At 42.7% G+C, this 284,922-nt stretch overlaps 3 protein-coding genes across 7 annotated transcripts; all 3 read right to left on the bottom strand.

Annotated features, from left to right (window-relative positions):
* Positions 1-44,974: 44,974 nt before the first annotated feature.
* Positions 44,975-71,706, bottom strand: SCGN (secretagogin, EF-hand calcium binding protein). The gene is made up of 11 exons (XM_088533421.1): positions 71,634-71,706; positions 70,308-70,378; positions 61,313-61,405; positions 60,980-61,069; positions 59,910-59,966; positions 59,257-59,334; positions 49,924-49,979; positions 48,786-48,831; positions 48,612-48,671; positions 48,190-48,258; positions 44,975-45,172 (listed from the first exon to the last, which is right to left on the bottom strand). Exons 1-11 carry the CDS (start codon positions 71,704-71,706, stop codon positions 45,044-45,046), a joined length of 822 nt encoding a protein of 273 aa, XP_088389547.1. The 3' UTR covers positions 44,975-45,043.
* An 8,270-nt stretch (positions 71,707-79,976) lies between these two features.
* On the bottom strand, positions 79,977-253,403 carry CARMIL1 (capping protein regulator and myosin 1 linker 1). Of its 5 annotated transcripts, XM_088533402.1 has the most exons (40): positions 253,314-253,403; positions 249,493-249,590; positions 178,255-178,305; positions 174,746-174,805; positions 172,832-172,953; positions 170,703-170,800; positions 170,257-170,327; positions 170,051-170,124; positions 165,246-165,321; positions 162,809-162,897; positions 159,620-159,714; positions 154,974-155,060; positions 152,186-152,289; positions 150,476-150,553; positions 150,284-150,360; positions 149,259-149,363; positions 145,338-145,407; positions 143,203-143,214; positions 140,916-140,997; positions 139,709-139,808; positions 139,563-139,617; positions 133,785-133,957; positions 132,068-132,136; positions 129,294-129,387; positions 127,010-127,108; positions 124,481-124,609; positions 124,077-124,208; positions 119,100-119,275; positions 117,275-117,362; positions 115,047-115,196; positions 102,508-102,525; positions 98,526-98,592; positions 98,028-98,224; positions 95,394-95,500; positions 93,308-93,740; positions 89,228-89,306; positions 87,089-87,322; positions 85,310-85,444; positions 82,885-83,031; positions 79,977-81,024 (listed from the first exon to the last, which is right to left on the bottom strand). In XM_088533402.1, the coding sequence occupies exons 1-40, from the start codon at positions 253,393-253,395 to the stop codon at positions 80,894-80,896; spliced, it is 4,344 nt and encodes a 1,447-aa protein (XP_088389528.1). In that variant the 5' UTR covers positions 253,396-253,403; the 3' UTR covers positions 79,977-80,893. The 5 variants fall into 5 exon arrangements, with proteins under 5 accessions (XP_088389528.1, XP_088389531.1, XP_088389529.1 ...); XM_088533405.1 differs by lacking the exon at positions 82,885-83,031; XM_088533403.1 differs by lacking the exon at positions 143,203-143,214.
* Positions 226,460-246,682, bottom strand: LOC148592864 (syncytin-A-like). Its single transcript, XM_088533364.1, has 3 exons — positions 246,564-246,682; positions 239,563-240,295; positions 226,460-226,543 (listed from the first exon to the last, which is right to left on the bottom strand). Exons 1-3 carry the CDS (start codon positions 246,680-246,682, stop codon positions 226,460-226,462), a joined length of 936 nt encoding a protein of 311 aa, XP_088389490.1.
* Positions 253,404-284,922: the final 31,519 nt, after the last annotated feature.

The following is a 284,922-nucleotide window of genomic DNA, read 5'->3' as shown; positions in this document are numbered from 1 at the left end:
AAAATTAAGGCTTTCTTGGAGATCAGCTTTGGAAATGCCTCTAAATTCACAGTAAATGCATAAATAATAAAATTGTTAACCTAAAAACTGATGGATTAAAACTGTTTTTTTTTTTTCCCCACAAGGCTTTAAGGGATTTGAACAAATAGAGACTTCAATTCAACACTCTAGGTTTAGACTGGCTTGCCAGAAGGTTTCTTCAATATAAAGACCATGAAATAAAAGAAAGACATTTTAGTTTCTGAGATTCCAGTAGTTGAGAGTTTGTGCACATTTTGTTTATTTTTGTTTAACATCACCATGTTACATCACTATGAACATCAATGAGATTGCTTAGCAAGTACAATAATGGACTTCTGGAAACTCAAGTAAGGATTTTTGGTTGCTTAATTCTGCATATCTCAATTTCCAAGCACCCCTAATGAGTCACCTTAAATACCTGTTCATGATGTCTCTATCTGGCTACCCAAGATTCCCTTAACAGCTTTGTTTTAATCCTTGTTCTTTTCCATTCAGAAACAGATCTGAAAAACTGAATGCAATTTCAAGGGGTTCTTGATAGTGAAAGAGATCATTGCTTGGATGGAAGGCTAGGACATGTTTCCTCTGCCTTGCTGGTGCACCCGCTCTGCCAGCAAGCAGGAAGCGAACGCTTGCCCAGGCTATTTTGCTCCAGCCTCCTCATTTCCACTGAGCCATACCCAACGTGCTCCTGCAGCTCCAGGAGTGGAGGTGGTTGTGGGGCTCTCAGAAGGACCCAGCTCATGCAGAGGGGCAAGAGCACTGGAAAGGGGATGTCTTTCAAGAAAGAGACTGGGGTTGTTTCATCCTCTCCCATGGCTCTTTGGAGGGAGGGCAGGGTCTGCAGTGAGACTTAGTGGACTATTCTACCCTTTTCTTCCACAAGTCCCCTTGGACACCTCTGCTGCACCGTCATGGTTTTGCAGCCATGGCCAGTCTTTCCTGTAGACTTCCTGTACACACAGATCTGGGATGTCTCAGTGGTGGCTATAAGCAGCTTTCCAGATCATTCAGGATGTTTTATGAAAGGTATGAATTCTATAACTATCATCCAATGTCTAGATTTTCAAGCAAGACACCTTTGTACAGGCAGTTTATCTCTTCTCACCTTGTGTACCCTTCCTAGGGTGTAAGGGAGGCAGGTCTGACTTCCACTCCATGGGCTCATCCATAGCTGCGAGCACCATGAGGGGAAAGTGCTAGGCAATGAGAGAGGAATAAACTCATATGCAATTAAGAATAATCTCTCTCCCGACTAATGACTCATACAGGGATAGGTGCCATCAGGAGTGCAGTCATACAGAGGCAGCAGATGACCGTTGGGTTTCTGAAAGGGAGAAGGACAGGTTAGAGGTATTCCTGGGGCACTCAGGGAGAAATAATGTAGATCAAAATCTCTAATTTTTTAATCTTTATAAGAAAATTTGCTTAAGATTTTGCAGAGGCACAGAATGCAGCTTATTAGCAACTGATCAAAATGCATCAATCTGATGGATGGGAAGGCTCCTAGTGGTTAAGGCAGAAAGGCCAGGGGAGGGTTTGGGCTTCAGACCTGAGTACAAATCAGTCTCTCAGTTTCTTTAATTGCATAGCAGATAAAAAAAAAATGCATCTCTGCATCACAGGGTTAGCTTGAGGCTTAATTAACTTGTGTTTGTGACACCCTGTTGGAAAGGTGTTAACATAATTAGAAATGTAATTCTAGCATCTGTTTAGGCCTACTCCAGTAGAGCCACAACCCATAATTAAGATTTCTAGCAGACATCATAATTCAAGTGGAGACTATTAATAAATGGAAATACAGTAATGAGGAGAATGACTGATTCTCGTGCCTCTCAGAAAATGCGAGCTTGAGTCTTCACCATTGTCCAGATACCCTCAAATCCCTTCCTTCTTCAAGGGACCTAAAGGTACACCAAGGTGCTGCTTGACCTGGTGTTGAAAGAGGAAGTGATTTTATTCTGAAACTTTGTGCTTTATGACAAATGTCCAGCATTTAATTAACATCTAAAAACAGGCTAATGCCTTCCATGCCTTGTACCCTCGCTGCAGAAAACTGCAGAGAGAAGCTCTTGCCGTTGGAAAGGATGTTTACTGGTGCTGTTAAGGAGTGACATCATTTACTTTTTTTCTTCTTCTTCTTTTTTTTTTTTTTTGGAACAATGGCGTTTTCCCCATACTGCCTTGGCTTTTGTTCACTTTCCACTGGCGCCACATGACTGGCAAGGATCTGACATTACTCTGATGTTGGGTGCCAAAAGAAAGCGTTCTCTGGAGTGCACTGAGTGATTGTGAGGAGACAGCAAAATGCTGGCAGTTTTTTTTGGTTTTTGTGTGTGTTGGGACGAGGATGGGGAGAGGGTTCACTAGGAATAGTATTCACTATTCCTATTTCGTTAGGAAAAATTGTACCTGCACAAGAGGGATCCAGCTTGTTGGTATCTGAGGTGCTGCAGGTAGTAACAGAAAGGAGCAGAAGTGAGTTGGTGAACTTAAGGGCTGGAAGCTCTCCTGATTGGAGCCAGGTTCCTTGAGTCCAGCTGTCTAGACTGTTTAGATTATATTGATGGACAAAAATAAAATGGAATTGTATTATCAACAATTTCTCTCCCCTGTTATCTCTCCAAAGTTGCTCAGCAGATCATCAATGTTGATCTTGATTTTCCTGGTCTTCCCCTCCTATTTTCTCTAATTTCCTCCATTCCTTCACTTCATTCCTCCTCTGCAGAAGAGACTTGTCCCTTCCAGGCTGTTTTTCTTTCCACTGTGCCTGGGTGGTTTGTGGTGCTCACAAGAGCAACAGGCCTCCTACCCCTGTTTAGCTGTCCAGGCCAAGCATGACCTGCAGGAGCTAAACATGCCTGACCCAGAGAATATTTTTTGAAAATGCAACCGTTCAAACCATCCAGATTGACAACATGCTCCTCACAAGGTTAGAGTCTGGGTATGTATCTGGGGATGGCAAAAGTCTTGAGGAAAGTGAAGGCGGGAACTTGTAACTGGAAATATCAGGTAGTTAGGCCATGAGACCAGCTGCCAGCCTAGCCCACTGCTGCCAGCCTGGACATTTTGTGATGCATTTCAGGTACCTTGGCTGCACGCTGCAGGGTATCTCTATTACAGACACATGTGTCTAAAAAACATCTCCACAGACATTTTTCTTTATGTAAAGAAGTGTGAAATATGTAAGGCCATCAGTGCTACTTAATTTAGCATGAAAATAAGGCGGCATGGGTAATAATGCTTGTGGAATGAAATATTACTCAATTTCTAAAACAGTGATCTCCTGATGTTGTTTCATCACTCAGTAGTAGATGAAAATACGAAAAATAAAAGGACTCTTAGGAATGATTGGGAAAGGAAGACAGAATGAACTGCAAAGTATCACCAGTGCCATTACCCAAATCCTCAGTGAGCCTATAACTTGAATATCTTGCATGTTGTTCTAATCCTGTCTCTCAAAAATTGAACTGCAGAATTAAAAAAGGCACAGAAAAGGGCAACAAAGATGGCCAGAAGTCTGATATGGCTTCTTTACTACAAAAGATAAGCTAAGACTCCTCTGTCTGGAAAAAGGAGGAGTGAGAGGAAAAATGGTAGAGGATTTAAAATTAAGTGAAAAAGAGGTGAATAAGGAGCAGTTATTAACACTTCATCCTAGCACAAGAACTAAGAAGCTTATCAGACAATAGGTTTAAAACAAGCAAGAGAAAGTTTTTTTTTTTTTTCACATAACATCATTAAACACTGAATGCCATAGGAACAGTGGAAGTTAAAAGATTAAATTAATTCAAAAGCACTTAGACAAACTTGTGGAAGAAAGACTCACAGAACCTAACAAACACAAAGATGCAGACACATCCTTTGGCTCTGAAAACCTCTATATTGCCAGTTGCCAAAAGAGCATACCAGGAAAAGCAGCACAGTATGCTTATCCTGTTATCCTTTTTTTTTTCCTTATTATTCATTCCTAACTTCTTTCAGAGACAAGTGGAATGATGCATACTGCGTATGGTTTTCTTAAACTTGTAATGCAATAACTGTGGAAATGAAACATCGATCATCTCAGGCAACTCTGAAGAAAACATGACTGAGACAAGATTCTCTGGATTGGAAGTTCATTAACATGGCACTGGGAAAGGTACATCAGGGATCTGTTTTTACTGTTTTTTTTTCAGCTTCAGATAACTGCTTGGAGCACAAACAATATCCAGCTAGATTTGGTTGGTTGTATTTTCTTTGAAAGATTGCAGTCCATAAAAAGTCATAAGCAGCACAATCAAAACATGGTTTTATTGGATGCAAGTCCTCTCTTTCCACAAAACGTATGAGATTTGGAGTAAATGTGCAGCATGTTCTAAGTTACGTTGTAAAGTTCCTTCAAGAACATTTCCTATGTAAACAATAATTCTTGGAAAATTGTGCCAGCTAAGAATTAATACTGATAGAATCCCTATTTTTCTTTCTGACTTTCTGAAGATTATCCTGGGAAATATTTAGTTTTGCCATTTCAATTTCTTTTCAGAAAATGTGCTACCAACCGTAGGTGTTTTGGAAATAGATTAAGGGAAGGAATAGGTACATAGGAGTAAGTGCATAGATGTAAAATAAGAACTTTGGGCTCTGGGTCACTAAGCTGCTGTCATGTGTACATTTGAGCACTCATGAGAAGATAAGCAGTACATTGCAACCTCTTAGTTTTTAAGCCAGCTGCCAGACTGCAGGAGCACTGCTCCCAGTTTAAATCAGCTTCCAAGTAGATGATGGAAGAATGTTTCTGGAAAAATATATATATATATGGAGTTATCTTTTCCCTTTAATATACTACCAAGGATTTTATTACAACGGGTTACCATGGCCTGGTAACCCAGGATTTAAGCCTCAGACACAATACACTAACAAAGTTAAAAGGTGTGAATTTATGTTGCTAACAAGCCTAAGACGATAGGCAAGTCATTATCTCATGTCAGAGAAGCTGGAACAGCAGTGCGAAGAAGAGCCTATGCTGCCTGCAGGCCAGTCTTGGCTGCTGATGAACCCGTGTGTAGAAAGAACATCGCATTCAGGTCAAGAATCCTTTGCATTTATTTATTTTTCTTCCTACAGAAATTATCTGAAGCTTTTAGTACTCTTCCCTCTGTTCTTTCAAATGTCACTCCTTATCATCTTACCTTTGAACAAAGGACTTCAGGCCTGTTTGCCAGTGGAAATGCGTGGCTGTGGACAGCTGCATCTTTCAGTTCCACCACGTTTGCCTTGTGCTTTCCACCACCACACTGTTTTGAGATTGGTCACAGCACTCAAATGATCCCCCTGACTGGGCATAGTCTGGCATAGCATCAGTGCTCAGTGTTACCTCCATCCCTCTTCCTCTCCACATGGAGGGGTGGGCGCTTTCAATTCATCTTGTCGTTTCCCCAGTTGGGAATAATGCAGTGACTTTGGGACACTCCTAGAAGAGAAAGCCATGGAAAAAAAAAAAAAAAAGACAAAAAAAGGCTCTGCAACCTGTTCAGATCTCTCTTGTCTTCTCAGAATCAGCCGTGCAACAACAGAATGTATATTCACATCCTCAGACTTCAAACTGAGCCTTGGTATGTAGTTCCACTCTGTCAGAAGACTTTCCTTTTGGAGTTAATAACACACCACAACCACCTCATCCTCCCTTCTCCATCTGCATTTGCACATCATCTTGGCATGGCATGAATATAATACTTTCTTTCCTTCAAACTATAGAGAAATTGTTTTCCAAATGCCTTCTATCCATTTCACCAAGTCCTAACAATTTCTGATCGCATTTTCCCATTTTCATGCATATTTGAGAGCCTGGAGTAGAATATTACAAATACTGATTTAAGTCAGAAGCCAAAGTGCTTGTCTGATTAACATATTGCCCTATTTTAACACTTTAAAATTAATCTATATTTGGGCCACTGTAAAGTAATTTGATGTCACACCAGCTTCCACAATTGCTAGAAAATCTGGCCTATGTTTCCCATCAGATCACAGGAAAAATTGCCAGGGCTCCCATAAGGATTAAGGAGTTTGTGTTAGATCCTCTGTTGTATTGGAGCGTGCCTTGAAGTTATCAGGTTTTATATAGAACAATATTAAAATTTGCAGTGAATTTGGTCAGTTATATTACTGTCATTCCAATGTTCATAAAACAGAGGAAGTACTTGTCTACCCAAAAGACAATATTCAATTAACAGCCTGTAGGGAAATGGTTGATTTGGTTTTGTGTGGTGAAGTACAAGCTCACATGGAATAGCTGTCTAATTCTATTAGAAAAGAGAGATAACTCTTCGCTTCTCAGATATTATGGAAAAAAGATGCCAACAAGAAAGGGAAGAATTTACGAGGATGATGTGGTCAGAAAAATGGATTTTCCATCCAAACAAGATATGCAGGCATAGAGTATTTTTTCCTGAAAGAACCTGATATTAGAAATTTTATCACAGCAGGGCTATGGGAAAGGAAGCATCCAGCCTTCCCATCTCAGCTTGGTTTTAGCAGATTATAGACAGAGCTGAAGCTGCCTTGCACAACAGACACAGGATGGTTTTTCCTATCTCAAAACTGACATTTTCCCACAGGAACTTGAATCCTGACCGCACAAAGGCCTCCAGGTCTCCAGGGAAGCAGAGCATCCACAGAGCTGTGATCCTAGCTGGGCACTGCTGAGGTTGATTGAATTTTGATCCCCAAGTCCCAGATTTTATCGATTATCTGGAAATGTTTTAATCGGTTTTGTTGAAAGGTGGAGTGCAGGTGTTGAAGTACTGCTATACAGTTTGGGGATGGCACTGCCTGTCTGTGAACGAGCAGCTCCAGGACCGAAGAGCAGGAGCTGGGACTAGGGGTTGGATTCGCCTCTGAGCTTGGACAAGCAGCTGGGAGAGGAGTCACATATGGACGTTAATTAACTAGTAGAGACACACGACCACTCACAGTGCCAGAGAATATTCCCAGGACACAGCACTGGGTTGCTCTATTGTTAAACAATTTTGTTCAAATTGTTAAATGATTCTGAAATATCGTTAAATCGTTAGTGAAGTCCCTGGCATGGTTTTGGGTCTGGCCAGCAAACATCTTTTCAACAGTTCCTGGGCCGGGGGCTGTTCCCCGTAGGCACTTTGTTTTGAAGAGTCAGAGAGGTTAAACGTATGAACATAGGGCATTTGGTGTAAGAGGATGGATCTGGGCACATTGAATTTACTAGTCCTGACACAGCTACCACTTCTATGGCGGGGACTGGTTTTAACTTTTTTTTTTTTTGCCAAGTTAACAAGTGCAGCAATGCTCTGGATACACATTGGCATCATCCAGAGCATTGCTGCCCTTGCTCAGTGCAGCTCAGGCTGCAGGTGCTCTCCCCTCGTGCCCTGCCATAAACTCACTAGGGTGAGCGAGTCGATGGAATCGGGCATGGTCAGCCACCCAAGGGGTGCTATCTCTGTGCTACGGAATTTGGCTAAAACATGTTGGTTTTGTAGGGGAGAAGGAAAATCACACATTACAAACCTCACTTTTTCATAAATACCTTTTGCTGTGTTAATATGTCCATGTAGACAGTTCTTTTGAGCTGTTAGCTTTTGTTTCGGGTAGATTAACTTGGATATTGCCATATTTGTTGTGCTGCCACTTGAGAAAGTGGAAGTGGAGATGACTAGAAGGGCAGCAGCAGAGCTTGCTTTCCGTGTCCAAAGTGAGTGCATTGAAAGCAAACAAACGACACTGGAAAGGTATTGGATGATTACGAGACCACATAGGATCATCCCGAAACTCAGAAGGAAACTAGCTATCCTCTCAGCCTCTCTGCTTCTTCTACCGCTCTTGTTTAAATGTCGTCAAAATAACAGCGTGCCAAGAAATATAAACTGCAAATACAGCGTTTTAACAAACCCAAAATGAAATAAAGCAAGCCAGAACAGATCTGTTGGCTCTTGCAGTTTTTTTTTTTTTTTTTTTTTTTTTTGCAAGACGGGGAGGCTGGAGGTGGGGGCATGTGGGGAGGGCACATCTTGTGCGAGTTTGCCTGGTGCTGATTAGGGGGGCAATGTGAAAAACTTTCTGTGACTCGTTGCAGGCTGCAATCTTCCAGTTTAGGGCCTTATACTGCTCTCAGTTTAATCGTACAGTCCCTATTAAGGAGCATGGAAAGCCCTAAGAAGGGCTTGTGCAATAAGTTTTTCTGGTGTTTTAGAAACAATAAACGACCTCTCTGTGGTGCCTCAAAAATGTCTTTCTTTCTGCAGAGGACAGTGGGCAGTAATGCACTCTGCAGTCAAATAACCTGTTGATTTTTTAACAGCACTCATATAAATATAGGCCTAAAGCAGATCTAATTAATAGATTTGATCAGGTGGTCAGATGTGACATCGACTACAGTGTAGAAATGTTAATGATTTCCCACATGTGAAGAAAATGGAGTGGCACCCTCCCTGTCCCTCGTCACCAACGACCTGCCCCTTGTTTTTCCTGCCATGCGCTCCCCTTTTTTGTCAGCACCTTTGTCAACAGCAGCATCTCTGAATTCGCATAGCTGAATTTGCATAGCTAATTTTTACTTCTGCTGTCCTTGGGCAAAATCCCAGAGAATCTCTGAGCCACTTTGATCCTGAAGGAAGTGAGTCTTTTGCACCAACCCGTGGCCACCTCGGCGGCTCCCGTTTCCCCAGCCACAAATATCGTGAGCCTGCAACTTGGTCGCCCCCACGGGCCAACGCTCCCCATTTCCCAGGACGGCCTGTCAGGTTCCTCCCAGCCATCTGCTAGCTTTGGTTTTCCTCCCAGGCAGCATCCCGCCCGTCCCAGCGCTCCGCTCTCCCTGCTGGCTCCAGGATACCCATCAAGCACACGCCTGGCTCCAAGGGTGCCAGGCGCTCGGTATTTAGGGAAAGGGCAGGCTCTGCAGCACTTGCTGTCAGTTTCTAATGTAGGTGGGAAGAGCTGCCCTCCAGAGACACCTGCCTCTATCCACTGACTCAGGAGGAAATCCTGACCACTCGTAGATCAGTAGGAGCAGTGTCTGAATATACTGGCTAAGGGATAGCGTGTGCATCCCTTGAGTGAGGTATTTTAACTCACAGGGAAGATAAGTCAAGTGCTATTTCTGGCACCCTTTATTGATTCCTGTATAATTTCCCTTGCTCTTCCTGCTGAAGTTCCTTCCTTTCCAGTAATACCAGCAGTTGAAGTAGCACATCAATCCTTATTATGTGTCAAACCTTGCTTTTTTCCCAAGCCTCAGCATGATGCGGAAGCCCTTGAACACAAGCTCTTCCTGTAATTTAAACACCTAACTGTACGTGTGAGTCAAGTAAGATATGGTGAGTGTAAATGCAGCTATCCCTGCACTCAGCAGATAGTACAGCTGCCTGGAGTATTCATAGGAGGGCCAGTGGCCTACGAAATACTTCATGTTGTCAAAAGAAAGAAAAAAACAACTCAGCAGAGTCCAAATTCTGGATGAATCTGTCTCTGTATTTGTAGGCCCTGACCCTATGACATCTCTTTTTGAGGTTATGATTTATTCTGCTCTTCTGAAAATTGCAGAAGAAAAGCAGCTATTCACAATTTTATTGTGCTCACTCCTGAGCATGTATGCACTCAGGAAAGCAGGCTCTCAAACTGCTGGAAATCTCTTTGAGGAGCTGCTGCTTTTAAAACACTTTCATCACAAAAAAGAATCGATGTTTAAATCTACCCAAAATAATGGAGGGAGCCTGGCCACTACTTGTGAGCCAAAGGACTGAAAAGTGCAAGTGAAGCAGCAAGTGCCAACATGGGGCATTCCCTTTGCTGGGTCTCGATTAAAAAAATCAGACCATGGGAAATTATCAGTGTATGTTTGTTTTCAGTCCTGTCAATGGTGCGTGACACAACGGAGGTTTTTAAACTAAGATCTGTCTACGTCCATTTAGCCAGACAGCATATTGCTGAAGCAGGGTGTTACAAAATCTGATCATCACCTGTTTTTTCCCCATGCATTTGGTATTGGTAGATAGTGTTCTTCCAGAACACAACAAATACTATTGGCTTTGCTTAGGACGACAGCAGAACGAAGGATCTTAAGTGCAAACAGCAGGAATCCCTATTGCTTTTGCCAGATGTCTGAGGGTCAGATTTTTACGTAGCACTCAAGGCTTTAAAAATACCAAGACCCCTGCAAAGAGACTAAAAAAAAAAAAAAAAGGATTTCTTCTCCTCTACTGAATATGAACTCTCAGCCTTAATCTGTTAATGCAAGCTTGCTCTCAAGCATTAATTGCAGAAACTGTGAGCTAGAGGATTGAACGCAACCACATTAGTGTGCAGGGACCCGCCACCTCCTGAGTGATTTACGATCCAGCGTGTGTGCGCTAGAGAGAGAGGGAGAAGAAGAGAAAATGATGCACAAATATTTAACTGTTTATGCTGCATGTGTGCAAAAGAGATGCCAACTGCAAGACATGACCTTCATGCCTCTTCTGTGCTGGGCGAAACCTTCCCACGTGCTAATGCATTTGGTAAGTTAAGGGTCTAAGCATAGTGATGGTAATTCCACCTTTTTCCTTTCAATTCCCACTCTCTGCCATGGCCTCAGAGCCCATCAGGACAGGGCAGGCTCTCCTTGGGTTACTGGGCAGAGCAGGGCCTCCTCCTGGCCTTGCACTCCTCAGGACCCCGAAGACATGCCTGGAGCCAGCATGCTCCAGATAAAATAAAGGGCCTAGTCCATTTTTCCTTCTGAGGATATTGTTAAAGCCACAAATTGTGGAAAATCTCTGTGAGCTTTTTATTGAAGTGCTTTCCAGGTGCCCATGAGCCCCATGGGGCCATGTGAACTTAAAAAGCTCTGAAACAGGCTGACAGTATTTGGTCAAGCACACAGGGGTACAAACTGACATACTTGGCGTTGCAGAGTTTTCTGTCCTACTTGTACTTAGGAGACCAACGTACGTTTTGAATACCAGGTGCTTAGCAAGGAAATCACAGGCCACTCATCTCCAATATTTTTATTATTTTCTTCTAAATATTGAATAGTTTAAAACGCTCCACAAAGCTCAAGTAAAAGCTAAAGTCAACAACTGCTAAGCAACATGCTCAAAAATTTGGTTATTCACCTTACTTCACAGTCCTGAAATGCTTTAGATTAGTATTCTTGTGCAACACTAGCCCTGACTTCCACGGTGTGCATTAGGGCAGCAATAAATAAGTTGTGAGTTACATGGGTCTGACACGGTATTTATGCAAAGATCATATTTGCTCCTTTGAAACAGCCACCTATCAGAAGGTTTGGCTCTTGTACAAAGACGTTTGTTCAGTGTATCCCTTTAAAGGTCAGGAAAGAAAATTTAGTGGATCAGTAATTGCAAAACTAGTTCTGTAAAAGCGCTCTTATCTCCCGAGCAAGAGGCAAATGCCAAGGCTCTAGGAAAGTGAGGTAAAGCAGGCTCGAGGAAGATTTAAATTCCAGGACCCTCACGGTGGCAGATGTTAGAGAGGAATTTTTGCCTCTGCCGGTTCCCAGAAGCGATGCCCCGGTGCTCCCAGCAACCGTAACAGGCAGTCCAAAGCGGGAGAGAGACACACACGTTTTATCCAAACATTCCCCCTTATCAATTTTTTGCAAGGGTGGGAGCAGAGGGAAGGTAGTTCTACATTTTAAAGTGTCATTTGCACTGCCCAGTTTTGGTATGGACTATCTTTTGAAATTCAAAACAAACCTTCCTGTTCACGTACACCATCTGAGCTAACAGCTATTTCAGTGCCAGCTCCTCTTTTTGTTGACTCCAGTAGATTTAAGGATTTTTTTTTATTTTATTTTTTTTAACCAGCATTGCTGTTCATTTCAAATAAATACCTGGACTATCTATCTGGTAAATAGTAGTAATTCCCACTGTTCTCCAGGCTCGTATTACTCCCTCTTCCTTGGGCTTATTCTCTGGGACACACTATTTGCTTTTGTCTACTCTGTCCCTTTGTATTCACATTCTCCATGAATTCTAAGTTATCTCCATCAAGCACTTACTACATGCAGTGACATCATGGTGGAAACTGGTGTTTTGCTATGTAACGTATGGAAGTGGATCCATACGTTAGTTTTAGCACATCTATCATTGACCTTGTTGGGGCTTCCAACCTCCACAGAGTGAGCCGTCTTTCTTGGACACATGAAACACCAGCCTTACTCTCTGCTACACTGAGGTCTTAGCAAATGCATTTAGCACGCTGAATTTTTGGGTCATCCCATGGGGGTTAAATCTTGCTCAGCTGTCTTTGTAACAGCTCTGATTTCTACGGTGCAGCCTGCACATGTAAGGGTGCGAGATTTAACCCATGACCTGCAAAAGTTTAACGCATGCCACTCTGCTTTTTACTGATCCACATGGATGTGTTAGTAGCATGTTGCTCATGTCTGGACTTGTTCCCATGTGTCACAGGAGCTTGGTAACACCTTGGAGTGGGTGAGCACAAACCATTACTAGCGGTAGCTGCACAAACCCTTACAGTGTCACGTCTCACTATTTACGGGATGGACAAATTACTGCATGGACCTAAACCAATCCAACAAAGCACAGCTTTTTAAGAAGTACTTTTTTTTTTTTTTTCTCTTGAACTGAGACCTAACTTTCCGTGACTGGTAATTTGTCATGTTCAAGTTGCAAATTCACAATGAGAGGCGTGACGGAAACCACCACTTATTCTTCAGCTGCAGCCTGGGTCCAGGTCTGCTGCCAGCATTAACAGTGCCCAGGGACCTGCATCCAAGACCCAGGGTGATAGTGGTGCCGGGCGGGGATCACTGACAGCAGCATCTGGCTAGTTTTCTGACCTCACAGCTGCGTTTGACTGCTTAATGGCTCCTAATACCCACTCACTGTCTTCATCTCCTTTCAAAATATTTCTTTCCCACCCTCACTGGAAGCTCGTGACGCCTGTTCTGGGTAGCTGAGCTCCTTCTGGGAGTTGGGAGCCACTGGCATCGCCCCTGCCTGACCATGACCTTGGGAAGTGTCCGTTTCCCAAGCGCTGTGATTTCTATTATCGCCCTTACAAATGCATTAATTGTGTCGTTCTTCCAAGGACTGTGCTTTTAATAAACCACATAAGCTCTGTGTTCAGCCAGCTGGAAATCCAGCATTTCACTCATGTTTGCAACAGTGCAGCCGGAGAAAGGAGCCAGCCACAAATCAAGCAGCAAAGCATTTAAGCACTGAATGCAGTATGATATACAGCCCTCTCCTGCCAAGGGAATAAAGCATTAGCATTCTGTTCTAAATTTGATGTCTGTGACTGTTAAAGTAAGAATAAAATATGAACTTAAAGCATTTACACAACAGCCATCAGGCTGTAATAAGATTTCTGTCCTATGGTCTCTTGGATACTTTAGGCTGTCAAGTCCAACAGTTCACAACAGATGGTTTAAATTTATGTTTTCCACCACCAGGCTTAGGGCACGCATCTGGAAAATGCATATGCACTGGATACAGGTGGGCCATTATGGAGAAATCTTCAGTATCTCAAGCCTCAGCATTCCTTTGTGCTCCTGTACCCCAGCTAAAATACTGTGCATGGAAAAGTTACAATAATTAAAAAATTATGGAGCTTCCCTCTTCAGGGCTCCCAAATCAATGAGAAAAGTACTAGGGTTAAACATAAAGAATCTTAGTTACTGGGGTGGCTACTTCAAACACATGTCAAAAATGTTCATCTTAGGATAAAAAGCTGAGTACCACTATTAACTCCCATGCACCTCACAAAATAGAAAAAAACAGTTATACTGTCACTATAATTTCTGTCAACTGTGCAGATTTAAAATTCAGACTTTCAGAGCACACTACCTGCCCAGTAATAAAAAATGGGGCACTTTTCCCCACATGCACTTTTGGCCTGCAGAGGAGCAGAGGCTGGTGCTTGGCTGGAGGACAAGCCCCGAAGCACGGCACCAGCGCAAGAGTCACTGCGCAGCTCTGCTGCTGTGTTTGCTTCCACAAAATGCACTGCTTTCACAGGCACCCCAAACTCTCACTAGGAACCACTGTGCTAGATCCTGACCTCCTCCTCATTCCTCCTTTTGTGACTTATAATTTCCTGGCCACTGGGGAAAAGAGGAGATGAGGAGAACACATCCAACTTGTGCTGCCCAGAAGGATCTCCCAATAGCTTTCTCTGGAGCACTTTGCTCTTAAGTATGATATTAAAACTCACTCTTTGCAGAGGAGAGGTTTAGAAATCCTGGTGGGTCATTGCTGGCTCTAATTTTAATACTGCTAGCCGCTACCATTTTATTAAGTTTTTAATTTCCAAGTAGTGGACACTCAAAATCTTCTCAGTGGCTCCATGTGACTACATGAGTGGATACAGAGACCATCACTGAAAATCTTTAGAGCTGAAGCAAGAGACATATCTATATCTAGAAATGGAGAGCAGAGCATTTATTTATTTATGAAAGGCTCTGAAAATGTAAATACTTGGTGCTGTCGCAAAGTGGAAGCCATGGTAGGGGTACAAAGAAAGTAATAAGAGCCTGGAGGAGAGCTTTCAGCTGTACAGGAGATTAGAGACAGCTGAACATTTGACCGTGAGCATATGAGCTGAATAAGAGGTTATGCAGAAAGCCTGCATGATTCAGACATTGCCAGCACTTGAGGGTTTAGAGGGAGAGAGCAACAAGTCAAAGATCACCCATAAACTGCAAGCAGATGGGACAAGCCAAATGACAGTGGTATCCACCGTAGACAAGAGAGCAGGGGCTGGGTGGCTTCCAGGAGAATATTCCCCTGTCTAGCTCATGCACACTGATCTTGTACGGATGACAGCACCTCCATGAAGATGTGTCAGTGTAAAACATGGGCATTGTGGGTGATAATTGTGGAAAATCCAAGGCCTGCAATGAAGGCAGTAGTGGAGCAAAGCTTGTCAATCTCCCCAGGAAACCTGCTGCTGCACCTGGACACTGCTGAGGAAGGTAGCCAGGCTCTGCACTGTGCCGGCTGGGAGAAACCACCAGTGAGCCATGCAACAGCACGGCGATGAACACAGACCCGAGGCAAGCAGGTCTTGGGCTGGCTACAAAGAATCTGCTGGTCTTTTGACCTGGTTGCATTTCCTACTGCGTCCTTGCATGTTATTCTTGGGAAGTTGGTTGTGAGCATTGTTGTCCCATATGAGGATCTGGGGACCTTCATGTTTGCTTTTGATCTGGAAATGGCTTTTCTGGCATCACTCAGCACACTATACAGACTTAAAGCAAACTTTAAAGCCCAGCAACAGGCTCTTTCCTGGAAACTTTGACATACTACTGACAGAATAGCTGTTACTGTCTCCCCAGAGGCTGCCTCTTTGATTTGAAGGTCTACAATATTTAAAAATCTAAGTAAGTTCTTTTCTCTTGAAAGGTGCTAGTCAGACATCATACCTTTGGCTGTCAACAGAGGCTAAATTAAAATCTCAAGGACTCCAAATCTAAAAGTACTGGCCAATATATTTACTGTCACACTGGGTCAGTTCTTGATGGCCTGGCCGTTGCATAAACAGGGACGTGGATTGCATTCAGCTTATCTCAGCCCATAAAGGCTCTGTATTTATAGGCACTGCGTATTTAAGAGCAGAATTTGGGCCACTGGATGGTGTGAGAAACCACAGACCCAAGGACATGAACAGCCTGCCCCAGATCATGCTTCTCCATAGTGAATGTCTCTATGCATGTGCTAAGCTTGGGACAAAAATTCTAGTAATTTGATTAGTTAGCCATTTCTTATTGAGAGTTAACTCAGATTACCCAGTGCTGACCTTGGGCCAAAAGCATCCCCATGTATAATTACCATGAATCATGTGAAAGGCAGTGACTGGTTCATATGTCCGAAATCCTGTGGTCCACAGGCTAAAATGCATGACTGGGCTCAGGGCCAGCTCTGGCTCTCTCGATCCTTGGGAGGCTCCAGTGTGAAACCCAGTGAATCCAGTCACACTCACGTAACAATGTTAGTCTGTCCCCTCCTCATAGGCATTGAGATTAGGTTAAATACAGTTACAAAGGTTTTCCACTGTTCTTTGCCCTTTGCATTGTCAGAATTGTGCTTGTGAAGACCAACCTGTTGGCTGTATTTAAGGTCTTTAACTTGCTTCATTTTATCAGTTAAAATGCTATCTAGCTTTAAAAAAGTCCGCAATAAAATGAGCTTCAGTTATCTTTGAATATGACTTTGAGAGGAATAACTGAAACTCCAGCTCTGTTCTTGAGCAAGGTTAGGCTGGCTCAGCAGTCAGGACTTCAGTAGGAGCTGCATGAAGTCAGCCAATGATATGGGATAGTTTTGCTTTCCCTTGCTCTTCCTTTCTATTCGCATTATAAAGTGCAACTGAATAGGACATGATCAATAGTTGCCTCTTAATGGAAAGCATTTCTGTATTTGTGCCATCTTATATTTAGAATGGAACTGTTTTTAAGAAGAGGGCTGGGACATGCCACCAAATATTGCCATTATTTCTTTAATAAAATACAGAGTGTGCCTCACTCTTTAAACAGCCAAACTGCCTTGTACAATCAATTAAAGCTTGCAAGCCTTCCTCAGGCCCATAGATGGCATATTCTAACTATTTGTGTTCTGCAGAAAAACAGCGATGGAATGGACAGCAAAAACAGTGTAAAAGGCAAGACTAGAACAGAAGTGTTCCTTTGTAAGCCCAAAAGAAAGGGAGTTTTGTGTCTGACTCCGAGGTGGAGCAGGCGCCAGTGGAAGAGGTAAGAGCTTCCAGATGAGACTCCGTGAATGCCCACAGTGGAGCCTTAGCAGCATTGCTTGCCCGGTGATGGACAGCAAGAGCAATGTGGTGGCACAGAGCCTTTGTGTTTTCCAGTGAAAACAAAAGCAGATTGGAAAATGAGGCAAAAATGTATCACAGATGGGAATTACAGAAAAAGCATACCAGCACTAAATCCTGGAAGAACCGCAAGTTCTCCTGCATTCCAGTGCCCACAGCGCTGCGAGGGTACATGTCATGCCGGCCAGAGCCTTGTCTGGGAGGTTCTGTAAAACTAAAATTGTGTTTTCCTCTCCCACCCATTTGCTGGCATTGCCAGTTTCTATGTGTTAGAGAGCAAATTCTTTCTGAAGGTATGCTCTGAGCACAGCAAATGTCGATGCCTATAGGATGTAGCCCTCAAGCAGGAGAAATTCAGGTGTTCAGGTGTTCATAACATCTGTGGACAGGGTGGGGCAGAATCTACTCTGGGTGAAGAATAGGGGTGGTGGGGACAAATAGGCATTAGGGATTTTGCCAGGGATGAACAAACTGGCTTGCACGAAGAGCACAGGGAATGAAACAAGCACACTGCAGCCTTCAGCAGGGATAACTCCTTAGGGGGGATGCTCAGAGCTTTCTCCAGTATGTGCCCGCCACAGAAATCCATCTCCTAGCTTTTTTTTTTTTTTGCTGTACGATAGGATAGGGGATAGGGGATGGACAATGCTGCCTAACATTATTGCTGGGACAGTGAGTGTCTGAATGTCTTCAACAAGCATCTATCACAAGGGTATCTACCCCAGGATGTGAGCCCTGGTACCCAGGCCATGCATCTTAGAGCACCCATACCTTTCCTGCTCATGGCTAGTCACCCCCAAAGTGCCCAGGGGGAATCTGCCCTGCAAGGCACTTGGCACAGCTCTATCCGTGCAGCTCTATCTGTGCAGCAGTACCCCAAAAGCACTTGCTTTTCAGCCCAGCAAGTCTGAAACGGCAATAGCTGCACGATGGCCAGAGCAGCACTCTTTGGTGCTGCACGTGGGTGCTGAGGGCTCCAGCCCATGGCATGAGAAGCGTCGGGAAAGCACAGAGGGTGCTGGAGGTCAGCAGGTCCAAAACCCAGTGCTGTTTTATGAACTTTGGGGGCAAACCCTTTGGGAGAGGATCCACAGACATAGGGGAAAAATGGGCAGCTTGTTCCCTGAGAGCTCCTGGGAGGACAGCACCCCACTTGCAGATGCTGGGGGAGCACAACACAGGAGCAGACTGGGCAATAAATTTATATGATATTTTAAGTGTGCTCTGTGGCCATGTTTTGCAGAGCTCTGCTATTGCGGCTTCATAGCCATTAGCCTAGGGTCTGAGCAACCCTTTGGCCCTGTCCTCACAAGAAAAGCAGCCCCAGAAACCTGCTCACCTGCTTGCCCGAGAGGAACATGCTCTGTTAGCTAGGAGTGCAGCAGCAAGTCATTTTAGGAAATGTGTGGTATGCCCATGAGTCAACTTTTATCAAGCCTTGTCACACTTTTCTGTGGATTTTGGCACTTCCTGCACTTTAAGCCAAAGAAAAACATTCTTTTTACAGGCCAAAGTTTGCTGTTGCAGAGTTGAAAGTACCTTTGTAACGTAAACTGCAATCCATCTGGAGATCGGCAGCAAACCTCACCAAAAGCTAACCAAATAAACAGTGGATGAAGAGAATTTATACTGGAAATTATATCTATAACAGCATTAGGAAAGCAGGCCACATTCAAGGGTGCTGAGAATTCATCAGAAATTGCTCCGATGATCCTCAAACAACAAAGACTTATTCTTCTCTGTTTTTATAACACATGCTATGGTGAATGTTTCAGTGACGTCCTTGAAGCTTGCCAGGAATGGGAATAAAAAAGAGAAAGGAAAATTAAGGAAAGAAAGGAGAATGCATTAGAAATGCAGGATGACAGAGGGTCGAGGTGTGTCTAATCAGCTTTGATGTCGAGCAGATGTACCCCTGCATTCCTCAGGCAAAAACAACAGAGGCCTCGGAGAAAACCATGAGGATGGAAAAAATATCTCCTGTCTCCCTTTAGCTTTAATACAAAACCATTTGAGAAGCAAGGGTATGTACCAAGAATGTTTCCAATATTCCCCCAAAACATTTCCCATCTAAGGAGTGAAAAGCAGGCAGAGATAGAGTGACATCCTCTGCCATGCAGCAGCACTTTTCAAACTTACTTTTGAATGGAGGCACAAGGTACCCTTTGTACCCTCAATCTGGGGATAGCTACTCTGTCTCCCAGAGATAAAGCTAGACAGTTAGATTTAATATATTGCATTAAAGTGTCCAATTAACATAATATGCAAATAGGGAAATATATCTCTTTTTGATATATTGCAATAGCCGAAAATATGGGCCAAAGGCACAAGCAATGGCAAATTAGATTATTAATTTGATATTTCTTTTCTTTTTTTTTCCCTCCCTGAATAACTAACGATTCAGAAATGAATGGAGGTCACAGATTACTCGGTATCAGTACTCATTCCAAATCAACACTGGAAAGCCTACTATGTTAACATTTCCATTAATTCAGTCTGTGTAGCGGTTTGGAGAACAGTTCTGGCCTTGCAAAAAAATGAATGGCAGAAGCCACATTGCCTGCAATAGAACTGGCATTTAACCCTTTGCACAGTTCTGCTTCATTAGAAGTATATTGTAAAAACACAAAGAGCTGACAGGGAGATGAGTGGAAATCCCCTGTGGTTTTACACTGCAAAACATATTGAAACATATACATATGTACATGTATGTCTTGTAATGTAAGCACTTATTGGTTATATGAACACACGAGTTTGTGTGCATATGCATGTATAGGTAAAGATATAATGTTTTCTGTGATGCATTTTTTTCCCAGAAGTCAGAGTAGTGTACCTGAAAAGCTTTCAAAACTTATTAAAAAAATCCTGCTCATTAAATGAAGATAAAACTAAGAAAGAATCTCCAACTATGCAGCACTAGATAGATTAAAACAAAATTACCCCTTCAGACAATGATGTCACCTGTCCCACAATAGTCATCTCTTACCATGTAAGATTTCAAATCAAAACATTTTTCCCTTCTTTAGTCTAGTAGGTCTGTCTAAGTTACATGTTTCAGCAGGAATCTCTTCCTTGGTAAATTTATATGGATTCCCTGCTATGTCTCAAATCTTTTCTATTAGCAGTGCAAAGTGGTAACATAAAAAAATTAAGTGCTAATATCAAAATCAAAACACAGGAAAATAATAAGAATGAGAGCAGTTACTGCAGACATGTACAGACACCAGAAGTGCTCCTTGCAGCTCCTTGCAGCTCCAGGTGAGTGGTGTGCCATGCTTTTGCCTTGCTCAGCACTGGAGGAATCATATAGGACCGAAGGTTTGGAGGGCCAGAAGAGCACACAGGAGCACCATGGATTTCTGCTGCCCTTGTTAGCCAATATTTTGCATAGCAGAGCCCATGGGGGAGGCAGATTAGAGGCCTGAGAACATCAGTTAACTTTCATATTAAAGCAATACCATCCTTGGGAGAGCAAGTGGGGGCTGATGTTTTATGTCATGTGTGCCACAGTGTATGGAGCAATGAGCTCTTCAGGGTCCCAAGTGTGCCAGCAGGATTGATTGAAGTACAAGAAAAGGCCAGGTATAAAAGGCCCCTGGAAGCAAGGTAATTGCTTCCAGATGTTTGAAAAGAGCTTGCAGAGATGGATAGCCAAATGCTTTGCCAGGGCACAAGAGTGGAGGCAAGAGCAGTCAGAAATACTAAAGCAGCGTGCGGAGGTGGGCGCCTCTTGGTTCAGCAGGGCCACGAGGGACCTGCCAACCTGCCACAGTCAAGTCCCTTTTGGAGGGACGCCCTGCAGGCTGGCAGCCACTCAGGCAGGGAGGGCTGACGTGCTAATTATGGTGCTGGCTGCAAGCTTTTCAGGCCTTAATTAAGTGTGATAAGAGATACAAAGACAAATTTTGTTGAAGTGATCACACGAGGCCACTGCCTGTCACTCATCTTTGCCTGTGGCCTTAGAGTAAACAGAAAGCTAAAGGTAGTCTTCTTCTCTCCCCTCCCCTTCTATTGATTGGTTTAGTACATGGGATATTTGAGTCATTTGCTTTTTATTTTAAAATAAGGATTTTCTTCTTACGCTGATCTCTATTTTAAAAATTAATTATTGTTATTGTTGTTGCTATTATTATTAAAACCTCTAGGAAGGAGATTGGCATTGTATATTTATGCATTATTAAGACCCTAGTTAAATATGGATCAAGTTAGAAAGCTGGAGCCCGTGGTTGTAATCCCTTGTCACCCTTCTCACCTGCTGTTCCCAAACCCCAATCTCTGTGGGAAGCTGAACACAGATCCCGAAGTCCAGTGCAGAGTTCCAGTGCTCAGCTAGGAATAAATCTGTGATCCAAACAGGTGCCTTCAGAAACAGGAGCTCTACTAGTGGCCAAAAACTTCAAAGAGAGTGTGCTGCATTGCACTTCATGGTATCACAGTCTTGAAAGATGAAACACCCAGAGAAAGGGCCGTGAAGCTGATAGGAGGCAGAACAATAAATTGTCCATCACACTCTGAGCCTAGAGCACCTGAACAGGTGATTGCAGTTATAGGGCATGAATTGATAGCACTTTTGGCGCTTCCTTTCCTTTCTAACTGTTTTTAAGTAGCTATAAGGTGCAACATTCCAGATGACCTTTGGAAAAAACAGGAATCTGGTTAACTGAAGGTGTTGTCTTGTATCATGAGTGCAGCCAACCTTCTGGTACAGTTACATGTTAATGTGTGAGTAATAGAATGGAGTTGTGGAGGAAATGAAAGAAAATATTTGTCTGCCAGAAAAGCAGCAGATACAGACTCTTTTGGTAATATTTTTTACAAGTAGAAAATGGGAAACAAGGCGTTTGAAAGTGGTTCTTGTATTAGGATAGATATGGTTGAACTGCAGCTTGCCAAAATGGGGCTGGAGAGGTGATGTCTCTCCCTCTGGGATAGGCGTTTGTAATTAAGATACCATTTTCCAGCAGCCCCTAGCAAAAACAAAAGGTGTCTTTGTTCTGTGTGCTTCTTCTTCTTCTTCTTCTTTTTTTTTCCCCCTCCTCTTTCCAACTGGGAGTTGAGAATAGATTTAGAGAGAGTAAATTGAGCTGAAGTGCAGCGTCGAGGTAGAGTGGGCAATGCTCACACTGAAAACACCACAGGGCTTCACAGCATTCAAGCTGATGCTCTTTGTGTTCAGTGAATGAACCCTTACCCTTTCGCATCATGCTGAAGTTGGGAGGAAACTCTGTTTCCCGTTACTGTATACACGTGTTGACTTGATACAGCAGCACCTTTGGAAGAAACAAAACAGTGGTTATGGAGAGAAGAGTTGAATAGGAAAGAGGGAATGTGCCAAGCACTTCTTCACGAACTCATAGGTCTAGTTCCCTGCCACTCTGTCCATTTAGGGTCATTTCCAAGTATGCAAATTAAATGCAAGATATTACAGTTATGGTTTTATAGCATCTCTTTTATGACACAGATACTACCCAGTTATCACAAATTATCAAGTTGAAAAGATATCATTGGACAATATTGTTACAAAAGCTGAGAAATGACTTGTAATTCTACCTGCTAATTCACTCTTTGGTCTCTTTGGTAAACAGATTTTCTATTTCTCAGAGGGAAAAAGATCAGCTTGCTAAACCAAGCTTGTGGCTTGGAACTAGGTTTAAGTAACTAGTCTTCCTGTAAATACATAAAGAAAAAAAAAAGTAATGACTTATTTAAAATATCTTGTTGACAAAGCAGCTATTTGATAAAACCTGGGCAAGTTGCAAAAATATTAAGATAGGTTATGTTGGGGATTGAATCTGTTGATGTCCCTATAGCCTTATATAGGATGTTTCAGAATGTATCTGACATGCCCACCACACTATGCACTAGTTTACTATGGTGTGTGTCAAGTGTGAAGTATGTTGTGTTTGTAGAGGGAAGTGGCAACTGAGCTCCACAGAACTGCCCCTACAATGGATTAGTGCCATGCTTGGTGCTCTACCAGAACAAGGTAAGGCCTTCCAGGGTAGAAGAAGAGGTTCTGCATGTCAGACGGGACCACTGAGGCAGAGCTGAGGGGCCCATGTCCTATGTTAGCAAGCAGGGCAGCCCAGGAGGCACACTTGCCTGGCCTGGCTGTTTGTTATCGTGCATTGGGAGGTAAGAACAGGGAGCCAGCCCCTTTCCGCAGGGGGCAAAACTTCAGGTGTAGGAACACTTACATGAAGTAAAACCTCCAAGGGAGAGAAGCTCACTCCATTGCATAGTTCAGCTGAGTACCCAGTGTAAACAAATGAATGAAGAGCCTCAAAAAGTTCAGGAGATGCCAGCCTCCTTGAGGGATTATGGATGATTCCGGATTTATCCTTAAATACCATCTTCTTACGGTCTGTCAGTATGCCTGAGAGTAGCCAAAGCAAAGTCAGTCTCACAGAGATCTGCAATAGGGATACCCCAAATGGCTGACAACCTCCACGTTTCTGTTCATCTCCATTTGGATTAATGTGACTGTAACTGAAATGCATTTCCCAGCTGAGCTTCTGTTGGATCTAAATAATCCATGCCAGAAACAGCCACTGCAGTGGCCTTTGCCCCCTTGGCACTCTGCAGGCAGCAAGACTGGGAGCTGCCTCTCCAGAGCCATAGGCTATGACCTTCCACAGAACGGCTGGGATTAAACATTTGTCACTGTCCATGCTGTGGCAAGCTCTACGGGAAAAGTTGCCAGGAGAAGCACACAGCTATACACTGGGAGGAAAACAGGAATGAAAACCTCCTGTAACTGAGCTTGCTAATGCTTCTTTGTTGAATGATTGAATCTTTCTGACACAAATTCCCCTTCTCATTAAGAAAAGTTTTGCTTTAGCAGCTCTAGCTACGTTGTTCAAAGAATCAGAGAGCAAGCTGTAACATCCGTCACAGTAAGGGGTATTTTAAAGCAGAGGCCATGGATACGCATGTTGGCTTTCCCCGATTTGTTCAGAGCTCGTTTCATGGATCACATGGCGCTTGCACAGCCTCTCACCTTCACAGGCGCTTGGTACTGCAAGGGCTGATAGCAAAATCAAAGGCAAAACATAAGAGTACTACGATGCACATAAATACTTCTCTATCCAAACAGCTCTTACTGCATTCAAGGGTGGGGAACTAGAGCACAGTTAAAGACAAGCTCAAATGTATGTAGGACTTGGGCCACAGCAGAGAAATAGGTCGTTTCACCTACAAGGAATTATCTGCCTTAACCTTTCAGGGACAGCAGTCAGAATTGAGCAGTGGGTCGATAGAAGATAAAGGTTTTCTGCAGTGAAACACAAGCCATTGTCAGCACAGAACTAACTGAGAAAGTGATAAAGATCATAGTGATTTTCTGGACTCAGATTTGACTGCATTTCTACTCATCTGTCACAGCAAGCTGTCTTTTGACAGTTCAGAGTGAAGATGTCCAAGCAAATGAGTATATTGATAAAATGAAGATTCCAACCAAGTGATGATGTTTTCCTTCCTAAAAGGAGAGTTAATTCTTTCCCTCTATAGATCATTTTCCACTCTCTCAAGTGCAGAGGACTCTGCTCTTATTGTAAATTGGGTATTCTGCCTTCCAGGTCCTCCCATTCCACTGTCGGCTTCTTTACTGGTTTCTGCAAAGAGTAGAAAGACTTTCTATGAGCATTGTTTGATCAAAAAGCTTTTCCAACATAAACAACCAACAAAGAATGATCATAGGAAAACTTATAGAAAACAAACAAATAGATTTTCTTCCCACAGGGGTGTTTCCACTCTTTCGAGTTTGCCAGACTGGCTGAACTGCTGGTGCAAACACAGTTGCTCCGCAACTATTGCTATAGCTTCTACTACCATTTTATTCTGAGATGATATTTTATCCCAGGAACGTTCCTACTCTACAACTATGGGCTAATGCTTTCATGAAATACCTTTTTACATAGTGCAAAGTCCAAAAAGTGACAGAAGGACAGTATGTGTAATAGGGACCTCCTTTATTTTAAAAACTCACTATTTAATCAATAGATGGTCTCATTAATAGATAGAAGAGAGATTAGTAGAGTAGAAAGGACAGTTTTCTACAACAGAATTCTTTCTCTCAGTTCTGCAATGAGTACATCTAACATTAAAGAGAAACTACCAGAAATGGGCACAATTCTTAAAAAAATGATCAATGAATTTGTCAGCTACCTCAGTGAGATGGTCAGTCACCATAGTGAGTTAAGGACAATAGATATCTAACTGCCATTCAATGCTTTTACCAAAGCTGAAGAATGTTCTGCTAAAGACCAGAAACACAACATAGTAATTTTTTGCTAAAACCTATAGAATCGTCTAGCAAGTCAAAAACAGAAAAGAATAAACAGAAAGGACTTTCCTTCCAAACTTTTCTGTCTAATCAGCCCTTTCAGCAAAGGTAGCTACTGCTGATTTCCATGTTTTTCATGTGTAGCTGAGAAAACCTGATGGCTGCCTGCTACTTTAATTGGCTGTTAAGTGTCACCTAGGTCTATTCTGATAGCAAATCTCCTGTCTTGAGAGGTCTAAGTTGTGCAACTAGCCCATCCTGAACCTCACTCTTTATAGACCAGTAGAAACTCCATTTCTGTAGAATCAGTTTTCATCTATATTCTTTGCAGTTTCATTGCTGTGGTATCTAAGTCGTCTCTTCTCAAAGACTTTTCTGTAGTGCCCTAGTGGAGAGTGATGTCCAAAAAATGCAATGAAACAAAGGTTAAATCTTTGATTAAAAAGCCCTTGAGGGAATGGAAGCTTCCTGGATTCATACAGTGTTAAAAGTCTAGGAATTCTTTGTGTGAATCTTGGCTGATTTACCATACAGGGAGACCAAGTCATTTCAGGTCAGTTTTGGCCTGAGATAGAAACCATACTCAAGATGAAACTAGGGCATTTGTACCTGGATGACAGATGGAAAGTTTTGTGCAAATTTTCACAAAAGCTTAATAGAGGCCCACAAAAACTTTTGTCATTCTGGACAAACATTACTTACTTGCATATTATTTAGTTAACTCCTCGTAGCAACTTTCTTACTTTGTATGAACTGTACCTGAGGTTTGAAATGTGCTGATTTGAGGATATACAGAATAAGAATATGTGAATCAAATAGCAACATTTTATCTTATCAGGAGTTAGGCTACTGCATCCAAGGCATTACTTAAGGGACACCCCTAGGCTAAGATACCAGCTGGCTAAGGCTGAGTCAGTCAACCTTGATCTCACATGCCAAGCAGAACTGCAGGGCCCGTATGCCACTGGAAGGCTGATCAGGATTCTCCTTTACATTTGTTCCAGCAGGAGCCTTATCTCTAGGTTGCAGGCAAGAAATCAAAATGAAAAAGTTGAGTGATTTCTAGGCTAGCCATGTTGAACTGATAGCCTCCCAATTTGTGTATTTGCCAACCTTGCGAAAGGAATTGTGTGCCAAGCGACATGCTCCAGGATGCTCTCCTTCCCTGGAGCTCCTCAAGACCGGGCTGTGTTTCAAAGCTGTTGCCCTGGAAGCAGCAGACATCCTGTCTCCATCTTTTACCAAGGAGCCTCCATCTCAATACAGAAAGAGTACGGGTTGAAAATGATGTAGGAAAGGAGCACATCTAAGATGTAGTAAGGATTTCAGCCTAGCAGAATCATGGTGGCAGAGGCAGCCTGATCTGTACTACTTCTCCTGGGCTTTTTTTTAAACAAGTGTGAGGAACAAATTGGAACAAGAGGTTCCAACTGTGTCTGTGTAGTCAGTCCAACAAGACTACATGATTACTACCTTTAGTGCTCATATATGGTTTAAAAATCTTCATCTTGTAAGGCGTCCAGTAACCCACTGGAACCATCTTCACTCACTTGTCACCACTTAATTACACTTGTGTGTTAGTTAAACATGCATGTTGGCATGATGTTAACAGCTTTTACAGCCAACCCTATTTGTAGGTTTGCCTCATTAAAAATAAGCAAATAGTTATTTCCAAGATGGTGTGCTGCAGGCATTAACATACTGGTCGTGTTAATGCTACCATAGAGAAAGAGATCACATGAGCCAGAGATAGGAGTTGTCTAGAAGCCACACTGTGAGCCTGGGTAGAGTAACTAGGTTATGCAGCAGGCTCACATTTATCAGCAGGGATGCATTTGCTCCTGCTAATGTGCCAGGGCAAACAAAGGCCTTGTATGTGTCTGCCTCATTTGCTGCAATAAGCTTTCCTTGTTTGCTAAGTGAGTTTTGCCATATCCGTGCTGCTCTTGCTGGCTGCCTGGCAGAGCAGCATCTAAAGAGCTCCCAAGGATAATCTGTGTCATTTAAATGTCATTCTCTCACTGCTCTGCCTTGAGAGGACTCAGCCATCTGAACCGCAATACTAAGTAAGTGATAGTGTGGGGTAAGTGATGCCTGCAGCAGGATGTTTGCCTTGAATGCCTGAATTACTGAGGAGGAGCTCACGGTGCAAAAAGCAGCGCTGGATCATCTGTGAATTCATAGACAAGTGAACGTACGAGGCCAGGCGGATGGCTGCCGTGAATGACACAGACACCTGTGTGGATCTACGCAATTAGGAGATGGGCTATGGACCGTAATGAGACCTCCTGCTAGACATTTGCATCTTACCAGCATACCAACTTTTTGCTGTTAACTCTATGGGCAACTTTAGTCTGGTTGTGTGAAAATAGATGATTTGAAAAGCTCATCACTTGCTTGACATTAGATGCCACAGCCCGGACATCAAAGTGAGGCATTTCTTGCCAATGACATGAACTGAGCCCCTATGGGATGGAGCCTGAATTTCTCCATATGCCTTCACCCTTATTTTTGTGCCTCTGAAGAAGGCACTTATGGCAAGACAACTTTGCAGCGCAGCTTGACTCAGAGATCTGAATGGCTGAAGTCTGAGATAATGCTGGCTTCTCGACTAACACTGTGTAGCAGCAAGAGCATCTTAGCTTCTCTAAGGATGTAGAAAAGTCACTTTGTGAATGTCTAAATGGATTGAAAAGAACAAAATGGAAATGAGTAATAAATTATTTTAGAGCATTACTACAACCTAGGATTTAAATAGGATACTACTATTATGAAATATTATAAATTACTAGTTTGCATAATCTAAAAGTCTGGCATAAGAGCAGGGCCAACTGAGCTCCATAAATTGGGGAATTTCTGATTGCTGTTTATCTTAGACACATGCTCCTCCTCTGAACTTTCTGCTCAGTATGGTTCTTCTGAAGGAAAGATAGCAATTTTGTCTATTAAATTTTAGCACTGTAGGCCATTTTTTCACCATGAAGCATTTTGGCATGGGGCATCTTTTTGGGTCTGTTTTGATGAAGTACATCCTTAGCTGCCCTCCTCTCTCCTTTCCCTATATGGCCTCTACAGGAGGTGGAGTTTTGCTGCTGCTTCTCCAGTCATCTCTCTGTAAGGATTAAATTTCACAGCTGTGTGTGAGAAGAGAGGAATTTCTACCATTACCCTATAAAAATTCGTATCAGCCCACTGATACTTAAAGTTGGTGGCAGATCTGTGGCCCTTGGAAACCTCTAAGCAGAGGGAGAGCTCAGATAAAGTGGTACAGCTCTTATTTGTCATCTCTCATGTGGCTCACTGGGCGTGTTCTCATATCAGAACTCATCACAGCACAAGGGGAAGGAAGCGATGCAACTTGTTTGCACCATCCACATCACCAGGTAATAGACCTGTCTGCAGATGCCTACTTAATTCCCCAGTGCCTCTTGCCAGTTCAGGGATGGCAGACTTTCATAATATTGTGAAAAGGAAACTTGGTGCATTAATGCATTTGCTTGTATAAAGGAGAGAAGCAAATAAATGGAGTCAACAAAGAGTAAAAGGCAGCATTTAGTCTGCAGAGAAAAGTGCCCTGTGGTTAATGGAACAGAGGAACTTTCACAGGCTAAGTGAATTTTCTCTTTTTATTCAGAGCAGCTGCATCTGACTGAATTAAATTCCAGACAAATACCTTGACTTTCAGAAGAGAAAAAAAATGTCAGGAAATAGAGGCAGTTTCTAAAATTCGTCAGAAGTCTCAGTATAACGGACTGTCACAGAAAGCAGTTTGACACAGTCCGTTGCAACATCTGGCATTCCGTGTTCAGGAACGTGGTTATGTAAGTCTGCTAGGCTCATTTCCAGTCGCGGTCTTTCCACCAGTTTTTTCTCCTGTTACGCTGTGGCTGGAGTTCTCCTATGTCACTGTCACAGTTTAATTATTGCACCCTGGGACCTGGCTTTTATTCCAGCAGATAAGAGTAGTGCTTTAGATACACTTTTTATTTATGCCCTTGAAACATGTTTGCCTGATCTTCTCAGCTGTAGCCTTGATTAGGCTGAGGTTTAAAGTTTTAGAGCAGCAGATGCTGAACAATGAACTGTACGTGGCAGAAAGGGAATGTTCACCCTCTCAGAGCTGCACTTGATTTTCTTTTCCGCGGAGGTCAGCTGGATGCTAACAGTACCTACCACAGTCATCTTCATTTTCCAACAGCCGTCTGAAGGTGAGCTTAAAAGAAAAGGAGTCCTAGTCCTTTCAGATGGCCATTTTCCTCAGTGTACATACAGTGTCCGGCATTACAGTGACCCTGATATGATTTGGGTTTGGGATTAAATGCCATTACTTTGACAATAATCATAATCAAAGCTGGCAAGCTTGGCAAAATATCATACTGGTTTTGATAAACTGAGGGAAAAAGTTAAGGGTACAAGCTGGACATTACTGTTTCATCAGATTGGAGAATAAATGATTTCTCTGACCAAAGAGGCCTGCAAAGTGATCTCACCATGACATTATTTCCAGGATTCATACTGAGATCCCATCTACATGGCTTGTTTCCACTCAGAAGTTTTTCACAACTGGCCAGCAAGCACATACCTCAAGAATATTTGCCTTTTTATAATCTAAATCTGAAATACAGGACTCTAAAGAGGAGACAGAAACAGATTGAAATCATTTTCTTATTTTACACTGTGCATAGTAATGATTACGTGAAGATAACTTTGAACAACCAGTACCCTAGGCTAATTACACCGTGTAACCCCAAAACAAGGTCACTGATTGATGGTCTTCATTATGCAGCACCCCAAAACTTCACAGGAAGAACTGCAAATAGGCTGAGCACATAAGAGGATCATTTTCTTCTATGTATCTTATTATACTATAGCAATATTTTGCATTCGATTCATGTTCTATACACCTTCCTTCAACGTGTCAGACGTGCTAATTCCTATCCGGGGATGGGAAGGAGGCTAGCTCGGGAATCTTCTTGGTAGGGAGCATGCAGCAGCCCAGAATTGGGACAAAATTGTTCACATGAGCTTGCTTTGGCGATCTATGGACACCAGCACTTTGCTAGCAGGGTTTCCTGAAAAAAGCAACAGAGGAATCACTTTAGCTGTTCAGAAAATATCCTTGTCCCGTCTTCTTTCCCGGATTTTGTCCACGAAGCTTTTTGCAACTTCCCCTCTGCCAGCTCACCTGTGTGAGTCACAGCCCCTGGGGGCTGAAGGGCATGTGGGACTTGTAAGCACTTATTACAGAACTTCCTCTAGAGAGCAAATCTGAAATGGTGTTTTGAACTTTTGTGACCACACCCTGTGAGGAGTCACCTCTCAAGACTGCGAGAACTTGAGGCAGAGACATCTTTCTTCATGTGTCTTTGCTCAGGAGCAGGCAGAGCAAGGCTTTCCAGACTGATTTAATAATCCCAGCTTGCTAGTAATTATCATCTGTGTGCTACTAATTATCTATGATAGCTTTAACAGCTCCCTCAATCAAAAAAAAAAAAAAAAAAAAACTGTTAATGGCAGGCGCTTTGTTTACTCAGTGACTCTACCCTTCTTCCAAAAGGCAACTGCCAATATTGCGGCGCTCCTGGGACACGTGGACACAGACGCACGCTGCCTAGTCCTGCAGCTGGAGACGAGGCACGTCGAAGCCTTCGCTCCCTGGCAATAGCTAAAATTGGCTCTTCGACCGGGCTGGACTAGACTTTGTGGCAGCCAGCATTTCCAAGTGCTGCCGTGGCCCTGCGATTCCAAACCAGGGGAATTAGATGTTGGTCTGACAGAGTTGCTTACACTAGAAAAGCTAAATTACAGTGTAAACTAAACCTTTGGAGGACTTGAATAGCTTAGAGAGTAATTTTGCTATGCCTGCAGCATCCTGTGTGGTTAAGTAATGGTTCTTCCCCCTAAGACATTCTCCTTGCTTTCTGGTTGATTGAAGAGTACTTGTACCCTCAAAATTACAAATTACACACACATTTAGGCATTTAATCTCTGCACAAATATTCATATAGTTGCGTATGCATGTCCACTCTAAGTCCAAACATGTGGCAATGTGTGAGCAACATAAGATGCCCCCAGAATTTGGGGGTTGTCTTGCTCAAGTGGCAACCAAACTTCTGCTGCCTGTCAACAGGTCCCCATTGCACACCCCAGGAGGCACCGGTGCTGCTTCTGCAGAGCCGTGGAGGTTGTTGGCAGGTTCTCTTGACCTGAACTGTTCTCTCCACAAAATATTACTGAGCCAAAAAGAACCAGCAGACCGCGGCTCCCAACTCCTACAGATGTAAACAGAAGTATTAATCTGTTTTAGCAAAACAGGCTAAACAAGACAGATAAGGAAGCAGGAAAAAAATCTGGAACACATGATTTATTTTGATGCCATGGTAGAGCTAAACCCATCTTTCATTGCTCTAACTACCAGCCTTTAAGAAAGTCTCCTGACTTTTCCACACGTGTGTTTAGACTACAAATTAGGAGCTTACTTGCAGTGATCCTCAAATGTTTTCTCCTGTAAAATATTTCCTCCAAGTTGGATCTGTTTGAAATAATTGGAAGTTATTAATATGGTACTTGTACCATTAAGTGAAGACTCTAGCCCTAATGTGAAACAAAGCTTCAGACCTGTGCCACTGAGCTAGGATTGCTGGGCAGCAGAACATCTGTTCTGCCAAACGGTGGCTGAGCGTACTCAGAGCAGCCCATATTGCACTTATGCTGCAGCAGCAGCGCCCGGTCGCTTCACATCCGCATGTGAAGGCCACATGAGCCCCTTTACTGCTACGCAAGACTGTTTGGGAGCCCCCGGGGAAGAGCCCTGTGAGAGCAGGGAAAGCACCTTAAATGCCTGGATAAGCTTTGCTAATTCTGCACAAGCTCTTCTTCTAATTAATGCCCAATTTAACACCCGCTCAGGGTGTTCAGGCAAGGTGAGACAGAAGGAGCTAAAGCACTGCGATTAAGAAGAAAGTGTTGCTATTCCTCATCCATTCTAATTACCTTAACTGGTCTTCTGGTTTTTACTAGTCAGTCTACAGTTATGGAGAATGCAGCTTGTAGCGTGCCCATTGTTATGACTGCTCAAGCCGGTCTATAGCTACCGTAAATGTAAGCTTTGCTTTTTTGCTTCAGCATCACTTACAGGAAAAGGAACGGGATTCCCTCTTCCTAAAGGAGACAAGCACGGCAGGAGAAAGAGATTCATGCAGAGGGACCAATCATCTCCTGGCAAATAATGCTGCAGACTGGGTAGGCAAATTCCCTTTCATGGGGGAGATCGGCGTGTTGGATTAGACGGAGGGAAGAGTCTGGCTTGGGAGAGGCAAAGCATCAGGAGATGCAGCCTGATGCTACCAGCGAGAAGGGGTGGCCAATACGATACAAACATCATCCCAGGGTTCTGCCAGCTCCAATGAAATCTTCCTAGCTTGCTATGAACAAGCAAGTGCATTCCTTGTGAGATAAAGCCTAAGCCATGCCTGAGCTGACACTTTAATATTGGCCATACCCTAGTTGGAGGAAGCTTCACTCAAACCAATGTAGTTTCAAGTGACTGAATGCAGCATGATAAAGCTGATTTTTTGTGTTTAAATTGGAAGCCAGAAAACCTACAAAGAAGCTGTGTGAGCCCTACAGACTAGCATACAAACCTGACTGCAGTTCATAGTGATTTAAATATACTCCATTAACTTTAATTGCAGGTCATAAAGCACCAATATATTTTTTTACGAGGAGCAAATGTTCCACTCTGTAGCATCCCCTGGCCAGAGCATTTTGGACACCCAGCACAAATTCAGCAGGTGACATTTTCTGCATGTCTCCCTAATTGACACTCCATATGTTTACCTTTGCAAAATCTCACATTTGTGCATAAAAGGGCCATTTCCTTGAGTGCCATTAGACAATCAAATCTGATTTTCTAATCTGTAGCTACGGGTTGAACACGCAAACAAATGCTGCTAGACATCCATAATTTGTGATTTTAAAAGTCCTGGCAAAATAATATACTCACAGAGTAACTTTGAAAAAAAAAATGAAGCTCAAGAAAAATAGTATGACCTTTAAGTAACAGCATTACCAATAGTTCTCTATTTCGTGTAAAGGGACGGAAATGGGGAGTCATTCAATTGAAGCTGATTCTCAAATATAAAGTAGTCCATTTAAAGTTAATTTCATTTAATGCTAATTTTAATTATTTAGTATCTGTTACAGAGGTTCGCAGGGCCGATTTAACCCATGAACTTCAATTGCTTTTTCTAGCAGTCCTTTATATCAATTACAAAATCCCGCCATGGCAACACACTAAAAATCAAATTGCTCCCATGGGACGGGATGACAGCGAGGACGAACCGTGCGTGCCAGACGTTCCTCGCCTTGCTTGATGTGCAGTCAGCTACAGGGCATGCAGGTTCACTGCTCAGGAACTGTTCCTGTATAGACCAGAACAGGATTTACTCAGAGCTACAGCTCCTCTTAGTATTAGACTGTACGCAAACGTAGGAAGAAGTGGAAGTGAAAATACTTCCAGGAGTATTGGCTGAGATTTAAAAGACATTTGACCACTTGTCTCAGTTGTTTCTTCTCTTCCACGATTACGTCTGGCTGAAGTCTGCTTTTATCACCTCTTTGTGATAAGTAAATTTTAGGGTTATGAAGTAGTTCACATTGGAAAATGGTACTGTAGACTTGAATAAGTCAGATGAAGTTGCAAATAGATTTTGCAAAACTAATGTTAGGATGTCTGAGGTTTTTATACATATGTTGTATTGTAATTTACAGGAACGTTAGAGGAATGGAAATGGAAATGCTCTAAGTATTCTTAACATAACTAAAATGAAATGTGTGGCAATTTAAGGTAACTGATCACTGTTTTCCCTCTTTCAAAGAACTCCCTCTAGTGTAATAATACTTCAGAAAAATGCTTGCCCACATGATTGTTTAGTTAGGGGCAGGACATTGAAGTCCCAAACAGGACCATTAAACTAGACAAGAACAAACAAATGGAGCAGTTATACCCAAGATGGGCTTCATTAGCAGTGTGAGTTTGACAGGAGGGAATTAAATGCAAGCTCTGCACCCAAGTACTATATTTTATAGTGCACTTATTTTTTCAGGGGATGCCTAGAGCAAGCTTACACGGCACTCGAAGGAAAGGCTTTGACATTTTATAAATTTGCATTTCTTAGACTTAAATCTAAGCTTCACAGACTCCCAGCCCAAATTAATTCCTTAAGCCCTTTGCCCAATGATAAGACTTATCTGGAGCAATGGAAATGTACAGTATGTTTTACCAAGCATATCGGAGAGCATCATGAAAGTGCTGGAGCAATCAGCCTGAATGATCTGCTTCCACACATGGAATTTTAGGTCTTAATTGCCTATATTATCTACTACCAATTACTGTGAGAAGTCTTTTATGCCCTGGAGACTGAGAGAACTATCGATGTCTATTGAAATAAGTAGCAATTCATATTATTTTTCTACAGACATAAAGATAGGAGTTAGACAGACAGACTCCTGGAGTGCACTTTAATGTGCTAATGTGTTATTATCCAGTGAAAGATAACACACACACACACACTTCTATAGATACACACAGGGCATGCTAACACAAGACACTTCTTTTGTTTATTTTTTCCACAAAATGTATTTGTCACCAATAAATCCATCAATCCTCTCACATCCGTTTCTGCCTTCATGAAATGAATTTGCGGTCTTCTGCTTACCTATATTTTTGTCAAAATGTTAGTCACTGTGGAGGAGAAATAATGACTATGGAGGTAAAAGCAATGGAGGTTGTCAGCTCTCTGCAGGAAGCTCTATATAGCTCACCTTGTACATGAAATGGTTTGGGCTAGCTGGACTTGAAAATCTCAACAAGGGAGTTTCTAGTCCAAGCTAGACTATTTATGGGGCTGCTTGCAGATCCAAGGCTGGTTTTCTTCTCAAGTAACTTGAATGGGCTTGTGCTGGTTGCAATGAGGACAGAATTTGACCTGTGAAATTTATCTGTAGCAGCTGAGGGGGGAAGTCTGAAAGGTTGAATATGAGCACCAGTAAATCAGGCAGGTTACTTAGAGTGTGGGCCACAGATGAACTTGAGATATTGCTGTGATGCCTTGAAATGGCCCCTGCTTGGCTGCTTCTGCTCTTGGGATCGATCATCTGCTGCATTTCCTAGGAGGAAATGTCTCACCAACAAAGAAGCTCCTCACCGCCAACGCTTCTGAACTTGTGAGCATGTAGAGGAGTTGAACCTGCCCAGATGCCCAAATTACCACATTTCCAGGTCCCCCTTGCGTTTTAGCTGTCCAGTCAATGGAACGGAGATTTGGGAGTAGAGGCTACAAATAGCAGTGGTGTCGAGTGCAGTAGCTAAAGTTTTCTGTCAGATTACACACTTTGCCTTGGTTACTGTGTACTTCCCAAATTTATCACTTCAGCAAAGTTTCCATTATGTCTCTAGAACCTTCTATATATTCTATGATTAAGTAAGTGGTGTGAATTTCTATGTGTTTATTATGGCATCACGGATGAGTTTTAACTTCATTTCTTTTTTATTAAAAACTGATGAAATGGAAAGATTCAGCATGAAAGATTGTGCTCATTGCAAACAAATATTTATAGTGTTGTTATGGGAAAAAAATGACTTGAGGAGAAAGATAAAAGTTTAAAAGAGTATGAACAAATACCCGGAGTGTCTCACTTCCTGGCCACCCTTTCGGGTGCTGATTCTGAGAATATTAGTCACATATGGGTAGTGTTTAACTGTAAGGCACCTGAATTGAAGTTGATTCTCAAATATAAACCTGAAAACTTAAATCAAAAATAAGGGAAACTGGATTAGGGAAAAGACATGGGGGAGAGCTTATGGACATTTAAGCTCCTTGGCTACCCAATCCCAGGGCTAGGAGTGCTGCTATCAACTGTGAGACCTACCTCTCAAAGCAAGCTTGTGTGGCGGGCATGAGAGGTTTGTGCCATGACCCAGTGCGATCTTTGCTTGGGTAGGGGCCAATGTGGTCCAGAACAGCCTCAGCAATGAGGTTTCTCCCCGCTTGAGCAGAGGCTGCCCTTGGCTCCAGATGTCTACCCATGAGGCTCATGAGACTTCTCTTAAAAACTAAGGAAGTGGCCAAGAAAAGCTGTGTTTAAAGTTGCAAAAGAAGACAACTACAGCAGCAAAAACCTCAGAGGGAACCAAAAGAAGAGTTTGTAGGAAAAGTCTTAGACATCCCTTGCGGCCTTGTCCTACTGCATATTATCCCATACTCCATCCCTCCCTGCCATAATCTACGTCCACCAAAAAACAGTATATCTGCTTCACTGAGCTTGAGATCTAGTGCAAGCTTGGCTAGATTTTAACCTCACTCCAATAGGCTTAAAAAGAGGCATCTCCCAATAGAGCTGAACTGTTGGGAGAGTTGACAGCGTGCCTAAATGTGTTACTTCTTTAGGTGAGAATACACGTTTGCTGATGGCATGGTGCATATGCTACCCTGAGTTGACTTACTGCTACCTTTTCTTTCTTCTTACCTGCCTGCCTTGTTTCTTATAAAGCAGCAAGTTAAGGAAGACTCAGGCTAATAGGAACAAGTTAAAATCGACTTCTCCTGCAACAGTTGGACAGCAAACTGCTGGCTAATACAGCATGTGTTTCCATGTCGTTTCTCATCAGGCTCATGAGATGTGGAAGGCAAGAAAAAAATCCTACAGGTCCTTTAAAAAGGTAAGGAAAAGGAAAGTAAAGGAAAAGGAGAAGAAGAGGAAAAGAAATTTCATGGGTTTTAAAGATAACTGCTTGACCCTGTATGGCCTGATTCTAAACTTTTGCACGCTTACCACCAGCAGATGTATAGAAATGGTGGCTAGGGAAAGCATATGTTAAATTTCATAGTAAGCAAGCAGAGAGGAAGCGTAATTTTTTCTGTAAGTTACTGAAACCTAAAAATAACACCTATGAGGGAGTTTAACTTAGGCTATTTTTAGTTCTTAAAAAATAAAATATCTATCTGGATATTAGAACGGCAATTCAGTAAGATTTTCCATTATTTGGATGCAAAACAAACAAGCAAACTAACAAAACCTCAGAATTGCTATTCCTGTAGATGGTTAAATTATACAATGACCCTCTAAATTCCATCATATTATTATATCTTTCTCTTAAGGTCCTTGTAATATAGCATACTTTAGGCTTATTAGCATTGTGAGCCTTACAAAAAAAAATGGAAGCGTCTATTGATATGTTTCTAATATTCTTCTAAATAGCCAAAACTCAAGTAGATTACTCTCAGCCTAACGACCAGGAAATGTCCAGGACTACTGTCCATGTTCCTGTGCGCATTTATTCATCTATAATCAGAAAGCAGTTGCCTTAGCTGACTTATTAATTAGTTCTTAGGCAAACAATCAAATTATTGTATCCTCTTAAAAAGCACTGCATGTCATCTGGGTCATTGTGAGCATGCTCTGTGCTTGCACAAAGATGTAAAAATGAACTAGCCTGAGCCTCTTGTGTGTGTACATGTTTGCAGATGATCCTGTCAGCGTGTCGGAAGAAGTCACTGCTTTTCCTCTAAGCCGCAGCAACAGGCTGCCCCTCGCTCTGTTTGCAGCATGTTACTCATGTCTGTAAGCAGCACGGCTTGTGTAGCTCAACATCCCCTTGGGCGAACAGCAGCCTCTTCTTTTCAGATGTGCTAATGGAGGGTGAAGCTCACTGGCTATTCGGCACTTGCTTTGCAGCAGTCATCAGCCTCTGGCAGGAGAGTTGTGCCTCAAACAAAGTGCAAAGACACAGAAATGCAAAAACTAAGCAAATGGTACATGTGCCTTTCCCTCTCTCTCTCTCTTTTTTTTTTCAAAATCTAGATGTGAATTTTAGTAAGAAAAAAAAAGGGGGAAACATTTGGTTCTTGTTCTCACTGCAGTCAACTTCTCCTCCTCTGCACCTCCGGCTTTCATCCCAGCTCTCTTGTCCAGCTCCCCCTTAGATCTCTTTCTAAAAACGAGATTTCTCCAGCCACATCCAAGCCACCGCTGGCACAGGCAACCCAGCAGTCTGTTAGCTCCTAGTTTATATCCTCCAGAGAAATGAACCCATTTCTGAAGGATTGACAATGGTAAATAAAAACTGTGTTTGGCCGCCCCATCAAAGGCAGGCACATGCTAGCCAAGCTAGCAGATGACAGCAATCTGTTCAACAGCAGCCCCAACGGCATGCACGAATACATCACGTTGCCTCTATCTTTGTCATTGTGAGGCATTGGGAAAAACATCTTACATGAGACTTTGTGGAGAGTCAAAAACTCATGAGCAAATTATCACCAACAGCCACAAGAAGCCATTTGGCAAGAGTTCTGCAAGCCTCGGCAGCCTTGTGTAATTTCTATCCCCTCCATAGCAGAAGTAAAACCAAGCTCCTACCCAGCTGAATGATGGGGAGAGGGTAATTTCTTTGGACTTCATTAGCTGTGACCCATTTCTCTCTGTATGCTCTGATGATTATTATTTTACAAAGCAGACCAATGGAGAGTTGGAACAAATACTACTGTGTAGTCATACAGGCCTCATCTGTACCGAAAATGAAGTCAGGGGCTACCTCCCCCCATGTCCCCTGATAACTTCTTTAATTAATTCTGCTCACCTGTGTTTGCCTCAGGTTCCTTTCCCAGCTTTATTATGGTAGTGTTGGTGCTAGAGGAAGTCAGAAAGGCCACCAGATCCGATCCAAAATGCAGCCCTGGCAGTTCCACAGTGATCAGTTCGCATACTGGATGTCACCAGAAGCAAAAAAGGGAGCTTAACTTCCCTCCTTTCGCGAACTTTGCGTCCTTTTTAAAAATACGCCTTGGAAGCACATTTCCAGATGAAAGCAGATGATTTTCAGCATGTGATTATGTGCTCTCATCATCCTGGTAAAACTCAACAGGTCCAAACCGCTGGCAATGCACCGCCACGGTGCCAGGCGGAACGGGAGGCCTGGAGCAGGGCTCAGCGCTGAGGGCAGGCGCCTGCTCGGCAGGTCACAGTGCCTAATAACGAGAGCTTTGCCTGGCCAGAACTAGGTCTGTGGTGACTCCACCAAATCCAACAGAATTCATTCTTTCCTAAAACATTCCCATTTACAAGATAAAAAAAAAAAAAGCCCTGCTTCTGTCTTGTTTTCTGTCTTGCTTTTTCCTGTCTTCTAGCCACCACTGGTGCAGCGATCAGCTGGCAGCTGGTGAGCTCGTTGGCTGTATTCGACAGGGAACAGACCCCTGCCTAGGGGTAACCGACTTGGCGCTATTGCAGCTGGCACCAAAGATTATCATATCTGCAATTAATTAGCAGGGAAACTTTCTTCTCTACAATGCATTTGACAGTGCTTTGCAATGTCGTGGTGCCAGCCATTTTTGCTGGGCAGCAATGTTTCCACTATTGATTTTGCTTAGATTCCAGCAAGGTACAGGAGGGAGAGCTAGTTAATGAAAATTGGTGGTGCCCAACTCGTGGGCAAAGGAGAGAATAGGAAAGTAGTTATTGATGGAAAACAAAGTGAGGAAAATGGCAGTTGTTATCTCTGGGGCCCAATAGAAGCTCTCTGGAAATGTCTCTTGGCATTAGGCAAATAATTCCTTTCATAAGGGTCATAACTGGCAATTTTTCCCTCCCACCTTTTCTCAAGTGCAAATGTTCCTTAAAATGAGATGTAATTCCCCCATGGAATTACTGAAAATACAGGTGCAGCTAACAGCCAGAAAATGAGAGCTTTTCATTAGCAGTCACTGTAGCCCTCATTCAAAAAATGACTTTTATAGTTACTTTACCCCATGTAATTACACAGCAAAGCCCCATTTAACGTTTCACTACATAGCGGCAACTTTCTGTTTCAAATCAGATTAATGTAAGAGTTACCCAACCATTTTAAGAGATAATAGTGGTAATTAAGGTGTTTCTTGTGATGAGTTGCTATTATAAAGTGGCAGATGATTCTACGATATTCTTGTTGGCTGCATTAGTCACAATTGTTTTCATTAATATTGACTCTATTTTCTTGCCATGCAAACAGAAAAGGAGACTAATCAAAATATTGTGTTGGATTCTTATCCTCTGAGCTCTTCTTTTGGGCTTATGTTCAATTCAGAGTTATCAGTAGGAAAAAAAAAGCAGTTTTCATAAGACATGCAGCTTCACCCGTGTTATTTAAAGCCAGATCATGAGAACAAAAGGAGAGAATTCTTTTGCTGGAAATATGAAAATAAAGCACCAAAGAAATGTAAATGTTAGGCCTCTGTGAGCACCTCATCTGTTTCCAGTTTGGGGCAGTGATGTGAGGCTGTGGAATTGTGGGCAGCATGGGGAATGAGATGAGTATGCGTATTGGGGTTCATCATCCTGGACAAATTGGTTATTTTGGTCATTGTCCCGCTCCAGGGAGAGGAAGGCATGTGAGCCGTTTGGGATCGTAATTCTTGTTGGGGAAACTGTGCATATCCAGTGACAGATCTACGTGGTGACAGCTTGGGCTAGGAGTGCAACACCCTGAGGTTCACAGTGTTGGGGAAAAGATTGTGCCTCCGTAATGCCGTATCTAGCAAAACCAGTGGAATTAAACAAGTGATGGATTTGGGCTAAAAAAAACTAAAAAGGTTCATCTTTCAGTGATATAACTTCTACACAGTCAGCTGAGACTGTTAGAGGCAGTATCTCCTAAACAAAGCTTTTGCGACAGGTCACCCAGAAAAAAACTGCATCAAAGGCTGAAAATAAGAAAAGTCAAGATGAGCAGAGAGCGTCACAGGAGGCCGGGTCATGGCCTCCAATAATTCATAGCAAAAATAGGAAGGGAAAGGAAGAGTTTTACATTGAGGAAATTCATACATTGATTTCCAGATCCAGCAATCTGTCGATTAAATAAACAGCGAAAAACCATGACGCCTTTGGAGGGATTGTGCATATTGACCACTTGCACTTATGGTGGCTAAATGTCTTTTGAAAACGTACCTCTCAAATAGTGTGATACAAGACATTTGGACTTCAGCAGAATTGCATGCTATAGACAAATAGACACCTGTAAATTGCTTAATCACAGAGAAAAATATGAGAATACCAGGAGAAAAATCCTGATAAATATTTTCATTCATTTCAGTTTGCTATCAAATTCTATTTACCAGGATGCTAGCTCCTAGATACCATGTTTTCAGCCAAATTTTATCAGTACAGAATGTTTAAACAGGCCAGAACCTTACTTGGAATTCTTCAGGATATTTATGGCAGTGAAAGCCTTATGGTATGTAAATGTTTTTGTTTTCTTAGGTGTGAAAAGCTCTGTAATATGTAACAGATATTTTTGTATAACTATGCAAATATGAAATAGCATATCTTTATGCAGGGAAATTTGTTTTGCGTTTAGAAGTACCTTTTTAATTTGCAAAATGGCAAATAGCTGTGTTTTATCAGAGTGTATTGCCTGTCTATATACCTGCAGGACCTCAAAGGGATGAAGACACTGGAATTACAACGGGCAAAGCTGATACAAACAAGCATAAGAGATCATTCATTATCTAAGTGAAAATAATAATTTTAAAAAAAGCTCTTCAAGCCAGGAAAAGGACTCCTCCATAGGAAGTCTAAGAAAGCCTGCCTGTTGTGCTCTCAGTGACTGTCAGAGGCTAGAGGGCTGTAAGCCCTGGGCTCCTTCATGGTTGCCTTGCTGACCTTTGCCACACGGGCTCAGATCCCTCTGCCTCCGCTGGCGTTCCCCTTGCTAGAGGAGAGCTGCAGTGCCTTGGGCTGGCGTCCTGGGGAGCGCAGCTCTCCCTGGGAAAAGGCCTCTTTTCCTCATCCCTCCGCTCAGCTCCCGAGCATTTCACTTGGCCTTTAAGCACTTTCTCGCAACCCAACCTCTAGCTTCCCAAAACCGTGTTCCTAGTGTCCATGGGGCCAAGTTATCCAGCCCTGGCTTCCTCCAAAATGTCATCCTCGCCTTCCTTCCCAGCCCAGTTTCTCCCCAGTCATCCTCTTGGACCCAGCCCAGTCCCTTTGGGGCATTTCTAGTCTGTCCTCACTTGTCAATTTGTAGTAGATATTTAAACACATAATAATAATAATAGTAGATGAATTGCTACCCCTACTGAAAGTAGTGGTGGAGCTCCCATAGTCACTGGATGCCAGCCAACCCCCTGACCTCAAGGCAAAGTTCTCTAAGAGATTTCCATCAGGCACTTCCAATATAACCTTTATTTCCCCCCAGCTTTATGAGCTAACATGTTCTAAAAGCTTAATATGCTTTCCCTGGGAAAAAAAAGAAGTCAATAAGAGACAGAACAATTTAAAGAGATGATACACCTTACAGAATGGCAAAGCAGGTATTTGGATGAAAAAAAAATGCAGTAGAAATTGGACACTAGGAAAATCAGAAGCTTATGAAGAAATACCATATTTCCCTCCTATTCATTTATGTTGGCATTTTGTTTCTGGTATGCTATCATGGGATATAATTCATAAATACCCCAGAAGAGTTTTCAAACAGAAAAAAAAAAGTGCATTTAAGAAGACAGAACTAAATAAACTCTTCATAAAGAACTTAAGAGAGTTTCTTACACCTGCTTTTCATGTACATTGCCCAATTACATTCGCTAACATTTTATAAAATGCTCTTGTAAACCCATTCAGAGTTATCTAATAAAACTACTTGCACAAATGTGCAGAAAAGAACCCAATTTTAAACAAACCCACAGATTTATACAGAAGGAAAAAATGCATTCTGACAACATACCAAATTCATTACTACTTAGCGCTTGTTGAAAAAAGTTATTGCCTATAGAGAATGTGAAAAACATAAGGTTTCAATAAAGATATGTTATATAATTCTTGTAATAAGAGATGTGGTTGCATATAGCCTCTACACTACTTTTTCTTTTTGAGTTAATAGTTGCTACATTTTTGGTGAGGCAGGGCAAGATTTTCTTGAATGTGTATTTTCATGTAACAGATACCAATAGCAAAAAAAATCTGAAAGTGTAAATTTGTTGCAAGTCATAGTACAGAAATTATTCTCATACACAAAGTACTGGAAATTATAGATTAGGAAAATAATAATAATGATGACCATATAAAGACAGGAAAAAAAAAAAAGAGAGAAAAACGTAAGTGCAATTGCTTTGGTTCATAAACCACATCCCATTAGAGGTATAATGGAAAGAAGGTTGGTGAAATCCACTATTATATTTTGTTGCAAATCACTCAGGACAATGATGTGTCATGCACTCCTGAACATAGTTCTTCCCTCAGATAGATGCATGTTTTCATGAGTAAAAGTGCATCTCTGACAGCCTGTGGGTTTGTCACTAAGATCTGATTTCTTGTTTGTGTTTTTTTTCAAACTCTTGCAAGTCTGTGTTAGTGTGGTTGCAATTTATGTTGCTGCCAGGGTGGGTAAAAAGTAGTTTGAGAACTTAAAGCTCTGGTTCAGTGCAGTGCATGAGCATGATTAGCATTTATTCTGTGTTTAAGTTTGTCATCCATGTGAATAGAGAATGAACATTATCCTGGGGCTTGAGCATATTATTCACTACTTTATTAAATCAACATCTACAGTTGTGTTGTTTGAAAGCTATTTTAATTAGTATTTATAAAATAGAGTAAAATTGATTGTTGCATTGTCCTGTATTATGCAAAGAACATCGTCATCAAGAAACTTGTAGCATCAAGCCTATGTCTCTCATATGAAAGAGACGTAAATGCTGGAAAAATGTGAAGTTCTGCCAACAACTGTTCCTCCTCAAGCATGTTTCTCTTTAGATTATTTATATTATTATATATTATTATATATATAGATTATTTATATTATTTATATTATTTATATTATTTATTATTTATATTATAAATTATAATAATAATTTATTATTATTATTTAGGATTATTTGAGGATGATGCCATAGGTGGGGCACTATTTGAGTATGGGGCTAAACTTTGGAATAGGGGAATACAAGGCACAAATGCTGCTGCTGCTATCAGGCTCCAAGATTACACCTATGGCCCCAATAGCTCTGGGAAGTTTCAAGCTCAGTAAAGCTTGTATAGATTTACTACTATTTTTTTCAAGTGTGTGTTGCAGAGCTTTGCTATACTTAGAATTCTGTTCTTCCAGCTCTCCAATTTATGCAAACCTTGTATGTTGCTTCAGCCTGGGTCTGAAGAAGAGGTTCCTCCAGAAATGGTCTTACTTGGTGACTCATCCTGCAGGTGATATTTTCTGTTGTGTGTGGTTTTCCCATAGAAAAATTTACCATGTTTCATCTCCTGGCATACTATATTTGATAGATGCCGCATAACTCTCTCCATTTGATACATTTTACACAAAAGGGCTACCCTGTATGGTCTTCTGTCTGTCTGTGGCAGATGGCTTTCCATACGCAACACAATAACTCCAATCCTACTGTGTTTCTGTAACTGCCATTTTTATTTCTGCATGAATACACTGTTATCCATCCAATATTTTAAATGCACAATCAAAGCATATATTTTTTTTTTAACCAGGACAATGACTTCACAACCATCAAAAACACTTGGTAGCTGCAGTCTGAGCATAGTGGTGTTACACTTTTAAGGAGATACCTGTCCCTTCTTCTAGAAGACTAGTAGGACAGTACTTCGTGGAGGCAGTAGAACAGCATCCCCCCATTTTGAGCAGCTGGTCTGCTCGTGGATGGAGATCCTGTTAAAGAACCTCATTAGCAACAGCACCTGTTGAACACCACAAATTCAGTTACTGAGTGGATAGGCCCTCCACGTGCTTCTCGTTCTGCTGCATCTTCATACAGATGCTCTTCAGCCTTACAGCGAGGTGCCCCTCTTCCCCCCACACACAGTTACACAGCACTGAAACACTTCTACAAGGAGCAGCAGGCTCACACGAGGGAAGCACAGCCACAAACACGGTCACATCTACGGGTTCATTTTAAGCCCAAGACACAAGGCCAGCTCAGATTTTTGAATTTTTCCATCCTTGTTCACGTCGCAATGGTTGAGCAGAATCTGGCGAAATTTATCCAGATCCACTCCGCTGATGCTGGGCTGGAGACAAAAAAGAAAGAGCTGTTTTTAGGGGAGAAAATACCTCTGGATTTCACTAGTCTTGGGAATTTCCACTAGACCAATGAGAATTATGGAGACAGGGAAATACTCCGAAGCTACCAAGTGGCCTGGCCGCATGCTAACTTGTGGAAGGCAGGGAAAGCAGAAATGATGGTCCTGAAAAATGGCTATGGCTAGTTTTAAGGGACTGCAAGTAACTGGAAGGAAGTCTAACACATTTTTTTTTCCTTATCCAGGTCTATAATATCTGATCTATATGACACAAAAGACTGTAGGAGGACATGTATCCACAGAGCCACAGAGCTTTGCACTACTGGGAGATTTTTTTCAAAAGGAGAACAAATTCATGCACAGCTCCTGAGGATGATGAGGCTGAAGGCCCTTAGCTAAGGTGTGAAATCCCCTCTGAGCACGCGCATGCACAGAGCATAAATCCAATGTCCTGTCTCTTCTCACACACGTCCTTACATATTACATGGCCACAAATACGTACGTACACAGCCAACATATGGCCACGTGGTTTGCATTTTGGTTCAAACATTGTTGTGGTTCACAGTATCAATTTCAGCTTTCTCCGGCAGTTTGGCAAATGTGAAAATATGTCAGGAAAATATTACTCTCATATGAAGCTGGTTTACACAACAAGCATATTATAAGTTTATGTGACATCCTCTGACACTGTAACTTATTTTGTTGTTATTGGCTATAGCTATCCAAGGTTCAAAGGTGGCATATGGTCAATTAAGTTGGAAGCGAGAAATTGAAAGTGGCTGGCAGAGGAAGGTGCTAAATGGCAGGAAACCAAGAACAATACCCACCAGCTTTTCAGAGGCTGAAAGCAGATGCCATTATACCCAGCTGCGTCATTAATCCATGGACATGCACAGTTCCTCTAAAGCCAAGCTTTGTTAAAGAGGAGTCGTTATATAGATTATAAGGGAAGCTGCTGGTGACCTCCATAGTTAGCTTTCTGATCATATTTCTTTATAAAAGATTATGAAGCGTTTTGTTTGGAGAAGCCTTCATACTTCCCAGTATTTGCAGAAGTCCTAAATCTTTGGCAGATATATTTCTATTGTGCTATTCAAGCACCTCTTCCTTATTCTGGGAAATTCCAATAGGATTTTGCTGAGACCCAGAGCATTGAGAAGTGCCTTTTTTTTTTTAAACTCATATATCTCAGGAGAATTGTAGCAGCAGGCCAGAGTATTCCCAGTAAATGACTCGGTTCCTGCTTACACAGTGGCAGCTGGAAAACATGCAGTGTGAATGTCGAGGCGCTCCTGGGGTAGAAGCAGCAGCCAAACAAGGCATAGGCAAGACCTGAGCAGGGCTCCCTCTTTACTTGTCCCGGATGCAGGCCATGCTCTGAAGGGCTTATGGTTTTTCTCCTCTGTGGATATTATGTACTAAGGAAGAGCTTCAGCAGCAGAAGAAAGAGAGTCCACCTGGATTCTTTACAGACATTCCTCCAAAGTTTAGCAGAGTTTGCTAATGGCTAATTCATTTTTTGGGGGGAACACAGTGTCCAAAAATGGACAAATCTCTCACAACGAGGCTTAAACATATCTTGGGGTGAGAGGTACCCCTACACTGACCTGCACTTAGTGGAGACTGCTCAGAAACCAAAGCCAGACAGGGGCTTGGTGTTAGGGCCAGCACTGGGCAGCTGGATTGAGCTGCAGGCTCCACACTCAGCTAAATAACCTGGTGGATGAAGGTGGTTCTGCACAGAGTGCTTCAGCATGGAAATGAATAGCTCAGGCTCAGAGAGAGCCGAAGAATGGATCAAGAATAGATCAAAAACTATACCTTGAACCACATCTGGAAACTCAGTGTAGTCCAATGCAGATGGATTCTGCTGTCTGTAAAAAGCTCTAGTCGCACACAGGGTATGCTCTTCTTAACTGGTGGAAGATACCAAGTAGTTTTCAGTGTATTCCTGTTAAGAGCTAACACACCTTGAAGTCCACAGGTGTGGTAAAGATCATAACCTCAGTGAAAAGGAAGGAAAGAGGAACTTCTGGAGACTGATCCATGCTCATGTTACGTTAGCCAGGTCTTTGAAGTGGAAAAGTTTAACAGCAGCAATTTTTTGTTTGTTTATTTGTTTTGTTTAAATATATATAAGGCTCTGTACTACTGTTACCACATTCCAGATGTGCACTGTCTTGTCCTCCATGAACAGCTGTGAGGCAGGAAAGATCTCCAGTTTGAAGGCAGAGTTATGAGGAGAAATGATTTGCTTGAAGCCAAAGAGAGTTTCTGCAGCAGAGCCAGCTCTCTGGAGACCCATGCTGGGGTTTCAGTCATCTGTCTTTTGGTTTCCAAGCACAGCATATTCCTGTATGCTGTGGAATATCTATATCTGAATCCGAGTTCATTGCCTTGCAAAATCACAGCCATTAATGATCTCATGCTTGAATTTCCTGAAGTTTTGACCAAGTTTGGTGATGTGCTGGGAAGTATTGTCTGTACTGCTGTTGGTGGGAGCTGAGGGCACTCAGGTCTTACCAGCATTACATGTCATTGTATTCAAGGCGGGAGGTGATTGATAGAAAAAAGTGGTGGCACATGGTCTTCATTCTAATTTCTCTTTCTTTAAGCTTACTCAACACCCTTCAGCTATTTCACACTGAATACTCATTTAGCTAAAGAAAACAATGTGTGTGCGTGGGGGGCTAGTGTAGACAAAGACAAAATTTTCATTAAGTGTTCGTGATGCTGTAATGTCTACCTAATTTACAATATGCACTAGAATGGGCCTTTCTTAAATACATTCACTTAGTAAAGCTGTATTGATTTGTCAGGCAAAATTTATGTGATGAGGCAAATGTTCTATAGTATAGTTTTGTGGCAGTAATTTCTGCCTCTGATCTAAATGAAATTTGACTCTAGATTCTCGTTATCCTCTCTATTTACATAACTTTAATAAAACAAGCACTTTCCTCTCTGAAAAACAGAGTGCTAATAAATACAAAGAACCATGAAGCTACCTTGACCAGTTCCATCATATCTTTGACAAACCCATCCACTTCTGGGCCTTCAAGGGCTCCTGTCTTACTCTGAAAGGCAAAAGAAACACCAAAATCCTTCAGTAAGTAAAAAACACAATGTTTACTAGTCAGTAGGTCCACCCTGTCACCGGGCTCTAGGGTGCCAAGATCCCTTCCCTCTTCCCAAACGAAAGCTCAGCCCAGACTCCCTAAGTAGCTATAATTTCAGTCCTACACCATTCTCACTCTGCCCCCAAACCTTGCACCATTGCCTGGCACCTAGAGCCCTATGACCTGTGGGCTCAGCATAGCTACAACCCCCGAGCAAGAGCTACAACACCCACAGGACTGAAGTAGTTTTAGCAGTGGATGTTTAGTCTATAAAACCTAAGGAATGCAAGAGAAGAGCTTCTGGGACTCACAACGTCGTAGTGTGCAAAGATTTTCTCAAAATCTCTCTTCCTTTCTTCTGTGCTACAAGCCTGCACACAGGGAGGACAAGGACATGAAAAAGGAAAGGACGGATTCAAGTTTGAGTACAAGTTATCTTAGCTGAGAAACGCATGATGAATCCTTGAAAAAATACTGTTACTCACATCCATTTTAAATTGAAGAAGGAAATTTTCCTGGAGCGCTAGAATTCTGAACAGAGAGATATAAATTACAATCCTTCCACTTTATCATCTACATGCAAAACTATTCTGAACTATTCTGGTTCATAAAGCAGAGAGATTTTCGATTATAGGCCCTTTAAAAAGAAAATCACCACAGGGTTATTTATAGAGGCCTGTTATGTGAATGTATGCCCCCCCTCCCTGTTTGATGAGGGAATTGCAGGCCTTCTTCGCTTCACTGAAAACGTATTTCTAAGTGCTCTTGATCCTCACAGAGTATTTCTGATGACCCAGTGCAATGGAGGTTGTCAGCCTCTGAAGCAAGAGCTACCAGACAATTATTCCCCTGTAACTGGATTGCTGTGGTGTGTTAAAGCAAATAGCAATTTATTGCTCTCTTTTAGAGGAGGAATTGGTGGCTGTAAAAGTAAAGGACAAAGTAATGCTGGCCTAAGCTCAGAAACTGGACAAATTCCTTTCCTTTCCCCCACAGCCCCTTGCAGCACTGATAAAGGCTTTTATCTCTGCAGCTGCTCTGCTAACCCTGAGCTGCTGAACGTGCCGAATTGCGTCCGCACGCCCCAGGGTTTGGGAAGTGGGGAGCGTGCTCAGAGCAGAGGGCAGCGCAGCTGGTGCTGGGTGAGGGAGCAGCTGGGCGAACCATCTTGAAAGGGTAAATGCAACAGCAAGCTTTTAAGAAGGCTTTACTTGTACTTTTGAAGTCCCATCCACTCATTCCACATTCATTTGTACACATGCGCATACTCTCTCTCAGTGAAAACCATTACGATGCCTTTGAGGGATGAGGGATCAGAAAAGAGGCAGAGGCACGAGTCAGTCTTCAGCATCTTTCACTCCTATGCCAGTCTCATCTCCCCAAAATCCTGTGCTACAGATGTTTGCAAGCCCCCTTGCAGTGTCACCTTCTTTCCTCAAGTGAACAGCAAAATCATTTTGCAATCCCACTTCATGCAAAGACTGCAAAGCAAAGACTTGATTTGAAAAGAGGCAGGATTCAAATGCACGTCTCCACAGGGAGATCTGTTAATGCTGTCAATCCTCTCCCTGGGTGGATCTGCGTTGCAAGCTGAAGAAAAGTCTCCATGTTATTAAAGCCTACCTTGCTAGGTCATTCAGGTCCAGCCGCCCATCTTTGTTTTTGTCAAAGATTTTCATCTAAAAACCAAGGAGACAGTGTTGCTTTAAGAGAGTAACCTTGAGGCAGGGACTGAGGAGGATGTGCTTATAAACTGGCTGAGATATGTTTAACTTTGCCACCTAAGAGGGCCGGGGAGACTAGGCAGATGGGATGAAGCCTCCACACCAGCCTGGGGAAGTCGAGGTGGTCCTCAGGGCTGGCCCCAGGAGGGCAACGGGCAGTGGGATCGGAGCAAGGAGTGACAGCCCCGGCTTCCCACATCTTCCCATGGCCCAGCCACAACCCAGCCAGCCACCCAAAGCCTCAATCTCAAAAAAAGAACAGCGGGTCTCTGACCAGTACCTCATCCCTGGAAAAAAATAAATGGGGAGATTAAAAGCCCTTCTGGCCTGGATTCATCATTTTCTTTGATTGTTGCTATAGCTACAGTGCAGCCAAAGTGCCTTCTTCCAAGAAGACTAGGACAAGGCAAGATCCAGGCTGCCACTGTAAAGAGGTCAATCTGTAGAAACACAAATATTATCTTTTCCTTACTGTAAGCCTTTTGATGAGTCATCTCCAGGTATTGTTTCTTATTTATTTATTTTTATTGCCTTGTGTATTATTTGCCACTGTGTTTCCCTGCCATGCACAAGTAAGAGTCATTTACATAGGAAATGGTGAGTGTACTTAATGGATTCAAACATGAATAACTTACAGCTCGAAGCTGGAGAAAAAATGTAGTTCTTGTTTTAATAGGAAAAAATAATATTCTTCTTAGATGGATTAGTATTTTACTAAGATTGCTTGCCTTTCCTTGTCAGAAAGGGGGTATCCAGAGGTATCCAGAAACTGGATACCTCTTTTTCTTTCGGGAGTCTAATTTGACGGTGGTTTTTCATGAGCATTGCCTCTGCCTTCCCCTTGCTCGATGGAAGGCAGCAAGGCAGAGTATGAAGAGCCTGTGGTAGCTCGTGGTTGTACTGGATTGAGATAAGACTCTGCGAGAGGCCCTTATTCAATAATTATTCCGAATGATTCACACTACGGAGGTTTGGATGGGATTTTTAAAGAGCACTCAGTAAGGCCCACTTTTCCCTGCATGGAAAGGAAGCACAGCACTCCTACGGATGATTGAGGGCCCATATTGGGACCTTCAGAAAATATCATACCTAGGCTCTATTGCAATTTGGGTTGAAAATGCTTCTCTAAATCTCTCATTTTAGCCCATCAAGGAACAGGAACTATCTGTACAATATTTGCAGATGCCATAAAGCAGAGCACTACATATGGTGGGGAAATACAGTGCTTTCTCAGAAGCTCTGGGCTAAGCACTTTCCTGGTGTGGCCAAAATGTATTCTGCCTGTCTGAGATAGGGCAGAATTTGCTGAAGGCACTGGCCTAATCTTTTTTTTCGTATTAAAGATATAAAGTCCTTACTGAAGCATGCTAAAAAATACTGCCTTTAGCACTTACTCTCTTTGGCATCAGTTTCTGTTATGTATTTCTGAGTTCCTGCAGATATTTTTTATTTTTCTACCATTTTCTGAGTGCCTCAGAAGTGCTCTCTTGAGACTAAAACCCTGCATTTCAGCCCAGAAACTTCAGATTTAAGCAGATATGTTACTCTGTCTGCAGTGCCTCAGGAGAGCAAATATATAGACCTTCTGAGGGAAGCTTAACTCTGTGAACAGCAGGTCCTGACCTCTGTGCAAGCCCTCCAATGCTCACACCTATAAATGCTGACTACGATGGCAGCTCTGAGACCAGGCCATGTCCCCAGTTCAAGGAGCAGAATTAGGCATGTTTTTCGTTTCACTCTGGGGCAAGGCATGATTTTGTTTTTCAGTCAAACATCTCTTCAAATCTCATCTTCTTTTCTATAAAATGAACAAGCACCCTGGCCTATCTATGCTTTTCTTGGGACAAGCCGTTGCTTACCTAACATCTGCTCTGCATCATGGGTACATGTTTAGGATTTAGAAGTCACATTTAGAAGTCATGGGAGGCTGAAGAGCTTCCTCTTAAGGCAATACTCTAGATTAAAGGTAATGGTTCAGATGTGAACACCTTTCTGTTTCCTTATCAATCTTCTGAGCCAGTGGTTCTAAGATTTATCCATTTCTGGATGCTTTACAACTTTCTGATGGAGGTGCAGACCCTCTTACAACAGGTTTAACAGAAGAGGTAATATATTCCTTAGCAGAGCACTTAATAAAATGCAATGTCCCCAAGTAATTGACTTTGTTCATGCTCTTTGAACTTTACATTTAACTTTCTGTGGTTTACCTTACTTATATCTAATCAGCTCTCCTCTCAGGCCTGTTTCACTCAGCTCTACTTTTGCAACATGGAGAGGGAGACTTTGCATTTTCGAATTCCCCTTTGCCTTTTTTTCTGCAACAAGTATCCTCAAAAAATATTTTCAAACAAGTTTAATATTTTGCTTGCCTGCACTAGTCAACAAAGAGAAAAAGCAAAGTCTTGCTGCAAGACTAGGCTGAGCTACTTCTTCAATAACAAATTTCACATGAAAGATGGAAAACATGTAGTGAAGATGGAATAATGTTCACTGCATTAGTTCAGGTACCACAGCTAATAAGATAGACATAATTCCGTTACCCGAACAACTGTAGCTCATGCATGTCCAATATATGGCAACCTTAGGATGTACCACCCAGGAAAAGCTTGGGATAGGATTATTAATTAAACTTTCAGATTTAAGGCATGCAGGTATTTGATCTGATCAGATAATTGTGTACTTCTGTACACAAAGAATGACAGGGGTATTCATGCCTTATGATGAAGCATGGGAAAAGTAAGTAGATATTTGAAATTATTATGAATTTGTTGCTACTTTAAACTTATGCCTTTAATCATCATCTTGACATGTTAAGGATGGTGGACTTTCAGTTTGCATGCCTGAGACGTGTATTTATGCTGCCACTCTTGTACGAAACATCTCAGCATATTTAACCTGCACTTAATCTTAGTAAAAGCTTTACCGTATCTAGCACTATGTTATATAAAATGATGCATTTGCTTTACTGTCAAGCTACCTGATGTTTTAAAGTGTTTGCAAAATTAATTCACTGACATTTTAATGGCAGTGCACCAGGGGAGTCTTAGTTGTGTTTGTTTGAATTTGGTCCCTGCACTCTGAGGCAGACAGGGCATAAATGAAAGCTGGGTTGGCAAAACAAGAGTTGTTACATCTTGCTTTTCCTTTTTTAAGTGCAAAATCAAAACTGCCATTGGCTTTGAATTCAGCACTGAGAATATCTCTTCTTCCTCAGTGAGGCATTGTAAAGAAGGCTGCTGAAATACTGAGGTGTGACAAACAAAAGCAGGCTTTGAAGAGCAATCTGAGGTTATAAATCTGAATTATTTTCTGTAGGAGAGGCTAGTACGGAAGTAAACAACCAAAAAAAAACAAAACAAAACCCGTGATCGGTGGAATTACTGGTGCCTGTCTTTAAATGTCTTTCTGTCTGGGTTCTGTGATGTTCTGGGTTCTCTGTCTGGTGTTTCTCTCTCTTCTTTCTCTGACCATCGAGTCTCATAAAATCTGTATGGAATTTCAGTGCCTCTAAACCAATGACCCCCCTTTCAGACTTAACTAAAATTGGCTAATGAGTAAAAAAGCTACTGAGGGGATGGACACATCCCTGTGGGGGTGCGCATGGTCCGTATCCTGAGGACAGGGCAGAAACCTGAAGGCTCTTGCTTTACAATAGCAGGACCCTGTGACCAGCAGGCTGCCCTAAGGGCAAAAAATCCCATTCTTTTGCCCCACCAGGTCTTCTGTGTAATCTAGACAAATCATTTAGAGAAATATTTCAGAGAATATTTTTTCCTCCTGAAAGACCACAGGGTTATCTGCTGCGATTTTCTAAAGCCTGCAGGTACCAAAGCTCTTTTTGCTTATCTTTAAAAACAGCTTGGCCTCAAATGTGATTTTCAGCTTTCCACTAGCTTACGTCAATGATGATCCTCAATGGCAACAGTGCCACTGGGATTAAATCTCTGAGAGACATGGGAGCCAGATTTCCCTCCATTTTATTCATCTCTGGAGTGAGGGCCCTTTATAACATGCCCCAAAGCTGCCATTCAGCAGGAAAGGAAAATGTGTTGTCCCACAGGCACGGTCCTTCATGCTGTACCCCACTCCTATGATATTTCTTGGACTTCTGGAATTCTGATCATAACCTTGGTTTAGAATCTAGTCTAGGCAAATAAAGATTTGCCTTTCCATTGCACCATTGCTTTGGTGGTCATAAAAGACTTCACTGGGTCAGCTAAGCAAGCTTGAGGTATAAGATGTTAGTGAGCTAAACATAAAGAGATATTAGACTCACAGAAGGGTTAAGAATGGAAGGGACCTCTAGAGATCATCTTGTCCAACCCCTCTGCTCCAGCAGGGACACCTAGAGAACAGGGCATAGGGTGGCATCCAGGCAGGTTTGGCAGATCTCCAGAGAAGGAGACTCCAACTGTTTCAAAGACACAGAGGATGGCAGAAGAGGATTTACCTGGATTTTCTGTGCTCTAAGTCTCTTTCCCTACATGTTTATACAGGCCTTGTCGAAAAGCACATGCAGTTACGTTTTCACAGCCAAAGAAGTGGCCACCCAAAGCTGATAACATTGCATTTGCAGAGGTGCCATTCCGCCATCGTGAGAGCACCAATATTCCATCCAATGCAAAACAAAGGTAGTCCACAAATCATGTTCATGGACAGAGACAAACTTCCAGACATCGAAGGGATCTGTTTTCCGTGGCACAGGAGAGTAGGAGTCCTCACTTAGCTGGAGGCTCCCATGTGAGCACAGCCAAGGCTCAATATGTCCTTGAGGATATATCCAGCATAATCCTTGGGGCTCCAGTTCTCAAGGGAACATCTGCGTGCTGATGCACATGGTAACACCATGACAACATTATGATCAGTAGGATTTCTATTGTTGACCTCTCTGGAGCTAAGACTTCATTCCCAATCGCCATGTACTAATTTTCAAATCGTATGGTTTGTGATTAATGTTCACTGAATTATTAGTCACTAAACTTACTTACATTACTGCTTTCCTAGAATTTGGTCTATGTATGTAAGGCATAGATCAAATTCTGTTTTGCTTTTTTTTTTCTACGCTTCGCTAAAGTGTAATGACATTCAAGTTACAGGTCGTTTTTATGTTCATCCTGATATTATTAACATAAAGCGAAATAAAAAGTGAATGTCAATTTTCTACGTGTGATTACTCAGCAGTGTATATAACTTAATCTGCTCAAGTTCAACTCAGTCATGAGCTTCCCTGAGCCTGGCTTTGCAGACATTGGGTCTTCAACCCAGTGTGCATTCTGCTAGCTGGAAAACTATAAGTTACTGGTGTTTCTATGAACAAGGTGCAAACATATGCCAAGGTGCAAAAAGCCAAGTGAGATGTTTTGGGAAATTTCATCTGGTTCAGAGAAATTAAATCTGGTTTGTATTCAGGCTTTTACAATATACTCCTTAAGTACATGGCTGTAAATGTGCACATATGTAGAAGCTGCTGCTCATGAAAAATTGGGCAAACTCATGAATTCAGTGTTTGTGGACTGAAACTTCACCAGGAGCCAGAAGTCCAATAACAGTTTTAATTGGGAGCTGGATGGAGGATGAGAGAGGTTGTTAATAAATACTGCTGTCATCCTCCTCCTCATGACAAAGCAGTAATGGTGCGAGTTTGCAGCTCAGAGCAAGACAGTACTTAGGGTCAGACCCTAAGCAATGGCTCTAGGTCTATGACCATGGGGAGCAGACAAACCCACAGATCATTTCCAAGCTTTCAGAACTACATGTGACTAAATATCTTCTCCTGCAATTGTGTTTGCGTAAATAAATATTAATATTCACTTAATGACTATTAATGTAAACATTTATATGCATGGACACGAAACTAGCAAGAATTCTGCCTCTAAAAGGGTCTTTCTCTGTATAATTTTGCTACATGGATTTCCTTATGAAAAGTCTTGAGCATTCAAATGTTCTTTCATGACTATGCCCAGCAGCTGTAGTGCTCCTAAAGTCTTGACTTATAAACGCATGAGGCACAACACTAATAAATTCACTACATATTTTCTCCCCAGGGATTCAATTTCTGTTCCTCAAGTCCCTGGTGTAAATCTGTGTTCTTTGAAGAAAGGGTGTCAAGATCACCAAAAGTCATAGTATTCTGCTGACAAATGGCTTCTAAGCAGCCTGACAGTATCGCTCCTTTGCAATTACAACCAGTATAAACAAAAAAAATGGAAAAGGGCTTCAAGTAATGATAAAGCAAAGTGCTACCCCAGAGACTCTGTTTTCACATCCATAATACTTGAAATGGCTAAAGAAGGAGAAGCAAGGGGTATATTTCATATAGATAAGTATGCATACATATATATTAGTATGTATAAATATATTTATGCTTATTAAAAATACAAATATGCGTGAGAGAAAGTGTATGTGTATATATGTGCGTGTGTGTGTGTATACACACACAACACACACAGAGCCCTGTGCAGATATGCATTTGCACATGTTTTTGGAAAGTCTGAAGAGCCCAAATTGTAAATACGGAAAAATGACTTGTAGCAGGATCCCAAATCCAGTTAAGGCAGAGGAGAGCCATCCCTGACATGACTGAGCTGATAGCCGGCACCTTGATGTGTGCATTATCATTGCTCCTGGCTTCTTTATTCTGTCTCTCTTCCCTCATATCTCCTCGGGCCCGTCACTCGCTGTGCTATGTTGGACCTAGATCAAAGAGAGGAGAGCGCCTGTCTTCTTTTGCAGAGGCACTGAGGGCATTTCTTGCTCCTCAAAGAAAAACAAACAAAAGCAACTCTTGCAAAAGAAATACGTTCTTCCCCCTTCCGATTTCTTTTCCTGTTCTGTATGAGCATTCATAAAAGCAGAAGCCATTTGCAAGTAGTTTGCACTCCTTGATCGGAATAATATCCACTCAGTCCTCTCACCAGCTTAATCTGCAAACACCCACCACAGAATCAGAAGATGCTTTTTATTTTTTAAAAAGCCTTTAAAATGACACTTGCTATCTTTTCTCCTTTATCCACATCTCCAGAAATCTCAAGGATCCACTCAGTATATCAGCAGCTGCTGAGGATGTCTGCAGCTGGCTGCAGAGCAAACAAAGCAGAGATGGGTAAAATTCCTATGAAAAAAGATGGGATTGAAGCTCCGTGGCACAGGGCTTATTTCCACCCAAATATTATTACAGTGGCACTTGGAAGTCTGGGCAGGAGAAGTGGGCAATTGGGAGAGACCTTGTAGCTGTGAGCAGCGGAAACAGCCCAGTCCTGACCTCGCCACTCCAAACAGAGAAAAGGGGGGAATAAGGGTGTACGGGAAAGAAATGCAAGTAAGGAACTGGTGCTACAGATTGTAAAAGAAGAGAAAGTCTATGAAAAAAAATCTGTAATTAAATCTAAATAAAAAGCTGCACTGGAGCAAAGTAAGTCAGGCACTGTAACCCCTTTCTCTCCAGTGGTGATGATGGCAAAGAGTAACATCAGGACTCTGCGCTTCTGACAGTCCCTGCTCTGTTGGTTTTAATACTTGACTTCAAACGTAAGATTGAGTCTTTCTTCCCTCCTATAGCCCTGCACTACAACTTTGGATGTGTTTCCATGCATTCATTTAGCAAAACTAGAGCCTATCTGCTGCTATTCAGATGCAAATGCTCTTAATTTGCCATGATGTGCTGTAGTCAGATTTTCCATTTACTATGAGATATCATGGAGTAAGATCACACAGGTAGGTAACTGCTGAAGAAAAGCTGAGACATTGTAATTGCACATCCTACCTTATCTCTAGGAATCTGGTCGCTCTTAAGTTTATCGCATGGTATCACAGTGGGGGAAAAAAAAAATCACCTGCAAAGCTTCCATTTACTAACAGGTTACCATCCCTGGTTCTGCTGCATTTCAAAATTTAGCAAAATTTTGTCTTCACAGAGCAGACTTGCATTTCAGGACATAGATTTCCCCCAACACATGAAGCAGTTCTTTCCCCAGATCAAATCTTACTCTGTACCACAGAGGCTAAACTGCCTTTTCAAGGACACAAAACCAATCTGTGAGAAATATAGAAATAGAAACCAGATCTCCTGGCTATCAGCCCTGGGTTGAATCACTAGACCACATTTCTTCTCGACTGCACAGTTATCTAGCTATATTTGGGGTGGCAAGAACCACTGTGTGTGTAATAAAATATCTATCAGAAATGGAAGAAGTTGGATGAAATGAACCGCCCCATGTCTATAAGCTTCAAATTGCTTATTCCTCAACACTTGGTAAGAGATTAGCCACTGGGGAAAGAGACCTTGGCGGAGCAGTATAAAAGCCATTTGCTACCTGGAACACTACAGAAAAGATTTTTGTTCTAACTGTAGCTTTTGGGCTTTTTACTGTTTTCAAGGTCTTTCAGCTGTAAAATAATTTCTGTAGCTTACTATCCTCTCCCTTCACTGACCTAGAAATATGAAAAGATGTATACTTTCCATCTGTACGCTTTTTCATTTTGCTCTAAAAGCTCCCATTTTTAGTCACAGATGTACCCTGTCTACATAATGCTGCAGAATATGTGGGCTTTTCTTCTTTTGCTTGTCTACGAAGCTGTTTTGTAGGTACAAACATAGACTTTGCGTGCAGAATCTAGAAAACCCCATGTGAAAATCATGCTGAAAATTGCAATGGTAGATGCCTCTGAGTGGAAGTCAAATGATACTCTTGATAATGTCATCAGAAATGAGCTTTTTCTGTGTGTGTTTTTAGATGGATAGATACAGTAAGTAGAGTAAGGAATCCAAATGACTGATGATAAGCTTACACCAAACATTATGTTGCTGGTACCAGAATCGCAGCTGTCCTGCAATAAAGGAGGGGAAGAGTTGAAGCCCTCAGGCTTTCGCCCTTCCAGCCTTTGGAGGAAGCAGCGGGAAGCCCACAACACTGCCTGGGTTATCTGCGTGTTGTGAGGCCAAAGGGTCTGCCAGGAGGGAGAGAGCTGGCTGAGGCTCCATGTATTCTGAAGAAGGATTCTCTTCACCAAGTTTTTTTTTTAACAGGTTTGGAGCTCAGTTTGTTTTGGCAGAAAGTCAGGCTGCGTGCTCCTAATAAACAGCTGAGCATAAAGCAAAGCAATCTAAAACGCTGTTGGAACAGAAACACCTTTCAGGAGGGCATCTACAGCACTGAACATCTAGGCATTGATCTGAAGAGACACTTTTAGGTAGTACTATTGGCTGACAAACATAGACGCTGGATTTTCTTACCATTGTATCAGTATATTCTTCCAGCTTCACCTCAGCAACCATCCTGTTATGCTGCAAGAAGAGATCTCGTAGGAAATCCTACAGTGAAGAAAGATTCAGATTTTTATTCTTTAGGGTAAATTCAGTCAAAACCAGCAAGAAATCAGATCCAAGCTCAGCAGAGTTGTATGCATCTGATTTAACATAGTAATAGAATAATTCCCGTCAAGTTATTAAAAGATAAAACTAGTCCCACAGTATTTGCTAACCAATTTTAAGTCAAGATAGCCTCCATCCAGCAAAATGCTTCAGCATCTGCTCACATGTCTGGTAGGGCCTGTGCTGAAATGATATCCTGTGTGGGACTTGAGCGTGTGGGTCTGCAGCCTCGGGGTGGCCCAGCTGCCTCCAGGCATTTGAGCCACCTTTCCCATGCAGGACTCTGCCTCAATGGACCCTCTCTTGCAAATGCAACCAGTGCTTGAAAGGCTCAGAAAATCAGCAGGACTGGGGGGAAGAAATACAGATAAGGGCCTGCAGGTCCCACAGGTGTGGTGTCCTCTGCTGAGCAACGTAGAAATGCCATTTATCGACCGCACAAAAAGACAGCATGTAGGTAAAGCCAGGTTGAAAGCCGCAATTCAACCCCACAGAGACCTGTTTGGACAACTTACTTTGAGCTCGCCAGCTGAAATAAATCCACTGCTATCAGCATCATAACTGCGCCAGATCTGAATGGGGATACATTGATATGACCACATAAGTATTGCAGGCAGCCATCCAAAATGTTGATAGACCATAATAAAGCTCCAAATCAGAACTTTCATAATGAGCCACTGTTGCATTAGCCAGTACTTAATTAATCGTAGACACAATAAAATAAACTTTCCACCCAACAGCTTTTACTCTCTTGTGGATGTTGTACATATGCCACGCTGCAAACACATATTTAACACAGTCACTCTTTCTCTAAAAGCAAGAAAATAATGAGAAACCGATCCACATTTCTTACCTAATTTGCACATGCATTTACACAACATGGTAATTTTCCTGAGTAAAAGTCAAGTCAGTACACAACTGGCCAATTAGTTTCCCACACCCCCACATTGAACATGAAATAAAAGAGATGCAGTCTTTGAAAAGTCAAAGTTTTAAATTTAATAAATTTGCAGGGAAAAAAAAATATATATATACCAGCAATACCAGCACAGGGAGCAAGATGGGTGAAACTTCTGGCAAAGGCAGTGCATTGGGGCACCCAGGGAGTCTCCAGAGCAAAGGGAACCCCCTGGCTGGCAGCATCTCCCCCCACCACATTAATGCACGGAGATTTTGGGGGCAGTGAGTGATCAGGAATTGGCCAGTGCTAAGAAAACCCAATTGCCCTTTTGGTCTCTGCTGGGGTGAGAACCTGCAGCTTTGGCTGTAGCCCACAACTGGGCTGGATTAATCAGCAGGGGCTTCGGTAATCTCTCATCTCTGGCAGCAGGGCTCACAGAGGGCTGAGGTTGTCTAACAAAAGCAAAATTTATCAAACTTAAGCAAAAGCAAACTTGATGCATGTCCTTTATCTACTTCTAGCTACTACTTTTTTTGCTTTGCTAGTGAAAATAGTGTAAAACAGTCCCTCTCTCAACTTAAGAAATATTTTTCTTCCACAATAACCACATATTTTCCATTCAGTAGTCTGCAAGTGCTTCAAGCGTATATGTTGGAGCAGCAATGGGTGTGCAGTGCTACTCACCCGCATAAATTCCACGCTGTTGTCCAAAGGAGTTTCCCGTCGGAAAAGCAGCAGAAAGTTCTCATCATCCGGCAAGATCATATTTGCAAGCTAAAAAAAAGACAACTCAGGGAAAGTAAAGATAAGGAAAAAAAAAAAGTGAAGCTTGGACGGCTGATACAGGAGATGAAACCTGGGCATGTTGTTTTCATGGGAACAAAATGCAGAGCAGGTCTGGCTAATGTAGTCCACCATGTCTGACCTCCTCCTCCGCCAGGCTTTATCTCCCATGCCTCCCTCCTCATTCTGCCACCTCCGCAAAAGAAATTCTGGGAAAGGGGAGGGAAGATATACCTCTTGGATTTCCAGGCGTCCATCTGCAGTGACATCATAGGTGGCCATAAATTGCTCCTTCATCCTCTGAACTTTTTCCTCTGTGATGGAGCTCTGCCATGGGGGGAACAACACAGACATGAAAATGCTGAGGGTGCTAAAAAAGCCCCTCAGGAAATTCCCCCTCATTTACAGATAACCCCCCAGAAAAATGTATCCTATACAGACAGAGACTAATGTTTCTGAAAGACCACAAGCTAGGAATGATTTTTGAAATATATCCTATGCATAGCTTTGTCGCAACTAAACTTTCCAATGGGGGCTTGGGGACCCAAGACTCCTTCAGCAACTCCTTTAGCTTCTTTAGCCAGGTGTTTCCCCTATATCTCTGGGATTGGCTTTCCACCATGGGTGTACTGGACACATTTCTCACGCTGCTCATTTTCTTCTTGTTTTATTCAGGAAGACACATTTATCCCTGAACTGCATCTCTCTAGTTCATTAGATCATCTGCCTTGAGGGCATCTGCAGAGCTAGTGTGTCGCTTATTATTATTACCAGTTGACCGCTTAAAGAACTAGCAAGGCTTTGGCACCAAGCCCTGTCAGTTTTTTGGGGGGTCAGTAACATGGAATTTCAAGCTACTTACATTCCCTTTACATATGCTCAACCTAACTATGAATTTCTACACAGAGAAGAGTTTTCAGGATTTATCCGCCTATGCATTCTGGCAGGCATTCCTGTGACAAGTGAAGTACTTGGGTTAGTTTAATCAATCAGGCATGATTTCCTCTCAGCAGTCACCTCTGGGATATCTGGTTTGCCTGGACTGTATAATGAGTCATTTGTCCACATTGAGGAAAGTCTTCTGGTCAGACAAGCTTCAGCTGGGAAGCTCACCTAGATAAACTCTCTAAAATTCTGTGAAGATGAGAACATCCTGGGATTACTATTATATTAATTATAAATCTCTTTGTTCTTCCTTTTCAGGTGGGGTCAGAGTGTTGAAGGAACTTTATTTGGCCATGGTTGAAGTCAGTTGCTGTGTAGCCAGGTGTCAAGACCAATCTCCAGCTGCTATTGAGCAGGGCTGTGCAGAGCTTTTGCTCTAGAAAGACTGCCATGGCCTGCGGTGAAGATGCAGAGAAACACTTGGATGTCATAGAGGAGGTAAAAGAGCAAAGAGCTGAGGAATAAGATTTCTGATTTAGAAGTAGCCTAAGATCATTAAGGAGGGCTATCTCTGCTCCCCCCTTGCCACCAGCCTTCCTCATACGGTTAGATTCAACTGACACTCTCCAAAGGCCTTCATTGGCTTCTGATCACAGCAGAACGTACATACACACAGATGGGTGGATGGGAGATGTGGCTGAGCAGTTCTGATGGGACCCAGCTGGGCAGCACAGTGTGACCCACCTGCTCCCGGGGACTGGAGATGGTAGAGGGAAAGGGGCCCTCCGGGCTTGTTGACATGACACAACCCTCACCTTGTGTGGAGCAGTGCAGCCCCAGACACCTCGTGGTAATTCATTAGATGCGAGTGGGTGTGTGGATGCAGGGAGGGCTGAGGAGGAGCGGGCCGTTAAACAAGTGCAAAGGGTTTTCTTTCACCTCCGCGTTGTAACTCTTCCTTGTGCTATTTAAATTGCCTTCACCTTGAGGCTGTGAGACACTTTCCAGGCGTGGGGCAAGCTCACTGGTTATTCACTTCAATAGGCTTGCGGAGCACTCTGGAATTATCCTCCTCCATGCCCAGTAGGAAAAGTCATTTCTGAAACTATAATCATAGCTGATATTTGAAAAAATGTGCTGGGGAACTCAGACAAGTCACTTGCCAAGAAAGCTTATTGCTCAACTTTGTGTCACCTGCTAACAACTACTTAATTGAAATTTAGGTGGCAGGAACATTATCTGCAAAAAATATGGCTGTTAGACTATGAGATACATCAAGCAAATATATCCAACATGTGGGTGTGTGTGCAATCATAGCCCAAAGCCTTGAGTACAAGGGCTTACACTCCAGTGGATTTTTCAAGATGGACAGTCTAGCTCTGGATGTAAATATGCTGTGTGTGAAATACAAAAGCTAATGGCATCTGCCAAAAGCAGACTTTTACCTCCAAGAATAAAGGCAGAGTAAGAGGTGCTACACAAGCTGACTTTTCCAAGACACCAACTCAAGGTAGGTTATTTTCATATGACAGATTTTTACATTACCTATGATATATTTTCTCATTTTATGACTGTTAGGTTTCAAAGATGAACTTTACTTTTACAAAGAAACAACCCAGCTAATGAAAACTAGACAAGCCCAGACCCCCAACAAGCCATGTTTTGTGTGGCAAAAGGCTGAGGCTACCTGCCCTTGTTCCTCCCTTGAAGGAACTGAGGCCGAGCCCCTGGTTTCTTTAGGTCGTGTTGGCCTATGGTTTTGTCTCCATACCAGGGCTGCTCTATTGTGGCAGCAGGGCCGTTCCCAGGGATGGATATCAATAGATGCACATTCTAAAAGCCTTGTAGATATAGCAACTAATTACTGCCATGTTAGTGTATTAATCAGATGATTGGATTTCCAGTAGTGTTGGAGGTTTGTGTAGACAAGATACAAATGTTGCTAAGAGGGACAAAATATCTTTTAAAGTCTTATACCAAGGGAAGAAAGCAGGGACATGGGAGAGCGGGAAGGAGAACCTGCCCAACATGTGTGCACAGGATTAAACCTCATTGACACAGAAGGTTGTTTTTCCCTTCCTTCTCCTTAATTAAATCACTTTTAAACTAAAGGTTGAGACAAACGGGACAGACTAAGCTAAAAATGCTCCAGTTTCAAGTGCCTCAGACTTGCACACCATTTATTCAAGTCCTATGGGTTACAAGAGGAATAGCATAAAATGCAGTGGTGAGGAAGCCCTGGAAAGCAACCGTGCCAGCAGCAGGACACAAATCCATGTGGCTTGTCCCTGTGAGCTGGGAAGGGGGCAAATGGCTTCTCAGAGAGCCAACAGCCTTGGCTCAGCACAGCTGGTTTCATGAGAGCTAGTGATGCTTCCCTATACAGTCCCTCTACTACCCAGTCTAGCTGCCCAGCTAGAGTAAAACCCCAAGCCAGGGCTGCACGAGCATACCCATTCTAAACCACAATCCCTCATATTCAAAGGTTTGCAAAACACATTCGCTGCTTGTGCTAAAATTTCACACCTTAGTTACCTGCTCAGTGGAACTTTCCTCTGAGGCAAGTTTAAGCACATGTCGTTGCCTCCTTTCTTGTGATTTTCTGAATGAGGGACCCTTTCACAGCAAGCAGGTGTTGTTTTTTTTATTTTCCCTGCTGCACACACGTCTCTGAGGTTCAGGTGGAGAATTTTATTAAGTGGTAGTAGCCTTAACTAACAGAGGACCACATTTTTCTCCTTAATTACTGCCTCCTTAAGGCAGAGACACCTGCCTAGATGCTCGCATTCAGCATCAATTGGCATGATGTAATGAAGAGGATTTTCCCACAACGGGCAGGAAAACATACCTGAACTAAAACCTGCCTCCAGTTTACTAAGAGCTGGGCTGAGGAAGAGTGTGGCTGTTGGGAGAGCAGCACTTTTGTAGGTTTCTTCATATGAACTATAGAACTTAGATGCTTGGTCCTCATACACTGGGTGCTGCATGGTTTCTAAGAGCTGTTACCCATTCTCTCTTGTCCAACCAAGGAATAAATCCTTGCTATGCACAATAAGAAGGAGAACAAGTCATTTTTTTCCACATAAAAGCATATAAATTATTGCTTTGACTTTGCTCATGTATCTCACAAGGTTAAGGGGAAATTTACTTGCTATACAGTTCTTCCTTAGAGTTTTGCAGAGAAAAACTTTTATACACCAAGTTGCCATAACAAATGAATTTTCTGCTTTCTCCTCTGTGTCCAGCCCTTGTCTTTCCTATTGTGAAAATCTTTTAGACGTATTTAGCATCACAAAGATAATCTGGATTTTAATACTGTTTGTAAGAATGCAAAGAGCATGTTCACATTCTTTAATCTGCATGGCATTTAATTTCTTTGTCATGGTTGTTTATGACTCTTTGAAAAATGGCTGTAATCTGTCTTCTTTGTTAACCCATTCATTCTGTATTTCTGCACTCTTTCCCTGTGCTTTCTCATTAAATTTTTCCTCCTTAAGGGATCCATGCCATGCCCAACAAAAATTTGCTTTCATGATAACACAACCATGATTTGTCTTGATAAAAAAAGAACCCAAATCTGTGAAGCAATGCAGGATTCTTACTACTTCATGAAAGGGGAAATCCTAATTATTTTTTGCTGACTGAAACAGTCTTGTCATAAAGATTCCATAAGGAAAGACTTTTTTTTTCCTTCTTGATTTGAATTCTGGAATCGATTACCTGCATTTATATTAAGAATGTCTAAAGAACAAGAAGAAACTAAATGTAAGTGATGTTATAGCCTGTTTCCTGAAAAAAAGAGGCTTATCTGAAAAAGCTGTTTCAAACACATGTTTCTACTAGTAACATTTCAGCCAAATTTGATAGAAGGGCAAAGGGTCTCAGAGATATCAAGTTCCTACGGGATCAGGGAAAATAAATGGTGTCTGCCAAAAATGCTAGTTGGAAAGCCAACCTGACAATTACTACTGTGCCAAAAGCCACATAGTCCAGCAAGGAGGATAGCAAAGAGCAGATGAGAGCTCAGTAACTTGCTCTTTGACCTGAAAAAGAACCCTTTTTTCTCCCTTCTTTCAAAACCTGTAGCACTAAAAAGGAAATTGCACTAAGGATTTCACTTCACCCATGGAGTTGTACAGCGTACTGCTCTGCTTACCGTAACATGTGATTTCACCCTGCAGCTACTGAGCCAACTTCCTCCCTGGGCCAATGTTGATTATTTAACTGCAGTGCTATCATTTAAGAATTTGGCCCTGAGCTTCAGTAAAGATTTACTATAGACCTGGCATGCTATAAAAGATAAGCACTTAGACAGTCATCCCTTGTTTTCCTTCTCTTTTAGCTCTTTTCAGCACATACGTGTGAAATGTTTTTGCACATAGAAGGCATTAGCATCAAACAGAGCTTATTAGAGGCTTCCATGTGCTATTATGGCTTTGTGCTTAGGCTTTGGACAGATTCCTCATCCTGTCCTTTTCTCTAGGCTAAAAGTTTTTTGGCCTGCCTATTGGTATAGAAAACATCATTTTATTTATTTATTTATTTATTTTCTCCACAGGTGTGCTGAGATGCCCCCATGTATTCAGAGTCCTGCAGAGTTAACATGCAGGAACAGGAAAAGGAATAGGTCAAAATTACGAAGGATGGCAAAGCCAGGTCTGAGAAATATAGACATATGTAGGCAATAATCAGAATCACCTCAGGGTTTGGATATCTGGTTTGGCTGGGAGGAGGATGCAAGCTGAACGCTTTCTGCTAAGGGTCTTCCCACTGTCTTGTCCTGGGGACCTGCTGGTCGCCAGAGGCCTGGTGTGACCCCAGGTCTCTTGGGGTAGCAAGAGGAGGGTTGTGGTAGACAGGCATGGGAAGTCTGCTTTGGATGGCTTTGTGCCTGCTTGGTGTTTTGGACCTTGAACTAGAGCATTGCTGACATTGCTGCCTGACCACTAAGTTAAATATCTGATTTAGATGGACACAGGATTGTGCAAGGCAAGAATGAAATTTCTGGGGACAGCAAGTGTGGCTGGAGGCTGCTCATCTTTTCTGAAAGGGAAAAGTGAGGGCAAAGCAACCTTTACGGCTGCTCTGAGTGAGCCCTGAAGGACATGAGTCCTTTCCAGGCATAATTATTGGGGTGGTTTGGGGGTCAGGGGAATTATAACAAGGCTAACACCTGTCTTACCTCAGTACATTGTCAAATATAACCACACAGGGCTTCTTGCATGTAGGTAAGAGCAAAAAGCTTTTATCTGAAAGGTCTTCTGTTCCTAAATCTCTGAACTTAAATGAAATCCCTTTCTGCAAAGAACCCTGCAAACATAATACTAATACGCATTCTTGTATCTCTCCAGATATCTTTGATTTCACAGAATGTTTCAGGAAAACATGAATCCAAAATACACAGCCATTTATATATAAACCTTTTCTTGTCTAATTATTACAAAAATTTATGTAAACCTTCTTTGAAACTAAAGCAAAGAGCAAGGAGTTGCTATATGATCCCTGTACAGAAATAAGCATATACAGTGATATAAGAGAGAAATGTAACAGTTAGTTACCTTTGCTGTTCCCATAAAATTACTTCGTTAGTGTTGAAAGTGTCTTTTTTGCCCTGATATAACAGGCTTTTGGAAATAAATGATGGAAATGATAGATGTCTGCAGTGTAAGAGGAAAAGGGTTGTGAAGAAGTGGGAGAACAGAGCACAGACAGCACTGCTGTACCCTTGTGGTCGCTGGCCACAAGCTGGCAGCTAATGTGGTAGGAGAGAAGCCAGTGATGAGGGCCATGAGCAATGAGGGGCAGCAGCTCACAGAGCAGTGCTCGTGCTGGGCTGAACTATCCCCGATTCTGCCTCATAACCCCAAACCAAACACTTTACATTAGCTCTTCCAGCCGATGGAAAGTTTATATGAACTTCTACTCCCTCAGTGTCATAGATGCACCATATTTCGCTGAAGCCTTGCGAAGAGGCAATGCACATCTGGAAGCTGAAGGCCTTTTCTCAAAACCGCCCACGATTTTAAGGGGGGAAGAGGGAGGTTGCACCAGCTGGCATTCAGCTCATCTTACAAGGCATGATCTAGGTTTGCCTCTGATTCAGTTTCACTCCCACATTCCCCAGTAAAAGAGGCTGAATTAACCACCCTGGGTGAATGATATTCCAAGTTTCCTTCCTTGCCCAGACCTATCGCCAAGAAATCTCATTCCCAGATCCCTGGAGAGCGCTGTTTTGCATTGTTTTCCCAGCTGCTCGGATCCCCTGGCATTTAGTGTCAGCTGAGGGTGCAGCAGAGGAGCTGGGAAGAAAAACAGAGCTGAAGACTACAGTGGTCATTAAGGGAAAATAACAGCTTAGAGAGCGCAGGCTGCAAAAATATAATTATGAAACTGCTTGCTATTCAAGCACAGACAGCTTTCAGAGCTGATAACATTACTTATCACTTGCATAGTACTTTAGACATAGTTACTAATTAATCCTTGCGACACATTTGGAAGTTATGTCAATGTATATTACTGTCTTTCCCTTTCACTGTGCATGGAAACAGATTTTAAGAGCACAAAGAAAGGATCAAAGCTACCATTAAAACACAGAGCTGCTCATTCCCAGCGCTCTGCTCAGATCACTAGTGCCATTACCTTTCCAGTGGGTAGTGAAAAACAGTGTGGTTTATCCCTCACACAACCAGAACAACAACAAGTCTGTATAAAACAAAGCACCTGACAGGGAGAAAAATGTCTGTTTCTAGCTCATGCTTGTTGTAGGAAGGTAGCAGAGACCTTGGTATTATCTAGCACTATAGGTGAGCCATTTCATCCCCGAACAATAGTGAGGACTGCGAGCACCCGCATGGGAAAGGGGAGCAAGGCAAAGCAGGGCCCTGTTGCTCAAGAGCGGGCCTGAGCACCTGGAGAAATCAGCAAACACGTCCTTCAGGATTAGTCTAGGTCTGCTCTCTAAGAGCGTGAAAATGTTGGCTCTTTCTTAGTTTCGTGTGTGTTACTCTGCCCTTACTGATGAAGACTAGATAGTGGAAACGAGTGAGACGAAAGCTAGCTGAGTGCGCTGCTTTGAACTGCAGAGTTTGAGTGGCACTGTTTGGCAGGCAAGCTGTTTGCTGTTGACCTCTCGAAGTGGTTCAGTGCCAGAGCACCCTAATTCTGCACGTGCCCAACACTGCATAATAAAGTTCATGCTGACCTCAGTAAGACTGCAAATATTGCTGTAAAATACCATTTTGCAGCTCAGATGGTGTCGTGCGCTGCTTCCAAAATGCTCCTCTGAGGGAAGTGCAAGGTGCGGGCAGCAAAGGGGCTGCCGAAGGCTCCGCCTGGGAGCTGACCCAAGGATGTATGCTGCTCCAGAGCTGTGCATTATTTGACAAACTGAACTTTGACGTTATCACTAATTACGGTAACTCTAGAGAGCTGTGCTCGGAGGCCCTTGACCTCAACAAGCTGCCACGGTGCTGAGCTCTGGTTGCACACACTGTGAAATGGCCTCTCCTGAAGGATTTTGCACTTGCAGTCAGTCAGTTCACTTGAGGGTACTTTGCACGGGTGTTTCAAGACCAGAAAACTAGTGGCTCTTTTTAAAATTTGTAATCTGCTTATCTGTTTGTCCATCCAGCCATGTTCCAGAAAGACATTTCTGCAGAAACTGCAAAGATTTCAATCAAAAATTACTCGTATATTAAACAAAAACTTGCTTGACAAATGACTCACAGCATCTTTCCTAGTACAGCCCCAAGGATCCAAAGGATCCTAATTGGTTTGTAAGTACAATTCTTATTTTACCCTTGATATTTATGAAGTTGAGATTTTTATTACTTTTCCCCTTTTTGTTAATTACTTTTTGCTTAATAGAATTATTTTCTTTCTGTTGTTTCATGAGCACTATTTAATGTTAATTAATTCATATTTCTCAAAAACTGACCCCAGGAATAAAGTTATCACAGTGGCAAAACTAATCAGCACTTGCTTGAACAAAACCTAAGAGTCGTGTGCTGCCCTGTTCTGCCAGACTGCGTGTCAGGGCTTTGCTTTTTGGTTATATTCACTGGCACTAAATAATTTCCCTACAGGCTTCCAGCCAGCATCTTTAGCTTATATCAGCTACAGTCTCACAGCGATAACATATAGCGGACTGAAAAGAAATGATGAGACTTCTAATGTTATCACATTTTTTATTTACCTTAAAAGCCACCTTATTGCTAAGAGGAAAGTTCTTGGCCTCGGGTATTGCTAAGGAAGTCAGCAATCAGAGAGCAATAAATACCAATAATATCTAAACATAATGACCTTTTTATTGGCCGTTGATGTACAACTCCAGCCCAGTACTTACTTCTGGTCCCAATTTCTCCAGGAGATGATGAAAAAAACTGTCAAGCTCCTTCCCTTCTATGTAACCATTATCTAAATGCAAATGAAAAGTATCAATGACCGGGTGTTCCTGGCTGAGCTCTGCTGACCACAAGCCCTGCGGTGGCCCGGCCCTGGGGGGACGCGCGGTGGGGCCTCGGCCGGCAGCACCACAGCTCAGGCGCACCCACTTCAGTTGGGCACGTCTATCTGAGCAGCTCTGCAGGCTCCCTGAGGGTTTCCCTTGTAGAAAACTTTTCGGGAAGAAAAATAAAGGGAAGAGGGATTACAAGGGGCAGCAGCAAGCAGAAAGGGGAGGTGACGAGTAGGGCAGAAGCTCTAGGGCCAAAAGGAGGTGTGTTCAGCCGTGCATTCTGGGCCTGGGGCAGGGAGAATGGTGGTGGGGAGAGGGCACCTATGACACCTGTGACCCCACTGAGGCAAAGTATGAACACGTAGGTGAGCGGATGGCCCACACAGGCACCCCTCCACGTGGGCATCCCCCCAACCTGCCCCTTATGGGCACCACCATTGGGCACCACAGCAGCAGCCACACTCACAGGCACCCCATGGGCACCCACCTGCATGTGTGCCTTCCCATGCAGCCCCTCCACCCATGGCAATACCCACATCTGCAATCAGCCCCCCCTCAATATAACACCCACATGTACAGGCACCCTTTTGCACCACCCACATTGGCACCCACCCACAAATGTACCTATACAGGTGCCCCATTGGCGCTCACCCACCCAGTTATCTTATGGGCACCCACTTCCATGGGCACCCCCTTGGGTTCCTCAGTGGATACCCATCCCCATCAGCATGCACTCAACCCTATGGGCACCACAACAAGTGCCAACACCCATGAGTACCCCTATGGGGCACTTCCATGGATACTTCAGAGGATTCCCCTTCCCATAGCCATCCCAACTGGTATGCACCAACATGGGTACCCCTATGGGCACCCAGCCGTACTGGCACCACAACAGGTGCCCAGACGCATAAGAACTCCTCTGGGACACCCCCATTGGTACCCATCCCCATAGCCACCCCAACCAGCATGCACACATATGGGTACCCCTAGGGGCACCCAGCCCTACAGGTGCCACAAGGGGTGCCCACACCCACGAGCACCCCACAGGCACCCTCCCACACGGGCACCCCAATGGGTATCTCAGTGGGTACCCATCTCCGTAGCCATCCCAATCGGCGTGCATCCCTATGGGTTCCCCTGCTGGTTCCCCCACGGATCCCCTCTCCCCGCAACCCTCCCCAAGACCCCCGGCCCCCCGGGCCCAGCCCCACTCGCCGTCGAGGTCGCAGCGCCTCCAGGCGCCCAGGAAGGCGGCGGCGTCGAGGCGCCCCGCGGCGCCGCTCTCCATGGTGCTGCCCGGCCCGGCTCGGCCCGGCGCGGCCCCCGCGGCGCCTCTGCCCGCGGCGCGGCCCCGGGCCCGGCTTTGAGCGCGGCGGCTCCGCCCCGGGGCGGCCCCGGCACCCCGGCCCTTCCTCCGCGGCCGCCCCGGGAACATCCCGAGGAGACACTGAGATGTGGACCCTCCTCCTGCACTGGTGAGCACGAAGCAGTAACACGGGGCAGGGAGCTCCCTCACCCTCCTCTTGGCCCGTTAAGGGTCACGATGGTTTCTCGCTGAGGTAGGGCCATCTACAAGGTGAAGCACCTGGGAATCTTAATCCTGCTCCTCCCGGGATGCCAATGAAAGACGGAGCCTCGGGGTCTAGAAGTCTCGCTGCTGGTGCAGGTCACTTTATTCCCACTGCTCCTGCTCGGTATTACACAGGAGCTGAAGGTCACTTGTACATATAGGTGTAGGGATTGCAAATCCCTGGGAGCGTGCTCACTGCTGCTGTTGCAGTCTTCACCCGGGCTTCCAGAGTGGGTTTTGACAGCATGACAATGATGTCAAAACCCTTATATTACCCTTATAACTTTGTTATCTCAAAAAGATGAAAGATACCGGACTGAAAATACATGTTCAGACTTCTAATGTTGCCACATTTAACAAAGTTATAACTTTTCCTTATGTTACCCTTATAACTTTGCCAGTTGTTTGAATATATATATATATATATTCTGAGAACACGAGAACACTGACTGCTTTAGAAAGCCTCTCAGCAGCAGACAGAGCAGAGATGCCTTTCAAAACAGCACTCTAATGTCTACATTGAGCAGGCTCTACTTCAGTCTTTAAAAAAAAAATCTGAAAAACATAAAGTGGCATTTTACTCAGTGAACACCCTACCTGCACACCATGTTGTTTTAGAGCAGTCACACCAGTGATTTCCACCTCACAGGTTGGCCCCTAGCTAACTGCAAGGCACAAGGCACCATGGCCCTCTCCTCAGCTGACAGAGCCCGAGAAAGGGCCAGGCCATTGAACAAAATGTTGGGTTACTCTAAGTGCGTAAAGGGAGAGGAGATGCTGCAGAGCTGCAGCTTCCACCTAGCAGCCCGGGAGCTGCTTGTGGCAGCTCTTCTCTGGCCAGCTGCCTCTGGCTACCTTGGCAGTCCAGAAGAAGCCAAAATATTGATTCAAGGCTAAGAGCACCCCAACCCCATCTAATGAGCACACTCAGCCAAGGGAAAGAAGCGTCTGCTAAGCCAAGATATGCACAGAAAGTCTAAATTTTTAGGGTCTGCCTTCTGAAGCCTTAGACCAGTGCCCCACAGTTACTCCTGTGGGAGGCCCTGTGGCCTCATCGCACAATCCTTGGCACGCACATGTTCACGTGGGCATGAGCACGCACATGCAGTGGCTGGTTAGACACAATTATGGATGTATGGAAAGCCTGAGAAAACAGATGGTCAGAGTAACTCTGCAAAAGGTTTGAATGAATCTCAAAGTTTGCAAAATATCTTTGGCCCTTGAAGAACATGGGAGGATACTTAAACACCCTTCCAAAACTTCATCAGGTCATCCCAAACAGGTATTACACTGAAGCTGTGTATAACAGTATCAGCTAAACTGCATTTAAGATGTAATTTTGCATGGCTAAAATTGGTTTCAGCTTCCTCAGCGTGCAGGTTACTCAATGAAGCACTAGAAAACACCTGATGACTAATTTTGGTGTTTTTTTAATCCTGCTGAGGATCTGCCTGAGGCAGCAGGGCAGCCTGGAGGACAGCGAGTAGCCAGGAACAAACCACCAAGCCCCAGTGCCACCGTGGTGAGGGTCTTCCCCAATAACAGATATCAATAAAGTAGGGCAGAAGGCCACTGTGTGGGTCTGTGGAATGCTGGGATCTGGGAGGACTTGGCCCTCCAGCCCTTTCCTATTCTGCTCTCGGTTTAGCAGCAGAACCACTAATGGTCACGTGGGGTTAAACAAACAGCTCACAGCAAGTTTCAGCACTTGAGCAGCAGGTTTTTCAGGGTGCAATACTTTGGGAGAGTGTATTGGAGATTGGTTGCCCTTGCTATTAGAACAGCAAAAGGAATGTATGTGCTGTGTGTACAGCTCATGTGCCAAAGTCAGGTATTGTTCTGCCTTATTTTCTTAAAGGAATAAGTAAGAATTAATGGAATCTGCTAACTAAAAAAGAAGGGAATGCTTCCGATTAAGACTTTTTCCTCCTACTGTAGAAAATGGTCCTGTTCTGGCTTTGCACTATGCAATGGTGCTATTATGCTAGAAGCAGAGAGCAGAGGATTTCAAATCCCCCCCTTTTTTTTTTTTTGAAAAGCTAGATATATATTTATAAAAATAAAATAGGAGAATTGAATTTTATCCTTATAGTATCATATATTTCTAGAGATACATATTTTGAAAAACACTTCTGTTTTCTTTTAAGTGCAAAAATGGCTATCAAGTAATAATATGACAGGATGGATATTTTGCACAAAGCCTTTATGATGGCAGATCATTAGTTCAGATGTTTATTTTACTGTTTTTTCAAATGAAAATAAATATCTTTTTGTATTTTACCTGAATCAGATTTTTTTTAAAGTGGTATTTGCTCGGAAATGTTTCTTGGTGATTTGTGATGCTCCTAAGAAACACATCATCAATACTTCTGGATAAAAAAATGAGATCTAGGTAAGTAAGGCTCCCTAGGAGGAGGAGAAGATCAAAATATCCATGGTACCTCTGTGCTCCAGGTCCTTTTCAATGAACATGCTCTCGTCTTTGTCCGAGCTAGTCTCAGCTCTCTGAGATGGGCATCCTGCCCTTCTCCAGGCACTTTGTTGAGAACACACAATGCTCTTTGCCTCCAGCCCTCCCTGCCATGAGCATTCCCACAGGGAAACTCTCGCCTGCAAGAAGAGAGAGTGCCATGAACAGACACTGACTTCGGTGGCGTTTGGGTGCTTCAGGACATGCCTTCCTGCCGAAAGCCCTTCATGGCCACCTGCTGTGGGCCTGGAGGCACAAGCAAGGCCATCGTTTTTGCCCACCTCACTAGCAAAGACCAAATAGTGATATTTTCATGGTAATGAGCAACATGAGGAACATGTGGTCCAAACACGGACTGAAGTAGCTTGAGGAAGACATCAACCCAGGGCCTGCAGATGGCCAAACATTCACACACTGAGATCAGCAGCTGCTCTGTGTGTGGGAAGACAAGCAGTGTTCAATGCCCTCATTCTCTGGGCTTGACCCTGAATCTCCATTTCCCACTTATGCGTTTCCATGATAAGAAGTGGGGACAGAACCAGCGCCTGGGTCTGGGGCACGACTTTATCCCTCGCCCTGTCAGGAAAGGAGGCCCAGGCGTCACGGGGGCTGGTTATGACAACAGGAGCTTCCTCCTCAGGCGGCTTCAGTGAAGGAGTCGTGAGGCGGCGGCGGGGGCGCCTGTGCCACAGGCTGGCAAGGGTCCGTGAGCGTCGCGGGGAACCAGCGCTGGGGAGCAGGTGGAGGAGGCTGAAACGGAACAAAGTCGAAACAACAGAGTGGGCGAATCGCCCTGCCATTAGCTCTGAAGTCAATTAGGAGACAGCTCTCTGCTGGAGAAAAGAAACCCACATTTATTTTTTTATTCAAACCCATCCGCAGACGGGGACAAGATGCTTATTAGCCACAGATCCCAAACTCCCATCTATGAATACTGGCGCCCTCCCTCCTTCCCTCTCCCTGCTGGCAAACCTCCCCATGTCACCGTGCTTGACATACTCCTGGATCCAGGCAGCCCTATTCTGGGGGCACTTGGGGGTGGCCAGTTTGAGCCCTGGCATCAAGGGCAGGTCGCACCAGTCCATCTCAGATCCCAGCACAGCTGGGCTTTAGCAGCTCCCTGAGTTGAGAGGCTCCAGCTCCTCATGCTGGTCCCTGCTCTGGACCAGTGGGCAGGACCCTGGGGCTGGTTCTGTGTGAGCAGCCGCCCCTCCTCACCTGGATGCTTTGAAGAATTGAGATTGAAAAATAAAACAAAACCCAAGAAGCCATTTCCTAAAGGGAAGCCAGCCAAGCACCTGCTCAGCCCATCCATGTCTTGCTCCGAAGGTGCCACCTCACTGTGGCGGCGCAGAGCCGGGAGCTGCTGGCCTCACCGCAGCCTGTGCCGGGAATGGCTGCAGTCTCCGTGTGGCTGATGCCACGTGCTGCTCCAGTCATCTGGGACTTAATGCTGCTCGAAAAACCAGAAGCTGTTGGCCATCCCTGCGGCTCTCCCGCACTCACTGCCAGACTTCTCCTGCTTAAGCAGATGGAAGCGGGAAGAGACACTGTGGGACCAGTGTTTCTGAGCAGAGATTACAGAGTTAACTTTACTCCTCCATTTAGCTAAAACTAATTGTATTTGCCTTGGTAGCAGCCCCTCTCTGGCCTTCTCTGGCCAGTCTTAATCTAATTAAGATAGTCATCCTTGCATCTTTCTCCATTTGACTTACTGGAAAAACAAGGAAGAAAAAGACAAGTTGATTGTGGCTGGGGTTATGACCAGTCACTAAAGCAGCGCAGCACAAGGGCATCAGAGAAAGGACCCTGCGAAGGCGCTGGGATGAAGCACAGCGGCTCATCTCTGCTCTCCCAGTGGTGCTTGTCACATGCGGGCACGTGAAACCTGCCAGTGGGAAAGCCCCAGGATGGCTGGTGTGGGGTGGTGGTGACCACCGCTCTCTGCTCCTTATGGACAGATTCACTTGCATGTCAGGCAGAGGTTGCTTGCACATTGGCAGGAGCCTCTTCGGTTTGCTGCAGCACACAGCGTGAGAAATTTAGCCTAGTGATAGCAAAGCCCTTGCCAGGACATCTCTAGAAAATGCAAATTTTTCTTTGTTTCCTATGCAGAGTCTCACATTTTGTTTTTTCTCCCTCTTTTGAAAATTTAGGGGAGAGGGGGAACAGGTCTTGCATTTCCCCTTTTTTACTGCTAATAAGCAGTTGATCATGATTTCTGCAGTAATTTCTCTGTGGTACTCAGCATGGGAGGGTGTCTGCACTTCCCCAGATTGCTTCTGACAGTGTCTTTCCAACCATGACTAGCTGACCTCACCAGATACTGCCAGGTTTTGGTGCACAACCCTCTGCTGAAGCCAGCCCTGATTAACTTCTTCCACTTTCAGAAGCCCACAAGGACAACGCAGGCATCTTTAGCCTTTTCGCACTTCTCAAAACTACCCCAATCAAATAAATAGGCTAGCTAACTAACTAAAACAGGCAACAAAAATAAACTATGGCCTTCAAATAAAACTGCTACCTCCATCACAAAGAGCAACATCAAGACACACAATACGTCCAAGACGCAGCCGAGGGCGAGGCTGCAGGCCCAGCACTGGAGGCTGAAGTGTTGGAAATGGCTCTCCCACCCGCTTGTGTGGTCCCCAGCGCTGGGCGATGTGCTTCCCATGGGGACACCTCCTCTCCTGGGAATCCCTGGCTATTTTGCCGTGGTGGTAGCTCCCCTCTAGAATTAACTGACTCAAGCCTGTCCCTGCGTTAGTCCCCATGGGAACACTGTGGAGCCCAGGCTTAATGGGAGTAGGGGCTCCGGTGGAGCCTGTTACGGAGACTCACTTGTCTGGTGTTGGTGAGAGGCTTTAGCAGGGAGGAAGAGACATGAGGGGAAAATACGAGATTGCCGAAGGGTGGTGTGCTAGGGGTGAGCAGGAAACCCACAAATGTGCCTAGCAGGGCTTCATAGAGCCTGATAAATCAGGGAGTGGAAGATGGAGAGAAGCTTAAGGCAGCAGCTTGCTATCATTACCAAGACGCGAGTGAAGGCTTATGCAACAGATGGAGGGCACTTTATTATCTAATGGAAAGTTTGTAATCCTTGAGATGATGGCTGGCCCCAGAGATGCTCGCTGGTAGTGCCATGTAGGCATCTCAGGGAGCTTGGGAGGCTTCTAAAAGGGATCTGTTTGAGCATAGAGAGGGCAGAATGGCCAAGCCCTGGCATGTGCCAAGCTAACCGCCTGCAGCCACAGAAATAAGATCTGTGGAAAGCAGAAAGAGCTGACCGCACTTGAAGGAAACAATCTGGAGAACTGTTTTTGGCCACATTGTACATTTGAAACAAAGAGAAAGTTTTTTTCCCCGCAATTATATAGCAATTCCCATTCACCCCATTTACAGACTCTTCCCTAAGATTGGCAAAGACTGCTCTACTTTTCAAACCCATTTAAGTCACCAGTAAGAACATGGCATTAAATGATAATCCTCGGTCCCCACTCACCTGTGCTCTAGGGTGCTAATGCAGGTGTGGGCTGAGCTCCTGCGCTAAAGCTTCCCTTTGCTTCCGTAAAGCCCCTTTGGCTTTAACGGAAGCAAAGGAAAAGCTTTAGCGCAGGAGCTCAGCCCACACCTGCATTAGCACCCTAGTGCATAGGAAAAACATGAAGCAGTCTCTAACAGACACAAGAAAAAACAATATTTTAATGGGAGGAGAGCTTTTCTGGTATTTTCTTAGGTAATATCTCTCAGTAGCTGCTTTCTGTGTGGTAGAATAATTGTCCCTACATTAATCAAATAATAAGCACCATTACTTCCTATGGCAGCAACAGCTAGTGATGACATTCAGTTAAGTGCAGCGGGCCACACTGAGTACAAAATTGGTGACTAATGGGCCACATTAATTCCTGAATCATCTCGGTTTGGCTTCATGGCTCTGCCTGTTCAAGGTGGGGATTTAAGATGGTTGCTGCTCTCCTCTTTAAAAGCATATATTTACTGTTGTTACTGCACATCAGGGGATACTTTAAAACACTCAAAATCTATCATCCAGACATTAAACTACTTTAGTAGCGAGCGGGAAATAGGTCATAAAGACATGGTGTGGAGCTGTTCGAGTTCATGCTTGAACCTGGCAGACAGCCACAGCCGTTTTCGATGCATTTGAGATGGGAAGGGGCTCCTGCTGGGTATCTCTCATGTTAAATTCTCCAGCAGGAACACGTGAAAAAAGATTTATGAGCAGGAAAGGCCAGGGCAGTGCTTACAGAGGGCTTTGTGAGCCTTTATCCAAGGCAGGATCAGCCTGGTGCAGCTAGAGCTGCCGGTGCTAAGACCTGCTTGGGGGCCATCATTTCTACACATCTGCTGGCTTTTCTCTCCACACCGTGCCAACGCAGAGATTCTTGTCTCGTTTCTTACCTGTCTCCAGTTTCGCTTCCTCTCCACCAGCAAACACAGGTTTTTCACCCCTGTGCTTCTAGGTCACCCCCCAGACAGGGTCTCAGCAGCCGTGACCCCCAGCTCCTGCTTGCCTCAGAGACAGCAACCACTCTCCAGCAGACCCTGTGCCAGGCAGCACCAGCTCTGTTGGCCTATGGGGAGGATGAGAAGACTTCTTCTCAGAAAGACCAGTACTTACTAAAGCATCCTACCAATAAGAGGTATCCATGCAGGACGAAACTTCATTTTTAAGGATGAAACTTGTGTAGGAAAATTCAGAGCCTGCTCACTGCAACAGCACTGCCACACACCAGTTAGAGAGGCTAGTGATTCTCCAGGGGCTGTGGGAGGGCTATTGCCCCTGTGGACAAATCAAGGTCCATGCGAGAACCTGGGCTGTCTGAGCAAAGGCTCTGTGCAAAAGCCCAGCAGGCACTGCTGGACTGAAACTACCCGTGCAAAGAAGGCGAAGGTAAGTTGGGCAAGGCAGGGCACACACATGTGCACCCTGCCACCCTCCAAGGATGGCTGGGGAACAGGGTGGACACCCAAGCCTGTCCATGTCTGAAGGCAGGGGGTCTTGACCAGATTTCCACTGTTTGTCCTGAGCGAGCTGTCTCACTAGGAAGCCATCACTGAACAAGGTACCAGAGTGGTAACAACAGCCTGACACTTACTAAGCAGCAGTAGGAGTTCATCTGACTTACAAGCATCTCAGCACTTTTCACCCAAGCCAGAAGCCACAACAAGGTCAGGACAACTGCCGCTGGGAGAGGGCTGCTGAAGCAGTCAGCCCCTGGGGGCACTCGGTCCTATGTAACCATGGTGCACAACGTAAACTAACACGTTTTTGCTTTGTATCAAGGTTTCTTTGCTGAAGATCACAAAGGAAGAAGTTAACAAAGAAATCTTCTCTCAGTAATTTTATGATGTACGTGTGTTCCCTTCAACACGAACAGGCTTTTTAAAAGTCACTTTGTCTCACCTGTATCCTTTGTCTATGTGACACAATTGCATCATTCCGAAGCAGATGCTGACAGCCCAGAAATGGAACCACAGCTAAAAGCAGAGACTAGTCTTTCAGTTGTAAAATCATTTTTATTGTTACAAATATACGTATGAATAAAATCCCTTTAACCTGTAACATAGGTGGGTATCTGTGAAATTTGCACTCCCTCCCTCAAAAGCAGAAATGTTTTTACAGATGTCAAACTATTTTTCTCGTAGAATTACACATTGAAAGGAAGCTAATATGCAGACAGAACTGAAGAAGGCCTCTAGAAAACACCAATATTAATAAAATTTCAATTGCCCTCATTCCAATCAACTATATACATTAATATATGAATGTGGAAGCATAACAAGATTATATGTCATTCAGATCCTTCTCTGTTGTGCTTTTTGACAGTACACAAATGTAAGCGTTGGAGATTTATGTACAGTACAATAACAGGAAGAAAGAGGCTCCCTATGGGAGAATGTAAAAACCATACCCAAGCATTTAATATATATAATCTATACAAATTATTTTATTAGTGTGCTCTTTTAATATAATTACAATGTGCAATTGCATACCGCAAGAATATATTTATAGGTAAGTCACGTGCAGATCTGACACATTTACATTCAGCAGTACAACACATTACCTGCTGTACAGTGTATTAGTGAGAAACAGGGTCCAGTTAATCAGCTTTGCTTTCTAAATGCCCCAATGCAGGGCAGTCTTTGTAGCTGCTTCCAAGAAATTCAAGTAGAATACACGAAAGAGTTGCTGGCTTTAGCAAAGGCATGGAAAGGAATGTCTGGATTGTACAGAAGGGGAACTAAAAACCAAATCAATGCCAACTGATTGTACATGTAAATCATGATCAGAGTAGCAGGGCCTCTGCATGGACATGTACCTGTGGTGAAAGAGCAGCTGGTAAGGAGGGCTGTTGGTTGCTGTACCCTGATTGTTATAAAAGCTCTTGCCCCATGAAGCACTTGCACTGAGAGCTAAACAAAAATAAAATCTTTATCTGCTTCTTCTCCGGAGTCACTGGACTTGCTTCCCTGATGGCCGTCTTTGCTCAAGGACCTCTGCTTCCGCTCCTGGAGCTCTCCAGCAGCAGGGCTTCTTTTCGCAGCTGTACAGAAGAGAGAAGCACGTGTTACTAACGATGCCAGAGGTGGCAGCGGGCAGGGGGATGTCGCTGGGCCGCACGGGGCTGCTCCTGCTCCCGCTGAGCAAAGGGGTGAAAGAGCCAGAGAGAGAAAAGCAAGAACTCTGCTCACGCTCCATCCCACCGGTGGGCATAAGGGCTTCCCAAAATGAAGAAGCGAAGGCTCCTGCTGTGTTCGTGCAGCACGCTGGCACCTCAGCAAGGGCTTTCGCCAGGCCTATAGACTTTGCAATGAAACAGAAAAGAAGGCCTTAAAACCTTGCTAAGACTTCTGGTCCTATGACTGGTCTAACACTGCTATGGAAACTGGAGAGGTTTTCATCCTCTTCAAGGGCAGCGAAGATAGGCGAGGACTGACAGCCTCAGAAATCCGCCGCCTCCAAACAGAACCAACCTTTAAACCCAAGTGACCGTGTTGGAAGTCACTCCTTTCCTCCACTCCAAACCAAACACGGCAGTTTTGCACCTCCCTTTTCGAGCCCAGCTTTGGCTCCGCCGCATCGTGCGCGGGGCGACGGTGGCTGGCGCAGCTGGGAAGCGCCGCGGCCGCGTCCAGGCCGCCGCGCACGGAGCCGCGGCGCTCACCGAGAGGCACCTGAGAGGCACCGCGGCGCAGCACCGCGTGTGCCTAAACCCACCGCCCGCAAAGCAGCTCAGCCTTGCTCTGTGCTGCCTCCGCACACAAGGGTAAAACCACACTCAAGGGTAACTTCTGCACAGAGCCGACTGCAGCACCGCAGCTTTTGCAACTGACTGTAAGGACACCTTAGAATGAGCTAATACGTAACAACCCGATTATGACGGTGAGGAGAGAATTGAAATCTCGGTGCGTTAAGGCTGATTCTGCAACATGAAAAGAAAATCATTTTACACATTTGGGGCTGGGCATAGAAAGGGGCAGGTGGGATGTTTCTTTCCTTTTCCTTGAGCAAATGGTACAGATGATGGAAACCTACAGAAAGGATCCACAATCTATCAGAAACATGAAAACTGCGGGTACATGTAATTGCATAGGATGTTCAAATATATCATCAATATATTTCAGAAAAAGAAAAAAGCAATTTTGAGTCACTGTTTAAACAAACTAGTTAAGAGATAAAGAGGAGCACGTAAACGTACCATTTTGAGAACAGGATTCTTCTGTATTTGAAAAACATGTTTCAAACAAATGTTCATACAGTTTATTGAGTTCACCATAAGTCAAAGCTGTTCTTCGAGAAGAGCAGCTTAGGCATGTGGTGGGATCTCCAAAGTTCTGTTTTTTATATTTGTTTGTTTTTGGTTTTTGCTTATGTGAGCTTAAGAGCAAAGCACTATGTCAAAATATGCTGATTTATCCAGTTCTCAAATGACTGTATAAATGATGCACTGAAACTGGCACTAACAACATTCAAACCGAAATGTCTTGTAGCACTTCAGTGCACACATCTTAAAAAGGCAGATAAGCACATGAAGTGTCAGAGTCCACCTGGAGCCTACTTGCATGGCAATGTGCCACAGTTACCATAAGGAGCTGTAATGGCTTATAACGAGCAATGGTTTGCACTTATACAGCCCCCTGGGCCAGAGGGTCCCAAGTGCTACTCACCACTGGCCAGCGGCGCTGGCACCAAGGAACAACACAAACACACCGTGATTTGCCAAGCTTTTCAAGTCACAAATTTGTCATGGGCTAGACAGAGATGATTGATGTCCCTCAGAATCTTCACCTCTCTCATAAAGCCAGCCCCCTCTTGTGGCTTCCTTGCTACTGCTGCGTCTCAGTGATCGTTAGTGCCAGTTGTCGAGCGCTCGCAATGAGAAATGAAAAGGGAAACTTCTAACCAGGAGTTGGCTGTGCCTTCCTCTGCCCAAGCACATGAGCTTCCTCTTCTGCACTGGCAGCACACTGCCCCGAAGCCGTTTTCACTGCACCAGATGGCATGTCACAGTCATGATCTGAGTCTCTTTTTGGACAATCTCCTGTTTGTTCTAGCAGGGAAAAGGATTCATTTATACCCCTGAACTGTTCTGTAGGCCCACATTTGGAAAGTAGTAAATAGTGCAAATAATTTTATTTATCCACCCCACCCAACTGTTCAAAAACTCAATATGCTAGATGCTTGCTTAAATTCAGCCTGCACATGTGCCTATGTTGGTATGTGCAGCCCAGTCTTACAGGCAGGTGTGTGGAGCGGTGTCTTTTGAGGTTGCGCCACATACTGCAGTTATACTCCTTAACATAAAGCAATTCTATAATCAAGTATCTTCTAATTTGCAAAGTTCAGTGCAGTAAATATAATCAGGTTTACTAATCAACAGCTTAGGCAGACTTGCAGTGATTTACCAGTTGCAGAAATAAATTGAGCATGCTGGTCTGAAAGGAAGCACAAAGCAAGGGAAGAGGAACGTGTGAATGAAGAAGTAGAGCAGCAATAAATGAAAAGGACAACTTGATAACTAAACCATCACCACCACCACCACCACCAAAAAAAACAGGTATTGAACAGAATATATTTCTGAGAAACATTATGCAAATGACAGCAGCTCCTTAAAGGCCCAGAAACCAAATTTCTGACATTCCAAGCTTTAAGTGCAACACAGCAACAATTAATAAACCATGCATTTGGCCAAGGCAAGGACTAAGGGAGCGAGGAAGAAGGAAAGCACAGGATCCGACCCCTTTTTTGTATAAGGATTTGCAAAGAGCAGACTTTTAAAAAGATGAACTAATTGTGTCTCTCCTCATTTGACTATAGCCAACTGGAAAAAACTGTCAGATCCCTCCTGTGTACTGGAGACTGCTGTAATACAGAACGATCGTGGTAATGATCCCATATTCCCTGCTTCTCTTTTATGCCTCCTCTCATGATAGGGAGATGGAGAAGTGATGTAGCATAAGAAGTATGAGATTAACCCCATGTTAAAACACAACCTTAACAAGTCCCCATGATATTGCATACCCTTAAGTAAAAAGTTATCTCTCTCAGTCTGATGAAAAGCTGGCCCAAAAACAAGCAGCTTAAGTATTTGCTAGGCAGCAATTGGATGAGTCTGTTGGGCCAACAGCCTTTGATGGTCTCCATTCTCAACATGATGGCACTGAGGGTTTGGTGCGCCCGGTCCCCAAACTGTGGCCCTGTTAACCTGTCTCAGGGGAGATCCTGATAGGACTAAAAGCAGGAGAAAAACCCTGCTCTGCCTTGCTGTCTAATGACAGAGCTGCCAGGAACCACTTGAGTGCTGGTGCCATCAGAGGACCCTGGAAATGAGCCACAGATAGCTGCAGCTTTTGGCAGCATGGACTGTCCAAATCCTCAGCTTCTTCCAGCTGCAGAAGTCTTGGGTGTGCCATGTCCTGCTAGCTTTACACAAACTTAATGAGACTGTATTTGTTCTGCTGAAGTACTTTTGTAACAAACAGCAGCCCAACAGCACTGCACAGATGGCTGAACTGAGAGCCAAATACCTGCAGCCAGCCAGATACCCCTCAGGTACTGACAGGTCCAAGGAAGGAAGAGGTCTCACCACCAGATTTCTAAACCATTTCTAAAGTTCCCATTTGCATCAGCTAATACCATGTTGAACAAGACTTCTGTGACTACTTCTTACATTTGAGACTTTTGAAAGAAGCCTTAGCTCTTCTGAGAAACAACCACGGTCAACAAAATGCATCAGCAAAAGTAGGAACTCAGAGCACATACAAAAAGCAGCAAAGAGAAGGCAGCTTGTGTGTCAAGGGTAGCAAGGCCTGCCCTGGCACAGGAGGACGCGCCGGCCAAGTCTGAGGTGAGCGCGGTCCCATGCAGCGATGCCACCGAAAGGAGGGCACATAGGGCAAAAAGCGGGCTGCAGTGAGCAAGGACACGGCTGTTCCACGGCTGCCCCACATCTCCTGATCCAGGGAGCTGCACTGAACATGAGCCTGTACGGCCGATGCCGAACAGCTTCTTGATCTGGGCTGAACCAAAATACAATTCACATAACACAGGAATCTCATAACAATTAGGCAGTTATGACTATCACTGTAAAACAGTCACCATATCAATAACTTGAGATTTATCTTCTGTCACACGGTGTGATCAAAGGAAAAGAAGAGCACCAACCTGGGGCAGGGGGTGATCAGCTACCTTTTCCTTGCTATTTTTTCCATCAAAATAAATTACCTTCTTCCCTCCCACGTGAAAACAAAGAAATTGGGGAACTATGGCACACTGATTTCAGGTAGCAGACAAGCATGTTGGAACAACCATTATGCTCACAGTCTTACCTTCTTGAGAAAATGATCTGATTGTGGGGCTGTTCTGACCGTCCTTTTCTTTATCAGAAGGAACTTTCTTTAGCACGGGTGGAAGCAGGGCAACTTTGGGAGAACCAGGGCCAGAGGGAGACTCCGGAGCATCCTCTGTAGAGTACCACAAGTGAAAAGGGGAGAAGTTATACCTCTGCTGCAGCTCACAGAAGTGTTGGTTGTACAATGCAAGAATCCCAACACAATGCACAAACAAGAAACACCCAGAATCTGTGGTAAAAAAGAGAGGGATTCAGGAAAACTAATACATGCTGCATAATATCTGGACCTCTTAGTGCAGAATTAATAGTTAACTCAAATGTAACCCGGAAATTACCAGGAATTTATCTAACTGTTGAGTGGCCACCATAAGGGAGTCAATCATTTTATATTCTGCAAAGGGAAGAGATAATCTTCCAAACTGTCTGAATGGATACACTAGTGTTCAGGACCTTCTCAGTGCAAGTAGCACGCACGTTACATGCACACCAAAAGCTTGGTATCAACATAAGCATAGGCATCGTGCTTGGCGAACACAGCCACAGGTTTTTGAACCAAAATTCATGCCGAGGAACCACTTTTGGTCTCTGACAATGTGAGGACATCTGAGCTGTGATTACTCGTGCTCAGGTTACTTAGCAAAAGTTTCCTACCATTCATTCAGGCACACCATTGGAAACCATGACGGGAGCACTCCTGCCTGCCCTTATCACTGTGCCCGGGTGTGCTTGGACAGCAGGCTGGGACAAGCCCTAGGACAGGAGTCAGACTGCAGCAGCGACAGCGCTGCTTTCATCTACTACCTGGCCAGCTGGCCTACTGCTAGTAAATACTAATTACGCTCTATATTAAGCCTGCAGTATGTTTCCTCTGCAGAAAAAGACACCTCAGGTCTTTCTGATACATCAAATTTTGAGATCACATATGATCTATTTTATAGATTAAACAATATCAAATAGGTCACACTTTCCTATTGTATTCATCTTCAGGGGCATCTTACTCAAGGCCACTCTTATTTTCATGGCCATTTTAAAACGATCGATAAAATATAAACTCATCTAAAATCTGAAGGTTCTTCTGTACTTGAAATCGAAAATGACATTTGACTCACTAGTGTGCACAGACAGACTAAGTAATGCCCAGGTACACATCAACAGTAGGGAATAGGCTGTAAATTGCCTCCTTAAATGTCATCTTTCTAAGGTCCAAGTGGGAATTACAGCAATTAATAAGCTGTACATTTGCTATAGCACCATAAAGGAGTCTGTAAGTAACTTATATACTTTTTTCAGTTGTAATGGCTATACTACAGAGGCACACATATAATAGAAAGAGGGAGTTCTGACAATGTCCAATTAAGTAATGGGCAGGCCCACATACAGAGCTGCTGAAACCCTTTGAACTAGCAGATATCTTGAGATAACACCTGGGCAGGAGGAAAGAGCATAGCAGAAGGTAGTACTCATTCCACTGGTAGCCTTGCAGGGTTGTAAAAGCACAATTATTAATATTTCCAATAACAAAGTGATAAGGAAATTGCTTTTAAATCACTAATTAGATCATTCTCATCAGTGTGTTTGAACTGGGGCAGAAGGATCTACAAAGGAATAAAGTCAGGAGCAAGTGAGTGAAGAACCTGTCCCCCTTCACACTTAACTTCTGTTCAGGGCTGGGCCGTGGGTCTCTCCTTCACAGCCCAGAGGATCAGCTCCAAAAGGACCCTGCCAAGGAGAAGCAAAGCCCCCAAGAGCTGCTCACCAGTGCGAGAGGCAGAACGGGGTTTCTGCGGGAGCGTGGGCCGTGCCGCCAGGCTGGGCTTGGAGGGCTGCAGAGGGGGCTTGGGGCTGGTAGGAGCATTGGAAGAACCTCTTGCCTTTGTGCCAGCTTCTGCCTTTGGTTCAGCTTTTGCGTTTTTTTCTGATGATGCTGAGATGGAGTCACCTTTACTTGGGGTGAACCGATTCTCTGGAAGAGTCTGCTGGAGTTTAGGCACTAAAATAAATGAATATATGTAACACAACACCCTGCAATGGAGAAGACGCACTATACGGCTACGTACATGGAAAAGTTTCATCATCAGTCCATGCACACACACACACACACAGAGCAGTAGAGCAGTGATAAGGGAACTCCTGTTATTTCACACACAAAATCACTGCAGCAGAAGCATCTGAAGACATCTGTTCTTAAGGACACTGAACTCCATGGCTGTTGGATGCTAGGTTGCAAACAGCAAACTGTCTGCCCTACTTTCCTACTTTACAGCCTAGAGAAGGATGAAAGCTTATATGCAGCAGGTAGGACATGTTTGAACTGGTACACAAGTTTGGGACTTCAACCACTGAGTCTTTATTCTCTGTGCAGAATCCTAGGCTCACTAAAACACAGGCTGGTTGCCTTTGTACCTGGCAAAGCCAAGTTACATGCTCACAAATGCTGACTTGACTGACCTGCTTGTCATTCCCATGCAGAAATTGAACTTCTGGCAAGAGTGCTGAGCATTTTAAGTGCAATGTGAGTGGCAGCTGAACTGGAGTTAAACTCTAGCTAACCATAAAACGGTGTATGGCACATATGTATTTGTGCAAGAAGATAAGAGGCAGAAATTGTGCCTGTGTGCATGCAGTAAAATTTTGCACCGCAGGCAAAACAGCAGGTTGCGTTCCGCACCTCTGCGTGTGTGTGTGAACATGTGTGTGTGTGAGCACAGTCACACACACATACAAAATAGCAGGCAATATCCAGACATAAAGCAAAGGATTAAAACAAACACACATCAAAAAAAACCCCAACCCCCCCCCCCCACACACACACAACCTTATTCTTCCTCAGAAAAGCTATCTACAGTTTTCTAGCAACATCCAGTAATTTTCCATTAACTTTCTGGCCTTCCTAACCTCAGGCCTGTTAATGTTATTAGAAGACGGTAAGTAAAAATAAATTAACCCGAAACAAAGACAAATTGTAGTCACAACAGCAAAGTGCAGCCTGAGGGAGCTCTCAAGCAATGGTGGTAAAAAAACCCTTTGACAGCTGCAAGCCAGAAAGAAGTGGGGCACAAACTGCAGGAAGGTAGGGGTGAAATGCGTCGTACTCGGTGAAAAGGACCGGATCAAAACTGGGATCTGACACCCACAGCTACTCACTCTAACGCTCACAGCATATACTCTTTTAGCTACTTTGACTTCGGGCTGACATTATTAGGAGCTATATATATTATAGCACACGGATTAGTGGGCTAATTTAAAAGGGCTGATTAACAGCGTTTGCTTCAATGGATTCTCTGCATGCTGCCTTTTAAATCACTGTTTGGTTTAAGGTTTTAAAAACTCAAAATGGATTTCTGAAGTGACTCCTTAACCAAGATGCACCCATTTGCACTTAGATTTGAGCCTTGTTTTTCAGACTGGTTTCTGTACATTCTGGCAATCCTCTGTGCCATGTCTGATATATGCCTATTCTAATAGCTGACAGCCAGGCTGGTATCTGTATGGGCTGCTATGAACCTTGCAAATTTTCAGGTCTTCAGCAATATTCAGGAATCTCACTTCTTTCTGTGTAGGCGGCTTTGCTGGCTCCTGGGTCCATCTGCAGCTCTGCTGACTCTGCTACAATGCAGCACCCTTTTGGGGCAGCCGCAGGCACTTGCATCAAGCACTTGCCCTCCTTCGCAACGCAGAGCAACCAGCCATCAACTTGGCCCCAGAACTAACTAAATGAGAAGCGCTGTCAAATGCATGAGAAGGAGCACTTGTTCCTAATCCTTTTCACCTAGCGTAAGCTCATGTTTTGCTTAAGAAATCATAAGCACAAAATTTGCAGGGGAAAGTGTAATTTTGAAGTCAGGCATGTTGCATTTTCTAGAGGGAGTTTATACAGGAAACCAAGCAGCTGTACCTGTACCACTTCCATCCAGTCGTTCGGAGCTCACCGCTGTGTCACAAGAGTCTCTGGGAGTTATGTCATTCCCAAGTTTCTGAAAGAGTGAGAAAGGCCCTCACATTAGCCCTCACATTAATAATCTGTAACTAATGCGACTCAGTGCTTCTGTTAGTGAAAAAGCTCTAATTCAGAAACCAGAAGGCAGAGAAAGCTGTGCTGGTAATGAAGGCTGGATGCACTTCCTCATTCTTCTTTCGTGTCTTGGGAATGTAAGCGTGAAGAAAACCGCACTGATTTGGTGACTAACGCTGCCACGTGTCTAGCAGGGCTGCAGTGACACCCTGTCTCCTGTGACAACCCTGCCAATGTGCAGGAGCCTAAATTAAAGGTTCAAGTTGAAAATTGCCTCTTCTTCAAGGACGGTTCCATATTTGAACAAATCCTGTTTAAGGTACAACGAACAAACAAACAAACAAGTCTTTGTGCCATGCAGCGCGTGCCAAACAGGAGCGCTGCCCTTTGGGGCTCACCAGCCCAAACACCAGACAGACAGGAGATGGCAGGAAGCAAGAGAATGGCGCCAGTAGGAGGAGCACACATTATCTAAAATAGTGACGGATTTATAGGGAAAATGGAACTGTAAGGATTAGCATAAAGGAATGAAGTGTCTCTTTTTCAGAGTAAGGAAAAGAACGGAACTGCCGAACATCCGCTGTCCCTGTGTGCGGCCTGACAGGGCAACTGCCTCCCTGCACCTCCTCTGAGGATTGGAGAGCATCCTAAGGAGGGCCGTATTAGAATAAACATCCACCTTCTTGTGCTGTAAAATTACCCTGATACTACTGTAACTGTATAATTTAAAGGGATTCTGCTTCTGTAGTTTTTAAGTATGAAACTCTCTGTAAAAAAAACCCACCTATAGGCAAAACAATATTTTTCTCCTTGGTCAAAAGCTGTGTGCAGCCCCTTCTAGAAATGCAAAGCTTTGAACAGCTACAGTTGTAAAGTCCTCTGCCATTAAAAACAAGATATTCCCCCCACCTCCCAAGCTAGCAGCAGTGCTATGTTTTGCACCAGTGGGCAGAGACTCCTGCTTCTCACCTGGTACTGGCATTTTGGCTAAATTCTCACCTCTCCACCTCCTAAAGCCTTTTATTGTTTTTGTTTTTTAAACTGCTCTCCACTTTTCAGATTTTTCTTTCACGCCTTGGCAAAAATAACTTTGAGAACAGATTTTAGCAATGATTTCCTTATGGAATGTGAATTCACATGAACTTTCAGCAAAATACTAATTTCAATAATGTAAAATGTCAATATGTAAATATGAAGATATTGCCCACTACATTCCAATTACATCATGCAGATAATTTGGGATCTACTTTTAAAGGTAATGTGCAAATCGGGGAAATCTTGCAGTTGGGTGCAATCTGGCACGAATCAATGGCTACAAATGAGCCTTGCTGAAGGTATTTAAAAACCCAGTTTGTAAACACTAGATGGAGCTAAAAGATCTGCACGTTTGCTGAGAGAAAATACTAATCCATGTGTTTGTCTGCACCATTATTGCCAATTCACAAGTCGTTTTCTAAGCAAAAGAAAACAAAAAAAAGATTTACCATCTTTCCATGTACAGTGCACCTGCTCCTCACTTGCGTCTCTAACAAGACTGCGGTAGGGTATGAATGAAATAGTAAATTCCTTCTGGCTTTGTTTTCATGTAAAATAGCTCAGAATCTAAGCAGCCATCTGTACCTTGAAGGAAAATATATGTTTTTTCTATCCTAGTAGGATCCTGATAAAATTTGAAGATACTAGGGGAGTTGGTACCATACCCCTCCTAAACAATATATGAGCAGTGGGGTGCTGCCTTCTGCAGCTCACCCACAGGATACTGAATTACTCACATACTCGACTTCAAGAATATGATCAAGAAAAACACAAAACTAAACTGTTCAATGTGGCAAACCAGGACAAGGCAGGAGGAAATTCGTTTTTGACCAGCTGTTCAATTTTGTGCAGTTTGAACGACATTAAAACGGAAGAACTCTGTGCGTACACTTCTGTGTACAGACTCCTATTCCAATTCTGTTTTCTTGTCACGTGTTTTTCTTTAAAAAAAAAAGCACAACATATTTTTGCATTCCATAAATATCAGCTTTTGCAAAGCTTAATGAAAAAAACCATATTTTTTAAATTTCAAAATGAGTATTAACTTCATAGCTTCTTCTCACCATGCTTATATACTAACAAGAGAGACTAGTAATAAATCTGAAAGGAAACAGGTAACTTAATTTCCAGTTGGAAAAAAAAAAGATGAAAAACATCATGGAAAGCATCTCCTGGACATACTGGAAAAAGGCCGTAATCTCTTTTTTAATGGATGAAATTCAGGTTTTCAATCAAGGCTATGAAAGCTAATCAGCTAAACGGGGTATGGTCTTTTACTCTCCCCACTTAAAAAACAAACAAACAAAAAAACCCTCAAACACATTATTGCTGACCTGACTGATTGTAGATCACAAATACTAAGCAAAAGTTGGGCATTGTGCAGAGCACCAAGCACACACATTTTATATAACTGTAAATATTTATGTTATCTGGAGTAACTCAATATTTCTTTAGTTACAGGCAGACTGTAATGCTCTCCTTCACAATATAGCATATTGATTGAAAAGCTGCCCTCTTGGAAATGAGTGAGACTATTCCTGGCACTGTTCAACTGCAATCAGAAAGGTGTGAACTGGCCATTTCTTCAGAAAAAATACTTTTAACCTGAGTGACCCTTTAATAGTGGACTACAGGGTTAATTTGAATCTGCCTCTTATAAGACTCCAGTGTTTGCAACAACAGTTCAAACATCACATCTGGCATTATAAAAACATAGAAAAGGCAAAAATGACACCTGAGTGGCTTGTTTGGTCACAGCAAGACAATTGTGCAATGTATTAAAGGAAGAAAAATACATGGGAAAGCATGTAGATGATCTCTGTTGTAAGATAACATCTTCCAAATGATGGCTGGTAATGGCAGAGAACGGACAGCATCTGAGCAACCTGCATGCTGAAGAAGAGGAATGAAAAAAAGGCCAATTTTTTGGCAATTTTAGGATATGCTAACTACAGTCGGGAGGGAGGGAGCGCATAGGATGCTAAAGTTCAGGAGAGAAAATAAATATCAAATGAAATGGTTTGAGAGCAAATGATTTGGAGCAGCACATGGATACCCCTACTTATGTTAAGTGCCTGGAGCAGGATTCTTCCTCAGTGTTATCATCTCACAAGGGGAAAAAAAGGGACAGGGAAAGGAATATGAACAGAAAATGTGCAACTTTTTTTTTTTTAAACATATAGCTGATTTCTTTGAGTGCTAATGTTCATATAAATACATCAAAGGCACAAGAATGATTCGCATCTACGTAGGATGCAAAAAAGCAGAGAAATAAAGGAGTGCAGTAAAGAAAACCATAAGCAGCATGTATGTAGATGGTATTAGAAGCCAAATTTACTTTTCTGCATGGGATATATAATTTTAAACACAGAACACACCATATCTCTCGAATTTGCTACCTCACCTTCCACAAGAGAGCAGTGTAGACATTAGCCAATCCAGTTAACTGTCAGACCCCTGAAGGATGAGTGTGCAGGGGACACACAGTAAGAGGTCTTTCCTAGCTTTCATTTCTGCTAAACATGCTAATATTAAAAGTGAACAAATCACACATCAGTTAGCACGGAGATACCCGAACTATGCTTGCTAGTGGGACAGAAGTTGCTCTGTAATACATGGGAACTATGATAGGTCTTTTTTTACGCCTGCATTGGCCTGACATCAAGCAGAAGTGATGTCACCTGCTCCACATGAGGAGAAAATGCAAGTCTGGGGCACATCTCCACGTGTGCGGCCCAGTCCTTGGCCAGGATGCTCATGTTTGATCACCACAGTACAGAACTTTTCTCCTGCACTGACACTATAATCCCTGATGGAAAGCAGGACTCAAGTGCCAACCACCAGCCCTCCTACTCCCTCCCATGAAATGGCCTAGCTCTCGCTCACTTTGCACAACAACTCTTGAGAAATCAAACAAATTGCCTTCACCTTCTGGGCAGAGGCTGCTCTCTTCTCCTGTTTGGCTTTCATTTCTGCCAGCAGGCCGCTGCCCATCACCTGCACGCCGTACCTCCGACCCCCTTGTGGGCTTCCTTTACTGTCACCTCTCTCGGCCTTCACAGCATCATCTGGCTGTACCTCCTCGATTGAGTCTGGCGTCTTTAGCTCCTCAGACCGCTCTGAACCACCATTCTGCTCTGCAGGTTTGGCCTCCTTCTTACTTGCGTCCACAGCTGAACTTTTTGCAGCAGCCTTGGGTGAGGAGGGCTCCTCTGACACCAAAACAGTCTGAGGACGTTCAGATTTGGAGCCTCGTGATTTGATTAAGTTAAGAAAGCCACTCTTCCGGGAATCCCTTTTCTTCTTCTCTTCACCTGCTTCGCTGGGCTCACTGCTGTCTGAACTTTTTGTTGATGGTCTCCTAATAAAAGACAGAGACATTTTAAGCTCCTTTTTCTTGCACTCTTCCCTCTACTTTAAATAGTTTCAGAAAACTTATTTTGGGCAAAGTTAACCTTTTGTATCAACCATATATCACGTGAGGCCCACTCATTAGCTGGCATCTCTAAATTAAGAGCAGGACTATTGGTACGGATCACAGTGTCTGAGGACCACCATGCTGGCATGCTGTAGTGACAACAGGCAGTCATTTCAGCTGCACTGGGCACCTGGCTGCTTCCAACACCAGCTACACGTTGCTTCAGGGTAGTTCTGCCGATGCACATATGATTTCAGATTGCTTTTTTCTGTTTTGTTCTGCCCACTGTTAGAGGCAGGATAACTCTGATCAAGTATGTGACTTGCACAGCTTTGGAGATGTCATCCTGTAGGGGCATCAACAAGGAACTTGTTGGCTCAGTCACCTTCTCTTACTAAGAGAGCTAACAGGGTCACCTTTAAAGTTACTACCTTGTCCTCAGAAAGTTATCACCAGTAAACTTTTTCTATATTCAGCTTACAAGTAGAGTATCCATGCTTGAGGGGAGAGCAGAGGACACAACAAGTCTGCCTATGAGTATCCCAACCAGAAAGAGTCCCCAGTGGAACAACTGAGGACAACTAATAGGGACAAAGACCCTGAGTCACGCACGTGGCCAGGGCTGCACAGACAGAGACACATGCAAGCTCACAGGGACATCAACTGGGTGGCCAGCAGGCCTCCAATGGGGGTAGTATGCTAACTGTATGACCTTAAGCTTGCTAATCCGTTTTTCAAAGCTACGTGATCTCATCATCAGATGTGTATCACACATGGCTTCACATGTCACCATGGATATTTATCACTCATACTGACTTTAAGACATTTCCTGCCACAGTTATTTATCAGTTAACACGTACCATTTTACTTAATGGATGTCACACAGAGCGCAGAAGAGGTTATAAGTTGTCTGGAATTTGTTCTAGCTTTCTCGATTATTATATATTAAAAAAAACCTATAAACATATATATATATATATAATATATATATACACACTTTCATATAAATATATTTGCACATGCAAACCTGCACTAGTGCAAGAATATCTAGGTACTAAATACACCACTACCTACCAAACGATTAGCTGTTTCTCTCCGTATACAAAGCTGAAGGAAACACATATCTTTCATACAAACATACTGCTGAAATCTGAAGCACTTCACATTTGTCAAACAAGTCTTTAGCAAGAATTTCTATATCAACATAAATCTATTGCTTCTTATCTGAATGTGATAGTAAAAACTGAAGTAAAGACTGATGTACAGTTCTGCTTTAGCACTAATGAGCTGTAGTGAAGGCTGGTATGAAGTCAACTGAATTATAAAAATGTTCACTAGGTCAAGTGAATTATAAAGATATTCACTAGCCAATAATCTGTTCCACATGATTGATTAAAACAATTTATTTCAAAACCGTCATTTTAAGGGAAGGTAGTCAAATTCAGAGCATCCTAGTCTTCTAAAGGTAATTTCCAACTTCGACAATAGCCATCCTGGATTTTGGAAGAGAATTCAACAAAAACTTAAAAATGCTACTTGTCCAGCTATGGGGATGGATATTTTTTGATTTCATTTATTTTTTACATTTAAACTTACTTTGAATCCATTTTTGTCACTTTCTTGGTGAAAAATTCATCCACACCTTCATCCACTCTCCCCATGAGGCCATTCTGTTCTCCGTCTTGAGACATTCCAGCAGACACCTGACAGAAGAAAAACTTTCTCTCGTATATAATAATCTAAGCATACTTGCTTAATGACAGTAATTAGGAGTTAGGAGCTGTGCAAGCAAAACAAATTTCAGTGCAGACTATGGAATCACTGCTGAAATTCTCCCTTTACTCAGGCCAGGCATGAGGTGCTGTAGCTTGCACACAGAAGGTAACCCCCAGTGCCACTGACAAACTGTACGCTGCAATGCGTGAGGCCTGCAATCGGAGGCCATGGGCTAGGGAGAGCGGAGCACTTAGAAAAGAAGTTAAGAAAACAGTCAGGTTCTAATGCATGCATTTAGAGTGGACACTTCTGGAGAAAGTATTTTTGACAGCTCTTGTTCCCCTGTTCACAGAGAAACATATATTCTGGATTTACAGATTTAGAAACTGAGCTAACAGAGCCTTTTTATAATTTGTTCAATCCAGCCAAAAAAAAGGGAGTGCAAATATAGAAGAAGGTGTTTATCTTGAGGAAGCAAACATAGACTTTCACAGAGTGTCCAAAAACTAAAAACCTGTTCCTTTTCCTTGGTTTCAGTGTCTACATTCTGAAAGTGGGTGACTAAAATCAGGCTGAGTTAGTAACGCCTGCCAGGCACGAAAGCGTGGTAAATATTAGCTGGCAACTCCTCCTGAAGATGAAACACAGGTTCCTGCATGTGCCTCTGAGGTGGAAAAGCTCTGTTACTAGCAAAGAGAATTCCTTCAGCTCAAAGGCTGTATAAAAACCTTTTAGGTGACTACGGAGGACTCCACAAGACCCGGCCCAGTATATTCTTGGCAATACTAATGACCAGGAATCAAAATAGCAGGGTTTCATAAATTTGAAAGAATTTCAGTCAAGGAATGTTGTGGTAGTTTCCATAATTCAGAATAACCCTAGCTTCTCTTTTCAGCTGGAACATAAATTCTGTTCTAAAAAACAGAATAAGTACTCTTAAAAGTCACTATCAACATTAAATCTAGCTTCATTAAGCCAGACATGAAATATTTTGATGCATTTATGAAACTTTTCTTACTATTTTCTTTATTATCACAGCTAATAATGAATAGTACTATTGATACCTGCTGTAACAATGTAATACCAGTCTGAAAAGTGAAATTACCTGGTTAAAAAAAAAAAAAAAGAAACAAGTGGTGCCAGTCAAATTGCACATTTTCTGTGAAAAATAATTTTATACTAAGAAGCCCAAACTTCCCAGACTTTTGCCTTTTTTTCTCTTCCTCTCCAAAAATTTAACTTTACTAGAACCTCTGAATTCATACATTGACACCTGTTGCTCAACATCAGTGCTCACGGTTTCAGTGTGAACAGTCACCTTTTTAGCCAAAAAACGATGTCATCAGTAGAACTGAGACTCCATTTTATATTTATGTTCCCATTCCATGCTTTCTTTTCCCCCCTCCCAACACCCTCCAACTTCCCCAGCTTTACGTAGGTGGCACAGGGTGGATTAAGCACGCTGAGACGAGAGGCAGGTTTAGCAGCAGGGGAAACACAAAAGGTTCTGCGCATTGGAAGAGTCTACATGGATGTGAAGACCAGGTTCTTCTGATACCTCCGCGTCTCTCTGTTAGTGCAAGGGAATGATAAGTTGGCTTGAATACCCCATCTACTTGAAAGTCTCCTCAATAACTGGGTGATGCAAAGAACACTCTACTTCCTCATGTATGTTTGCCAGCATCAGGAAAAATCAAGGGTCCTCTCCTGTGACAGTCCTAAGGCAGTGGAAAAGGCCAAAGGAATTCATTTTTGGACAGCATGATTCAGAGCAGCAAAGGCTGCCCCTTGGTAAGGGGTATTTATCGTATTAGTTTTGTTCTGTTAATAAAAGACATCCTTGTAAGTCCTCTGCATTTGTCCTTACATTCCCTATAGTTATATCTTTGCAGAAATAAACCTTTATTAACGTGGGATACCAAGGAAATGGAGCCATGGAAACCCCACACATGTATACTTGGATTCACACCAGCACTTTCTGTAGACAGACAGAGCTCTGTTTTGCTTTTCTAAGGCAGGTTCTGGCATGAAAAGCATATCTGTGTCCACGCAGATTTGCTGGCCCAAACTGCATCTTTGCTTACGGAGTTGTGGGAAGCTGGGTGTCACCAAGCAGCTCCTCTGAGAGCTGGCAGAAACAGGAATTCATGCCAAGTTACCAAGTCTTAATGCAGGCAGAAAAACAGGATTAAATTGTTACAAGGCCTTGAAATGTAATTGAGAAATTTTGTGATGTTTTATTAGTTCTCTCTGAAAGCTCCACATACCTCCAGAAACTGCCTCCATTAAAAAACAGAAGCAGCAAAACAAAGAATAAAACATATCCTTGGTTTAGGCTGCATCAGACAAGACAAAATACTTGTAAGGAAGGGTTACACACTGAAAGACATGAATACCAGCAGAAGAATTAAGATAACGCTTTTAGCTTTTAACATTCATCCGCATAACTTTGCGAGCAATGGCAAAAAGCAACCAAAAGACGACACCACCACCAATATTTTAATATAGACTCACTGCTGCTTGGCTGGGCTGCTGCTTTTTATTCCTTTTGGGCCTTAATTTTGTAAAGTGTTCTAGTTTTCTCCCTTCTTCTGATGGCAGCTCTGAAATGAATCCAGAAGTTCTCTTGTCTGGCCTGCTGGAAGGAAATGGTGGGTCTTCTATATGGATAGGTACTTCTTCCAGTGCTTTATCTAGATCAAATTCCATTTCTAAGAGAAATCAAAACTTTCTAATTAGACTTAATAATGCTGTTTAAAACAAAAGGCAATGCCATTCCTCGTTTTTGCTGTAAATCATTACAAGCACTTTCAGCAAATGGGCTCAGAGTGCCCATTCAGAGAGTGAGCAAAAATTCACTGCCCAACACACGAAGATTCCCAACACAAAGCAAGCCATTTGGGCCTCAAGTGCAGTGTTGAGCAAATGAAAGTCTTCTGTGCTTTCAAACAAAGAAGTCACCAAAAAAATCCAAACATAGCAAAGAGTACTTAACAAATTTATCTCACTTACCAAAAGCTCTAGACACAGGCCGAAGCATTCTACTGTGGATACTTTTCCTTTTTGATTTAGGAGTCATCTAACAAGATAAAATAAAAATCAAGTACTTGAGAGGACAGAAGGAACGACAAAGAACAGCTTTTCCTTCCATACAACCATCAGCTTGCCAAGCCTATGCAGTGTCTTAAGATCTGTGTTTTAGGATCTGCTTGGGATTAATGACAGGCATGAAGGGTTTTTTTTTTCTTCCCCTTTTCAAACATGCAGAACTTTTTCCTAAACTGATAATTTGTTCAACTAACTTTAAAAGTAAACCAGATAGCTTTTCTTCCCACCATTGAAACCTTAGGCTGAAAACAGGGCTATCATTTGAATTTTGCAAGCATTTTCTCATTGATTTCCACCTGTAGAATAGCTAATATTAAAACCTTACCTTTACAATGGGGACCTTGAGACAAGGAAAATCTAAATAATTATTGTGCCCAATATTGCTCAGTTAATGACAACACCCACAATAGCTTCCCCTTGTTCTGGCTGCAATTTCAATACAAAATATACTTCCTCAGTTCATTTGCCAGTGATATACTACCAGGAATGACTAAAATTCAGGCAGCCTCCACACAGCTCACCCAACATCTCCAGGAAAATGTAGTCTCGAAACACACAAATTTTCCCCTCGAAGCAAAACTACCCTGCCAGCATTACTGATATCTCCAGCAGTCACGTAACTCCCCATGGCTTTAGATATTCTGAGAAAAGGTGGAAAGTTATATTGGCACGCATCCAAAGTATTTCCTGAAATAAAATTACATGATGCTCTTTTTTTCATCCTCGCATTCCCAGAAAAGGGAATACGTGGCCTGAAGGACACAAATACCTCGTGTTTTTTGGTATTTTTGGAAGAAAACTGCCATTATTTGCTTTCTTGAAAGTTTGTGTGGCAGGATATTTTTTTTTGCTACAAAAAATGCATATGTCAACAATTCTGAATTTCTTAATACAGTTTAGCATGGTAAGACTTTTAAACAAAAAAATAAGCTGAATTTTTTTTAAGACTAAATACAAAATGACTCAACTTCCTTGTGGTATTCAGCGTCATACCAGCTTGTTTCAGTGACATCCATTTGCTTTCCAGTGCTACCAGCATCATAACAGCTTTAAATGCAGAGTGTGAGTCAGCCAGCTGGATTTTCTTATGGCCCATGACTCATTAACAGAATTGTTAATCGAGTCTATTATCATCATGTTATATGATCCAGAAAAGACAGACTTTGTCCTTGAAACTTCAGACATACCATGCCTTTTTCACTTGAACATTTACCAGTTTTCATTTATGGGAAGTTCAATGTACATTCTTATATGTAATAAATTTACCTCCTCATCTGAAGTAGTTAGGAGGGTGATTATGTCATTAACACAGCTGCTCAGAGTTAGGACACATTTTCCTAACAGGAAAGGTGCTACCTGTCTGCTCAAGATGGAGAGAGGCTGCCAGACTACACAGCAGTCAGCAATAGCACAGCCTGGGCAAGAGAGCTCTATTTTTCCCCAGTGATGATCATGACAACCAAAAAAGACACCTTCAGCTGGTGCAGGTTCCAGTTCTACATTTGACAAGCATCAGTAAATGACAGAATAGCTACAATTCATCCAAACCTGAAACAGTTAAAGGCATTTGAGTCTCATAATGAAAAGGTGAAGCAGCTCAGCATTTGAGCTGGGGTAGCAACTGGAGTCACAATCGGTAGTCCCTTGGTTGTATTTCCAATTGCAGCTGATTTCCCAAGGTAATGTATAATTACCTTATAATTTTGTCTCATCTTGCTGCTCATTGTGGTGGTGTGACTGGAAACTACACCTAGTAAGCTGGCAGAGCAGCTCATTTGCTGAAGAGGAGCAGAAAGGAAGATAGAAAAGGTGGTGGGTGGGAAGCGCGTGAGCCTCACAGCTACAGCTGGTGTTGGGATTGCTGGAGCACGGACACAGCCGAGCGCGCTGCCCACCCCCGAGCACCGAGGCAAATCAGCACACGTCACGTCCCGAGATCCTCGTGTGGTAACAAACATTTCAAGATGTCCCTGGTCGCCAGGAACAGGATGATTTGGTCTTCCCTGCCAGATTAAAACATGCCCTTGATCATCCAGAAGAGTTTGTGTTGCAGTGTAAGTCAATCTTAGAATTGTTGCTGTAACTTCTGGTCCTTTTGGCACGATCCCTCAGCAGCTTGGGTGCTGGGGGTAGAGGCAGAGGAGCAGAGATGCATCTCTTCCGCCTGGACAGCAGCTCTACATACACCCCTATTCAAAAACCTTCTGTTTCCTAGCCTGCTTACGAAGCGCACAGATGAAACGCTTCTTGACAAGACAGCTTTCTAGATCATATGCACAGCAAAATGGGTCAAAGCATTAATTTAAATAGGCCAGTATGCTCTTTTCACAAAATAATACAGATTTAATCGCAGCTTAGTATCTCAATCACCGTGCCACAGTCTACAGCAGCACAACACATTTCATCACCAGAGGAGACAAGGGGACTCCTGGGATAAGGCCTCTCCCCTCCCTAGCCCAAGGCCCACCTCCCAGGTGGCAGAAGCAGTTCAGGTTTGCAGACGCTCGTCAGCTGCCTTCCCACCACCTCCGGCCACACAAACACCCCTCAGCTCCCCTGTCTTGAATTTCAAGCATGGCCTTTACAGGAGAATAGCTTTTAGGGTCATCTCCGCCTCCTTGATTTCACGCAAACTACCACATCTTCCAGGGTCTTTCCAGGCGCCAACCATCTCCAGAGATTTTTCCTTGCTTCTCCTACTTCGTCCTGAGCACACTGTCTGGCAGCGCAGACAAAACGATTAGCTGCCTGCTCTTGCCTGGGAGACCCTCCTGGAAGTCTGCATGGTCTCACACCAGTGTCTTCTCTGGACATGCCTCTGTGAAAGTACCCGTGAGCAGCACATGGGAGCTAGCAAATCTCCTCTACATTCCCCTGTAAATACCTCTTCATGGTTAGCGTGTCCAAGCTACCTTTAAACCCACAAGCTCTCTTCACAGGTGCTTAAATTATCTTCAACCTTTAAGTTATCCTACACTTAAATAATCTTAAACTATCATAAACTTTTCCAGATTCCCATCTTCTTCCCCCTTCCTCAGATGTGAGCATTCTTAATTTACACTATCAAATGTGGAAAAACATGAGTACCTTGGGAATTAAAAGCAAAATGCAAATCACGTTTTAAACACTTGAAGCTTTGCTAAACAGTGTGCCCTTAACAGCAGTTTTGCAGAGTCTACATTCCTTCATTATACCAAAAATAACTGAAATATCTGTCAGTGCTCAGAAATGCTCATTTCCATGTCTCCCTCCTCCAAAATTAGATATATGGATGCTCCATGATCCTCCTGTCATTTCTGTTTGGAAGATTTAAAACAAACTGATGAGCACCTTCCCCCTCTCTCTTGAAAACCAGCTCAACTCAGCTCCTCTCAACCCTCCTTTCTCTAAGACAACATATGGCTTTTCTGCTTCATACACATATTAAAGGTGACAGCGTAAAGAGGTAAGTGGGAGTCGCATTGAAAAATTCACATTAACTCAACTCAAGACAAAGAAAACCAATCTGACCGTATTGAGATAACCTGCAATATCTCTTCCAGTCCAAATTTGCCATGGCAAGAAAATCCGAGCTTATGGTTACTCATAGGCTACTGTCATTAAGCTGGATAAGGCTTGAATGTAAAACCAAATCAGCAGATTTTCTCTCCAAGCAGTAACATCTATGCTTATATCTCTGATATTAGCACTCTGCTTCGGTTGCTCTTAAAGTCAAAACTTCTTGTAAAACCCAATCTCGTCCCTCAACTGCTGCCTATTGCATTCAGCAGCTGCCGGAGGATGACACGGCAGCCTCCCAGGAGGCTAACAAGGCAGTACAGAAGCAAACGAAGCACAAAAATGTAAACAAGTAGGCCAGAATCAGCAGAGCTAAAAAAATACTTACACTTGTACAGCAGAGAGTCTCCATGCAGCAAAAAAGAAAGAAAAAAGAATATGAATGGGGGAAGACAAAGCAACAACAGTTCTTAGGAAAGGAGGCAAAACCAGAAGTCGCAAAAACAAAGAAAACTAAAGCCAAAACACTTAAAAGTCTTAGCAGGAAAGGTGACATGCAAGAAAGGCACCTCCCTTGCATTTGGAGGTGTTAGATAGTTTGTGTCTCCAGAGAAGGATCGACTTCTCTCCCTTTACCTATACTGAGCCAAATTCAGACTATCACATGTTTTGTCCTGGCACATGGTGTCTGCCACAGGTGCCAACAGGTGCCCTCTCCATGTACCACGGCTTTTCAACTCGCTGGCACCAGGGCTGAGAGAAAACCGCAACGCTGGTATTTCCAACCCTGAAGTAAGCTTTTGAATTAAAAAATCTGTAGTTTTGAAAGCAGGAGAGCCTGGAGAACCAAAACAAAACTTCTCTTGAAAAACTGAAAAGGCATGCAAGTCAGTTCTCCTAAGGTTTAACTAAACCTATTATAAAGAGGTCCAAAGCAACACTATTTCTCCATTTCATAAAAAGGTGTAGACGCACAGGCTTTTCTAGGCCTTTTGATGCCTTAGAGCCGTGCTATTCCATTAATAAAGCAAGACCTTTGCTTTCCCCTTCAAAAATTAGTAAAAGGCGGCACAGTCATCCTACGAAATGAAGCAATTCCGTACCCTATCTCTTGGGTGGCAGACTATTCACCCAAGCATACTCTTCCTCAATGCAGAGTAAGAAAAGCAGCAGAGTACTTCAAACATAACCAAGTCTCCAAGTTGAGTGAGAACTGCAGTTCTAGCAACACTGCAGATACTGGCAGGGCATTTGTGGTAGAGGTGAATTCAGTCTGGTTTCAATTACTTTGCAAGGAAATGCTGCTTCCTAAATGGATATTGTACTGACCTTTAATTATCAGTGCTGAAAACAATCTCCTTCTTAACGTGAAGTTCATCATTTAATTGTGGAGAGGATATTAAGGTCAGTTACTCACAGTTTTGACATTTGCAACAATCATAATCCACTTATCATAGTTCATACTTTCGAATTTAACTGCAGCTAAAAGTCTTGAAGACAGGAGGGCACTTGAACGACAAGAGCAGCATTTCTTATACAGCTTCTGCCTTTCCCTACTTTCCTTAAGGTTCATATTTGTTCCCCTGTTAGGAACTTTGGCTTTTTGCAGGAGTTCTCAGCTAACAGTGACTCAGGCAAACCTCTCCGTTACTCCCATTTTATTCGCTATCCACCCTTACCCTTTTACTCTGACAGAACCCATGTTGCCTTTTCTTCTCCTGTCCACCTCCTGTGCACTAGGACTATTCTGAGACTGGAGAGCTTACAGAACCCATGGAGAAACATTTACAAGACTAAAACCATCTTTCTCTTTCAGTTACAGGGAGTGCTCCAGGGGGTTCTCTGCAGTTAATACACAGGCAGTGAAGTCAGAACCAAAGTGCAAAACACTATACGTAACAAAAATAAAAATAAAAATAAATCCAAGGTTTTAGGGTCTTTCTCAGTCTAAGATCTTGGTCCAGCAAGGGCTGATACAAGTTCCTACTTTGCACATGCCAGTGACCCTACTTAGGTGAGCGAGTCTCCTGCCATTTAGAGCTGCTTAAAAGATGTTAAACAGGGAGCAGGAAGGCAGAAGAGGAAGAGGGAGGAAGGCCGTAAGGAAAGCTGAGAAGCTCTGTTAGGCAAAGCAAACAGAGGGGAAGCAAAGCAAAGCAAAGCTGAGCGGCTTGCCTGACGTCACCGAGGCAGCGACCGCGCTGCAGCGGAGCCAGGGCCTCCCGAGGCACCGGAGCCCACCAGGCCGCACGGCCCTCCCCTCAGCTCTCAGGAAATTCCCAAATAAAGCGATCCGCAGGATTGTGGCCATTTCAGAGAGGGCACCCCAACTCACAGCCAAAAATCCCAAAACGAGGCAAGCCAAAGGAGAGCAGAAATAGGACCTGGTAATAATAATGTACCATCTTGGAATGCACTGGAAAAAAAAGTATTTTCAGAGACTTCTAAAGCAGCACTAAATTAATTCAGATATATAGATATATATAGAAAACAAAGCATCGCCAAAAGCTTTGCTGTTTTCTAGCACCCTGAGGAATCCTGACCTGTAAACCTGAAGTGTCATTATTTCAGTCAATCACCATTTCCCACAGCTTGCCCACTCAATAGTTCCTTTACAGAGATTTTGTACATTTGTTGTGTCATTACAAAAAGTAAAAAACAAAAAGAAATTTAAAAAGTAGTCATTCTTTATGAAACAGAGGAGTAAGCTGACCAACTTTCCTTTGTTTTCTATCTGAATCTTCAGTGATTCCAGCATTACACATCTTTATAAAAAGCCTTAGGAGCTAGGTATAAGAGTTCCTTCTGCTAGCCTCAACTAGTAAAGATTTTATGTTGTGCTTTTCAGGGGCAAATCCTCAACACAGCTTGTCAAAACTTAGCTACGCACTTCCCATCAACAACAGTGTCCTGAATCACTACCCATATAATGTGCCCCTAGAGTGCCATTATCCCTGGAAAGTTAAATGGAATGCTAAAATATAGGACAGCTAAGTATTTTATATTGTTTAGGAACCAAGGCCAATCTGACAGGCTGCTGTTTGTTGACACAACTTAGCCTGAATGCAATGGCAATTTTACATCAGCAGCGGATCTAGCTCTAACCTTTTATTTCACACTTCTGTCATCTGTATGGAAATAAAATATATATGTATCATAGATAAATATGGCACATAAATAAACTATATATGAATATAAGGAATATTTTTGTTTATTCTTTTACCCAAGAGCTGAATCTGTAGATGAAAAAGCTGCAGTTCAGAATCAATTTAATTAGTTCCATCTAAACCAATCTGACCTTTAGAACTACTTTGTGCGGCAACATTTTCCAAAAAGAGCAGCAGTAGCTCAGTAAGATGAGCTTAATAGATTTGCCCTTGAGCATTCATTTCATTTTGCTAGCTAAGAAACCTTTGCTTTTCTACTTGTTGAGATGTGGTTGATAGACTCTGTGATATTTCACCAAGAATTTTTGTGCATTCTTTTAATTAATAATTCTGCGCCTGCATCTTTCAAGTCATGCAAAATTCCTGCTAATAAACATCATACACAGAAATATCTAAAGCTTTTATTTTGAAAAGCTTTTAAAAAGTTGCATGAATTAAGCTGAACAGTTCCTAAAATTACTGAATATAAACCCAGTCTTTTATTTCATGTTCTGAATGCCTATCATGCAAAGAACTCTGCTTGCAACTCATCTCACCTACAAAGAGAAAAAAACAATTCTCAGCATCAGCAATTCTGTTTTCTAGTTACTCAGAAAGAACCTAAGAGCATCCTCTAGACAGTTGCTCATTGAAGCAAAGAAAGGGGATAGTTTCAACTAATTTATTGTATTTAAAACTAAGCATAGAGCTGGGACCTGCTGCCGGCTGGACAGCACACGTCGTCTCTTTAAGCCATCCCAATCTGCTGGTTTGTGATTGTTCATTACATTCAGCTGGCCAATGCTGATATAAAATTTATTTGGTTCATGACCTAAAACTTCCATATAGTAAAAAGGAAAAGCTCTTACACTTGCCAAATACAGAGAGGTGGGTAGTTGTTTAAGATGTGCTCAGGCAGTTCTTTAAAGGCAGCCACCAAGATCACGTAGTAGGTGTCCCGGGCAGGAACAGGATTAGAACGGGTTTGATGCGCGCTGCTTCAGCGCCAGCACCGTTGCACCTGGCTGCCTTACTGCCACCCAGCTCTGAGAAACACCGTGATCTGTGCACACCCCCTGCCTTCTACATGCTACCAAACATGTCAACAGCTACCGAAAGGATCAGCAGCCATCCAGGCAAAAGGCATCAGTCATCTCCTCATCATCACCAGATCCTTTTGGGACAGGCTGTGCATCGGTTTTGCTTGCACTGCAGCGGTGACATTTCAGAGGAGAGACACTAAAGGGAGGCTCATCGCAATCAATCAGATGCAGATTACCCAGGACACAGAAGTGGACTAGGAGCTTCTCTGCTCAGAATTTTGATAGGTATTTTTACCCTTGAAAACTCAGGCGCTACTTGAGTTGCTGCTCCCCCTTCACTGGATTTTTTCTCAGTTATCTTCCTAGTGTGCATAGTCAATTTTTAAATCCCTCATGCACTTTTGAAATATATTTATTTTTTAATTTAAACATGAATATGAAATCTGGAGAGAGGTGCCCTGTGAAAAAGGGAAAGATTTTCACCCTCCAGAACAAGACTCCTCATGGGTAAGTGAGGCATTAAAAGCTGGCTAGTAGCAAAACCCCAGATTTTGCCATCACCATAGCACAGAGGCACAAGCTTTAATGAAAATACCCTGACCTTTCAAACACGTTGTCTTGCCATTCTATTCATTGTTGTAGTTTTCTTTAACATTTACTTATATTAAGTTTCCCTCCCCACCACCCCCTCACAGCTTCTGTGCTTTTGGCTTCAGAGCAATATTCCAACCCTGTTTCTCCAGACCTCACAAATTTGGAGTAATCTGTGCACATGAACGAGGATCTTACCGGAGAGATATATGCACCATTTTGGAATGAGGCTTTAGCTGACCTGAATAACAGCAGAAAAGAAGTATCTTTAAGCTTTCTGTAAGTCTGAGAGACATGTTTTGAGACAAAATGCAATTTGTGAATTTCTGAATAGGATTATGTGGTGCAGTTGTCTGTGATAGTATGGATGAGATCGGATGACTCAGAAACTTTTTAGCATTTTGGCACTGCATATTTTTTCTTCCCTCTTTTTTTTTTAAAAAAAAGTTCTGATTCCTGTAATATAAACCTCCTTTTCCGTGACAAAAATATAGCTGAGTTTAATAGCACTCTATAACTGCCTGTTCTAATACAGTCTTTTCTCTGTCTTCCTAAGGAAGACTATTCTATACCTACACAATATGAGTTACTGATTTTTCACAGCAGAACCCTGCAAGCTGCCTGTTCCTCTAGCTGGAGAGAGGCCAACAAAGTACTCTGGACATGACAGAACTCTGCAAGTGCTGTTTTAAGTAGGCTTTTCAGATATCAGCTTCAACAAGACTGCTCCATACCTGGGCTAAGTTATTTAATTGAGACACTAAAGGAAATAAAAAGCAGTAGAAAGGACCACACAGTCTATCTGGAAAACTCCTTAGCCATATGAAAAGGTCAGCCTGCCAGATATTAATTGAATCAAGAGGTGTCAGGGCTGCAGAGAGATGTGCACTACATGAGCGGCACTATTAGAGGTTGCTCTCCTCATGTTGTTGGTTATCATTTCTCTGCCAAAGGTTACCAAGTCTAGACTCTGTCAGAAAACTCCTCTGAAGTCACACTCACTAATCTGCCCTGGGAAATAACACAGGAGTTGTTTCAAGCAGGCTGTGGAAAGAGGAATTCTGCATACATTTATGCTGAATACAACAGAGAGTTGGTTTAGTTTGCGGAGACCAAGGGGTAGAGTTGGCGTAGATGCTTCTGCCTATACGGCACGTGCACGTTGGCTGGAGGATGGCCGACGGCGGGAGCGAGCGACTGGGGTGCTGCTATCTGAGGCTCTATAAATGTGGAAGACCTTTGTGTTAGCCACAGACCAACCTCTCAGCAGTAAACACCGTCTTAAAAACACCATAGGGAAGCCAATTCTGTGAACGATCAGCTACTGAATTCTTCTTTTGGCACGACTTCTTCATGGCACTTGAAGTGATGGAAAGTTTGGATCTACGCGACAGCTACTGACATAAGAGACATTACTCCTCCTCCTCCCCTGGCCCTGGCCCATGCAAAGCTGGGCCTGTTAATGAAAAAGAAAGCGTCAGTATTATGAGAAGACAAGCTCATCATACAGAAGTGGCAAAACGCAAAGAGAATAGCCAACAGCTGTGCTTCATGGCTCTCACTTCACTTAAGGAAGAACAGTTACTTATAACCTAGTGCATAGTGCTGTTGGTAGGTTATTGCATTCTTCATTTGTTCCACTTTGTGCAAATAATGTATCCTAATTAATGAGAAACGGCCTTGAACTTTGACTCAGAAATCTGAACTGGTTTAAGAAAAACACACTATATATCAGTTATCCAGACGACATTGAAAGCCAAGTTTCTTTTAAAGTGTTTCAGCTGGTAATATAAAACTCCTCATGATGCTGAAAATACTGTAGGCTGTATATGTAACAGGCATTGAATAATCACTGTTAAGGACCTTGAAGACACAGAGGACACTGTAAAGTTGTGTATAAAGGGACTCAGGAAAAGATAACGCTCCTGTAACAAAATTGCACAATTGACATTAATATAACCATAACTCTAATGGTTGTGCTAACATACAACCACGCAACCTGCAAATGAGCAAGACATTCACAAGACGGTGCAGAGCTGCCGGCTTCAGACCGCTCCCTTTGCCCCTTCCTCGGCGGTGGCCCTGCATGCCCACGGAAGGGCTTACGGGCCAACGCGCTCCGACCGTGCACTGGGACTCCCAGGGATGTTTTCACACGCTGCTTCCCCTAATGCTGGGGGAATCAGAAATATTATTAGTCTCCTACCAAAGTGGATTTGCTGGCAGACTCGTGACGGAGCCTTTTCAGAAGCCAAGGCAATTCTCACATAGCATTGTATCAGTCCCTAGCTCCTTGTGGAGCACTGTATTTCTGATACGTTCATGCCTGCTAGTGTACATAAGAAAGAAATGGAAGTGTCACAGTGAGTCTAATCTGTCATTAATCCAGGCTGCTGCCTTGGCAATTACCATCAGCTTGTACCTGCCCTCAGGATTTGTTTTGCAACTAGATGACTAGTCGGTCAGTAAACTAACCTGGATAGAAGCTCTCTGTAAAAGGCTGGTTAGCAGCTGGATCAACTCCTGCCTGCAATTTGTAGCGTGGCTGCACTAACGCCGCTGCACGTGCAAGGGTGCAGACAGGAAAGAGCAGCTGGGTACAGGGGAAAGTGTGAGGGCTCTTTTCAGCACAAGCAACAATTTAGAATGGATTAAGCTGGTCACAGCTTTGTATCTAATTCAGGAGAACACCAGGAATCTCACAGGAGTTCTACTGCAGCAGGCTTGGCGTGGATGCCCTTCATCCACAAAAGCTGAGTATCTACATCCAAAATAACTCTGCTGCAGGTGAACAGAGAGCAACCAGAATGAGAGGTGGTAGCAGGTCAAGGCACACTGGGGATTCTCTGATTTTATTTTCCTTCCTGCAATATCAGAACCCATTACATGTGTCTTTGCCATGATCTTCTCTTTCTCCAGTCAGTAAAACTGAAGGGTTTTTACAATTTTAAATGCATTTTGTTTCAGATTCTGGGAGGAAGATTTGGCTGGTGCTGTATGAATTTTCTTAAAACAAAACAAAAAACTCTATAACATGGTGAACAAATTTTCCTCATTTTTCTCTGAAAACACTGCTATCTAAACACCTTGTCTTTCAGAACCTGCAGGTTCACAGGTCTATATATGAATAGTGGACTAACACGCCAAATCCTAACAAGGACTAGGAAAAAAGTACATACCACATATGTATTTTGAGGTGATATTTTGAGAAGTGATACGTAATACATATCACAGCTGCTCTGTTACTTCTGTAAATTATCTTTTCACTGTACAGGTGACAAACATTGTTCACTAAAGACAAAAATATTAACTTATTGCTTATGATTTTTTTTTAAATCTTTCCTCTATTAGTCATAGAACTACCTCTGTAGTTAAAATTAGAAACAGATGAGTAATGGTGAAGTTTCAAACATTCATCACAGCCATTTTTTATTAGCTGCAAGCATTTTTGCAAACACCTAATTTACCATCCAAGCATTTCAGTCTTGTACTGAATCTTTTAAAGAAGATTTATAAGCAGACTTGTCTATTACAGCCTGCAATTCCTTTACATGTTTTCAGACAATTTCCTATCATATCTCTTCATAATGGAAATAAACTGACTGCTGCTTTGCTCTAAACACAGTATTTGTCCTGGCTCTTTGCTTGTTATTAATGACAGCAATACTAATATATTTCTGGAATGTATATTTTAAAGATGATGAACACACAGACTTCTAATAAAGAAGCTGCCTAAAAGAATACTTTAAAATATAACTGCTAAATGTAATCTAAAAAAGATACACCCATTATGTTTTGGTGGGGAACTAAACATCATTTAAAATCTCTTATTTCTGCAGAGAACTAGTGGCTACGCAAGAATAAAGCACATCTAGTAGCATTACACAAAATGAAATCAATTAGTACTTACCTACACAATTACACATATCAAGATACAAAATAGTCTACCTCAGTAAAATTTAAAAAAGTGATTTAAAGCTAGTTTTAAAAATGCATGCATTAGTTTAAAATGTTATTTTTGTTACACACACACATAGAGATCTAGGAAAAGTACTTTGTGAAGCTAATTCACGATTTAGTCTAAGCTTTGAAAAGCAGGCTAAGCTTTTGCTTTTAACTGAGAACAGCAAGTTGTTTTGTGCATAAAGACTTCTGACTTGCACATAACTTTTACGTGAAGACTTACTACAGTCGCCACAGCTCTAATTAAAGGAGCCAACTAAGACTGCTATAGATTAGGGATGCATCAATTTTTTGTAGTGCAGCTCAGGGAGATCCGAGACTCTCAGGTCAATAACGTTCCAGCCATCACGTCCTACCCGGCACCACTCAATCACTCCCCGTCTCCAGTGCTCCCTTAATAGGTTGGCAAATTCGGGTACGGCTGACAAATCACTCGTATTACCGGCTCTCTGGCCACAGTTAAATGCTGGAGGAGAATCAAATCCTATTAGTTTCACCTGAGCAGCTACGGTACAGAATTTAATACGTCCTAACTCTTTCTTCCAAGCAAAAATGGTAGCAAACATTTAGAAGATTCTTTTTAGCAGCGCACTTTAAAGGCATCTCCCTGATATTCCATTCTGATTCTACGAAACTCAGAAGCGGATGGCGACTCCTCTTGCTGAGATGGCAAAGCCTCTCTGTCCCCACTTCGTGGACAGGCTTTGCAATGGAGCTCATTTGCTCTTCAGACTGGTTTTCTGGCTGTCCGCGCTTCGTAAACAGACCTCCTGACTTCCAATTTCAGTCAGTATATCAGAGTAAACAACTCACAAACATTGTATCCCAAATACATCTGCCTCCCTCCTAATCACTCACCCAGCACCTTTCACTACATAGCACCCCTCAGTGCTACATATTCTCTCCATAGCCCTAGGGGAAGACCAAAGCCAAAACTGAACCTAAAACCAGATTTTGCCCTCCTTGCTCAGCTCAGCTTCAGCGGGGACCAGTGCAAACAACAAGCTACTACACAGCTGCATCCAGAAAACTGATTCTCAGCGGGCTTGCTGAAGGGGACAAAAGCAAGAGAGCAGCAGGCTGGCTGAAGAGAACGGGCTTGCATAATAATTCCAATTTTGCAACCTCAAAAAAAACCCAGCTCCTCCAAAAGAGAGGTCCACGCTCAGGGTCTCTTCTACAAGCACAAGGTCTCTCCTTCCCAGACATCTTCACAAGCTGTTCGAGCAAAGCAGGGACGTTATCAGCTCAGTCCATGTTCACTATTCACTATATTCTCCTGGCGATATGAGAGCAAGCTCACAAACATGGAGAGCAGCAAGCTGCAATTCAAGGCTTCAAGGCTGAGGCTTGCAAATGCAGAGCCAGGTACATCTGGTCCCACAGCTCCCGCCTGGTCTGCAAGACTTTGGGATCTCCAAGGGGCAGGCAAGGCAGTGCCATTTGGGACAACACCATTTCGGAAGCTGCAGCTAAACAGCTATTTCCCATTCAAGGTTAAAAATCACCACAGGAAAGTAGGCTCCAGTTCATAAAACCATATGCTTCTCTTTCTAGTGAAACCTTTCAGTAACAGATGTTTCTTGCACTGACCTACTCTCAAAGCATTCACTGTTACTTTCTAAAAGGTTCCCCATATCTGTGCACACATCTGTACGACCCAGAGGGCAAGAATCAGGAAACCACTTCCAGTTTTTCCTCAGTTAAAATATTAACTCTACTCATAAGAGCCAAGAAATCTCTCCTTAAGATGCTTTTAGAAGCAAGAAACAAAGGCACAAAAAGCCCTCCCAACCAATAAGCACAGTAGCTCTGTCAAAATCTCTGTATTGCTCAGCCTCTTGGGGCTTAAAAACAAGAGCAAAAAACAGCAACCAATATCACTGGCACTCACACTGCAAAAAAACCAGCTCTTTAGAAAAGGGTTAGAGTCTTTAATAAATAGATTCTTTAGCATTGTGTAAGATCACTGCTTCTTTATATCCTGTGTTTATTTGATCGTTCATTCTCTTCATAAATTAGATATTGATGAGAACCTGGATCACAAAGGTGTTTAAATCTCTGTGTGAGATAAAGGTGAATGAAGAGAATAGAGAGAGATAAACACTCTTCAAAGTAAGCACAGTTAGCATCTAATGCATGTTTTAAAGAGTGTAAACATCATCGCATTTCCATTATTTTAATATGAGCAAAATGAAAGATAACAGCACAGCGATATTATCCTTTCATACAACCATGGTGAAACTAGATGGAGACAAGAGCTATTTTTTATTTTTTCAATATTATTAACACACTACAGGAATAAATCTAAAGAGGGTAGGGAGGGAACTTAACTTCATCTATAGATGAATCCAGCACATGGAAATCCACTCACAGGTACAGGGTTAGGATGCTACATATTTTACTGTGACCTCTCTGTCCCGTAGGGTTTAGGGATCAAAATGAATGTTGGCTGCAGAAAGTCCCTGAACCCGATAGTAACAGTGACGAGCCAATGATGCAGTCAAAGACACAGGTCTCAGAGGGATCTGTGATGTTTGGACAAGCATTGCATCAAACCAAACCTTGGTAAGGTGGCAGATTTGGAGGGGAGAGAGAAGTATTTTAAGCTAATGCTTCCAATGACATGGGGCTTTCATTTTTCAGCTACGCCCCAAAACAGACGGCTGCTGCAGAAGGGAGCAATCCTGTTGCCCCTTCCCTTGAACTGTACTTGCCCAGCTCTGCAGTGAGTGTATTCAGGGCTGCCAGTCAACTAAATTACACAGACTTTTTTTTTTTTTTTTTTAAAACCCATTTAGCTTTAGCCTGTGAGAGCATGCAGTCAAGAAGAAGGTAGCTGAGAAGACAGACTGTCCCTTGTAGCAGTGGTCACCAACTGGGTTTACTAAATTAAAATACAGAAATCTTTGTAGTAGAATTCCTCAACAGATTGAGCTGGATGCAGGGGAATTTGGGGTTAAAAACAGTTAACAACCAAGTTTATGGATTTACATCTCGAAGAATCATGATACAGCATTGGAACATATTAATTATAAAAACCACACATAAACTACTGAAGTGCATTATAAATCTTATGTTCAGCCCTCTTACTGAATCTCACAGTCCTAACTCAAATACTTTTCAAAAATTTGTGCTGTAAGATCACTTTCAGCCCAAACTCAAGATTTAAAGACTTCTTCCATACATCCTAAAAATAATTTTAAGAACACCCAAAATTCTGTTCATGGCCAGTAGCAGAACTTCAAGATACAAACAAAATTTGTCACAGCTCAGACAAACTGATACTAAGTAGAATGAAGACAAAGTCAGAAAGGAACATGTCGTCACCGACAGGACATGGAGGGAGATGACCCTTTCCCTCTGCTCAGCCCTGGTAAGGCCACATGTGTAGTGTTATGCCCAGTTCTGGGCTCCCCAATACCCGAGGGACATAGAGCTCCTGGAGGGCATCCAGCATAGGGCTACGAAGCTGATTAGGGGACTGGAGCATAAGGAAAGTCTTAGAGAGCTGTGAGGCTTCAGCCTGGAGAAGAGAAGCCTGAGGGGGATCTTATCAAGGTGTTTAAATACCTAAATGGAGGGTGTAAAGAAGCTGGGAACAGACTTTGTTCAGTGGTACTTGCCAAAGGACAAGAGGCAATGGGCACAAACTGAAACACAAGAAGCTCCATCTGAAAACATGGAAAAGAACTCCTTTACTGTGAGGATGACCAGGCACTGGAACGGGTTGCCTAGAGAGGTTGTGAAGGCTCCATCCTTGGAGATATTAAAAAAACAGGATATTCAAAATACAGAGTCCTTTAGGAAGCTGCTCTAGGTGATCCTACTTGAGCAGGGAGGGGTGGATTGGATGATCATTAAAGAACCTCAATCCTTCTGTGATAACATGATCCAGCTTAATACTGCAACCACACCCCTATGAAACCACAGACTGAAAAAAGCCATTTATAGTACTGGTTTTATGGTACTAATGCATGCAAGGGAAAGGTCCTCAAATAGGAAAGGGAAAGTGAAGAAAAGTAAGAGAAAGTTTTAGTAGCAATATGTAGCCCAGACAAAATTTTCATAAGCTAATATTTATTTTTCCTGATGTCATGTAGTTGCCAAACTGCAGTTTGAAAATTTATTTTCCTTACAGTAATTTATATTTTTACAAAATGGACTGAGGAAATGTGTCTTACCATACAAGTATCCAGATCTTCCAAACGTTCTATCTCTGTCAGCTCCTCAACCGTGATAATAGAGCGTTTAGTAGGTTTTTCTTCAGCTAACTCAATCTCCAGTGATTCCTGCTGTGGAAGTGGTTTGCCACGTCTGGTCAAATGGTCAGCCTAGCAGCAGGGGTAAGGAAGGGAATATATCAATCAGACCTTAAACAAAAACAAAACAAAACAAAACCAAAACCCAAAACCAAGTCAATCAAAAAAAGACAAAACCAAAACAACAAGTTTGAAGAGTTCAAGTGACCATAGATCCTACAAAAGCACAGCTCAGTTCAGTATGTTAATATTAGTAATCTTCCCATTACGCATTCTAGAGAAGGAAGGGAGAAGGTCTATTGAGAAAAAAAAAGAAAAGCAAAAAAACCCACAGATCTTGTCAAAAAAAAAAAGTTTATTTATTAAAATTACTTCAAACATCAATGCATCAATGCAACATACCTAGATATTTGCAGGTGGCTGAAATAGCAGTACATGACACTCGCAACTGAAGGAGCTATCATAGCACAGGATCAATGTATATAATATTTCCTTTATTATGAACTGTCAATTCTTAGATTGTAGCTATCAATTGAAGATTAACACAGACATATTCTACTGAAGTTCCTCCAATAATTTTTTTGATATCTATACTCTTTGACATTTTCATCAATGGTGCTATCTGAAATAAACCCTAGTTAATAAAAATATGGCAGAATATTAAACTGTGAAAAGGACATGCTACTGCTGTGAGCCAAAAGGGATTGAAAGAAAACCAACTCAAATCAAAGAGTCAGTCAAATCATTCCCTACAAATGAAGAGCACTGGCAATTAGCTATGGACACAACCCTGAAGAGCAGTGACCGACTGACAAGTATCTTGGAAGCTGCTACTGGAAGTGAGAAGCACCCAGTGCTGAAAAGAAGCTACCACTGCAACATTTTGACAAATGAAAGGACCTTATTTCCTTGTCAATGCAAAAAAGGAAGATAAAGGCATGTCAAGAGAGGAGCAATATCACTGCTACATGTAGTGCTGGCTAAAACCGACGCTGGTTCTGGAAAGGCTACAGAAAGTGCAGATGATCGCCAACAAAATGACTTGAAGACAGTGACTCACTGTGCAAGAATCGGTGTCCGTGCAAGCTGTGCAATGCCACAGGACTCAGACAAGCCGGTGCTCCTGCCAGCTGCGCCGGCCCCGGGACCAGCTGGAGCTCGTTAGCGGGGCCGGGCGCGCGGCAGCTGCCGTGGGAGGCTGCTACGCAGCTCCTCGCACCAGCGGCCGCGTCTTCGCACGGCCACACGCACACACACACCCCCGTAAATAATTCCATCTCACACACTTCTACAAACCAAACGTACACAAAATACAACAGAGGCATTTGATTTCTGCAGATGAGAACTGCCAAGCAGAGGAAGTAAAGGGGAATAGATGGCACTGTAATCTTGCAGAGAAAGGCAGCTGAAAAACTCAGCACTGGAAACTGGAGCAGCAAATTCCAATCAGAAACAAGGAGCAATTTCACCAGTAAGAGTGACCATCTACTGGCTTCAGTACTAGTAAAGCACTAGATGCCCCTTATGGATGCCTACTACCTAGAAAATAAATACACATATATATCTTTTCTCTGTGGATACACAGACCTGTATTTCTTTTACTCTTCAGGAAACAAGTACATTTGTATCAAATGATTGGTTTTAACACCTGCATATCTTCAAATAAACAGCAGAGCACTTCTTTTCCTATGTTTCTACTCCCTTCTCCTCTAACTTGGTGTCTCCATTTCAAAGGTAGCCTCAATATGTACTCATTTAGGAAACCAGGTCTCTGAGGCACATCTCAACAGTCTCTCTGTAAAGAATATTTCACCTCTGATTACACAAGCAGCCAGCCCCTACCGTCTCACCAACACAACTAATTAATGACTCTGTTCTTAACTAATTACTCAGCATTGCATCGAGATGGCATTTTTAGTTTTAGATCTGATAATGATGCAAAAGATAATAAAGCAAATATGTAATGCAGCCTCTTCTGACGTTGCTTCCTCCTGAAATCAAAAGAGCAATAGTCTCAAAAACATACTTGCCCAAGAAAATGGGACCTATTTCAGAAAGGACCTGTGCTAAAGAGGAACTCAGAGTCATGAATGTAATAGAATTCTTAAGATATGTGGCATATTCAGACATTCAACCATGCAAATACTCACCAATTTGTGATGGCAGTGGGAAAGTGCATCCAGGATTTCATCTACAACTCGGTCGGACAGAAAAGAGGCCACTGTCAGCTTTACTTCACTGTGGAATGATTAAAAATGAGAACAGACAAGTTTTTAATTCACACAGAAGAACTCTGTCTTCAGTATTTCAACAGTGCCACGATCATACAAAATGAAGTCACTTTATTTGAAATAAAACACTAGAGGGTGTGAGGATACAAGACTGCAGGTTTCAGAAATAAACTCTTGAATCATACAATAAACATAACAGTTTCCTTCTGTACCATTTTTAACCTGCTGACATTTTTTTAACAGCTGAAATGAAAACATCTGGGTAAGGACAGAATTGAACAAGAACCACATGTGAAACTCAGAAAGGAACACTCTGCTGCTGAAGCTGGAGAAATACAGATCTCAAATGAATAGCATTAGGGTTCTCTTACCTGTTTAATTATTACTACACTGAACAACTACAATTCACTCATTTCCTCAAGTCCTTTTGGTATCCATCTGTCTGCCCAAAGTCAACTGTAAAAGGTCTGTTCTCCAGAATTTGCCACCATATTTTATTTGGTTATATATCGATTCCTCCTTTTGCTCTAGGTAACCCACTTCCTGCCTTAAGAACTTGATGTCACGTCACTCCTATTACTCAGAGATAGGTGGAACACCAATATCCGTGTAGGCTTTACTGACATTTCAGTGGTTATTTGTCTTCAAGGGAATGTGTACCATGAATTATTCCCTTGGGTCCTCTCCTTGGTTGCGGTACAAAATGCTCAGGCTGGGGAGGAGGGTTGATCTACGGCTGACAAACATGTAATGATGCAGCCTGAGCTGTATCCTGAAGCTCCTTTTCTTCTGCCTCCTTGGTTTCAAGACCAGCTGCCCCATCTGACATTTACCAGCAAGTATCATAGTTTCACTTGAAGTTTCTATGCACAGAATAAAACTGGGTTGGAAGAAGAAAGCAACTTCTATCTTGGGCTAGGACTTCTGCTGCAGGAAGTTTATGGGGGAAAACAAGGCAAGAAACTACCTGGAGAGGCAATGAAGCACACAGGGAAGGAGGCAGAATGGTGAGCAAGGCTACTGAGAAGAGAATGACACCAAAGAAGGAATTTGCCTCTATTATTTTCACACTAGATTTAAATAATATAAAGCAGGAAGAGTTAAGTTACAGTGAGGCACCTCAGCGCATTTAGCTGAAGCTTCTATAGGCAGGAAGAGAGGAAAGGGAGGAAGGGGTAAAAATGCATGAAGAGGTACTATTTTTGTCTTCACACAAAGATGTGATTGATAGGATTAAAGTGAAAAAACTCACCCTCTGAACCATTTTAAACACTCTAAATGCATAGCTAAAGTCTTTTACACCTTTTCCTGCCAATTTTGCTGCACTCTGCAAAACTGAATTCTAAGTCTTACTGTTTTTAAAAATAAACATCGCTTCCTCTTTTCCTGCGAAGATATTAGCATCACAATGCAAGATGCTTTTCCATCAAGTACAGAGGAATCTTTAGTCAACAGCAACTGCAAAAGTTTAACTAGAGAACAACTGTGTTTTATGCCATAAAATTTATCATTTAATATGAAAATAAAGATGCAGCAAAAAGTCAGAAAAAAGAAAAAAATAGATATTTTTAAAGAAGAAATTAAAAGTGGTTTAGGGTAGCTGACCATGCCTCCTGTTTTTCTTTCAATATCCACATTTGGATATTGAAAAATCTCCTCCTGCAAAAAGATACATGCACACACCCAAAACTCAGTGCTCTCTAAACTCTATAGTCAATTTTGTTAAACTAGATTTTTAAACTACCTAATTTTATTGAGGATATCAATTCCAGATTGCTCCAAAAGGACGTTTTTCACAAAAGTGCGTGGGATGGAAATCTTCTCAGTGCTAGCCTCGATCAAGTCTTCCCGGATATGAGCTTTCTTCATTACGTTTGGACAAAGGTTTTCAGCTGCATCCACCATAGACTCAAGCAGTGTCTGCAGCAGAGTGAACAAAAATTAACATCAAGTAAAAAGATTCACAGAGGTCAACACATTATTCATTTGCATACCATAATATTTTCATTCTTGTGATTTCTGCAATGCCTCTTCCCAATTTCCAATCCATTTTGCAATGCAAATGTAATATAAAAGGTGTTTTACAACACAAAGCTAAGGAGAATCAACATACTTGTTTTGAAACTACTCACAACCGCACTCAATTGTCTCTTCAAATAAGAAATATTTACAGGTCCTTGGGTTCAATTATCAGAATAATATATGAGGGCCCCTAGGGCACCCAAAGCTACAGCTACATGCTGCAGCAGGGAAGGCTGCTGTGCCCTGAACTTGCAGTTTTCTTCAGTGTTGAGACTGGCCATTTGTAAGTGGCATCAGTACATGAACAGAGGAGAATGAGGAAAACTTCTCATGGAGCATGAGGCTGGAATATACTTCATCCTGGAAGTAGCTATGGGTATGATATGCAGGTTGTATGCAAGCTTTTTCTATATGAATCTTATTTACACAGAGGAAGACAGTAGGTAGGTGCAGCCAACAGTTAACAGTTTTTTTGTTTTATTTTGTTTATTTATTTTTTAATGACTGATCAAAAAATCCATACCAAAACAGGAAAAAAAGAAAAAGAGCATGCACACTCCAGAAACAGAGAAACAGGACCACGGAACACCTCAACCCTCCCAACTTCTATTTTTTTGTCTTGAAATAAGGTCTCCCCTGCTGATGAAGTTATTTCTTCTCTGTTAGAGAAGACTTTCATGTACTTCTCCAGGGTACATAGTTATCTTAGGAAGTCCTTTTATTTTCCCTTTCGTTTGTAGTAGAAATATCTCATATTTTTGCCCATGAAAAAAACATAATGCTGGTTTAAACCCAGTTTTATCACCTAGTGGTTTCCTTTCCAAGGCTCAGTTCTGACTACACAGTTAAATGACCCTCACTAGAGTTGCATTCGAGTGCCTCACAATCCCTCATATGATCATCCTCATATGAATCTCTCTCAAGAAAAGTGCAGAAAGCATTAATATTCCCACGTACAATTAAGGATGAAAGACAGTGAAACACTACTAGCAACCTGTATTTCTGAAAAACCTTTCTTCTAATCATGTTCAAATTTTGTAATCAAAAAACTTAAGACAGGAATATGGAATATTGGATATTGAAAAATCTCCTCCAGCAAAAAGATACATGCACAGACCCAAAACTCAGTGCTCTCTAAACTCTATAGTCAATTTTGTTAAACTAGATTTTTAAACTACCTAATTTTATTGAGGATATCAATTCCAGATTGCTCCAAAAGGACGTTTTTCACAAAAGTGCGTGGGATGGAAATCTTCTCAGTGCTAGCCTCGATCAGGTCTTCCCAGACTGTATAAACAGTCACCTGGAAAACTAATTTTTAAATTATAATTCTTTTTGTACATTTAAGTATGTACAAAGTATGTAAGTATGCATGAAATAAAATAAGATTTATATATAAATGCTGTGTTTTCTGATCAGAGTGGAAATTGCTCCTTGTTCCAGTTCTCTCCTGCATCCCCCTTACTCAGTCTCCAGCCCCAGCTACTCAGCAAGCCTCCTCCAGGTCTCCTCAGAAGGCCATTCATTCATCGACTAACTTCCCATCAAATAGCTCTTAGCAGAGACTGCACGAGGTCAAGTCTCAGATGCAACAGATTTGTGAGCAAATTCTCTCCATCCATTCCTGGTCAAGAAGTGCTACTAGAAAAGATCCACGAGGAGACGTGTGTCTGCTGGCAGGTGGTCCCTGCCTGCTCTGGAGCCATCGAGCTGTTGTGTCCCAATGCCTACGGAGTCACCCCACACTCCAGGGCTTCAAAGCGGCAGAGAGAATAAGGTCACTGTCCTTGATTCCTGCTTCAGTATATGTTAAAACCCATTTGTCTCAACTTTCAGTACTCTAAATAAGTCACAGTTCAATTTGCATGGTGTACTAAGCAAGCCTATGTCTAGTCTTGATGCGTTCAGAGTTGTACCAAAATAATGAGTGCCACCTCTTGAAAACTCTATTTGCTTTTTCTTTTCAATCTCATTTCACAGATAAGTGACCTCAGGCTGAACTCCCATCTTGGCAGAGCTTTTCTCTTTGCATAACTATAACATCACAGGAAATTTTCAGATGTAATTACTGACCAAGAAATGAAAAGAACATTACTGTAAAGTAGTTCTAATGACTGAAAGAAATACCTTTCAATCTAGAACAGCAGCATAAAGCAGCCAAATCATACTGGTGAGTCTGGTCTTCACATTTGATCTACAGATATAAAGGGCTACCAGGACAACTACCATTTTAAGGAACACAGAGCTTTTTTGGTGGTTCTCAGTCCCTCTACACTTTTAGGTCTTACTTTGGATCCCCAAGCAAATTCTGGTGCCACAAAACTAATGAAGAACCTTTTAAGCCCTTGTGGTCATATCCATGTGGATGATCAAGATCTTAAATAATAACATTTGCTATATTTAATTACAATTGCAGCCCAAGGGTGAGTCTGTGAAGGGATGTTGCAGAAGACAGTGGGCAGGAGGAGGAAAGACTGTCAGAGTAAAGTTCCTATCTGGTAATTTCAGAATCTATTTTTATTCAAAATTCACTCAGATAAATACTCCGATAAAGTGTCACTCGGAATTATAATAGAGTTCTTAAACTGTACTTTAGCAGTTTAACTATACAACTGAACAGAATTTATTCAGAGGCAGATTCAAACTGTTGATTCTACCAGATTATATCAAACCCACAGAAATTTTCCCCTGTCCCGAATCTTTTCAATGATGGAAATTCACAGCTAAGAACATTTCAATCACAAAGACTCAAGGATCTATCAGCAGAGGTGCAGAAAGAAGAGAATGAAGTCCTGTCTATGGTTAAGTACTCTTCACATTAAAAAGATAAAGTGAATAGAATTGATTGGAGGATGGTCACATCTGAAGAGACAGTGGAGCAAGTGATGGACCTAACAACTCCTTTATATTAGGTAGGAATTCAGGAGGAATAATTCATGCCCTCCTATGCTTAAAAACAACCTGCTCTTGCCTAAAAACCATTTGTCTTGCCTACAATTCTCCCTTGGACATCTACTGATTGAATAAAGTATCTCTGGGTTCTATGTATCAATAGTGACACCAGCAGGAGAAAAAAATCCAAGAGCCTTGTTCTAATTTATCTTTTGGCCAACTCAACTTACACCAAGATGTTTATTTTCTTTTCCTTATTCCACCTCATCCATCCCTTCCCCTTCATTCTTTGAGATAAAAGCAAAACCCCCACACTCTGATACCCAGTTTGCCTGAAGAGGCATTGACTCTGCCTAACTTCCTAAGGCTGCTTTCTACAACCAGGCTCTGGTTCTTATAGAAGCTAAAAATCAGAACTTCACTGAGGATGCAAATATGATGGTCCTACTACACCATCCTATTACAAGGAGAACTGTACTTATGCAAACTCCTTTATCTATTGCCATGAATAATAAACTCCATCAGACTTTTGAAGTCTTAAGCAACTTAAGTTGTTTAAACAACTGGCCTTAAACAACTGAAAAAGAAAAAAATAGCTGACTCATCCTTGTTTAATGTCTTCTCCTCCCTCCATGCAAAGTACATTATCATAAAGCTCAAAGAAAAAGCTTTCAGCCTTGAGTATCAATACCAGTGTGTATGTACGTATGTAGAGTAGCATGACCTTACATATCTTGTTAGGCACTTAAATTTTGATGCCACATAAATCCTAAAAGTAACTGTAGAAGTTTAGAACAGATGGGCTTTTTTCTGTAAATACATAGAAAGAGACCCATTACCTCAATCTTACGCCATGAACTATCTATGACATTCCACACGCAGCAAAACTCTTATTTTCCTTCTATAAAACTCTCCAAAATGAACAGGACTTATTTAAATACATGAGCCCTACACAAAGGGCAGACCTGGTTATGGCTGTCCCAATTACAGCTCCACTGGGAAGAATCTTGTAGATAAATTACTTCTACATCTGCAACCTTGTGTTTACAGCACAAAAATTAAAAAGGGGTAAAGAATCTTCACCTTAGTACAAGTAATGGGGGAAGGGAGAGAACAGTAAAAATGATGTGCCATTTTCCTCCTCATTAACTTTTTAATTCAGAGGAAGTAATTAGTAATGCGCTATTATTATTGTTCTTCATTACTTTCCCACTGATGAAAGCATTTTCATTTTGTTTCAACTGAACAGTCCAGTTGGTAAGTTCAGATTCTTTGATAGGTTTAAATATGGCAAAACACAGGCAGGTGGCTTAGTCATAAACTGAAGATGTTCCCAGTGAATAATTGCCTCAGAAACAAATTCTTAAATTCATGAGCTTCCATACAGATTACAGCAGTTGCTAAAACTTCCTCAGCTTATGTTCTTGCTGGACTGATACTTTTCACCTGTTGCATGTGAATTATTAAGGGCCTGTGCAACAGTTGGGAAGTCTTCCATTGCAGAAGAATCCCAAGAGACACATGCTCTCTTTTTTAAGACACGTGGTCTCTTAATTTTTCTGTGGAAATTCCATTTCATACAAACAATGCCTCTTTTGCCTGCTGCAAACACCGTTGTAACTTTTTCATTCCAACTTGGCAAGTATACTAAGGCACAAAGATCTAAGAAATCAACAAGGAAAGGACAACTTATGTACAATGTTTTCGTCACTTCTCAGTATGTTTCTGCACAGCATATTCACATTTTGCAGAGCAACAGAAGACTACCAGACATTAGTCATTTCTGGTAAAATATCTGTCCACATACCTTAAGTTGCTCATCAACAACTCTTGTGACTTCTCCAGCCATGGATTCAAGAGTCATTTGGATTGGGTTGGAAAGTGAACCATTTGCTCCTGCCCAAGAAGCTCCACCAAGGTGGTACAGATTCGGTAACAGCTGTAAGATGGAAAAATTATCACCAAATGTGAAAAAATCTGGTAAAATAGGATGAAACACCTCTGCTAAATCAAAGTCTTTATAAATTAGAAATACTTTGTCATTTTAAATACTATCTTGAGCCAACTGTCTTGTCAAAAAAAAGAAAAACACCCTCAAAAACCAAAACCATCTTTTGTGACATGTTGCTATTATAAATCCCCCAAAAAGAGAAGGCTGCAAGCACAAATTAAGCTGTGATTAGTATTACCAGTACCCAGGGAAAAGCTTACCGTTTTGGAGTTCTTCGCGTCCCTCATAAGCCTTTCTGCAGATTTGACATCTTCCTGTACAACATCCACACCACAGTTTCTTAAAGAGTTGAGATGATCTTGCACTTTAACACATATTCTGTCAATCATCTACTTCAACAAAGGAAATAGAAATAGAGAAGATAAAATATCAGTTCAGTTAGCAAATCAAAAGTATCATTATGGGATTTGCAACAAGGATGTAACAAGCTGGGAATGTTTCATCATAGTTGGCAGGTATATAAATGGTACTGAAAGAAAGCATTATATCTCATAAATACACACACCTAAATGTTAGGAAAATAGAGTGAACTAAAAAAAAAAAAAAAGAAAAAAAAAGAAGGAAGAGTCCTTTGATGTATTTCTCCCACAGTTATCTGGAGGATAGCCATCGAGAAATAACAAGTTATCCAGTTTAGGTTTTGTTTGCTTTTCTGAAGAGAATTTAATCCTGAAAACTTTCTTAATATACCTAAATCTTGCCTGGGAGGCCCCTGAATTGTTAAGGACTTTGGACAGTAGTGGAAAGTGTCATTCATTACAATCCATTCAAACATCAACACAGATTTTTCTTGTCTGAGCAAAATTCTATTGTGCTGGCTTTGAAGATGTGTTACACCAAGCAAATATTTCCAGTTGCAAGGAAACTATAATTGCCAAAGCAGAAATTTGCACCACATCTTTCATGGTGTAGTCAACTGAATCTCACTTGCATCTGTGCTACATTTATTTCAATCAACACACTTCAAATACAGGGCAGGGAGCATATCTGTATTCTTACAAGCTGGACCACAAGATGCACAGACAGTCCATTTTGATTAAGAGATACGGGGCATAGGAGTATTTAAAAGCCTTCACTGTCCTGCCTAATATTCATTTGAAATAACTATTAGATATTTGAAATAAAAACCAAGCGCTTGTGTCGTCATCATCACAGAACCCTGAGTTCTCACATCTCAAGCAGTTAGCCATGAGAACTGAAATAATTTCACAGCATGCTTCTTTTCTGCTCCCCAGGACTCTTTCTCTTCAAAGGATTTTGGCTTTTTTTTGTATAAATGCAAACAACTAATGAATTATTAGACAGTGGGAAAGTCTCATTGGGACATCTGGACTAAAAAAATACACTCTGGGAATAATAATGCAATTCCGTGCTAGCTAGAATATCTTTTACAGCTCTCTTTTAAAACTATTTTTAAAATTCATCTGTATTGCACTGAATTTAATACAGAAATGGGTAGGTTTACTATTTCAAAAACAACAATAAATAAAGTTTTACTGAAACCTGACGTGCGTGTGATCGCTGAGGAAAAATATAACTAAAAATCACCAAGCTGTGAAAGACCTAAACTTAATTCAAATGGAGATGATCAGCACATGAAAATAGGTAGCATTGGAACAGATGAGTGACTTTATAAAATCAAGTGATGCAGCTGTACTGCAGTTTTTTAATACCAGTACATCTCTGTGTACCATTTTCTTTGTTGAAATGGTTGAAAGTATTTTCAGGCCCGAGTGATGAAACATTGTCCCATTAACTTTTAATAATGGAGGTAGAGAAAAGCCTCTGTGAATTAAGACACACACACAAAAAAAAATACAGAGGGGACAGAATTTTTACTAGCTCAGCTAAAGAGAAAACAGGTACTTCTCTCCCCATTGCTGTAACCTTCCATATATGTGGGAATATAACAAAGGTGAAAGCAAATTTAAAGTAAATACTATGCTAAGTTTTCCTCTTTGCCACTCTGCTTCCATACTGGAGCAGAAAATAGCCCTGATGGATGCTGGGAAGGGATGGACCAGAGCAAATACAATGCTGATCTATCACAGAAAACTCTTGGGGATCTCCCAAGGCAGGAGACACATTCCAGCAAACCTAGTTGATGTAGACAAAACAGGAAAACTTCCCATCTTCAAGCAGCCTTTTGGGCTACAGTAGACAAGGATTTTTTTCAGTTGTCCAGAACATAAGTGACACAAGGGAATTCTACGTTTCTTTTCTCTGTCCCTCTAAGTAAAATTCCCATACATGAAATTCTGAAGGTGTAAGACAGAGGATGACATACCCTACAAGGCTATAAGTGCTGGTGATATCTAAGTGTGTGTTTATATGATATTCCAATGCTATGTAAAGACGCTGGAACTGGTGCAGAGACCAGAAGTAGTATAGTCTTATGATGGTGCTAATCACACTGATGAGAACCTGCTCTCATCTCAGGCTCCTGAGTACCGACGAGTAGAAGAGCTCCCAGTTCCTACAACAGTCATGAGTGATAGCTTGAGTTTTTCTCTGCACAGTACTAGGCCTGTACACATAGGCCTGCCTTTTCAAGAAAAAAAAAAAAAAAAAAAAAACGACAACAGTGATAATAATTACTTCTACAGAAAACCAAGTACCACTAACAAGGCAAATTCTGCTATAAGCTGCTCTGCTGCAAGTGGAAGAAAACTTTATCCTAAGCCAGATTTAAAAAAACAAGAACTACCCATACAGAACAAGGTCCTCACCTGCTGAGTGGTGCTGGTGACGATGCCTTGCTGCAGCCGGTACGCCTGCTCCTGCAGGTACTTTCTGGTCTCGTGATTACGAAGCAAGTAATTTTCTATCTAAAAATAATAAAAAATGGGCAAAAATATTATTAGGCAACTGATTTAAGTCTCTACATTGTCATTTGCTTTCAATATTGCCACTGTATCAGATACAGAGGCTGGGAGAAACAACTACCTAAGTACCCTTTTGCTTGTTATCTGCAAATCTTACTCTGTGTGTCTCGATGCTTGATAAACACTGGGAAGTGTTACTCGTTCACTGACTAGAGAAACACATTTGAGTACTTGTGCTTTCGCCACTGCTTTCTGAATTAATCTTCTCTCTTGAACAATTCAGGAAGTTACGTTGACAAAGGAGTAGATCCATGTTTGAGAATTACCGAAAGGGAATCTCTTTTTAAAGTGTTGCTGTAAGGCCTACGATGTGGGCCTACCTGTATTCATTTCTTTTGGATTCACTCAGCTCATTGGAAAGAAATGGACTCACCTGGCACTATGGACTTGAGAGGAGTAAAATTTCCCCAAATGTCTGGAACAGGAACTTCAGTTCACAAGTCATTACGGATGAACAATCCATGAATGCTGTTCTGGGACAAGCGATTCCTAACCTCAGCTGCTACTCCTAATCCAACATTACTGTCATCTACCGTCACCACCTAGTATCTGCCAGCTCAAGGGCACAGTTACCCACTCACTTGGTTCTGTCAAACCAAGCAAAGGCAAAAAACCCAACCAGTGAATTTAAGGACCATCCATGGTCACAGATCTGGTCTGAAGGAAAGAGAAGAGAAAAGATGGGGGCAGTAGCCAGCAGGTTGTGAGACAGAGACTAACGGGGTCTGGCAGTAACCTTTTAATCAGAAGCCTCAGTTAGAGCCTCACGTTCAGCTTCCAACAGTAACGCAGGCTTGTCCAGTTTGTCCAAAGCGAAAGGGAAGTGCTGTGGAGGGAGCTTGGCCAGGAGGCCCACCTGCTGCTGGAGCGAGGCCAGCAGACTCCAGCTGTTTCCAGACCACCGTGTGCTGAAGCTTGAGGGTCTTCTGGCCCTCCCAGTCAGCTCTGGTGACCCTGCACCAGGTTCCCCACCCCTAAATTAGCACGGGTAGGTGTTTGTGTGTGCATGGAATTAGGGGCACAGCTCCAGAGACTTTCACCATTTGTGGGGGGAACACCGTACCTGACTACTGTATGTTGGGTAAAGAAATCCTGAACAACACAAGTTAAAACAAACACAGGGCCAAACACATTCCTTACCAGCATTAAATGAATAAAAATTGCTCTTTGTACACAACAGTTCACAATATTTTTTTCAGAGATGTGTTTAAAATTACAAAAATAAATCTACCTACAGTTATATTAGACAAAATGAAAGTAACAACCCCAAGATTCAGATATTTTTAAGCAGAATTTAGATCATTTTCTTGCATCAAAGATACAGGAGCTAAATACAACTATTTTTCCTCTTGAGAATCATTTAGTGAAAATTTCTTCGCTAATAAGCTCCATAGGCATTTGCTTTTTAATCACAACTATCTATAAGAGCTACTTAAGGTTTCTACGCCCCTACTCTGACTGAAGTAAAACTATTCTTTGAAAGTTGTGAGCTGTATGTTTTCTGATTGGCTAGGGAGATTGATTTGGAACTTGAATCATCTACTGTATTAAAACTCAGGTAGGATTTCTATAACCCACCTAAGTGGAACAGCTACAGATACTGTCAACACCATTTTCATCCGGAAGAACGTATTGGTGCAGTTGTTTATTTATGGCAACAGTGTGTGAATTCTATACAAAACACAAGCAGCAAATGTTTTTATTGTCTTCCAAATTAAAAAACATTCTTCTTCTCTTGTACATCACTGACTGCACTCTCCATGCCACAATGGGAAAAATGCATGCCAATAATCCTGTGCACTTGGAAATAACACACAAGCACATATGCACGAACATGCCAGGTTCTAACCCTCACTTCCATACTTGGACATAGAGAAATACCTGGTCTAGCTTGTACTGGTTTAGTTATGTCTTTTTTGATACCAGGCCATTGCGTTCTATTACCATTCAGTGCAATCACTCTTTGGAATAAAACTCTACTCGCTCTTGTATTTGATTTCCTCATGTATGCCCATGCAAACCAAACAATCAAGCAAACTGGTCAAGAATTCTTACTCAGACAAGCATGAAGACACAACCATTTATAATTATTACTTTTTTTTCTGTACACGAGTGGCATATGCACTACCTTTTGCAGCGCCTCTTCTGTTTTCTCGGGGTTTGTTTTGAGCGCTTGGGAAGCATCGTTCATAGGTATAGGCATGAATCTCAAAGTATAATTCCTGAAGAAAAATACAAAAAGGGTTTTAAAACTTAACCTACTTACTGTATCTCACTAAGAGAATAAACGAGGAGAGAAAATTTATCTTGTCTGTCTGTAGAACACATTCTCACAGTATCTTCTACATTGTTAAGTGGACTAACTACAGTGTACTCCTTTTGATATCTAACTGCTCTTTGATACTAAATATGGGCAGAAATTTTAAAAGGCATAAAGTGCAGTTAAATAACTAATGCCCAATGGCTTTCGATTAAACACTCAACGGTCCTCTGTGCCTTTTCTCACAAGGTTGCATTAATTTTGTTGGTATCACACAGACTAGGAATTCTCAGTGCCTGCTGGCAACTCTATCAGATCTAAGTCTAAACAGAAATATTCTGTAACAGCCAGATGAAAAGGCGTAGTTTTGAAAATTTAGTATTTAATACTTTCTCATATACAAACCAATTTCAAGACACTTACGAATTTTTAATAGAATGCTGCTTTATGGAAATAATTGCACCCTGCATGTTACTTATTTGTTTGGAAAGTAATTCCATAGCTACATTCACCCGCTTCTATTTTGCAGGCTGAGATATGTGACTTTGATATCATTAAAAAGCAAGGATTTCATAGTTCTCCAATAAATCCCAGGATTTTGCACCAGATTTTAGAAGCTGAGCTTTTTCTCCAGTAGGTCCATATAGGAAAAAGTCTTTTAGTAATCAGTAGGGGACAATACAGTGGACTCTAGACTGCAAAAGATACAACCACATACTTATTTAACCATCAAAATTAATGACATGCATATCCACATTGAACAGAGTGAACAGATGCACGGTGTACTCAAATATTCTCCTATATTAGCACCCTTACAGAATTCTATGTAAATTCTTCCTAACTTTGTATGTCTGTTGTGGCAACTCTGTTAATAGTGAAGCTTGTGGAATTCCATGGCAGGAATAACTTTTTCATGCAACCTTAAATAGACAAAGAAAAGCTGGGAGGAGGGGGGAAGCAATGCTCAAATTACGTCAATATGTTTTGAAGTTTCCTTACAATCCCTCCCAAAGCTCCTCAGCCAGCCTTGTCTTACTATGAAGACCTGCCTTTCCTCTTTTCTTCATTTTCTCTATGGTTTAACATATGATCTTTTTTTTTTCCCTTAAAAGCAAAAAACAAAACACCCACAAGCCACCCCTCTACACATCAAGCTCCTCCAGTACATTTCATGCCACTCAGAGCAACAATTATTTCCTACAGAAAACTGATAGTATCATGTATTTCTAGAATACACATGGTGAAGGATGTTCTCAATATATCTTATGGATGGATTGTTTGAAGACTATTTTTTTCAGGCAACACTGACAATTCCAGGCTTACAAATTTAAACCTTTGTTCAAGGCTTACACTGTGATGTTACCAATGGTTTTAATGGTTATAATATGTTAAAAAAAAAAAAAAAAAAAGGCAGAACACGACTTCAGCTTCCAAGCTAAATGAATAAGACATCACTACAACAACTGACAGAACGGTCAACAGCATTTCCTTTTTTTTTCTGCTTAGATCATCAAGATGCACTTGGCTTTGGATACTACCTGTCCTTCTATTCTCTTCTAAAATGCTCAGATAAAAGATGATTCTAAAAAGAAAATTGTGTATATTTTTTTTTCTGCCAGATTTGTAAACATACATGCTGTTGCTCTATGAAAGAGAAATATCTGGACAAATAACCTTTCCAAATTATTATTCACTACTATCAGTGGAATCATTCCAATATAATGTGCTTAATTATACATCATTTACATTATTTCCCTCATTGGTACAACTAAATTGATTTTGAAACAAAGCACATAAAGACAGTTTAATGAAACAAACAACTTCTGTATCAGTCACACAAAACTGGTTGACAAGCACTAGAATTATGACCTTTGCAAGGGTTAGGTTGCTACCGTAAGTAGCTATACAAATTTGCAAGACATCTTGTCTAGAAAACAGCAATTGAGCGTTACATTCACCCTCAGAAGAGGCTCTTTGCTCCTGTCGAAGGGATTTAATGCTGCAAAACAACTGCTTAATTTAAATCTGCAATTTTTCTTTCTTAACAAAAGTAATCACCAAATGTAGAGAATTGTGCTGGAGATGGAGAGGGATCCAAGTCATTTAGCATCTATCACTGGTAACTGCTGCAATTGTGAGCCCAAGTGAAGCAAAATGACTCAAGCCACAGAGATTATGACGAACAACTTCAGTTCCTGAGACTATCACTATTAGTTTCAACTTGCTGAAGGGGAAAAAAAAAAACAGAGACCACAAAGTCACGCGTTTTTAGCATTTAGCCATTTTCTGTTACTGAATACAGCTTTGTTAATTTCATTGGAGTTTATTCATGCTCTCAAGAGAAATGAGGAGGAGGAGGAGGAGGAGATTCTGAGATTCAGAATTTTAGCGCCAACAGCAGAATTCACTAGCCCGAGTGCTGCCAGCCAGTGCAGATGAAGGAGCCACAGAGCGCTTCCTCAACCATCTGAGTTAAATGTGAAGTCATAAATTTAATTTTACATTAACATGCTTAAAACTGAGACGCATGCAGCATCTTCAAATTACACTGACTGCAGGGAGAATTGCCAACGCTCAGATCTTTCAGGATCTAAGACTTTGGCCTCCTTTTTCATCTGTCATTCAGCTGCTTGAGAACTTACTTTTCCAGTGCCACTGCTATGTCCTGGAAGCCCTGTGCAGTGATGTTGTTCTTGTCCCATATTACAGTTCTGAGGAGAAAATAAAACAAAACAAAACACAGACAATCCAATTTATCCATAATAAAACTTTGTACTTTAAAGTAACACAGTGCTATGTCCAAGTATGCATACATATCATGGAAGATGACATTTTAAAACTCTGTGCTTAGTTACAAGCTAAAACCTTAGAACAGCAAAAGCTAAGGACAAAGAGACTACAAAATTCAGTTTACCCTCCTTTTAATAGAAATTTATACTATATTTTCCATTATTAGTATCAAAATATAAAAAGTATTGCATTGATATCTAGCATGTAAAAAATACAGATATTAGAAAGATTTGGAGATAAAAGTTTTAAATCCAAGTTATCAGTTCTTTCCAGGAAGAGCATCAGAACAAAATTTGTCTGTCTGCTTTGCAAGTACCTACTGAAAACAAAACCAAAGCCCTACATGGTGCAGTAACCAATCAGTTACTTCGTAAGATTCTTCGTGATCATTTTGGGCTGATGCATTAAACAAACCCAAGCCATCTCTCTAGTGTTTCTTGACATTTCCAGCATTCAGTGACCACCTCAGCATTTGGACATAGCAAAGTAAAAACCAAGATCCCTGCTTTTCTACAAAATGGCAAAGATGCTTCAGTGGAATTTCGTATCCTCTGGGGAACAAGTCACTAGAGGCCAAACACAAAACAGTCTCTCCTCACAGAAAATACGCCATGGAAGGTTCATCTGTACAGCCTGACAAAAGGAGGGTTAAGAATTAGTTTTCCTGATGATGGGGACATATTTGGAGCTGGGCACAGTGAAGCTGTTGGATGGATAAAGTTGAAGAGGACAGACACAAAGGTCCAGCAGATCAATTGAAACAGGGATGGTCAGTGCTGCCCCCTGTAACTGATTTCTATGTGCTCCTAGTTTTCCGACAGAGTGAAACTTCAGAAAACAAAGAACAATTTATTTTTGTTTCCTAATAAAGTACCATAATTTTCTCTGCTAGAAAGGCCTTCAGTAGAAAAGTAGCTAAGTGCTGGGGCAGGTTTCTCAGAAAAGCTGTGGAATCCCTGTCCCTCGAGATCTTCAAAACCTGGCTGGAGAATCCCTGAGCAACATGGTCTAACTTTAAAGTAGGTCCTGCTTTGAGCAGTAGATTGTTTAGATGACCTCGAGAGCCTCTTTCAATCTATTTTTGTCTATGATTCTATGAAATTTAGAGTCCTCTTGCCACAGCAAAAAGAGAAGGATATTGTCCTTTCAAAAGTATAAGAAATGCCACTACAAGCAAGACAGCTTAAATCCTACCAGAGCTGAGCTTGAATGAAAATGGATTTTGGATTTTGCCTTGGAAATAGGGAAAGTCTCAGCTCTGTTCATTCTGTCAAGACCCTGCCTCTCTTCCCCAATTTTGAAGTGAATGATACAATCAAACACCTCACCTTACATTAATCAATGCAAGTAGGAATTCTCTGTTAACCAAACATTTTTCTCACAGTATCGGTTCTGAAGATGTTTTTGTTGAAAGAATCTCCTTGCTTTGTTTATTTAAGTGAAAAAGAGGATCTTTGCAAACACAGACACTGTAGGGAGACTTCCCCTACCATGAGTCTTGAAGAGAGACAGAGAGTAAGCCAAAGACTTCACTGTGATAAAACTATCCTGCAAATATGTTACCCTTACCTGAGCTTTGTGTTGATCTGTAGGGCTTTGGCTAGCATCTTCGCTCCCATATCTCCCATGGCATTTCCACTAATATCCACTTTCGTAAGAGACGTATTGCTGCCCAAAGCATTAATAATGATGGTGACTTCAGTCTTCAGCTTGGAATCTGCGAGGGACAACGACTGCAGGGGCTGCGGAGCATACGAAAGGCACCAGTAACAGCAGCTGATCAAGCATTCATTTCTCACACATCAACCAAAAGAAGTTACTAACTTCCCAAACTCTCAGAGAGAACACTGTGAACACTAAAACTAGGAGGTAAATTGTTTTGCTGTGGATATGGTAACACATGACACATTAGGACAGCAGTCAACATCTTACGGAACAGGAGTCAAAGACACAGAGGCAAACTTAGTTGTAACCTTGACAAAAAACATTTTTAAGTGTCCGTATCTCCCACTTGCTCTATGAGGCTAAGACGCAGAAACAGTTGAAATTTGTAAAGGGGCAAGATAGCAACAATCAACTACACAAGAAAACTTCTATTGTCCAATGAGTTTTATTTAATCATCACGCTTCACTGTCAGTGAGAAATAAAAGTATCATCAGATACTTCTCTCATTCAGACTAAGAATGTTTTCACAGGGCAAGTTATGATTCAAGATATTACTTAAACAAAGATTACTGCTTTAAATTGCTTTGCTATTGCTACTTCAGTTTTAAAGAGTGAGTTTGCATTTCTGTCCCTTCAACTTTATTGAAAGTCTCATTGACACCTCGGAGGAAGGAGACAGACAAGTCTAGCATGTCTGAAATCAAAAGTCGTAAGAGGAACTATTCATTAGCATGAATAAGACAATAAATACTATTCATAGTGATATTTAACACCTGTGATTCCAATACTTTTATTTAAGCTTTTTTTTCCCTTTTTTTTTTCCTTTTTTTGTTAATACATACACATATATATATACTATGTTAAGCTGAAACTGTTTTTGGGAGGCTCCTGCAACACATGCTCCAAAACCTCACAAAAACTTCTTTTAGAAATGTCTATATTAACATGTGCAGACCCCTTCCTCCTCGTCAGTGTCCCAGGACTCTCTGGCAGGAGCTTAATAACTACAGTCTATCCATCACCATGCCCTGCAGAGGTATTAAAGCTGCTAAAAACCATAATCTGACGTTGTTGCTGTATGGCAACTCTGCAGAACACTCTCCCTTACTCAACAGTGAGTTCATAAGGAGGATGTTGTCACTGCTTGCTCACTTATGCATGTATCAGATGATGAATTTCAGAAGCCTAAAAATACACAGATTGCCAAAATGAGAAAAATCAGCAGCTCACAAGGATGAATCAAGGCACCTAAACTAGACACGATGGATTGGCAACTAAGCTTGGATTAATGTAACTAAGCCAGCTGACCTGTATGTGCATGGTTTCCTAGCTCCCAGGCGCTTGCCCAGTACCCACTGTGCAACGGACTCTGGCTTCCAGACTCGACGGGGGCACCGCGACAACCAAAAACGCTCGCAACAACGAGGAAGGCATTTATCAGCGAGGAAATGCATGAAAATTTGGAGGCACAGCAGGATTATAATTAAAAAGTCTAACAGTAACACAAGCCACATGCTGGTTTTAGTTTAAATTGAAGTTATTAAATTACTATGTTAATGCCTCTAATATGCCTATGTTTCCCTGTTTATTGTGTTACATGCTCTAAAGAGTAGCAGTACCACACTCGAATGGCACGGAGCTGTTGGTCCAAGTTTGAGGAGGCTCCTGTGCCAGTCATGGAAAAGCAGCACCCCACAGCACCCAAGGCAGAGCTGCACAAATAAGCCTGTGAAAGCAAAGTTCCTTCTGTTCCTCATTTATCGCTTTAGGAAGGGGCATCCCAGTAACTCATCTGGAAGTGCTAAGTGCATATGTATTCATCAGGTTTTCAAAACCTCAGACATCCTCCTGAAGCAAGAAAGAACTTGTGTCCTTACTTGTTCCACCACTCTGATAAGACAACGTACGATTCGGTTTAATCGCTCCGGCCCTGTGTGCTTCAAGTTTTGATGCTTACGCACTGCTATTAGCACAGTGCAACACCTGCTGCACTGGCAGGGCCTTGCAAGTGGATTAGCTGCTAATTCAATTTTCTGGTATAGCTACCTTTACCCCTTACTGAAAGAGCAAGGAACAAAAACTGATTTGGGGCTTTGAGTGTAAACTACAATCAGAAGGTAACTCTATATAATTACATATGTAAGCTGTAACATCGTTAGAATGTTTGACCAGTACACAAAAAGAAAAAAAATTACACCCACCAGTTGACTATAAATAGGGATAATATTGCATAGCCAATAAACATATATTTCCAGTAACAAATTACTGTTTTAGCTAGGTACTGAGAAAACAGATGTCTGAAAAGCATTTCATTACCCCTGCGGCAGCAGATTCTTTGCCAATACACTAAAGATGTTTAAAAATAATCTTTTTCAATAATCATACGAGGAAAGAGGTATCCTTAAAGTAAAGGATAGGAGTAGAAACTATATTCCATTTGATTCTACCATACACTCACTGGGAACACTTTAGAATTAAATCAAGTTAAATTCATTCAAATAAGAAGAAAAATGCTGTAAAGATCCTCAAAAGGTCTATTCTGCAGCAAATACTGGAGTAAAACCAAAAATACGCAGCACTGTGCTAATCCCTGCTCTGTGCAGGACTGACTATTGCTCTGAGTAATGCGACACCGTGCCAACAACATAACAGCCCCTTCTGCAAGAGAAAAAGAAATCACACAGCAAGCATACAGCTTCTGACACCTCCTGCTATGCTAACATACTTTTATAGCCTGCACAGTACAGCATCTACCTAAATAGAAGAAAAAAAATCAAAACCCTAAATGTTATGTTCTTCTGCATGTTTAACATCTGCAGAATTTTGCTGCTGAGGTTACTGCTACAGTTTTTGAACTGTATAGAATTATATTCATATCTAGCTGTGTTTCTGCAGTCATAAAACCAAGCTATTAATTCCTCAGAGTACTTTACTCATTACTCATACTAAAACAGCAACAGGTCTATTTAAAGCATGTAGAAGCATGAAGAAGCATTTGGCAGGTGATTCTTTTAGAATAAAACCGCTCTTTTCAGGCAGACAATGCAGTGGTCCCCACAGTGCATCACCTGCAGGCAATATTGAGCAAGTGATCCACACTGGGCAGCATCATACTCTGTTCTTTCAGCTTCCATTTTAATATTTAATTTCCTGTGGCAATAAACAAACGAATAGCAATGGTAGAATAAGAATCATCTGGGATTCAAAGACAAACCAAAATAGCTAGAAATTTAAAACCATTTTCCAAACATTGCACTATATCATGGTAGAGTGTGGATCATACTAAGCCACTATCTGTTCGTGCTTTCCTGCAGTGCTACAGAATCAGTTTTTCTTCAATTCTTTAGGAGATGTAGCTGGTCGGAGTTGTTTTGTGATTGATTTTAGCATGCAGACATTTTATAAGGCAGAAAGAAACAAGATTCCCTCACTGAAGAGTATTTTCAAGGGAAGAAAATGGGAAAGCGAAAAGAAAGTGTAACAATAACAGGATCATGTGCTGTATCCCTAGTGCATGTCAGGAAGAAGAGACAATTATTTTAAACACCTAAACAAGACAACGTTTTGGTGGACTATCCCTTTGTAAACCTGTTTGGAAATAGGATGTGACTAAAGGGTGTGTTGTGTGGGTTTCCTTGGGAAAGACATGGTGACTAAGGACAGGCACACACCTGAACATCGGACTGTGCAAAAGGCAGAAAATGAAACACAGCTGCTGATATCACCCAAAGGCTGACAGGAAAAGAAGCACAAGAAATTGAAGCTGAAGGCATAAGGAAGAGCAGTGAGAACAACACACCCAGCCTTTATCAGTTTCCTTTTTAGCATGACTTGGAGGGTGCAAAAACAGGAGCAAGGGAAGACAAATGAAAGGTTGTAACACCTTATACAGACATGGTAAAAGGAAGCTGGAATTAGGTTTTAGCACTGGGAGTAGAAAATATGAACAGGACAGTGACATAAACAGAAAAAAAAATCAGTGTATTTGAGAAGAAAGTTTGGATACTGATTGGATGTATAGTACGTTGAAGAGGAGTTCTAGGGTATGGCCTGAGTGGAAAGCAATGGTCATCTACAACCAAGCAAAAGGACAAAGAAAGTTAAGAAAAAAACATATAAAGTTGATTTTGTTTGTGATTAATCTGAATCTAATGCAGCATTCTTCTGAACAGTTGTGAAAGATTTGATATGAGATGAGAGCGGGATAGAGACAAAGGTCTAAAGAGAAGAAGCAGGTATCTGATGAAATGATACCACCTTTGGTAAGATGTAAGAAGAACAGAAGGGAAAGAGAACCCTGTCCCATTTCCTTCAAATCCAGGGTAGAAGGCAGTAATTCACACAGCATAGCATAAAAAGCTCTGTTGGTGCAGAAGGTAAGAGAGAGCTCCACCAGCACCCCTCTTATCATGATCTTCCATCCAGCTTGTGCAGACAAGGACTTACTGCTTTCAGTACTCCCATTAACTCAGTTAAAATTAGGTCTACTTCACACATTCATTCATATGCAGCCCTATACTGTCACGCAGACATATCCCACTTTTTAAAAAGTTAGGGCTGGAAGTAGGCAACGAATCAAGAGAACACCAGTGTCACTAATTTTCTTAATCCCAATTAAGAGAACACAGAGAGAGCAATTTTTACAAACTACTTCAAATGCAGCTGAGGCAATGAACACAGAATGATCTTGTATGGAAGGAAACACCAGAAACCCAAACAAAATCTGTTCCGCCGAAGTGCAGGGCACGGACACATATGGAGAAGAAGCTAAGGAAAGCATCTAGCTGGACCAAGAACTTGGAATGAGACAGTAAAAGTCAAGAGGTGATAAGACAACAGAAGTTGGTGTCAGCTATTTTTGAAGAACGAGGAAAGTGAAGCCTGCTTGTTATCTGCAAGGGGAATGAAGTCGAAGAAAAGGACTAGGCAAAGGTGAATAGGGATCCACAAGCATGACAGCAACAGTGTACTTTTAAGTTTCCCATCTCGCCAAATTTAAGGTGCCAAACAAGGCAAGAAAGCAATCGCAAAGTCTTTCAGAGTTACGAAAGGCTGGAAATGAGGAAAGTGGGCAAGCATCCCAGCATGGCACTGTGAAAGGGTTTTATGAAATTGCTCCTGTGATTAATGCGCTAGAGGTGAAAAATAACCTTGTACACAGCTTGCATCTTTTGAAAGACAAAGGTGCTCTGAAAGATGACTGCAGTAACTTCACATTTTGTCAGGAAAAAAAAAAAAGCAATACCTTATACCTAATAATAGGCACAAGGAAATAGTTTATTCTGGAAAGTGTTAATTAAAAGAAATCTGTTATTTAGGGAACCTCATCAATCCCAGAACACTATGGTTGTAATCTCCTACATGGACATAAGAGCTTTATAAATTTGTGTCTAGAGGGCTGTATAATTTAGACCTAAAGCAAACATGGTTAAGTCCATCCAGCTATTTAGAATGAATTACTTCTTCAACAGATACATATCCTAACAGTAAGCTAAGAAACTGATATCTATATGCTACAAACAACAAACAATTATTATTGGAAAAAAAAGATTCGAAAAAAAAAAAGATTTGCAGAATCATGATCAAATCTTATGCAGCAAATTAACACAGTGAAGAAAATTACCCGAAATAAGCTATGAAGATCAAATACACATGGTGATAGTAGGCAGAGAGATACTCACTGAATCCTCGTCTTGAATCATCTGAACTAAATTATCAAGTACTGGAGTGAGATTTCTGAGGGAAGAAAAGTTAGGGAGATGATGAAATCAGCAGCTTCTCCTCATCTATTCTCTTGTTATTGAAAATAAAATTTAAAAAGCCTTACTTGGATTTCATGTTGTTAAAGTTTTTGCCTAACGCCAAGTGTCTTATCGATCGGTTTTTACTAAGCCAGACTACAAGGGTTGAGAGGTCAGATTCTAGGCCTGTAAAGAATCAGATTAGATTAAGAATTAAAACACATTTTAATGAAAGACCCAGATAGGGTTCAACTGTGAAAGCTATATTCACTCAAGCCACTACATCAGTGTACTAATTTAAATAGCTCTAAAAAACTACAATTTTTAAGTCTTTATTTTCTTTTTGGCCTCTTTTTCCTTAAGAATAAATATGAGCCATTGTGTGTCTCAAGAGCCTTTGGCTCAAAAGATAAGCCATTTAAATTTCTACCCTAATCAGCCTCATGATCTCATAGAAGAGAAATATAGTTACTTATCCTTACTTCAGCCCCCTGAGAGTGGGCCCTAGCATTGTGAGGCAAAGTTGGATGTTCCTTCAGGAATTTGAGACCATGCTGATTGTTATTCAGTTTCAACTGAGATGTGTGCCAACATGGCCTCAAAACCTGCAGATGCAAAGAGGCTAACCTAACAGGTCATAAATAAAATGGGAGTGGGAGAGAGAAATTCTGCTCCTAAATGAAAATAATGGCATATTGTAATTTAGCACTCCTAAACTACTGGCGGATTTGAAGAGTCTACTATTTATATTACTATGAATTAGGAGCCAAATTTATAACAACAAACAACAGTAAGTTAACAAGTTAATAATAAACAACAATAAGCAACAACATTTCAGGAACTTTCCACTTCAGACTTTCTCTGATCTGGAGCTGGCTGACTGTAGGCTCCAAGCTTCCCTTGTTTCTTCAGTGCCATGACCTGAGCTCTGTTTCATACCTGGTCTTTCCTCTCCCTTCTTTCCTTCATCGTACTTTCATTTCTCATCCTTTCTTATTTAACACATTTGCACAAAACCATGTAGATCTAGTAAGATGCTTGCTGTCATCACTTTTATTCTGCTGTTATGCCTATCTCCAACAAAATGAACTTCTGAGGTTAGAGTTAGCAGGAAAGCAGCTTTATACTCTTCATAGCAATGAGAGTTCTGAAACTGAGACGTTCCCATCATTAATACAGTCAATAACCATACAGCAAGAGCAGCTACCCTGGATTACATTGCGAGCTGATAGAAAAAGCACTTTCCCAGATTCTGCACTCGCGTGACCCTCCGTTCCTGTTCTGTGTACTTACCATTGTCTGAAATATCTAGGCTGGTGATATTGTGTATTTCTGCTATGCATCCTTCCAAGACTTGTGCACCTCCCGATCTCAACTAGAGATAAAACATCAGCCATTTTTGCAAACTAGTTAGGGTTTTGAGATCACACAGAAAACAGTGGTAGAGCTTTGAGAAAACAGAGGATACCAAGAGTGGCAAAAACAACAGCAACAGAAGTTACAGACATCAAAAATGACATCCTATGCACACATTCCTACTGTTCTCATTCCCATCCTCGACTCTCACAACATATGAGAAAATATGCATGAGTGAAAGGATTCACCTTCCTTTCTTTTACAGCTTCTACTCAGCAGTTAAACCAGGGAGATATTTAAATGGTGGAGGCAATAAGCTCCCATAGCCCTTCTGCTGGGAAATGGCTGCAGGACTTGGGCGCAGGCTCCCTATGCAAAAGGGCCAGGATATTTTTAGTGCCAGTGGGAGGAAGGTTGGCCACAGTATAAGAACACGCAACACTTATCCCTGACTTCCACTACTGTCGAGTCTTGCAGTCTTACAGCAAGGCTCTTCTTTTAGCTCTCAGCACCATGAGAGGGTGCCCAGTTCAGGTGAGAAGCCAAATCACACAAAAGAGGAAACAATATCAAAAAACTGAAAGGTCTCACCGGAAAGTATAGATCATTGCATTATTAATCTAAAACACTAAAGAAAAATTAAGGATTTAATGAATAAGCAAAGAGTAAGCCTAGTAGCAACGTTGAGAATTCAAGTCATGAAAACTTACACACTTGGTTATTAATGCTACTGAATTAAAGAAGGCAACAAACTTTTTGAAAGGAGTAAAGTATCTTCACATTTCTTGCAGCTACTGCAAGCCCTCTAAAATGCATCTTTGCTTTATGATCATCACCCAGGAAAAGACTTAAGGAAATGGGGAAAAGAGTTCTACAGGAATTCTATTTTTGCAAAACATTTTCCATTTTCACTCTGCTTCAAAAATAGAAAAGTTTTCAAACATAAAATAACCATTTCAACTCTGTGCATTTAAAAAAAAAGTAATATTTTGCTTAGTTTATGTGGCCAAACATCCCGAATCAAGCTGCCAGTATTTCTGTGTACACTTTTTTTTACCCATGCCATAATTAAGGAGCCAGAAATGTCTCATAGCTGTATTTTTCAATAATGACATTATTTGGCACTATTTGGAAAGCTTGGAATTTGCGATTGGTTACTGAGTGGTTCAATATGTTGGTCTAAGCATTTTAAGAACAGAGGTGGTCAAAGACAGCATCTAAATTGTAGGCCACATCTAAAAATACAAAGGTGAAGAGGGTAAAATACCCTTTTTTGCGTGGAACAGAACCTACACATCCTCATCTTATCCTCCATTTTTTATAACAGCATTTGTAACACTTGCCATATGAATGCCAGAATCATTTGGTTCTGCTCTGTGATTATCCGGCAGACTTGGCTGCTACAAGACAACCATTCTGTGCAGCCTTCCACACTGATTAGCGCTGAACCAATGCAAGGGACATGTCACACGAGGCCTTGTCAAAGGTAAAAACAGAAAGACGATTTACATACAGACCATCCCAACCAGATGTGAAAATTTAGTTTTCATTGTAGCCAAATTTTTAATTTGCTCTAAAATGATATAATTAGTTGTAGCAGGAAATTTAGCGAAAATAAATTTTAATCATTTTTATATTAAAATAGCAGCATTAAAAGTCAGTTTGTGCCATTTTTAGAGAACAGGGTCAGCAAAGATAAAGGATTACATTATCCATTGTTTAGTGGTATAAGTTATATACCCTGAAATTATGCTCACAATGGGCCTCAAAATGTTTATGCTACATCTACAGGAAAGTGTTGAAGTGAACAGATTTTCCAAGAGCAGCTTTCAACCTTGTACTCATTATTCTATATTCAAGATCTTAAATAGACACACACGCGCATGTGTGAAAATGTTGATATCTGTAAAATTGGAGAGACATAAATTGTGACCCTAAAGCTCAGGCCATTATCACAGTTGTACTAAAATCTCATGTATACATAAAAGCAGAGATTGACTGGAGGGCTATTTGTCAACAAGGTCCATAATACTGAAAACAAAACTCTGCAACATGTCATGTTTATGAGACTACAAATACCAGGTCTGCTTTAGCCAATGAAGAAGCAGCCCTTCAACAACTCAAAAAGCCAAGTGTGTTCAAAGCTACCAGGCACTAAGATGGGAAGTGGAAACAAAGCTGCTTATTGATTTAACAATTAAGGTAAAGCATGGAGGGTACTTACACAGTGACCAAGCTAAGGGAAGCAGAAGGGAAAAGAGTGAAATATATCAGTGCTGAGCAGGTAGAAATAAAAATGTAATTTTCATAGTTTAAAATAAATAAGTAAATAAATAAAAGAACAGGCAATATAAAATGATTAAGCTTGATAAAACCAGAAAATTATGGGAGCAAATTAAAAGTGGTGGGAGAGGGAAGGAACTGTGAAACTGATCTCTGCATGGTGGGGTAGAGCCTGTGATGCAGGGAGAAGGGCAGAGCTGCAGCCCCAGCCCCACAGCCGGGAGCAGCGCGTGCCCCGGGGCCGGGAGCGGGCGGCCGGCTGGCTCCTGCAGCCCCACAGCCGGGAGCAGCGTGTGCCCCAGGGCCGGGAGCGGGCGGCCGGCTGGCTCCAGCTTCCCGCTGTTCCGCTGCCAGGGCCAGGCACCTGCCCCTCCGCTGGGCTCGCGGACCCTACTTCCAGCTCCCGGCACGTTAATTCCCTCCTTGCGTAATTTCTTCTTTCCAAAGCGCATGAGAATGGATAAAGCTCAGAGATGTGAAAAAAATGTTAAGGGAAGGAGCTAAGGAAATGCTGTCAGTTTGGAGAGACTGGCTGTAGCTTGTCTCTCTTGTACATGTTCCAAGTTCACAGTTTGCTTTGGAAGAGGCACCCTGCACCTAGGAAGTGCTGAAGCAAGCAGATCATGGAGGGGAGCGTAACACAAAGTTGGGCATAATCCCTCCCTTTTTCTCATGAGAGTTTACCACGACCCCTTCCCTGCTGATGTCTGATACAGCTGATCCCTTCTTGAAGGGCTCCTCCACAGCCTACCTGGGGAGTCACTTAATAAATTGCACCCAGTTCCAGGCCTGGAAGATAGGTTTAGGTTCACTCCTGTCTGCCTTACATGATTTACATGCTAAGTTATAGTCTCATTATTGAAGTCTGCATTTTATTAATTTTTTTAAGACTAAGATTACAGGAATCCATTTCTGTTACTCTAATTACTCTTGCCTTTTCCTTCTCCTCTCTGAAAGGAAGTAATCATCCTACTGATCTATCTGCTCAGAAGTCAAAGGCATGAGTGCTTGACTTGAAAGTTTTTTTATTTGGAATTTACATGTTGTGCTCTTCAAAGCAGACCATTTTTACAAGCAAAAAATATCAAAACAGACTGTGAAATACATTCACGATGTTTTTTTTCTTCATAAAGCGAACTAAGCACATTCCAAAAGCAATCAACCATGGACCTGAGGCAGCAATCAACCATGGAGCTAAGGCAAGGATTACTGCACCTCAACCGTGTATCAAGTCGTGTGTTTTTTATTTCAAGGGAAACCGTTGCAATTCAAAGACCCTTGAGGAATGGCCAATACTCAGGTGCCAGGCATGGAAAGGTCGGCCTATTGAATAAGAAGCTTCTTTGTAGTTTAAAAAGGAAAGCGTGCCCCTCAGCTTGTGAAGCCCAGAGCTAAGGCCCCTTCCCGTTCTTGCTGGCCAAGGCCCTCCCAGTTCCCTGTGTGCCCTTGCCTCACTAGCTCCCCGGGATCACACATGATCTTTTATGATCTGTACGGATTATTATGTACAGCCACACAGGTAAAATAAAGCAATCCTTCCACAACTTTTTGGTATTTACAGAAGTGACACATAAAGCCATTTGTGTAGTGCCTCTGAAGTTAACAGCATATTTCCGTCATCTCTTACCAGAATTTCCTTTTGAACTGAACTCCTTAACTGACTGGGAAAGCAGAATTTCTCCCAGGATATAAAAGTGAACCTGCAGAAGAGGATCCCCTTCAGGGCACGCAGCTTCCAGGGACCTGTTCATTTTTGGCGCGGTGGAAAACCAGATGCAGGGTTGTGCAGCGTCACAGGGCAGATGCTGCCACGCAGCGAGCAGCTCACTGGCTCTAGCTGAAATTGCTTTTGCGAGGAGTATTTGGTCACTGGGATGTGCTACAGGTGCTCTGCACTTTATTTTTATTATTATGACACGGCATCACACAGCAGCTCATTTTGACCACAAATACTTCTCTTGATTTCTACCTTTCCCACAACTTTTGATTACAGAGGGAAAACATCTGGCCCAGGGGATTTCAGGAGAACTCCAAGTCAATGCATCTTTTGAACACATTCTGATAAATAATCCTTACCTCACAGCTACTGAGATCTAAAGACACCTCCTTCAGATTGTGATTGCAAGCCAGGCCTAATAAAAGCGCTCTGAAAAAGATCAATATTAGAACCATTTTTTTTAAAAGCAGCTTTACAACATCACCATAATCTAAACAATCACAGGTTAACACACCCACAGCAGCAGAGATAGAACTAAACAAAATGACATGAACCAAGCGGCAGCGCAAACCTGCTCTGCCACGCTATGAGCTCCCCAGCAGCTGCAAAGACTGCAGAGACACAATGCCAATAAGCACATAGTAAAACTAACTAAGGATCAGTAGCTAATTATGTCCATCAGAGATTATCTTCAACATTTGTTTTGAAAAAGCATCAAATGAGTACATCACGAGTATTCTGTTGTACAGCCATACTAGTTCTCTGTTGTATTTTTTTTACCCAAAAAATCTTTCAGGAAAAAATGGTGCTTTTAATAAACGCAAGATGCACTGCAGTCAGTCACATCAACAGAGCACAGAGTCTGTAGCACTCAAACACTTGTTCCCACTGAAAAATCACAACATTCTTCATGTCTGTAACCTGGCCTTCCTTCCCAAATTTCATTTCAGCCAATGTTAAGCTAACACCACCCAAACTATGCCCAAACTATAACCCAAACCAAGGTACCCAGAGATAAAAATCGATCCGTCTTGCTGAGCCACTGCCTAAACACTTGCTAGGCAAGCAGTGTGTAAAAGCCATATTTATGATGTGCGCAGCAGAAAGTTTTTAATTTAAAGCTCTTTATGTCTGCTCTGTAAGTACCTATTTAACATTTGCACTCAGCTATTTCTCTAGACTATTAAAGCACAAATTTTTAGTTCATCTCTGTCTAAACTGCCCTTCCATGATAGATGGCAAACTTCACAAATAACTTTCTAAATATTTTGCGACCACATAAAAATTATAGCACAAGCATGAAAAAAGGCATGAAAAAGTTTAAAAAAAGACAATGTGCTGCTATAAATAGACTCTCTTCACAGAAAAGTTTTTTTTTTCCTAAGATAATTTAGTATAAACTTATTCTAAAGAAAAAAGTCTCTCGATTTCTCAACTTCCGGGAAAAACATCATAAGTACTGTATCTATCTAAAACCACTATGCTTAAATCAGACACGTGGTGATACCTCGGAAAGCCTGGTCAAATGAGGTATATGCAATGATTTGCCTCATAAGAAACATCTGGATGAAAAGCAGATCAGAAAACTTTCTTGTCATAGCATTGACAGATCAAAATGCAATTTTTGGCAGTGCATAAGCTAACAAGAACTCCAACATATATTTAAAAATGGAAAAGAATATGAATAATCTACTTTATTCTTTTTTTTAAGAAAGCTACAGTAACACATTAGCTACATTAACTAATTATAATAACTGAAAGCACCCTTTACTGACATTAAGAGGCATCCTCATCAATGTGGCTTCAGTAGCAAACCTCTTCCGCCAAGGCCTGGCTTACGTTAACAGCTCCATCACTACACAAGCAATTGCAGCTTCCATCCTGCTCTCTGACTAACCAACATCTTTAAAATGACAGAACCAGTGATGGGATTTAAGTCCCCAAAACTGCTGCTCTAAAGGAAGATGATAAAAAATTAATTAAATTTAAAAATTAATCAAAGCTATGATGCAATAGACATATTACTTTTTCTGTTATTTCTGGAAATCATTCCTGCTATCTGTCATTGCCAAGATCCCAGTAAGCCTGTCTGAAAATAGGTGCTTCCTTCTTCAGTGATTTCTAGGGTCTTGCTTGCTCTGTAGAAGCTCTGCAATTTCATATAGTTAAGATCAAAAGGCCAAGCAGCTGCCTCAGGAACTGCCATGCCCTCAACAGCACGAACATCAAAATAGCTTCCACAGGATACTTTTGAAGCGCATTAATCAAACCAAATAGGGTTGTTTTGGGAGGGAAGACAAGGTGCACTGAAAATCATGGTTCTCTCCAGTGTTGTTAAGAGACTCACCTCAGTCAAGCAGCAGCTCAGGTCAAGAAAAAGCACAAAACCGAAAGGGCCAGGCAATGTTAGCAGCTCCTTGCCACCCCCTAGGCAGCGATGAGCACTGCCACCAAAACTAAATAAATGCAGCCAGTGCCATAACGCAAGTGAACTTACTGTGGAGGGGGTGCTGGAGCAATGCCCCCTCGCAGCTCGCTGTGCTGGTGAAGCACATTACTCCCCCAGCTCACCCGAAGCTGAGCTCGTCAGTTCTGCTCAGGTGTGCCATCTAATCAAACTCAGTCCAGCTGAGTCGGATTAGCTAAAACGTGGTCCACAGAGCAAGTTTTTCTTATCCGGATCACTTTGGCTTAAAAGGACTGGGAATATCTTGTTAGCTGTGCAGTCGGGAGATCAAGGAGTCCCAGGTGTTTAGGACATTCATAGGGTAACATTTCCTGTGAGCTCTTCCACGAGCACCATCTTCCATTTGTAGAGCACACCATGGCCAAATCTCCTCCTATCACAGGTAGCACTCATTATGTACGGGGGAAAGCTAAATATGAACCCTAGGGTTTAGAGCCTCTGATATTTCCTGATCTGCACAGATATTAAATGTGTCATGGCCGCCTTTTTGTCTGCACTACTGTTCATCCTGTGTCTTAGTTACATATAACTTCTACTCTTCTTGCTTCATTACACATAATTCCTTGCAGCCTTCCACCACAGAATCAAATTCCCAAAGTATACTGGACCAACCAATATATTTTCAGTAATCATTGTCTGGTTTCAAATGCATCAATACCATTTCTTCCCAGTCTACACAAAGTCTTGAGGCAGCAAGCCAGAGTGTTGTAGCGAGCAGAGGGAGAGCTCCGAGTCAAAGCAGTAGGCTCGTGCAGCTGGACACTGAGTTCAGTCCATTGCACCTTACTTCAGCATCGCATCGCACTCAGATCTCTGCACTCCTCCCACACCATGTACACTGTTCTTTCATGCATGGCCCTTGTAACTTCTCCCTCTCTTAGCTTCTCTCAGATTCCACCCAAAGTTTTCCATCCAGTGCTCTGTAAGTGTCCCGCAGCTCCCACATCTCTGGTTTTGCCATCAGTTCCCACTTCCCAGATATTCCCTGGCCAAGTTAGTGACCACTTCCTGCCTCCGTTCCCCCTCAGGAGACTCCTAACTACATAAATGGACCCAGAGCCTGTGTCCAGACTAGGATTTGGGGAATATGTTACTGGAAACAATTACCGAACATATCCAGATGTCAGCTGTGGATGAGGTTATTTATGTTTTAATGCAGAAAAAATATCAGGTCGAAGTGTTTAGAAGAGCTTTTTCCTTAATTTAGCCCAATAAACACAAGGTTTTTCCAGAATCACTGGACGGCCTACCCAGATTCAGCTTACCTAAGAGAACGTACACCCCACACATCACAGCATAGGTGCCAGAAGGAGAAGAAAAGCATTTACAAGTTGCTTCCCTAGAAGTTGCTGCTATCCTCTCTCGTCCTGAAAGGAGAGCAAAGCTCCACACCACTGGGCTCTCCCCTCAAGCAGTGCAACAGGTTCAGTTTCCCGCTGACCCTTGCAACACTGCAACTTCAAAGGATGGCAATCACACAAGTATATAATCCCATTTTACTGTGAAGCAAACAGTTTTGCTCGCAAACCACAAAGTTAGAAACATATCACCAAAAAAAAAAAAAAAAGGTTGATGGAAGCTAAACAGCTGCAACATTCATACACAACAAAATATGATTAGTCTCAACTGTGAGATGGGAACAATATTTCTTGCAAGAGCGAGTTTCATAACATTCATGCATTCAATGTAATCAATGTAATAATGGAAAAAAAGGCAAGTAAAATCTTTGCCCCTCTGTTTTAAATATGAAGCACTTGCATAGTAACAATGCAAAACAGTTCTCAGGTAAGGAGAAAATGAAATGAATTCTTACTTCAGAGGCTCAGGAGGGAGTTTAGTTCCTGAAAGATTTATCTGCATCAAAGCAAGTGAACTGCTGAAAAACTGTTTGAAGGACGGAGGGACTTCTTTTCCTTTTCTGTAAATAAATAGATTCATTAAGTAGCAGCATCTGTACACTCCTTATTCCAACAAATAGCAAATGCAAGCTGTCAGGAGGGTAATGATCTTTTACTAGTGTTTAAGTGTGTTTAATTTGTTGTACCTCAAATTGCTCTATAATCAATGGCTCTCAATTAGCTCAGAAACGTGATGTCACCAAAAGAGTGATTCAGCTTCAAGAGCAACCCTCAGCGTTACACTGCTGCTCAGGAGACATTACTGCCTATGGTCTCGTCTGTGAACTACACAGAATGATCATTTAGGTCTGAAGGGTAGTGAAAACACTCACCTTAGGAGCAGAAGGTCAAACATGATACTAGGAAAGTGCCAAAACCACATTTTCACCATTAGAAATAATTACTTAACCCTCAAATAGCTTACTATCAACTACGTATCACCTCTGGATATGGACCCAAGCATATGGATTTGAAGAAAAGAGAAGCTAATATTGTTATGTCCTATGATGTAAATATTGTACAAAACCAAAGTTCAGTCTTGAAGACATTCAGAGGGATGTCCCTCCCAGAAAAGGAAGGAGCCAAACAAACATTTGCAACGCTCATCAAATCATGAACCAAAATGTATACTTTAAAAATCAAGTTTAAAGATGGACTTCAAAGCCTGATATGATGCCACTTACAGGAAAAAAGTGTTTATAGATTCTTTGCTGTACCAGGATCATAAAAAGCGTATTAGACAAGGTAGCTTACTTTAGAGCTGTCTAGCAAAGAGTGGAAAGGGAGACAAAATATTTTGCCTGGGATAAATTAACACTTCTTTCATGTAGACCCTTTGATAAGTCTTTAAGCTTCTTAAGAAAGAGAAGAGCAGCATCAGTGACAATACATTATAAAACAAAAATTCCATGAGTAAACAATAAAATCATTTAAATCATACCTGTGAGAAAAGAGTGTCCTAGAGAGGCTAAGGACAGCCAGATGCTGAAGACATCCACGAAGGAGGGCCCCACACACCTTGTGAAAAACAAGAAGACTGGTTTTCCTTCCCATTAACTCAAAAAACATATCTGAGGGGGAAGGGTAGAGGTGGTTTATTTGGTATTTGAATTTGCATGAAAATATACTTTACCATATCTAGAGCACACTCCGTGTTGGATAAATCCAGATGAACAAGTGCATTTGGCTGGGCCAAAAAATTGTACAGGTTCTTTAATAGAGGAGGAAAACACATGCATGTTAATTCTGATACTGGTGAAACAAACTACTGCGTACCTACTGCTGAAATATATTTTAGGCTTTTATTACAAATTGCACTACAGTAGTGGTGTCTTAAATGTCTTTTCATCTAAATTATATATCCTGTTTTACTTTTGAAGGCTACTGTTTGTTAAAAAGTCATGAAAAGAACGGTACTTAGACTATGAACAAGCAGTGCTTTGATGCACAAATCCTCAGTTATCTTGCAACCCATTTTGCCCAGAAATTATAATTAATTTAGAAATAGCTTGGAATGTCACTCAGATTGCTGTTACACTTCAGAAAGGCTAATCAGTTTGAAAGTGTAAAGCCAGTCCCTTCAGGCATATAAGGAAAGTAACTAATTTGTGTCTGAAGCCTATGATTATATTTTTTACTGTCAACAGCGCTAGAGTTTAAGAGAGAATACAGAACGGGTAACAAGATTTTAATTATAAATGTCTTTAGGAATGCATAGAATACATCATCTGCATGTTAGTTTATATACAAGTCCTTGCTACATGCAGTTTTATTTTGGACTTTTTTTTTTGTCACCCAGAACAATACAAAAAGCTAAAAGTATGGCCTAATTCACAGAAATGTGGAAAACATAACTCCACATGAAATCCAGCCAAACAGAGCATGTTACACACTTCTGAAATAGAATCATCTTTCCTAAAATGAGGTCATTCAGCCCATATACCTACAGTGAAAGAAAGTTCCCTACTTAAAAATCTCTCTGTATTGTTGGGGTTAAAATTAAATGCTATATAACATGATCGCTTGGCTCCTGTTGCATAACTGTTCCACGGATTAAGAGATCTCAGTATTAAAAATATTCTCCTTTGATCTCTTTGACATAGTAAGAAAACTCTGACTTTTCATGCTCATGTCTCTTCAAATATTGTAGGCAGACATCAGACTTATTTCTTGTCAGTGATGCACATTTTGTTTTAGATGTTTTTCCAGCATGGTGTTCTCTCTTTGATAATGATCCACTTTGTATTTTTATTGGTGCTTAACTATTTATATTTGCCACTTCTTTAAATCCTTTTTTTCCCACTGAAACTTTCAACTCTCACATATGAAAATACTAGTTCTTTGAATGAGCACTTTAAGTTCATTGGATGCTTGGATTGGATGGCTTCTGTGCTACTTATTTTAGATGCTTAAGACTTAAAATAATTAAAAACCTGACACTTCTGTGCAAAAAAACAAACAACAAAAAACTTGTTGATGTAAAGGAAATATAGATGTGATAGTCAAAATCTGAGTATATACAAATTGAGAGTTCAGTGCTTTGTGCTGTACAGAAGATAGAGCTGCACCACAATGGCACTTCATAGAGTAGCAAAAGAGAGCTGCCCAACAGAATTTTAGTAGGAATTTTCCTCATTAATCAGTTATACCAGGGTCTGATGCTGTGAACTCTGTGGATTCGTTTAGCTGCGTGGGGTAACTCAGACACCTGAGGAGCAGAGATCAAAATGTTTTTTTCTATTGCTACCAGAACTGCACCTCCCCACAGCCAAAATGGCTCTGCCCTTCTCTAGGCTGTAAATCAAGAGAGCCCTTCATTCCTGATCCAGAAGGTGGTGCTTACTGAGAGATCATCCCCGCGGAGAGCGTTCCCTGAGAGGTCCAGGTGGAGGAGCGTGCTGGCGATCAGCGCGTTGGCACTCAGTGACTGGGACAGGCTGTTCACCCCTGCAACGCAAGGGCAGGATATTCCACTCAGCTACTCCAGACAACGCCGGCACAGTACGTGCACGGCGTCAGCGAACATGCTGTCATGTACATGCTGCCATGCAGCAATGCTTAACGACCCCTGCTTTTGCCAATTCTGCTAGAGCGCATTTCGAAACACGTTACGACAATGTCTCCTTGCACGCAATATTTAGATAAAAGTATCTGTGGAAATAGATAAAAGCATCTGCTGAAGATCAAGTGCATTAAAAATTATAATTTGCCAGGACTTCAAAAGCAATTGACAAGACCTAGAAGTTAAAAATATTTCAATTATGTATTTGCCTGTGATTTCAGAAAGAAATAGTTTGTTAATTAAAATATCAAGAGATGCATAAACACTCTCAATTCCCATTAAGAACAAATACATATCACATTAAAATTAAGAAGCATGCACTGGGAACAATCTAGCCAGAGCTTTCCTTTCCAAAGGAGTACGTTAGCCTTTTTAGGATTTGTATTTCCAGCAAATACAAAGGCAAACACCACTTTTTAAAGATCTATTGAACAACCAGAGATTATAGCTCTTGGCCCACTTTAGTGCAGCTCTTCAAGAGCAGTATTTTTAAGCAATTACAAGTGAAAGTTAATATAATGCACTCTCAACAATCCCACAAATAACTTGGAGAACCAATTCAGAGACCTGGGGAGGAGCCTCTACGCTAGCTTTGGGAAGGAAAGTCTATAAGGCTTCGGCTCATTTCATGTTCAGAAATCTTTGAATTGGCACATCAGACTTTTCCATTTAACTTGAATCTTCAACTCTACAAACTTGTGCTTGAACTTCACCTACCTCATACTACACTTTAACAGTAATCTCGCTTTTGTTTGCAGACAATCTACTGCTCTTTTACTGCTTTCAGGGGGCTCAGACTGCTAATAGCTCCTGGGAAATCTGAGATGTGATATTTGAAGAAGGATCAGCTGGGGGAGGCACCGTCCGAACTTCAGAGCTCAATCTTAGAAACTTATCTCAAATAGAAAGTAATTTTTAAGTAAGGCAGAAAACCAGCGAGGAATTGTAGATGATCTACTGAATTCAAGGTCAGCAAAGAACTTCCCTAAACAAATGACACAGTCTCCTTAAGACACCTGCCTTCCCCAAAGGAAAAACCCACAATCTCACAAGTTCAAAAATAATCTTCCAAGGCACAAGCCAATTCAGTGCTGCCTTCTTAAGGAAAAACTGCCTAAGGAGAAGAGCTTTGCAAAGAACCAAAGTGGCAAAGCTGAGGTTCTCCAGGTTCAGAAGGTTACAAAAAAATCCCAATTTTAAGATGTTGCAAATACAGTCACAGCCTATACACCAACAATCTATCATATCAATAGTTTATTTTTTTTTAAAGGGAATTCTGGGTGGCTGCCATGGGACAATATTCAGGATAACATGTTCTCTGGATTGTAGCTACTGTAACGTAGCTTGCTCTAGGATTCTCACGAGGTCAATATTAGTCAGGCTGGAGTATATTCTCAGCTTTTAAGGTTATCTTTAAAAGGAGAGTTAAAAAAAATCAGTTGTAAGTCAGTTCATAACCTCAGAATTCATGTCTGCAAACTCATTTTTGTTGAAAGGCCTCACCAAGCTAGTATTTATTCCTTACAGAGGTGGCAGTACAGACAGAGTATGTTCTTCATGCAACAATCCAGAGCCCTTACAAAAATCATTCAGACTACATGAGCACAGGATAGATGCACAGATTGGAGTAAAATGAATTTTTATTTAATTCTTCATCACCTATTCTTAAGAATAAAAATATGGCTAGTCAGTATTCTTAATCAATTGCTTGTCACCACAAAAAATAAAGTCAGCAGTAGGAAAAGAAAACAGTTTAAGAAAGCCTTGTTAATGAAAACGCTGAATGAATAAATTCAGGATAGCATTTGCCATCTGTTAAATATAATAAGAGCTATGGAACACTTATCACCCCATACCCTTCCCCAAAACTCGCAGGTCAACAACCGAAGCTTAGAAAAGACACAGATTGTTCATGCCGCAGAGCGATAGTTAAAGGGATAATAGAGCACAGTTTATACCTATTATGATCTAATATCTTGCACAGACTGTAATTCAGTCATCTCTTCCAAGTCATCTCCTGTGAAAAAGCTGTGATAACATAGTGCATTCCTTTTTAACCTTACGTTATTTTCAAGAGAAGCTTGGTCTGTGCATTGTGTCTAAGAGTTCACTGCATCTATTATTTGTAAAACAACAATTCAGAAAAGCCTGAAATCATCTTACTTATGTTTCAGTGGATTTATATTTTTTAAAAAATACGTATTTCAATTGCAATAAATACATTAAGTCAGAAATTTGTTAATTACAAAATGAATAAACCTTGACTGTTAAAAGTGATTGCTCTGAGTAATTCTCACAACACTTTATTTCGTGAGATAATAATTGTGTGCAAAATACTTGAGCAGCTTTCCAAATATCATTTGGAAAATTCATCACACATTTGTGCTACAGGTTATCTTTCTGAAGCATTCTTCATGCTGGTTCTAAATCAGTTCTATTTCACTGCAACACAGGCTCCAGTCCAAGTCCTATAGAAGTAAGAGCTTTTCAAAAGACATAAACAGATGCTGAATCCAGCTCACAGTTCAGCATATTTATAAAACATACCTTTAGGTTCCATAAAACCTACCTTTAGGTGACAAGGAGGTTTTAGACAAGTTTAAATGCTTCAGCCCCTTTGGAAGCTTGGCAAACTGGACACTTAAAGACGATACACCTGGAGGGGAGCAAGAGAAGGCAGATGCTTTCAGGTCACCTCTGCGATCCCAGATTTTCCCAGCCACACAGAGAGCACTCACTGATTACACTGGACTCAAATGCACAGAGGCACAAACACTCTTGCACAACCGAGCTCACTGTAGGGTTTTGCCCCAAATTATCCCATCTTTTTATGATCATAAAGCCTTGAAACGACAGCTGTAGTCTAGGTGCTTTCACTGCACATAAAGGGAACTTTGTTGTTAACTATCAGCGAGCCTCTTTACGGTACTGTAAAAACTAAGCGACACACGCTTCCACTTTTGAGAAGAAAGGAATCAAAGAGAAGGCATTTATACATTTGATATCGTCAGCACTTGGGAAGTCTGGAAGCTTTACAGCTCAGCCAAAAAAATAACAAGTCTAAAAAACAAAACACACAAAGACTAAACTCCAACAATGCTAGGTCGCATGAAAAAAAAAATTAAACGCTTTGAAGTTTCATTTTAAAAGGAAGAAAAATCGGGGCAAGGAGACACTGGCTTTTATATATGCATATATACACATATTTATACAATCTTAGCTCATATCTATATATATATGTGTGTGTGTGTATATAGATACATATATACAAGGTCAGCAAGAACAGGTTGCTTAAAGAGAACGTTCCGGTGCCCAAGAGACCCAAAGTACTTCTTTTCTGTACCTCTGTATACATACACACACACACACACACACACATATATATATGAGCTAAGATTGCCCTCTTTTCTTGAGAGGATCCCTTCCTTTGTTAAGTGAAGAAATTTAGAGGTTGTTCGAGGAGAACCGCTATGTACTGGGCCTGCTGAACTCGTACTGTGCAACAGCCTGTACTGCTTATAAGAGAATGATGCTACAGGTACAGAGGTGCAGAGGCCTTGCAACAAGAACTTGAAACCCTTCCTGAGCTCTAATGGCCCTTTATCTCACCTCATTACAGTACTGTGAGGGCTACCAGCTTTTACATAGACTTGGAAATGCTGCAGTTGCCTGTGATCCCAAACAGTAAAACATACCAGGACGCTGGCTTGGGCCTGACTACCTCAGCACAGCTTCAACAAAAGAGAAAGAATACACTTGCCGTTTCAATAAAGCACTTTCTGAGTGTATTCAGTTCCACATGCCATAAATATCATCCCTCCACTTAAGAAAAAGATTGTATTTTTATTAAGAAAGCACATACTGAAGTAATATGGAGCCAAGTTAGGAGATACTTACCTTAATAATGGAATAATCAACACAGAAACTCAAGCCTGAGCATGAGGTAGGAAATGCATTCCCTAATAAATCACTTAGTGAAAAAGGGAGAAGAATATAACCTTTTTCTTGTGCTAAACCACAATAAAAAAATGCTCTTCACATAAGCAGACATGAAAGAGTGAACTACAGAGCACATCACAGACTCATGTTTACACTGCTTTTATCAGATGTTTTATCTATCATTAATAATGAAGAAAGAGCAGCTATATATCAGATGTGCAATTTTGGTTGCAGGGTTTTTTAATGCTCTCTGTAAAAGCATTTTGTGTGTATTGAGATAGGTGCAACTTCCATGTGGCTCAAAGCAGCATGACATATTTTATTTAAACTGCCAAAATATTAGATTGATGATGCCTTGGAATTGTTTACTGTAAAACACAGTAGCAACTAGGTGTCTTCATGAGCTTTCCGCAAGAAAATATGGAGTCAGATTTCTTTCCTATCCTAATTTTTTGGGGAAAAAAAGTGTTTTCAGCTCATCTAAAGTAGTGGAGAATCAGTCTTTGTAAGGATGGCTGCAGAATGCACATTTTGTGGCTGACAGTCTAGTTTTGTTGATCTGGTTCAGTTACTACACAGGGTTTCAAAGCAGTGTAAAGCTAGGCCATGCGGGCAGCATCGCTGAGCATGTCACAAGTGTCAGTGGTGTCGTGAAGCTCTTCTTGTGAGAAGTGCAGCAAATAATTGCACTTCTCCAACGCTGCATCCAGCTAGCAATCAACCTATTACCCTAAGCGAGGGGATGGATTTTAATATCTTAGCATCATAGTATATAGAGCTATAAAATGCAGAAATGAGGTACAGAAAAGAAGAAGTACTTTGGGTCTCTTGGGCACCGGAACGTTCTCTTTAAGCAACCCGTTCTTGCTAACCTTGTAACACACGATGTCTGGAATGGCAGAAGAGGACTTTGCTACATCTAGGCACACACCTTTGATTTCAAGTATTTTAAGGATTTGGTTTGTTTGCTTTGCCTTATTTTTAACAAAATAATAGCTGACATTATGGTCTTAGTAAAGGCAAAATTTCCATTGGTCAAGCATGGCCATAAGCATTTTAAAGCCCAGACTAGTAACAGATTTTCCAGGTGTCAGCCTCACTAATGTCGGCAGCACCACTAAGGGAAGCCAATTACTAACACACTATTCTCAGCACAAACTCATTTTATTTAAGACTACTTTATCTTTTAACTGAAGTGAGATCTTGAGCCTTAGCCAAACAGAGTAGTACTTTTCTACTTCTGTAGACAGTTGCACTTCTGTAATAATATAATATTTGTACTTATGAGTACCCAATAATACACAGCAGCTTGATTTCCCTCCCCCAAATAATGGACAATAACAGTCTCTGCAATTTACACTACTCTTATTTCCCTAATATTTGCAATATAATCTGGTTAAACTTCCAGGCCTTGCAGAGGTGATATATCAAGACAGAAGAGTTTTTTAAAATCCACATATTTCACATACATCTCGATTATGCCAGCAGTGACTTGTGAAATGCTTGCTGCCTTTTCAGTTTAATAAAATCAAATCCAGCTTGAAGTCACTGACTAGACCAAAAGACATGGAAGTATTTCTTAATCAGCATTTGCGTATTGCAATTATGGGCATTTTCCCTTTATTTAAGTACCTATGTAACTTAGCTAATTTTCTGAAGGAAGGTCTAACTGCATATGTAGCAGAATAGAGCGAGCTAATGAAAAAACAAACCAACGAGTAATAACCAACTAGTAATTTTGGCAATTTTTGTAGCTTCTTCATTTTTATCTTGTATGTGGCTCCTGCAGAATGGTTTCAATCAACAGCCTGTGTGTTGCAAAGAAAGCAACCACATCGATAGATTAAAACATACCCTGGACTGTAAAATATCTGCTAAGTGTTTTGTTTTCTTTAAAAGAGGAAAAAAATGGGCTTTTAAAAAATCTTTTATGACACACTCAATCTAAATTCACTTATTTGAAAGCAGAATCAGCAATATGTATAAAGTGACAGCTTTTTTTCACCTCATGGCAAATCTCATAAACCAGAAATCCTAGTGTATTTCAATTAGGATGATGGCACATTTTGTGATAATGTTTTTCAGCAAAACAGTGGCTTTGACATGATATGGATTTTTCCAAAAGGTGTTTGGGAAACAGGGGGAGGGCAGCACAAAACCTATTCTGAGTAGGTCAGATAAAAATATTTACATATTGTTATTATTTCTAGTCAAAAGAAAGATACAAAAATGTAAGGGAAAAAGAATCTCATCTTTTCCCTTCACCAAAAAAGTGAGACACACACCTACAAAATTGTGTGCCAAGAACAGCATCCTGAGTCAGTCAGATTCTAAACAAAATGAACAGTTTCTTCATTTTGAATCATGTCAGCGAAGAGACTGGAAAATTTTCCCCCAACAACCCAAATAAAACAAAAAATGTTCACTGAGTAAAAATCCTATTTTTCTTTTGGTCCAAGAGGAACACAAGATGGTCTGATCCCAAGAACACTGTGTGCTTGGAATGCATTAAGTGAGGCAAATGGAAATATCACATGGGCAGTGCTCAAGGTCAAGTCCAGACTGAAAGAATGTAACCTTATTTTCAAAATAAGTGCCTTGGGTGAAAGAAGAGTAGACATGGGAGTGGAATTGACTTGATACGTACTGAAATCACTCCTACCAGTGCCTACTTTGAGAAAAAAAAGAGCTGAAAAAGTGCTGTTCAGCTTGCTTTTCTATGTTACAGAGTCAACAGCATGTTGCTATAAAGAATGCCAGATATGACAGTATTACAGAACATTACAATAGCTACGGGGCAAAGCAATGGCAACACAAAGCTGAAAAAAGGAACGGCTACAATGCAAGGAAATATGTATAGAAGTATGGTCCAAATAAAAAGGGGGAAAAAATCAGGAAAATACACTCCAAGCAACAAAGCCATCTTGCACTTCATCCTCAAACGGATTGTAGTGAGTTTAAAAAAACCCCCTAATATTTCCTCTCTAGCCTGAAACATTCATTGAGTTCTATCTCCTTTTAAAGGAAACACCTGTGAAAATGTAATGCAATGAAATGAAAACCATGGTTGCTGTAAGACATTTGAATACTCCTTGACAAGCTAATGAATATGCATAAATCAAAAAGAATAGCAATTCTCAGTCATTTGTGAACAACAGATATTTACAATGGCATTACACCCAGAACAATAGTCTATTATTCACACAGAGCTGAATGGAGCAGCAGTAATCCCCATATTGTATTTGTAGAAAGAGAAAAATGTAAATGTTACCATACCTCTGTCTTCAAGTGGATTGCTAGCAAGGTTAATCGTATGGAGTCCTGAGCTGGGATTATGGGCTAGGGCACTGGCTAGTTTCTGTGCAAAATCTCTGCAAGAAAAGAACAGAGAGAGTGAAAGAGTTCTGTTATCTCCTGAATCAACAGCACATTCAGAGGCTTAAAAGTGCCAGGGGATTACTAGACAGAAGTGGCCAATTTATCCCACTGCAAAACAGAAATGATTCTTCAGTTCTAAATAACGCTTTTGCCTGCTGATCCGCTGCCTCTCGACAGCAGGTAATATTATTATGTATCCATTCTGTCATCTAGGAGACTGAAGAGCGCTCAATCAAAGTGTAAAGCACTTTTCACAAGGATCTGAAGACACAACACAGCAGGGGTTATGCGGAATAACTCTGAACGTGAGCAGGTCTCTGAGCACCTCCCGGCACGCCGGTAGGGCCGGGATCCGCGCGGTGCAGCTCGGCCCCGCTGCGCCTCCACTCGGGAGCCAGCCCCTCACCGCGGCCGCCCCGAGCACCGGCCGCTCACACGGAGGGGCCTCGCAGCAGCCTCACAAGGTGGACAGCGGGCAGGAGCGCTGCTGACCCCGTGGAACAGCACAAACAGCGCTGCCACGGAAGAGCAGCACGCAGACGAGCTGCTCTTTTGTTGCTGGCTTCTTTTTACAGTGAGGAGCGTTACAGACCTGGAACTGGCCGATCACAGGTCTGGTAACATGCCCCAAGAGAAAGACTGTGCTATGTTGGTTGTCCAGCTCCCACAGCAGCCCGGCTAGGCAGCACCGGCAGCTTCACCATGGCTTCTAGTAACTGTTGCAGGTAGCTGTGGTGGCCACGGCAGCTGCTCACCCTGCCCTGAGCCCCCTGGAGAGGCAAGGGGACCTGCCCAAAGCAGTGGCTACGCCGTCAGAATCACCACACCCAGCTCAGAACTAGGTTCGGGTATCTACTGATATTCAGAGCTCATGCAGCAGGGTGAAATGAGATGCAACTGCACTGTCTGAGGTCCTTGAGGGACAGGTCACTGCTGGGAACTTTGGTGGCTTCTCCTCTGTCGTGCCTGTTCCCTGCTGGCTGCCACGGCCGGGACATTCTGCCAGATGCAGAGAACACGCCAGGCCAAGGAGCAGGCTGCTTTTGCCAGCTTCTGCAAAGAGCCTTTGCAGAGTGAAGTATTCATCGGGGAGTATTCCTGAAGACAAGTATTCTGGTGGTCACCATATTCCCTGCTTCCTTCCTCTAGAACACCCAAGCAATGTCACTTGCTTTTCAGCTCATTTGTTCAGGTGCTCCTGCACTATTCCCCTTTCTCTGAAATTAGGTATCACTGACCTCAATTACCATGCTAGTAATTATCAAAACATTAGTATCCTCTTTATGCATTAAAGCCACGTATAATCATCTAGACTGCACCCTGTATGTCTGTTAAAGAAATAGCAATGGGGATTAAAATGCTCAAGAACATCTAAACTGGCATAAATCCTATGCAATGGAGGATTCCATTGGACAATCTATTTTCACCAATAGCAAGCCCACACTTCCCTGCATCTGGGTCCTTACTCCTACCATTATTCCCAATTTTCTTTCCCCTCATCTGGAACAATGACAACTGCTTATGGGGCCATATCAAAAATCAAATCTCCAGGATCAAAAATGTGTGACTAGAAGCAGAAAATGGTGGAAGCATCTTAAACTGAAATACGTTCTTGCAACAGCACGGGTGTTTCTAGAAGCACTGCTCTTGCTACTTCTTTCCCAGTGCTGGCCTAGCAGTCTGCCACAGCTCATTAAAAACAATCAGTCTATAAGCTGTGTGAAGGGAAGATGCCCAACAGCAGCAGGATTTCTTCCTAGCGAGCAGATACGGTAACTTGTAGAATTGACAAGTGCATCCCCGACAAGAACAGACAATCCTGATCAGATAAGAGACACTAAGGCAACATGCCAAATACTATGCATGTAGATGGTGGCATGAAAATCAAAGTCTCCAGTTGTTCATCTGTCAAGTCCTATTAAAACTGAAACCAGGTCCAGCTGAGACAAGCCAATGCAGGCAATGTGCAAAGGTAGTCAATATAGCTTTTAGTATTCATGATTATCACTGTGTTTCATAGCACACAGAGCAAGAAAAATAAGCTAAAATCAGACATCTGTGTTTGAATGACAGCTGATAAAGGCAATGCAGAGTGACCAGGAGTTTCAGTGGTAATCTCCAAATCCATCACAATTTCCTGACTAATTTGGGTGGTTTCCTAGTGCAAAAACCATGGTGAGGTGCAGGGGGTGAGGGGAAAAAGGGAAGAGAGGAACCAAAAAAACTAGAAAGACCACTTAATTTTTCTGTTTGTTTCCCTTCCATACTTTTTCCTTCCTAATATAGGGCTCCCTTTCTCCTATCTTTCTATTGTTTTGTTAATTAAATATGAAAAATTATTGACACTATGCTTTGCACTTTGTCTACATGGTCTTGGTGCTGCTGTAATATTTAAAACAAGCTACAAATACTGCCAAATGGGTTAGTCTATAACTTGAATTTTGTCTCTTTTTCCTACAAAATAGTAAGTAAATACCTAGTAACAAACATCTACTCTATTTAAAACTTACGCAAGAACTAAACCACATGGCTTTCCCCTACATGCCATTCTTTTAAGGCTAGGTCAAGGGGTTAAACTTCTTAATCTACTTTCTTGCTTCTTTTAAAAAGTTACTAATTAATTAATAATAGTTACTAATGTCAAAGGGCTATTTTATTTGAGCAGGCTGCAATCCTCAAGAAGATAAAAACAGCTCTCTAGAAAAATGAAACTGTAATCTATCATCCAATGCTTAACAAAAAGGTTTACCACTATTTTCTAAGCAATAAAAGGTTTTCATGCTAGCATTTGTAAGTATATTTAGAGAGGAACAGTGCAAGTTGATTTAAGGCTTATGCTCCTATCCAACCCATTTCTGCTCTACCACTTAACCCAACTATCCAGGTAGGATTTAGAAAAAAAAAGCATAATTTTAAAGGCACTTCTTTGGCCTAAGGAACTTTTGAAAAACCTGACCGAAAGCTCCTAACCACAAGGGCATTGGGCATGAGGTTTTTTTCATGCTTATTCTAATTAACATATATCACACACTTTTTCCAATGGGAGTTAAGTAGTAAGTAATGCAATGCTTTGAAGAAGTCACTTACGTTCTCAGCCCGGCATTCTCCAACACCAGCTCTTCTAGGCGACTGGACCTACTCACCACTCGCAGAATCTGCTCACAGACATCAGCCGACTGCCAAAGAAAAGGCAGAACATCAAAGAACACAAACATGGAACTTCGTAGCAGGATCCAGGCCACAACCAGTTTCTAGTGATATATAAATAATAAATAAGGATTCCAAGAATATCCCTGAGGGAGTCAAATGGCAGCGGGGGACATAGAATCATTACAGTTGGAAAAGACCTTCAGGACCATCAAGTCCAACATCTGGAAAGGCTCAGAAAGAAGTGGGAGGCAGACCAGAACTGAGTCATTTAAGAAATTAGCCATCTAAGCACAAGGGGCAGAATTTTTATAATCATAGCAAAAAAGAAACACACACACACACACACACTCTGTCATTCAGAAAAATGACTCAATAAAAAAAAAAATCTGTTCCTAATCCATGTTATACCATTAGAAGAGTGGAGACTAAAGCCTAGACAGGAATGACAACTAAATATAAACAGGAACATGATAACGCAGAAGAAAAACAATCTTCCCAGGAGCAACAACAGTCTAGCTATTGGTCCTCCAAAGATTAAGTAAGGACGAGGGAATCAGTATGGAGTATTTCAGCAGGAATTCTCCTAACCTCCATGCTGAACTAAAACACATCTGATGATCTTCACTTTTGTCAGATGCGCTAAGTTGCACAATCATTTGCAAGCACCATGAACATGAACAAAACATGGTAAGAAAAGAGTTTGTTTCCTGAAGAGAGAGACAACCTCAGCAATTATAAAGCTGTTCCAGTGAACTCAACATCTTGCCATAATCTTTTATTTTGCTTCCAAATTTGTACAGATTCCCAGACAAATCCCACACTGACTAACATTCATGTGGAACCTAAAGCTGTACTCCAGTCACGATCATGAAGTGCTGAAATTAGTCAAATGTGCCCACCTTTAGAAACGGCAAAGTGATATTCATATTCAGGACATCTCTATTTCTAATGACAGGATGACTTTTTTTACTTTTTTTTTTTTTTTGAGTTTAGACTAATTTAATCTCCTAAAAAGAAGAAAAAAATACCCCAAACTCTCCCACACACATAAAATTATTATTCATTTACACAGTAGGGGTCACAATTTTGTCTAAATTGCATCCACTCACCTATCTTTCCAATTCTCTTTTTACCTTCCATATATTAATATTCCAGAGCATTCCCCCAGTGCTTCTACAGCAGTGTGATTGTAAACGAAGTGTTTTCACGTGCTGTGAAAACACAACAGAGATGCTGTCTACCCGGGACAACATCAGAGGGGGCCCCATAAAGTCCAGTGTATTCTGCAGCCTCTGCACATGCCTAGCCTCATACTGACTCTCTGCAATGTTTCTATGGCATGGATTTACTGCCCAGTAACTTACACTTTGTTGATACTCTCAACTGCAAGTGGAATGGCTGGAAGGTGAAGATTTGTTTTGACAAGTTGGTGCATTTTAAAGACTGACAAAGTTTACATGCTTGAATAAAACTGTTCCACATAAAAGTTGCTAAGAATTCCCAAAATTTCCATGAAAAAAAAACATTTTGGATAATACACACAGCTCTTGTTCTAGGCAAACTACATTGGCTAGTCACCTAAGTGTACTATCTTCTTACAATTTTGAATTTGAAGCATAAGCTCATAGTTTTACTGTACCTGTGGTTTTAACAAGGAACTACAAGATTAAAATACCTTCAGATTCACACCATATACAATTTTAAGCAGGGTGCTCCATCAGGAAAGCAAAAAAGTGTTTTGTCTAATTTAAGGGAGGGAAATGATAGCTTAGGAATGCAATGAGCACATTTTTATATCAAGAGACTCTTATTCTTTATTTTCAGCTTGTCATTTTTGTTACCACAAATCACTAAATATTTATTACTTTAAGTGATTAGTTTCAGACAGCTAAGAGAAAAATTCATCAAGTTGAAATGAAAATTAGGAGAAAAGTCTGCTCTATATTGTGAAAAAAGAAAAAAAAAAGGGAAACAAAACCCTGATACTTTTTCACAACTCCAAAAAGCAACAGAGATTTCAGGTTGCTTTGAGGGTAGTTTACTATTTAGTACTCAAACATGGTTTGACAGAACTAGCAACACCTAATGAAGTAGCTTTGTGTGGCATCCTTATCTCTAAACAAGCTTTCCAAACTTTATCCATATAAAATTTTGTCAAGACCTCAAGCTGACTCTCAGTAGTGTTCTTACAGCATTAATTACTTGTCCAGTCATTCACATTTTCGGGATATGATTAATGGAAAAATATTTTTGAATAGACTGCCCAGTTTTACATCCCTTAAAAAAAATCAAGCTCTTGAAAAACATAAAAGTACCTCTTAAAACACAATAAAGACAAAAAATAGCAAGCATATTGTTTCAATTTATTACTTACTAATTTCAGGTCCTTGGAGGACAGCTTTGTAAACCACTGGTTGTACTCCAGAGCAGCAACTATAGGTATTAAGTCTCTAGAAAAAGAAAAAACACTTTTACACACTTTTCATGTAACTGTCAGTTTTGGTAGCTAAAAAAACAAACCAAACATTTCTTTCATATCTAATACACTCCACTCCAAAGTAAAACATGAACAGTTGTGTATCTTGATCTTGCCTGTATTTTAATACAGAGTTTTGACTGGCCAACAGACATTCATTCTAGCATGAATTTCTAAAGCAGAAATTTGTCTAGGCTGCCATTCCTACTCTCAGCATTACTTTTTCTTCAGCTTGTGACATATTTAAGCTTCTTAATCACCTCTAATTATAATTGAGCATGACGCTAAAAAGCTTTTTGGCACTCCGACGATTTAATATAATTCCATGACTGAATGCTTCTAGAGAACAACTCCTTGTCTCATCTCTATAGTTATATTCCCTCAGGAAGCGGGAAACCTGCAAAAGGATAATGTGACATTCAGCCCAAACCCCCTCCTAACTGTAAAGGGGATTTCTAAAATGAAATTCTGTTTCTTTATTCTAAGCCTCTTAATTTGAGCTGCTCTCCCCAAATTCCTCCAATAACAGATGTTCATAAATATCACATCTGTGCACTACCCTCCACCAGATTCGCTCATCATACACTAGTATGCTATTCAGCAGCACGACTCTTGCATCACCTTTCCAGAACACATTAAATACATGTATACAAACAGAGGCATTCAGCAACTACCCAGAAACGTCTTTTCTTTATAACAAAATAAAGGAGCTGCAGCATACTTTGAATTATGTGACCAGCAACAGTGCCATCTCCACCTCATTTTTGGCAGGGACAAACTTAAAACCACTGACTTCGACAAGCTACTGTCCAGCCTCCAGCTTTCCATTTGAGGCATGTGCAGGTCAGCACCTCCGAGCACTAAACGGTGTCTCTTTCTTATGTGCTCTGCTTCCTGTCCTTGACTTGCCCTCCACTAACACTCAAAGCACTTCAGGGTGATGGCAAAAATGTGTAGAAAAGCCAAGAGAGAAGGCAGCGTTGTATGGGCAAACATCCAGCAGGCTACATGGAGAAGGGCAGTTGTTCCGTTTGGGAGTGCAAGCCCATCACAAAGGCAAGAGTGAAAAGGTGCTGCGTTTTGCAGCAAAAGGCTGAGGGAGCTGGGCCTGTTCAGCCTGGAGAAGAGAAGGCTGAGAAGGGACCTGATCAGTGTATTTAAGTACCTCAGGGGAGGCAGTGAGAAGGATGGGGCCAGCCTCTTTTCAGTGGTGGCCACCAACAGGACTAGAGGAAACTTCCACAAACTGAAGCACCAAAAGTTCCACAGGAACTTAAGGAAAAAAACCTTAACAGTGAGGGTGACAGAGCACTGGAACAGGCTGCCCAGAGAGGTTGTGGAGTCTCCTTCTCTGGAGATCTTCGAAACCCGCTTGGACGCAGCCCTGTGCCACGTGCTCTAGGTGACCCTGCATGTGCAGGGGGGTTGGACTAGATGACCTCTAGAGGTCCCTCCCTTCCAACCTCAACCATTCTGTGATTCTAGGTGTCAGTTGGGAGGCTCATGAAAAAACAGGAGCGTTTCCACGCTCTTGCAGAGGACCTGGCGTGTGGTGCCCGGCGAGGCCTACGCCCGGTGCCCACGCTCCCCCAGGTGCAGTCTCATGCCAAGCTCCTCCTCATAAAGGCAGCCCAATTTCACCAGCTTCACGGCGGGTGCAGATTCACTTCCACCCACCGGGTCTCCCCTCCCACCTTCTCACTTCTCAACTGGAAAGAACTATTCGCTGAGTGAATGATCAGGGGATAAAAAACACCAGAAAAGCAGAGGTATTACCCCCTTGGGTTTATTTTCAATAAATCAGCCCTGCTGCCTTGTGAGTTCTCCTCTCTAAATTGGTCTTCCTGTTCCGCCTTCCGCCTTATCCAGGGCCTGTTTGTGCAAACTTGAGACAGGCACCACTAACACCCCGAGGGATTAGACTGCCCACGTGCACGCTCCCCTCCTCCCCCTGGCACCAGCAGCGGGAACCCTGCCCGTGCTGTCCCGAAACGCTGCTCTACTAGATTCGACCTCATTTTAAACAGAAACGAGAGGGCTTTTTCAGGCTTTTTTTTTTTTTTTTTTTTTTTTTTTAATTTTTGCAGGTGCTTCTGAGCAGTGTGGGGTCCTCCTGGAATTTATCTCTACTCTCTCTTGCTTCTAGCCTGCCTGCCCACATTGCATTTATTATTGCGCTTCTCTTTCCAAAACACTCTACCACTTTATTCATTTTTTTTTTAATTATAGTTGTGGTACCAACCACAGTGTCGATTCTTTTGCAATACAATAAGAAAAAAAAATGCTAACAACCATTTCTATAAGCAGGGCCTTCTCATAACTTTCTTCAGGTTATACTGAGTTGCTTACATTTATTTATTGGCTTGTTTGCCCAGCTACCATCAGAATAAAGACAGATTTACAGAACAACAACACTGTGCCATCTTAAAATGAAAACAGATTCTGTTCTGGAATGCAGAAAATCTCTCCAAGCTTCCGCAACGTGCAAGCTTTTGCAGCACCTTCAGGTTTTTTCAGCAACATTGTCTTTCAGTGTATTTTTTGCCAGTGGCAATAAATCTAAACATTGAGAGTGTGGGGGGAAAGAAAAAAACTAATAACACTGTTCTGTCATTTTATTTTTTGAGAGTCCAAAAGTGCTAAAACATATGCTACTTGGATTAATATTGTGCTCTTGAGTTAAATAAACCCTGTTCACTTTGGGCCTTTTTTGTTGTTGTTAAACAATTACATGGTTCACAGCCCAACATAACTTCAAATAAAACCTCTGAAGTCATTTTCCCATGTGGCAAGCCATGCTATGCACTTTAACTGTCAGACACTCTGGGAACTTAAAGCTTCATCTATAATTCATGTCATCTTATGTTGACCTCTAGCAGAAATGCCTCACTAGGAAAAATACAAATTGTTATTTTTGAAATACAAAGCCTCTGTACATAGAGGATTGATCCCACTATACCTCATTTCTGAGCTGCTCCACAACATAAAGTATAGAGATGCTTCAGTAATCCCCAAAATAACGTGGACAGGACACACAACAGTCTCTTCAAAACCAGAATGCTTTGGCATACTGTTATTATTCTTAATTTAGAGCTTTCTCACTGTGCAGAATACTTGCATGTATTCTTCAACTGATTGGGATCTTGGATCCTAATTTGCATTTTCAATGAATCACTTAAGGTTTTGGCTTCTTAAAAAATGTTACAGCTCTCTTGAAAATTTCAATTCAAAGTCTTTTTCTCTGTTCATCTTTGTGATGACATTCACAAACTGTCATCACAAAATGGATTGCAGGCATGTAAACATCTCTAAAACTGTTTTCAATCTTTGAACTTACACAGTCATCAGACATTCAGTAGACTGTTACTAGCAACACAAATATTCTTCCTCAGTGATGTCAATTTTGCGATACACACTTTAATGAAAATCTCCTGTGAAACAACAAATTACTATTCCATTTGCCTTAATACAGCTCACCTGATAAATAATGAATATTTAAAGTGTTTCTTTCATCTGCTGCTAACTAATAATTGTTATTTTAACTCCTTATAAATTGCTCAAACACTTAATTTCTATTGATGCTGGGTATCCAGGTCACCTCAATAAAGGCCCTATGTTCTTTTCAGCAATCAACCATGCAACATGTGTGTTTTTAGATTCTTTTCCCACATTTGCCTGTGCTGAATAGTACATGTTTCCCAATCATTCTCAGCTCTTAGCTGCCTGTTCAGTCTTCGGCTACACAGGTCACAGAAGCAGCTGCAGCCCTGTAGACTTGTTCCTGTTACCAGTTAAGTAGCTAACACAGGTACAAACACCTCAGTAAGCTCAGTTCAGTAGCATGGAATTCAGCATGGACTGTGCAAACCCACTGCAGAAGCCAAATAAATATGCAAGTGGATTTTTTGTGCAAGTTAACACACAGCAAGCTTACAGCTGCAGAGACTGCTGTGCTGAAATACTCTCATCTACCTACCTTTGAGTTTAGTTTTTCTATTATAATCATTTTAACAACAAATTTCTGAAAAATCTCTTAATTCTTTAATTGTACTTTCCCACAGAAACAGCTGCTTTCTATGTCTTATTTAAAGCTTCTTAGATTTTTCATTTTTCTTGTATAATGATAAACTCAGATTTAGATTCCTTCCCATTTCATCTTACTTAAATGAGTTCAGATTGATTCTTAGAATTCAACTTTCTCAGTCAGCTGAATTTGGTAAACTCAATACAATGCCTGGCTAAGTTTCTGCATCTCATAGTAAAACTACTCTAAATTAGCTTTTTTTTCTAAAGGTAAATCTTTTTCTTGGCATATATTATAAGAGGAGAGACTGTTTCCTGGGGTTCAGATGAACAACTTAAGTATTTTACTGACTTTCTAAAAAAAGTCATTTATTTTACTAAATATACCAGCAGAAAAAGATTCTGCAGAACTAAAGATAGCATAACACAGTATTTTGCTTTAACTACTGGATGTAAATTCATCTTCTCGAACCCTTTCAGCGTAACATGGTCTCTATGAGTTTTTTGTGCAAACAGAACAGCTGTGCTAGAAACACAAAGTGATACAGCTGGTCATTCCAGAGGTGCTTTCAGACTTTTAAGTAACATCTTACACAGGACAGACAAATTCTACTGGAAGGAGGGATTATGAAACGTGACAAGTTTCCTAAGAACTGGTATGCTTCCTGCATGTTGTTTACCTGTGGTCAAGATGGCTGAAGTCTTGCAAATTCAGCTCCCTGGTATCTTGTGTCAGATAAATTGTATCAACATCCTGTTAAAAGTACATCAAAAATACATCTTTATAGAACTGGCTTTTTTCCCCCCTCAAGCACCGTGATTTACCTTCTTTTTTATCCTTTGTACGTCTAGAAGAAAAGAGCTCCAGCACAAAACATGTACCTACCCACTGTACTTCTTCTCTATAGGGAAACCCAAGCCAGTCACAAACACATGCGTACATCTGTGAAAAGCCTCCTGCAAACAACACAAGGGAGCATTGAACATAACAGTAAAACAAACAAGTGAATATCTAAAGACATACCTCAATACTCTCACTTAAAAAAACACCTCCGAGTCTTTCAAAACTCACTCTCTTTTTCTCTCAGAAGGGTGTCCATTGTGCTGCTGAAAGAAACTGCAACAGACTGAGGCTATCCGACTTCTGCAATAGCCGGCAGGTTGCAAAAAAGCTTAAAATAGTGCATTCACCCACCAATCAGAAGTCTACTGTATCCTAATTACACCTTTAAACTAATTACACCTTTTCAAGCTTCTGCCAGAAATAGAATTCAACTTCCTGACACTGCAATTTCAACCTTTTTATACTGGAGCCTTCAAATTCATTCTCACCACAAGGTCCAAGTTCTGCCACCGTCTGACTGTCCCACAGGGCCTGGAGATTAGCCAGTCTTTCTGAAGGCTCCATAGTTACTTTTTTCAGAATCCTCCTAGATGCAAAGGGAAAACCATCATTCATGGCTTTAAAAATATTTTTAAGCCTGGACAATTATATGCACTCATGGATCTTTATTTCACAGATAATTTTATATAATTTTAATGATGTGTATAGGAAGAATTACCATCTTTAGTACAATTTGATTCCCTGGCTGGAAGTCAAACACACTGTGATACAGCACAAGAGTAGCAGCATTTGTCTTTTTTTCCTTCTGATAACTAAGCCTGTGACTCTTGGAGCAACTGAACCCTTTTCTAGAACAAGATTGTCCAAGCTAAGTAGACCTGTGGAGCTTGATTAACACGAGGATGCCCAGAATAGGAGAGAGACACGGTATTTTTGGTTATGGGTTATGCTGAAATAGCTGCAGTTTGTACAGTGCTTTTATGAAGTGAAAACACTGTGGTGCAAAGGGAAGGATGCTGAGTGGCCTCTAGGCTGCGATTTAGATATCCAATTCTAATCTCTGTACTGCAATAGTGTTCCTCAGACTCCACACTAAAACACAAGCCTTTCTTCTGCCTTTTAGGAAACAGAAAACAAATGTTCTTCTGAATGACAAGAGAGCCTCAAAGCTTTTGGAATTCCACACAACAGGGGGAAAGAATAAGCAAGCAATGTTAACAGCAGAAATCTTTTTCCCCTTTCTTGCCTCCTCTGGTCTCACAGCAGCATATTGTTCATTTTGGAGAGCTGTCCCATATGACAGCAGAGCAAGAAAAAAAAATCAAATTTCTTTTCTGGGAACTAAACCCTCCACATAGCCACACAAAATTCTCCAGCAAGGTTCTCAAGAGGCTCAAAAAAAAAAAAAAACCCAAAAAATAAACAAGAAGTTGGCAAGGCAATCACAGATGCTGAGATAAACATGCATGGCTTTGCAGCCCTCTTCACTCTTTTTGTCTGCATTTCTCTCATCATTAGTTTTATGGCTACTCCGTAAGTATTCACTTCTACACTTTCTTTAGGAAAGATTTCCATCTCCATCATTCCATTTAATAATACCACCACAAAAAAAAAAAACCCACAAGAAATAAAAAACAAAACTGTCAGCTGAAGTTATGAATTTGATTTCCTACTGCACCTGCAGGTGAATAATAAAGATGGACACCCAAAATAAAACACATATAACTACTAAGACCGTTCACATCGAAAGTCTTTTTAAAAAAATGACTTGGAAAATTTTATGATCCATTCTCCTTAAAATTGAACAAAACAAAAAACAAGCAAACAAGCAAAAAAATGAGAGAGTAATATAGCTGCATTATCTGAGAGGTAGCGATGAAGATGCAGCACAGCTAGAGAAGAGGAGGAGGAAATTAAAATGAAGAAAAATAACTAAAAACTGCTGCAAGATGATAAAATTCTGAAGCTGATGATAAAACAGTCAAGAGAAAACAAAGGTAAGAACAATGCAAAACTGAAGCAGCAGGAAAAAAGAGCTAGAAAAGCAAACGTGACCCAGAGAGCCACTTGTTTGTTCTATTGAAGGTATATAACAGAAGGCCTAGGGCTCAGTTTTGAAGCACCAGGTTCAGAGTCATGTGAATTATATAAGATTTCACAAAATGTGAAAATAAGCACATTTTTTCCCGCCGCTTCCAACTCAGATTTGACTCCTCCAAAATGGAAAAGAATAAAACAAAAATATTGAATATTGCGACTGCTTATAGGAAAAAGGAGGCAATTAAACACCTAGAATCACAGCTATATCTGAGGTTGGAGAGACAGTAAGGTTAAAAAAAAAAAAAAAAAAAAAGCCTAAAACTCCAAATCCTCTCACCAGTCAAAATGAAAGCGCTTTTGACCACATAGAGCACAGTCTGCCCTAGCTCTGTGTTGCTTCATCATTCTACCATACACTTCCACAGGCCTGGATGAAAATTTAGCACTTGCCTTAAGGCACTTGACATCCTCTCTGCATTTCTGCTGTAAGGTGGGGGACCAAAGGACCATTATAGGGTGGTTCTTCACTCTGTTGACACAATCTGTTCTTGCCTCAAGTGCCCCAAAGGCTACTTACACTGGCGAGAGCCCCGGGAATATCTTCCTGAGGCAGGTTCCAATATGGGCCAGCACCTCGTTCACGTCCTCGGAGGTCGCCAACTTCATGGTAATGGTGCATTTCTCCGTTTCCATGATCAGCTGCACAAAACGGGGAGAGGAAAGGGGCAGGAGAATCAGGTACCCTTCATTTAAATTGGGTGCTGCTGCTTTGAATGCTGGCAGAATGTTTTGCACGCCAGCAGCCACTCTGTTACATGTTAATTAATACTTTGCTCCATGCCTTTTAGAGAAATCATTCAGATAATACAATGCCTTAGTTCAACTGATGCAGTAACTCAGTTCACATCACTGCCCTGCCGTTGGGGGTATTTGCTCCAGTGAGGTGAAGAAAACGGAACCCGCTTGTCAGCAGCCTCTTAAGTTGTGAGTGTTCAGAGCCAGGGCAGATCACCACAGATACTCCAGCAAGCCACAGAGGCTTGGTTTTTGTTTAAACTGGCTCCTGGATCTCTTTTAGTTTCCAATTATGTCTAGGTTTATCACCAGACAAACCAAGTGACTGTATTATCTCCAGAGCACACACACTAACTTCATGTTCCCACTACTTCCATGACTTCCAGCACCTGTGGCCATTCATTCTCCCAGGATGAACAAGTGGCCAAGTCACTGCCATTTTTTATTATCGCCAGCACTGCTGCACATTTCCCTCATGTTCTTTTGCCTGCCCATGTGCTGATTCATCCTATCTTGTTTTTGTGATGTGCCTGGCACAAGCCCATGGGGTGCCACAGATGGGCACGCTGCTGCAACAAGACCTGTTGCCCAAAGGAGTTACTAAGGCCTCCACCAGCAGGCACCTATAACACTTGCAAGTTTACAGCACAGGTGAATGTAAAAAAAGAAAAGCCTTACAAAAATACCTTAGAAAATGGTATGCTAAACGATGTTGCTGAAAATCAGCACTTTCCTTGTAAGCCTTTATAACAACTTCCGCCTGTCCCTCTAGGAATAATTACTCTTAACTACCATGCCATTTGAGTGCCTTAAATGAATAAGGCCATTTACTAAATGTCTCCCCATTAAACAGGTAAACGACTAGAGCTTTTTTTCCTTAACGAAAAGCTTCAAAAGCTGGGTTAAACAGATGACATGTTAAACACAAGGAAAGCTTTATAGAATTCAAATTGCACTGACAGACGCTCCTATTCCTATAAAACTCTTAAAAAAAACCACACATGAAACACATGAAGACTTTGATACAATTGGCCTATCAAATCTTGTCAACATGTTCATCTTTTATGAATGAACAACGTATAAAAGACATTCTTCTTTTCATCAGCTTCTCCTAGACATTCACCTTTTTGGCACAGAACTTTCCCCTCACTCCCCCTTTTTTCTTTATTTCTTTCTATTTTTTATAAAGCAGGAACAACACCAGCAAGAGGTGAAAAGAAACAACCTCTGTCTGCAAGGCAAGCAGAAGCATTTGGCTTCACCACAAAAGACTTATACCACTAAAGACATCCAACCTGGCATGGTGTGGATTACATAACAATTATCAATGGTTTTTCATTTCTGAGAAAAACAGCCACATTAATGTGACTGATGAAAACCTGCACCATTTTAGCTTCATCCCAACTGACCTACGAAAAAGCTGCATTTATCATCTTTATCCCATCCACACTCATTCTTAAAATGGATTCCTTAAAATTTTTACCATTATTTTAGCTTTTAAAAGCACCATCAAAGCAACAATTCAAATGTGCAGTCTGCTCTCTGGATGGGGACCCCTCCGTGCTAGAACATTATCTTCTCCTTGACTGGCACACATTTAGCAAAGAGTAAAGAGGCACCTTTTAACTAGAATATCACCAGTAAAATCTATCAGTGTGCCACAACATGAGTTTGATAAAAGACTGAAAACACCCACCTGACCTGGTTTACTGGAAGTTATTCCTTGGATTTCCAAGTAGCTGAAAGTCAGTTCTAGCTATAATTAAAAAAGAAAAGGCCACATTAGTAAGAAATACTTTCCTATTTTAAAAAGCACTGGCATATTTCAATACAGTTAATACAAAAAACCTTGAATAAGAGGATCATTATTTTACATGAGTTTCCATAGCGTATATCAAGTATTTGTTAATATTCTATATCCACTCATATTTTGTACCAAAATGAGATGTGCGTGTTGCTTATTATGGGCTTACATGGTTATTAGGGGCTGTGAGAATATCTAATTGGCTATTTTACTGACAGCTATCAGCCTATCAGCTTAAAACAAAAATTATAACAAAATTCTAGAATAAAAATTGTAATTGCCTATTCAACACCCTACTGGTGTGTACTCTTGTGAGTGAATAACTCTTAGTAAGACTACTTATAGCAGCCCTTATTAATCTTTCAGGAATAACACTGATCCCAGAAGTGAAAACTTTTTCTGTATAGAAACTAAAAGGGACATATAACCCACCCACCTACATATATAAAATGCTCAAGACTGTATTAGCACGTCTAAAATTTTGTGAAGAAATAAAATGGCATGCCCATTTCCTTTTATTTAACATCAATATCATTGCAACTGTAACAAACTTTTTAAAATAATAATCACCTGTACTTTATCTTCCCTTCACGATCAGGGTGCTTCCAGGCAAACACCAAATTATTCTATTTCTACCCTGTGACAACTTTTTTTTCTTTTCTTTTCTTTTTTTTTTTTTTTAAAGACGCTGAACTACAGCTGCACTTTTCAGAATCCAAACGCAATTCCCAAGGATATCCATTTACAAAGGGTGTAAAAGCACACCAGGAATTGTCTGCAGAACTATGATTTACTTCTTTCATATTTTTCAAATTATTTACCTACCAGATTAAATGCTTTACATGAGTAATGTATTTGTATGTGCCAACATATATGTTTCACGTAATCAAAAGTACTTAACTCCTCAGTAAAGTTTGCCATAGCTTACCAGTTTACCAGAACCAGACTCAAGAATTCATCCTGCAAAAATTCTGACTAGAATTCACAAATATCATTAAATGTGATGGCATGTCTATAATTAAGATTCAATTCATTCTTCTACTTTCAAAAGATTCACAGTCCTTGTGGAACAAACCTACAAAACACATTCCTCTTCTAAAACTGCGAAATAATTTCTTTACAGTCTTTTAAAACATTTAGTCTTGTTTATTACCTATAACTATTTCAAACAACAACAACAAAAAATTCCTTTTAAGATGCTGTAAGTGTCATTCATTTAGGAAACCCTGTAGTTACCAGTCAGCTAATTTCACGGTTTTCAATTTTTTTTTGTCAATTAAAATTTACTAAGAGCCGGCACCAGAAGTGAGTTTACAGATCGAAATTATGTCTCCACATCTACATCATACACTTTTCTGCAGGTTGATGTTATAGCTACTGATCGCATTTACTGATGTTGTAACTACCTTTATACAGACAGCAGAATTAGTATGTTTAAGTACTGCAATTCCTTTCCTAGAAAAGGGGTAAACAGCCTTGCTGAAGCTGTAAAACACATCTAGTTTAGTGGAAATTAAGGGATTGATCCTCTTTGTAAAGTTCAGGTGTCCACAGTTTGTAAGATCTTTGCTCCAAGGAAATCGCGCCAGTGGATGTGATACTTCATCCGCTTTTACCCTGTTTAACTTTCATCCTTGTTTACTAGACACATCTCAGCAGCGCCGTTCAAGGAAAGGTCAATCAGAGACAGCAACAACACTCATCAAAACTGGCGAACTCTGGGCGTACGGGATTTTGTGAGAGTTCCCTGAAGCTTATAGAAGCATTTTTTCTGCAGTCTCCCTAGAAGTTACTGCATTCTAGTCAAACTGAGGTTTGCAGGATCAGAAAGCTTCCAGGCAGATTTCGAAAATATGACAGGCTTTAGAAAAATCAGTACGTTTCGTTAATCTTTCTGCTACCAAAAAAAAGGCATTTTTTTAATCATCCTAATGATTGCAAAGCTTCATTTTGAAATAAATCATCTGCAGAAGGACTTTCTTCTGATTATTCTTCTATTTCATTAAAGTCAGAGCTTTGTTAGTAAAGCACACCTTCTAGATTACAAAGGAAATAGAAATAAGTTCCCCAACTAAGTAAATCCATTTAACAAAATAAATTTTGTAGAGGGGACAGTGATTTTAAACTAGTATTACAGTTACTCATTGGGAACAGCAACTTGTTGTCAAGAGCTTTCTAATGAATTATAACAGCTTTGCTCCTAGTTGCCTACGGAGGTCACCATCAACACGCACCCATCATACCCTCACTACACAGATCACAGAGTCACAGAACAGTTGGGGTTGGAAGGGACCTCGAGAGACCATCTAGTCCAACCCCCCTGCTCCAGCAGGGACACCCGGAGCACGTGGCACAGGGTGACATCCAGGTGGGTTTGGAGATCTCCAGGGAAGGAGACTCCACAGCCTCTCTGGGCAGCCTGTTCCAGGGCTCTGTCACCCTCATGTGAGGGTGTTCGAGTTGTTCCTCAGTTAGCTCGATGTTTTCATGTAACCAGTCACCAAACTATCTTAAAAGGGCCTTTAAACTGCGCTGGTCCAAGGGGCAAAAGACAAGCAGCTAAGATACATAGGCAGAAGGGACAGGCTGATGAGCTGAGGGTATTAAGCTTCAACAGAAATTAAAAGCAGAATTACCTCATCCACCAAGCAGAACCTTCAAATTACATAGGTGAGGCATCCAGAACAGAAAATCTTGCATCAATCTTTCCATCTTATTTTTCTATGAAGCATATATACACTCCATAGACACACACACATGCACACATATATCTATAAAAGAAATGCAACAAAATAGAACATGGACAAATGCCAAGCACACATTCACTGATCCCAAGCTGGACAAAAGAGCATCCTCCGAGTCACTCATTTTTGCTCACGCAGGAATTAATTCCCTGCTACAATAATCACTACAAATTGTCCCAGGAACAGAAGGAATGCTTCACCACCAGGGATAAGGCATGTTGACAAGATGCTTTTCACAATGAACAGCAATGTCCACAGAAAGAAATATCATTCAAATACAGTAAAAGTCTCAATGTCTGTCTCCAAATATATTCTTATTTGAAACTAAATGCTACGAGAGAGTAATGCCTTCTGTTTGCTTGTGCACAAACTGTCTCACTACCAAGGTCATCAGGCTCATATTGCAGTTATTCAAGTTAACCTTTTACTATGTAAATCTCCATCCAGATGCATTCCACAAGTTATCTAAACTGACAAATCCTTTTAGGATACACATCAGTGTAAATTCCATTCTAACAAATTCAACACCATTACTTTTTGTTTTTCTTCTTCTTCTTTTAAACAGGTACACAAATATAGTCAATATAAGACAAAGACTGAGCAGCTGACATTTATATCTAAAAATACTGAACAGTTTTGAAAATACAGCAGCTTTACCTTGGTGGGGATCCGAGATGTTAGAAGAAATGCTCGACATGATGCCAATACCTGTTAAAAAAATAAAGAGCATAACTGGTAAGACATATTTTGTATATGAGGAATAGTATTAAAAATTCCCCTCAAGGAAAAATCCTAGGGCTTTGCTGCATCCTGATACCAAAGGGAAAGAGCCTCTAGGAAGGCTACACTCAATTCCCTTTGCTGTCAGTTGGACTCTTGCCACGCACACTGAAGAAAGTATCTCTGATCCAGTAGGGCAGGGCGAATACACTGCTGTAACATGTAAACTGGTTGTGTAGTATTTGTAATGCCATCTAACTGGGAGTTATTTACTTAAGCAGTCTCTCATGAGAATTTAAGGGAACTCTTAGTGACACTTCAAAGAGCAGGAAGGATAAAAGGTCCAAGCAGGAACACAGTGTATATACTTTAGTGGAACAAAAATATGTAAGGTAAACAGGATATTATTAGCAATATACGAGAATATGAACAAACATTCCCTTTTGGATAAACTCAACATGTTTCTAGAGTAACGGTGCAAGATTTTCATTGGCATCAACGGGACAGAATTTCTTCTCTGGCAGGGATGACAGAAAAAAAACGTGATTAGATTTAGTGAGAACGGTGACCCTGCGGAGCAAACACAATGAAACCAAAATATTGTGGAAGTTTCTGCCAAACCAAATACAACGCTGTATAGAACTCATGCTTCCATTCCCAGTAGCTCGTCCCACTCACTGATCTTAAGCTTTGCAAAACGCAATGTATCACTTGGCAAAACAACAGTGCTGCTTCTGCTTTACCTGCCCCCACAATTAATTAGTATGTTGGCCACTTTTTTCACAGACAAAAACCTGAAACCAATCTAATAATGAAACAGCTGGATCGAAATCCCCCCAGCAAATGCAGAGCTTCTCACAGGCCTGGGACCTCCTAAATCCTGTTCTGCTAGATGTGTGTTTATCTTCCGATGAGTAGGTTAACGCAAAACAAATTCCCCAAGCAGCAGGAGAAGGAGCCTGGGAAAGGAACTCTGCCTCCAGGCCCCACCACCCCCGTGTCTGGTTCTGTGCCTTGCCTAAAATAAAGGTTCACCATCGCTCCTTCCAGGCCAAGGAACAGCGCTCCTCTCATCCCTCACAGCATTCACAAACCAGCTGCAGCTTGAGCAAGCACAGGGCCAGGAAGACAGGGCAAGACTCCCCATACTTACCTGGTATCAGGGAGATCAGTACTCTTGTATTTATAAGGCTGTTCCAGCAGAGCCCAGGTGAGGGCATCACCACGTGTCAGACACACGGAGGCTCCCCAAGTGATGTCTCGCTAAAACCCACACGGGTGAAGTACCTGTGTACCTTGGGAAGGCACTCACACAGGAGAGAGCGACTGCAGATGATATCCCCGCGCATCCAGCAGAGCAATAAAATTGTACAAAAAAGCCTGAGCTCTCTAACCCAATAAAATTAAATTTCTACAGATTTCACCACCAAGTCTGCCACAGCCAAAGAGGAGTGTGACTTTTATGTAAAGTTAATTGAAGACCAGGCCAACTGTTGCTCCGCAGTGAACCTTCCATCTTGACAACTGTGGGACTGCGAGATCCTCTCCCAACCACGGCAGCCTTGACCAAGAGCAGGGCTGGCGTTTAGCACACTTTCAACTGCTACAGAACATGAATATGTGTCCTGGTCTGTGACAGGATCCGCTTTAGTCTGCTGTTCCCTCATCTTTCTTTAATCCTACCAAAATTTTGCGTAACCCCTCCATGTTAAAGTTACCCTTCTTGCTTGCATTTAGCAAGGCAGGAGCCTCTTCCGCAGGGTGATTGGAGACGTGTTTGATAAGCACAGAATGACTGACAGTTCACAGCGCCCTTCGCCTCGGTAAGGCCCAGCGCATAAACCAGCAACGACAGCACTCGGGTCCCCACTGCTCACTCGTTCCTCTGCGAAGGGGCCTCTGCACGGTCACTATCACCTGCACGAGCAACAGAGCACAGGCTGTGGGCCAAGTAAAGCAGCGTCTCAAACACACACACCAGCGCAACGCGAAGCTGGGACCGCGCGCACACAGGGACTCGTTTCCGCTCTCACAGGTCAAGCCCATTTTTAAGTACCGAGTTAATATGGGAAGGAAGTTCCAGGTCTCTGTGCATTCCTATAATGTAGAGAGTGACTACTTGTGCTTAATTGCACAACTGGCTAGGGTTTTCAAAAGTAGCCAGTACTGCTAGGCATTATAAATAGCTAGATTCTAGATTTCATGGTGCTTTTACTTTCTTTATATATATATATAAAAAAAGATAATAAAAAGCAAAAAGTATCCTCTAGTTCCCCTTTATCAGCTCTCAAGCATTTCACACGGGAGACTCTGCCACCATCATACCTATTTTGCACTCAAGGAACTTGAAGTACACAACAAAAAGAGTGTCTTAGTCAAAGTCATTTTAAAAAACAGCAACTCTGTGGAACAGATCCCTGCCCAGCAGCAGCTCTCCACATAATCACCCCTCACTCAGAAGGTGCTCAAAATGTTAGCTGGGCAAGCCTATAACCTACATGACCTCCAGGTAGGAACACATTCACGTGCTCAGCAAACCGGGAGCCCGCTCCCCCGTGACCAGTTTGCTCAGTCACCAGCAGTACTCAATCACTCATCACAATCAACTATCACATCCGAAGACACGCACGTGCTGAGTAAGGAGACTGAGGGCTGGATTCCCACTTTTACCCACATTTGCCAGCCAGGAGGTCTGTAGGCGACCGGAGTGCTAGGGAGGAAGAAGGAAGTAGGCGCACGCGGTCACACACTACCCCGCTACGCAACCCGACTGCGGCTCTTGCACAAAACGGGGTCACCATCTGAACGCCAAATGACTCCTACCCACACACAAACACCAGGATTAACGATTTCTTGATGTTTTTATAATCTTAAATTCCATAACTCTTTGTAAACTACTCACGACATAGATGAGACAAGTTAAAATTTGAAAATTAATTTGGAAACATTCATCAAAAACATTCCCTGAAAGTTATTTCTGCCAAGAGTGATGGCCTACAAGGTCATCATCTATTTACCAGATTATATAATTTGCTCAAGTAAATAAGATTCATTTGAACACAGATCCACAGGGAGTATATCAACAAAACATAAATACACAGATGCATTTTGTGATTTATTGTCAACTTCTAGTCTTACTGCCCATTTCAGCACTCAGAGCTGTTAACAGGACTCCACTGAGCTAATGCAGCACAAGTATCTCTCAGTCAGTCTTGCAAAGATCACTAGAGCAACACACTTGGAGCCTAATTACCTCATTTGCCAAGAGGCCACATCAACTTAAGCCACCTAATCTACTTTGAAAGTGGTTCCAAATTCACAAGCAAATTAAAACAATTCCTTTACAACTCACTACTCTTTTTAAAAAGCCTAGGACCAAAGAGCTCTGTAAAACAGCGGCAGTACACAGCTCTGTAAGGAAACAAAACAAAACGAAGCAATGCCAATACTTCCCAGGAAGCACTGGGGAAGTTGGGAACGGGATGTTCACTCCATTCACGAGAATGCACGTTTCGAATTGTCCCTGTGCCAAGATATGAACACAGTTACAGATTAGCCAAATCTTTTTCCTTGTTGCCACAGAAATCCAAAGAAAAAATAGTACTTTCTAAATCATATATAGCAGTTTCACATCTTCAAATATATTCCTTGGTCCCTTCCTTCCAACATTAGTTTCTCTCCCCAAACATTTGCTGTTCTGTCATCTCCAACTCCTTTGCCTCATTCCATTACAATTTGACGGAAGGAAGCAGCATTTGTGACAGGCTTTCTTACTCGGGCATCCAACATCTCAAAAATCTCTTGTAGTTCAGAAGACAGTCCCCTTTCTTTATAAACACCTTAGCTATCCTATATAGCTTATTATTCTTTTTTTTCCCCATTTAAGTTTCCATGATTTGTATCACAAGCTTTTCATTACTACTACTGGCTCAATAGCTAATGTATACACACTAATGGAGTACAGATACTTGTGAGGCAGCAGCAATACTAATACTTTTTGTTTTGTAAAATATGGACAAATCAATACATGTTAGACCATGGAGGCGCTTTCAGTCCCCACAGGATTGACTGTTCATTTCCTGTGCTGCATGCCCGATTTTGCAAATGCCTCCATGCTGAAGTGGTCAGAGTTCGATTAGATAAAAGGCACTTTCCAGGGCTGCGTCAGAGGTATTAGGCTTGGTTTCGAGAGAGTGTCTGTGTTAAAAGCACGGAGGCTCCTGTGCAGAGAGGCTGGCTCATATCCTGGAGGTCTTTTTGGAGGTTAATTAGTGGAGGCGCAGCACGAGCGCACTCGCCACCGCTGAAACTGCATCATTTGGCAATGCCATGGGCTTCTCTGCAGAGCATCAACATCAGCCAAATAGCTCAGCTCAGCACTGACCTGAGGGCTCGTGGCACCAGGAACTGCTCCAAGTTGTCCAAGGTTGAATGTGACTCTGACTGTTTGGTCGTGGCTACTTTAAAAGTGTCACCAATGACAAAAGTAGTGACAAACGCGACTCACTCTTGTTCCAAACCCCAGTTTATGCATCCACCAGCACTACAGCAGCTCCTCTGCTTGGGAAGACCCCTTGGGAATGTGTGATGCCCCCCTTTCACTTCTCAGCACTCACACACTGCAATATTTGAATTTCTCCCTTCCTTGGCCAAAGCGAGACGAGCTGCACATATTTATGCAGACCTGCCCAAACCGTCGGTGTCTGTGGGGCTAGTGAAACACGCACCCCCTGCCTGGGGCAGACCCTGAGGGGTAAGAGAACTGCGTCAGCACACCTTTCCGCTGCCCAAGGTGGATGCAAACTCCATAGGGCAAAGAGTGCCTTTGCCTGCCTGCACGAGGCACTGCACAAGCACAGCAGTTACGCTCTGCCCCATCACATCTGGGGCAAGAAATGTCTACCAGACAAAGGCTAGATCCTCTTCCTTTTTACAGGAAACTTTCTTTTTACAGCACTTGCATTTCCTTTTCTCATCACTCTATTCTCCCAATCAGTTTTAAAAATACCCCAAGATCTTTCCTGAAGAAGGACAACATCTTTGGCAAGGGTCCCCTCTCTGATCTGCAGATTGAAAATCTGCCATCCCCTCTGCCCTGCTACAGACACTCTGTACAGAGCACAGATTTCCATTCTTTATTGCTGTAGTACTCTATTACTTCAGTACTGCATTAAAAACTCACGTCTGATGCACTGCCTGTTACAGTCCATCATTTTTCTCCTGTCCATATTTTCTGGGTGGGAACAAAGAACAGATGTGGTAAAGAGCTTTTAGTGGAAATGGGTCTTTACAAAAGAAGTGAGGTCAAGTCAGAAGCGACAATAAGAAACCCACTTTGCTTCAAGCCAAGAGAACAGAAGCACATTTCAAATTAATTTGCTGAACAAGACAGGGCCCACCACGAGATGGCACAGTGGAGTGCTTCAGCAGCCTCATGTAACCACATACCCAACCTGGGCAGGATATTGGTGAATCCGCCCAAAGAGCAGCACACCTGGGCACAGTTCAAAAGGTGACCCACTTATTTTTCTTTATTGTTTCTTTAAAAGGCTCTTTCATATCTACCTTTCAGTCAAGTTATAGAAGATGCTTTTAATGGAAATGCTTACTTAGCTATTGGAGACATCTTCCGATACTTCAGAGGCAACAAGGAAGAAATCTTTCCTGAAGAGAGAGTTCAGAAGTACCCTCTTTTTAAGACTGACAAAAAATAAGGCATGAACATACCAAGAGATTTACTTAAAACAAAAAAGGCAAAATGAACAATGAAGGCAGAGTAAATGGCTCCTGATCCCGAATGTGTAAGAGAGGAAACCGTGCAGTTTGGAGATTTATCAGATAAATGGAACAAAATTAAAACAGCCAATTAAAACAAAAACTCCTTTCCTCAAAGAAGTTGTTGGTTACACCCAGAACAGCTACAGCAATTGCTACTATTTCCTTTAGACAGCACCCTAGCGCTGAGAACTCTTTGCAAAGGTCCCATCAGTTAAACTACGCTCCTTTAGCACACGGAGCACAAATAAATACATGCACCTACTACGGCCTTGTCTGTGATGTGTGAATGACCTACCTGCTTCTACAAGGATGAGGATTCGGAGGGTGAAGACTCAGAGGCTTCACACTGGCCTAACACCATCACTGGGAGGAGTGGGAGCCGTGGGTCCAACAACTGGCAGCCCCCGTGGCCTTGGAAGCAGCTAGCAGTGTGCTGGCTGGTATTGCAAACTCGGGAACCCCCAATTCTGGGAATTTATTTGCACTCCATAATTTCCTATCTTACCACTATTACTCACTTTTGAGCAGCTTGTGCCAGGGCAGCCATCTGCTGAGGGTGCTCACAGAGCTCCCTTGTTCCTCAAACCAATGGCCATGAAAAGAATTTGTGTGACACAGAGATAGGTCCAGCACCGAATGCTTAAGCCCAGGCCACCCCATGAAACTCAAACTTCTTCACCATTCCCATCACCACTGCAGAGAAACTTCTGCACAATTCCCACAGCAGAAACTACTGCTCTACCTCTGTGCTCTCCTCTGCATACCAGGAGACCTAACTATTGTGTTGTTTAAACCTGCTGAGTCACGAAAAGAGAAATTGGAGAGGAATGGCCTTTCCTGACACCAGTCTCCTCATCACTGCCACTGGACCTAATGTGGGCTAACCAGAGCTGGCAGCAGGAGTGGATCAGATGGCACTGTATAAATTACTTTTTTGTAATGTATACATCACTTTGTAAATTCCTACATGCCTCACTGAGGCATACAATAATAGTTTTCCTCCTCCGTATCTCTTCTTTTGGAATCCTTATTTTGGAATCTTATTTTGAAAGAGGTTGTCTCTTTCTCCGGAGATTTTCAAAACCCGCTTGGACGCAGTCCTGTGCCACGTGCTCTAGGTGACCCTGCGTGTGCAGGGGGGTTGGACTAGGTGATCTCTAGAGGTCCCTTCCAACCTTAATGATTCTATGATTCTATGATCCTCTCACTTCCTCTCAACTCCATCTGTTGACTGTATAGATACAAGAGACTCCTGCCTTTTGTAGCACTGCCCGACGCCGCGGTGCAAAGCACAGTACCACAATGAACTTCCCATGTATTGGTCTTTCGTGACACCCAAGCCCCCAGCACTCAGTTGACTGATAGACTGAAAACATTCAGTTGACTGGTAATTCAAAAGGCCCTTGACTCCAGCACCTCTTGTGCAATGGCTTTTTATGCTCTCATACTACTTTTCATCATCATAAAAACGGCACACAGACACTTTTTATGAAAACCCTAACACTACTCGTGTTAGAAGCAAGTTTCCTTGGGGACTTCTGAGCACCTGCTTTTGGTTTAAGTAAGTCTCTGAAGAGGCAAGGGGCTGAGCAATACAGAACCATGCGCCCACCTTCCTGCTCCCTCCCCTGAGCCTCCCTCTGCGCTGCTGGCCAGCGCATGAACCTGGAAGCAGTTGGCTGGGCTGCCTGTGACGCTGTCTCCAAGCAGAGGCAGCTGGAAATAGATTCTGCTACTGCAGTATTTTTATTCTTCTTTAATTTCATCATTTTAGAAATGCCAGATTAAATATTTTGCAAACAGCGTTACTTGGTGACAGTGTTGCTGTCTTCATAAGTATGCCACATGCAATTGTAATGTGAAATTTTAAAGATCAGAGAACAAAAGAAAAGATTCAGGGACATGAGAAATACAGTTTGATCCATAACACAAATATTTCATTGCAAAAAGAAATCTTCTATAACCACTTGTACTTACTATTAGTTATCAACAACTACATGAAGATTCAATTAGTAGAGAGCAACGCACTTAGCTCCACTTCACATTAAATTCTAATTCAGACTGTAAACTATTCTTCTGTTCAGATTACAAGCTACATTTCCCATTTTCCAAAAACAGAGCAAATAAACAAGGCAAAGCAATTTTACTCAATGCCCACTGCTATAAACCACATACTCAATAATCTTAACCTTGGATAGCATCCAGAGTTAAGGGCCAGTGAAAGACAGTTTAATAATCCTGCAGAATTAAACCTCTTCCCTCTCTCCCCCACTATGGCATGGGCAAATTGAAAAGCAAAAACAAACCAACAGGTGAAAAGTTGTGAAAATGCCCAAGCCAAGGCAGCTGTCCCAAAGGTACCAGACAAAACCTTCTTCCTCACTAGGTCCACAGGAAATTCCTTCCAACACGTAAGCAGCCCTCAACAGGGGGGATCCTTCCCCTTCCTTCTAGATCAGGAGCACTCAGTGAAACTGTGCTCCAACTGCTCTTCTCCTTTGTAAGGCTTTTTCCACTGATCTCTCTCAATGTACGCTCCTGCTGTAGCTTTAACTGCACAAACCAAGTCTGCCACATTCCTGCCTCCCTTGCTCTCACCTATGCGCTTCTACACATCCCTCCCCTTCCGCTAGCAGTCCTGTGATCGAGTTCAGAGAGTTGATGTGACTCAAAATTGGTGTTTTCCTTTGCTGGGTTTTGATGACCACTAACTCAGCTCCTGCAGCCAGAGCTCCACAAGGCTGGAGCGGTACCGACACAAAGTCGGGAGCAAGACTGAAAAGCCGAGGATACAACTGAACAGCCCCAATAACCTACGCACATTCAAACGGCTGTGGAGCCCAATTCACCCCTTCCTGTCGGAGTTCACGGCAGTTGCCCAGGGCAGACAGGACATGGCGCCCGGGGAGCGACACCACAGCAGAGCCAGGGCCACAGCTGGCTGGATTGGACGTGCTTCGCTCCTCCCAGGCCCAGGCCTCGGCCACAGGCCAAGCGGCTTCCCCGGGGGCGAAGCCACCACATGGCTGCAGAGACACACGTTCCTCACCAGGGAGCGGCGACCATCTTTCGGCCTAAGGTGGAGATTTAGATGTGGGGCCATTTCCACAAAACCTGCACCTCTGCATCACTTGAGCAACAAAGTTGCACTCTTCAGCTCCACCCTCAACTCTTCAATCCTACTTTTGCTCCTCTGCAGAACCCTCTTCCATCTCTATTTTACATAAAATACACAGTGTTGGAACCAAAATGGTTGTGACAGCCACGCCACCCTCAGTCACTTGGGGAGTTCTGGCCTCCTTTCAAATCTTCATCCTTTTAATTTTGCTCTCTTTAGACTATCAGCCTTCCCAGCACTACCCAACAATCCTTCCCTGAACCAGACACCATGTCATTTGCAATCCTGTAGGAATCTACCATGATCCAATCCCCAAAGCATGGAACTTTTTTTGTAAAACTTTTTTTGATAATATTTTTTAGCTATTTTATTCCTAGTGTGTCACATTGACCCTCTGCAGAAGGGATCTTTTAGAGATCAAACACTTTGATCTTCCAGAAACAAAAAGAAGAGAACAAACTACTCCCAAGATAACAAACTACTCCCCTCTCTCCTTCCGTAGGACACCAGAACTAGAAGGGACCTTTTTCCTGTCCTGCTTCCTGTCCATTTACCCATGTTGACCACCCATCCAACAGCTCAGCTGATGAGGAGCTAACACTTCCCATGGCAAACACACAAAACTTCCTTCTCAGACACAGCAGGCATAACGCTGGGATGTGAACAAGAACCACACTGCCTCACGTAGGCCAACCTTGTCACACCAGTGCAGACTGGATAAACTCATTTCTGCCTTAAGAAATTCTGCATCAGGCAGAAAAATCCCACTTCCCACTCCTTTTACCTGCTCCTACTCTGTGGGAGAATTTGAGCAGGAAACTTGGAGGGGACGCCAGTTCTGGGGACTGAAGCAGTGACACAGCAGTGACACAGGTGACTGCCTTGGTCTCCTGGCTAGATGGAGATTCAGGAACTGCCACATTCCAGCAGAGCAATTTGGCCTCCAATGCTCTGCAAAGCGTATCTGCAGTTTCAATAACTCACTCGCAATACCGTGCCTGCCTGAAAAGTACAGGCTGCTCGATTTGGGGAGAAACAGCTAAGTAACTGTAGCTACAGGTTTATTATTACACGTATTAGTTTTAAAAAGTTACTTGCTGACAAGTATTTAATGATGATCACCGTTTTAAATGAATATACTCAGGTTCAAAGTAAGAGCTATTTTAATACTTTTTGGTTTTGTGAGGATTCTTCTTCAAGTGCATCACACTAATATTACTCGTTTCACTCATACAGCCTCTTGGACTGCTAACCTGAAAAAATGCATGCAATAACATACTATTCCTATTTATCTACAGAAAAACATCAGTTTCCCACAGCCAAATGGAGATTAAATTTTCAAAACATATATAAACACCATTTCTGCCATTTTCTTTTGAAAAAAAATATTTTTTTGTATATATGTTCGTTACCCAGTTCTCAGAAAATAGTCAGCTCTGCCTGCTACGTGGAAGACTGGTTTTGTAAGGTGCCTTTGCAAGAAGGGAGAAAAAAGAAAAGAACAAAACGTTCAAATTCAGGTGCAAAAGTCTAAGCCCTTGGCAAGCTGTTTCTCAGAGCATCTTTGCATGCGAGTCCAGGCGTTCTCTGCACTGAGCAGCACGTTTGGTGCTTTTTCATCAATGCTCATTTCAAAACCGCAGCACCGGAGCCCCAAACAACAGAGCGATTAATTTTAAAAGGTGATTTCACTTAACTTGCCCTAGTAAGACCACTGGCAGTTTGCCAGTATGAACTGCAAAAGCATAAAACTAACCGGATCCTGCTGGGCTTTATCATTTTACCTAGACTCACAATTTATAGGCTTTTCCATTTGCAGACCCTTAGGATTTTTCCCATCAGAGGTACCAGCTGCCAAGGAGTGAACATAAAACCATCTACTCTTTGGAGACAAGCAAGAAGCAGAGACCAGCACGGCCGGGCTTGGCAGCAGGGCTCGCACTGTGCAGCACAGCCGGGGGCAGCCCGCCTGCCCCTGCGGCCTCAGCCGGGGCCATCAGGTGCCACAGGCACCGACACAGGCCTCCTCATCCCCAGGAAAATACGTGCCTGCCTTTGGTCTCAAGATAGGGGCTATCTGAGAGACACTACTTCAGAACAACCACAAAATCCTAAAAGGCACCAGGCCGTTAGAGAAAGACCCTTAAACACAGTTTTAACCCCGACAGATCACCATCATGTCTTCACGACCAACACAGATGAGACAGAAACATGCTGTAACCATCTCGAACCATAACAAAAAAGCGCTGGTGTTATTTCCTTCTTTAAGTTGTGGTTTCTTTTATTTTTAATGTGGGTCAAAACAGCTTGCTTTACCACAAAACCAAAACCAAATGTTGGTAACAGTATTTCACAATGACATCGAAGTGCCTCCCTTCAAAAACCTACTACAATCAACTCGGTGTTCAGCTTGGGCTCCATCAAGTTCCTATCGTTGCCTTTCCTCTGTGCAGTTTAATTTCAGGTGGGATTTGAATACTTAGTATAGGTAGTGCAAGATGTCCCAGGCAAAGAGAAATTCAATACAGTTAATCTACACCTGGAGAGGATATGACCATGACTATCAGGTGCCCAGCATCTTCTTCAGAGTCACGGTTTCATCTGGACCACCACTGACATGTAAATCCAGAAGAAATGCCCCAAACCCTCAAAATTTCACCCAGATTTTTTTTCATCCAAATAGAAATAAATTACACATCTGGGTTAACCCAAAAGCGCATAGGTCCAGGGACTAAGAAAAGCAATTGAACAAAGGGCTAACCTGTGCCAAGTCAGGCTGTTCTGGTTTAAAAGCTGTGAACACCACACTGCCTAGGAAGTGAGCCCTATCCCAAAGGCAAGTTTACTGTGAGGTAAATTTGTCATCCTTCCCATGCCTGTGTTTCAATCCCAGCGCACTCAATTTTTACCTTACCAAATGCACAGCCTGCCCCTCTGTCTACAGCTGCTTCGGTGCTACTTACACCAGGTTTCTGCATGGAGCTTTGCCTCTCTGTTCTCAATGCCTGTAGATTGCAAAGTGCCTAACTGGCATATCTAGGACGTTTTTTTAGGGAAATGCCAGGAAAAGTGGCAAACAAGACAAGAACAGCTCCGCGGGGAAAAAAAAATGATGGCAAACAGTGACAGTGTAAAACGTGGTGAGGAAGTTTCTTTCCAGGTCACTTCAACAGCGGAATGTCTTACTCCTGTGCATGCACCCTCCTGACGTTACAAACATGCTCCTTTGCGGTGCCCGACCTACAGGAGGCTGCAGAACCCATCAGCAAGACGACGTTGCTTTAGTGCGGGGGTTAGTTCAGGATACTGCACCTTGCAATGCAAATACCCCCAATTCGAATAACTGACTTCTCCAATGGAGTATCTGCTCAAATATTATTTGCTCTTCTTCTACATAATAAACAAGTTCAGGAAGATTACAAATACTGTGTAACCAACAATCTTAAAATAACAATGTAAATCTAATGTACTCTCTTATAAAGAAATCTTTTATACCCACAACCAAACGAAGCTCCCTGGAAACTATAATGGAAAGGGCTTTACAATTTAAAAGCTACTATCCTTAAGGACAACAAAATTAAATCATGTGTGTGGGTTAATAAACAAAATGGTGTCTCAGCAGCCCATAAAGTGGTACATTTCTGATATAGCTTCCAAAGTTAATTATGTTTACCTAAATAAAGTTCAGTAAATCAAAGTCTTGCTCATCATTTTACTTCTGAAGGAGGACCTTCACCACGGAGATTGGCAAGTTCAGGCTTCCGTGCTTTGGCTCATCATTCTAATTGCCACCTTTTTGCTTTTCTGAACGTTCTCAAGAAGATAAAACCCCAAGCAGATAAAACAATCTTAGCTCTAGGGTTTACTTTAGGAAGAGATTTTGATTCATTCTGCAATTCAGGTGCAGAGATCAAGCCCTGGCAGTCCTCCACTCTGGTAACTACCACGCAGTAGTTCCCCCTCAAGCTCTGTAGTCAACACAGGTTTCATGTGGAGATGCCTCTGCTAATAAACCTGGCAAAGTCATTCCATGTTCAGAGGGCAGCAGCACAGGAGCTGCAGAAGGCCTGGAAGGACAAACAGACGCTGGAAGCTGGTCGGACAGCGAGCAGCGCAGCAACAAGCCTGCGCAGGAGGGTTTGTTTGTGCAAGCATTGCTCTAGAACCATCAGCTCCATTGGAGGTGACTAACCAAAAAAAGAACAACAAACAAACAAACATAAAAACACTAAGCCTTTTCTTTTTTCCTACAACGGGAGAAAATATGAGTTTGCACTTAACATTTCAGCAGTACCAGTCTGAAATCTAGCTCTTCGGACATTGTACTACCACACAGTATTCGTTCTGCAGCAGACAGTTGCCTCTCATCTTAATTTACCAGGTACCTGTTCATAGTACCCCTAAGCTGAACTATGTTATTCAAGATTCAACTTGAATGCGGAAACTAATACCTATCCTGTCAGTCCTTGCCCATTTTTCAGAAAAAGGAAGCAATTCAAGACATGTCCACTGCTCATTACTACATCCCCTGTTTAACCAAAGAGCTTAAACAGTAATTTAAAGACTAACATTCTACCTTAATGGAAGCAAAAACATACAGTGAAAATACTACTAACAGAATATATAAGGAGATGTTTGACTCCTTTAAGCATCAGGGCTTCTGTTTTGTTCAGAGCAACTCAGTGCAAGATCCAAAGAAACCTTTCCCCCTTTGCTACTAACATCTCCTTTTACTAAACGCACAGCTTCTGAACCTAAGGAAAGAAATAACACAACACAGGGTGGATGCTGATGGTAATTTACAGACCTCAAAAGCAAACTCAGGAAGACTGAAGGAAGCGAAAAAGCAAGTTGGCTGTAAAATCACTTTCTACTTCGGGCAATTTAATCTGGTAATGTTTTGCAGGTTTGTTTTTTTCAGAAACATGTAACTGGAAAATATTATGTTTGACTATGCCCCCACAAAGTTTGTTTTGTTTGCACATTAAAAAGCAGAGGTCGCCTATATTCTAATCTCCGCAAATGGATGGAGGAAGAAATTGTGCCTACTAAGAGCAAAAGAGGAAAACACTTTCACCTAATAAAAAGAGAAGCAGAGATTAATAATTTAGGTGGTGGAACAGAAAAGGAAAACACACAAATCAAAGACAATTTTTTTTTTAAAGAAATACATGCATACAAAGATAAGAAATACAGGGGGAGGAATACCCAAGAAGATGGGACGGCAACATTTTTCTGCAAGACTTCTTTCATATTAAGCAAGAGTAAAACACTATAATACTTTTTTTACAATATTAGAGCAGCCATAGTGTGTTCACCACGTATACACAGGAAGGCCTTGCAGATTACTAAAATAAAACTCTTCTTTCAGCAGAAGAGAGCACGCCTGCCTGCGTACAATCCCCTTACAGCACGTCACGGCCCATGCTGGGTTAGTCGCTGCATTTCACACTGTGCTGTAGCTACATCCGTATTTGTGTTCCTGTGAGAACAACATGGCAAATTGGAGCATTTCTCTCAAGAAATGCATGCAGTAATGAAGTTTTATTAAAAAAAAAAAAAAAAAAAAAAAAACTTTTGCTCTTCCAAAGCCCCTCAAAAACAAAAGCCCAAGACAACAATAGAGAAAAAAACACCCCAATAAATGGCAATCTGAAATAAGACATTTTAAATACGCGACTCTTTCTGGAGGCTGATTTTAGTAGGCCCATAAAGCACTGTTTAGGCTTGTAACACACTGGTCTGCCATGTGCCTGGTCCTGCCGGCCCGGACTGTCCGTGCCACACCACATAAGCACACCCGTTACCGAATGGGCAAGGAATTATCTTCCTTTATTGCAGAGCATCTGTATATCAACACGGGTATTAAAAATAATAATAATTCAGTTTGCAGGCAACAGCATAGGCAGTGCACAATATTTGAAACACTGGCTGTACAGCCAAGTAACAAGCGGTGCCCTTATTGTCCTGCTCATCACTGCAGCTAGGGAGTGCATGCAGGTGCACAAAACAGTTAAGGAATAGGGTCAGGCATTAATCCCGTGTGCTCCCTAGGCAGCTGCCACACTGCAATGAGGAGCAGTTTATCTCCCATCTGCAGCGCGAGCAGCAGACAGCGGAGTCAGCGGGGAAGTCGTCTGCAGCCCGCACCCTTCACAGCACCTAACGCCTGTCTGGGGCGAGGGCAACAAGACGACTTAGTCATGTGGCCTGCTGCCCCACAACCTGCTTACACTCCAGAAGCTGGTAAAAACTCCTATGTATTTGAGGGCTGTTGCCCTGAGCAAAGAGCTGCTCCCCACCAAGGGGGGGCACGGAGGCACCCCCCAAAGCGGAGCAGCGACATGGGCGGCAGCTGGAAGGCCTGCAGTGCCTGCTCGCCCTTGACCTCGGCGGCTGTGTGAGCAAGCAGGCCCCACGGCCACGCTGGACAGGCTCGTGCTGAGACCAGAGCTTACCCCAGCACAGCAGGACCAAGGCTGCGCCAAGGCAGAGCGCACGGGGAGGCACCGCTGCCAACCGCCCGCAGGCAAAGCTTGAACAGGGCTGCCCTCCCGCACAGGCACAGGCACAGCCTCAGCACAGGAACAGCACTGACACCCCCTTCCCCACTGCTGGGGAACGCAGGCTTGTTATTTTTAGAAAAATCTGTAACTTCATGGGACTGAGCTGTCTTCTGGCCACAGCTCACAGCAAGAACGAGGCTTTTTCACTATGAACTCAACAATAAGGAAGGTGGTTTTTAATTCCCTGGACACTGAAGAGGCTCCCCAATCCCTCCAGTGGTCTCTCTGAAGCCACAGCAAGAAGCAAGTGTGTGCGGCCTTGCGCTTCTCCCGGCCTGGCGAGTTTCTGGTAAACCCGGGTGCACGCGCAACACGAAAGCATGTTGAATCAGGCCAGGCCACTTCACACGAGCCTCATCAGGTCGTTTCACAACGCGCCGCCTCGTCCCCGGTTAAGGCTGTAGATCAACCGCCTCGCCAGTAACCGCTGTGTGGCGGCCTGCAGCTCCTGGTCACCAGCAGCGGACGAGGCCAGCAGAACAAGCCCTGAGCCTCTGTCATTTGTTACTGGGCAACCCACAACCACTCGGACATTAAACCAGAACCAGCGCCTGCCGTGCTGAAACTTAGCAGGTTCCACAGCACCCAAATCCTGGTCCATCCCCACAAACGGCGAGTGGCCCACAAACTCCACATGTTGCCCAGAGACTCAGCATCCAATTTACCTTTAGGAGCACTAACGACATGCTGTTTAACCATGACTCACTGCTGAAAATACAAAAGAAATTACTTTGTGCCTTTAGGAGCAACAAACTGCTTCTAGTTGGTGGCCATGAGTCATGAGTACTTAAGTTTCCTCTGAAATATGACATCCGTCAAACTGAGAACTTCAGGAACGGGCTTGTTTCAAAGTTGCTTGCCCTGGGTCATGTAAGTATTAGCTTCCCAGCTTTCAACAGCAAAAATTAAATTTTCCCAAGCAAATATATTAAATATACACATACATATATATAAAAGTTGTCAAAATTATTCAATTATTTGGTTATTTTGCTACATGCATTAGAGAAATTTTATCTCAAAACTTTAACAGAAAAAAAATACTTCCCAGTAGGGCAGCAATGAAATCTCTTTCCTAAAAAAAAAAAAAAAAAAAAAAAAATTACTCTGGTGTGTCATAAAGAAAGGAAAAATAAAAACAGTAATTTCCCACTGGACACGTTTTTTGCCTTTGTTATTAGGCTCTTTACCCAGTATTAAGATTAATGTTGTTTTTCATTATTATTGCCTCCCAGAAATGAGAGGATTTTTTTAATACCAACATGTTACACTGAAAATGCATTGATGATTGTGGGTGTTTCCACTCCGAGTAACTCTCAGCTGATTCCTGCAGTCATTTTTCTCTCCCTAAATCCAAGCTATCATAAAGATGGAACCATTAACAAAGAGGCATTGATTAATCCGAGCACCTCTGAGATCTTACCTAGTCATGTCCACATCCAAACCCGATCTTTCCAGGACTCTTCACCATCCTGGGAAACCCCCTTTGGCCATGGACTACCACATGAGGCAGAGGCGGATCTTGCTCACTTCAGTGTTTATGAAGAGCAGCGGAGCTTTCCCTGCTCCTTCGCTCTGCTCCAAGGACAGCAGCTTCAGTAACTGCCCCAGGAAAGGGGCGGAGGTGCTGAATTCCTTCCCCGTGGCTCCACGCAGGAGAAAGAAACCCAATGGAAAACAGTAAAAAGGCAGAGAAATAGCTATGTACTGTAAGAGAAAGCGTAGGAAGACAGGCAAAGAGGGAAGAGTACAAATCATTTCGTAGCATCGGAAAAGAGCCACCTACAAACCAAAGTAGAGACATAAATTGAGGGTTGCTCCGTCACTCATCCGGCGTGGCCGTGGTTTGTGAGACCGACCCAAAGCTGTCCTTCAAATGTGGAAGTTCCACTGGTTATTTTGGGGAGCTCAGATTCTCCTCACAAAGTGCTTCTAACAGCCATGCTCAGACAACGTCCGCGTGGAACCCGCGTTTCCTGCTCCTACACTTCAACACTGCCACTTCCCAGCTCCTGTCTTCAGCCAGTCAGCCCCGTCTGGCCATCCTCCAGCAGCCCCAACATCATCAAGAACCCAGCTCACCTAGCGTGTTATTTTAAGTGCGGATATATTTAATTGAAAAGGAAAAACTTTTTTTTCTAGCATTGTTGAAAACACTTGTGCATGCAGAAAAGTAACAGATGCAGGTACCAAGTGGAACAAAAAGTCTTCAACGTACCACAAAACAATTCCCTAACTCATGCTAAGCAATCACAACAGACATAACTGACTCTCTGAAAAAACTTATTATTTTTGTGAATGGCCTATGTGCAATAGTTTAACCAGCTTCAGTAAATGTTTAGCCAGACATCTAGTCATCTGTCTATAACTGCATTTCACCGAGACTGTTGCAAGCCTGTATGCTCACACACAATTAGCTTGTGAGAACAGCGCTTGCAGGGCACGTACTCCTCCTTCGTATCCTCCACACAAGTTGCAGCTTGCCTGCGATGCTTCCTCCCTGGCTCCCATCACTGACTTCAACGTGACCTCTCTTGCTTATCAAGATGCTAGCTGGACTGTACCTGGTGCTAGGGCACCTTCGTTTCCTCAAGCTGAGGGGAGGGCACAGACACTAATCACAAAGGCCCTGTGGCAGCAAGTGATCCATTAGGTCTCACTTGGAAAAGAAAGCAGGGGCTCACTCTGGATGCACTCAGGAATGCGGACCTCAAGCATATACTCCTTTCTGTCATTTTGTTTGTGGTTAAAACACATCTTTGCATGTCTTCTGGATATACAGTACCTGGAAACATAACCATTAAGATCACGAGAATACTCTAAGTTATTCTTTGCGCTGTATGTGATAGAGCAAAATGTAAGAATCTTAGTATTTGCATAACCAGGTAAGAGCAAACACTGAGCTCATACGCCAGCACAAATATGAAGCTAGCTGGGTGACTCTTGTGCAAGAATTTATTATTTGTCATTTTTCCTCTTCCGAATCTGAGAGCTCATCATACAAAATGTCTAAAAATTACTGCACATCTTCCCACACACTCAAACCCAGGCAACCTCTGATGACTCTATGAGCCTTAATAAGGAAAAATTGCCAGCTGGCTCCTCAAGACCACAGTTTGGATCACACCATCTCCAAAAGCAGCACCTACTGCAAAAACACGAACAACTTCACAGTGAAAAGGGCAATGTTTTACAGAACGTTTTTGCCATTGTGGAACTTTGCCCCAGAAAGCCGCTGTGTTTCAGACAAAAAGCACCACCTCCTGCAAACGTCAACTCTTCTAGCTACTTTGCAATGAAAAGTACAGTTTCACACAGGATCTTCACTGTTCTTGGGGTTCAGTACTGCCAGGTGCGTCAGTGTTCAGAAGCAGGTAAAATCCAGGGCATATTTACTTAATCTGCTCACAACAGTCTAGGCTGGCTTGCTTTCTTTTTTCCACTCCTGGCCAGCAGTGTTCTGCAGCGGGTCATGCTTGAGGAATAGGGCAGGGAGTTAACGCCAGTGGGTGGGAAGGGGGCAGTGGTGAAGGGCCGAGCGGCCAGGAGAGGGAGGCTGAAGAGCAGAACCTCCGAGCTTGGGCTTGCCGTGGCCCACACGGCAGCCAGGACTGCAGTCACCAGCGCAGGGTGGCATCTGCTCCGACCGCACACGCAACCACGCAGCCCCCTGTTCCCCCAGGAGTGCTGGAGGACACCGGACACACACGATGGTACTTCAACCTGCAATTCTTGTGCTGGCACACGGTTAACGAAGGTACCAACCACCCTAAAGGACGGGGGAATGATAATATCTGAGACTGAAGTGAGAGAACAACCCAGTAAATATTATCATAATGGGGAAAAATAGCTCTACAGACAGACTGTAACTTTTTTAAAAAATACAAATCATATTTTGCTTTAGTACCTGTACAGTAGGAGCAGAGGGATAACTATAGTTCAGATAATTAAGTTTCCGTAAATCTAAGGAGAAGCTCTCCCATGTACCAGGCACAAGGAACTAAAATGCACCAGAAATCAATTCTATTTAAAAAGAATGTATTTTAAGCCTGCCTAGATCAGAAGGCACCACCTGCACCTCTATCTCAGCATATACTTCAAACTGACAAACAGAGAAAGATTTTCTTTATGTGTCACAGTGAACAGATTTGCAACCTGTAGTGGGTGGGTTGGGCTGAAGGGCAGGAGGTCTTATGGCACACCCAAGTCCTCCTCTCATCTTCACATACAGTCACACACGAGTCTTTCGAACTACCTCAAGTCTGAAGAGCTGGAAACACCCTGCATACCCATCCTCGCTTTTTCTAAACACTCTAAATTTAGTATCTCAATGAAGTCGCTGCTCCTTCCTTCGCCTTCCCCATGACAAAGGACGTGCTGAAAAGCAGTACACAAAAACCAACCAATCTGGCCCGTGGAACGTGAGCTACATTCAGAAGACAAAAATAGAAAGCTTTCACCTCGCATCACCAGGCACTCCACCACACAGCACAAGAAGCTAAAGCTTGAGGCAACTATAGGCTCAAATGCACCTTAAAACATGAGCAAGGCTTCCCTTTTCCACTCTGTTGAAGAGCGAAAGAAGGTGGCTTGGTGAAGACCAAAAGAAACACTGAGTCAAGTAATCCTCTCCAATAGGAACAGAAAGTTCCAGGGCAAAGCAATTGTTTAAGCAACAGCATTATTCGGAACATCTAAATTTGTAGCAGGAATGACACTCTTTGCTTTGTGAATTCTTGTGATGCTAAAACTGTAAATTTGTAAAGATATAAACTCTAATAATGTTTTTATTTGTGTGTGTGTGTGTGTGTGATTCTAAAATTTTGTCCTGTTCCAGACAGAAATTCAGGAAGAAAAGGGAAGAGAAAAAAAGTCACCCACTGCTGGAGACTTGATGTTTACCAAAGTTCAAAAAAACCTTACTTTGTGAAAGCCTTCCTGCCTCCCTCTGAAACCAGCAGCCTGAGTTTCATGGAATATGTATCTGCCTTCTATGAGTTGCAGAGGATGGAAAGAAGAAAGGGACAAAAAGAGGAAAGAAATGCGGTATAGTTGTCTAAAGGGAAATGAGAGCACTAAAAGAAACACCAAAAATTCCATAGGAACTTAAGGAAAAATTTCTTAACAGTGAAGGTGACAGAGCACTGGAACAGGCTGCCCAGAGAGGTTGTGGAGTCTCCTTCTCTGGAGATCTTCAAAACCCGCTTGGACGCAGTCCTGTGCCACGTGCTCTAGGTGACCCTGCGTGTGCAGGGGGGTTGGACTAGATGACCTCTAGAGGTCCCTTCCAACCTTAAGCATTCTGGGATTCTATGATTCTATGATTTTCTTTTTCTTTGCAGGGGCTTTACTTTCCTACCTGTTCTGACCTACGATGCAGTTTCCACAGTGAAACCAGAGCCCACCCCCACCAACAGGGGAAAGAAACGCTGTGTGTGGGGCTCACAGGGCTTGAAGGGGGCCCTGCACAGAGGCTGCAAGGGAAACCACTCCAAGTTACCTAACGGAGCCCACCTGGCCCTCTCGCCCATGCACATCCAACGCCAACATCACTGTGCACGCTCAAAGCGCAGGTGAGGACAAGGAGGGAATCTGCACTGCACCATCCAGCCAGGTGCTTCTGCCTCTTGCCTGGGCAATGGTTTCATTTTCTGTGGACACAACAACTGCAGGAGCGCAGCCCTCCCACCAGGCAAAGGGACAGGGGCCTGAAAGGGGCACTCAGCGAATGAAGGGGCTGAGCACTGCAGACAGGAATTACTGCGACTGCAAATCTACCTGGGAGAGAACACGGAACACTGCTGAGGCAGAGAAGGGATATGGGAATAAATACAGAAATAAGAAGAATAAAAAAAAAAACCCAAAATTTTAGACTTTTCTACGGCATTACTTACTTCTAAACATTCCCATTCTTACTTTTAAACAATGAAATGAAGAAATTTCACTTGTGCATTCCTCACTTGTGCAGAATATCCAACATCAACATGTTGTACAAGCTACTTGCAGTGTCTCCAGGTTGCATTCTTTCTCTTAACTTACACTCCAGGGAATTCGAAATGCCTAATGAAGCAGAGGATATGGAAAAAGAAGGAAAGTTCACGCAGCTTAATGCACTCAAACTAGAAAAATTCAATAATCCCCATCTGCAGATTCTGAAAGACCTGGCAAATAAAATTGAAGGGCTAGATGCAAGGGCTTTAATAAAACTATTAAATACAGGGTCATATTATACAACAAACACTGTACTTCGATTTAAAAAAATTAAGATGGAGGAAGTAGAAAGCAAAACCCACCAATCCAGGAAACTACTGCTCATAAAAACCACCTCAGCTTCTTTGGAACACATTGTAAGAGGAGCCATAATTAAAGACCAAGGTTAATGGAAAACAGAATGAAATGCAAGGTGAGTTTGCCAGGGGAAAAAAATCAAAGTCACATCAGAGCAATATGACATTCTCTTTCAAAACTAGTAACTTATTTTCTAGTCCAGGGAAATTGTTAGTCCCCAGATACTGGATACCCTTTGGTATGCACTGTTTAGGACACTCTTAGAATGGAGCTAGGGGATTAATATGAGAATTCTAAGGTAGGCAGTAAACTTGCTATGAGGGACACATATCTGCTTACACCAAGGCAATTGTACAAGTGAACTTCTCATCTAGCAGACTGTCAGAGAAATTACCAGCATACCCTCAGGATTAAGTCTAAAGGCCATCGCTAAATGGCCAAGTGGAGAGACAGGATACTAAAAAGAGCTCAATATATTTACATTGTGAAAGGATGATGAGTTGCTCCTATTTACCCAATGACTCTTGAAAAAGAGAAGAGCTATTTAATTTTACAGTGATTTAAGTTGGCACAAGAACAAGTATGGCTAAACTGACTGTGACTACGCTTATGTTGAAAGCTAGAAGATTCCTAACCACTAGAAATGCAAGACTGACACGATCATTAGGTGGGAGCAGGGAAGGCGGGAACCTACAAGTGGAGCTTAGTTGAGATATTAATCTACAAGACAGCATCACTTGCAAAGACGTGGTAGGAACAACTTCTTTGGCAGTAAAGCACTCTAAAAAGGGGCAGAGTAAAAAAGATAAGCAGCCACAGTCCACTTAAATCTTTATATGGATGAAATGTGACAATTGCAGACCTGAGAAAAAGGACTTCACGCTCCAAATGTATACATACATTTTACTACATAGGAGACTCGGGGCCTCCATGGGCATATCCACTATTGAAGAGTATTTAGCCGAAACCTAATGACAAATTTAATAAAGCTTCTGCGAGGCCTTCAGAAGCCCACATGCTACTTAAATGCCAGCACTTATCATTCTGCACTGACTGCCCTTTTCTACTGCTAGATAGTTGTCTTTTTTTTCCCAGCTAGTTAGAGAAAAATCAGGTGGAATTTAGGTTGTTAAATTCTCATGCAGTTCTACTACAAACTTGTAATTCTGCAGGTTTGTATTGAAGTGTAACCAGACTCAGCTTGACACAGGTAGGTCCAGCGGTAAATTCAGTTCTCACAGACTCTCATGTCTTTAAGTCTGCAAAACTCACGTGAAATATTAGCCTAAACAAAAAGCCAACACTTTTACATTCCAATTCAATTACACAAGAATGTTCCCTCTAATGCATTTCATTGGGAAGATGGAGGAAAGCAGATATAACGAGGAAAAAGATGTAGTAAGAACCATGACTAGCAAAAAAAACACCCACCCACTCACAAGTACCGGATTCAGAACAGCTCAATATGCAAGGAACACAGAAGTAGCTGCCAAGTAAGATGTGAGCGGTAGGAGAAGATAGTCAGCAACAATAAAAACTCCAAACAGTTGCTCAACTTACAAAGAAACAAAATATTCTCAAAATGAGTCAGGAAAACCAATCTCCTTCCTATAGTCAACAATCTTGCAGTGTACTTCCCCCACACCAAAAAGGAAGGGAGGGAGATGACTCGTATCTTATTCTTCCTTCTTGCATTTGGCAATCCACAGCTTCACCTGGATGGCGTGAACCAGAGAGCACGACAAAGCTGACCTAGCTCCGGCTCCTGGGAGCAGCGGAGCCCCGGCAGTGTGAAGCCAACCCACAACGTTCTGCTCCTCTCCTCTGTGCTACGTGCCTTGCAGTATCCAAGCTGCCATGGCCAAGGCTTGCTGCTCAAGAACCTCTACCCACCGCGTTGAACCCTGCAGTTACAACTGCATGTGGGTTTCCCTCTAACTAGAAATAACTGAGGAGCAGCCTGTACTGAAATACTCTGGGGTTTTTGGAGAACAGGACCAGATAAAGCTCAGTCAAACATCTTACTCTTATCCCCCCAGGAAACATCCGCACGGCACACACCATTCTTATCGCACATAGTTATTTAGGTTGCTGCCTTAGCATACCACTGCTGGTTACCTGCATTAAGCTACCCATGCTGCTCAAAATAAAATCAACAGCACAGTTCAAATACACAGAATAGTCTTCATTAACCTGGCATGCCCCATAGAAATGGCTTTCTCAGTGTGTCATCATGAAAACAAGTGAGAGACTTAAAGATCATACATAACTGTTTTATTAGTACAAGAGAAATTTATAAAAGGCAGCTTGGATTAAATTATTGCATTTCTTTAGACCTTCTTTTCCTTATTTCAACTGAAGGATTTCATATGTAGTCCAAACAGATGTATTTATCTTGAAATCCTTATTTAGGGATACATAATTCAAAATAAAACATCAAAATATCCAAACAAAAGAATCCTGATTAAAAAGCAGAAACTCTTGTTTTTACCCATATTACTTAAGATTCTTTGGTTTTAGTTGATACCATACTCAGCTAAAAGATCAGAACACTTGGGAGAAATGCTGATTCTGCTGAAAACTCAAAGCATCCGCTATATACATAAAGCACATCTATTATTCATAAAGAATGCATATTGCTAATGGCATTATATTCCTTAGTATTTTTATTCTGTAATACTTACAAGTCCCAGTCAAGATCATAACCACACTGTGATAAAACTGAGTAAATGTATATTTAGATATGATCTCTCCCCAGTGATCCTGCAGGAAGACAAGCAGCATATGGCACATGAAAAAGAAGGGGGAAGGGGAGAGTCTGTTAAAAATACTTCAGATGAAGTCTGCATTAAAAGAAAACAACAACAAAAAGCTTCGTCATAAACTCAGCACTTCACAGAAGCACAGAGGCAGACAGACATTTTCAACTAGAAATTAATTTTTTATTTTTTTCTATGTCAAATATTTTATCCTCTATTTCTATATTCACAAGAGTAGACATATGCCTTAATTCTATTTAGTATCCCAAGCTATTAATAAAAACAAAATGATTCTCATCACTATTGAAATTCAACATTTTAATGCCTCCCCCCAAGAATAATACTTCAGAAATCTCATTTTTTAGAGGATTATCCAAAATATTTGGGTTTTCTAATTTGAGGTGAGAAAACAATGATTTCTTTCTGCAATGCAGAATTTCCAAGAGAATTCTGGATAATTTCCAAGAGAAGAGAATATGAGTAAATCATAGTATTTTTATAAACCAATGCTTCATACTCCAACTTAGCAACCACTTAGAGCTACCTAAGAACTCTAATGAGGCCACCTCAGCCAGAACTGAAAACAGAAACTGACTTACCTATCTTGCTTTTTACTGGGAGTCTCATGATATCTAGCATTTTTAAACTCCATATCCTTGTATCAAGTAGTAATATCAAAGCTCATATCAATGGCATAAAATCTCAGGCTTGTAAAGAAAAATTTGAATATGCTCCTGAAATTCATCCTAAAATCCAAGAAACTAGGAACCAAATTTAAAAAATACTGTTTTAGAGCAGAAAAAAAAGTTAAACAAAATCAGAAAAAAAATTCAAGACAAAAAACAGTAAGGCCTTTGAACACATAAACTTGGAAGTGCAAACTCTCTTTTGGTCACGCAGAGAATAAAACGCAGCTCTGCTGAGACATTAGAAAAGAACAGGTGAAATTGGTGCTGCAGTAACGTATTTTAATGCCACACGATTCTAAAAGCCACATGATTATAAAAGGCAGGAGTTGCACTATGCATAAAATGTGCATTAGTGCATGCATGTTTTTACAGGGTGGCTCGGTGCAGGACAACCTGAGCAGCCTGCAGCAGTATTTAGTGCAGGTCCTGGAAGGAGGCTCGCTCCACGGAGTGCCACAAGCAGCACAGATGATTAGCCCTGCTCCTTCACAGCACAAATGAGCCCATATGGAATTCTGCCTTGTCAGAATTCAGGCTGGAAACTACCTAGGTAGATTTTGAGATAACCCAGGGAATTGTGCATCATTCTGCAGCCTCAGTGTGTACATCCTTAGCCTTCAGCACAAAAGTTTCAGTGCTTGAGCTCCAGCATTTCACACTGGGAAGCCCCTGCTGCCTGCGCTAACACTGAGCAGTGCTGACCTTTCAGCATCAAATGGGATGAGCGTCAGCAGGGCCACAACTTCCAGGTCACAGCGCACACAGGCGGGGAGGAGGAGGAGGAAGAGAAGGCCAATTAGGCAGGAACAGGCAGCAGGGCTTCCTGAAGGGAGAGCTGCAGCAGCAGGGAGCGCGGCCCGAGACAAGCGGAGCTGTCACTGCAGCCTGGCCTGAGCTGCGCTGCTTCTAGCTAAGTCTCATGTCCCACCGATGACAAGTCACCCACTGGCTCAGGCTGACTGCAGCGCTAAGAAGCCAGCAGACCACATGCCACCCTGTACTTACCTGCTGTCCGGCGGTTATGTGAGAAATAAGCTGCCAAAGTGGATGTAGTGGCAGCCTCCAATAAATTATTCTATGTAAAGCCTTGGAGTATATGGGTGTCTCCAAGCAGCGAGGTACATGGGTGCTGAGGTTACCTGGTGCAAGTGGCAGCCAGGCTGCCCCTGCGAGGCTGCTGTGTTGTCGCTGGTGACAGAAGAAGAGCGGGGCCCTCCCCGGCAGCCCCAGGGCGCCAGCAACAGGTCCAGCTTGGCCACCCTGCAGGGCGGCCGCGGGACAACCACGGGTCTCCTCGGGCTCTCGCACCCGCCCGCACCGCTGGGCACAGCCAGGTCCGGGCAGCCCTCAAGGGCATGGGGGCTGTGGGGCGCAGCCGTATGGACCAGGCAGCTCTTACTGCCACTCGCCAACCGCCCTGCTCAGTGGCGAGGCCTGGGGGTTGGAAGAACGTAGCCAAATCTTCAGAATTAGAAAGATTCAAGTGTTAAAGATCCTGCACTCCCCTACCCTGCATTTTCTCTCCCTCTTGTTAAGCCTCCTTAGGGAACCGGTCCCAACGCCCTCCCTAGAAGCCAGTGACAGCAGCCCAACTGGGAGGCCGCAGGCCACCTCCTCCTCAAGGAGTAATTCCACCCGCCTCACTGTGTTCACCCCCAGGAGTGGGTCAGACAGGAGAGAAAGATGTGAAGCCAATAACTGATGATTTCCTCGAGTATTGGTGTGCAGGCAGGGACAGCCTGAGCCAGGAACGAACTGCAGCTGAGCGCACACCAGGCAACTGCTGCGGCCTCTTCAGCACAGCAGAAAGCAAACTGTATCCATCCACACACACAGAAATTGCTTCCCAAAGGAAAAAAAAAAAAAAAAAAGGTTCTTGTGTCAACAGCTCCTCCTGAATTTCTTCTCATTTTTCTGACCTTCCCGGTACTTGTGTGCAGAAGGTTTTCCCAGACGGGTGCAGTGGCCCCTCAGGCTCACGCTCGTGCAGCCCCCCTCGCCTCGCAGTCATCGCAGTCTCACTTCAGCGCTTGTTCGGCGAGCTGCTACCCTGAGCGCAAACACGCGCAAAGGGAACAGCAGCTAAAACGCCGAGCTTCTCGCGCAGCGCCAGCTTCGTTAGGCAGAAAAGTGCTGAAGTAGGCATGCATATAATCACAATAATCAGACACTTGTAACCAGCTGAACATCAGCAGGCATTCTTAAATTAAAATAGCACATTAAAAAAAAAAAAAAGTAGAAGGGCAGGATCTGTGCGGGCCAGTGCTACAGAAGCGAGAGGGAGCATTCTTTTTGCTAATTCAGCTCTGTCTCAAAGAAAGCTCTACAGTTGCTTCACCATCTAGTGCTCCTTATAGATTTGCTGTTCAGCTTGTTGTGCATGAGCACCTTCATTGTAAAACTAGTATTTTTTTTTTCATTTAAGGAATTTTAAGTTTGGCTGTGATTGTAGATGGCCAGGCCCACATTTGGTCAATTTAATGGTGTGTGGGTAGGGTTTGGATGAGTTTTTTAATTTAACTCTCCTGGTGGCATTGAAAGCACCTCCTTTCTCAACAGAGGGGTTCCCCTTACGTGTGTTGTACAGCGGCTCATTGAGGGAGCCACATCAAAGCCTTTGCGAGTTACAGTTGGGAAGCTTTTCATTGTGTAGATATATATATATATATATATATATATATATATATTTGGTTTAAGACCTGACAGAATTAATATATCACCAAATGCATAAATCCTTTACAGAATCAATTTTCAATATTAGCACACATCATGTGAGTTAATCTCTTTAAAACAAGTCTGCTCATCCTAAAGACATTATTGCTAACTTCGAGCATCAAAGTAAAGCTAATCAGAGGATTAGGGAAAGTTTAGAACTGTCAATCCACCCTACCTGCCTTTTCAAAAACTCCATCTTTTAATGCATATTAAATCTGCCAGTCTCTCCGAGTCTCCCCTCTTCCCTGCTAAAGCAATGACTTTTACAACTTTCAGACTACTGTTCACTTTCAGGAAAGACACGATACAAGAGAAAAACTTCATCCGATTAGGACCCAGCTATTCTAACATTCTCAGGACGCACCAGCGAAGTTTCCCTGCAGCTAGAACTAGAAATAAACTTAATACTATTCCATATTCATGTTTACCAATGCAAGACAATTACTTTTCCGCTTTTTGCTTATATGTATATATAATTTATTTTTCCATCTCACTTGTGTTATCAGAAGGCTTTGAGCCTACAGCTTTCTAATCCACATGGCATGCACTTGCTTAATTTCACACAATCTATATGAAACTATTCCTTTCTCTTCTACATTATTTTGAATTTGCAAGACTTACATTTCCGAACGTTTTATTCCTATAGACCTCAGTAATAGGGAATCAGTAAACCTGCACAGAATAACCAGGAATCGTTTTATTTTGGAAGAGTGTATTTCCAGTTGTAACGCTTTACTGGGCAAACATATTAGAAATTGTTATGAGAATTAAATCTTCAGGAACTACAACAAACACTTACAGGATTTCTGTCATTAAGTACTATTGGGTTTAAATATAGTAAGATACGATTAGCACAACTGTGGTTATTCTTGCTGTACTACAATCAACTGAAGCACACAGCTAGATATGAGCTAGTGGGCTCATATCTTTTTGTTCCATGTAACAAGAGAATGATGACTTTTAAAAATGCATCTTGTTGATGCTGTATTTGATGAAGCAAATAGAGAATGTTTACTTAACATAGGAGAATTAGACAGGCATTATTCATTTTATGTTTTGATGACTACAGAAATCAATTTTCTTCATTCTTATCTACTTTAACATCTGTAAGACAGAGCTCTTACCTCAGAAGCCCTTCCCCTATTAGATCACTCTGCAATATGCTTGACATACCACAGATAGGTTTCCTGTAAACATTTACTATTTTATTTCATTATGAAGAAAAGTTTTTTTCTCCAAAATCTTGAAAAGAATCTTTCCCCAAAAATCAAAGTTACCACCTAAAAGTGTATGACTGAAAATTCTCAGTAGAGAAGCCATTCTACTTATTTTTCTGTATGCTTTTTATAATGGTCATTTATCCACAAATCCTCACAGGCTTATGTTTGCTGAAAAACTAGAACTATAGAAATTAATCTCCCTGTTAATAAACAGGACAGTACTAAAATCACATCTGATCCCTTGCATCTTTACAAACACAAATGCCTACAACTTCTCTTGTCAAAATTCATGTAACACTTCAAAGTTCTCGGCCGGTGGAAAAGGCAATCTTGGGAGAGACATCTGGGCAAAAGAGCCTGGCCAAAGAGCTGACAGTCAAAGGCAGCTGGTTTTGAATGTCACCTGGTTAATAAAATTGCTGATAGCCCTTCACCTTTGGCTGGCTGAGATTTGGGCGAGCATGGCCAAGCGCCTCATGACTGGTTGCTTTAATGAAGCATCCAAATCCAGCACTGCACAACCTGCATCAGCACCAGAGTAAAGTCATTAAAAGCTAATACTGCCTTTTTCATCCTGCAGCACTGCACTGAGGGCTTCTCTGGCAAGTCATCGTATCTACCGTGCAAGTCCCAGCAAGATGATAGCTCCAGTCGAGGTTTCTGACAGCAGAGCACAGCTCTCCTTCTTCGTGCATCTTGTTTATCCAACAAGACATTAACAGTGCAGGATAAAGAGTGCAAAGCCAGCAGCCACATACATGCAGCAGCCACAAGCACGTGTTTTGGAAGCGTACCACACACGCTTCGAAAGCGAACTACACACGGGCACGTGTAGAGCACAGCTCTGCTGGGCCTGACGCTGCAGCAGAGCAAATGGGATAAGGCTGAGCAGCCTCGACCCTACACACTTCCGAGCAGCCGCAGTGCGCGGGCGAAACGGCTCTAGATGTGACTGTTCACGAGAAAACATCTGGCTACAAACCAGCCATCAGGGCACCCAAAATGGAAAGAGTTCTGGCCCTTCTCAGAATGTCTTTTCCAGGCTTAGTAAAAGTCACCCAGAGTTTTCCCATGCTGCCAGGCCATATTTCTAAAAGAGAGAGCATCTGCAGTTCATCTCCTTTGAAGTCCTCCTGTGAAACTGCAGGATGCCCAATTTTCCCACAGTTTATGTAGTGCCTCAGAAACAGTTTCACTGAGACGAAGCAGCTTCTCTAAAAACTCTTCTCTCAAAAGATCTTTTATTTTCTGATAAAGAAACTAAAGGAGAAATTCTGGTTATATACCATCTTTTCATCAACAGCCCACCATGTTCAGAAACACTTCAGCAGACTTCAGGCACTATTTGAGGGCTTCTGAGTGTCAAACTAGCACTAGGGAGACTCCACTGCAGCCTCCCATGACCCACCTTTCTTCTCATGCCAAAGTTACCGACGTGTCCAGATGGCTAAAACCACTTAAAAAGGCAAATGGTTTCTCTTAACTACCCAGAAACAAACTTGCACAATGACAAAATTTAACAATTGTTAAATAAGACTCAAGATTCTTAATGCTTTTTGCTGTGCTCACTGCACAGCAAAAATTTTGTTCCCAAATACTGATTACTTGGTAAAATAAAAGGGTAATCCTTAAAAAAAAAATCAAAATTCTCTATATCTTGATTTAAAAGTCACTTAAATTTATAACTCCATGCTAAAGCACAGGAACAACATCACTAGTTGGATTTAAGGCATGTGCTTACCTACTTTGCTGAAATGGTGCCCAGGTCACTCACAAAATTGTTATACTGCATTGTATTAAACAATGACTGTTGTAAGAGTCATGCAGTTTACTATATTCACACCTAAAAGAGAGATCTGCGTGTGTTTAAGAAACATGAGCAGACATTTCACTTGCCACTTCTTTGCAAGGTCTGCAGGTTATTTTCCCCCAACACAGTAACATAATTTCAGTCATAAGTTTAAGGAAAAGAGGAGAGGAAAAAAAAAAAAAAAGGAATATGTATCACAATATAAATTCCTTCAAACTTATTCAGCAATTTCCTCTGTTTATATCAGTATAGAAAATATCCAAAAACAACTTTTAAACACTTGATGGAGGTCAGGCTAAGGGCTATTTAACCATTGCCAGCTACAGCAGGCACCAGACACACACACACACGGAAAAAAAAATGGAGAAATATCTCAAGGGATACAGTCCAATTTTGAGTAAGTTTACATTACTAGACTTTGACTTTGTGCTTTTTTATTCAGTCAGTTCAAGGTCGATCTGGTTCCCAAGCTTCCCTGAAGCACTGCTCATTGGGACTGCTTCCTTAAAAGCTGGAAATGGACAGACAGCCTGGGCCATATGGGAAATGTAGCACAAATCAGTGAAAAAACACTTCAATTTAATGCCACCAAGACAGGCCCAAGATAGGGCCACAACCGTGGCAGAAATGCAACGGCTTCAGCTTATGCTTGGAAAAGTAAACCTGAAGAAGCAGGATTCCTGCCTCAAAAAGGCACTCAAAGAGAGAAAAGCAAGTTTAAGAAGTGCCGATTTCAGTAATTACTTCTATATCAATAAAATACTGATGTGTTCTGTAATTTCCTGATATATTTGCTGGTTATTTTTTAACTTGCCAGCATGGTTACTTAATAAGCTCTGATGGCCTGGAACACAATATACCAATCTACACAGATTTTTCTTAACACTACAGGGAGCCAAGCAAGGCTACTTGCACCGCAGTCCTGCCTAGCCAAGAGGTTCATGCTTTTCTTCTCTCCAGCACTTTCTTCCTTCAGAAGAAATTTGCTTCTTGATTATTCCACTCTTCTGTTTTTCAGGGAGTGGGGGTGGTTTCCTGTTTTATTCTTCCCTGAAACATTTCAGTAATAAAGGCCTAATCTAGAAAGGAATAATAGGGCTATGTTAAAGGTCTGTCTCTCCAGGCAAAATATTCCCATATGGAGACAAACAAGTTCATCCCAGGTCAACTGGCTGGCAGGAAAAAAAGAGACATTACTCAGACTGAATAAAGAGCGGTCAATCATCATTTACTTTTGGGGATTTGGTATGCAACCTTGCCAGAGGTAAAACCATCCCCAGCAAAACTAAGTATTAAAGAAAAAATTATTTTATTAAATATTTAAACATTATACTAAATACATATTTATTTTATTTTATTCAACTTATTAAACATTAATTTTATTAAATAAATATTAAATATATATTTAAAAACCACACACAAAGGTGCTTTTTCTAAGTGCTGAAGTTTTTCCAGCTTAATGTAAAATATGCAAGTCAGATCTTCATTAAAACCACCGCCAAAAGCCCTTCTAAAGTACTGCCACAGAAAAGGAAAAGGGCCAGTTAATTCAGAAGTGAATTCAGAAACCAATAATAATTATCCTCCCCTGACCTACCCACAGTGCTGTTAGTACCATCCATTCAGCAAGTAAATCTTGCTGAAGAACAACACTGAAGCCTGCCAGACAGCCCACTTGGCACCTCCTCTCCTCCGTGACTTCCACTCCCGAGCCAGGGCCAGAGGCAGGAGGGTTTCTGGCTAACGCAGGAAGGGGCCGCACGCTGCTGACCGCCGGCTCAGGCGCCTCTCGCAGAAGAGCCTCCCTGCGAGGCACCTTATCTGGCTCCGCTTAAAGAGGGGAGGGAGGGTGAACAGGAGCATCTGGAATCACGGGATTTTCTTCTTCCACTGCTTTTTAATACCTTGCGGTGCTGGGTGTCAATGATTGCGAGAAGCCCCGGTGGCTTGGAAATGCCAGGCGCTACTGTGACTAACTCACTGCATTTAAGGTGGTCTTGCTCTTCCTTGTTGGATGGTGACTCGCCAGCTTGCAAAACAGTCTCTCTTTGCAGCAAAGGCAAAAGGATCAATGTGACCAAACTTCCAACACAAGCAATGAACAGAAAGGCTTAGACTTCAACAAGAATTTCGCAAACTGCGAGAGGAAAAACACCACAGTGGTCAAGCACAAAAGGCGGAAAGGGCTCCAGTTATCAGTGAGTGAAAAAGAATTGCTATGTCGCAACCAGGAGAGGGGGAGGCATTGAAAAGTAAAAGAGGGATCTTAACCACTTGGCAAGGCCCATCAAGAAAAGCCTCAGGCAGACTAGGAAAGCAAAACCTTTGGGTTTTTTTTCCCCCTCCAAATAGCTCATATTCAATTCATTTCAGAAACAAAACAAAACAAAAAAGCTTAACACATCACTTTTGACCCTCTCACGCATCAATTTTTGTAGGATGATTTTCAAGTCAACTGTGTTTTTTATGATGTTGCAATCATGTTGTATTTTGCACCTGACAACTCATGTGATGACGCCTGTTTTTTTTTTTTTTAATCACCAACATGCCTATTTTATTTGATCCCTGTCAGGTCAACTTTAAGGCTAATTTGAATCCTAACTTTTTTTCTAATTGTGATTTATATCAAATAGTTCTTAACTATAATTAAAATGCTAACTCTTCTAAACTACACTAATGCTCAGCAAGATTGGCTCATCTTGTTTTGTGTCCTCTCTAAGGTATGAATTCATCGAAGCTTTTTGAGAAAAGTTGTCTTTTGTGCAAAAATATTAACATGATATTTAAAAGACCTTCTAGTAATGGCTAATAACATAGCAATAACCGTAGAAAGGTCACTAGAGCACTTGACTCACAAGAGTACTTAAAATAATTTCTAAAAATGAGATAAACAGCTCTCCCACATAGGTTGGAAACATTTCACTGACTTGCTTAAGAGTTTGGCTTTTTTTAAGCAAAGCTCACTATCAGTAGATATGTTATGCATAAGTTACAAGAGGCTGGTTTTCTAATAATGTGATGTCGGATTTGAAGACGCCTGTGGAAGAAAAGAAACAGCAGAGAAGGAATGTGAGCAGCGATCAGCTGCCAGTGGGTTTGCTAGGAAAAGCGACTAGCAAACCTCATGACGAGCAACAGGCAGGGCAAACAACTGAAAACTCACTTTAGATTATTACAGGCCCTCTGCATGTACCACTGAATACTAGAGTTTCCAGAGAATTTGTTATAAAGATACCACAAAGCAAGCATCCTGCTTTTATTACACTGTTAATTTTTACAGGGTTTATTTTAGACCTTCAGAAATCATGAGCAGAGGAGGTATCTAGGCAGTTTCAGCTCATTTTATTGCAAGAATTGCTTATCTTAGCTTTGTTCAGAGAGCTATTGAAAGCTTTTGCTGGAGCAAATAAACTGTGCAACTGCCGTCTCGGAAGACAGACTTTCCCCGCAGAGCTGCGTGACTGGCTCAAAGTTCATCCCGAGCGGCGCACGAGAGCTCAGCTGAACAGAAACAGGAATTAATTTAAACTGGATTACAGGAAATAATCTGTTGCAACTCAGCAGGGCCGCCGGGCAGGAGGGGAGGCAGAGGGGAAGGGCCGCGGGGCGAGAGGGGCAGCCGGGCGTCTGCAGCCAGGCCTGGTTCAGCGGCGGCGGCCCCTCCTCGCGGTGAACTTCCGCAGGCCGCCAGGAAAGGCCGTTGAACGGGCGCTGCTGAGCGCTTCAAACTTCAGCTCTGTGGAGGCCGGTTCACATGCCTACAACCGTCTGTCTATTGACTTTACATAAAAAGCACGTTTTTTGGTATTGGTTTCTCAGCACTCAAGGAGAATTCAGCTGCGCAGTGCGGGGCCCGCCGGCCTCCAGCGGCACGAGCAGCACAAAGGCAGCAGCAGCAGCTCTGCCCTATTCCCCACTCCTGAGCTTGGGGCATTTGTCATTCTGTCACCAACAGGAAGAGGAAAATGAGACGTGCCATTTTCTCTCAAACTGAGAAGACTGGGAGGGAAAAAAAAAAAAAAAAAGAGAGTATTCTTTAACCCAATCATTCCTGTATAAAACTAGATTTTATATTAAGGGAAAAAGAAAAGAATAAGGAAGAAGAGACAGGCAAGGGTGTGCTGTGCTCCAAAAGGAAGGGACCCAGCTCCACATTTTGTTGCTGTCTAGAAGTTCCCTCCGTCTCCTGAGCCACTTTCTCGGTGCCAGCTGCAGGCTCCATTTCTCCTCCTGCTGCCCTGCTCTGCCGCCCAGGCCCCGCAGGAGCCTCCAGGCCTCGCTCCAGCCAAGCTCTGGTCTCCCTGCTGCCAGGCTGGAGCTGAGGACACCGTCCTGATCTGCCTTTCAGCTGGTATTGAACACATGCAGCTACCGTGTCCCCCAACGCTCCTTCTGGCCTCTGGGATGCTCTCTCACATCCTTGCTCTCCACAGCAGGATTTTACCTTCTGTAGGAATAAGGAACAGGAGGAAAGGCTGGCCAGAGATCAAAATAATAATGCTCATTGCTTGATGGATAAAAGGATTTTCTGAGGCCAACCATTAGAGGTTAACAAGGAACACTTGGTGAGATATAAGTACCACAACCTGGGAAGGTTGTGGTAAAGGTAGAGAGGTGAGGATATAAGGATCACCTGGGAAGACTGCTAGAGTAGGAAAAGGGAGAGAAATCCGGGATGGAGCGGAGCTGTGAGGGCTCTAGGTTGTTGCCTGCTCCTCTCACTGTTTTCCCACAACCTCCCTTTTGCAGGCATCACCTTTGCAGGCAAAAGCATCCACCCTATTTTAAGCAGTATACTCGGTTTTGTCACACAAGTCAAAGATTCAGGAGAAAAAAAAAAGGCAAAAAGCACTTATTTCATAGCTCATCTCAGCACAAATCCTCCCCAAAGTTGTAATAAAAAAAGCTGTCTCTTCTCCATAACCAGCTCCATTTAACTTTGGTGTGTACGTTGTTCTGCTCAAAAAGCCCTCAACTATAGTGACATATATAATTTTCTACATCGCTCTCTCAATGCAGTGAGGAGAATTGAAAATAAATCAATCATAACAAGTAAGTTCCTTCTTTCTTTGCTTTTATTCCATCTTGAAGACAGCAGATTAACGTTTCAATGAGTGACGCTGCTTGTAACGTAATCCTCCAAAGCACAGGACCCCATCCTGTAGGATGTATCCCTCTCTTCTGGAACAAATCTCTAACCAGTTTACTGAATTGGCATCCAAAGACCCTGTCCATCTGACAGTTTAATCCGGAAGAAGGAATATTCTCAAAAGCAGGAGTGGAAAGGGAACATTTCCACATCCTCCAGAGAGGAGGGGCAGGCCCCTGAGCAGGCTGGACTCCTTCCAACATGGGCTATGTTGTAAAATTTTCATGCAAGCCCTATGCCTGGGCAACACGTGGTTGCCTTTAATGGAAAATAAAATAAGCGTGTACTAACTTTCAGTTTCTTTCTTGAACCTGTATGTTCAAGGTCTCTTTATAGACAACTTTGGTTTTTTTCCACAGTTAAGGGAAATACTTAAAATATTTATGCATTTAGAGCTTTCCTGCCTAGGAAATGCTCCAGGTCAGCTAAGCATTTAGTGGGATGTTGTGGTTAGCAGCACAGTACTAGTCATATCAGAAAAATATGAAGTAACTGTTTAGTTTTGTTTTTCAGGCATTAAACTAAGGTATAAAGGTGTCTTAAAAAAAAAACACTTTAAAATGTTCTTATACAACCTTGTCATATCTTGGTGAGCAATAAAAACATTACTGCACTTTTCCCCAAATACCTCAGCACCATTTCAAGGATAGTCCTCAAAATCACTTCTCTATTATACAGATTTAAATTCCCCAATGTTACAGCTTCCCAAGCCATCTCACAGACCTAGGAACAGTTTCCTAAGCTCTCTGCCCCAGCTGATTACAAAGCACACACGTAGGCAGCTAACAACCTTGATTTTCAAAGACCGACTTTGCCATTATCCTATCTCACGTGATAGTCAAATTGGCTCTCTGCAAAACCGGACCACCTTTCACATTGCATCGTCCTTGCAAACCGATTAACCAGTAACGGGCAAACCCTAGAAGACACACAAGTATGTGCTTTGTTTTGCACAGAGCAGATATGCATGCACCCAGCTCCTCTGAGCTCCATAACTCAGTCTCACTGCGTGTAACTCCAGGCAGTTTGAGGTCCAAGCGCACGTATACATTGGGCTTTTGCACTGACATGCAGTTTCCTCTGAAACGGCAGCAGTTTGCACCAAGCACACACCACATGAGGAGGAATCACGGCTAGGAAGTTGGCACTGCTGCTCTAGCAAAAAATCACCATATACCCTTTGAAGTCAGGACCGCCAAAAATGGACCTTCACACTCTCCCAGAGGCAGCACTGGCAATGATCCTGTTGCCACAATTTATTTGCTTTCCTGGGCTCATTTCAGAGCCTCAGTCTAGCTCCCTGGGCACACATAAACACACATATGATTACATTTGCTGTAAGGCTAGCATTAACAATAAAACAAAACAGCTGCCTTTTCCACTTCCTATTAAAATATGTGCATGTTTCTGTTCTATTAACCTTTCAAGGAACACCAGCAAAAACTCCACGCATCTTAGAAGGGCATTTGTTCAAATGAAGCTTGTTCCTTGTGTTTGACCCTACCTCTTTCCCTGCAAGGCTGAAAAGGCTGCACTTGAAAAGGACTGGCAAGTTACTGGTGTCCTACAGCAAGAGCTCTGACTGCATTCTGTAGGCACGGTGCAAATAGCTTATGCCACAGAGCATAAGCCACTGGTTATTGCCACTGAACAATCAGCAATTCCTGCTGCTTTCAGGCTGAGAGTATTTCTGCTGAAGTCTTCTTAATGTTTATTCTGAGAGCGCCTCTCATCTGAATAAATAAGCACTGATCATAATAACAACAAGAAAACTCCGTCCTCCTTTGGAAGCATTTCCCTGCAAGGTTCCTGCAAGGTTAGGAGATGAATCCTGCCAACGATACCCAGCAGAGGACACTGGAAAACTCAAAGGTGTGAGAGGAGGCAGAGGGCCCACAGAAACATCATCCTGTTGTTAATGAACCAACATGAACCAAAAAGAGATTGCTCAGTGAGACACATTTTAACATGATGTCAATGACCATTATAAAACACACACAAGTTTATTTATATCAAATGATTTTTATATCCATTCTAAAAGAAGCACTTTATAATGAGGCAATTGCAAAAAATGTAAAGAAAAAAAAAGTCTTTAAAATACATATTCTCTGCTGGTAAATAGTAGTTGTAAATAAATAAATAATCATTTTTCACTGCAAAGCAAATTAAGAATGAGGAAGTCCCTCTTTAAGGAAGGTTTTCCCTAGGAGCATTATACACAACCATATTCCAAAGTAGTGGACAAAACGGCTAACTATCAAAACATATACTCACTTGGCTCGACATACTAATGAGCACAAGGTAGGAAAATTATGAGCCAAGAGAGCAGAATGAAAGACAGTGAAGTGTAAACAGCGACTCACTTGCAGCTCAGTTATCTGACAGTGAATAAATTATCATTGTCCGCCTTACTGATGTATTTTGTGTCTTTATTGAGGCAAAATTCCTCATCTCCATAGATGATTCCTGGTCGTTGCCCAGTTGTTTTGCTTTCTCACTTCTTTGACATCCAATTCCAGTCAGAGATTCCACATTACTCCGGGAAACGACCCCAGCTGACACAGCGCCAGGTGGGTTCTAAATAACGAAAGCTGAGGAGCGGGAAGATGAGTGAGGGCGTCCCTGATCCCAGGGGCCCGGCCGGCCCCGTTGCCACAGGCCCGTGTCACATCCCGGCCAGGCGCTGCAGCCACACGGGGAGCACTTCTGGGCTCCACTGCAGGCAGCGGGGACCCACGGCAGCTGCAGGGATTTCCTACCCCTCCCTGAAGTCTACGGAGTGACTGATTTGCTAGTTCTATTAATAACGGAAGAGGGCTCAGGCCTGCTGAAATCTGCAATCCTCTCCTGCAGAGAGGATGTTCTTCCAAGCCTGCTTTGCGCACCTGTAACCATGAGGCACCAGATGCTCCACCTTGCTGGGGCCCATGCAGCTTTTCCTAAAAATCCACAGCACCAACATGGCACAAAACCCCCCAATTCCCAGAACAAACAGAAGCCAAAGCCCCTACAAAACACACACTGAAATACAAGTCACAATCTTCTACTTGCAGAGGAGAAGAGCTGCATTAAGCATTCCTTTTACACAGGAGAGTAACCACACGTACCTCATGCATTCGGCATCTGTGGTCGCCTTGAGAACAAGTGAAAAAACACATGTAATGCCTTCACAGTACAGCTTATAGCTAATCATCAGGATAAGAGATCCTCCCTGTAGTATGACGCTCCTTTGCAAACTTGTTGAAAACAAAGTCTTAAAATCTCTACTAAGGCTCCACAGTAAACTTACAACTGTGCTGTTAATCAAGAGATACAAAACTAAAAGTAAGGAAAATGGCTGGTTAAACAGATATTCGTATAAATTACAGAAAGAAAAACCTGGTCCAGTGACAACTGCCTTTAAATGAGTTGTTGCAGCTGATTGCTGTTAATGCCCTCTCTCTGTCATTACCAAACTTGGCAGACACCAACACCTCCCCATCTCTGATCTACATTCTCTGAGAACTGTCATGACAAGGTGCTAAAGAAAACCAGCTGCCCATTTCCTCTTTCTGATTTGATTTCTCCAATCAGACAACTAGACATGTCAACGGTAAAAATAAAAAATAAATAAATATACCAGGCCCATCTCCTTCCCTGTGCAGATAAAAACGGCTGGGGCAGGGACTTTGCAAGGTCTCATCTGCAGCCTCCCGCTGAACTCTTTTTTTTTTTTTTTCTTCTCTCTACACATGGTACATGGTAGACATGGTACACATGGTCCCCATTTCTACACATGGTATATCCAGTCCCCTTTATATCATGCTGCTGTCCCTTCTTGTGACCAAATGCAAACACCCTGTTCTTCTGGATAGCTGCAATAATCACAGCTATTTTCAGTCCTACCTACCAGCCAGTAATCCACTGCTGCCTCCCAGCCACCACACAGAACTTGTTACACCTTCAAAAAGAAGATTCTTTGAATTGTTCCTTTTCACTGCTATTTTTCCCCATCTCTATTAACTTCTCAACTCCAGAAGCACACACTGTTTCAAGACCCACTACATATATCAATTATGTAAAGGAAGAAAAATTAAAAGCATTGCTCTCCAAAAATTGCAAACCCTACAACTTGAAATAATCACAGAATCACAGAATGGTTGAGGTTGGAAGGGACCTCTAGAGGTCATCTAGTCCAACCCCCCTGCACACACAGGGTCACCTAGAGCACGTGGCACAGGACTGCGTCCAAGCGGGTTTGGAAGATCTCCAGAGAAGGAGACTCCACAACCTCTCTGGGCAGCCTGTTCCAGTGCTCTGTCCCCCTCACTGTTAAGAAATTTTTCCTTAAGTTCCTGTGGAACCTTTGGTGCTTCAGTTTCTGGCCATTTCCTCTAGTTCTGTCGGTGGCCACCAGTGAAAAGAAGCCAGCACCATCCTCCTCACTCCCTCCCTTGAGGTACTTATAGACACTGATCAGATCCCTTCTCAGTCTTCTCTTTTTCAGGCTCAACAGGCCCAGCTCTCTCAGCCTTTCCTCATAGGGCAGATGTTCCAGGTCCCTGATCATTCTTTATCAGATGTATACAACATCTCCTATGTGTTAAGAAAAACAAGCATGTCATCTGCAAAACAAGATAAATTTCTGCACTGTACAACCCAGTGCAATATTTTCTTGGGCAAAGCCTGGGAGAATAGAGGACACCGGTAGCACAGTCCAAGAATCTCCAAATCCAAGCACAAATTGCAACCACAGTTGTCAGTACTCGACCTCAGCACCTCCTCTTCCACATAAAGTGCAAAATCAGCACCCAGTCCCAGGCAAGTCATCCTCCAGAGCCTGTGCCGTTCACCAGGGCTACCTGCACAAGGGAGAAGAACAGCCTGCTCCACTCCCAGGATGCCGGGGGTCCTGGCCATGCAGGCCCTGCCTTTGCGCTGTGCTCCAGCTGTCACTCCCAAAGGTGCCTTTGCAGAGCCTTCCCCCTCAGCCTGTGCGTGCTGCTGAGGGAAAAGGCAGGGTCTGCAAACGGTGCTCGCAAATACCAGCCTTCATGCCCGTCACTACTGCCTCGCAGGTCATCAGCAGGCAGGTCTCCCCAGCCTACACAGTCCGAGGAGCATCACCACCTTTCCACAGCCTGAAATTATCCATCTCTTAATTTCATCAACAATGAAATAATCTTCCATGCAGTGCAACTGAAGGCTGAAGATGCCTGACATGCTCAGTGATAAGGACAAAAATACATAATTAAATGTAAGCACAGAAAGAAATAGCGCCTTTTTGGATGCTTTAACAGCTTAATCTCATTTCCTAGGCATCATCATACTATGAATATTAAGCAAGGGCCTATCTAGCTATTAATTCCTTTTCATTATAAATCCACCAAGCCAATGAATGTAATTTACTTTTCATACCGGGGAAAAAAAAAAAAAAACAGGAAAACCAAAAGTACCAAAATTTAGTATTTCAGGAAGATGTTTATATAACCTATCCTTCTCAGGGACTTTTATTTCAATTCTTCATTGAGCATACAAAAAAGGTGACACAGGATTAGGCTTTTCTCTTCATTTGCAGAAATTCCCCCACGCATGTCCTTGAGAGGGACCGTCCCTCCCCCAGCAGTGGCATTCCTCTCCGATGTGATCACCCAGCAATATACTGACAAGTGACCATTTTGTCAACTGTGAATGCAACTAAAACAAACATGGATGGTCCCTCACACCGTTTTCTGAAGAGGCTCTATCTCCAGCATAGCACAAATTCAGAGGAGCAGCTACCTTCTGGTGGCAAAACTGAATGATAGATAAAAGGCACACTCGTATAAAGACTTTATGAGAGGCTTGACATGGATCCACCAAGCAGTTTCAGAGATTGAGAACTGCACTTACCAACAGAGATCCATTTAAATCACACTGATAGCTTTTTATTTTAACAGTAATAAATGGAATCTTCATTATCCATGAAGACATAATATCACAGTGTCTGGGTTCCTGCCGAAACCAGAGCAATAAAACTAATGAACTGTCAAGGCAAAACATTCCAAGGAAATCTTGAAGCCATCAAACTTGACACCTGAAGTTTTTTGTTTGTTTGTTTTTTGTTTGTTTTTTGTTTTTTTTTTTAAACACCTATTCCTCACACTTAATCTGTACCAAAATTCAGAACCTCTGTAGTGGTAGAATAGTTCTCAATTAATCTCCTCCCAGACTACCTTGGCCTTGCAAATCATGTTTGTCCTATCATGACGGCAAAGGGTATTTGCACCGCTCAGTCGCAGCTGGCTAACTAAATATCTAAATTCAGAGGCAAATCTCATCATCAACAGGAAGACACTGCAATCCTAACAAAGAGGTTCAGAACCAGAGCCGAATTTGAATTCTCCGAATCACTCATCAGGAGGAATTTCTGTACACTGACAACGAGGAACTTCATGAGAGCAAAGTTGAATGTCTTGATTAACCTTTCAAATCTGACCTTCAACGCAAACACATTTACTTTTCCTTCCTGATTTTCAGTCATCACAGTCATTTTAGATATCATTCTTGAGGGTAAACAGCAGTTTTATATTTACATTAGGAGCTCCTGGAATATTTTCAGAAAGATGTACAAGATTCGAAATTTATTTCAGAAGCATTAAAGTATATAATAAAATCTAATACACCTATCTCCTGAAAATACTATGTCAATAAAATAGGAAGAAATGGATTTAAAGCAGCAGTCAGAGGTAAAATAATAAACAAGGCAACACTTTAAAGTGTTTCCCATGGGATGAACATTGAGAAATCGATGGAAGACACAACATGAAATGATACACCTATTACTCAGTTCCTAACTGTGCCTTCTCCTGGATACAGATGAATCGTCTTCCTGACAGCTTTCTTCCTCTGAGATGTTTCCAATTTGGGTTTAAAAACAGCCACTTGTATACAGTCTCAAAGATGAAATTTTCCGTCACTGAAGCCAACAGGTGGCAGCCATTAATTTCAGAGGACTGTGGAGCACTAGCCACACTAGAACAGACTAGACACCTACACACATGTTCTCTATACACTTTCTTTTGAGACTCAGTAATGTGAAACAGCAGCAAATCCTATTCCATACTCCTGTGCTGATACAGCCTAGCTGGTGCAGGCCGTGGTGGGTCTTGCAGTAAGCAAGCTGCTGGACACTCACCGTTTCTGAAGGAGTTTTCGGTAACAACCCCTTTGCTTTTCCCGTACTGAGCAACACTTGTGCTTCCCACACACTTCCCGGGCTGACCTCTTGCTCCCACTGTGTGGGATAGCTGCGGGCAGGTTTAGCTAATCCCGCGGTGCGGCTGCCTCGGTGTGACTCACGGTAGCTGCTTGCTGGGATGCACTCTTCCCTGGGGAGGCTCTCCTGGACACCGCTCGCATCCCGACAATGCTGCTGGTTCCCTTAGGAGCGCATCGCTGCAGCAGACAGGCGCCCAGAGGGAAAGGTGCAGCACGAAGCACTCCAGGGCGGAAGGAACAAACTGCCCCATTTCCCGCAGCTTCTCCCATGTCACTCCCCGAACGGAGCAGGCTGCAAGCCAGAGGCACTGCCCCTCGGCCAGCCACAGTCCACACCTGGCCTGTTGTGCTCCCGTTCCATGTTAACATATGCCTAAATGCTGGATTAGGAGCTGCCCACCCCACAGGCCCACAGAGGCAGAAGGAAGATACTGCAGGGCTCGTTCCTACCAAGTTAGTTATAGTTGTGGAGGGAGAAAAAAGCTACTAACCTGCATCAAGTGATACATGTAATTGGTATCTGCTCAAAAGGAAGCAAGATCAATAAGAAATACTGAGAAAGAAGAAAAATAACTTTCAAAGAGAGAATGGCCTCTAAAGACCAAATCACTTTAGGCACTTTCAAGAAAGAGCAACCACATAAAAAAAAAAAAGACCCTTCAAAAGTCATTCTCCAGAAGAAAGTGAAGCAAACAAAGTAACAGCTTCTTCATTTGGCAGCAGGCAGATTATTAGGTCAGGCCTGAGAGAGGAAAACAAGCACCTTGCATGCAAACAAGAAGGTCTATCTTCGGGGAGGATTTGACGGGGTTGTTTTGTGGATGCACTGCTATTCTTTGTTTGCTTCTTTGTTTTTGATACCTGCTGATTCTAGTTCCTATCTTCTGGAGTCAAGCAGAAGATAAGAACACCATTCACTGCAAAAATTATACTTGAGAGAATTGTTGAGAAAGAAAAATAGAAAGTTCAGAAATTCAAAGTTTGACTTGAGAAAGGAATAAAGTATTTTCTGTCACTGAAGAGTTAAAAAAAAAGTCCTAGCACTCTATTAATATGGTAATAAACTTTGCGGTAGCCGAAGAATATTTGCAGAAACATCCACACACTACCGATGAGTATTTCCATAGGAACAGACGCATATTGGAAGCGCGCAGAAGAGACGATCAATACACAAACGCCTGGCCCCCACGCGGGGCTGCCTCGCTGACGGCACCTGCCCACAGAAGGAAGCCGTTCAGGGGCCTCTGGCACGTGGCAGGCGAGCGCCCTGGGCAGCACGGCGTTTCAGTGCCCCCGCTGCCACCTCCGTCGCACGAAGCACAGCGGTGAGCCGGGCATGGGGCTGCTCCTCACGGCCTCGCGCGCGGAGCGGCAGCACCCACCGCCCGGGGCCCAGGCGGGCACCTCACGCCGTGGAGCACCACACGCGCCCCCTCGCCACGGGACCGGGGCGTTCCCAGGGGTTACTGCGGTTGTGTCTTGGACAACAGGGAAGCTCAAGGCCAAGTTTTTGGTGGGGATGAAACATAAGCCAGAAATGCTGCACGCAAGAAATGCTCTGGATTCCAGACATTTTGTACTCTCACAGAAGTGGGCAAGGATCTTTTAACAGCTAGTCATTAAGCTTTTCTTTCTCTCTGATTTTTTTTTAAATCTCATACTACAAGTATAAACACTTCACATCTCATTATTGCTTCCACTCAAGCAGCACCTACCAAACCCACCAGAGCTCCAAGCCGTGCTCCTGCCTGGATACTGCTGCTGTTGCCCGAAGCTTTCAGCATTTAAAGCTGGACATTGCAGGGCAACAAACAGCAGGAGGCAAGACAGCAATAAATCCACATGTTTACAGAGAGTAACTGCATGAACAGCATAAAAAAATAATTAGAGTTCTTGGGGGAGGGGAAAAAGACGCGGGGCTCCCATTAAATAAGGCATTCAATGGCTGTATCATATTTACAGTGGATTATTACCCTTCCCAGGATATTGCATTTAAGCAACATTGTGTGAATATAAAACAGGATCCCATGGTTAATGCAGCAAAGTACTCACAGCTGGACTTCCAAAAACTGCCACGGCAATATTAGAGTGGAGTGAAGCAAGTCCCCAGGCCAGAGGCTGCGTTTTGGGAGACCTGCCTGTCCCCAGCACTGTAACGGCCAGTACTGCGTGAGGACAAGGAGGAGAGAAATGTTCTTCCCCAAAGCAGCTTAGCTGCTCCTGCAAGGCTGCATTCTCAAGACTGTGCCCCTCTAGTTAGTTGCTATCTACTGATGGTTTAGAGAATCTTATCGTGTTCATCTTTGATTTAGAAACAGTTGCCTCAGCTCTTCTAAAGGGTTTGGTTTTTTTTAAAAGTAATTCTAACCTTCAGGCTCTTCAGGAAAAAAATCCATTCTCAAAAGTGAAGGAAAACCTCTCATCTTATGGTTAAAAACAGACGTTCAAAGACACCTCATGACAGGCATCAGTTTCAAGGGGAAAGATCGTCTTCCTCTACCCACACCAGGCAGGACACCAGCCTGGAACCAGGAGGTGGCACTTGTCCCTATGACAGGCAGGGCACAGCTGGAGCTCACGTCTGCCTCCCTCCCTTCTGCTCCTTTTTGCTGCTGCTTCACCAGTTCACAAGCCTCATCCAACTTCTTCTTTCCTGCTCCATGGCCAACCATTCACTTCCTACATCAGAACCCTTTAAAATGCCTTTTGGATGACCGAAACTCATGACACTCACTGAATTCCTCATTGCTACCAGGGCAGTATATTGCCAAAAGCCTCCATCAAGATGGGTAAGGAGGACCTTCTCACAGCAATCCAGCAACCTGCTCGATTCAACTCATGGCTTTACAGAGTTATCTGGCAAGACAGTTCCCAACAGTTTCCTTTCCTTACAACCAGTATGGGATACGTCAGTATTTCTAAGTGGGGCATTTTTTGTATCGCAGCACTGTAGCACCCTAGTATACATCTGACTACACTTAGTTCCGTGCAACCACCTTGTTCCATTCCTGTTTGCCTCTGAGCTACAGAGAGAGGGAAGCAGAACTGAACACACGAGCTCTTAAGAGCAGGAGGAGGCCGAAAGGGGCCCAGCAGACTCGACCAACCCGCGGCTACTTACAGCACCGCCGGCCGCAGGGCTCCATCCCGAGCTTCACCAGAAGCCCAGAGCCACAATTAACCCTCACCACAGAAGCACAAGGGGACACCAGCTCATCAGCAAGATCAAGTATCGCACGTTTATGGGAACCTGCTTCAATAAGGATGCTGCGTGCATTACCTGGAGCTGCCACTCGCACAAAAAAACTGTTGTTCTTTCAATATGGAAATCCTTTTTCCATCTTTTTTTTCCACCTATGAGATAGAAAGCACAAAGAAGGAACAGGGAAAACCACTTTGTTTAACTTGACTCATCTAAAAGATAGGGGTGTAGCCTGAGCCCAGTAGCCCTCTTTAGTCCCTCAGCATGGAAGTAAACCCGCACAGCTTGCCCACTGCACACAACTGGGTAGGTTGCCTAGGGCTTCTCAGTGAGAGCGGGCACACAGTGAAACATGGCCACAGGTAGGGCGCTAGAAATCTGACTTCTCTCTGGAGACTGTTTGTATAACCCAGGTCAGGCATTTTTAACCTGCGTGACATTCCAGATACTTGCAAAGGTAAATAACAATTTTGAAAACGGAAGCATAGCCAGGAAACAGCTGCTTGAGATCCCCACACAAACAGAAAAAATGCAGATTCCTCTAAGTCCTCGTTTATAATTGGAGCGTCAGTCAAGAGCAGTCACTCACTGGAACAGCTGGTGTGATGCCAATACTGAGACAACAGCCTCCCCTTGCTCAAAATATGCACCAGCCTAAACTATGCCTGCTTAAAGCTAACCAAAAAGGTGCACCAAAATAAACAAATAAATAAATCAGTTTAGCATAAGAACACATCTTAGCACAACTACTCTTACAACTGACAATGTGTCTGTGAATTGAGACAATTCTTGAACCGTGAAACCATTTATCTTTTCACAGTTCCTTATAAACACACAGTTACCGAGTTATTTTCACTCATACTAATCACAAGACTCCTAATCACTCTCACTGTGCACACTCTACACATTTTGCCAAATCATAATTATCTCTTGGAGAGAAAATAAACAAAGAACCAACAACCACCAAAACCCCCGCTCCATTCCTGACCTTCACAGGTTACTTCCACATTCCTTTGCCAGGGCCTGACCCTGCAGAATTCCCCCAGCTTGGCCTGGCATTTCCTTCTCTCCAACAGGAGACACAGACACATGGGGCTTGAGACAGGGGTCTGTTGTTATACTTAGTGCTGCTGTCCTCTGATCGCCTCATCTAAAAACCTCATATTCCAAATCATCATTTTTAGCTGCAAGTTGTGCAATGGTTTATTTGTGCATTTGTTATAAATATGAAAAAGCCTCTGCCAAAACAATATTTCTAAAAAAAGCAGTTGGGTTAACTGAGGCAGACTGCAAGATCTTTAGAAACGAGGCTCATTAAGAACCTAACACTTGTGCAGCGTAAAGCCATTCATTCAAAACTCAGTACAAGGCCTTTCCATTACTGACTGAAATAAAAGATCTGGGAAAGAGGGAGGGAAGAAATGCATTTGAATGTTTTAATCTGCTTTTTCTTCTTGGCACTACAAAGTCCACTAGTTATAGCTTGCAAAAGCTATTCTGCCACATTCCCATTCAATACCTGGCTTTATTGTCTACCCTATTTAGTAAAACTGTCCTGGAACGATCCCGGTCTGTTCAGCTTAGTGTAGGCCACTTCTCCCAACACAGCATCTTACTCAGGAAAACGCAGTATGGCAACAGTAATGGGCAGCTTCACTCTAGCTGGGAAAACTTTTTCATCCTTCTCCTCTCTAACCTGCAACAAAACATGAACAAACAGCATAGATAGCTTCATCTTTCAAGAATGTTTAGCATAAGAAATAGCAAAACAGCTTGTGGGACAAGGAGGAGGTTCAAAGCTATTTCTGTTCTTTTTTTTTAATTAATTTTTAGCAACACATAATTTACCAATAAATCACATTGTTCTTTTAATTTGCTTTTTTTAAAGTGCGGGTGGGAGATAGCCCACAAAAGACAAGCATGGCTTTGATATTAGGTCCATGTCCTCCTCAGACATAGAACTATCCATTCCACCACCAATTTCTTCAGCATATTTCCTCCACAGAACATCCTGTGAATTGTGCAACACCTTGATGAAACATTGCAGGTAAGCAGGTGAAGGAAAGCAAACAGTGAATTGTTCCGTATAGAAAGAGACACAACTATTACATCAACTTTTTAAGAGGTTGATAGATTCTGTTACAGAGGAAACCAAGCCAATTGAAGCAGCTTCTCCACCATGCTACACTGAGAAGTTAAAGCTGTCACAGAGCCCAGGGATTTTGGTTTAATCAGTCATGTAGTTAAGCTGAAAAATTCCAACAGAACATGATCTCCTCAAGTTGGTAGGAAATGACAACTTTCCAAATGTATTTTTAAACCCTATTGACATTTAAATGGTGACTGATTAACTTTTAGAAGAAGAATTATGCTACACATTCTTGCATGTAAGGGAAAAGTCTCCAGACTGAGTAAAACTTAAATCCTGTCTGGCAATAGACAAGTCATAGCTAAACAATTCATTCTTGCAAGATTATGAGGAAGATTCTGGGCCAGTCAGTTTATGCAATGTGCACACAGACATTCGAGAAGTGCAAAGAAAATAAACACTCAACATTCATGAACATTCAACATGGCCCTTCTCCATTCTCATTCTATGGCAAAGGGCATCCTGGACATGTAAATATTATCTTTTCTTTCTATTGAACTACATAAATCAAGTGGATAGTCTCTGTCTTAAACTTCCTGTATTTCAGAAATCAAGCCCAGAACTAAACTTGGCCTAAGAAGTTATTTTTTTCCAACAGCAACTCTAGTACTTCGCATCCACTATTTAGCTAAGAGAAAGCAACTGTTGCTTCTTTAGAAGCTGCAGAATTGCTTTCAAGCTAATTTCTTGGCAGCAATATCACTTTCCCAGTCTGATCGGTATAAAGACTCATGGATGGTTCACACATACTAAAACACCTTAAAATCTGCCTGAAATCAGCAGATATTTCCAACTCACTCATACCAGATGATAAGGACACCAGTGACGGTTCTCAGGGTATTTAGTTGCTTTCAAGGGTCTGACCCAACCCTCACCCTTTTTCCCCCCTACCCTGTCCTCATTGAAGATACTTTAGCTTTAACCTAGCAAGACAGCTGGATTTGTATCTTTTCAAGGTTATTAAAAAAACTAGCAGATATGTAACACTGCAAGTACTTTTCTTGCTGTTGCATACTCTGCATTTATTAAAATCTCTTAAAAGCTTGTGTTGCCTTGCAATATGCTTTCCCTACTTGCTAGCAATAAACCAGCGTGGAGTTTCACTTCACAGTTGCAGGTGATATTCTCAGAGACTGAAAAAATTATTTTCCAGTTGGTTCTCTCTTCAAAAACAAATAAATCAAAAAATTCAAAAAAAAAAGTAATTAAAAACCAACATATTGCAAAATATTCTGTTTGCTATGAAGTGCAAGTAAGTCACATGGATCTTATAAAAACTGTTAGCATTTTGGAGATAAAGACAAGAAGCCTACGCAGCATAAGAGGGAAATTCCCAAGTTGATGGGGTACATCTCAGTTGAAGTCCCCAGGATCCATAGCTTATCAACAATACAAGGACACTAAATTGCCCTGCCAAGAGACGGTGCTTGTCCAGGAGAGCTTATTTGTGTGGACTTCACCAGGGAGGCACAAATCAGGAAACATTGAATTATACTGATGCCACTTCAATGAGTGGAGCAGAGCTAAGGTTTAAACAGTCCTGTTCAGAAAAGAGGGGTTTGTCAAGCCCAAGTTAAACCACATTTTTGCTTGGTGCGTATTCTTCCTGCTGCAGAGCCAGTGGATTCCTTCTAAAGGGATTCGCCTTCTTTTGAGAATCAACTGCTGCTGGAAGGTCCCAAGTCAGGTCCCAGCAAGCAATGACGCAAGGACTTATCCCCTTGCTATTAAACCATCCTCCTCACTCCAACCAAATAATCATCTTTCGGACCTTGCTTTGATTTGGTTCAGGCAGAGGTAAGCAGGAAGCAGCTCCACACACACCTACCTAAGGCTTATGGGATGGCCACAGCAAACTGAAAACCCCATTTGATGTTTGATTCTGCTGGCTAGGCGATTTTAAGCATCTCCATAAAAGTATTTTAAGCTATTAAATAATCCTACTTATCTACTCAGTCATCAATATACTGCTCAGAGCTTATGTCTAGGCAGTTTTATTACTGCTAAATCCAAAGAAATGAGTATCGCAGTAGATATGGCTGTCAATATAACTTGAGGCAACAGATTTTCTTCTGGCTTTCTGTTATAAAACACCCATTATAAAATGTTCATGTGTCAGGTCCCAACTTTCCACCTCTTCATCCACAAGCACAACAGCTGCAACACAGTGTAATTCACCATAATTCACTGTTAACGCCATCCTCACATACGCTGATATAATTTTGCATGGCCAGAGGCCCTAGAAACTGTTCTATTTTCACAGGAGAAGTTTAGATTTGGTTGCAGTCATTCCCAGAACAACACTGTAAAGCAAAAGTATAGACAAAAAGCAGCAGAAGTCCTAGGAAAGTGTTGCTTTCAGATAGCGAGGCTGAGCTAGCAGAACGATGCACTGTACTCACAGATTCTCTCACACCAGCATGTACTCCTTCCGCAAGGGTTTGAAACCAGGACTTTACTGAAAAAGCTTTGACAGAAATAACAGTAGGGCTCGCCTGGAGGAGTCTTTGCAGAGATGAACACTAATATTTACGTCAGGAACACTCGCAGCATCAGCGGGTTTGGGTGTGGGCACAACGTTCACTTATGCAGTAAGCCAGTCGTGCACGTGAACAGTGGGCTCTGCACAAGTGCCTGAGAGTCCCACGGCAGAGAAGTTAAATGCACCTGGAAAACAAACGCCATAGCATTGCCTGGAAACACAACACTAGCTAGGGGAAGCAAGGACACAAACTTATCCAATCATCTAGTCACTCATATTCAGATGACTCCCTCAATTCCACTTAGCACCCCTATACCTCTCAGGGGTTTTGCTGCACTAATATGAACAAGCAAATTTGATCCCATGGCTCGGAAACAAAGTGTTCCTGTAGATTCAGCGTTACTGGAAAGAAAAAGCTTGCAACTCCCAGTTGCACTTACAGCTCTGAGAGCATCCCTCAGCAGGAGACACCGGGGCATATGCTACCAAACCAGTGCTGACTAAACGGACACCAAGAGGCAGCGCCCGTAGTTACAGACTCATCCTGGAATCCAGCATCTCCTCTGATACCGCACGGAAAGAATTATCCTGCAGGAAAAGAGCTATCCGACATTTCCCATGCTGTGCATGGGACCAGAAGCCTACAAGTCAGGCCAAGAACAAGGTTCCTGGTGGCCCGCGTGGCCGACTTGCTTTGCAGCCACCTGCTTTGCTCCGCACCTCACCTCAGCAGCTGCAGGCCTTGGGCAGACACAGGGCTGGCCACCGGAGAGGGAAAGGAAGCCACATAAATGATCGTGTTAGCTCTGGAAGGCCAACGAGAGCAGGGGAGAGAGGAGACAAAACCCAAGAGCTTGGGGAAAGAGAAGACTCCATTCCCTGGATTCCTTTACTAAAAATGATCAAGAAAATGTAGCTTGTAGCCTTATCAAGTCCTCAAAGGCCGCTTGAGCTCCATCACTGTCTTTTCTGTTCACCCAGTCAGCAGACAGTAGTTAACCTCTATGCTGCAGAATGGAAAATAGAGTGGCCTGGGCAAAGACCAGGGCTCACAGCTGCAGTCTGTCAAATACAGAAAACAAGAGAGATTGACTCAAGTCCGAGGAATTCCTCTGGCCTTGATCTCCCTTTCCTCAGCCCTTCTTTAAAATATTCTCCAGATGGCATCCCATCTACTTCTTTGCTGTTTTCTGAGGGCAGAGTCAGTTCTTCCCCTGCAAAACTGCTGCCTCAGGGTCACTGCTCACGTTAGGGACAACTGCACGAGTTGCCCTGATGCTGCTTCTCCTGACGAAGAAGTCAATCTCAAATTTTTTTTTTTTTAAAAAAAGAGGTGGCAAAAGAAGCTTAAAGGTCCCATATGAGATATTTTAAAAGAAAATAATAATTAAAAAAGTACCATAGCTGTATTTTCCAAGAAGAATTGGCACCAAAACCTCTATATGCAGAAGAAAACATTCCTGTCAAAGATCACCTCCTTTTCCTCCCTTTAAACTTGGATTAGCACAAAGTATGCTTAGTGCAAATACTAGAACGCTGATCTAAGGATAAATAAAAGGACTATATTGTACCAAAAATGAGTCAGAACTTGTCTAATAAAAACAGAAGGACAATCCAGTGCTTACACAAGAGAAAGTTAAGGAAGGAAGCACAAAGCCACGAGTTGTTTATTGTTCTCAAACGATGATAAAGTTTAGAATAAATCAAGAAATCTTTTCCTGGATGTCTGACCATAGGTACCTTAAGATCACGTCTTCAGAATCCTTACCCTTGTAACTCATGTCGGAAAAATAGGCCCTTTAGTTTTACGCATTATGCGCATTCTCATCAGGAACTGCATACAACCTACATTGGTATAGAAGTACATACATTATTTTATAAACCAGGTCCAAACAAAAAAGGAAGGTTTACACTATCAAACACAAAGCACTATCAAAGCACATTGTCAAACACACAAGGTATACTTTTTGTTTTTTTATATAAGTCTAGAAATATTGAATATTCAATTTTACAGGATTCCACCACCTAAAGGATGGGATAGAAAGAACCTAGCAGCCTTGAAAGTCGTCTGGACTGAAGGGAACTTCAGTGGAAGGCAGAAATTCATAGTATTTGATCTAAAAAAAAAAACATAAATCGTTTAAAAAAGAAAAAAAGTCATCCCTTCAGACTTGCAGTGCAGTTTCTTGAATTCAGCCACAGTGAAGGTGATTTTGCAGCACTTGTCAAGCAAAAAGCATCTGTTTAATAATGAATAAATGAAGTAGGTAAAGCTATAAGATCTCAGAAGCACAGAAGGTGAGCCCAGCTACAGTATTTCACAGCGAGTGTCAACAGAAGAATGTGCTAAGACAGAAACAAATGAGCATTCCAAAAGCTACAGATACTCTCGTTGGCTGGGGAAACCACACACTTCACAGCTGAACATCATCTCGATGCAAGAGGCAACATGCTGGGTTCAAGAGATTTCATTTCATTTCTTCTTGCTTCAGGTACTCTACTTATTTTGAGATCAGAATGTAAGGGTAGGAGGTTATAATCTTGGGGGAAAAATAAACAAATAAATATATATATATGTAGATAGGTATGTATACACTAGGTAAACTGTAATACACTGGCTTTGTAAGTGACAGTCCAAGCTAAAGCACTGGTATGAATAACAGTGCATTGGTGTACATTCATGGGGGAGGTCATTGTTAGGTACATAAAAAAGTTAAATGCTAATTTTATGCATGAACTCTGCCTACAGTAAGAGAACATCAATATTCCTATTACAGATGCTCAAAGCAATGTTACTACACAGTGGTAACATATATAATGACAACCACAAACCGTTAGGAATTTTTACCTCCATGAAATGCTAAAACAAGCTCAAGACAGATCTTACACTAAATGGAAATTTGAGAAAAAAAAAAAAAAACAGAAATTGAAAGTTTTCCTATCCTAGGAACATATAATGCTGCTGCCAGAGGCTTCTGTAACCCAGATATTATATTTCCTCATGTTGATTCATCCAGAGGGCCCTAAGCACCAACCTAATGCCCAGTCCAGGTGGCCAGGCTCCATCACGCACCAGCAGATCTGCTAATCCTCAGGCCGTGCAAGAGGCTCCAAAGAGAGTGACCCAATCCATGCCTCACCCTGCAACGCGGGATCCAAAAGCTACCTGGGAGTGCCCTGTACCGGAAGCACAAGAGTTGAGCTAACAAACTAGAATCAGGTCTTGGTCGTATCTAATAAATGCAGTTCTACATAGCAGAGCTGATGACTTATTCAGAATCTGTAGAAATGTATTGTCCTCGCTCCCCTAGTTTAAGCAATGGCGAGACAAATCCCACATGACCACACATAGTCAGGTCTGTTCTCAGCACCAACACATCATGCAAAGGTCAATTATGAAAATGCCTCAGTTCCTCAAAAGAAGGCCAAGTCTCTCCTAATACTCAAAGCTGTTTACCAAACTTGTTCAATGTCCTTCAAGACACTAACTGGTAAAACCGCATTCTACCAAACAGTCCAGGTGGCTTTTCTCCAAGATGTATCTAGATCTTTTTGGTGAATTTTCTCAACATATTTTATTATTTTAATTCTTAATTCACAGAACAGGACCTTGAGGCTAATGGACAACCTGAAACACAGCTGAAGTAGGGAGGAAGGGCCATGTTCTTGCACTGTATCAGGTCTCATGTATTTTAACGATTCTCTACCAGTTTGCTAAATTTACCACCATGGTATTGCTATAGAAGTAAAACCCACACAGCTCAGTGATCCTACAACAGTTTTTCCTTCACAAAGTGAACTGCAATGGCATAAGTAAACAAGCAAATATGAAAACAACACCTTGATCAAAGGATCTCCATATACACGACCGAGAACTAAAGCTCTCTGAGATTGCTACACTATTTAGACCCAGTCCCTTTGCCTGATCCATGGGAAATATATTTTAAGAGAAGACAAAAATGCAAAGCACAACTGAAGCTGCTTGCTTAACTCCTGCCAGATTTCTGACTGAAGGCCTGTTGTCTGTGCCAGCTCTTCCTTTTTATGTTCCAGGGAAAGGCACCACTTCAGAAACAGTAACACGGGGAGGTGGAAAAAGTCATTTCTCTTCTTTTTGCCAATTTTGTCAGGTTGCATATACCCTTTTGTACGTTTTTTGAAGTATAAATAAATAAAACTAAAATAAATAGCAGATGATCATTGGCAAATCATTTCTGATGCTGGCTCCTCACAGATTGTGCGTAATTGTAATGAAATGGCTGGTCAGAGAAAGCAGCCCCCTCTGATACAGGGGACACTTACACATTTCCTGCTCTCTTCAGTGCACTGAAGAGTTATGCTACAGAATCTTTTGTTCTCACCGAGCTCTGGAGTCAAGCAGCACCGTGCAAATTCATTTACCAGGGATCTGGGACGAAAGGGACCTAGAATGGAGCAGGAACTGTGCATGCAGAGACACCTCCTCCACCAGCATAGCCCAGGCTACTCCAGCTCCTCCTCTGAGCTCTGCCACATAAAGAGGCTGAGGCAAGGAGAGGCTGGGCTGAGAAGGAGCAGCCTCAACAGAAGGCTACTGAACAAGAAAGCTTCCCGGGTGCTGGCTCTTGAGGTATAAACCTTGCCAGTGTTTCCTTAAAACACATATCCTGAAGGGCAGTCTTCATTTCAAAAAATTGTCTTCAAGAGTTTCTTTAAGGTGAAAGTAAATACAACTCCTCGTCATGAAGAGAGAGGAGAAAAACTATTCCAGAATGAAAACCTGAAGAGCTATAAAATATGAAATAGAAAAGCACAAGAATAACGTACATTGGGTGCACTTGTTAACCGCTCAGGCTGAACAAAGACCGACTCATATTGCATTAGGGCTACATTTGCAATAAATTAACACCACACAAAAAAACCTGCAGGACTTTAATTTCACACAATTTCACGCACACATAAACAACAGGCGATCAATCCAAGAGTGTTACAGGAAAGATTTTAAAGGATAACATTGAGCAGTATATATCGCAGGATGCTAACGCATCTTTCGGCTTTGTATTTTGGGTTAAATGTTTCCAAAACATTTGCAGTGAAAGAAAATACACTTCAAAGGCTTACAACAAGCATTTACTGGGTTTAATAAATCGTAACCTTTTAACAAAGAACACGGTTTAACAAGAGTGGAAAAGGCAAGGCATTTTTTATGTTAGCTTTGATTCTGCAACCACCTAAAAGCCGAATACGCAAGTTTTAAGAGTTTAATGTATTAATGTTTGTAATGGCATCTGTTACAGGCAAAAAACTATTTACTGCTGAAACAAACCACATGTCCCCATTGCATGAGGCGCTTCTGGAGACTTTTCCTGGCATTTAGCTAGAGATTAAAACACACTCCCTCTCCAAACAAGCGGCTTTTCACTCTGCAGTAGAGGCACCTGCAGAGAAGCGCAGGAACACGGGGCCCTCAGCATCCCTAGCAGCTTGCCACATGGCGCAGCTAAGCAAGGACATAGCAGAAACGTGGCTGGCAGCTCCTTGTGAGGGAAGCAGTACAGATTGCACCCAAGAAACTCACTGGTCAGGCCATCTGCAGAGTCAATTATGTTAGAAAATGGCCAGGCAAAGCAAGAAGTAAACCACAAGAACTGGGCAACCCAGCAGTGCAGCCACAGAGCAAGTGATAAATAAACTTTTTTCAATATTGTAGGCTGCCCTGGCACTGTCCACATCAGCTAATTACATGTAAATTGCCGTGTTATACTATAGTTCTGGGTTTGGGGTTTTTTTTTCTTGTTTTCCTTTTTCAACCCAACAACAGCTCATCTGCGCAGAGGGTTGCGGAGAACAACGTCAGAGATGACCGTGTCCATCGCCGTATCTTCCTTCCCTCCAGGATAACCATAACAAGTGAGGCACTCTAAACACTGCTAGCTTCTCAAGAATTACCCCAGAAACTGCTTTGTGGAGGTAGAAAGACCCAAAAGCCATCCTAACAGCCTCACAACGGCCAGCATGAACCAAACTGCTTCCACAAGTAACACAGCTCTAGAGTGAATTTTAATGAAAACCTGAGGACAAGGGAGCAGCAGCTTCCTGGCTAGCCAAATTTACACACAGAAAACTTTTCAGGGAGTTGCTGAAACAGAGAAGATGTAAGGACAGCAAAAAAGAAGGTGGAAGGGTGAGAAAGGCAAGATAAAGATACTGTATGAAACAAGCACGATCTTTCAGCACAGAGTATATTGATGCTTCACAAGAAAAAAAGAAAAAAAAAAGGGGGGGGGGGGCACATTCCAGCAACTTGAGACAAGGGACCGGCAAGCCAAAGCCTGAACAAAGGGCATTTCTGACACCTGCAAGGTGGAGAGGTGAACAGTGGCATAGCCACAAAAAATGGTTCATCATATTTTAAATATATTTTTATATTCCAAGCCTAAAAAAAATAATTTAGAATACAAATAGACCTATCAAAATGGTAGAAATCATTCCTGTGCAATGCATCAGTATCTACAACGTTATCATTTCCTCAGATATTTACTGGAACATTACATAAACACCAAATCACAAGGTCGCCTGCATAAGCTAGCCTCCCTAAACCCTAAACATCTACACTAACCTACCTACCTACCTTCATCCCTCCACACCCAAAGCTCCTTTAGATCTGCACCAATGTAGAAGCTCAAATCCCAGCTTTAAGATGCTATCATTCCTCAAGCACAGGGCTCAAGTGTTTGTTGAGAGAGGAGCCTTTGAAAGGCTTCCCCTTTATCAATAGTTTTGTATGAATAGTTGCAGTCTTGCTAATGGCCTTGAAGGCAGAGAGAGAGAAAAGCCTTTTCATTCACGGGTCAGCCCTCACCAAACACAGCACTGCCCCATCTCCCAACTCATCTCAGGGTCAACAACCCTTCATCTCCCTTAATCAGCTCTGAGGAGAAACTGCCCTGTGGCAACTTTATTACCACTCTGCTTCTCCCGCGTAAGCTCCAAGGAGCCATAGGTTTGGACAACCTCAAATACTCCAAAAAATCATGAAGCCCCCCAGAAAGCCGTGGCTTGTCAAGTTTTTTAGGTACCAAGGCAACATGCTCTTCTATAAAAGACCAAGGATGTGTTTAGAGAGAGAGAGAGATGTGCCCGAAATGCTTATTTCAAAAAGACAAGCCCCAGGCTTGCTCCTTTGGCATGCTCCTTGCAAGCATTCAGGAGCAGGAACTGGAAATGGTTTGCTCGAAGCGACCTTGGCTCCCCACGCAGGGGCTGTTAAAGCGCTTCCAGAAGCCCTCACTGCACCATTGCCAGCCCTGCAGAGTGCTAGTCACCAATTCAACTGCAGAAAGGGCAAAAATTTAATCCAGTCAGTGACCTATCTAAAAGCACACACACAAACACAACCACTGCTTTAAAAAAGGACAAAGAATAGGAACTACTGAGGGACTCCACCGCTTTCATTCTCCATCGCCTCCTCCATCCCCTGGAGATGCAGGCTTCCTACTACATGCAGGGATCCACATGTCTTCCAAAGGCTCCAACCTGGCCCCTCCGGCACTACCGGCGCTATCCAAGCCCTCCGCTTGCACAGGTTGCTGAATCTCTCTCTCCATCTTGCACTACCTGCCATGTTCACAACCAGCAATGTGACACGTGCTCCTGACTTCTCACCAGCCCAGGAAAACGTCTGCTAGCTGGAAAAATCACAACCTGCAGATGCAAGGACCTGCTCTGTTAGCCCCTCTCCCAGAGGCTGAGTAGCTCAGCACTCACCACAAAGGCCAGTTCTGCCAAGCTTCTTACAGCAGCGCTGGGTTATCAGGCTCTGCATCATAAAATTAAATTTTCATAATAACAGTCTGTCATCTTAAATGTTCAAATTAAGGAACCTATCATTAAAAAAAAAGAAAAGGTATCACTCGTGAACTGCTGCATAGTGGGTGTTCTGGAAATAGCGAGATTAGACAGGAACAAGGGCAGAAATCAGCTTGGGGACGCTGGTAGCAATACAGAGCATATTTAGCAGCAATCATATTTAAAGAATAATCTTACATCCTAGGCCTGTAATTACTTTACACAGAATTAAATTACTACCACCACCTGAAAAAAAACAAGTAGGCTTGTAGGTGATCTAAAGCAAATATCTTAATAATCAGCAAAATCAGTGACTCTCCGTTTGTTCACCAAACAATGGTTAAGAGAAGGGTTCAGAGCAACAAAAAGCATTTTCACAGCATGTTGCACTAACTTTTCAGTTAGCAGACCCTGTGACCTACTGCAAGCTTAGTGTGTTCTCCACACCACTTTCAGTGAAGTGAGCCATACTTCATGTCTGAGAAGTTCCTTTTCTTATATCATTTTCTCAAGCAATAAGAGAAAAAAAAAGCTGACAAGGTTTTTGCATTTATATTGGTACACCAAATAAAAAATTATTTTTCTTTCTAAGTCTCCTTTTTATCAAAAAAAAAGCCATCAGTGCAGAAGAATGACAGATATGAGAATTTGATTTTAATACTCATTCTTTTTATTTTTTATTCCCAGCTTTAGGAGGAATCATATTGTAATATTCACTCTTCCACCACTTTTATACACAGATTTCAACGCAAATCCTTGCTTAGGAAGGTTCCATTTCGTGAATAATATTGGCAGCGAGTCACACACTCTACAAACAAAAGTACATTAGCAAACCACTCTGGTACATTACACATTCAGTTAAAGAAGTGGAAAGTGTGTGATAGTTTAAAAGTCAGATTGGTTTACTAGGTTATGAAAAATTGATAGAGGGAGAGATGCCATGAACCATTCAGAGCCATGCTGGACTCCTTCCAGCCCCTCCTTCTTTCCTGGTAGCTCTTTGACACATAGAGAGAGATCCAGAGGCCGTGAAGGCTGAGGTGGTGTTTACACTTCCTCTTCTGGAGCCGCAGATATGGATACATGTGCGTGCAGTTGGGTGCTCCCATGCAAAGCATGCAGAACAAAAGAAAAGCAGGTACTTTCAGGGCACAGAAAGGCGAGTTCCCTTTTCCTACATACATCAGGTGCCCGAAACTGAAGAAAGAGCAGAAAGGAGCTGCCCTTCTGCGGTAACCCTGATACTGTTCTCAGCAAGTGTGCAAAAAAAACATTACGTTCTCAAAATACACAAGTTTTCTGTGTTTGAAGCGAGTGTCAGGGAAAACACACAGCTCTGTGCAGGGCTGCACTCATAAGGACACAGAAGTGCCAAGACAGTAGAAAAATCTACATTTTGCCTAGGTAGCCAGAGAAAAAGGACTGTTTCTGCTTGGTCAAAGGCCAATTTAATTAAGCGAGTAGATTAGATCATAGTGCTAATGCAAACAAACCTGAGGGGAAGGGGCCGGCTGCCCAAGCACAACCTCACAGAGAGTATCGTTGTTGTTGTTATTCTAAAGAGCTACACGAGTGTCAGCCCCGATTTAGACACAAGACATCAACTTCTATCCCTAAGGGGTATTTGGAGTGAGGGAGAGGGAATAGAAAGGAGAAGGAAGAAGGAGTAAAACTGGAAGTAAGGACTAGAAACAGAAACTGCAGAAATAAATGCAATTCCCAAATTCACCAATCCAAGTAATGATGGGATTAATAAATTCCATTTCCAGCAGTGCTCTTATTAGTTCAGTTTTCTGTAGCAATCTTACTGGCCATAGTTCTGTTGCTGTCTTAGAGGTGTGCCGAGGCCCACCCCGCGAGACGGAATGAACGACACTTCAATGTGAAGCAGGTTCAATTCGTTTACTATTCTCTACCGTGTAGCTTTATACAATTCTATCACCTGTAAGCGTACACACGCGCTAAGCAACAGCATTCTCATTGGTTAAGCTATAGTGTCCATGCATAACTAGCTTGCAGCTGGCTGACATTCCTTTCCGATGCTCTATTGCTGGTCCTCCCGGATGCTTATCTGGCTATGGCCGGCCTAGTTCATTAAAAAGTTGCTAACGAGCGTTATCTTCTCCGGGTGGCCTTGGTTCCCATCGCTTCAGTTCCCGGTTCTCACCGCCTCAGCTCCTCGGTTCTCATCACTTCAGCTCCTCAGTTCTCATCACTTCAGCTCCTCGTATTCCTGTAAAAGTGCTAAGGCCCCAACATTTCCCCCTCTTTTTTCAAAAACAGAATTAGCGGTATTATGCATCAAGCGTTGCAAGCACTGGCAAAAGCAAGGTAACATAATCACAAGCACGAATATAACCATCCCGATCACGCACAAGTGGTACAACATTTCTGTAATCCATGGTCCTAAGCCTAACGATCTGAGCCAATCTTCTAATCCCCAACTTTCTTCCTTCAACTTGTGCAGCCCTTCTTTCAAGAGTGCAATCTTTTTATGGATAGACTCTGAATGATCGGATAAGTTTAAACAACACATACCTTCAAAATCCTCACACCCATGCCCATGTGCTAAAAGCAGAAAATCTACTGCGGCTCTATTCTGCAATACTACATGATTTACACTAGCTACATCTTGCGATAGCTGATCTAAAATGTCTGATGTTAAATTTAATTCATTCCTTGTCCAGCATGCTAGCTGTTTCAAGGAAGTCATTGCTCGTGCGGCAGTGCTCCCTGGGATAAGCAGGGACACGAAGATAATTTTGACCCTTGACCAAAATCTTGGATCCCCAACTTTTGTACAATCTAACTCATGTATCGATCGTTTCTTCCTTTTGGATACAAAGGTCATCACTTGAGATATATTAGGGTGAAACAAACTCAGTCTCCCCAGATAACATGGACCTCCTTGTGGACTGGACGGTACTCCGTTCCATGCCCGGTCTCCGCATATTAAAAACACTCCTGGTGGTAGCCGTTTTGCAGAGAAGCTCGTTAATTTACATTGGGTATATGTGTGAAGATAAACATCATTAATTTTCAGCCCCGAGTTAACTGTTGCCCATTGCGATGTACTTTCTTCAAGTGCACCTTTGCTATGCAGTTCAAAACTAACCCATCCACCGTTTCGGGTGGTATTTGTGGCATTCAGACTTCCCAACAAGTCTAATTCCTCCGGCGGGGAAGTCAGAGTGCCATTCAGACTTTTAATGATTTCACATTGCCAGCACCCGTCTAACTGTTCTGCCGTTCGCTTTGATCGGTAAGAGCACATAGTAGTATTTAATAGAGTATCATTAAGCACAGCAAAATTAGCTACGTACCCATTGAATTCTTGAGGTTGCCAAACAGGGACTCCTATCAAACAAGTGCGAAAAGGGTCTCCTGGACGTTCCAAGCTAAGACAGAAGGCACTTTGGCCTGTCTGATTAGCTATGGTGACCCAAATGTTCTCCCTCTGCTGAATTTCTGTCTGCCATTTCCCCTGCACTATTCCTGTCACTGTTATCAAGATGATTACCAAACAGCTGAACCTGGTCCATTCTGACATCCTGGTCCATTGATTGTTCCTGTCTGTTCCGCAACCACGGTCGTACCCACTTGGCTGGTACCCAGGTCGCTCCATCTCCTGCAAGTACACAAGCATAACCCCGTCCCCACGTAATTAACTCGACTGGACCTTCCCAGATCTGTTTCTGCGGCCAGAAAACTTCTACCTGCACCTTCTTTCCTGAAAGATCAGCTGGGTTTTTAGAAAAATGGGTGAAAATAGGTATACTATCATCATTTCGAGGGTTAAGCCAATTTAAGATATAGCATGCTTTACTGATTAATTCGTAGGGACCCTTCTCCCCCTCTTTTTTCAAAGCAAACAATAATCATAAGGGATACCTGTCTGATGGGTTATATCTGCTGTCCCACAAAGGCAAGAACTCTTAATTTGGGTATAATTAACAATATGCCTAAGAAGCATGACATATCCATTAAAAGCAGTATCAGCTCCTATAATAGCATTAAAAGCAACACTACCTCCTAAAAGCCACAATATACAACTAATAACAACAGTAACATTTCTTCCTCCCATGTTGTTCTGCAGGCTCACACTTGCACCAGCTGCTTGCCTGCTTCATCTGATGTATGTGAGTTTGCTTCCAGCCAAGGTCTCACCCATTTCGCTGGCACCCATCTGGTTCCAGTATCTGTAACAACACAAGCATACCCTTTCCCCCAGGTTATCAAGTCCAAAGGTCCCATCCAGTTTCTGCTTTCAAACAATTCTTCCACAAACACTTCTTCCACATTATCCACCCCGTGACCATAGTCACTCAAGCTTCACATGGAATTGTTTAGGTGTTAATATTACATGCCCTAAACATGATGCAGGTAGGCGAGTGATTGCACATTGGTACATTAGACGGAGGAAGTTACAGAAAAGGAAGGGAGTCTAGTTCTACAAGAATATATATACAGAAAATATTGCAGTTACAATAGTAAGTAATTGAGTATAACAAACTTTGTATCCACCCCGTGACTCCAGTTACCATTGTATATTGAAATTTAGTCTCAAATTAGAGTCTTAGTACTTGGGACATCAATTGGGTCATCCACCTGTAAAGGGGTATAAGCGGTGAACTGAATCATCTTTACGTTAATAGCTTTCATTATAGTAGATTTTATACAGGATATTGCTATACTTAGGACAATTATCATCACAATGAACATCACCACATATTCTATCAAACTGAATCCAACCAGTGACACCAAATCCAAACCAACTAAACACCTTCGCCAGCCAGCTAGTGATTCTCAGAGTTCATGGGTGTCTTTTGCCACCTGTCGCATCTTCTCTGATTGGATATCCAGGTCCTGTGTAACATTAGGGATATAAATGCTGCAGTCGGTACTGGAGAGGTTTAGGTAGCCACAAAGTCCATTTTAGCATAACAGCATCAAGTCCAGTGCCATCCAGTTCTGAAGAGTCATTTTTGATGTGGCTTGTAATTGATGATTGAGCAACTGTATACTAGCATCGGTGGCATTAGCTAATTTTTCTACTTGATAGGCTAGCTTACTTAACCATAATCACGTTTGCACAGTAGCACAACCAAATCCAAAAAAAAAAATCCTTCCATCTAAGACAGATCTTGGGAAGTACGGCAATCATTACGAGGCACAAAGTCTTCACTTACTGATTTATATTTTATGCTGCGTTTATGGCACAGCCTATTTTTAGGGAAATGTAAACTGGCCAATAGTGTCTGACCCAATTGTGTTGTTCCCAATTGGAGCAATTTATCACATTTTAGCAATACCACAACACTGGCTTGTTTGATACTGAACCGAAATATGTTCCACTATGTCATGGTCCTCAGGATGCAATAGTATGGTGAAAAATTTTGAAAGGTTCTCTGTTTCCATTTCTATTTATGTTTGCATAGCTTCAATTTGGTTTCCTCTCTGTCCAAGGATACAAGTCAGAGTACAGCTCACAGTCCTCCACCAGTGAGGTGGTGGGTGGGTGGGTGGGGGAGGCGGGGGGGGGAAACGCCGTAGTCTGAGTTACTCCTGGCTTTCCCGCTTTCGAATTCTGCACTTTCTTGTTGTGCTTATTCAGCCCTCTCTGCTGATATATATTACACAATAAAGATCTAAAGACCTCAGATACAAACAGCACAAACACAATTTCTGTCCAGTGGCACGACCTCACGTAGCTGCGCACTCCGCTAGTGAGTTCCACTGGTTGTCGGCAGGTCACTGAGACTGAACATTCTCTCGAGTTGGCAGATTAGAGGGTTGCCGATAGGCTCCTAACTCGGCGGGCGTCCCCGCAGAGACAACGTGGGTCTCAGTGTTAGGAGTCTCACCCCTCCTTTCTCTCTGCTCTGTCTGTTTATGCCCGGTGCATCCTGCCACGTAGGGCCAGTACGTGCCAGCAGGCAGACCAGGGGGCGGACAAACTCCGCCTTCAGTCACATAATCTTCCCTCCTGGGTGCGCAGGTGCGCATGTCAGTAAATTGTCCCAGTCGTCAGTCTGAGGGTCCTGCCTTTCTCATCTCCCTCCCTCTCGGGTGTTTGACCTTCAAATTAGTTTAGAGGATGTTTGCAGTTAAGTTGGCTACAAGCCCGGTCGAGCAGCCGCCTTCAACTGCTTTCGGAGGAGGTCGGCTCTGAGCCTGGCTGAGCAGCCGCCTCCGCACTCCTTATCGCTCAGCCTGGGCAGGCAAACATCTTTCTCAGGGTCTTGGATTCTATTTTGCACAATAGTTTTATGACTCTACGGATCATACAAATTTCCACCTTTCAACCATACCTCATGTCAGCAGCAATATACAAAGGATACAACACATAATAGAGATGAACATAGCAAATAGAAATAATAGCCCTAATAACGGTTTCTATCCTCACTTAAAGCATTACAGTTCTTCAACCCCCACTTTTAAAGACAGATCAAATTCCTCTGCACCTCCCCCTTGGCTGTTGTCAAGCCCTCAGCAACATAAGTTTCCTTGATCTCATTCGCCTTCTCTTCCCCGGCCCCCCTTCTCCTTTTTTCAAGGCAATCTAACAAGTCCTGGACCCAGCCAGGCCATTCTTCAGGTGCGACGGTGTGGGGGGGGGGCGGGTGGATGCGGGGGCAGACGGTGCAGGCGCCGCAGGTGCAGGCACAGAGGCAGGCACGGGCGGGGGGGTTGTGATGGATCTCCAAACACCAGCGGTTTTCAGTGGCGTGGCGGTCCCGGTCCTGAAGTGCTTGCAAAGGCTGCCGTGGCTCCGATGGCCACTTTGCTTTTGGCTTTCACATCGGATTTGAATACTAGGTGGGGCTCAGCTTTGAACCCATTCTCTCTGCACCAGATCGAAAGCTTGCAGAGGGTCTGTTCATCAGTAGCTTGCTCCAGGGATTGCACGAGCCTATTCACCAAATTTCCGTAGGACTCCCGCAATCCCTGCTTCACCATCGTAAATGATGGGGTCTTTCGTTCTGACGGCACTAAAAACAGCGCCTGCTTCACAGCATCCACGGCTGCGTTACGCTCACTGCCTCTATTCTCCAACTTCCCTGAACTTTCTGCCGACTTTCTCGCCACTCTGGCCCTTTCCTCAGCCCCCGTCGGTGGTCCTGTCTCCTCCCCTTTCCCTCCGCGGATTGCTTTCCGCAGAGCGGCAGCGACTTGGGCCTCCCCGTGCAATTGTTCAAGCATTAGCTGCACGGGACGATATATTTTCGCAAGTCGACAAGCTTCCTTTGAACCTACTTGCACACCATCCCACAGTTCTTTTCCCACTCGCTCCCAGGACTCGAGCTTATATACCTGAGAAGTTTCTTCTATGAGTTTTTTCTGCTTACAAAACAGCAGCAAGTCAATTAAATCGTCTTTTGAGATCTCAGTTTCAGTCTTTTGAGCGAGCTTTAACAAACTTTCTATAATAGCACGCTCCGTTGCTGATGCAGCAATTTCCATCCTAGTTGCTGATGCAGCAATCCCCATCCTGCCCCTGACTCACCAGGTCAGTCCTGACTCACTAGGTCAGCCGTGGCCACGATCCGCCTCTCCCGGGCGCCCAGCTACTTCTCCGCTGGCTGCAGGATCCCTCGCGTTCTCGGCTCCACTCTACCCACGGTCGTATCACGTCGGGGTCACCAGATGCCGAGGCCCACCCCGCGAGACGGAATGAACGACACTTCAATGTGAAGCAGGTTCAATTCGTTTACTATTCTCTACCGTGTAGCTTTATACAATTCTATCACCTGTAAGCGTACACACGCGCTAAGCAACAGCATTCTCATTGGTTAAGCTATAGTGTCCATGCATAACTAGCTTGCAGCTGGCTGACATTCCTTTCCGATGCTCTATTGCTGGTCCTCCCGGATGCTTATCTGGCTATGGCCGGCCTAGTTCATTAAAAAGTTGCTAACGAGCGTTATCTTCTCCGGGTGGCCTTGGTTCCCATCGCTTCAGTTCCCGGTTCTCACCGCCTCAGCTCCTCGGTTCTCATCACTTCAGCTCCTCAGTTCTCATCACTTCAGCTCCTCGTATTCCTGTAAAAGTGCTAAGGCCCCAACAGAGGTGCTTTGTAAATGCACTAAAAACTTCTCTCCGTATGAGTATTTTTGATTACCTCCTCTTAGTTAGGCTCCCTGACACGAGGAATGTACCAACACCTACTTCCCTTCATCTTTGTAAACACACACTTAAGAGATATGTCATAACACTCAATGTTCTGGGCACGGAAAAGGAAACACCATTATTCTAAAAAACGTCCATATTTAATATCATTAGCACACACCAGCTGTCACGAGATAATGTGCAAAACTGCACACAGCTAATGCAAAAGTAACCTTGGACAACCCAGTGAGCTTCACGCTCTTAGCAATTTAATATAAAAGTGACTTTTTTTTTTTTAAGGCAACACACTTGCACTAAGGCAGATAGAGACATTCTTCTCTATTTGAATGGAATATCATTGATAGAACAAGGCATAAGTTGAGCAATGGGAAACAAATGCCAAAGCTGCTCATCCCAAAATAATCACGGCAGTGCAAAAACGTGACTGTCTCAGCACGGAGCCTGGTGTCCTCAGAGCCAAACAGGCCCGGCAGCTCAGGCTAGCTGCAGGCTAGGAAAATATCAAAATAAATAAATAAATAAATGAAACACACCCCCACCAAAGCCCAACCACATATATAGACAGCCTAATCATCTGCAGGAAGTGCGATATGCCAATATTTCCTCAAACTTAACGTCTAGCAATTTTACTTTGGAAAGGAAAACTAATCTCAAAGGAAACTGGACTAGGAGTGTTCCCTTTTAGGAAAGGAACAACAAGTAACAGAGATACTGGAATTTTAGCCTGCCACAAACCACTCCTGAAAACACTGGTATTTTATAAAGAGCTGGTTGAACGTATTCAATATGCAGCCTATATGTTATAATTCCAGCTTCCCCGTGATGGCAATTAGTTCACATAAACATAATAAGGAAGACACTGCATTAGGAAATACCCAGCAAAACACTATGCTAACACCTTATGATGTGGGGGAAGAAAATAAATAAATAAACAGATAAACCTGCATCCACACACACAAAGCAGTCATCAATCTAATTACACAATAATAAAGCTCTAAGTTACTTTAATCCAGGAACAGGGGCCCCCACTCTGTCCCAGCACCGCAGCGAGGGCAGCACCTGCCGCATCCCCAGCTCATGCCGACCATTTCCACACTTGCCACAATTCCCAAACTCGACCACCCAAACCTGAGCTCCTGCCCCACGTCAAGGCCAGCATGGGCTTGATCCACAAACTGTGTTAAGGTAAAGGCTGATTTTAAGGACACCATCTTTTCTGTACTCTTTCTTGGTTCTCCCATTCCCATTTCCACCTTAATCATGAGCAGAATGTGCTAGAGCACAGTGTCCCAAGTAGACAGTTGTACCCGCACTTCAGTGCCCCAGCGGTCAAGTGTTTTCATAGCTCCCTGCAAGCCACAGTCATTTTTAAATCATGTCCCCTTCTGAAAGTGTTACTGATTTTTCTGGGTTTTCTGAGGAAGGAAGAATGAGAGGGCATTTAATTAAAGCACTGACTTCGATGCCAAGCTCTGTGATCACCCTCCTCTAAAGCCTTGAGTACACCACATCACAGCTCGGGCTTTATCTAGACTGAAAACAAGCGGCATTTTCCACTAGTAAAAACTGAACCCACAGCACATCACCTAATTTTCCTGTAAACTTCCAACTATTAGTAATATTAAAAACAAAATCTCTGAACAATTCATTATTGCACACCCACTCCAGAGATGAGGCTCAAAAGAACATTAACATTTCTAATCTAAGCTCTCAGGAGTCAAGAAAGGCTGGCATGAAGTTTGCCCAAGCAATCACATTTAAGTCCTCTGGTGCCTGCACTTAAGGATATAGCCTTTAATTACCAATTGCTTTTGCCGCCAACCCTTCACTTGGCACACAAGGCACAACAATTCAATACTCCGTGTTACCCTCACTGGACAGTATATGACCATATTCATTATTTATTGAATGCTATTAAAACCACGCTTGCAGTACAAAAAAAAAATCTTAATTTCCTTGGGGGCTTTTCTGTGGTATTTAGCATTAAGGACATACAGATTCCTTAAGAAAGGTCATTTATTTTTAGCAACACTCTTTTGAGGAGAGGAAGGTCTACCTCTCCTAGGGCTCAGATAAGAAACCTAAGTGTACGAACAAGAGTGTGTCAAGCCAATAAACCTCCACTAAACTTAGGTATATCCAGCCTAAGGTGTTGCTGGTGACATTTATTCAGGGCGCGCTGCATTTCAGAGAAGTCTGTGATTCCTCAAAGGAATCATGGCCCCCAGCGGCCTCGGCCACAGTGCTTAGCACTTCTGCAAAGAAAACCACATAAAATGAAGACATACGGATGCAATTTGAGAAAATTTGTGAGAGGGGAAAAAAAAGGGGGGGCATTGATGGATTGTACAGATTCACATAAGGACTCCGTGGCAGAAGATGAAGTTCAACTGTGGCAGACAACAGTCAGTTTTCCTTAACCATGAAAACATTCTCTCTTTCTTGCAGTATAAATCCTGTGCATGTTTGCCTGAAAAAAACAGATGGCCCTACCAGACAACACTCCCCTTGGCAATTCACCCCCTGGAAAGATTTATCCCGTACATTAAAGCAACATGCCCAAGAACTGCTCACTAAAATGTGAGCCTCTTAAACCCTCCCTCCCTTTCAATACATTTCCAATTACAAAAGGCGAAACACCTCATCTAAGAGCTCAGGAGATTAGACTTTAAATGAGACATGAATGATCCCAATCATCACATTTAGGCATTTTACTACAGAACAGGACATCCCTCAGAAACTTCGCTAACAATTCAGAGCTTGGCATTCTTTTGGTGCCATCAGCTCTGAACAGCATTACAGTATTTCCACAATACATTTCGCTATCGATAGCAATAATGATTCTATATAAGTCAAAAAGTCACTCAAGTGTTACTGCTTCAGTGAAACTGCCAGCCTCCCCTGTAAACAAGGCTTTCAAATAGATAGAGACGATCAATCAACATTCACAAACCTGGCCTATTTCCAGTACAGAAGCAGAAACTGCAGGACTCAGAAGCTATATATAAGAATGGTAGATATTACCCAGAAAGCATTTCAGATGCCTTAAGTAGCTGCTCTCACTAAAAAGCAGACTGCTATTGACAGTCTTACTGCCCTGGGATAAGCTACATGCAGTTTATGAAGATAGGTCTCAACTGATGAATAAGCTGAAGAGCTTTCTCAGAGACAAAATATAACAGCTACATGGGGAGGGCACATAAAATCTGCAAATACAGTCTTGGCACTGAAACCTTCAAATAAGTAATAGTATTTTTGTGATACAAAGCAGCACATTTCAAATATCTCACAAAATATTACAGCAGTACTATCATAATTTGTATGTTAGTCTAGTTCTCCTGATATAGAGGCATCAGGAAAGAAGAAAAGGAAGTTCCATCTCTTTTTGCACGTTCAAATATTCAAGACTGTACACATGCATACCAGCTCATTACTGTAGCTTGCTTGCTTATCAAGAGAGGCCAACAAAATTATTCTTGAGAAAACAGGAAAGCAGCTTAAAGGAGATTAATTTGACACTTTTCTCCACTACAGTTTTAGAAATGACAATGGAGGATCCCACAAAGCAAGCACTCTTTGAAAATGCAGATGCATGACAACACAGAATACTAAAAAGTACAAATAGTCATTTGAGTTTAAAAAGCACAATAGCACTACTGTTATTCTGCACTGTATAACAGCCTCGGAGATTATATAAAAGATATATAATGTTACATGCTTGATTTTGCATTTCTTCTCCACTCAAAATTCCTGTTGCTATGAATGGGAAACCTAAGCCACAAAGCCAGGCGATTATTTTAAAACACATTCTAATAATAATTTCTTAGCACCAGTCCACAGCACTGTGAACATAATCCCGTGCTGCACATGTTATACATGCGCACGCTCGCACACACACAGACTTGCTGCGCAAACCAGCAAGAAAGCAATAAAGTAACACTTGTAGATAATAGCACATACACAGTAGAAAATTTTTACAATGGGAGAATTAATGTCTTATGAAAAGATACTGGCTTCCCCTCCATAAATTTAATCAGAATCCATATATCAAACTTACCAAGATTTTGTTATCTACTTTATCTCCCTTGGTTTCTAGCTTTACTTTCTTCTTCACCGAAATTTTGATTTTCCTCCCAATAACATCCTTGACACTTTCTGAAATAAAAGAAAATACCTTTAAACATCATCATCATCAACATGAGAGGAAAACAGATTCCACTATCAGGTTTACAAGAAGACTCAGAGCTATGTTGTCCAACCGCTGCACCCAGGAAAGTCTCACGCATGTGTTTCAGTACTAAACACACTCTAATACATACATAACTTTTCTTAAGGATGTCATCTACAAAATAATTTAAGCCCATTATGACGAGATTATAGATTTTATATGCCAATATTCTAAATATTTCTCCCCAGTGCTGGTTGCACATCAAAAACATTCCTAAGACAAGCCCCAGTATTGCTCAACTCTACCCTGGGAAAATACAACAATTCCCCATTCATCACTCTAAAACACAGTGAGCAAAGTTTGCTGATACTAGAACCTGAAAAGCCTGTTAAAGTCAACTAACCACTTGTATTGCAAAAATACTAGCCTTTTATTGTTAATATCACAGAGGGCAAATGGGTCAGATAATAGAAAATCAAGTGCTTGTACATTCAAGTTGCAATGCAAATCAGCCAGGCTCTCAGATACCAACATCTGACAGCTGTGCTGCAAAGGCTGCAGGAGCCTGGGCTGGCATCAGTCCAAGTCCTAATGATTACGTAGCCACCTCACAGGACCAATCCCAAAACTGCATTAATTGACATAATATTTCATACATATATATATATGTGTATATATATATATATATATATATATATATAAGGAAAAATTTCTTGGCAGTGAGGATGACAGAGCACTGGAACAGGCTGCCCAGAGAGGTTGTGGAGTCTCCTTCTCTGGAGATCTTCAAAACCCGCTTGGACGCAGTCCTGTGCCACGTGCTCTAGGTGACCCTGCGTGTGCAGGGGGGTTGGACTAGATGATCTCTAGAGGTCCCTTCCAACCTTAAGCATCTGTGATTCTATATATGCGTGTGTACACACACACACACACGCACACAGCTCTCTGGCATCTTTAGAGGGCAAATCTCCACCCCCTACATGTGCTTATACAGACTTAAGTTTAAAAGGCTAAAATTCAGAGTAATACGGTCTTCCTAAGGCTTTTATAGTAATTCTGCGGCTTTTCTCCACAATTTTCCTTTGACAGCCAGCATAACCGACTGCACCAAATAACACAGCATTTAGGAAGTCTAGCCCAGGCCAGAACTCTGCCTGGAGGGCACAAGGACGTGAAAGGCAAAAAACAAACCTGGTCAGAGCGACTCTGCCAGAAAGAGCTGTTGCTGCAAAAGCTGAATGCTCTCCCTGGGAATTCTGATTTGCCGACCCGGAAAGGAAAGTTCCTGGGCTGGCCCAGGGAAGCTACCCCACTCCAGCAGTGACTGCCGGAGAGCGGGGATCCCAGGGCAATTGCTTGGCAAGGAGCCAGGCAGAGCATCCCCCAAGGAGCCAGACAGGCAGAGTAGGAGGGGAAGCTCCATCCCAATCCTCCCCGTATGAGCCAGGTTTTGAGACCTCCTCTCTTATAAATGATGCCCGTTTCTGGTATTGCTGTCCTCTGATTGGGAATTTAAAGGAATTCAAGGCTTACCACACATTCTTTTTCATAAAGGAAAGCCCTATCTCATTGCAGAAAAGAAAAAATACAATGTGCTACTATTTCCTGCTACTTTATTTCCACCCCATAGATTTTGCCTTTTGGTTTATTTTCTCTAACAAGCAGTTCTAGTGCTGCTTCTAGCAGGGGACTTCCTCCCGAAGCCAGAGCGGGGAGCGCGGGAGACCGGCCTCCCGTCGGCTCCGCTGGGTCTCCCACAGGTCCTAAATAGCAGCACTGAAACCAACTGCAGGCTTCCAGCTGCGCCCCTGCTACTTCAAAAAGCGAGAGGGAGAGAAAAGGCCTTGGAGCATCAGGGAAGAAACTGGCCTGGAAGCAACTCAAGGAAGCATCAGGATGTCACCTCGTCCTAAGGCTGCGCCTGCCACATGGGGCTAGAAACATTGCTGCAGAAAGTTAAGATTTAAATTCCGCTGACTTTTTCCCAACTAACAGAGAAAAATTCCTTGATATTTCTGGTAAGGGGACTTTCGAAGTAGCTTTTCAAATGAAGGGGTGGAGACACGAGGTTAGGGCTCATGTTTTTAAGTGCTCGTTAATTTTTAAAGCCTCGGACTATGGGCACCTACCTTCAGACACCAACAACGCAGAAGAGTGGATCCACATTACTATTTCTTTTTTTAAATTATGACCTAAGCGACCTGACAAAGGTCACACAGGAAGTGAGTAACAACAAAAACTGCAGTTCAAACACTCCTATTCCTCGTCTAATCTCCATGTCTAATCGCTGCATTTTACGGCACGTCCTTCCAGGCTGTTCTCAGAACACAGGGTTATTCCCAAAAGCTTCCTTTCAAAATTCATTTTATAAATGCTAACGTGCTAAGCTACACTGCCACTGACCAATACACAGACACTGGAATACTGCTATAAATCACATCAATCCATGGGAACAGATCCACACGCCCACGAGGAGCCCTGAGGAAGCAAGGTGGGTGAGAGCACGGTGCCAGAACTGGGGCTGGTGCTTAAAACTGTCCATAGAGGATTTCAGAGCCCGGCATGCCCAGCTTTGCTCCTTCTCTCACTACCTCACCTAGCACGTACAAGCATAAGCGCTCGGCGTGAACCTGCTCCGGCCACGCATGAGCATCTCGGTCCTTACACCTAGCTGGCCATGTTGTGATCACGGTTGGGATTACACCTATTTCTGCCATAATACTCGGCTCGTCACCTTTTCCTAATCCCTCCGGGCTAACGCTAGGAATCTCCTCATTTCCTTCACTAGAAGGACTGCAAAATAGAGCTATTTGGTTTGCACAGTAAAAAAGCCTGCAACAACAGCAACTTTTCATCCAGAGCGTTACAAGGGTTTTCTCTGTTAGAACAAGCTCCCCCCAACAGCACAGGCTGAGAAAGGCGACGACGCGCCGCAGCGGACACAGGCTACGCGAGCTCCGCGGACCCCGTGTGCGATGCAACACGTACGTACGGGGCCGCCTGACGAACCTCCGCTCCTCCAAGAGCATCGCCCCAACCCAGCTGAGATCTTTCCTCAACAGGCGAAACCACAGCTGAATCAAGAGGAGGCCCAGCCCGAGCACAGTACTCAGGGACAGTCCAAAGCTTGAGCCCCTCTCCCTGGACGACAGCGCTTCCCAGCGCGCCCTGTTCGCTCCCTGCTTGTTGAACGCTCCCGAACGGCGACAGCAGCAACGCCAGGGTCCTCCCTGCAGCTGCGACGCCGCGAGCCAGCGCCACAGAGCGGTCCCCGCTCCGTGCGGGGCACCCGGACGGGGTTTGCTCGCATGCGGCCCCCAAACTTGAACGGAAAGGACCTCTCCCCTCCGCAGGCACGCACGGCGCGGGGAGGGCGGAGGGGGGACAAATAAATAAATAAACGGCACAAGCCAGTTTTAAACAGCCTCAAGCCCAGAAGAAAAAAAATAAATAAACAAGCCGAGGCTACAGCTCTTCCAAGCACCTTCCCTCGGGGCCACCACCGAGGGCTGCCGGGCGGCCCCGCACGGAGCCACCGCACGTTTTCCCAGAGGAGGAGATCCCCGTCCCCATCCCCATCCCCGTTCCTGTTTCCATCGCCGTTCCTGCTCCCGCACCGGGGCCGCCGCCACCGCATCTCCCGATGCCCCCCACCCCCATAACGGCCCCCGCCCCGCACGGCGACCGTTAACGCCGCCCGCGGCCGGTACCTATCAGCTCCCTGGGCACGTCGGAGCCCTCGTCGGCCATGGCGGCGCTGCCTGGCGCCGCGGCGGCCTCGGCGGCGCGCATGGACGCGGCGCGGGAGGCGGGCGGGCGCCTGCGGGCGGAGCGAGGGGCGCTCGCTCGCTCGCTCGCCGCCTCTCTCGCACCTCCGCGGCGCTACTCGCCTCCCGGGGCGGGCATTGCCGAGGCGGGGAGCGCCCGCAGCAGCCGCGCGCGGAGGCGGGGAGGGCGCAGCGGCCGCGGCTCGGCGCCCTCAGCGCCCGCCCGGCCTCCTCCGCTCGCGGGAGGCGCCGGCAGCCCCGCAGCCGCCCGCCGCAGCCGAGCAGCCCCCCGCGGCCGCCAGCATCGCCCCCCGGCGCCGCGCCGCGAGCAGGAGGGGCCGGGGCGGGGGGGCGGCAGCGGGCAGCGAAATCGAGGACGCCGCGAGCGGCTCCGCCTTCGCGCGAGCCCGCGGCGCTGCGCAGGGCCCGGCGGCGGCAGCGGGAGCCACCTGCTGGCGGCCGCCCCACGCGGGGCTGCCCCTGCGGGACCTCCCGGCGGCGTCGCGGGGCGCCGGGGCGGCCGTGGGGGGCCCTGCGGGCCACGCGGGTGGGGGCGCCCCGCGGGGATGCGGGTGTCTGGGCGCCCTTCGCTGTCTTGCCCCGAGAGGAGGCACCGCGGCGCCGCCCCAGCCCCGCGGCTCGCAGGCCCCGCGCGGGTGTCTCCGTGGGGAGCTCGTGCCGCGACCCCTGCGACACCAGTGGCAGCCCCTCCACCACCGCCGGGCAACCAGGCGGCTTTCCAGCAACACGGGCCTTTCTTTAGGGGTGCTCCTCCGTCCGCAGGGGCACCTCCCGGCTTGGCACCACAGGGAATCGGCCTGTTTCGCTCGTTTCTTTGCAGGGGATTCGTGTTGTAAAGGGGGTCGCTGTCATGTTGAAGACAGCCCGTGATGCCTGCTGCCTGGGAAAGAGGTTGCCAGACTGCACCTCTCCTAGCCCTGCAGCAGGACAACCTCTGATCCAGGATCCATCGCTCTCTCCCTCACCTCATCTCCCTAGGGACATCCATTGCTAGAGGAAACGTTCGTATTATAGATTGCTATAGATTAGCAAACTCATTGTGAAGGGAAGAAAACAAGTTTGTGAGCTTATACCAGATTGAAAGAGACTAAATAAGCCTCCGTTCCCAAGGAAAACTCCACAACTTACAGCATTTTGCTTGTTGCATTTTGCTTTTGAGAATTTGTTTATGCGTAACAGCCGCATTATAAAAACGCAGCACTTGAGCTGACTAATTGTGCCTATTATCACCTATATGTATATATAAAAAAAGTCCCTTTGTCCTTATTTTATGGGATGAGAGAGGTGGAAGAGCTAGACCACTCTGGGAGTGCAGTAGGGCTAGGTGCTCGTTTCTAGTAGCGATGCAGACCTTCAAGGAAAGGATCCTTTTCACTGCAGCAGGATTGTGATTGGGCACCCTAAAGCGGGGGGGATAACTGCACAAACCTCATGTTTTGAGCACTCCAGAAATGAGTGACGGATCTGGAAGACTGAAGTTATTTTTATCTAATTAGGAAACCTAAATGCATTGAATGAGCACAGCAGCATAATTCCAAGGAAAAAGAGTTACTTTGCTGGTAAAATACCATACTGTTGCAACCTGTTTCTCAGGAAGTACTGCAGACCTTGGTCTTCAAAACCAGCAGTTAGAAACTGTCATGGCTTGTCAAGCTTTGTTGTTGTTGTTGTTTAATTCGCCACAGCACTAACCAGCTTTCTAAATAATTTTGGAGGTTGTCTTACCAGTACAAATATGATTATTGCAGAAATGGCTACATTTAGTGAAACAGCAAACTGGGAAGATGGCTCTGAGCTGCAAATAAGGACATTCTGTAAGGAAATCAAGCAGAAAGTCGGTGTGGTTTGCATTGGCTCGTCCTGAGCTCTTCCCTGGCAGTCATCGCCATGTCTGTCAGCGGGGCTTCATTCTGAAGGCACATTAAAAGTCGTTCAAAGGATAATCGATTTGCCTGCCACAGAACAGGGATCTCTGTGGATATTTCTTCCTCTGGAGATTGCTAAAATTATTTTAATTTCTGGCATGGCCAAAATTGCTGATGGAAGTTGTGAGCTAGATCATTTGCAAGTTAAATTGCTGCGGGAAGTGTAGCTGCATCCACGACTTAGACATACTGACAGTAGCAGAGCAGGAGGGAACGAGGAATCTCGGGAGACAGGGATGCTTTGGGGACAAAGGTGAGGGGCTGCAACGTGCCCCATTGAGAGCTGCAGCATCCAGGCAGCACATTAACTGCCAAGCACAATGCAGTTTGAGAGGAACTCGCTCTGTCTCTCCCAAATCTCTGTATTGCCATGGTACGTCACACACGGTATTGACACATGCTATACCTTATTCCCATTTCCTGGCCTTCCTCCTCCTCAGTCAAAATCCTCTCTTCCCCCGCAGGTAGGGCAGGTGGCAACAGGAGCTGATGCCAAGTCGCGCATGCTGTCCTAATGTAGGCCCGTTGTGGTCTCAGCTGCAGGGTGCTCTCTCTGCTAACATTTTTGTCACTCGAATTACGACTTTTTGCACTGAACGCTTCCAATCTTTTTCCTCAAAACCAATAGTATGACGTGATCAATAATACAGTGTGATCAACAGCATGATGTTATTGCTGCTAAAGCCCACGTAAAGATTTCCATTACTTACAGCTGGTGCCAGACTGACATTCAAGTCCTGCCATGGAGTGACCGTGTTGCAGAGCGGCACCCTGGTAGGCAGAACCAACACGACCAAGTGTCCCCCTTGGCAAGCTGCCTCGCAGTGCCCTGCAGAAGCACAGAGCGCCCCACAAGAGGCAGGGCAGCAAACAACTCGGCCAAAAATGCTCCAGCCTTGGTCGCTGCTTTTCTAAGAACAGATACAAAGGGCCAAAAACCTTTTCTCAGCTTCACCTTTGCCACCTCATTGATACTATTTACTGTACTGGGTGAAAGCAGACAGAACAGGGCCACAGCGCTACTCAACCAAGCATCTCCAACAGTGATATCATCTAAGGAAACATTACTTCTTAATATCTGAGAAATTAGTGTGCCATTTTGGAAACAGAGACGTGGCTAACCTGCCACTCCTTGGACTTTACACAAATATGAAGTACAATTCAGTCACATACTTCTAATTATACCAAGTTCATGAACAGTGCCAGTTTTATTTCCTTTCGGCCTAAAACTATTTTTTAACACTTTTAATTTGGAGCTGTCTCCAGTTTGAGTTTATTTCTTACCTGATAATTATTTCAGTGTTCATTGTCTATGCCTGGTGATTCCAGGAAGATGGTACTTGGTTCCTCCACCTTGATCACGTCTGTTCAGAAAGTTGTAAAAGTTCCCAGTGTAAAAGTTGATTAGAAAAAACAAAACAAAAAACCAAGTGACTAGTTAAGTGCACCATAAATAAATGCAATTATATTGACAAATGATTGAGTGCCTGCTTTCTGATTACACCAAAATTGATAGCGAGAATGCATACCCCCCATCAATCATTAGTTTGGTAAAGGAAATGACATGCTTGTAAGTAGTCTCCTGTTGTTACCTGTGACTGAGCCTTTTCAAAGCCTTTACTCTGGGCTTCTGTGTGCTCTTATGATTATTTCAGTACCCTGCACAAAACCTATTTTGTCTTGATTTTAAATAGGGTGAATATAAATGCAGCAGCAAAGATGTATATTTTGATAAGGCATACTTTGATGGTAGTGTTAGGAAAAGAATTATAAAGAGCAGTTGATGCCTCATGAAAATCTTAAGAAAAATCTATTCAGAATAATTCTGGTTACCGTGTTATTATATCAGCTATTTCCATATTCCTCTTCCCTCATTCTTTTTTAGCAAGACATTTGCATTAAACCGGGATCATTGTTTCTTAAGAGCTCCTTGGCTTCTGCTGCTTAGCTCTCACCACGTGAAAGCATAATCCTTTCCCTCACTTTTGGGTAGAAACTGTTACAATTTTTATGACTTCAGATGTCGAAATGGGGAACAAGAGCATGTGATCTTTTAACTGGGCCTCACGTGGCATACACTTAGCAAGCTACTGAATGAAAACAACATTTTAAGCCATATAAATGGCCCGTGAGTGTTTCAACTCCTTGGTTTATGTCACTGTGTCAAACCATCCCATTTTGGGGGGGACTGTGAAATCACATTTCTTGTCTACTACAGCCCTTCATTAGGTCAGGTATCTCAGCAACTCTTTTTTTCTTATCATTGACTCCGTCTTAATCTTAACCAAACAACAAGCCTTGACTGGGTTTCCATCAGCACTGTGAGATTAACTATCCCTTGAAATCAAGGCGGTAAAGCATGCCCCACATACGTTATTTGCACTCCCCAAATTAACTGAAAAGGACGAGAAATTTTCTTTGTGGCCAGTGAAGCAGATGAAACAAACCTGAACAGAAATAAGTCTGCAATAGTCCTGACCTAAATTTCAAACTGAACATGATTCTATATTTCAAAAGTTTGGGAGAGTTCCTTCTCTTTCAGTCTTCGCTCTTCTTACTCCTTCCCCTTCAGAAACTAACAACTCTTCCATCACTACCAATGTCTTTCATTCAGCCTGGCAACCTCTGCTGCAATAACTGTGTTCTTTAGCTGTCACAAAGCCTTCTCAGAGGCAGCACATTCAGGAGGGGTGACTGACCGCGCAGGTTGTCAACAAGAGCCTTTACAAGAAACCTGAAACGTTGGACGTTCAACCCTCCAGCTCACAGCTCTGATACAGGCCGGAGCGATTGCTTTTTACACCGTCCTTCTGCTCTCGCTGCACAAGCTCTCTCCTGTGGAGGACCCTGCAGAATAGGGTCTGAGAACGTTGCCCATTTGGGTTGACCTAGCATCTACGGAGCTTTGGCTGAAAGGTACTGGTGATACTGCAATGCAATAGAAATGCACAGGCAAAATGGAATTGCCATATCTGTGTCTGGCCATAATGGGAAGCTAAAATAAGGGCTGACTAACACAGTAAAGTTGATATCCCACTTTTTTTTCCCCCCCTTACTCCAGAAGAATAAATGTCACTGATAATTTGGGGCAAATAATTCTTTGAAATGCTACTTTTGAGGTTCGAATTAGCATTTTTTTTCTGCTATGAATAAAGTCCTGTGCAACAGCAATATCACCAACACACAACACCTCCTTTCGCCCTGGCACATACATACACTCCTTGGAGCAGACTTCCCTCAGTGTCTGGCTGTTTACCCAATCTTACTGAAAAATAGTGTCCCTAGGCTATTAAATCCAGGCCTCATTTCCAATTCCTGAAGCGGCCAGTGGCAAAAGTTGTTGAATCAACTGTTTGGGGAAAGAGGCCAGAAACATTCTTGCCTTTCATGCTCACCTGTCAGGGCAGGGTAGGGAAGGCCACCACAACTCGCTGCCCTCCTCCTTCCACACTGCAGCAGTGCCTCCTGCTTCTCAGCAAAGAGGAGGTAAAATCTTCAGCCCAGGCAGCCCCTGGGAGCTGAGGCTGACTCGTGTGGGACGACCTATATCCGAGCAAATGAACTGCCTGAGCCTCCCAAGGGCTGTGCAGGCGCCTTTGGGATCGCCCTGCCACATCCGAGAGCAGCTTGTGAGGTGTCACTTGGCAGGGAACAGCTTCCGAGTACAGACAGGCACTTTCCTGGGGCTGGGAATGGTTCCTGGCACTGTTTCCCTCCGAGAGCGTGGACGTAGCTGCAGCACACTTTGTCTCTTCCTCCCTTGTGTGATAAGGTCTTCTCCAATGCAAGGAAGCACTGGGTGTTACAGCAAAGGAAACAATCTCAAGCCAGTCATGCCAAAGGAGCACTTTGCCAAGAACAGCGGAAGGAAAAATGGTTCTAAAAATCCTGAGATGAGACACAAACATGGCTAGGTCACAGCAGGAAGGCTTGTGCTGCCATTCCACAACACATCTTCAGCAAAACTGACCTAGGATGCCCCTGCTCATCCTTCTGCCACATTTCATTGGATCACTACAACTCTTTGCAGGACTGTACTGTAAACTACATAACAGGGCCCAGTTTAAAAAAAAAATCAGTATATCATAGGGTTGACTCTGACTCAAAGGGCAGATGCTCAAGTAAAATTACATCTGATCTTTTAACCTGCTGATACTTCAGACTGCTCTTTCATTTCCCTAATCTCAAACTGCCTTTGAAAAGAGTGTAATAAAGTTACTGAATGCATTTGCTATTCCAAAAAAAAGGGGGGAAGAAAAATGTATACATACTTCTTCAGAGAATAATCAATCAGAATATAATTTTATGAATAAGCATTTATACTTACTCATACTCATTTGTAGGTATTTCTAATCTGCAGCTCACCTTTGGATCATAGCGGCAGAAGCCCCGCAGTTGGCTCTATTATTTAGGCCAGAACATAAACATGCAAATGCAGAACTGTAAGACTGACTTACGTTGCAATCTGCAATCTGTGCTTTCCAGGCAGCGATATAGGTCATATGGAATTATTTCTGTTCCCAGTCCGGATGATTACATAATAAACTAGCACAACAAGAGCTGCGTATTTCACAATCAGCTGGAAGTTCACTTGGGAGCGACGGTTCTAATCAAGTTCAAGGGTTCAAATGCTCTCTGAAAACTAGGAAACGATTACTCCCAGGGTGGACTCAAAATCTCCTCCTGACTTTGACTACAGGGTTTTTTGTTTGTTTGTTTGTTTGTGGGGGAAGCATTTTTCCCAGTCCTCAGCCTTGGCTGTCATCTTCTGTAACACAACTTCTCAAAGCACTTGGATATCAGTTTATTAGGATTATGCACAGTAGAACAAAGCAGTGTCAAACATGACTTCATATTTAATGCTTTTCACCTTCATTTCAACAGAAAGGATCCAGGAGAGTTTAGTGGTCTTCAGTCAGTGCCTAAGTGGTTAATTTACTGTTCAGAGCAGGTTTTTATTACCCTTTCTTTCTTCCTTCCCGCCTGCCTCACTGCACACGCGCTGTTTTTGCAACTTGATTCTTTTGGGTCTTTTCAGTGTGTATTATCTGCTGCTGGCAGTAATCTTAGCTCCTCAACTGACAGCAAAATTATGAGGTGCTCGGTACAAGATTACAATTTTCCTTCCCTCATTCCAATTCATTTGCACCCCCGTCAAGGAATCGGCGTCATCTCCACCGCGCGTTACAGCCCTCTGCCCGTAGAGAGCATGAGCTCCGCGTTCTTCAGCAAGAGGTCAAAGACGATTTTTGTTTTGTAACAAGCCATTAAATTTTGTGCTTTGGAAAATTCCATTGCTATCGGATGTCAAATATCTAGCCTGTTACCTCAGCTAGCGCACAACAAAAGCGAGGGTTTGCCCTGAGGTGCCAAATGACACGGCAGCCATGTCTTTCCCTGAGAGGATGCGGCCTGCCCTGTCCTTGCCTACTCCATGCATTTGTGTTGCACGCTCTTAAGAAAAGCGGTATGCTCAGTGACACTCGAGATCATTCGGCTGCCTTAAAATTTTAAGTGATACATCCAATCTCTACAGCTAGATGTTGCTGTAGGCTCTTTTCTTTTGGAAGCACAAAAAGGCTTGGTTTTACACTTTAACAGCCAAATCTATGTAACATCCTTGCTGAGACAAGACCTGTATAGCTCAGTGTTAAGAGTATAGATCACCTCTGTAATTTTACACTGGCTGGATAGATCATCACATCTCCAGAAAAAAAAGACCAAAAAACCCAAAAAACAAAAAACTCACAAAATTGTAAGCATTACCTAGTTACTTCAATAAGAAAAAAAATATGTAAACACGTTGTTTTCATATACATGACATGGCTTAATTCAACTTTCTGTACTGAAAAGCTTACGTGGGCAGACAGGGGAGCTCCCTTGTCTCCAAGGGATGGGAAGCTTTGTGCAGCCTTGTAGCTACGCTCGCTTACGTTCAACCCGGCAAAAACCTAAAGCCCTTGTCAGGTGGCTTCCCTTAAATGCCCTGGTGAGCACAGCGGGGTTTCTGGAGGCCGGACACCCAAACAGCAGATGTGGCCGCAGGATGGTTGGGCGGCAGCGGGGGGTCTGCAGAGCATGAGGGGCTGCCAAGGCCTTCGGCGCCGTGCGACCTGCTCAGCACAAGGCGGCCTGAAGGGAGCTGGCTCCTTGGCCTGCGAGCGGACAGATGGCTCTGGGTTCTCCCTACCACTGCTCTTCCAACTGCACGTTTAGATACACAGGGTAAAACTCACAACAATGCAAAGCAAAACAGAGGGAACGGGTGCTGCAAAGACCGCTGTTAAAGCTGCTGCAGACATCGGCGCGCAGTGCAGTTCACATGCTGCAGTATTTGCACCAAGGGCTGGCAGGAAGCAGAGATGATGAACTGCGGTGTTGGCTGAGGACTGAAGTTGAGAAGCCAATTCAGCCTCAGGAGAAGCCTGTTCACTCGGGGGAAGATATGGGCTTCTAATTATAGGCCAAGGCTGTTCTCGTCACATCAGGAAATAAAAACAGTATCTTGAAAACATCGAGGAAATCTCGCTCTGCTCCCTCCAACCTCCGCTGCAAACCAAGTGGCCACAATTGCCCTCAGGGCTCCTCTGCCCCCCAGTGACCAGGAGACCCCCATGGCACGAGCAGGAACGGGGCCTGCGCCTCCGCCCTGGCCAGGCATGAGCGGCACGAGCCCAGCTGCAGGGCAGCCTTCCCGAGGGCCTGGCTAGGTGCTTTCCCCAGCAAGCCCCACACACCCTTATTTATTGCTGCTGCTCTGGGAGTGTATTCTGTGCCTGCCTTGGGCTTTGAATCAGATGGTACCTGAAATTAGTGTGCTTTAATAAGCAGCAAACTGTATGCTGTTGGCAAATCAGCATGATCACAAATACACGTAGACCTTTGGCAGCACTAGTTTATGCTTTGTCTACATATAAGAGCGCTCTTCAGATTCCGTCCCATGCCTGTACAGCATTGATTCATTTATTTTGCCGTGATTCTACAAACACACACAGAAAAAAAAAAAGAAAGAAAGAAAAGAAAGGGGAAAAAAAACTTCCACAAACACCAAGACTTCACTCCTCCTCACTCTTCCCAGTCACACACACCCGACCGACTCATTTCCTTTCTCAGCAAGGGAATCGGGCCCCTGTGATGCACTGTTTCCAAAACAAGGATATTCAGCCACAGAAGCTTCTCCTCCATGCATGGGACAACGTGCCAGATGCTCCTGCCCTGTGCGGCAAGGGGAAGAGCCCAGGCGCTAGCACAGAACATGCCCTAGTCAGCTCGGGAGATGCAGGAGCTGCCAAAGCATTCAGTGGAAGCGCTCCAACGCTGCCCAGCTCCGCGGCAGCGGGAGACGCTCGTCCCGCCGAGCCCCAGCGCTGCGGCTGCACCAGGGCAATGGCAGGGGGTGGCAGATCCCCAGGAAAATCTTTTGCATACACTAAAACATAGGCACAAACAACACTTCTTCGAGCAACTCCCCATTTCACTGGGCTTCAGAGCCTCCTTGCTTTTAGCCAGGACATTATAATTTTCTTCTTGTTTTCAGCTGGGAGACCCATCAAGTTTTTGCTAACTCCTTAGAGCAGTCGCTGACCGCTCTCGCTGGAGACCCTCCGCGCAGGCCAGAGTGTTCCCCATCCCGTGCGCATTTCCGCCTGAAATAGGCTCCGTTTAAGAGAGAAAATGGCTCCGTTAGCTGCCAGCTCAGGCAGCTCCCTTCCACCCGCCGCGCCGCCGCCAGCGAGCAGGGCTCCCGCAGGACCTCGGCACGGCCCCGCTGCCGCCCGCGGGCCCGCTGAGCGCGGCCGGCCGCTCCGCTCCGTCACGCGGGGAAGTGGACGGAGCCTCGAGCACCAGCGAGGATGCACCCGCCTCTGCCAGGAGAGGGGCAAATGCTGGGCTGTAAAGGGGCTGTCTGTCTTCCAGCGGTTTTTCAGAGTGCAGATGCACAAGGAGACTGTTTGTCTGTGGGCTGAACAGAAAGAGAGTTTTTTCCCCTTTATTTCTTTCCAACCCAGGAAAGACTTCTTAAGCAGAGACAAAAAAAAAAAAACCTCTATCCCCAAAGCAATATGCTACAATGTAGCATAAATTCATACATATTCACACACTATCTTGCTCACAGTAGAAAAACAGTACTGAAAGAGAGAATTCAGAAAATCACCAAATTATACACACTGTGTAATTTGTATTTTTGCTTCTAGGCAAATGAGCACTATTGTCTCACACACATGCTCAGGATGAATACTCGCATGCATAGCTGCCTCTCAGAGCAAGGAAGTTTCCCAGGTGAACCTGGGGGGAAATTCAATATTTATTAGCTGTGGTAAAAGGGAAGAAATGGCTTTGATGCATTTCAGCTGGACTGCTAGTGCTCTATTAGAATTCCTGAGGACAAAATGCTGTTTATATGGGGTCAGTTGGTAGGAAGGTATTTCATTATTAAAGCAATCTTGAAAATCTGGCAATTTATCATGTGTTTAAACAGTGCTGAGCTTTCTGAAAGCCGGTTTTCCTTGTCCCTCTCCTTTTTTCCCCTCTTCTTCCCCCCTCACTTTTCTGTGTTGTGACGTCTTACTCAGTAATGCTAAATGTTTCTGAATGTGCCTCCAAAGTTCTCCCTTTTGTGCTGGTCTCTTTTTCACGTGTTCAGGAGTATATAGCTTTTTAATATATCTCAAAGCTGAAATATTGCAGGAAAATAATAAATAGATTTAATCAAAACTAATTCCTATTATTAGCCACGCAGATCTAGCAACATATACAACATGAAAAAGTCTGCACGCCATCTCATTAAAAATTGAAGGGATAAGACATTGCAGTTGAGGTTAGGTTCATTTTTTGCACTTATTGGCTTTTTATTTTCTATTTCCTTAACTGAATTTAAGGAAACCTCCTGGAAGTGCCATAAACTTTGCAAAAGCTCTGCTTGAGAAAAACCAGCTAGCTGTCTGTTATTATTGCGAGGAAGGATTGACACCTTGTGGCCAGATAGTGCTAAAGATAGAACAGTCCTGTTAAATTTTCAATCATCTGGCCATTCCTTATAGGGCTAACTTTTCTAGTTGGTTCTTTAAGGAGCAACAGAAGTATTAGTATACTTCCCCCCCACACACACTCATTCCCTTATGTTTCTATATGTTCAAGAATAATTAAACTTCCCTCCCTCTTTTTTTTTTTTTTTTCTCCTCTCCCCTGGAAAAACCAAACACCTTGGGAGGATTCACTCTAGCAGCCAGATAGTCTTGTTGTTTTGCTTTCTTTATTCCAGCTAGACTATCCTTTAGGATAGTTCCGGTATCATTTCACTGGGAGACTTCTTTCCCAGGCTTTACTGGCATTTGGGATGGAATATTTTTCCTCCACCAAAAGCATTTGCAAGGCCTGACAAGCAAGAATCATCCAATCTTGCACTGTGAGTTCCCAAGATTATTAGGTCCTTGGCCCCATATTAGCCGGCTGTGCCTACAGAGAAGTATGAGGGGCACTGCAATCTAGGGGATAAGAAAAAGTTCTACTCTTTCAAGATTTTGCTTCTCTTTCTGATGTAAGATTTCCATACAAGTTTTAAGAGTCTGTTTAAAAGCCCATTTCTTTTTGCCGTATTAAAAAAAAAAAAGCACCACAGACTCCTGAACATCCCTTCAGTTCAAGGAAACTGTTTGGAAGGATAATTGGCTTAAACACACCCCACCCCATTTTTTCCAACCCCGTTTCCTCCCTGTGGAGGAGTGGAGTTCTATTTTTATTGTTTAAATCACACTAACTAACATAGGAACACACTGTGCTGGGCTTTGTACTAACAAAATCCTCAAGAGGTGGTTAGTTGTCCTCGCTGCCTACACAACAGACAAGAAGTATCAGCTAGGCAAAACAGAGAAGAGGACGTGGGTTTGGAAAACAAGATAACACAGCAAAGGGAGGGGGACCAAACATTCCGGCTCATCACATGTTGAGTTGATGTCAGACGAGAATGATTTGTAGGTTGTCATTGGAAAGGTGAATTTTGAGGGGAGATATCAGAGGGAGTATGTGAAATTTCTTCAGATTGACTGAGGGCTTTTCTAAGCATAGAGTGGAGTGAGGAAGAAAATGCAAAGCACTTTTCCCGCTGCTGGATATTTACTGTCATTTGAAAGCTGACAGTGAAAATATTATCTGATTCAAGATCAAGCCAGAAACTTCGATGTGCTTGTGCAAAGTGGCAGCATACAGCTTCTCCCAAAGCACAACAGTCATCTCTTGATGGAAAAAACATTCAAAGACTTTCACGAGTGAACATTACAGTGACACAAATGACCTTCTTAACCACAGTGACAATACCAAAGACACTCTAACCTGTATAATGTATTGAAGACAGGGTGCTATGAATTCCCAGCTCTGTAGATTTACAAGCCATAAGTTCACTTACGTGTGAACCTTTATGAACTCAGGACCTGCAAATACATCCAAACCTACCTTTCCTAAGTGGAGAATAACACCCTCTCCAAGCTCTCAGGTGGGAAGAACATAGCTTGTGTGGGAACCTCCCAGGACCTCACGTCCTCCCACAATATCCAAGCTGCCCTTTGGGTTTTACAGCAGTAACAGCTCTGCTTGCAGATCTCTGCGCCTTACCTTGCGTGCTGCTTTCTTCATCTCATCTGCATCAGGTGTTGGAAGCTCATTCTCCAGATTCACCCAGTGTATCAGCAACGTCATTGCACCTGGCTGGGGCTGCCCTGCTCAGGAGTCATTTAACATTTTGAACCTTCACACAGAGGCTGATGCCAGCACGGGGCTATTCAGCTGCAGCGAGCCGACCGTTTTGAACGCCGTGTGGAAGAGGTCGTGCTCTTCTGAGCGCAGCACCATGCTCTAAATCACACGTCGGTGTAACCCCGAGCCCTGCGCGCCCAGCGGCGTGCCTGCCAAGGGGGACGGAGCACGGTGGGTGCCTTGATTCAGGGCTGAATCAGCAGAGCCGTGGGAGTCGGCACCTGATCCAGCAGAAAGGCAGCGGGATAAAGTTTCCCTTTCAGGAGCCTGGGGAGCACCTCAAGGGAGCACAGTTTGTACTGCTTGACACAGCTTTAAAGTATTCGATATGGCCCTTAGTGCTTTAAACCCAAATCCAGTGTGTCAGAGAAACCATGCCTGAGAAGCCACCTCCTCCCTCCCAGGTAACTGTCACAGTGGTAAAAAGGGCCATTTTCTCAGCAGGCAACAAAGGGTGACTGTGATTTTCTTTTCTTCTCAGGAAGTGAATTGTTCATGGTGCGTACATTGAACTCTAATGGTCCTTCAAGTAAATGACACACTAGTAGGAGAACAGCAGAAATCTGTTTCAATGGTGAGGAGAAGCAGGGCCTACTGTTTTTTTTTTTTTTTTTTGATATGCTAGAGATTTTCAGTCAACCCTTCTCCCCTCCTCCAAACACATCCTCCAGCCTTTTACATATCTTGACAGAGCAGGAACTATCCTTATTTAAATAAAAGTTTTTGTCGTGCTTCTCAGACTGAGCAGCTCCTTCCTCTCAGGTAAGTCTTGAGGGAGGGTGACTGACTGGGGACTAAAAGGATCAAGTGCCAGCAGGAGGCCCCAGCACCTCCTCGGGGACAAGGGACAGAGAGGCCCTAGAGCCGAAGAAACAAGTTTTGCATTGATTTCAATTACTGCCACACCTGGAGAGGGAAAAATCCCCAGCTAGGAACAGCGGACTGATGACAGGAATTTTTAATTTTCATCACTGAAAGTTTTGGGTGCTCTTTCTTACGGAAGCAGAGGACCTCAGGTAGGGGACGTTGTTATCCTAGCTAAATGCTTGGAAACCTCTCAGAACTCAGCTGGAGAAGGTCCTGCAAGACTTGATGTAGAAGGTCCTCCAAGACATGACTTTTGAAGCTGACCCCGACAATGGATTTGTCTTCACAGCAGTACCCCAAGTTAAAGTCTTTGATTCTCCATAATAGTGCCTAGAATCAGCCTAAAAAGCTCTTTCAAAACTGTTATTTCTTTTGGAGTAGGTGAGAAAAAATACCCAGAAATGTTTCATCAGTCACATCTTTCTATGACAGTCAATGAGTAAAAGCATCTGAGTCATCAATGAGTGGAAGGGAATTTTTGTATCAGACCACAGAGTAATTTGAACACATTATCTCCAACTAGATGTCTTGGGCAATCCCAAATTGAAAACACAGTTGTTTAGCATACACAGTTTTATGATTTTAAACTTGTTTTGAATCATGCCATTAGGGTCTCCATTTCACTATCAGCCTTACAAAGTCAGAAATCATGAACCCAAATGACTGCACAGGGACTCTATATAAGCAACAGTCATAAGAGCTGTAGATTCTTTGTTTACATCCATTCTAACAGGCAGCTGTTACTGTCTGACCCGCTCATTAAAATAGATTATTTACCTTCTACTACTTCAGATAAATTATAACTCATCTTCAAAAATCTTATTAGTAGTCTAAGTCCTGTTCTTTTTGTTTTAAGTAACAAAGTTATCTGATAGTCCTAATAATTGCTTATTCTGTGAAATAATTACATCTTATTAAAATACTGAAGCAAAATAGTAATCATTTTCATATGTAAATATGACATAAGTATCTCAGGAAATAAAATGACTTGCAAAGAGTTTGTTATGAGAACTGAAAACCAAGCAAGGTATGAGTTTCTGACCTGACACCAGGACTGTACACCAGGGCATATGCAAACATGACTTTATGGAAATCGGAGATAACACTGCAGCCCTTGCTGACCCTGTGAGGCCTTGGAGAGCTGTGTTTGGTGCCTGAGAACCAATTACCAGAAAGTAACTTCAAAGACAATGTTGCAGGATAGTAAAAAATGGTTAAGGCCATGGAAAAAGCAAGGTGCTAACAAGAAAGCATAAGAAGGAAAGAAAAAGTATTTAGAAGAATATTAGAAGATCCAGTGTTAGAATTGGGAAAAAAATAAATTCAGCAGCTCTGGAAATTTCCCTGCTCCAGTGGCAGCCCTGGCAGTCCGCAGATGCTCTGAGTCTGGGGGATTTCTTCACTGATGCTACAGGCATTACAAATTCCCAGTCGCAGCCCTGCATATCACCGCGCCACAGCTTTCTGTCCCTTCTCCTACAGGCTTGAACAGCTCTTTCTATCCCCATCTGCCAATCTGCATTGTAGCTATCCAAGATAGGCACAAATAGGTAGCTTTACAACTGAAATAGGGTACATTTTTCACCTTGTAAACATTTCAAGGACGACCCAGGTGGGACACGTGCATTCATCTAGTGATTGCCTTGAATTTTTTCTAGCCGAGTCATGAGTAATTTCTTAATTGTACAGGGTAGTTCTTGATGTTGGGAGTCTGGAAAAGCCAAAATAAAAGCAGCTCTCCTTTAGCACATCCAGTAAGGAGGTGACTGAAGGTTTCTGCTTTTCAACATTCGTACAAGAGTACAAGTTACATGCTTAGGGCAGAAAGCACCATCAGATCTGACACGCTGGATAACACAGACCACCCCATCCCAACCAGCTCTCCTTGCTCTGGGTTAGACAGTGCAGGACAGGATGGCTCAGCTCTACAGCTTGCTGTCAGAGCATGAAGACTGATTGTTTTTACCAGATATTAATTACTGGTTCAAAACGCAATACCAGATATTTGCATTTAGAAATAAACAAGAGAACGTTCCATTTAGGGAAACAATTAAAAATTAAAGGAACTGGTCGGTAGGTGGCACAAGAACAGCACAGGACAGGGAAGTTTAGCTGAACCGTGAGAGTGGAGTGACCAGGTTTGTACTCTGAACCATTAAAGCCGACCTTTTTCTATACAGAATTTTTAAATCCCGTCATTCAGTGACTTAACTAACTGAATCATTGCCCCGAAGCATGCACAGTAAGAAGCTTAAGTGGAAATTCTCCTCCGTACACTAGTTATTCAAACACTGAGTGCTCTGTGTGCCCCTGACATTCACCAACATCACTCTAGCTTATTAAATGCTTTAAAGCACTAAAGAAAATCGAATTCCTCTGTACGTCAAAATGGACTTCTGACATGACAAAGTACAATCTTCTGACATTTACCAGGCTTGTGTTTTGCCAACCTTAAAAAGAAATGATAATTTATATTTCAATCAAAGCCTCTAACAGAAGTAGGGAACAGCCATGCAACAAACCCATTCTGCTGAGGGAACAGATTCACTAATTGTGTTTGTTAGTCAACAGCGTGTTAGGGAAAAAGCTAGTAAAATCAGGCATCGGGTCCAGAGGGACAAATTTGTGGCTGTCATTGTTTGCAGGAGGTCTCTCTTTCTAGAAGATCAGTAGCCAGCAGAAAACCACATGCAGAAGAAAACACTGAGGGTTATAGGATTTCTACCGAGGGAAAAGCAGGAAGGTTGTTCCTCAGCCTGTCAAGGATCAAAACGGGAAGAGACAATACACGGACACAGCAGGGAATGCAAGAAGTAGAATCCTCTCCCCCACTGCATGGGGAGAGGATGAGAGACAGTAGACGTAAACTGAAACAAGATCATTTCTGACTCAATACAAGGAAATGTCTTTCCCCATGAGGACAGGCAGGCAGTAGGGCAAGAGACCAGACAGGTTGTGTGGTCTCCATCCTTAGAGGTTTTCAAGACCTGTCTGGATAAAGCTCTGAGCAGCTTGATCTGATCTCACAGCTGAGATGCTGGACTGGAGAGCCCTGGAGGTCCCTTCAAACCTGAGTCACCATGTGATCCTCTGATTCTATAAAACAAAGACAGGCAGAATTAGGTGGCTACTGAAACTGCTCACTGAATAAAGAGAGTTTTGGATAACTGATACTTAACAAAACATGCTGAAATGTACTATGAAATCCCCTCAACCAAGGTTTATCTTTGGTTCTATCTTTGTCATGCTTCTTCCTAAATGAAAATAAATCAGGAAGGAAAAAGAAGAATTAACCCAAGAATTAACATGTGTGTTTAGCCTCGCACAGAACATATCTATGATTGGATTTGAATAGGTCAGCAAAAAGTCAGTTGGTCCCTTACTTTACTAGGAAACCAAATAGTCAAAAATGCTCTGTACCTGTATTGGAAAGGAGTACCCTTCCAATAACTCAGAGCAACTTCCTAGCTGGGCAGACAAGTTCCCACCAACTTGCAAACATGCTGGAAATCCTAGAAGGAGAAAAGCTTTTGACATTCCCTCTTTCCAACTTGGAGCCTTTATTGAGGAAAGGGTGTCCTGAGGACATGCCATGCCTCTCAGAAAAACTGTGAATCCCCTGTTGCTTTAAAGCCAGTGTACACTGCTGGGCTTCCTGCACTTCTTTTGCATGATTCATGGCTGTCCAGTCTTGGCAGCACTGAGGATCTCAGCCATGTTTTGGGCTCCCCTCTGGCATGTGGCGAGTAGGTGCTCCTGCTCTTGTAGGTGGGCTGGCGGGGATGATGGGCCACATACACGGCTCCTGGCCAGGTTCTCCACTCCCATGAGGCCAGGCATGCAGGAAATTCCACCTCCATATGAGGAAGAGATTCTTTCCTGTGAGGGTGACAGAGCCCTGGAACAGGCTGCCCAGAGAGGTTGTGGAGTCTCCTTCTCTGGAGATCTTCAAACCCACCCGGATGCCACCCTGTGCCACGCACTCTAGGTGTCCCTGCTGGAGCAGGGGGGTTGGGCTAGATGATCTCTGGAGGTCCCTTCCAACCTCAACCATTCTGTGATTCTGTGACAATCACCAGAATCTAATTATTTTTTCATTGATTTCACTTACAGTGCTGAGAAAACATGTACATCTGATCATGTGGTTGCATTAAACCCTGGAACCTTGGTGATCCCTGAAGGCTGTTGCCTCCATCATACTCCAACATTGTCCTTGCTGATTGGAGTTAGAGGAGCAACATGACTGAAGGTGAACTGGCCTGGTGGTTTCCATTTCTACTGTGTTACCAAATGTCTCTTCTGATAAGACTTTAAAATAAAATGCAGAAAGACACGAATACTACTGTCCTGCCTTGTGATTGTGACATTTCACCATTCATTTGCAGAAAATGAGTTGGAGGAAAAATGAAGTGGTGGGGGGAGAGAAAATGATCTGTACAGTTACACTTTTCTGAATTGCTCTTTTGCACTTAGGTGTCAGATGGCTGAAAGCAAATAAGCCAGAATTTTATGAAAAAAAACATTGGAATCAACCTAATATAAAAAAAGATGACCTTCTGCCTATATCTTCAAATACCTTATTCTAAGCTTAAGAGAGTTTTTGTTAAAAAAAAAAAAAAAGGAAAAGCATAAAAATGATGCAAGATCACAACAAACATCAAATATAGAAGAAAACAATCTATCACCAACACAAACAAGTAAATTTGTCATTGCAATGTATTTTCTCTAAGGAAGCCAAATTCAATGCTATATAGCTAGTCTATTGCATTATTCTCATTAATTCTATCTGCATGAGTATCAAAAGACAATTAGAAGCACTACTTAAGCAAAAAATCCACTACAGCTGTCACACTTTTCTTATTTCAGATCCAGTTTTTATCTCCAACCCACGCACACCCACAGTTATATCTCATTTATTGCTGTAAATTATGTGCCATGGCAAGTAACTAATGAAAACGAGATCACAGTTGTGTTGAATTCTAATCAAAAGGTGAATCTTCACCTCATTAAAGCTCCTCCACCAGTATTTCCTGTCCCTCAAGCAAGGAATGGGCAAGAGGGCAAGAAGCCAAATTGTGAGGTATCACTTGTTAAAGGCAATACGTTGGGATTGCCTAAGGCAGCTGGAGACTGGACTTGCTAACCCAGGAATCCCTCTCCGTCTAGTACAGCTTTGGTTTCAGCCGAGCCAAAACAGCATATGAAGAACTCTTCTAGACAAAGGCAGAAACAGATAATGGTGCCAATTTAAGTAGCAGAAGCATGTGATGGAGAAAATAACCTACCTTAGCTGCTCCCTGTTATTACAAAGGTGTTGTCCACCACAGTATGTGGCTAATTACTCCTAGTGGCCTCAAAATAAAGTTATCACAAATGGCTCAAAAGTCAAAGCAAATTCTTCATATTTAGAATCATTGCTGCCTTACCTTTAATATTAACTTCTGATCAACTCCAGATGAATACCCTGATGTGACTAATGTCATGGAGGTCTGTGGATTTATTTTCAGCCTGTTTGGGGTTGTCACCCTGAGTTCTGTACAAATGAACTACACAGGGTCTTTAATACAGATTCCAATTGCAAGTATCAATCCCTCTCAAAATTTTCCATATTCCAGAGATGATTTCAAAAATACCAGTTTTAGCCCAGACCAGGATGAATCCAATAAACTCTAAAATTAAGCTCAAGCACATCTGCTGAGTTTTGCCTATCTCTAGGACACGAGCGTGAGATTACTTTGCTGCATCGCACACAAAACAGCACTGGCCACATAAGCGGTAACCCTGCTACGAGACTCCAAGGGGCAGGGAAACCCGACACGCACGGGGCCATCACGCTCAAGTTTCATGGGCGCGTTAGGCACCACTTGCCAGCCTCCTGGCTGACACTTGCTGTCCTCACAAGGGGACGCTTGGCCAGAAAGGCTTCGGGGTCCGACCCGCAAGGAAAGCACCTATTTATTTGTGATGCAGCTCTCGCAGGCCAGAGCCACTTCCTAGCTCTGCTTTTGACCATGGGAGTATCACTGGGCTGGGCGCATGGCCACATCATCCTTGCAGTGTAGAGTAAGAGGCGTGCTGAGAAGCACCGGTGTGCAGAGGCAAAACTGTGGGCTGCAAGACCAGTCTACAGGCATAACAGCATTATGGCGCTCAGATAACCCCATTGATCACACCATTCCTGTCAATGCTTCTATCCAGCTCTGTAGGCCTGGTGTTTCCAACCCCGGCTGTGACTTGGTGTCTGGCAATGTCGCACAGTCGGGAGGGCATCCCACTGCCCGGCTTCACCTGGATTCTCCTACCGCTACATGGGCCATGCTAAAGGCGGCAGGGAGACCAGAGAGGCCAAAACCAGCTCCATTTCTCCATCCGCCTCCTCAGCAGCGCGGTACGCTCCAGCCTTTCCCCAGAGCTCGCCTTTCCCCAGCACGGGACAGTGCGGATGAAATTACACAGTGGCCATGCATAAAACATGGAGAGGCAGCGCGGCGGCCGCAGAGCCTCGGCAGCCAGACTCTGGGGATCACTGCGGGCTGCTGCCACGCTGGGGCCCAGCGGGCACCCCGGGGCCCCAGCCCCGTTGCGGGGCCGCATGGCCCGCAGGTGCGGCCGCCGTCGCCGGGGGCTGCCGGCAGCGCCGCGCTGGGCGGCCGTGGACCTGGCGCCATGCCTGCACTGGGTGAGGACGCGGCTGTGGCGACGGCGCTCCCGCCGGCGGCGCTTCTGCAGTAAGTGTCGCGTGTGCTCGAACCCGGCCCGGCCGTGGGGACCCCCTGGCTGGGGGCACGGCCTGGCGTGAGGGGCAGCTACTCTCCGTCTTGTCTTGCGGGTGCGGAGCAGAGCCCGAGGGGCTGCCTGGAACGGGTCTGTGTTGACTGCTCCCGCGTTTCAGCGTGGCCAGGAGAGCGTGGTGTGTGTTGTTATTCCCTCTTGGATCCACAACACCCCTGGCCCATGTGAGGGGCACTGATCTGCCTGGTTGGCCTCAGCTGCTCTCCAGCTTTAATGCGTGCTGCTCTGCAGGCACGTTGGTGTTTCAGCTTCACGGTCAGCTTTCTGGATGTTAACAGAGGAGAAAAAAAAGAGTACAATCCCGTTTCATGTTTGCTTAGGATTGTATCTACCTTTTGCATTCGAAGTTTCCAAATCTTTACAAAAAAAAAAAAAAAAAACGGATTTGGCAGATTGTGTGGGAACGTATAGGGAAACTGCTTGCCACGAGGTTGCCCTTTTACAGTACTTACCACAGAAGGAGATACCTGCCTCGCACCGGCTGGCGTTCGTGCTAGCAAGAGCTGCCACCAAATCTATGCAGCACTGCTTAGCACCAGCTGCGGGAATGGGATATTTGAGAACGGGAGAGACTCCTGAATAATTGAAGGAGGCTTCTTCGGTTGACAGCAGTGTTATCTTAGCAGGTCCCTTCGAGCAGGCATCTTCATCTCGTCGCTGGTTTTGGGTGGCATTGCAGAACAGAAAGAAAAAGAAGAATATATATATATAATATGCATATACATATTAAATGAGAATGCTAATCACTTAGAAGACTGATTCTTGGGCTTCACTCCTAGGAATAGCTTCTGGTATCTTTAATTAGATCGCTAACCTGCGCCAGCCAAGGAGCACGGCTATCCGTGAGCTCTGTGCCAAGAGGCCAGTCACCGGGGTCTGGTCCTTGCACCTTCCTCGCACCCAGACACAAGGGATCCTGCTCAGAAGGCTACTGCAGGACTTGTAGTACTAACCTCTTTATGAAAGTTTATTCTATTTTAGAATTTTAAAAAAAAAATCCATTAAAGAAATGACTGCTGGCTGGTTTCTGAAGTCAGTTTGACTGCAGATTGTCACTGTAGCTCCTTTTTAAAGCACTCCTTCAAAGGCTGAGGATTTTCACAGTCCTCCATTCATGCCTGCCAACGTGGCCCCCATTTTACAGCTGAGCCCCTGAAGGAAGCTCCCTGCAGGCATGTGCGTTCATGGCAAAAATGTCACTTTGAACAAAGACGTGTTTTCAAATGGTGAGCAGAGCTTCCCGCGCTGTCTTGGTGGGTCTGGCTATTCCCCTCCAGCCAAGGGAATGCAATGAAGCTTGTGCCAGAAAAGCACTCCGATAGACTTCTGACATTCACAAAATTTACTCTCCGTTTCCACCTCTCAGCAAGGGGTGATTCCATTCATGTGGGAGAAATGGGAAAGAAAAAATAAAGTTCATGCTGCTGCTGCTCTAAAAAGTGATAATGGAACTGATGAAGCCTGCTTTCTTTGGATTCCCCAGGGAGGTGAAAACTAGCGATTTTATGTCCTGAACAGGGGGCATCCATAACATCTCCCTTCTCCATGGGTTATCTCATACAGGTCAAACTGCTTTTTCTTTCTTTTTTCTTTGCCCAGACACATGCTATTCATGAAACTTGTAGGAACTTCCCTAAGTTCCAAGTTCTCCAAGACTACTGCTTCACAACTAAATCTAGCTGAAACTGGCCAGTTGTTCCAAAAATATTAATGGAAAGATCAGAGTGATCAGCCATAAAACGTTCCCTCGGGAAAGCAGGTTGCAAAGTCCTGTTCATGTCATGTTGAACCATGCTAGTAACAACCAGAAGAGCAGAGCAAGTCTCTATTTTGTGCTAAAGAGCCTGCAAAACTTTTGCTGCTATTTCCCAAAACATATCTGACTACTGGTCACCAGAAGCATATTAAGGCCTTGAAGATGTGGGAGGCAGGTAATTCTGTGGGCTTTCCTGAAATTTAACAGGCATTGTTTAGACAAAACAGGCAAAACTTCACACACAGAGAAAATGACTGTATATCCCTGAAGCAGGAAGGAAATCTGGAAAATTCTGCTGGTATATGACTGACAAGGCTTTTTGAATGGCTTTTGTGGCTTGCGGCATCACCTGGGGACTCAGGGGTCGCGAGGCCCCAGTTTGAGCTTTCTGCAGCAGTTCTGCTGGGTTGCATCATCTGTATTGTTTTACAGCAGAGTAAGTCGTCATAAGCACTTAGCAAAAGGGAAGAATGTTATTATCTCCATTTCACACAGCTGAGGAAAGCTCAGCAGAAAGGCTAAGCACCTTGTCTAGAGCCATCAAAGATGAGCCTTGATCAAATCTGATTAAGTATTCATTGCTGTGTACTTTTTTTCCCTCACCAGCAAAACTTACTGGAGTAATTTCATAGATAGGTGATGCTTACTGCTTCAAACTGGCTGTGAAATTTAGACAGGAAAATGTCTTTGCAGTTTTTCAATTTGATTTCAAATTTTTTAAAAAAATCAATTGCTACAAAAAAAAAAAGGCAGAAAATGAGAACCAAAAGAGTCATCTGGAAGTGAAAAACTCGATTTGTGCATGAACTTCACAGCCTTACATAATATCAAAACCTGCTGTATTTCATGTCTTGTGTAACTGGTTCATAGGAAGAAAAGGGAAAACAAAAAATTTATACAAGCCTTTGGTACTAAAAAAACAATACAGATACATTTTTCATATTCATAAATGGAAAATAAAATTATGTAAGATAATAGATGAGCCTTACTTTAATCTACCCTTTAATGGCAGTAAAGGAGCACACCATTTATCCTACTCGTTCTCCGTAACACTGCGATAGGTTTTAAGTGGTGCTTGTTTGGGTAGGAAGGAGCAGATTGCTTTCCTGTGGATGAACAGACTTTGTGAAATATCAGATACAAGAGCTATGTCTTGCCCGTTTCCTAAGGGAAATGTTCTTTGGAAAATATATTGTAACATATCCAATTGCAGAATGTTCCATGAAACATTCTGATACGTGCGTGGGCATAAAGTGTTTCCACTTCAAGGCACCTATTCAGAATGGATTTAAATTGATGGATTTAAAAATTGTCAAGGGCACCGCTCCTGGTCTTCTCGCCCCTTTAGCGTGTGGTACAAGAAAATGCAAGTGTGACTAACACTCAGCCACAGCTGTGCAAAAGCCTTTTTCCCCCCTAAGCTTTTGTTCAAGTTGTTCCCAGATTATGCTCCCGCTTGAGTCTTCGATAGCTGGAAAATCATAACAGATTTCTAGGTAGGTTTTGAGTACAAATTAAAATACTAAAGACTTCCTATTAGTAAGTGTTCAGGAACAACCTCAAGAACATTTGCATGATTTGTTTTGAATATCCCTCCCCCACTGATCCATTCTGTTGTTTTAGATCCATTTCAGAGCAGCTGAAACCGCTTTGTTATTACCCATTATAACCAGGAAATCCAAAAGCTGAATAGTGACCCTGCAGCAGCCCCCCAACAGAGCAGGTGGTGATGAAAATGCTTAATAGGTAGCTGTGCAACCTATAATAATTCACAGGTGCTTATATTTATAATTCCCAGGAAAGAGGCAATAATTACAGTTACCTGAGCAAGAAGGACAGAAACTTCGGTAGCTTAAGAAAGGAGACATTTTTATGTTTGTTTTTCCTGTCTTTTAGAGGGGTATGGCATGTTTCACAGCTTTAGACTTGGCATATAAAGCCTTCTCCATCTTATCCCTTTGGGCACAATAAAGCTTGAATTATGAGCCAATATGCTAATTCTTACACAGAGCAGTAAGGGTCTCACCCGACCTCCCACCATCAGTTTGGAAGCACAGCACTGAGGCAAGGGCTCGTCTTAAAACGGCACTTCTCTTCTTCACCCCGATACAAAATGCTTACAGACATCCCGTGAAGTGTCACTAAAAGTATCTGGGCATTAGATCACAACGACTGAATAAAACAAAGATCTACAGCCACGGAAATTCTCCCACCATTTGTGTGGCTTAAAATGAGCTTCATCTATGCATAAAACAGCACTTGCCAAGAATTAGAGGCAGCGTAAGGAAATAACTCTGTCCTGCCATGTCTGACTGTTTCCATTGATTTGGATCACAGCTATTATGTTTGCAAGAGAGGGCTTCACTATTCTGGTGAACTACAAGCCCCACAGCTACAGAGCAGGTTATATTACCTAATGCCTTGTGCTAAGTAGCTTTGGTAACTACATAACATGAAATCCAAGAGAATTCAATCTTCCAGCGGGACTGGGGCCATTCGCACTCAAATCCCACTTGGAGAAGCTCGCCTTGCGCTGTGCAGCAGGAATGGGAACCGCCACACACCAGCGGCTCCCACGGGAAGGAAGGGAACAGCACGGAGCCTCCGTCCGAGTGCTATGTGGCCCAGCAGAGAGAGCTCTTCGCAAAGGAGGGGTCCCTCAGCATGGGCTCTAGTGCTGATGCCGGACCAAGGCACGGGGGCAGTTCAGCCCCTGTCTCACGGGATGGCTTTGGGGCTAGCCCCAGACTTCTGAGATGGATAAAATTAGCCAAGATAAATCCCAGTCATGCAAGTGATCACTGCGATTTGGAAAGAGGATTTCAAACTCCACTTTTTTTTTTCCCCCCTCTTCTTTTCAAAGTAGGTAGCAGTGGATCAGCTATGGGCAGGCCCTGAGCTGAAAAGAAATAGTGACCAACCTGGCCAAAACTGGTCTTTTAAACAGAGTGGTTTTGGTGTCCACAGCGTAGGTTCTGCAGCCTGTGCCAAATATAACAACTGGATTACTTAAGCTTTTTAGCCCTACTAATCCTTTCAACCTGAGTAAAAACAACCATTGAAAAAAAATAAGGCAGGAAGCAACAGGTAAAGCCTGAACAGAGTGCAAAACACCACGAGTAGAGAGATGTAAGAGACACATGGGAGTCTTAAAAGTAACAGTAACATCAGGGAAAGAACGCTTGCTAATCTGAGCATATTGCTTGAAAAATCCAGATAAAAGTTTGTAACATTTTAAAAAACAGGAAAGAATCAAGCTTAGGTCTTTTCAGGTAAAGACTTAAACCCAAACAGGATAAAGATGGCTTCAGGGACATCTACGGCACTGTATTTATGGCGAACCTGTTTTTAATCTCTTCCGGATTATAACCCTATACCACAGACATCGGTTCTACTTGTCAAAACTTCAGAGTTCTGGTGGCAGCTTTCCCCTTAAACCACAGGCTTCTGAGGTCCATTGGGAAGCCCCCTTCAAAAGTCAGCGCAGGCTGTAGTTGCTCACAGCTGGGCTTTAGTAGTTCAGCAAGAGTTGGGAGTTCCTCTTGAGGAAAAGAGAACTATAGAAGTATTTCTAAAGCACCTATATTCAATAAGCAAAATAAGATGCTTTCTAAATGATGAACACATATAACTAATATCAGTATGCATCACCCAAATGCCGAGAGCAACGCAGGCTTCCCATTCAAAACTACCCATTTCCATTTTTCTCTTAAAATGGAAAAATATTTTTATTTTACTTAGAATTTCTTCCCTTTCTTTTCCTTCTGAAGCAAGCTCTTTACTTCTGATTTCATAGCAGTGGTTCTCCAAGATACCCACCTCAAGCTGCTTTCGTATTTGTGACAAGCAAAACTCTCTACTTCCAAAATTGTTGCACCATTTGCTCCAATACAGCAGTCAGGTTACTAAATCTTCTGAACGAGGACTAGCATTTTAGAAAACAACAAAAATATTAAGCTCAAATTTTCAGTTTTGGGGCTGCAGGATTTTAGAGCATTAAGACAGTAACTGAAAAGGGTGGCTGTGGTATTTGCCGAATCACAGCACGACAGCGTCAAGGCCCACAGCTATGGGGGGCAGATCTGCAGGGCAAGAGCCTCTGCATTATTTGGGCTCCTGCTAATTCGTGAGAAGATCAGTATCTCACTGTGCCGATGGGAGAAAACATCGGTAGGGACTCAGAGTCCGACCAGGTCAGAAGGAATCAGCCTGATGTAAAATATGGAAGATAAAGTAGCTTTACCCTACTTATCCTTTCTATTTAAAACTGATACCGAAGGGAGCTCAGGATCTATTTGAGGAAGGGATGGGATGGCTCGTAATGAAAGTATTTCATGTTTGGAACTGCAGTACAAAGACAGGCTCCCGCACTGAATTTCTAAAGCATAACCCAAAAATGTCAGACAACTTTGAAACAGAAGAGAAAAACAGCTTCTAAGAAGAAAGTAGACACAGCGATTTAGGTGGTCTCTAATTGGTTAAGTTTCTTCTACTTTCCTAGCATTGGACAGCCCTGCCTGGTTTAAAACTTAAGTAATTAATACTTTACTTACACATGTATACAGTAGGTCTCTAATGTCTCCAGATGCTCTTTGGAGAACTCATAGTATTTCAGCAAGTTTTCCAGTAGGAATTATGAAGCTGCAACATCTTATTTATATCGAGATGAGCTTTAACCGATAACATCTCTGCAATTAAAGTTGACATTAAATTAGGAAAAAAAAAAAAAAAAACTCCTTTTTAAACACATGAGGTAGGTCCAGAGCTCTTGAATGAACTAATTATTGCTCATTCACACTCTGCTTGTGGTGCTGGGCCTGTTGCTGCAGCCATTTCTGATCGCAGCTGCAGGAGACGGGGCCTAGCCCGGCCCTGCGCCCTTTGGAGTTGGACTCAGGTGCACCCTTCAGTGGAGTTTTTTCCACGAATGCATAGTGGAAATAGAGCCATTATTCCAGGCAGTCCCATGAAGACAGAGCTGCTGGGTTCCCTGGTCCGCAGACATAGGCCAGTGAACAAAGGTCCTCTTGGTTTTAGCCAGCAAGGTCTGTCCTGATATCTCACTCAAACAATTAATGCTTCAGGGGGATGTAGCTGCTCAGTTACACTTTGTAACAATTTCACAGTTTTCTTTACAATCCTAAGGATAAGAGCCTTTGAATATGCATATAAATGAATGTTGAGAGTTTGGCAATTTTTAAAACGAAAAATGCGTACAGAACTGAGTCACAGCCAGCCTGAATAGGTCCTCACCATGATAGCTAAAAAAGCACTTGTAACTTGTTAAGTGAAATTTTCTGCAATTGTAGAGTGTGATGACATGGGTTTAGTTTCATTTGATACTTAAAAACCCTGGATAAGCAAGCGCTTGCACGCTTCCTCCTCTTGCAGCACTCAGCAGATCCCATCGCTTGTGCGCAAACCACAGAATTAATTTTGTATGGGGGAAGTTGGCAAAAATAAAAGCTTCCTCACCTCTCAAACTGCAGGTCCTGAAGCCCGCTTATCCTGGTGAGCCCTTAGTGCACAATCTCTGCCGCGGATGCCACGGCTTGGGACCCGCACCCCTGTGTGGCCCCATCTCAGGACAGGGCCCGAGGGGGCTCCCCAAAGCTATGTCACCAAAAAGTGGTTTTCTTTGGGAGGGACAGGCATGGGGGAGGCAGCTGTAACCCTCTTCCACAGCCACAACCTGCTTCCTTTCCTGTCAACATGTGTGTATTTCACATGAAATATGGAAATATGGATTGCCACGTGAAAATAATTATTAATAATATTCTTTACAATGAAATAATTCTTTTTAAAAACTTGAGCAGTGCTCAAGTGTTACACTTGCAAAGGAGGACCAGTAAAATCACCTCTATTTTTAAGAGATCTGCACAGTTTCTAAAGCAGGATGAGAACAGCAGCGGGCGTTTGCCAAAGCCTGGAGGACCAAGCTACTGGCATTTGCTCTTGCTGCAACTCAAACACAGCCGTTCATGTTACACGGAGTCCCTGCTGAAAGGGGGTTGTTATTTTGGGCTCGTTTCACAACCTGAGGCATAGATGGTGTATGCGCCAGTTGCTATGACAGCGCGGCCCCGGCGCGCTCCGCTTGGGCTCCTACCAGACGCTGAGTTCCTTCTGCAGAGCCTGTAAAAACGAAACCAAGGAAAAAGATCAGGAAAGTCCAGGAAAAAGATTCTCTAGGTCCCTGGGTGTACTTGCAAGCATTTAGAGAAGAAATGTTGCGTTACGCTGAAAACGCACCTGCAGAAGGCACCATTTCCCACTTGCAAAGACCATTTGCCGTTTTGGTACCTCGTAGTTGTATTTCATCACCCTTCTAAATTCCACCTGAAAAGCAGAAGTATCAGCCCACGCAAATAACATTTTGTATGTTGACTGGCAAAGTGAGGATAGTTTAAATAAGTGTCGGTGATGTGTAACACACTCTTGACTTGGTGTGCAAAGGCTGTATCAAATCCCAATAAGAAAATGAAGTTGTGACCCCAAAATCTATCATAATTTTATCAGCCCTTTCTGCTAGAGTCCTTAATGCAGTGCTTTAAAAAAAGAATGTAGCCAGCTATTATTTATCTATCAGATCACTATTATTGACATTAGTATTTTCACTATTTGAGGACTTTTTTGTAATTAGTTGGTCCTTGGTGAGTTTTTATCCTGTTGCAGTTAATTTGGTACATGAAAATGCTGGGAAATGTTTGCTTTAAAGAAGTTGGGTGCTATTGTCATATTGCCATTTGTATTCAAATTTGGCTATTCAAGTTCTGATTCACAGGGTCTCCAGCAAGGTCAGAAGGAGCCTAGTAGACTAAAACAAATCATTTACACTGTGCCACCCTGCTGAATTAATCAATTGGAAGTGTTTTCTAGGATCTTTTGTGCCACTTCCAACACTTACGTATTGCTAGACTATATAATCGAAGAGTCACGCTACATGAATTAGCTTTTGTGGAGGATGTGCCTTTCTTTTATTCTTAAAAGAAGACTGTTTCCTTTAGTATTGCTTCCTTTAATAAATGTCTTAAAGATAAGTCTAAATGAAGGCACCAGATGCAGGAAAGCAATAGCAACAGAGTTGTAGATTATGATATTTTAAGATGAAACAAAGGTTTGAAGTCTTCAACATATTTTGAAGCAGATTCTCAGGACCTTAAATTAGCAGCTAATTGCACTGAAACTTTAAACGGACTGTTGAGATCTCTGTGCAGTTTCAAGCAATGCGGTACTACTGCAGTGTACATCAAAAGCTACATAGTCATCGTGTGTGGTATACGGGTTGAATTAAGCATTGTGAAAGTATTAGGAAAGCATCATCTCTTCCAGAATTATGACTGGAGGTCACAATCTTATTTTTCTGGCACAGAAAATTTATATGTCACTTCAGTACTATGACACAATTATTTTGGTATTACTTTAATTAGCAGCCCTGGTTGCTAATTAAAATGAAAACAAAGTACTCTGTGTCTCAGATATTTTCATTAAATGTAATTTACACAAGAAAATAGTGGTCTCAGAAAGTTTCATGTGTCTTCTAGCTTAAGCTTTCTTCCAACGCGAGTTTAGCATGCACAAGAGCAACGCAAGTCGCCTGGAGCGCCAGGGCAGCGAGCACTGTGTGTCAGAAGGGCGCTCCCTGGATCCCTGTGGTCCTCAGGTGCTCAAAGTCACGCAAGAAGAGACACAACTTGCCAGGCCGTTACCTCCTGGAGAATAAAACCCTGCAGAACAAACAAGGCACCCTGTAAAGCCGGAGAAGAGCAGTGTAATTCTCCCTTGGCTAGTTTACATGGCTCTGACCACAATGCAGGAGAAATATCCCCTGAAGGTTGTAAAAGGACTAAAACATCCTAATTAATATGCCTAAGGTTAAGCTTGCTGTGGCCTGCTTACTAAAGAGCACAGTCATACTAGCTGAGGGTCTGCGTATGAAGGCCGCAGAGAGGAAAACCAGACAAAATTCAGCCCTATTAGTCTGGCCTGCCGACCTTTATTGCTGAGGTCTCTACACTCAGTTGGATATAGCTCTTGTGAGCACTCACACAAAATAACTTATTGAAGGAAACAACCCCTCCCTAAAAACTACATAAACTCCACATTTAGCTAAAGACCAGTGAGAGAAATGACCAAAGTCTGACCACAACAGCAAGTGTTTCCATGACTGGTGGACCCCCTTCTGAACTCACCATTACTGCCCACTTGCTCACAGACAGCAGATCCTCCCTCCTCATAAGTCACAGGGCGTCCTTGTCCGCGTGACGCGCTCCCTGTGCTGGCAGGGCTGCTGCAAAGGGGCTGCTGGCACACGTTTGGGGGAAACAAGAGGAAAAGTCAATGGCAGTTCTTACCAACCATGAGCCTCTGAGCAATTATGATGAGACAGACTGGCCTGAAGCCCTGTGAACCCAGGTCCCCTCCACCTGGGAGGTCCATCCTCAAGGCGCCGGGCACAAGGCCCGAGGCAGACTGCCAGGAGCCCACAAAACATCCCATCAACCTCCTGCCTCATGTTTAGCAAAAAAAAAGTCCAGCGAACACAACACGTTTTGGCTGAGACAGCCCAAGCTCAGTGAATCCACAGCTCTGGCCAAACTAAGGTTTGTCTGGCAAAGCCTGAGATGTGAAAAATTTTGCTAAAAAATTTATCATCTGTTGTATGTTGTCAGTCATGGTTCCAAGGAAGCCTTGCCTGAGGGAGGTGAGACCTGGTATGCCAAAAAAGTAAGAAATGCTCATTGCAGAGCCTGTCCAAAAAGGAATATTTCAAAAGGAGAAGATGTAGGTCAGAGATTTCCTGGCTTCTGAAGAGGTTCTTCTTTAAATTTTCTTACCTACTTCATCCACAACACTTCTATGTTTGTTTGCTACAAGAAGGGCAACCAACAACCTTCACAAAAGCATATTTTTTTCTATATCCTCATAATATTTGTTCAGCCTTTCTGCAATACACATCATAATATGGCTGCTTTTTACTCCTAAACATTATGTGGCTCAATTTCCACAGAAAAATCAACCAAGTTAACAGCTGAGGACAGACTGAAGCCAACAAAGCCATACTGAGATGTTGCAATATAAACGAACACACGTTTATTTGGAGGATCTGGCAGACTGTAAGAAAGCATTTCTCATCTGTGCGAAACGTTCCTCCAGGAGTGGTGGTTCGCACACGAAAGGAGCTGCGTGCTGGAGCCGCAGCCCGGTGGCTGCCGGTGCCGGCCCTGCACACGGGCGCAGCGGCCACGTCCCACCGCGCGGAGATGGCCTCCCATCCGTGCAGCACCCTCCGCTCCCCACCCGTCCTGGAGGCAGCGGGAGAGGGAAGCTGCTCGGGGAAGCAAGGCCATCGCTGGCAACAGCAGCCCAGGGTGCTGGGGGAGGCTCAGCTGGGGCTCAGCGCTGCTGCGGCGGAGCTTTTGCAGGACATGGAGGAAGCCGA

The sequence above is a fragment of the Tinamus guttatus genome, unplaced genomic scaffold (genome assembly GCF_059628265.1).
Source record: "Tinamus guttatus ecotype Peru unplaced genomic scaffold, ASM5962826v1 Tinamus_guttatus_pri_ptg000497l, whole genome shotgun sequence".
NCBI lineage: Eukaryota > Metazoa > Chordata > Aves > Tinamiformes > Tinamidae > Tinamus > Tinamus guttatus.
Note: the sequence above shows the minus strand (reverse complement) of the source record. Positions and strands in the feature narration are given on the sequence as shown.

Excerpts from the sequence above, each read along its gene's own strand:
- SCGN (XM_088533421.1), bottom strand. The coding sequence starts at position 71,706 with ATGGAGAGCGGCGCCGCGGGGCGCCTCGACGCCGCCGCCTTCCTGGGC. Across the intron at positions 48,832-49,923 it reads GACCTGAATGACCTAGCAAG|AATTCTAGCGCTCCAGGAAA; the intron begins GTAGGCTTTAAT and ends CTCTCTGTTCAG. Across the intron at positions 45,173-48,189 it reads ATATGATGGAACTGGTCAAG|CCCAGCATCAGCGGAGTGGA; the intron begins GTAGCTTCATGG and ends TTTTGTCTCCAG.
- LOC148592864 (XM_088533364.1), bottom strand. The coding sequence starts at position 246,682 with ATGGGAATGGGAGAACCAAGAAAGAGTACAGAAAAGATGGTGTCCTTA. Across the intron at positions 240,296-246,563 it reads GACGTGGGGCAGGAGCTCAG|CTTCTCTGCAAAACGGCTAC; the intron begins GTTTGGGTGGTC and ends TAAATTAACGAG. Across the intron at positions 226,544-239,562 it reads TTGAAAAAAGAGGGGGAAAT|GTTAGAGAGGAGAAGGATGA; the intron begins GTTGGGGCCTTA and ends GTTTTGTTGCAG.
- CARMIL1 (XM_088533402.1), bottom strand. The coding sequence starts at position 253,395 with ATGCGCGCCGCCGAGGCCGCCGCGGCGCCAGGCAGCGCCGCCATGGCC. Across the intron at positions 124,209-124,480 it reads ACGCGAAGAACTCCAAAACG|CTGTTACCGAATCTGTACCA; the intron begins GTAAGCTTTTCC and ends TCCATCTTACAG. Across the intron at positions 81,025-82,884 it reads GAAGGCACAGCCAACTCCTG|CTGCGAAAAGAAGCCCTGCT; the intron begins GTTAGAAGTTTC and ends TCTTCTGTACAG.